The 245,942-nt window shown below is 37.9% G+C and overlaps 40 protein-coding genes, 14 non-coding genes and 5 pseudogenes across 81 annotated transcripts; 32 read left to right on the top strand and 27 right to left on the bottom strand.

Moving 5' to 3' along the window:
- Positions 1-5,448: 5,448 nt before the first annotated feature.
- On the top strand, positions 5,449-10,343 carry cyd-1 (G1/S-specific cyclin-D; the record flags this gene model as incomplete). Its single annotated transcript, NM_001383975.3, has 5 exons — positions 5,449-5,562; positions 5,857-6,186; positions 6,299-6,560; positions 9,217-9,353; positions 9,406-10,343. The coding sequence occupies 5 exons, from the start codon at positions 5,449-5,451 to the stop codon at positions 9,778-9,780; spliced, it is 1,218 nt and encodes a 405-aa protein (NP_001369816.1). The 3' UTR covers positions 9,781-10,343.
- Positions 6,692-6,875, bottom strand: Y38F1A.12. The gene has a single exon (NR_051813.1). It is a non-coding gene; the product is annotated as an Unclassified non-coding RNA Y38F1A.12 (non-coding RNA).
- Positions 10,344-11,587: 1,244 nt separating the features above from the next.
- Positions 11,588-13,570, bottom strand: hphd-1 (Hydroxyacid-oxoacid transhydrogenase, mitochondrial). The gene is made up of 8 exons (NM_064363.8): positions 13,474-13,570; positions 13,307-13,422; positions 13,164-13,231; positions 13,032-13,114; positions 12,386-12,977; positions 12,023-12,334; positions 11,855-11,972; positions 11,588-11,805 (listed from the first exon to the last, which is right to left on the bottom strand). The coding sequence occupies exons 2-8, from the start codon at positions 13,416-13,418 to the stop codon at positions 11,693-11,695; spliced, it is 1,398 nt and encodes a 465-aa protein (NP_496764.1). The 5' UTR covers positions 13,419-13,422; positions 13,474-13,570; the 3' UTR covers positions 11,588-11,692.
- Positions 13,571-14,146: 576 nt separating this feature from the next.
- Y38F1A.7 (uncharacterized protein) lies at positions 14,147-15,030 on the bottom strand (the record flags this gene model as incomplete). Its single annotated transcript, NM_064364.2, has 3 exons — positions 14,147-14,530; positions 14,793-14,878; positions 14,928-15,030. 3 exons carry the CDS (start codon positions 15,028-15,030, stop codon positions 14,270-14,272), a joined length of 450 nt encoding a protein of 149 aa, NP_496765.1. The 3' UTR covers positions 14,147-14,269.
- A 181-nt stretch (positions 15,031-15,211) lies between these two features.
- Y38F1A.8 (Serpentine Receptor, class T) lies at positions 15,212-18,079 on the bottom strand. The gene is made up of 7 exons (NM_064365.10): positions 17,903-18,079; positions 16,908-17,040; positions 16,575-16,680; positions 16,387-16,525; positions 16,234-16,340; positions 16,046-16,154; positions 15,212-15,516 (listed from the first exon to the last, which is right to left on the bottom strand). The coding sequence occupies exons 1-7, from the start codon at positions 18,027-18,029 to the stop codon at positions 15,326-15,328; spliced, it is 912 nt and encodes a 303-aa protein (NP_496766.1). The 5' UTR covers positions 18,030-18,079; the 3' UTR covers positions 15,212-15,325.
- Positions 18,080-23,838: 5,759 nt separating this feature from the next.
- On the bottom strand, positions 23,839-25,390 carry oig-2 (Ig-like domain-containing protein). The gene is made up of 3 exons (NM_064366.3): positions 25,280-25,390; positions 25,145-25,235; positions 23,839-24,010 (listed from the first exon to the last, which is right to left on the bottom strand). The coding sequence occupies exons 1-3, from the start codon at positions 25,387-25,389 to the stop codon at positions 23,885-23,887; spliced, it is 327 nt and encodes a 108-aa protein (NP_496767.1). The 5' UTR covers position 25,390; the 3' UTR covers positions 23,839-23,884.
- A 612-nt stretch (positions 25,391-26,002) lies between these two features.
- F18A11.5 (BTB domain-containing protein) lies at positions 26,003-29,754 on the bottom strand. Of its 2 annotated transcripts, none has more exons than NM_001267432.5 (6): positions 29,686-29,754; positions 29,529-29,639; positions 28,448-28,612; positions 28,237-28,394; positions 27,992-28,130; positions 26,003-26,520 (listed from the first exon to the last, which is right to left on the bottom strand). In NM_001267432.5, the coding sequence occupies exons 1-6, from the start codon at positions 29,704-29,706 to the stop codon at positions 26,491-26,493; spliced, it is 624 nt and encodes a 207-aa protein (NP_001254361.1). In that variant the 5' UTR covers positions 29,707-29,754; the 3' UTR covers positions 26,003-26,490. The 2 variants fall into 2 exon arrangements, with proteins under 2 accessions (NP_001254361.1, NP_001254362.1); NM_001267433.5 differs by lacking the exon at positions 26,003-26,520 and adding an exon at positions 27,722-27,880 and having other exon boundaries at positions 29,686-29,751.
- A 1,788-nt stretch (positions 29,755-31,542) lies between these two features.
- On the bottom strand, positions 31,543-43,070 carry max-2 (the record flags this gene model as incomplete). Of its 6 annotated transcripts, none has more annotated exons than NM_001129183.4 (12): positions 31,552-32,689; positions 33,330-33,442; positions 34,495-34,645; positions 34,695-34,808; positions 35,674-36,206; positions 36,974-37,117; positions 40,878-41,083; positions 41,134-41,295; positions 42,265-42,458; positions 42,677-42,754; positions 42,804-42,928; positions 42,981-43,070. In NM_001129183.4, the coding sequence occupies 12 exons, from the start codon at positions 43,002-43,004 to the stop codon at positions 32,593-32,595; spliced, it is 1,941 nt and encodes a 646-aa protein (NP_001122655.1). The 6 variants fall into 6 exon arrangements, with proteins under 6 accessions (NP_001076636.1, NP_001122655.1, NP_001300485.1 ...); NM_001313556.2 differs by having other exon boundaries at positions 31,553-32,689; positions 42,265-42,467; positions 42,981-43,064; NM_001083166.5 differs by lacking the exon at positions 36,974-37,117 and having other exon boundaries at positions 31,554-32,689; positions 42,981-43,064.
- Y38F1A.13 lies at positions 37,999-38,300 on the top strand. Its single transcript, NR_051814.1, has one exon. It is a non-coding gene; the product is annotated as an Unclassified non-coding RNA Y38F1A.13 (non-coding RNA).
- Positions 43,071-45,825: 2,755 nt separating the features above from the next.
- F18A11.9 lies at positions 45,826-45,945 on the top strand. The gene has a single exon (NR_051815.1). It is a non-coding gene; the product is annotated as an Unclassified non-coding RNA F18A11.9 (non-coding RNA).
- Positions 45,946-46,665: 720 nt separating this feature from the next.
- Positions 46,666-46,787, top strand: F18A11.11. Its single transcript, NR_051816.1, has one exon. It is a non-coding gene; the product is annotated as an Unclassified non-coding RNA F18A11.11 (non-coding RNA).
- Positions 46,788-46,862: 75 nt separating this feature from the next.
- F18A11.10 lies at positions 46,863-46,980 on the top strand. Its single transcript, NR_051817.1, has one exon. It is a non-coding gene; the product is annotated as an Unclassified non-coding RNA F18A11.10 (non-coding RNA).
- Positions 46,981-47,041: 61 nt separating this feature from the next.
- F18A11.8 lies at positions 47,042-47,175 on the top strand. Its single transcript, NR_051818.1, has one exon. It is a non-coding gene; the product is annotated as an Unclassified non-coding RNA F18A11.8 (non-coding RNA).
- A 1,123-nt stretch (positions 47,176-48,298) lies between these two features.
- F18A11.12 lies at positions 48,299-48,438 on the bottom strand. Its single transcript, NR_051819.1, has one exon. It is a non-coding gene; the product is annotated as an Unclassified non-coding RNA F18A11.12 (non-coding RNA).
- A 1,565-nt stretch (positions 48,439-50,003) lies between these two features.
- F18A11.2 (CRAL-TRIO domain-containing protein) lies at positions 50,004-53,831 on the top strand. The gene is made up of 5 exons (NM_064370.6): positions 50,004-50,223; positions 51,325-51,522; positions 51,939-52,538; positions 52,600-52,694; positions 53,520-53,831. Exons 1-5 carry the CDS (start codon positions 50,080-50,082, stop codon positions 53,647-53,649), a joined length of 1,167 nt encoding a protein of 388 aa, NP_496771.1. The 5' UTR covers positions 50,004-50,079; the 3' UTR covers positions 53,650-53,831.
- On the bottom strand, positions 53,574-54,067 carry F18A11.3 (UPF0729 protein F18A11.3). Its single transcript, NM_064371.6, has 3 exons — positions 53,988-54,067; positions 53,825-53,934; positions 53,574-53,769 (listed from the first exon to the last, which is right to left on the bottom strand). The coding sequence occupies exons 1-3, from the start codon at positions 54,062-54,064 to the stop codon at positions 53,702-53,704; spliced, it is 255 nt and encodes an 84-aa protein (NP_496772.2). The 5' UTR covers positions 54,065-54,067; the 3' UTR covers positions 53,574-53,701.
- Positions 54,068-56,477: 2,410 nt separating this feature from the next.
- F18A11.7 lies at positions 56,478-57,020 on the top strand (annotated as a pseudogene). Its single transcript has 3 exons — positions 56,478-56,536; positions 56,611-56,738; positions 56,849-57,020. Coding segments are annotated over exons 1-3 (359 nt in total).
- puf-6 (Pumilio domain-containing protein 6) lies at positions 57,018-60,671 on the bottom strand. The gene is made up of 4 exons (NM_064372.8): positions 60,532-60,671; positions 60,003-60,461; positions 58,679-59,331; positions 57,018-57,646 (listed from the first exon to the last, which is right to left on the bottom strand). The coding sequence occupies exons 1-4, from the start codon at positions 60,634-60,636 to the stop codon at positions 57,406-57,408; spliced, it is 1,458 nt and encodes a 485-aa protein (NP_496773.1). The 5' UTR covers positions 60,637-60,671; the 3' UTR covers positions 57,018-57,405.
- A 505-nt stretch (positions 60,672-61,176) lies between these two features.
- Positions 61,177-63,201, top strand: F18A11.6 (annotated as a pseudogene). The gene is made up of 6 exons: positions 61,177-61,241; positions 61,296-61,430; positions 61,484-62,113; positions 62,359-62,526; positions 62,780-62,875; positions 63,018-63,201. Coding segments are annotated over exons 1-6 (1,278 nt in total).
- Positions 63,202-63,327: 126 nt separating this feature from the next.
- Positions 63,328-64,516, bottom strand: F42G4.7 (Noncompact myelin-associated protein). The gene is made up of 4 exons (NM_001026990.2): positions 64,435-64,516; positions 64,260-64,390; positions 64,041-64,144; positions 63,328-63,867 (listed from the first exon to the last, which is right to left on the bottom strand). The coding sequence occupies exons 1-4, from the start codon at positions 64,478-64,480 to the stop codon at positions 63,774-63,776; spliced, it is 375 nt and encodes a 124-aa protein (NP_001022161.1). The 5' UTR covers positions 64,481-64,516; the 3' UTR covers positions 63,328-63,773.
- A 618-nt stretch (positions 64,517-65,134) lies between these two features.
- Positions 65,135-68,033, top strand: F42G4.2 (uncharacterized protein). Its single transcript, NM_001383976.1, has 8 exons — positions 65,135-65,283; positions 65,574-65,784; positions 65,986-66,081; positions 66,125-66,319; positions 66,638-66,948; positions 66,999-67,111; positions 67,618-67,817; positions 67,883-68,033. The coding sequence occupies exons 1-8, from the start codon at positions 65,213-65,215 to the stop codon at positions 67,982-67,984; spliced, it is 1,299 nt and encodes a 432-aa protein (NP_001370001.1). The 5' UTR covers positions 65,135-65,212; the 3' UTR covers positions 67,985-68,033.
- Positions 68,034-74,193: 6,160 nt separating this feature from the next.
- azyx-1 (Alternative N-terminal open reading frame of ZYX-1) lies at positions 74,194-76,855 on the top strand (the record flags this gene model as incomplete). The annotated part of the gene is made up of 4 exons (NM_001420605.1): positions 74,194-74,234; positions 74,321-74,422; positions 76,423-76,707; positions 76,783-76,855. The coding sequence occupies 4 exons, from the start codon at positions 74,194-74,196 to the stop codon at positions 76,853-76,855; spliced, it is 501 nt and encodes a 166-aa protein (NP_001407546.1).
- On the top strand, positions 74,378-88,739 carry zyx-1 (Zyxin; the record flags this gene model as incomplete). 5 transcript variants are annotated; one of them, NM_001267435.4, is made up of 10 exons in its annotated part: positions 74,378-74,422; positions 76,423-76,707; positions 76,783-76,866; positions 76,913-77,253; positions 77,852-78,128; positions 82,112-82,304; positions 85,966-86,135; positions 86,240-86,418; positions 87,050-87,197; positions 88,518-88,739. In NM_001267435.4, 10 exons carry the CDS (start codon positions 74,378-74,380, stop codon positions 88,737-88,739), a joined length of 1,944 nt encoding a protein of 647 aa, NP_001254364.1. The 5 variants fall into 5 exon arrangements, with proteins under 5 accessions (NP_001254364.1, NP_496776.1, NP_001254365.1 ...); NM_064375.10 differs by lacking the exon at positions 88,518-88,739 and adding an exon at positions 87,786-88,202; NM_001267436.3 differs by lacking the exons at positions 74,378-74,422; positions 76,423-76,707; positions 76,783-76,866; positions 76,913-77,253; positions 88,518-88,739 and adding an exon at positions 87,786-87,875 and having other exon boundaries at positions 77,895-78,128.
- Positions 76,025-76,045, top strand: 21ur-12112. Its single transcript, NR_051820.1, has one exon.
- On the bottom strand, positions 77,283-77,731 carry F42G4.10. The gene has a single exon (NR_051821.1). It is a non-coding gene; the product is annotated as an Unclassified non-coding RNA F42G4.10 (non-coding RNA).
- Positions 82,607-82,746, bottom strand: F42G4.9. The gene has a single exon (NR_051822.1). It is a non-coding gene; the product is annotated as an Unclassified non-coding RNA F42G4.9 (non-coding RNA).
- A 1,966-nt stretch (positions 88,740-90,705) lies between the features above and the next one.
- F42G4.5 (NR LBD domain-containing protein) lies at positions 90,706-93,454 on the top strand (the record flags this gene model as incomplete). 3 transcript variants are annotated; one of them, NM_001129139.2, is made up of 5 exons in its annotated part: positions 90,706-90,820; positions 90,995-91,139; positions 91,916-92,285; positions 92,407-92,538; positions 93,203-93,454. In NM_001129139.2, the coding sequence occupies 5 exons, from the start codon at positions 90,769-90,771 to the stop codon at positions 93,329-93,331; spliced, it is 828 nt and encodes a 275-aa protein (NP_001122611.1). The 3 variants fall into 3 exon arrangements, with proteins under 3 accessions (NP_001122611.1, NP_496778.2, NP_001254367.1); NM_064377.3 differs by lacking the exon at positions 90,706-90,820 and having other exon boundaries at positions 90,895-91,139; NM_001267438.3 differs by lacking the exons at positions 90,706-90,820; positions 90,995-91,139 and having other exon boundaries at positions 91,971-92,285; positions 93,203-93,331.
- Positions 93,455-96,603: 3,149 nt separating this feature from the next.
- On the top strand, positions 96,604-97,982 carry F42G4.6 (YDG domain-containing protein). Its single transcript, NM_001383977.2, has 4 exons — positions 96,604-96,698; positions 96,752-96,880; positions 96,938-97,224; positions 97,556-97,982. The coding sequence occupies exons 1-4, from the start codon at positions 96,642-96,644 to the stop codon at positions 97,920-97,922; spliced, it is 840 nt and encodes a 279-aa protein (NP_001370002.1). The 5' UTR covers positions 96,604-96,641; the 3' UTR covers positions 97,923-97,982.
- A 150-nt stretch (positions 97,983-98,132) lies between these two features.
- Positions 98,133-98,453, top strand: Y81G3A.2 (uncharacterized protein; the record flags this gene model as incomplete). Its single annotated transcript, NM_001377888.1, has 2 exons — positions 98,133-98,273; positions 98,334-98,453. The coding sequence occupies 2 exons, from the start codon at positions 98,133-98,135 to the stop codon at positions 98,451-98,453; spliced, it is 261 nt and encodes an 86-aa protein (NP_001364669.1).
- Positions 98,454-98,993: 540 nt separating this feature from the next.
- Y81G3A.6 (uncharacterized protein) lies at positions 98,994-99,729 on the bottom strand. Its single transcript, NM_001267440.3, has 3 exons — positions 99,443-99,729; positions 99,252-99,385; positions 98,994-99,206 (listed from the first exon to the last, which is right to left on the bottom strand). The coding sequence occupies exons 1-3, from the start codon at positions 99,522-99,524 to the stop codon at positions 99,021-99,023; spliced, it is 402 nt and encodes a 133-aa protein (NP_001254369.1). The 5' UTR covers positions 99,525-99,729; the 3' UTR covers positions 98,994-99,020.
- Y81G3A.1 (DUF3444 domain-containing protein) lies at positions 99,449-101,152 on the bottom strand. Its single transcript, NM_064379.3, has 4 exons — positions 100,846-101,152; positions 100,664-100,792; positions 100,320-100,606; positions 99,449-99,988 (listed from the first exon to the last, which is right to left on the bottom strand). The coding sequence occupies exons 1-4, from the start codon at positions 100,900-100,902 to the stop codon at positions 99,730-99,732; spliced, it is 732 nt and encodes a 243-aa protein (NP_496780.1). The 5' UTR covers positions 100,903-101,152; the 3' UTR covers positions 99,449-99,729.
- A 237-nt stretch (positions 101,153-101,389) lies between these two features.
- Positions 101,390-108,727, top strand: gcn-2 (Eukaryotic translation initiation factor 2-alpha kinase gcn-2; the record flags this gene model as incomplete). Of its 2 annotated transcripts, none has more annotated exons than NM_001381637.2 (11): positions 101,390-101,523; positions 101,572-101,928; positions 102,002-102,163; positions 102,271-102,870; positions 102,930-103,071; positions 103,123-105,257; positions 105,309-105,483; positions 105,534-106,222; positions 107,111-107,373; positions 107,424-107,697; positions 108,123-108,727. In NM_001381637.2, 11 exons carry the CDS (start codon positions 101,395-101,397, stop codon positions 108,285-108,287), a joined length of 5,091 nt encoding a protein of 1,696 aa, NP_001366669.1. In that variant the 3' UTR covers positions 108,288-108,727. The 2 variants fall into 2 exon arrangements, with proteins under 2 accessions (NP_001366669.1, NP_001367229.1); NM_001381636.1 differs by having other exon boundaries at positions 101,395-101,523; positions 107,415-107,697.
- Y81G3A.4 (DUF19 domain-containing protein) lies at positions 108,649-111,472 on the top strand. 2 transcript variants are annotated; one of them, NM_001267443.3, is made up of 5 exons: positions 108,649-109,029; positions 109,861-110,031; positions 110,813-110,899; positions 110,947-111,147; positions 111,199-111,472. In NM_001267443.3, the coding sequence occupies exons 1-5, from the start codon at positions 108,892-108,894 to the stop codon at positions 111,394-111,396; spliced, it is 795 nt and encodes a 264-aa protein (NP_001254372.1). In that variant the 5' UTR covers positions 108,649-108,891; the 3' UTR covers positions 111,397-111,472. The 2 variants fall into 2 exon arrangements, with proteins under 2 accessions (NP_001254372.1, NP_001254373.1); NM_001267444.4 differs by lacking the exon at positions 109,861-110,031 and having other exon boundaries at positions 108,837-109,029.
- Positions 111,473-113,234: 1,762 nt separating this feature from the next.
- Positions 113,235-115,501, bottom strand: col-86 (the record flags this gene model as incomplete). 2 transcript variants are annotated; one of them, NM_001267445.3, is made up of 3 exons in its annotated part: positions 113,235-113,343; positions 113,401-114,116; positions 115,355-115,501. In NM_001267445.3, 3 exons carry the CDS (start codon positions 115,499-115,501, stop codon positions 113,235-113,237), a joined length of 972 nt encoding a protein of 323 aa, NP_001254374.1. The 2 variants fall into 2 exon arrangements, with proteins under 2 accessions (NP_001254374.1, NP_001254375.1); NM_001267446.1 differs by lacking the exon at positions 115,355-115,501 and having other exon boundaries at positions 113,401-113,828.
- rict-1 lies at positions 115,465-134,036 on the bottom strand (the record flags this gene model as incomplete). 3 transcript variants are annotated; one of them, NM_001267447.2, is made up of 16 exons in its annotated part: positions 115,465-115,874; positions 116,962-117,064; positions 117,136-117,460; positions 118,693-119,128; positions 119,936-120,138; positions 120,972-122,022; positions 127,413-127,549; positions 128,448-128,636; positions 128,696-129,203; positions 130,176-130,593; positions 131,097-131,383; positions 131,937-132,221; positions 132,283-132,372; positions 133,347-133,613; positions 133,672-133,876; positions 133,934-134,036. In NM_001267447.2, the coding sequence occupies 16 exons, from the start codon at positions 134,025-134,027 to the stop codon at positions 115,736-115,738; spliced, it is 4,737 nt and encodes a 1,578-aa protein (NP_001254376.1). The 3 variants fall into 3 exon arrangements, with proteins under 3 accessions (NP_001254376.1, NP_001254377.1, NP_001254378.1); NM_001267448.2 differs by having other exon boundaries at positions 115,476-115,874; positions 131,097-131,389; positions 133,934-134,032; NM_001267449.3 differs by lacking the exons at positions 128,448-128,636; positions 128,696-129,203; positions 130,176-130,593; ... (4 more) ...; positions 133,672-133,876; positions 133,934-134,036 and having other exon boundaries at positions 115,736-115,874; positions 127,413-127,462.
- On the top strand, positions 125,245-127,395 carry dbd-8 (DB domain-containing protein). 2 transcript variants are annotated; one of them, NM_001026956.6, is made up of 5 exons: positions 125,245-125,431; positions 125,482-125,604; positions 125,649-126,731; positions 126,779-126,913; positions 126,965-127,395. In NM_001026956.6, the coding sequence occupies exons 1-5, from the start codon at positions 125,249-125,251 to the stop codon at positions 127,217-127,219; spliced, it is 1,779 nt and encodes a 592-aa protein (NP_001022127.1). In that variant the 5' UTR covers positions 125,245-125,248; the 3' UTR covers positions 127,220-127,395. The 2 variants fall into 2 exon arrangements, with proteins under 2 accessions (NP_001022127.1, NP_001022128.1); NM_001026957.7 differs by having other exon boundaries at positions 125,655-126,731.
- Positions 134,037-134,708: 672 nt separating the features above from the next.
- gfm-1 (Elongation factor G, mitochondrial) lies at positions 134,709-139,242 on the top strand. Its single transcript, NM_064386.7, has 6 exons — positions 134,709-134,766; positions 134,822-134,915; positions 134,974-135,692; positions 136,803-137,255; positions 138,100-138,377; positions 138,436-139,242. Exons 1-6 carry the CDS (start codon positions 134,719-134,721, stop codon positions 139,094-139,096), a joined length of 2,253 nt encoding a protein of 750 aa, NP_496787.1. The 5' UTR covers positions 134,709-134,718; the 3' UTR covers positions 139,097-139,242.
- Positions 139,243-140,245: 1,003 nt separating this feature from the next.
- Positions 140,246-142,415, top strand: bath-45 (BTB and MATH domain-containing protein 45). The gene is made up of 8 exons (NM_064387.3): positions 140,246-140,376; positions 140,428-140,806; positions 140,855-141,002; positions 141,053-141,204; positions 141,255-141,422; positions 141,476-141,614; positions 141,657-141,808; positions 141,860-142,415. Exons 1-8 carry the CDS (start codon positions 140,264-140,266, stop codon positions 142,013-142,015), a joined length of 1,407 nt encoding a protein of 468 aa, NP_496788.1. The 5' UTR covers positions 140,246-140,263; the 3' UTR covers positions 142,016-142,415.
- Positions 142,416-143,249: 834 nt separating this feature from the next.
- On the top strand, positions 143,250-143,378 carry F29C12.7 (annotated as a pseudogene). Its single transcript has one exon. A coding segment is annotated over exon 1 (129 nt).
- A 3,749-nt stretch (positions 143,379-147,127) lies between these two features.
- F29C12.6 (uncharacterized protein) lies at positions 147,128-147,415 on the top strand (the record flags this gene model as incomplete). The annotated part of the gene is made up of 1 exon (NM_064388.3): positions 147,128-147,415. One exon carries the CDS (start codon positions 147,128-147,130, stop codon positions 147,413-147,415), a length of 288 nt encoding a protein of 95 aa, NP_496789.1.
- An 819-nt stretch (positions 147,416-148,234) lies between these two features.
- Positions 148,235-151,438, top strand: F32A11.5 (annotated as a pseudogene). Its single transcript has 8 exons — positions 148,235-148,322; positions 148,378-148,615; positions 148,669-149,396; positions 149,754-149,990; positions 150,039-150,336; positions 150,614-150,850; positions 150,899-151,081; positions 151,355-151,438. Coding segments are annotated over exons 1-8 (2,093 nt in total).
- Positions 151,439-152,259: 821 nt separating this feature from the next.
- On the bottom strand, positions 152,260-154,620 carry F32A11.4 (annotated as a pseudogene). The gene is made up of 5 exons: positions 154,527-154,620; positions 154,143-154,479; positions 153,365-154,088; positions 152,881-153,117; positions 152,260-152,832 (listed from the first exon to the last, which is right to left on the bottom strand). Coding segments are annotated over exons 1-5 (1,965 nt in total).
- A 1,949-nt stretch (positions 154,621-156,569) lies between these two features.
- On the bottom strand, positions 156,570-162,451 carry mltn-1 (MLt-TeN (mlt-10) related). The gene is made up of 7 exons (NM_001026961.4): positions 162,142-162,451; positions 161,194-161,345; positions 160,837-161,005; positions 159,749-160,104; positions 159,540-159,664; positions 158,293-158,883; positions 156,570-157,199 (listed from the first exon to the last, which is right to left on the bottom strand). Exons 1-7 carry the CDS (start codon positions 162,381-162,383, stop codon positions 156,705-156,707), a joined length of 2,130 nt encoding a protein of 709 aa, NP_001022132.2. The 5' UTR covers positions 162,384-162,451; the 3' UTR covers positions 156,570-156,704.
- On the top strand, positions 162,361-162,536 carry F32A11.9. Its single transcript, NR_051823.1, has one exon. It is a non-coding gene; the product is annotated as an Unclassified non-coding RNA F32A11.9 (non-coding RNA).
- Positions 162,537-168,684: 6,148 nt separating this feature from the next.
- Positions 168,685-170,625, bottom strand: spe-18 (Prion-like-(Q/N-rich)-domain-bearing protein). The gene is made up of 4 exons (NM_064391.5): positions 170,482-170,625; positions 169,269-169,870; positions 168,983-169,213; positions 168,685-168,938 (listed from the first exon to the last, which is right to left on the bottom strand). The coding sequence occupies exons 1-4, from the start codon at positions 170,540-170,542 to the stop codon at positions 168,771-168,773; spliced, it is 1,062 nt and encodes a 353-aa protein (NP_496792.1). The 5' UTR covers positions 170,543-170,625; the 3' UTR covers positions 168,685-168,770.
- Positions 170,626-170,689: 64 nt separating this feature from the next.
- On the bottom strand, positions 170,690-174,273 carry hpr-17 (uncharacterized protein). Its single transcript, NM_064392.7, has 7 exons — positions 174,171-174,273; positions 174,038-174,119; positions 173,637-173,986; positions 172,589-173,014; positions 171,286-171,472; positions 171,116-171,239; positions 170,690-171,059 (listed from the first exon to the last, which is right to left on the bottom strand). The coding sequence occupies exons 1-7, from the start codon at positions 174,258-174,260 to the stop codon at positions 170,774-170,776; spliced, it is 1,545 nt and encodes a 514-aa protein (NP_496793.1). The 5' UTR covers positions 174,261-174,273; the 3' UTR covers positions 170,690-170,773.
- A 287-nt stretch (positions 174,274-174,560) lies between these two features.
- Positions 174,561-177,653, top strand: F32A11.1 (Mitochondrial import inner membrane translocase subunit Tim21). Its single transcript, NM_064393.8, has 6 exons — positions 174,561-174,690; positions 174,750-174,809; positions 174,871-175,146; positions 175,757-175,957; positions 176,005-176,121; positions 177,142-177,653. Exons 1-6 carry the CDS (start codon positions 174,565-174,567, stop codon positions 177,319-177,321), a joined length of 960 nt encoding a protein of 319 aa, NP_496794.1. The 5' UTR covers positions 174,561-174,564; the 3' UTR covers positions 177,322-177,653.
- Positions 177,641-182,959, bottom strand: moe-3 (CCCH-type zinc finger protein moe-3). Its single transcript, NM_064394.4, has 8 exons — positions 182,865-182,959; positions 181,226-181,447; positions 180,576-180,683; positions 180,107-180,250; positions 179,691-179,838; positions 179,219-179,408; positions 178,999-179,148; positions 177,641-178,020 (listed from the first exon to the last, which is right to left on the bottom strand). Exons 1-8 carry the CDS (start codon positions 182,879-182,881, stop codon positions 177,896-177,898), a joined length of 1,104 nt encoding a protein of 367 aa, NP_496795.1. The 5' UTR covers positions 182,882-182,959; the 3' UTR covers positions 177,641-177,895.
- Positions 182,960-185,072: 2,113 nt separating this feature from the next.
- Positions 185,073-185,210, bottom strand: F32A11.8. Its single transcript, NR_051824.1, has one exon. It is a non-coding gene; the product is annotated as an Unclassified non-coding RNA F32A11.8 (non-coding RNA).
- A 7,871-nt stretch (positions 185,211-193,081) lies between these two features.
- On the bottom strand, positions 193,082-198,791 carry W09H1.1. Of its 4 annotated transcripts, none has more exons than NM_001404264.1 (8): positions 198,707-198,791; positions 196,132-196,250; positions 195,739-195,863; positions 194,192-194,577; positions 193,954-194,062; positions 193,790-193,902; positions 193,388-193,528; positions 193,082-193,339 (listed from the first exon to the last, which is right to left on the bottom strand). In NM_001404264.1, exons 1-8 carry the CDS (start codon positions 198,754-198,756, stop codon positions 193,246-193,248), a joined length of 1,137 nt encoding a protein of 378 aa, NP_001391081.1. In that variant the 5' UTR covers positions 198,757-198,791; the 3' UTR covers positions 193,082-193,245. The 4 variants fall into 4 exon arrangements, with proteins under 4 accessions (NP_001391081.1, NP_001022402.1, NP_001391082.1 ...); NM_001027231.4 differs by having other exon boundaries at positions 193,083-193,339; positions 195,688-195,866; NM_001404265.1 differs by having other exon boundaries at positions 193,083-193,339; positions 195,739-195,866; positions 198,707-198,787.
- Positions 198,792-199,831: 1,040 nt separating this feature from the next.
- On the bottom strand, positions 199,832-199,941 carry mir-4933. The gene has a single exon (NR_051825.2). It is a non-coding gene; the product is annotated as a pre-microRNA mir-4933 (primary transcript).
- Positions 199,942-200,753: 812 nt separating this feature from the next.
- W09H1.4 (DUF1902 domain-containing protein) lies at positions 200,754-203,140 on the top strand. Its single transcript, NM_064398.4, has 6 exons — positions 200,754-200,790; positions 200,832-201,083; positions 201,699-201,787; positions 202,294-202,366; positions 202,414-202,590; positions 202,922-203,140. Exons 4-6 carry the CDS (start codon positions 202,322-202,324, stop codon positions 202,955-202,957), a joined length of 258 nt encoding a protein of 85 aa, NP_496799.2. The 5' UTR covers positions 200,754-200,790; positions 200,832-201,083; positions 201,699-201,787; positions 202,294-202,321; the 3' UTR covers positions 202,958-203,140.
- his-73 (Histone H2A/H2B/H3 domain-containing protein) lies at positions 200,931-201,071 on the top strand (the record flags this gene model as incomplete). The annotated part of the gene is made up of 1 exon (NM_001381638.1): positions 200,931-201,071. The coding sequence occupies one exon, from the start codon at positions 200,931-200,933 to the stop codon at positions 201,069-201,071; it is 141 nt and encodes a 46-aa protein (NP_001366902.1).
- W09H1.3 (Transthyretin-like family protein) lies at positions 201,655-202,229 on the top strand (the record flags this gene model as incomplete). Its single annotated transcript, NM_064397.4, has 2 exons — positions 201,655-201,908; positions 202,161-202,229. Exons 1-2 carry the CDS (start codon positions 201,660-201,662, stop codon positions 202,227-202,229), a joined length of 318 nt encoding a protein of 105 aa, NP_496798.1. The 5' UTR covers positions 201,655-201,659.
- Positions 203,141-203,212: 72 nt separating the features above from the next.
- On the bottom strand, positions 203,213-204,540 carry mecr-1 (Enoyl-[acyl-carrier-protein] reductase, mitochondrial). The gene is made up of 4 exons (NM_064399.5): positions 204,410-204,540; positions 204,251-204,359; positions 203,975-204,195; positions 203,213-203,918 (listed from the first exon to the last, which is right to left on the bottom strand). Exons 1-4 carry the CDS (start codon positions 204,497-204,499, stop codon positions 203,304-203,306), a joined length of 1,035 nt encoding a protein of 344 aa, NP_496800.1. The 5' UTR covers positions 204,500-204,540; the 3' UTR covers positions 203,213-203,303.
- A 6,381-nt stretch (positions 204,541-210,921) lies between these two features.
- W09H1.7 lies at positions 210,922-211,066 on the bottom strand. Its single transcript, NR_051826.1, has one exon. It is a non-coding gene; the product is annotated as an Unclassified non-coding RNA W09H1.7 (non-coding RNA).
- A 1,708-nt stretch (positions 211,067-212,774) lies between these two features.
- lec-1 lies at positions 212,775-216,939 on the top strand. Of its 2 annotated transcripts, none has more exons than NM_001393217.1 (3): positions 212,775-212,831; positions 215,260-215,835; positions 216,468-216,939. In NM_001393217.1, exons 1-3 carry the CDS (start codon positions 212,805-212,807, stop codon positions 216,702-216,704), a joined length of 840 nt encoding a protein of 279 aa, NP_001379224.1. In that variant the 5' UTR covers positions 212,775-212,804; the 3' UTR covers positions 216,705-216,939. The 2 variants fall into 2 exon arrangements, with proteins under 2 accessions (NP_001379224.1, NP_001022405.1); NM_001027234.4 differs by lacking the exon at positions 212,775-212,831 and adding an exon at positions 214,172-214,379.
- A 451-nt stretch (positions 216,940-217,390) lies between these two features.
- btf-1 (BTAF (TBP-associated factor) homolog) lies at positions 217,391-232,932 on the top strand. Its single transcript, NM_064401.8, has 15 exons — positions 217,391-217,525; positions 217,899-218,003; positions 218,057-218,251; positions 219,069-219,334; positions 220,444-220,660; positions 221,766-222,373; positions 222,943-223,236; positions 224,253-224,705; positions 225,267-225,666; positions 225,716-225,793; positions 226,871-227,751; positions 230,084-230,218; positions 230,272-231,022; positions 232,174-232,514; positions 232,563-232,932. Exons 1-15 carry the CDS (start codon positions 217,397-217,399, stop codon positions 232,657-232,659), a joined length of 4,950 nt encoding a protein of 1,649 aa, NP_496802.2. The 5' UTR covers positions 217,391-217,396; the 3' UTR covers positions 232,660-232,932.
- Positions 232,933-233,317: 385 nt separating this feature from the next.
- Positions 233,318-233,990, top strand: caap-1 (Cactin_mid domain-containing protein). The gene is made up of 2 exons (NM_064402.4): positions 233,318-233,462; positions 233,518-233,990. The coding sequence occupies exons 1-2, from the start codon at positions 233,322-233,324 to the stop codon at positions 233,926-233,928; spliced, it is 552 nt and encodes a 183-aa protein (NP_496803.1). The 5' UTR covers positions 233,318-233,321; the 3' UTR covers positions 233,929-233,990.
- The last annotated feature ends 11,952 nt before the right edge of the window (positions 233,991-245,942 follow it).

Raw genomic sequence — 245,942 nt, forward strand, 5'->3', positions numbered from 1 at the left:
TGACGTCAGAACGTTCTTAACCATGCAAAATCAGTTAAGAACTCTGCGTCTCTTCTCCCGCATTTTTTGTAGATCTACGTGTGGTTTAGTTGGTACCAGGATTTCCACAAGGGCCCGAGTTACGCCTCGGAGGGTGGAATTTCTAGTTGCTCCAACACGCTCCATCTCCAAATGCTTCCGTTCACCCCCACCCCCCCCCCCCCCACTATTTCCCTTATCACTAGTGATCCTTATCAATTTCCATTCAATCATAATTTCAAAGCCTCGATTATCATCATCAACCACCTCGTGGTCTCCTCGTATTCTCTTTGAACTCGGCGGTCGACCCCAGTGACGTGTTTTTTCAGTACCCCAGTCGGTACCGGCACAAGGTTGACACGAGAAAGTTTGCCCTTTTTGGAACAAAAAACTTCTCTGGCTTTTTTTCACTTTTTCTCACCTATTCTGACATCACTCATATAAAAGTTGAAAAAAACGACGAAGAACAGAGGAGAAGACGGCAAACATTACCGGTGATAACGTTCCCTTTTGTGCACTTTTTTAGCCGACTGACTGGTATGTATGAACTGGCTAAAAGTGCAGGCCTGATCTCATCGAGCTGTGGAATGGGATTTGAATTTGCCTGGCACGAACCAATTGAGCAGCTTATTGAGATGACATTGAGATGACAGGAGCACCATTTCCGATAAAGACCATAGTCCTGAATAGCTAAATAATTAAATATTTTGGAAATTAGATCAATTTTCAGGTAAATAGTTGATACCGTAACTTTAAGAATTCGATTTCAAAAACTTTGAATATTTTTCAAATTTCAAAGTTTCCGGACTATATTGAAAACTAATTGGGCAAAAATTCAGAAAGGTTAGAAACTTGAACATTTTAGAAGTATGAAAGCTGGGGTTCAGCGCAGGCACAAACATGCCTACCCGCCTGACTGCGGTCTAACCTATATTGGAGGATGCCTAGGCCTATTTTACCATTGATAATTTTTTTCAAAGGCCTACGGGCCTTGTAAGCCTTGTAGACACGTAGGTTTTTTTGAATTGAAAATTGAAAAACAATACACAACAAATTGAAAACTAGATCTTGAAATTTAAAGAAATACTGGTGAAAAGATCTCCTGGCTTTATTTTTAAAAAACAACGAATTAGGCAACATTTCTGAAAATTTGGAAACTTGAACACCTTAGAAAAATCAAACGCCTACCTGCAGGTCTAACTCATATTGGAGGAGACCTAGGCCTGGTTTACAATTGCAATTTTCGTAAGCCTACAGGCCACCTTCTAGGCAGGTAGGCTATTTTGAACTAACAAATGGAAATCTGTTAGTTGAAAGTTAATAGGGATTAAATTTTTGGAATACATTCTTCTTGAAATAAAATTATATAAGAGATTCTAGATTTCAATACAAACTCCAAAAGTAAACGCTTTCTGAAGTTTTTTTTTTTTAATTTCAGGCATCAGGCATCATTTCAGGCAAAATTGTGGCAAAATTTTTGATTTTAGCTGAAAATGAGCCCGCCATCACTTTTTTTGAGAAATTAACAAAACGTCTCATAACAAAATTCGGCAGTTTTGGCTCATTTTGGGTCTAAAAAGCAAAGTTTTAGATTTCGGTACTCCACCGCAAGGCGAGTGGCGCGACAACAAGATCCCCTCAAACAATTTCAAAAAAAAAAGTTTCAAAAAGTCTAGAGCATCATTATTTAAACCTGAATTTAATTCTACCTGGCACGACAAATCATCATCTCCGAGGGGCGCCGAAAACCGAACGACCTTCCATCATCATCACCTCCGTTCATCATTTCAGTCATACGCGTAGGTAAATGTGATTTTGTTTCTTCCAATTCAATCACGGAGGTCGAACAACACAAGAGGCCACACGCGATCCCCAGATTCGGGTGACAAATGTTGCGTAATTTACATGGAAAAAGTGCATGAGAGGGGGGGTCCGACCTCCCAATGCGCGAACGATTCTTTGTCTCTGAATTTTTTTCGGTTTTTTTTCTAAAAGGCATCGCTTCTTTTTTATCTAATTATTTGCCGTGTCGAAACACAATCACCACACAAAAAGGAAAAGCCATCTGTCAGCAGTTGGGGCACGATTCCCGCATAGTAGGAACGATGCGCACAGGCAGATAATATTAATGAGAGGAGGAGACGTTTGAATTCCCCTACAGAAGAATGACAGTTGGTTTGGCACATTGTTGAGTCCAAAAGTGGGTGCCATAATGAGCTCAAGAAGCCGAATAATGGAGAGACAGATGTTTTCGGAGAGATTTTAAAGGAGATCAAACAGTACTTTCCGGTCCAAAAATTGACTGGTAACAGTTGGCTTAAGAGCTTTTTGACCTGGCCGCAAATTTTATAGTTTTTAGTTTGGAAGTTTTGAAGTTTTGAAATTCAATAGAATTTGAAATTCGACTTTCTTACAGTTTGATTGAAAAAAAATGCGGGAATTTTATGTCCAAAAAATGTGACGATGCAAAATCTGTTGAGAATGCGTCTCAACTCTCTCATTTTTTTTCTAGATCTACGTAGATCAAACCGAAATGGGACACTCTGACACTAAATCCTTTGTTCTTTCAAGTTGAAAAAGTTTGATCTACTCAAAAATGAAGGACTCCGGTAGATCAAAAAGTGGTGGAAAAATTTTAGTGGAAATCGATATTTAATGTGTCTATTTTACTATTACATATTTTTCTAGCTATCTTTTCAATTTTTTGGTTTGCAACGGTTTGTTATGCGAGTTCAAATTTTTCCAAAAATTTTATTTTAGGCAGAAAAACAGTTTCTTGCCTTGCACTTGTACCTACGTCTTCTTTGATATGCCTGCCTTGTGCCTACGCCTTCTTTATGCCTATACTTGTTTTGGGTCGAAACTTACGTCTACCTTGCCTGTATATCTGGCAAAAATATGGGCCTACCTATCCATAAAACATTGATTTTTGCTAGAAGAATCCCATGCAAACCAAAATTATTTTGATATTCAAACTTCCCCGTTCACCTTTTTCATAATTACCGCAACCCAAATATCAGATAATAACTCTTAAATAATTATCCTATCACGCAATGCTCATAATTTCAACATGCCCCCAACTACGCAATAGTACACACACATATTGTAATATGGATATTGTTGCATACATATCTAGATATATATGTATATACTCAATTCACCTACGTCATCTTGAGCACCTGTTGCTCGACCTGCTGTCGGCTCGTGGGTGGCCTGTAGATCCGCCAAATCGTTTCTACCACCCTCCCGTTGTTTTCTATTTGTCCTACTGGAATTGACCTCTTCTTACGCAATGTGAGTTCTCCCGCTCTACGTCATCAGAGCACGCCAATTGCCCCATTCAACAACTACACACACCTATCTCAATCAGATCTTTCACACTCTCTTGTTCAAATATACGACTGGAAAGGTCACACTTTTCACTTGTCCATCATCAGATTAGTGTCGCATTAGAGGGGGAGATGGTGCGCGAAAACTGATAGCTGAGCCCTGCTATGATAGTCCCTTATTTGCCTGTGGGAATGTTAGGGGAGTCAAATGAAATATAAGAAGATGTTTGGAAGAAGAAGAAGAAGGTCAGCCAGATATGGGCAGCTGGCCGAACACCTGGTAGTACGTGTGGGATGGCGCATCCCAATCTCTTTTACTACCATAATTTTCTCAACTTTCACTTTTTCTACTTTTCTAAGATTACTTGAGTGTTAACCTTCCATATCCACCTCTCCCCGTTCCCTGCTCCGTCTGATTTGTTGCTTGTCCGGTACAATTTATGAGTTTGGGAACCCACCACTGTGTTCAATGGGTGGCTCCCAAAACAATAGGCCAAATGTCGTGTGTGTGGTTTAGTGTTTGGATGAACTTTTTAAAGGTGGTGGGGGAGAAATAAAGATACAAAAAAATATATATATATGCTGCCATGGGAGACAAATTTTTGAATTTGAAGGGTAGCGTAGATGTTTAGAAAATGTCAAAAATTTCAGTCCAAGACGAACTTCAAAATTATAGTAGGTCAAAAAATCACTTTTTGACTGTAAAAAAAATTACAAAAGACATTTTAGCCTTGACAATAAATAACATAATTTCTTATTATTTTTCCAGTAAAAGAGCCCCCGTAAGAAAAAATCCTATATATTAACATTAATAGGCGCTTTCAGGTGTAGCGTAGATGTTTAGAAAAGGCCCGAATTTCACATAGATTTTTGGACACTTTAAAGGAGATTTGGCCCTTAATATAGTTTTGGTAGTCTAAAACTACCTAATATATGATAAAACAGTCTGGATTTATTTTAAGATTTTTCAAAATTTTCAGTCTAAATTTTGGCAAAAAAAAACCAAATATATATGGACTTTTTCAGTAATTTCGAGCATTTCTACAAGTTTTCATCCCTATAATATATGAATACAAAAAATTAAAGCCTGTCAAAAAACTGTGAAAACCCACTTTTTAACTGTAAAAAAATTATAAAGGGTATTTTAACACTGACGATAACTAACGTCATTTCTAAATACTTTTCTAGTAAAAGAGCATCATAAGAAAAAATCCAAAATGCTCAAAGTATTTTAGGTGATTTTAGAGCATATCACAAAACTTGAAGTTTCTGCTGTATACTTGGAAAGGCTAGAAGATGCGTAATTTTCTCTGTTTTTCAAAATTTGATTTTTGTTGATTTTTGGAAAGTTAGAAGCCTATTTAGATAACTATCAAAATTTTATTGATTTTTAAATTTCAATTAGTTTTAACACTTTTTTTTTAAACATATTACCCAAAAATGTTAATCATTCTGAACGTTTTTATTTTTTTTTGCCTTATTGACACCCTTTACCTGTCTAGACAGGAAAAGCTGCTAGTACCCTCCGTGTCTCCCGTTAACCTTGGAACTTTGCCAAACCGGAAGAGTGTAGTGATTTTGACACCTTTCTTTGTCAAGGACGTAATTATCGATCCGCAGTTTGTTTTTTTTTCGTGGTCCATAACTGTGCACCAATCAATATTTTAACACCTTATGACCCCCGCCAACCTCTTCCCAATATTGCAATTTGCCGACTGCTGACCCAGTATCCCGCTGTCTTTGGGTCATCTGCCAGCTCGTCGTCGTTCAGTCAGCAACATCAGCGCAGAAGTATTTTTCTTCATTCTCAAAAATCCCAAAACCCCCCGTCTTCATCATCATCACCTTCATTCCTTCATGTGCCTGGGGGAGACGGCTGGCCCTGGGGGGAGGTGGGGGAGAGGGTGCGCAAAAACTGGGCGGAGTCCCTGGCAGTCACCCGCCTCCGGTCACTCGACTGTCATTGCGAGTCAAGGTGCCGTACCTTGACTTACTTTTTTTTCTTGCTTTCTCTCTCCACTTGACAATTTTCTCAAATTCACTAACTTTTTGAGATTTAATAATAAGCATTAATAATAAATTCCTGAAGTTCCATTTCCAGATGGACTTTGAGTCGTCGTCGGCTGGTCCGAGCACATCTTACGCAGAGGAGCCATGCACATTATCGATGCTTCCTCAAGTTTCAGCAGTTTTGTCGGAAACATCTATTACCGAGGTAACATTTTTTTTTCTGGTGTTTAAGTTGTGTGTGTGTCGCAGTAGGAGACTTGTCCTTCTCTATTTTTTTTTGGTAGATTTTTTTCGGCAAAATTTTGACACCTTTTTCGTCGCCCACTCTTTTTCTCTCCCTCACGCTTAATTTCTAATTTTCCTCCAAGTGAAAAAAGATAAGAATCTTCTTTTCGAAAATCTCGACCACTTCATCTATTCAACATGTATGTACATAATTATTGATTTTCAATTTTAAATTTTAAAGTACAATTTTAAAATACAATTTTCAATTTTCCAGTCAAATGTGAGCTGTCAATTACACCCATCTCGATCGGCTGCTCTGAACGATAATGTCCGAACACTGATTTATAACCGTACGGATCCTCATATTCAACTCGACATGCGAGCCTTCTATAACTGTATGGAGTACGAGGAGGCGCTACAGCCCAACTATCACTACTTCACCGGCGTTCAGGAGAACATCACGCCGTTTCATCGAGAGCAGGCGATCGATTGGATTTACGACGTGGCAAAGGAGGAGAATTGTGATGGCGACGTCTTCTTGTTGGCTGTTTCGCTGATCGATAGGTTTATGTCGGTGCAGAATATTTTGAAGCATGATATTCAGGTGAGTATATTGAGTATGTTTGGAATTTCACCTCTAGTGTTAGAAGTACATAAACTAATCCTCCTGCCTCTCCTCCCATCATATCAACATTTATGAAATCAGACCCGTTCAGATGATCGCCGGAGTCGCGCTGTTTATCGCCAGTAAACTGAAGGCCCCACATCCGATGACCGCGTCGAAGATCGCCTACTACTCGGATAACAGTTGCCCCATCGATATGATTCTTCAGTGGGAGCTGCTCATTGTGACGACACTTCAATGGGAGACCGAGTCGCCGACGGCGTTCTCCTTCTTCGACTTTCTCGCCTCAAGAATCCCACAGATTCACAACATGAGGGGCGACTTTCAGACAGTTGTGCAGAAGTGCCAAAAAAGTGAGTTTTCATTTCTTTCATTCCACCTAGTCCAGTAGTTTTTTTTTTGTTCCTTTCACTCCCCCCCCCCCCCCCTGGTGCCCTGGCGCGTGTCATTTTTCAATCGGAAGGGTGTTCTTTCTCCCGTCTAATCTCTATAAAATCGAAGTCGTTTTTTGGATGATGTTGTGTGTGTGTGCGTCGCGTGTCCCCCATTCTTTTGTACTTATTGCCGGCGGTGGGCCACCCATACAGGGTTCCCGGGGCGAAAAAAGGAAACAGAGACAAGTTTTTTTGATGGGTGGTCGTAGGACTGTGCGGTAGGGTCGGGCGAGCGACACCGTTGCATTTACATAATGTGGTGGAAGGGACAAGAAAAATGAGATTTACTAGGATATTTTTGGCCGGGATGAGGGGAGAAAAATAGCTTCTAGAAAAGAAGGAAGAAGCCTGTTTTTTTTGCACTTTCCATATTGATTCATCATTACCAGCCTAATTTAGCCTAATCCACCTCCACCTAAGCCAAATCAAACAAACAAGTTTCTTCTTTCCAGCACAGCAGGTGGGCTAGTGGGCCAGTCTTTGTCTAATGAGCTTAAGTCCTATCTCCCCAAGGGAAAGTGTCCTACCTATCGAAAAAAGTTCATCTTAGACCGAATTGAATTGAGGAAAATTTCGGAATTAGCCTATGCAAACAGTCCAAAAGTTGTTAGTTGTTAGTTTTTGCGTACGGCTCATTGGTCATTTGACACGCGCTGACCTAGGTTTTAGCGCCTTTGTTAAGGCTTCCCACCCCCCAACTACAGATATAAGATACCAAAAAGTAAGTGAGTCAGTACCAGGTACACAAAATTTTGTGCGTCCTCTTTGTTCTCAAGCCGTCCTCCTCTGTGGTGACACACTGAGACGCTAAAAAATGACTGTGTGTGTGCGCGTGTGTGTGTGTGGGGTAGTACAATTTTGCAATTACTCTTAAGAACATCTGGGTGAATATCTGAATTAGAAGAATATGGCTGTAAATAGTGACATGACAGCCCAGGTGGCCCGGGTTCAATTATAGATAGCTATCTCCCGGGCGGCATGGCTTGGGGGGTGAAATTAGTGGGCTCTTAGGGAAACCGTTTAACTGTTGCGGATCACTTGACACCCGAAACAATTAGAAGGCGACTCCCCTTAAACACATGTCGCTTTAATCCCGGCGGTTGAAGTGACTTCAAAGAATAGGCTCTACAGTAGGCAATACCTTTTTCAAAATGCCCTTGTACCTATTGCCCAATGTTTATTTGAACAAAACTTCCGATCGGCATCGCCTTTGGCAACTTGATAGCGTGATGGAATGCTCTGATCGATCATCTCGCAGTGTTTGCCCCCCCCCCCCCCCCCCCCATATCCTTCTGCCTTAATGGATGTTCAGTTATCCAAACGGATTAGGAAAGTTGTGTCCACCTGGCGCGTGCCTACCCGTTGATTTATACATTTGGAAGATTTGGGCTAGATTATGAAAGAATACCGTGTGTGTGTGTTTGTAGGTATGTATGTATGGGGGTGAAAAGGAGTGAAATCTGCGCTTCTTGATTTACGATGACGAGCCCCCGTGATGTTGTGCCTGTTGTTGCGCGGCCCTCACACACAAAGAAAAGTTATGTCGCAATCTGCTCTTCCAAGACACCACCGATGACAAGGGATGTATATCATCTACATTAATGTTATGACAGTATGGGAAGGGTCATCTCTCTGGGGCAACTGATGACATTTGAATTTGAAATTTGAATGGAGATCATCGTATAATAATGAATGTTTCATCAGCCAAGGCCTAATTGATTGACAGTGCCCCCGTAGTGGAATTTGAAAAGGAGCAGCTGAAGAAGGAGTCATCAATCGTTGGACATCCGTTTGACCGATATATAAATTCATTCGCGGTCGATTACTTTTTTATTGGGATTACGGAAGCGTGTGCCATCCTCATTGAGGAGGATGAGATGCTTCCCAGATTTTCAAATATCTTTACATCATCACCATCATCATCATCGTCTACCAGCTGTCATTTCGGGCGGTCTATTCAATTATGCAACATGACCGCGCGATCCTACACATACTGTCAACAGGTGCTCGAGGCTTAAAAGGAGCATAGCCTAATTGCGCATGTTTGAATGGGCTTCTGGTGATTTTTTTGACGCAAGGCATTGTGAAGAACGTGTGATGTCACAAGCGGTTTGGAGAGTCGGTTTTGAAAAAGGAGTGTGAAATTACATGAAAATAGCACGACGACCTTCCTCTACAGTAGGCAAAGTTTATGTTAGCACAAGATAAGCGTTTTACCTCTCTCTCTCTCTCGGCAGCCAGCCCGTTTCAATTTCAAAATTTTTGGCGCGTCAGACCCCTGGAAGATATGTATGAAGGTGTGAAAACGCGCACTTTGAGGCAGAGAGAGTTCCACTGATGTTTCAGACGCCCAGACACTTAGAGACTTGTTCGTAGATAATCATCTATGTCCTCCACAGCCACCCTCTTCGATTTTTCTTAATGATTGAAATCGAAACCTTGAGGCGCGAGCGAGCGAATGATTGGCAGAGGGAACAGTGATGAATGGGCCAAGGGGGGAGAAAAGATTGAACTTAAATTTTGGAATTTTGGAATTTTAATGATAAAATCAATAATATGAATATTGGTTTTTCAGTGCACAAACTTGCCACCTTATTCCCATCCATGCAATGTGCAATTGGCCTCTACTACGTATCGAATCTCCCAACACAGAATAAGGAGCTGGCAGTAAAGATCAAGGATCTCTTGGCAAACATGTTCCAGTTGGAAGTGGTTAGTGAAAAAAAAATCAGCACTTATAATTTCTTATCTAAACCTTTTCCAGAACCTTCTCGACTCGTACATCCCGATGGTGCAGCGTTGCATGAGCACAACGCCAATCTACACATCAGAAGATGCTGAGAAGACGGAACCGACACCATCCGCGCCGGCCTCCACTCAAGAGCCAGAGGCCTTCCAAGAGCTCAAGGAGCTCAAGGAAGAACCCCTCCCAACTCCACCACCAGAGGAACCTGCCTTCCAGAAGCTTGTGCTCCTCGAGCCGATCCCCCTCTCCGAGCAAACTCCATCAACTCCCCTCAACGACTCGGGCTTCTCGTCTGATGTCTCCAGCCCCGCATCCTCAGAGAAGAAGCGTCGTCGGAGCACAGACTGGTTTGAGGAGGACTCGACGCCGCCGAAGATCTTCAAGACTTTATGAACATTTGTTACCCATTATTTTATGCATTGTTTAGCTTCTATGTCGATTCGAAACCAAATCCCAAAAAATCTCAAAACACATCCAGTCTTCCATTTTCTATGTAGCTTTTGCATTATTTCCTAAACTTTAATTTTTAAACCGGTGTTCCCAACAAATCTTCCAGTTTATTATTCTTATTATTCTGAAAAAAATAATATATATATATATTAAAACATTTATTCTAAGTTATTTCCACCTCCCTCCCCCTCTCCGAGAGTTCGGATGTGCTCGAACCTTTTGTTGGATTTTCCTATGAAATTCCAACTGCTTCCTGGTTCTTGTCACATCCACGACTTCGTTTGTGATTAGTCAAATCCTGCCCAAGCCTCCTCCCAAAAATTAATCATTTCTATACTAGAATTCCCACTTGCTTCTTTCATCTTTTTTCCAGATCCCTCTTGCTCAATTCGCTTCCTACACCCAATTCTGATGACCATTGAAATTACTTGTATTGTACAAAAATTCTCGCTGTTTCGATGATTACTTTTTTCTATTTGTGAAATAATAAAGATTCCCCACAACCACCAAACATATATTTCACTATTTACCCGGAATCACCATATGACGTTGTTTGACCCTTCGAGGTTGTGACGTCACACAGACCCCCACTTCTAGAGTTGCGTCAAACTGCAAGCTCGTGAAGCGAGCACTTATTCAAATCTTGACCATAAGCGCAACATACATTATTAGCATCTGTTGATGACGTTGAGCTTGCGCTAGTAGAAGATCAGAGATATGTGAAGCAGGTGGACGGGCCCCTTTTTTTATAAAACAGTGCAAAAAAATTTGTTTCTTGTGACGAAATTGAATTTTTTCCAGCAAATCGGCAATTTCTGTAATAATAGACAAAAAGCAAAGTTATCTAAAATCTCCAAATTGTGCTTGAAAATCGGAAAACCGCTTAGTTTTCATCTGGAACTTGTCTAGAACTGGAGAAACACGTGGCGTCAGTGTGTCCCATGTCGGTTTGATCTACGTAATTGCGGGAATTTAGACGTAGACTTCTGAACTGGATTTGCATGGCTAAGAGCGTGATGACGTCACATTTTTCTGGGTTAAAAATTCCCGCATTTTTGTAGATCAAAACGTGATGGGACAGCCTGGAGAAAGTTTTTCTTACAAGCCAGAACACCTACAATTAAAAATTGCCAATCTGTTATAGATTTTCAAATTTTTCAAAAGTTGTAAAAAATTTATTGGAAAAAAACCTTCTTATCAATTTTTCAAATATTTTAAAAGCCATAAAAATATTTTTTTAAATTTTTAGCAAAGTCTCAAAATCTAAGTTTTGTTTTCAAAAATATAGAAATTTTAAAATTATTTGTTAAGTTTAATGTTAGAAAAGTTCGTGATGACATTAATGATAATGAGATATGAAAATTGACCATTTTGCCAACGAATTCCTAAAAAAATTCAACCTTAAAATATGCCAAATTTCCAAAAGAACCCAGTGTATCGCCGTACCTGGTCTCCAAAATCCTGCTATTCTCGACAATTCTCTCAAAACATACATAGATCCTTGATAACAGCCAAGGCCAAAAAGCTTTCAGCAACAAAATTCAAATATGCCGGCACGCCGCGCTTCAAAGGACATTCCTACGATTGTTTGCGTGTCGCGTAGTAATGTTTCTTCGTTCTTCCCCGCCTCTAGTCATCCCTAATTAGTACAGTAAGCCGGCAATATTTAAACGGTTCCTTGAAGAAAAACGGGGGGGGGGGGTGAAGGATTCTAATTATTCTGGTGACACCTGGCGCCATTGTTTTGTTTCTGTTTCTGTTTCTTTATTTATTCTAAATACATTTACATTGAACATAAGAAACAATAACGTATATGGTACAACCAATAATAAAATAAGTACAATAAGAAAAATGACTAATAAACCGTAAGGGACTTCTCGTACAGAGTGCTGATAATTTCACGATCCGCAGACTTTGGAGAGATTGCAATATTTGGGACGGAGTGGCTGGCTGCTTCAGTAAGCATTTCTGAAAATAGTATAATATAAGGCAGTTCAACTAGAGAGAGGTGTTCTACCAATATCAGAAAATTCGAATCCCATTCCTTTCAGTCCATTTGGAACTCCAAAGTCTCGCATATAACCTCTCAGCCGATCACAAAGAGTTCGGGAAATGTACTCATTGCTGGCATTGTTCTGGAAATATCTAGTTAGTTCAGAACCATCTTGGTGGCCAATTTACATACCGGAATATCTGCACCAAGAGTCTGTGCAGAAATCAAATGTCTATCTGGGCACGCGGCAGTTGTAAACTCGAAATCAGCCACTGCGGTTGTCATTACAGAGAGTCCATGTGGAATCAAGTTCTTCTCCTTTGGATAATCATCAGCCACACAGCTTTTCGCCTGGGAGCTGATTGGGTAGGAGAGTCCGTGGCAAAGATGAACCCCAGCGTTTCCGAATCCAATCCCAGCAAATGAACTAGCCTTGAGCATTTCTGTACGAGCTTCTTCGTCGGTTGGATCGAAGATAGAACGGCGGAAGTATTTTCCAATGATCTGAAATTATATAAATTCATTTAGAGCTTCATGGTTGAAATTCCAACTCACTCTCAAAGCCTCTTTACTCCAGACATCACTGATCGGGTTGGAACCTTGATAAAGTGGACGAACTCCTGGATTCTCAGGGCGTGGAGATCTTTGATCGAATGGCAAAGCTGTGAAGCTTTCCAACGCGTGACAGAGAACATCGAAACCAGAATAGATTGCCACGTTTCGAGGCATACTCATCACATTCAACGGATCCACAACTGCCAAGTACGGCTTGATGCAACGAAGTCTGATTCCAGTCTTGCACTTGTGCTCTGGAAGATCCATGATTGCAGCCGCGGTAGTCTCGGATCCAGTTCCAGCAGTTGTTGGCACAGCGATCAATGGGAGCATTGGGTTCTTTGGTTGCATGGATTTTCCGAATGGTGGTCCAACAAAGTCGAGGAAGTCCGCTTCTGGATTAGAAGCATATAGAGCTGCAGCCTTCGTCGTGTCGATCACAGATCCTCCACCAACAGCGATGAAACTATCGAATTGCTTCGATTTGGCAAATGCGATTGCTTTCTGCATACTGTTGACGGTTGGCTCAATGAGCACATCATCAAACACCTCATACTCGATATTCACCATTTTTAAGGCTTGCTCGGCGTTTCTAAAATTTGTCTGTTGAATAATTTTAGAGCTTTAAAGCTTTCCTATAACTCACTTAAAAGCGATCGTATTCTGCACATTCTTATCAGTGATAAGCAACGTTTTCTTTGCTCCGAGATTACGGACGTCGTATCCAATCTGATAAAGTTCACAGTTGAGTTAGTGATGTGTGATATTGCTAGCAAACCTCCAACGTGACTCCTTTTCCGAAACGAAGAGTTGAGCACACCATCTCGAACGCGTAATCTGTTGACTCTGAAAATATTGGTTTTTTAGAAAGTTTTCAGGCAGGCACGCCTACCTGCGTGCCTGCTCGGGTAAAAAACTAACTGTTATTTCCATGAAGCTTTGCAAGTTTGAATGGATTTGTAGCTGGGGCATGGTGAGGACAGCATGAGCCGCCCATCTTGCTCAGTATTCCACGTGCCAGACTTGCACTCATTTTGCTGAAAAAAAGAAAAGTATAAAACAATTGCCACGTGCCAACAAAAACTCACAAATAAAATGTCGTAAACGCAATGAAATCGAGAAATAAATTGATTCGTAAGGTTTTTATTTAAAGAATTTAATTTTTAAATTCAATAAATAAATCGCGCCAACAATAATTATTATCACGTTTATGTACAAACACGTGGAGAAATAGAGAAGAAAACAAGTGGAATGGAGGAGAGAGGAGAGACGCAGACGGGCAAACAGCAGTGATCAGTTTTCGAACATTAATGTGAGGGGAAGATGGTTTGATCTGAATAGACTCGTGGGCACAAAAGTTGAAATTTTGGCTTGCAAGCTAATTTCAGCTTTTGAAATCTTGTTTTTTTTTTCAGAAACCAGCAAGATGTCGGCTGCTAGAGGCGCTCCAAAAATTAAGATTTACAGGTTTCTAAATTAGTATTTGAACCCGGAAAGTGTCGGCTGCAAGACTATTCTTTCAGTTGTCTTGGACGGGCCGACGTCTCACGGGTTGCTGAAGCTATGAACCACATGAGCTCAGTTGCTGGTAGAAGCTTGTAGTTGTAATCTTGTACGAGATTCGAACTCGGAGATTAGTAAGAGTTGGAAAATGACAAATTTTAGATCATGAAGAAAAACAGAAAATCGCTAAATTTGTCAAAACGTCTCTGAAATTGGCAGTCTCCCCCGCCCTAGATTTTTCAGGATTCCAACTTTTCTCATGGTTATGGCTGTTTTCAGCCTCCAAAGTCATTTATTACACATCCATAGTTTACAACAGAAAAACACTAGAATAAACAAAAAATAAAATAAAAACTAGACATCGAGTTCACTTCTGAGCTTTCACGGATTCGCATTGTAGAAGACATTCTTGTTCGGCTGCTCCGCTTTTCCAGGTGGCGCCATTGCAATGTAGTGAACCATCGGAGCAAGTTGCTCCGGCTCCATCAAAATCTCAACTGGTTTTGGAGCAGAATCACCTGCCTTTTTCGGATCCTTTGGCAGAGCAAATGCAGATGAACCATTGGGGTTTTTGTCGAATTTCTCCCGCAGCTCGTTGAGGGCATACTCGGTTTTTGCCTTGTAGTGGAATCGAATGAAGAGCTGGAAAAGAGAGAATTAGATAGATTTTTGGTAAAATTTTTTTGTGTGCATGAGAAACGCTAGCCTATGTGCCTACAGTACGTGCCTGCAATTGTTTAAAAAAGGAACAAGAACTTTTGGATATGAAAAACGTAGAAAAACGATAAATTGTAGTTCAAAATATCTCAAAAACAAAAATTCCTGCTCAGGCGTCGAAGGCGTAGGCAAGTAGGCAGGCATTTTCATATTCCACAACACAATAATCTTGTAGCCAGAAACTCACATGAACAGCTAGAAAAATGACAATCATGACCAGGATAATAGCCATAAAAACGTCAACTGTCTCCTGAACTTGACCAGTCACAACACCTACAATTTTCAGAACTGTTAGAGTATGAGATATTGTGGACAAGCTCACTCAATCCATCACTGTACGGGCCATTTTGAGGATCTGAAAATCCAAGGTTTAAGATGTTGAAGTCCAGGAGTTTTGGCTCCAAGTCGAGCAGTAGTGGCTCCATAATTTGTAACTTTTTTCAAAACTCACAATAGCTATTTCTGACGAAAGTGAGGTTAGACATCCTCCTCGAATTGTGAAAACTTTGGAAATACATTTTATTTCCATTTATTTGGATATATCCACGTCAGATTATTTTTGTTGTTCCAACTCATTCTCTTCTCAAAATATAAAATATTTTTTAATACAAATTACACGTTTTTATTCACTGATTGTAAAATTGTAAACTATATGTACAAACACTGGATTGGGGAACCCGTTGAAATCGAGGTTTAAAATCTACAGAAAAAATAAAAAGTTTAGACGAAATCCTTCCGAGGTAATGCTGGAGCCATTTTCGTCACTGACTTGTCAAGCTCGTTGAGATTGCGCTGCACACTTTTGATTCCGATTGTGATGCGAGTTTTGGGGAATTCAAAGTAGGCGATTGAATAGAACAAGGAATTACAGCCAACTTCAATTAGTTCAGCAAGCGAGAAGAGGTTGTAGGCTGAAATTTTTATGGTTTGAAATTTGGAATTTTTCAGGGAGGCTTAAAAGCTTGAAAGCTTGGAAGGTTCTACATATAGCTTAGAGTTTTATAATTTTACAAGATTTTACTCTAAGGTAGGCACGTGTCCGTGCCTGCCTACCATTTTTTTTCTGATCAAAACTTTTATTATTAGAGGCCAGGGAGACATGGATTAGAAATTGGTTTCAAACGCAGAGTAAGTTGTAATACATAATTTTACAGAGTTTTTCAAAATCTTTTCATATAGGCATACACAAATGTTGCCTGCCTACTTTCCATGCGGCCTATGCCTGTCTAGTGCCCACACTGCTAAAGTATGAGTGAATAAATCAATTAGGATAATATCTAGAACTTTTCAAAGCTTAGAAGCAATTAAAAATCACTAAGTAGGCATGTAGGTAGGCAGGCTTGTGCTAGATACCTGCGCCTGAAAACGTGCCTGCCTTTCATGAAAGTTCAAAATTTGATTTTCAAATCACTTAGACCAAACAATACCAAAAAACCTTACCATATGGGGAGCAATGTGCTGTAAAATATGGGTACGTTATAGGCGTTGATATGGCACAGAAGTACCCAACCAGGAAGATGACGCATTTTATTCGCCATGTGGTTTCCATCTGAAAATGTTGGATTGAAGTTTAACTGGAGACTTAAATTGGAAAAAAATAGAAAATTTGCTCAAAAAAGGTTTCTTACCGTATCATGAACATCCCTGCAACCTCCAAAATGATGCAAAATGATATTGAACAACATGTTGAAGTTGAAGCAAATGATCCAAATTGCAAAGCCAAGAGCGTGAAGGACTAAGATTTTAATTCAATATATAAGTTGTTACCGTAAAGAACTTACTAAATCCCCCATTAATATCCACCACCGATACCAAAACCAATCCTAACGGCTCAGCCCAAAGTGTTAGCATATAGACGTAGTTGACTCTGGCGTACCATACAGATTTTGGAGCGGAAATGAGGAATAAGCGGCGGTAGAGCTGAAATTACAAAGATTTCAAATATCTAGAAGCGTTTAAAGGTACATACCATCAAGAAAAATAACCTGGGCGGTACATGGATAAACATTATCATCATCCAAATGTATTTCTGGGGCTGCCATATTCCGATGGAGTAGGACACAGGAGGTAGCGTTCTGAAATTTTGATTTTTTGGGTTTTTACGGAGAACTAAAGGTTTTAGATTTGCTGTTGGTACAGATACTGTAGAGGTTCTCATATTTTGACAACAAAATATAAAAAATTAATGTATCAAAGATGAAGGTTTTATTTTTCAAATAACAAACTTTCTTTATCATATCAATATCAACTTACTAGTCAACATCACAGAAATGACAAGATTTCAAAGTAACAAAAAACTCACATATTCATGTTCGGACACTCTTTGCATTCGGTGAAATTCGACACTTTTTCGAATTGAAACAGGTAGGTGTAGGCGACCACAAAGTAGCATCCAGCTCCGGGGAGAAGAGCTCCAAGGCAGACGACCCAGCGGACTGAAAATGTAAATTTGGATATACATAGGTCGGAACTGGGACTATGTTTAGGCTTATGGGTTATGTCCGGGATTTGGCTCATGCTTAAAATTATTTCTGGATTCATTTTTAGACTTAGGCTTACGTTTAGGCTTACGTTTAGGCCTAGGCTTAGGCTTAGGCTTAGGCTGGAACTTCAGGGCACTGCTTCAGTTTAACTTGAGATTATGATAAATTTTGGCTTTAGTATCGGTGACGGTTTCACTATAGCATTAGGCTTAGAAATAGGCTCCGACTTACTCATTTTCGAGCTCATGAAAATAACGAGCCTGATACTTTGGTATCGGCCTAAGCTTTGTCCCTGGCGTTTTATAGAAATTAGCGAAAATGTATTTAAAGCTAAAGCTGGACCTAAACCAGTTGTGCACAGAAAAAATTTGCTTTATTGGAAAATAATTTTTATCTGACTTGGAACAACCTTGGATAAGGTGTTCAAAAATAGTCCGAATGTTGAAAATTGCCGGTGAAAATTTCCGTAAATTTTTCGAAAATTTTCACATGCAATATTCAACATTCAAACTATTTTTGAATGTTTCTCAGTTGTTTCTACTAAAATCCAGTTATTCAAAAATACAGTTATTCAAATTCAAATAAAGGGAATATGTTTCTATATTGTATCGTTAAATGTTTTGAAAAATATTGGAGTAACATGCCCAATCGTTTCACTTTGTAGAAGTGCCGGTCAGAAATTGCCGCGCACCCCTGACCTAAACTAGTCACATTCCGGCACACCCAAAGTACGAATTAGTTACACTTGCTCTTTCCAGACATTTGACAAGTTCATCACAAAGCTAGCTTAAGATGAAACTGAAAAAAAACTCACTTCTGAGCATTTTCTCCACAGTATCCTCGATCGGCGACTTCATCGGCTCCTTTTTAAGCTTCGCCTTTTCAGCCATCGACGCAATCGTCATCGACGTCGTCATTTGTGGTGCTACGGCAGCAGTCATCAGTCTCTCTCTGACCGCTCGGAAGGCACCGATTCGTGTCTGGCCACTACCTTTAAATACTTGTAATTTATGATCGTGTCAGGTCTTGTTTCAACTCATTTTTCTCCACCCCCTTTGTGGTCAAAGAAGAGGGGTCAATGTAAATAAGGAATAAGAAACAAAAAAAAAACATATAATAGAAAGAAGCAGAAAATGGAAAACAAGAATAAAGAATAAAGGAGGAAAACAGTTAGTGAATTGAATTGAATAGAAATCAAATTCAAACAATGAAGTCAAAAACTAGATCCTTGGCATGAAGTTGAAAAAAAAATGAAGAAGACGCTGAAACTTATATATGTAGGTGTATAACATAATCAACTTTCTAAGAAATTTTTTAAAGGGTTTTTCTAATAAATTCAATGCTAAATTCAATTTGCAAAAATATGTTCAACTTTTGGAATAGAAACTGATAGGTCTAGTGCAAATGGGACAACCGAGGGATTACATTTAGTTTTGAGTGTGAATCAATTTCTACTTTAAAAGTTCATGTTCAAGTTGAAAAACCATTCGATCAAAATATTGTATGAAAAATTAATTAATTCTTGGAAAAGAGACACTAATTGAAATTGAAATTCCATAATAGGTGAGAGGGTAGTTGGAAAACAAAATTTCCATCCACGCCATTTGTGCAATGTTTCAGAAAGTTGAAATTTGAAAAAAATCAAATAAAATATTTAAAATTTACAAATAATAATTTTATGGAAAACCGATATAAAAGTAGGTTGCGATTTGGTGAATAGACTACAAGAACTACATAACTTTCAATATTCGTATGTAGTCTACTTTTTTACAGTGACTTAAAGGTGGAGTAGCGCCAGTGGGGATTTTGTCTTTTTATGATCCAAAACAGGGGCGTGCGGCAAATCTCTTTTTCCAATATTTGCCGAGCTCGGAAAATTCAACAAATTCGTCAAACTTGCCGTGCTTAACAAACTCTAAAATATTTGAGATTTTTTGATGTTTTTTGGAGCACCAAAACTACTGAATTTTGAACAAAAATCGGGTTTCTGAATAAGTTCCGTGTAGTTTGTCTGCTTAAGCATCAAAGTAACTCAATTTTGTGCCATTTTACTAAATTTCTGGGGACAAAATCAATAGTTTTGGTCAAAATTGTATTGACAAAACTTAGATGTGTGCAACAAATTTCAAAATTTGCCGAGCTGGGCAAACGGCAAATTCGGCAAATTTGCCGCACACCCCTGATCCAAAACGACCAAATACCATAATAAAACACTCCAAAAAATTTTAGATTTTTCATAATTTTCGGTCAAAGTTTTGACAAATTGCCAAAAAAGTTGAAAAATGTGAGCTTTTGAGAAAATCCAACAATGTTTCAATACAAATAATTAAAACAAAATTACAGTATGAAAAGTGTAGAAAAATAATTTTTTTTGTTCGACTTCCAAAATTATGAGTGGCAAAACTTTGACAGTGAATAAAAAAATTTCGAAAATTTTTTGAAAAGTTTTATTATGATAATTGGTCATTTTGGGGCCATAAGAGTAGTTTTTAACAATTTCCCCGCTGGCGCTACTCCACCTTTAACTTCCGCGAAAGCTTTATATTTAAGATAATTTCCGGAGAACTAAACTTTCAAAAAGTTATACCATGAATTTTTTTTCAATATATCAGGAACCCATAGAAATAGCCAATTTATAATATTATATACAAAAGCTACAAAACAATCATGCTGGCATGCCATAATCACCCCACGATACTGATCTCCAAATCCTAATCAAAAACCGACAAACTCGGAGAGTGTAAAAGAAACGGGTTTCAAAAGTGGCAACGAATCGAACGAAGAGGTAGAAGAAGGATGGGAGGGAAACAGAGAATCATTACAGCCCGATATGACATCTCTACTTTTGTTCGTCGCAGTCACCAACTACCTTGAAATTTTGCCTCAAGAATCTGGTTTCGGAGGTCACGACCACGAGAAGCTAACTAGACTCGTCGCGCCTCCCTTTTTACTGTTTTCATCGGGAGAAGACATCTATTTTTCAGTTCTCTATTTCTTGATGTCTATTGAATCATTATCAGTTGTCGATGATGTGATTGCTTCCGTAGATCACACGCACTTTCTCGCATTACGTCTGGAGGTGTTGGAAGTGTAAGATCAAAGGACCTTGCAAAAACGTACTTTTTAAGTGTGATGGATTGGTTCTCTGCAGGAAATCATGAGGTTTTAATTTTTACGGGGCTTAGTCTTAGACTTAGGCTTAAGCTTAAGTTTAGGCTTAAATTTAGCTTGTGATTGGGCTTTTTATTGTGCATATGAAGTATTGGTCGTGTCGAGACCGTATTTTTGCATTAAAAAACTAAATTTTCGCATTTGATAATTTTTTGTCAAATGCGTTTTTCAGGATTGTAGGCAAAAAGGCAGAGGCGCTTAGGTGCGCGAAAAAATGATTTAATTCCACTAATAACATTTTTATCTTTCGAAAACCATAGCTAACTCTAATTTTAAGACGAAACAAAAAACTTCGAAAAAAGTAGGTCATACCTTGGATGACGTTAGAAACAAAACACATGAAAAGACGATCGTTTCATGTGACGACTATAGCCAAACGTTTATGATCTTGGAAATTGGCCGAAGACTGTTAACAAAATGGTTTTGACGTCAAGATTTCTTGTGTCTGGTTGTTCAGGTTTTCCAAAAAAATGTCACAAATTTGAACAAGAAAATCAGGTGGTCATAGATAATGAGAAACTTGGGATGAATCGGAATTGGTTTAATGTAGAGATTTGAGAGGTAAAGGTCAATCAATTGGAAGATATTTTACGGGAAGATTGGGAAATAAGGAATTTTGGCCAAGTTTTGTTGAACTGCCAAATTTTTGATAAATGTAATTGTAATTTTTATAAAATTTTAGAAAATTGCGGCAAGTTTAAAGGTCACGTAGCGACAGTGGGAATTTTGTTCAAATACACTTATAATGATCCAAAACGACCGATTATCATAATTAAACACTCCAAAAATTGTGTACATTCTTCAAAATTTCCAGTCAAAGTTTTGGCACGTTGCTAAAATTTTGGAAAATATGAGCTTTTGAGGAAATCCAAAACAATGTCGCATGTTCCGACCTCTACAGTGTTTTAATACGAATAATTAAAACAAAATTACAGTATAAAAAATGTTTAAAAAAAAAATTTTTTTTTGGTCGACTTCCAAATTTATGTGTGGCAAAAACTGTGTAATTGTCTTTTTTGAGACTAAATAATTCAAAAATTTGTTGAAAAGTTTTATTATGATTTTCGGTCATTTTGGCATTTGCTGTCAAACACTTGTCTCGTTAGCGAGAGGGTCCTTCAAATAATATTTTTCACGGCAAAAGGCAGTAGGCAGGCACGTAGGCATAAATGTGTGCCTTTTTATGATATTGTAAAAGATAATATGAAACAAAAAAATCCGGTACAGCGCAGAAGGGCAACGCCTCGACCAGATGGTTTTCAAAAAATGTAGTGGGTGTGCCTAGTGCAAAAGCAACAAAATAGAAGTGGAGTGCACAAAGTTGTCTTATCAATAATGACAAAAATGGTGTTGGGGGAATTTTACAATGTTTGCCAGGAATTGATAACAAAAACGGAGTTGAAATCAGTAGATCAATTTTAATGAACTACCCTAGAACATTTGAAACAGCTGGGAGGCACTCAAAAATTGATGGAATATAAAGTGGAGGTTTCCAAGTTGAAAAAAACTAAATCCTAAAACCAACCAACTTGAAACAGCTGCAAAATGGTTCAACTGTTTCCCCCCTTACCCTCACACACTCCACTCCTCCCTCCACCAGAGAATATGGCGTGGCAGACAAGATTTCGCGCGAAACGGTCATAAATCAAATAGGGAAATTGAGATATGGAAAAGACGGAAGCGGTGAGACGCAGACACTGTGAGAATAAAGGATATGGTTTCGGTTATACGGTTTTGATTGGAATCTTCTGCACACAGAGATGTCCGTGCTTTACTTCAACTTTTTTTTGGTTCCTTAACTGCCGCCACCATTGTTGATAGTAGTAGTAGTAGTCATCTGATTTTATGAGTGGTAGTAAAAATAGTGAGGAGTGTGATGGATACAGTGAAATTTGGAGTACGGTTTTTTTTTATTGAAATACCTTTTGATAATACTGTGATGGAATTTTGTAGGAGCGCTGAGACTGACAAAGTTGATAATATCAAACTTGGTAAACAATTTTTTGTGCAGTCTTCAATGTTTATTGACTTTTGTGTTATATTCATTTAAAAAAAATCAATTTTTATGTTTTTAATACGCGTTCTGTCTGTAGGCATTTTCAACACAAGTTACGCCTGCCTTGTAGGCCTTGAGGTAGGTTTTTCGCCTATATGGGAAAGCTAGATTCAACTGATAGTTATGATTTAGGTCTAATTTTATATTTCTTAATGTAGCTATTCATTTGATCCAATTGTTTGATACCGCTTGTCTAGTGATAAAATGTAAAATTTTTCTTATAAAAATTGAAATTTCGTTTTCCAGTTTTCGCCTAATCTATGTAAACCTAGAGGTTAATCAAAAATAATTATTGTTTCCACAACATTTACACTTCAATTATGGTTGAATTGTGTGTAGATTACAGTGGTTCAAATTTGCAAAATACTCTAAATTACTAAAAAAAAAAGCCTACATTTTTTTTGGGTAACTTACCAAAATTTTAACTGAAAATTTTGAAAAATCTAATTATTAGAAATGTCTTAAAAACTATAATGATTCAAGACGATCTGATATCATATGAAAACACTAAGTTTTTAGATTTTTCATGCTTTCCGGTCAAAGTTTTGGCAAATTGCCAAAATTTTGAAAAATATGTGCTTTTAAGGAAATCCAGAATAATGTCGCATTTTCCGACCCCTACAATATTTTAATAAAAATAATTAAAACAAAACTACAGTGTAAAAAATGTAGAGAACATTTTTTTTGGTCGACTTCTAAAATTATGAGTGGCAAAAACTGATTAATTTTTGACATTAAATTTTAAAAATTCAATAAATGTTCAAAAAATATCCAACCGTTTTTTATGATATTCGGTCATTTTGACACCAGAAAAGTAGTTTTCTACATTTTCCCCCTAATGACAAAGTTTTGGCAAATTGTCAAATTTTCAACTACATAGAATTGAGCTTAATATGAAATTTGTAGCAATGCCGCAAGTTCAAAACTTTCAAATAATAATATGCAATGAATTAATAGAAAAGTTGGCCATTGTTCAGACTTTAGGCGACAAAATTAGCGCCACTTTTTGCCGCAAAATTAAAATTTTCAATTTTTTTTTTTTTTGAAAAATTGTACTTTTATATTTGGCACACTTCATAAAAGTCTTCAAACATTCCCATCTTTGATTCTGAATGTTTACCAAAGGAAATTGACATCAAAGTTTGCTCGTACGGTTTTCATACTATTCTGTACCTACAGTTTAAACTATCAGCCTGTAGTTCAGATGTCCAAACCAAAAGTCTAAACTTTTAAACTAGAATTCTTATCAACTTGAACTCTCGAACAGATCTGACTCCAACATGTCGCCAACAAAATTTTCTCAATCAACATTTTTACTATTCTGCACATGTGATCATTTTTATTTCCTTCCAAAAACCGATCTCCCTGATCGGGTATACTTCGTTTTTTGTTCAATCTGTTTTTCTGAACTCTACACTCAAAATTCCTAGTATTTTTGACATCTTTTCTCTCTATTTCTGACCTTCTTATCACATGATAACCACGTTGTTTCTTCTACGAGTGATATTAAGATACAGTATAGCGACGGAAAAGTTTATTGGAAGAAATATTAAAGAAATCTAGCAGAATTTAGTCAAGAGTCTTGAAAACCTCTTTTCCAGTGCATTTGTAGATGTACTGCTGCTCAACGGAGTGTGAGCCATGGGTGTTTGTAGCAGTCACTTTGTAAACTCCTTGGTCCTCTTGGGTAGGGTTCTGGAAACATTTTCTTTGTTATTAACTTATCTAGAATGCTCATTTCTGGAAATTCATATGAAAATATAGAGAAGTATTTGTACTTTTAGAAGATAGCGTTATTTTAGTGAAGATTATGAAAAAGTGATCAAAATTGGCATTTGATTTAAAATGTGCCAAGTGAGTATGCCGATGGGTGTTACGGCATTGAGGCAATTTTTTAGCAACTTTTTGAAATTTTTAATATAAAGTAATTTTATTTTCAAAAAGTATGAATATTCCCATTGCCTAATTTTCATCATCAAGCTTCATTTTTGAGCTGAATTTCAAAAAAATTGTATGTGAATTATGCTGATGATCGATGGTGAATCTACCCAGTTATGGTGCATCTGACAAGTTATGGTACATTTGACCAGTTACGGTGAATCTAACCAGTTATGGTGCATTTAACTAGTTATGGTACATTTGACCAGTTACGGTGCATCTAACTTGATATGGTGCATCGACGGTGAATCTAGCCAGTTATGGTGCATATTTATTTTTGTTGGAAAATTTTAAAAAATCAAAAATAGTGCATGAAAGTTGACGTTTGCCAAAAAAGTGCCGTTAAAAGTGTTTAGACAAACGACAACTTTCAGACACTATTTGAACTTTTTTTTCAAACTTTTCAAAAAAATTTGTATTTTTTCCAGATAGAACAAACCTTTCTCTACGTTTCTATGTTAATTTTGCATGAAAAAAGTTGGATTATCATTTTGAAATAAACATTATTGTGGGTTTGCCGAAAAAATACCGCACAGCCCTTAAATATATGTTCGATTCCGATAAATGAAAAAAAAAACTTTCCGAAATTGTATAGCCTATTTTCAATTTTTGTTCCTGCCGGAGACCATCCCAAACTTTCCAGGAACGGTTTTTAAAAGAATGGCCGACATTTTCTAGGTCAATAAATTGTTTCTGAAGTTTTTTACTTTAAAATAAATGTGAAACAAAATCTCGAGGCAAGTGTTTCGAAGGTCAATATTACACCATGTTCTTACAATTTAAGTTTCCCTCTAAAAACCAGATCAAGTGTTCTATCCGTTCCTTTCTTCTTATTCTCTTCTTAATCTAGAATCCCGATCAGTTTATCAGTATTACAAAAATCTTACTTACCTTGATATGCAGTGTAACTGTGAACTTGCCAACCATCTTCTTGATCTTTGACACGTAACGATCACCAGTCAGCTCTTTGTCTTTCAAAAACCTACAGTAGTTAAGGTTAGGGGTTCATAAACCAAAATCTTTTACCATTTAACTGTTGGTTGTGGATTCGCATTACAGATGCATTCGAACAGAACTGATCCGTCTGGAGCAATGATAAGCGATGGAGCTTTCTCGAAAAACGGAGCCAAAACCATTCTGAAACTAACCTTTTAGAACTAATAAGATGGCTGAACATATGTAATGAAAACGCTCGAAGAGCTTCTCACTGATCAATTCCGTCAGTAACAGGTGACGGAAGCTGAGAGATTTGAGGGGCAGAGATGGAGAGATGAGTAGGCGGAGGGAGATGAAAGAGCACTTTTTTCTGAAGCCAACATGTTTAATAATATTGAGAAAAATGTTGAGGGCATTGATTGATTTGTTGGTTCAAAGCAAGTCAATGAATTCGATACACGCGATGAACAGCAATTGAAATGGCATAGAATTAAAGTTTTGGTTAATAATTCACTTGATTCTATGAATTTTTTTAATTATTGTATTTTTCTGATTATTAACATATCAATTTCTTATTCTTATAGAGTATTTTATATTTTCAGTCATTGATAGGACTCCATACTTTCTGGACGCGAAAATTTCCAATTTTTTTTCCCAAAACTACCTTCTATGAAAAGTTATTTATTCATTGGAAATCTCGAATAAAATTATCATTTCAAACATTGAAAAATGTTTCAGCATTGAACGCAACAGTTTATTTTCTGTTTTTTTCTACTATAAAACTTTTGTAAAATCACTAAAAAACGAAGATGGATCCCACTTTAATATATTTATGAACTGAGTACTAAAAGAAAACAAAAATAATTGTATCCAAGTTTATTTGAATTTGTGAATGGTGATTTTGGTGCTTCTCTCCGGAGCTCTGCCTACACAGTGCGGCATCGGATACACTTCATCTAACCTCTCTACCGGTGTATTTTCGGCTCGCAAAAACAGTTCAGAACTAGTAATATTAATAAGAATTGGCATTCGAAGATACTTGGCGGCCCATATCGCATCTTTCAGTTCCTCTCGATCCAATGATTTAACATAGTCAACTTCCCACGTAGAAGTGCTCGGAACTTCGACTCGATGACGGATGCACCAGGTGACAACCATCTTCATGGTAATTCCTTTGACGTTCGGAACTGGTATCACATAGTTGGAAGCTTTTCCCTGTTGGACTTGGCTTGCCATCTGGGAGAGGATCTCCGATTGATTCGGTGGACATTTCGAAATAGTGATCGTCGAAAGTTTTGAGTCTATAGAGCTCTTTTGATGACATGATGTACCTGGAAATTTGAATTGTGAAACAGGAGGGGTTTATTAGGCTCCGCCCATATAATGGTTGTGGTGAGAAGTTTGGAGGAAGGTACGGAAAAAGATATCACAAAGACAAGGGGCAAAACATTTTTTTGAACTACTCTGGGCATTCTAATTTGCTAGAAAGAAATGCAACTCTGGGGAAAATATAATAAAAAACACATTTTTCTAGGTTTCAAAAAACATTTTTTTAAACTTTCAGTGAAACAAAATCGTTTCAAAATCGACTATACATATGCTTGTAACCCGGGGGGAGCAATACATAAATTTCGAAAAAAGTGAAAACTTCAATCAGAATCGAGCTGTCTGATGGAATGTAAATTATGGGTGTTTCAAAAAGAGCACGGAGACGTGGTCGTTGTGGAAACCTAATGCTACATGTAATTATAAAAGACACAAGAGGACTTGAGCCCGCTGAGTTGAAAAGAATATAGACGTTAACTTGAAGTGAATGAGATCAGAAGATACCTGTCGCTTTGCTGGAAATTTTTGCAAAATTGTACGGAATCAGAGAATTGTTTTTTTTTAATATTTGTCACCGCATTTATACCTTCCAGTTTTGAGATTTTTCGTGGGAATTTTTGCAGAAAATCGCAAAAAAGTTTCATGGAAAAATCTTTCAAAAAACCAACAATTCAGAACCTCAAATAATCAAAATATTCTGAAAATTCTGAAAGCCGAAAATCGCCAAAAATTATTTCAGTATCTAAAAACAACTAACAATTCAAAACCTCTGATATTCATTATATTCTGAAAATTCAAAAAACTACAGTTTCAGAAGTATTTAAATTTTCTAGAAATTTGAAAATTCCGAAAAAAACAACATTCAAGAAATAGTTCTGAAATTCTAAAAATTTTGGATTAAAAATTTTGAAATTTCCAGAAACATAAACTTTCAGTTCTTTTTTTTTTGAAATTTCAGAAATTAATTTTTTTACAAATTGAATGTAATATTTTTGCAACTTTTATATTTTTCAGAATTTTTTGAACATCAAAGTTTCAGAAGCAACACGGAACCTGGTTTCGACACGAACAATGTTTCAAATGCTCGAGAATAAGCTCAAGCTTGAGTTTGAGCCTGAACCTAAGCCTAAGCCTAAGCCTTAGCTCAAGCCTGACCCTAACCTATGTCTTAGCCCAAGCCTAAACTTCAATGCAAAATTAGAAATATATAAATAATTTATTTATTTTTTGGAATCATTATATTTTCGAGTATCTTCTTCTTGATCACTGATGCAGCATTCCTGGAACCTTACTGAGCGCAGACTTTGGCAAATGAATCTGTTGACCATTGTCCCAGGCAACAATGCAGCAGTTTTCGCCCATCAACTGCAATTCAACAATCTCATTCTCTATTCAGCTCCTGGCCACCACCGCCAATAAAATATTTATTACTTGCCATATCCCCCCAATCTATGTAAAACGTCATAATCCTCGTACCTGGGTGACTTCTCCCGTCATATTATACATGTGATGTCGCATCGGTTCCCACGCAGTGTAGTTGATGTCGAAAAGGTAGGAGCATTTTGGATCTTGGAATTCTTCACATGCTATGCAACGGGCAAGGGTGTGGTTGTTTCTGGAAAATCAGAGACTTAATGCTTTACGGAAGTTTGGAAGTGTCTTGAAATTTTGATTTGCAGATCTATTTATCTTGAAGAAGACCTACCTACCTGCCTACCTACCTATCATAAATAAACGGAAGTGACAGCGAATCATCAACCATATAACGGACAAACGGGCGCCAATAGATTTCAATCGCGTCACGCTTCCACTGAACAACATCCGCCACGTCGACATTCATCGGCATACACATTTCGGCGAGGAACGGCATGTTGTAGAACTGAATGTTTCCATTTTTTGAAAAAAAGTTTGGGTTTCGCCACGACGACTTACATGAGCTTCTCTCTTCAGCTCATCGCAGGCTTCTGTGTCCGATGGCGCCACAAAATGATCCCCGTCACGGAGATAATTGAGAACTTTCCCAAAGTGTTTAGGATCTCGATCGATGAAAATCTCGTCCCCAGTCTTCCAACGATCACTGACCATCACCGCAAGCACCTAGAATAATGATGTGTCGATTTACGGAGCTTGTGTACTCCTCGAGGAAAAGTTTATTTTATTTTAGCTTATAAATTCATTCAAATCGAATATTATTTGTAGCAGGGCGGCAATTATTTTTGGCAATTTTACAAACTGGTCTATTGCACCATGTTGCTCCAACATTTTCCACCAAAAATTATGGTTAGCGGCAATTGCCGTTCGGGAATTTTTTTGTCGACAAATTCGGCAAATCAGTAAATTGAAGGTTTGCCGATTTGCCGGAGATTTTTAATTCCGGCAACTTGCCGGTTTTCCAGGAATTTCAATTCCACCAACCGGCAATTTTCAATTACGGCAATTCCACGGTTTACCGATTTGCCGGAAATATTCAATTCCGGCAGTTTCACAGTTTAACGACTTGCCGGAAATTTTCATTTTCGGCAAACTGCCGATTTGCCGATTTGCCGGAAGAATTTTTTTGAAAAATTTGAGAAAGTGCTCAAGAGTAAATTGGAAATTCCAATTCCTCCTCTTTCGACAAACGGCCACTTTCAGGCCTTTTTTTGAGAACTTGCCAAATTTTTTTCGTCCAACTGAATACCTTTTCAGATAGACCAACTAATTTTCTATATTTTACCACTACTTTTTCAATGAAAATTTTGGAACAACATGGTGCAATCGACCGTTTTGCAGAATTGCGGAAATCGCAACTTCTCGTTTTTAGTATGTTTCAGTAGTATAATAATCAGCCAAAGTGAGCCAAAATCTATAAAAATCACACTTCTCCTCGGGGAGTACACGAGCTGCGTAAATCGACACATGGCCGTGGTAGAGTTGTTTCTCGGCCATTGTTTTATTTTTAAAGATATTATTTTAAAATTTTGTGTGTTTAAATAAGCATGGTGCATCGAAGTTTCCAAAAACTAGTGCTTACCGTATCCGAAACCCTGGTCAACGTGGCGACCGTAGTCTCGAACTTTTTGCCGCCAACATTCAGCAGAACTCGTTCGCTGAGATTACTACCGCCTTCCTGCGAGAATGTCATCTAAAAATCTTTTTTTTTCAGATATTCTTTTACTATAAAAACTCACCGAATTTTGAGATTTCTCCATTGCAAATTGTTAAGTTAAGCAGAGAGCGAGAGATTATATTCCTGGCTAGATGAAAAAAATATTTATAAATCTTTGGATTTTTGGGATTTCTGCCGCGCGCGAAAACATAAAAAGTCTTCTTTTCACAATGCAAATATACATCGGATTAATTGTGAGACATTTGGGGGCTGGGGCGAAATAGTGTGTCAGGTGCGGAGACGGATACACGTAAAATGAGGGGGAAAAAGGTATTCAATTTGAAGTGGATTAGAGGGACGGCTGGAGATGAGGAGGAGGACGATTTTCAATACGTTGTCAGTTTAGACGGGCTCTCGCGGAGCCGTCAGACGTGGGAAATAGGCGGGAAATTGAAGCGGTTTCCGATGAATTTTTGATTTTCAGGGGTATTACCCAGCTGGTTTCCCGACTCACGCTGGAATCACGTGGTGTCAAAATGTCCCATGTCGGTTTGATCTCCGAGAATTGCGGGAATTTTTGCGTGATTAAGATTGTGATGACGTCACATTTTTCTGGAGAAAAAATCCCCGCATTTTTTGTTGATCTAACTACCATGGGACAGCCTGACACCCCGTGTGGAATGTGCGATGTGGCCGAGTTTTTACAGTTTCTAGGCCAGATAACAAATTAAGGGAATTTTAATCATATTTTCCCTTTTAATTAAAAAGAATGAAATTTTTGGTCTCGCCACGACAACTTTGTGTGAAATTCAAATGAACGTGCGCCTTTAATGAGTATTGTAGTTTCAAAATATAGTTGCTGCGGAATCGTTTATTCATTTTTCTTGTTTTTTTCACGACTTGTTCATTCGATGTGCTTTAAATTTTTTTTAATGAATAATTAAATGTTTTTCACAAAAAAACTTTTAAAAATCCGCAACAACACAAATTTGAAGCTACAGTACTCTTTAAATGCGCACACCATTTTGCAAGGCGCAAAAAAGTAATAAAAAAGTAGTTTTTAAACAGAATTCAAATAAAATTCAAGGAATCGCAATTTTCAACAGAAAAATTCAAAATTCCCGCCCACGCAACCGGGCTCAATTGAGAAAGTCACATTTTGCTCCAAAAAACAAGAAAAAAAAAGTTTCATGAGCACCTGAATTGTCCAGAAGCTCAGTGAACCGTAGAGATCCGCAATAAGCTCATTAGCAATAGAGCATAAGCTTTTGCTCCAGAACGAGGAGCTCAATTAGGAGCGGGGAAAAAAGTTGCAGGAGTAGTGGGAAAAATGTGACAAAAATTTGCTCTTTCTCTCTCTCATTTCAGGGCTCAATTTCTATTTGTACATTTCATTCGGCGAAAGTGACTCAATTTCGGAGGTGGGAGCGTGTGAAATGAATCGACGAGTATTATGGATTATTTATGAAAAACCGCTGAATTTCTTCTTAAAGGCGCACGAAATTATTCAGATGGGTCTCGGCGCGTAAAATTTTTTTTTGAGCTTTTGCGTCCTTGAATTTTCAGTTAAATACTTCGTTTTTAGCGGATTTTTTATAAAAAAATGCAAAAACTGAAAAAAAAAACTACCATAAACTTTAATTGCGCGTCGAGACCCATCTGAAAAATCCCATGCGCCTTTAAATAGGCAAGTCGAAATCTTGTGGGATTGCAATAAATATATATATACGATATTTAAAAAAAGGAAGGTTGTCGTCTCGTGAAAAGCAAGAAGGGGGGTCTCCTCCTCTCTCTGGTGGCAGAATAAAATCGAAATGTTGAAAATGGAGAGAAGAGACGTAGACAGTGGCAGAGACGGGGACCAGGGGACGACTCCAAATCCTTTTGTTTTCTCTTCCTTTACATACCTGAAGAATTTCTGCAATAGTGAAACACAAAAAAAACAATTATTTAAATGGTTCAATTCTACAGTTTATAGATTTGGGGGCTTGTTGGAACGGGGCATATATTAACATTGCTCATGTTTCTGTATATTTTATGTGAAATGCAACAAGAATCTTCTAGCAAAAAAGTACGATGCTGGCAGGTAGTTGTTGGGGGATGGAGAGAAGGGGAGAAACAAAACAAAAATGACAATAGGTGATAAAAATAATAATAATGTTTTCGCCACAGTTTTCGCGCTTAATTCACAGGAAGGTTTTTTTTTGCATACAATAAAATAGTGTGAATGGGAGAGATTTTTAGAGAGAAAAAAACTACAAAAAAAACGAGGAGCAAGATATAAGGGCTTGTGTATGGTAAAACATATAAAACGCTGTGTTGCCGCCGCTGAACCAAAATATTTCTGGAAATTGGATGAAGATCTCAACTCCGACAGTGATACTTCCAAATTCCATTAATTAGTACATCCAATGGGGGAAAGAATATAAGTACGTGGCGAAATGTCAATAAAACTACCAAATATTGGCTGGAAATGATGATGATGGGAGAGGAGTGGTTGATTAAACGATGAAAATGGTATTCAATGAAAGGGGAATGGGGCGGCGAGAAAATTGTGATGGGTAGGCGGGGTCAAAATGTCTAACTTCGGTGTTTGATCTACAAAAAATGCGGGAGTTGAGGCGATTTTTCTGGAAAAATAATCCCGCATTTTTTGTAGATCAAAGCGAAATGGGGCATTCTGGGGGGATTAATATAAGAAAAGCGATTAATTTTTTTCTGAAACTGATAGAGCAAAAACACGTATGTCATCAACACGAGACGAAATGGGGGACAAAATTTTTTAATCAAAAAGAGAGACGAGAGAGCAACTCTTCGTCGGCTCTTTTTGATGGAGGAGCAGCACTTTTTTTATTTATAAAACTATCAAATAATTCACTGGGTAAGAGACGGGTGGGATGAGCGAGAGATGAAGAGACGCCGAACGATTTGTGTTTGTTGTGGCAAATATACATATATATCGATGGAATGAGGTCGAATTTTTGGCAATCTACTTTTCTCGGACGGCTCTGATGTATGGAATCAGGCTTGAGAGTGGCTTCGCCTTTTTCAGGAATGGATGTGCCAAGAGCTCCGTTGTATCGGCTCTGAAAATTGAGTTAATTAGAAAAAGTGTCTTGAAGGACTTTTTCAAAATTAGAAAGAAACATTTCGATGTTTTTTGTTTTAAGTTTTGGTTATTTTTCAGAGAAATTCGAAGATTTTTTTAAAAAAGATTTTTAAAAAATGAATATTGACTTTTTTCAACTTAAGATTTTTTTTTCAAGATTTTTCAGTGGAAAAACGGAAATTTAAAGTTTTTTAATTTATTTTTTAAAAAAACATAAACTTATCAAAAGTATATCGACGTTGATGGAAAAAAGAAGAAAATTTTTTAAAAAATCGAAACATATTGAAAATTATTTTTTGACTTCCGAATTAAGGATTTCGAAAATGGTTCATTTGTTTTTTTTTTTCATTTTTTAGGTTTCTTCGGTGGAAAAATCGGAATTTTCGTTTTTTTTTCTCTGAAAATAGAAAAATCGAGAAAAATTTATTCTCAAAAAACATAAATCTATCAAAAACCATTTTGGTTTTGACGAAAAAAATAATAATAAATTTTGTCAAATAATCGAGAAATGTTTAAATTTTTAAATTTTTTGGATATTAAAAAAAAGTCGAAAAACCGGCACCGTTGTTTTAGATGCTATATTTTTAAAATAAAATACGTAATTTTCACAAACAAACCTCTGATCCGGATCAACAACAAGACACTTGTCAAGGAAATTGTTGAACTCTGAAGACAGTCTGTCGCGTTGCTTGATCTCTGGCTTCCCGTTTTGAGCAATCAAGTAGATAGCCTGAAAAAGTAAATTTTTATTTGATTTTTATAATTTTTAAAGTAGGACTAACGGTTCGGAGGATTTTGAACGTATATGCCCCAAAATGAGCTCAAATGAACAAATTTCGTAATGAAACAGCTCAAAAATTTTTCAAAAATATTTGTTGGCGGTTCAAAATTTCGAAAAAATTCCACTGATTTTATGGGGTTATTCAAGTAATGTCGGAAAATTAAAAAGTGTATTTAAATACACATTTTGCCTTATTCAAGTAACATCAAAAACATGTATTTAAATACATTTGTGACGTAATATTCCGACATTTTCTTACACTCCTTCACACGGTAAAAAATGAGAGACGCAGAGACATGTGTCCCCGCAGGGTGGTAAGGCTCATTTGTTCTGTTGAAAGTGTGGTGGGTGGGCGGAGATTCCTGCGGGGACACATGTCTCTGCGTCTCTCATTTTTTACCGTGTGAAGGAGTGTAAGAAAATGTCGGAATATTACGTCACAAATGTATTTAAATACATGTTTTTGATGTTACTTGAATAAGGCAAAATGTGTATTTAAATACACTTTTTATTTTTCCGACATTACTTGAATAACCCCATTAGCTAAAATCTCGAATTTTCGCCACTTTTCCGTGTCACATCTGTCGAAAGTTGACTTTTTTGGAATTATCATCCTTTATTACATATTTTGGTAGTTTATCACATTTAATTTCGTTGATTGAGGTACATTTGAAGCCGATAGGTGTTTCGATGGTTTTTAGATACCTATCGGCTTTAAATGTACCTCAATCAACGAAATTAAATGAGATAAACTACCAAAATATGCAATAAAAAAAAGATAATTCCAAAAAAGTCAACTTCGGGTGTGACACGGAAAAATGCCAAAAATCGAGATTTCAGCTAAAATCAGTGTAGTTTTTTCGAAATTTTGAGCCGCCATAAAACATTTTTGAAATTTTTTTTGTGAAGTTTCATTACGAAATTCGTTCATTTGAGCTCATTTTAAATTGCCTATGTGTTCAAAATCGTTCGAGTCCTCCTTTAATAAAAATAATCCCCACCTTCAAAGGTGTTTCTCTCAAATATGGTGGCTCTCCATCAATCATCTCTAGAGCCATAATTCCCAGCGACCAAATGTCAACCTTATAGTTGTACTGCTTCTTGTTCAATATCTCCGGCGACATCCAATATGGAGTTCCGACGACAGTATCTCTACAACTATTGTATTTTATAAAAGTATATTTAATTGCAATATGTATACCTTTTCGATCCCGGCTGAATCTGAGCACAGAATCCCATATCGGTGAGCTTAACCTCTCCGTTCATGCCGAGCAGCACGTTGTCACTCTTGATATCTCGGTGCACTATGGAGTGTCTGGAATGAAATGATTTTTGGTATTTTGACGAAAAATTGATTTTTTTCGGCTTTTAGAACCAAAAAACCAACAAAAAAAATTTCCACTTTTTCATGGTTTTTTTCGGTTAATTTTTGATTTTTCCCAAATTTTTCATAGGAAAATTTATTTGACTCTTTTTTTTTAATCGGAAAAAGTTATAATTTTGAAGAAAATTTGATTTTTTTTACTTTTAGAACCAACAAATCAAAAAAAAAACCTTTAAAAAAATAGATTCAAGCATTAAATTGTTTTTCGGTTAATTTATCATAGGAAAATTTATTTGACACTTTTTTTCGAAAAAAAAAATCGTAAAAAGTTATAATTTTGTTAACCTGTCGCAAACCGAAAGGCTAATTTCAATTTTTCACTGTTTTCCTAAGATTACACTTCAACTTTCAACTATATTGCAATTATAATCAAAATACTTCAAAACTTTACTCATTTTTTAAGCAAAATTGATTTTTTTTGGCTTTTAGAATTTGTTTTCACTTTTTCCTGGTTTTTTTTTAAATAGATTCAAGCATTAAATTATTTTTCGGTTTTCCGCAAATTTTTCATAGGAAAATTTATTCGACACTTTTTGTCGAAAAAAAAGCAACCGAAAAGCTAATTTCAATTTTTTCAATTTTTTTTTCCTATAAAATAACACAGGAAATTGCATATTTTTTGAAGTTTTTTCATGATTCAGCCTTGATGGTCATTAGTGGAGATCTAAATCCAATATTCGACCACCCACGTCATTGCTAATTCCGCTAGACTTGGGAGAATAATTGGATAATCGAATTATCTGCACTTTTCGTGACAATTTTCACAGTTTCCAAGGAAACCACAAAACACACAAACCTATGAAGGAAGTGAAGCGCTTTAAGACATTCTTGCAAAACTGCTGCAATTTGTCCTTCGTCCAACTCAGTCTTCACAACGACATCTGTCAAGTTTCCACCTTCCAGATAATCCATCACTACCCAAAGATCATCAGCATCAACCAGATACGATTCAATGTAGTTGACGAGGTTCGGGTGTCGATACTGCTTCATAACCTTAATCTCGGTGAGCAACATCTCCTTCTTCGGCTGAGTCTTGAAAGCCATTCTCTTCACAGCCACCACATCAGTGCTGCCGGCCACATTAGCAACGAATACAGTTCCGGATGCTCCAACACCGATTTGCTTCTTCATCTCGTACTTTCCAAGTGGATTACTTGGATTAACAATCTCGCGGAGTTGATTGAGCACTTCGGAATCAGAAAGCTTTTCACGATGAGATGCTCGAACACGAACAGGTGGCTCTTCTGGTGGAGGTGGTTCGACGGTCGTTTTGTTTGTGGTGGTGTTCCCATTCTTGTCTCCAACTGATTTGTCATTCGAATTTTCCTTCTGCAAATAAATAAATATTCCCTATTCAAGCGTACCGAAAAATCTGCATTTTTCAGCATTTTTCGACATTCTTATAGAGTTTTCGACATTTTTCGTCGTTTTTCTGAACTTTTCGATATTCTTCCGCTTTTTTCGACATTTTTTGTCATTCTTCTGCATTTTTCGACAATATTACAAATTCTTCGTCATTTTCTGCATTTTTTTGAATTTTTCTGGATTTTTGACACGCAGAGAGATGTGTCTCCACAGGATGTCGAAAAATGTCGAAAAATTAAATAAAAATGCAGAAAAGTGACAAAAAATGCTGAAAAATCAGAAAAATGTCGAAAATGCATGTGCATGATATGAACATTCAAATTATTTCAAAATTTCGTGCAAAAATCTGCATTCCTCGGATAGATTGATAGAATAGGATAGAGGAAAGGCGTTTTTTTTTTCGGTAAACGCACCAAACTGACTTATTTCAAAATGAAAACACAATTTCTCATCCAAAAATCTGAAAATTACATTTATTTCTGTTGAAAAGGCTCAAATTGTGCCCGAAATTTGCCTTTAAAAAGTTTTCAGCAAAACGACAACTTTCGGGCACTATTTTAGGCTTTTCAACAAAAATAAATGTAATTTTCAGATCGAAAAAACCTATTTTTTCACATTTCTATATGAATTTTGGATGGAAAAGTTGGATAATCATGTTAAAATGAACCAGTTTCGTGCGTTTTTCGTCAAAAAAAAATCGCCGCACACAGCCGTTGATGATGCCAACTTACATTCGACAATTGCACATCACCATCTGACGATGTTGTGGAGACAACACTGCCGTTGGAGAGCGAGTTACCAACGGATCGAGCAGACGAATACTGTTGTGGAGACGAGCATCCCGAGGATACTGTCGACGATGCGATTTTCAGATGCTGAAGACAGAGACAATCATGCGATTTTTGTGAAATGAGAAATTTTAAAATTATTTTATCGCATGCTCATATTACGGGGACTAAGTGGAAACGCGCTCCACTGACAATTGAAAATTCTCCGCCCCCTGGGTCATGGGTCTCGTTGGGTAAATTCAAACTTTTTCAAACAATTTTCTCCGCTTTTAAAGTATTTTTCGTAATAAAAAACAATGTTCTGTTGGTTTTGATGATTTTCAAATCAAAACGATATGTTTTTATAAATTTCGGTATAAAGATAATTTGAAAATGTTTTCCGATGTTTATAATGATGACCTAATTTGATAATATAAAATATTTTTTTAAAACATCGTTTCGTTGTAAAATCATCAAAAACGACGGACATTTTTTTTTAGAGAAGAATGTTTGAAATTGGCTATTTTTGCCTACAAAAAACTAACGAGACCCATGGTTCGGGGGCGGAGCGTTTTCCAAAGCTTCGCAACAGAAGCATTTTAATTTAATTTTATCCAACCAGCAGTTCATTTCCAATGTGATTGAAATATGCTCCCCATGGTGACAACACGTTAAGTGTCGGCTGCTGGTGTTTCGGTTTGGTGGTGTCATTCCACCAGTCGTACATCATCGGACTATTTTGAAACATTTCTTCAAAATTTGTGGCGATCGTCTCCAGTTAGGAGGGAATACGGGGACAGATGTATCCAGAATGAGTGGGCGGTTTGAGGGGGGTATAGCTACTGTAATTTGACTCAATGAAGTTATTTACGGAAGAGTAGAGATTCACTATTTCAAAAAAAAAAAAGATAGAAAATAGAAACATACTTCGATATACGCGAAAAGAGAGCAGAAATGAAGCCAAAGGGTGTGGTTATTACGGAAACCGTGAGAGAGAGAGAGAGAGAGAGAGAGAGAGAGAGAGAGAGAGAGAGAGAGAGAGAGAGAGAGAGAGAGAGAGAGAGAGAGAGAGAGAGAGAAGGGCGCCATCTAAGAAAAGGACAGAGAAAGTGTAGAGAAGGACGAACTTGATATAACACTACATGAAACAGATGATCTGTAGTGAGAAGCGATCAAGGGAGGGCGGCAAACGATTTTTTCCGGCAAATCGGCGAACCGGCAATTTGCCGGAATCGAAAATTTTCGGCAAATCGGTAAACCGTCAAATTGCCGGAATTAAAAATTTCCGGCAAATCGCCAGATTACCAGAATAGAAAATTTCTGGCAAATCGGCAAATCACCGGAATTTAAAATTACCGGAAAACCGGCGAACCGTCAAATTGCCGGAATCGAAAATTTTCGGCAAATCGGTAAATCGGCAAATTGCCGTAGTTGAAAATTTTCGGCAAATCGGCAAGTTGCCGTAATTGAAAATTTCTGGCAAGTCGGTAAATTGCCGGAATTGAAAATTTACGGCAAATCGGCGAACCGGCAATTTGCCGGAATGATATGTGAGGCACGCGAGAAAGAGATGGAAAGGATAAAAGTTTTTGGATGATTATGCTTCCTGCCGCTGACCTTTCCTATTATTTTACGACGGGTCTTCGCTTTTTTATGATCCAAGAAAACTGTGTGGTCTCGCATGTCTATTAGAACTGTGAATGGGAAAGAGAAAATTAAGAGGAAAACTCAGAAAAAAAGAAGCAAAAACAACTACCGTCATTTATTTATTCTTCGGCTTTTCGACATGCCAAAGGTATCGGAAGCCGCCGACAAAATACAGTTAAAGTCATGACGGCCTCTAAGACAACCAATTAGCCGATTACAAGTGCTTCTATAATTACACATAGTGAGAGACTGAGAGAGAAGGCCGGATATACATAGATATATCTGAGAATCGTAAGCATCATCCGTTTGGAACGAGGGAACGAATTTGAAGTTTGGGCAGGTAGAATAAGAAGCGTGTAAGGTAAATGGTAGGTCAAAAGTCTACACCAAATGAGGCGTCAAACTTATGCAAACCAAATACTTCTGGTCAGTCAACTGTAAGCATTGGAAGGTCGCCGTGTGTCGAAGAAAGCAGAAAATGAAGGTTATGAAAGTCAAAATTTCTATTAAAAAAGGTTGTTGCGGGTTGTAACGGGGTCCGGACTATTCCGTAAATGGGAAACGCCGGCGAAATGCAAAGAAGAAATCATGAGCCACTTTCAGGTTGGCTGCGGAGAGAACTAGATGGAACATGTGAAAGTGCGAACACAAATACAATGGGTGCAGCCTGGCAAGGCAAGTGTTCAAGAAACTCTCTGGATTAGGCTTCTCTTTTTGCTGCTTCCTCAGAGACCTCTGACCGGTATTGCAATGTTGCCTTGGCGCGCGCCCGCCAGGGGGTCGGCCGTCGAATGGCAATCATATCACTTAAAGGAGGAGGAAGGGGCAGGCCTCCCCGCTCAATATGCGGACGAAGAGGGAAAGCGATGGAATGTATTCACTTTTCAAACAAAACGAAGAAGACGCCGACTATGAAGCTTCTTCTCCTTTCTTCTGTGATGATGATGTGTCTTTTACTTCTGCATAAAACACTGCGCTATACACACACACACATACACATAGCACATGTAAATTGGAATAGACGTAGACATACGCTATCAATTGACTTGTTTCTTTTATTTGAGTGATGGCCAAAGCTTCTCTGATCTGACGTGCCCCATTCATCTAAATCGCACCATAATTCATCGCAGACTGACTGGTATTAGCAAACGACACCATTCGTCCGTTGCGCCAAACACTCTCTTTGAAGGTAAATGGCATCGGGATGGAAATGATGTGAGGGATCAGAATTAGAATTTTTAGGTGAAGCCGTCAATTCAAGATTGACATTGGGTAATGGAAATTGAGAGAACATGTGGAAGGTCAAATTTGAAATGATGGAGAAATCGGGTGAAGATATCTGGCGCTCCAGGTGACAGAAATCGACAGCAGGATGAGGAGATTGATATATTTCGAATTGGCCTTGAGATTTCGAAAACTTGCCCTACTAATTCACGACTAATTTCTCTATGAGAAAGCGGTAAATGACGGAATGAAAGTCAGTGATCGTGTGTTAACAGTGAAATAGATATTGACTTTGATCAGGTCTACCAGAATTGCAAAGAGTTTGAACAATGTGCACCGAGCTTGGAAGTGAGAAGATCAAATCTACAAATTTGACGAACAACATAAATCAAAACACAAATCAGTGAACACTCACGAAAAGAGATAACTGAAGTCTGCAAAAAAGAGAAAAAAGAAGAAGCTTATTTGCATCGCCTCCTGCTGCGCTGAAGGCATTTTTAAACCAGTCACTCTGCCTCGAAATCGTCTCGTCATCGTCGTCAACCTCATCAACCTCGAATACTCTTATATGACTGATAAAAAACAGAAAAATTACCGCCACTGATTAATTGGCTTGTCGTCGCTCTCTCACGCACCTTTCGCAAGTCGTCGCCGCTCTAAAAATCTCGTTTCGACTGTAAACCGATATCTTCGTCGTTTTTTCAATGACATGATTTCTTCTCAATTCGCGTACTATTAACTCGTTGAAAACGAAAACTATTTGGTGGATTTTGATGGTGTTACACACACACACACATAACAACACATAGTTGCAGCCTGAAAACGATACACAAAGAGGGAAGAAGATCCTCTTTGAATTGCCACTTCTGAGGACATATCACTATCACCTCATCAACAGTGAAAATGAACTGCTTTTGTGTTGTTTGTTTGGGCGCCGCCGCGAAGTTTAGAAGCAAGAAGACAAAACATGCAGCAAAGTTTGGAAATTAAATCATACCGATGGTTTCGGTGGCACCGGGGGTCCTTTCGATCCAGGAACTGGTGGTGGTGCTCCATTCGAAGTCGTCGGATTCGTCGTCGTCGTCGCCACTGCCGATGCGGTTTTGCTTCGTTGCGGAAGAACTGGCGGTTGAGGCGGGAACGGAGATCGTGGATGCAGTTTTGGAGTCTCTCCGGTGAATGTTTTCAGTTGTGGAGCACTTTCTGAAAAAAAAATCGAATTATTGCAAAGATTTATGTGTATGTTCACTTACCACTATATGGAACTGGAGCTGGAGACGGAACGTTATTCCTTTCCGATAATGAGAGAGATGTGTCGGTAGACGACGCCGTGGAAAGATGATTATTTCCATTTGTCAGTGGACGAGCAGAAGAAGATGAAGCTGACACTGATGTAGATGGGGAAGTTGCGGAACCTGCAAAGATACGCGGATTTTAGGGATGGAAAATGCAAAAGATTTCAAAAAAAAAAGAAGTTTCTTGCAGATTTACAAAATTTCCGGCAAATCGGTAAACCGTCAAATTGCCGGAATTGTAAATTTTCAATTCCGGCAATTTGACGTTTTACCGATTTGCCAGAAATTTTGAATTACTGCGCTTTGCCGGTTTGCCGGAAATTTACAATTCCGGCAATTTGACGGTTTACCAATTTGCCGGAAATTTTGTAAATCTGCAATAAAAATTTGTGCTCGGTCCTTAACATATAACTGATTTCGCATGGTGTCAGAGTGTCCCATGTCGGTTTGATCTACGTAGATCTACAAAAAATGCGGGAGTTGAGACGCAAAGTTCACAGGAACGTGCTGACGTCACATTTGTTGGGCGAGAAAATTCCCGCATTTATTGTAGATCAAACCGTAATGGGACAGCCTGACACCACGATCATTCTTGCCATATTTTAGGTGTTTTAACTATTGGTTTGAACCAAAATCAGAAAAAACAAGGGCCTTTAGCTGCCAAAATAGGAAAATAATCCTATTTTTACAGCTGCATCACAGAAAAGTTTGCAAAATTGTAGATTTGGGCAAAAATGAGATTTTCATGAGATAAAACAGAGATTTGATGGCAGTTTATAACAATTTCTTACAAAATTGGCTCATTATATTCAAAATGTTCAATTTTCACAACTATTCTATGTCTCAGTCGCCGGAAATTGACATTTATCTGATTTTTGTCATTTTTTTTTTTTTTTTTAATTTTTTAACGATTGGTTTGAACCAAAATCACCGAAAAAAAAGTGATTTAAGCTGCCAAAATTCGCAAAATAAGAAAAAAAAATACCGTTAATTTCGTGCAACTGCAATACAAAAAAAGTTTGCGAAATTGTTTTTGTCAATTTAGAAGTCACAATTTGAGAATTTTCTCTATTTTCCACTAAATCTCACCATTACTACACTGCAAATTCCTCAAATGTTCCGTGACTTGTCCGGTCAACTGAACGTCCACATCATCGTCATCGCTATTCGTGAAAACACTATTCGTCGTCATGAATTTCGTCTTCTCGTTCTCCTTCATTGATTGTGCGTAGAACTTCAACGCAGTCACCACCGCGTTCGGATCCTTCTTCTGATCGGCAAGACTGAAATAGCTTTGAGAATTTGTTAATGGGAACCGAGAACCGGGGGACACGGGGCGTCTTATTTCGGCTTGATCTACGTAGATCTACAAAAAATGCGGGAGAAGGGACGCAGAGTTCTCAACTGACGTCACATTTTCCAGGGCAAAAAATTCCCGCATTTTTTGTAGATCAAACCGTCATGGGACAGCCTGACGCCACGTGGGGATGGGATGCTTTACCTAATGTCTCGGAGAAGAATATCCATCCATGGTTGCGGCAGTCCGCTGAACTTCTGGCCGTCGTATCCAACGTGGACTCTGCAAATATTTGGGGTTTGTTGGAGAATATTAGAAAAAAAAACCGTACCGATGCACTGTGTTATATGGCTGACTAATATCCATTGCGGACGAGGATGGCTTCATCTCATCGTCTCGATCCTTGTCTTTATCGCTGGGAGAGAAGATTCGCCCGATGAAATTCCGTATTCGCACCTGCAAAATGAACACATATTCACAAAAATCGTTTTTTTTTCTAGAATCTCACCTTGGAACTTTTTGAAGTTGACATGGTTAATGATTAGAATGCGTCGTAAGCGACACGGTTGTCAGACCCGATGTTAAGGTAAATCTGAAATTTAATAAAAAAAGTTGAAATTATTATTAAGGATATGAGGTAATTATTTTCGGTAGTGCCAAAATATAGAAAAATAGAAAATACATTTAATTTCAATTCAAAAAATTTTTAAAAAATAAATAAAAGTAAGTTTTCAGCATTTTCGAACTAAAAGAAATGTTATTTTCAAATAAATCAATTAATTTAACACCAAATTTTAATGGAAAAAAATTGGGCCAACATTAAATTCCTGAGTGGAACTTAAAATTACTAATAGTTGAGGGTGGGCAAAGATTAAAAAAAAAGAGAAAAGAAAAAAATATGGACATAAAGATGACGGGTCATACGGGTAGAGCGGGAAAATGATAGCGAGGGATCACAAAGTGCGAAGACACACAGACACACAAAAGACGACGGTGAGTCATATAGTCTTCCTGCCGGGTTGAGAGAGAGCTCCCGCACAACACAAACATCTTGATTGAATCATAGTTATACAAGAATAAGTGACAGTGGGGAGTATATGGGGGTTCCCGTTAGAAACCTGCCCTTTTCTGGGAAGCAAGCGCGGTTTTTTTTTTGTTGGAAAAGGTGGGCAGTTCAACGGGGAAATAGATTTTTCTTTCAATTGTCAATAAAATCAAAACACTTGCAAAAAATCAGTGGGTGTATTTCCTTTGATGTCCGAAAATCGCAAAAAAATCGCGCCTGGCCTCGACACGAAAAGTGTTACGAAAAATGCAGAAAGGTGTGCGCCTTTAAAGAGTACTGTAGTTTCAAGTTTTTGTTGCTATGGGATTTAAATCGGTTTTTCATAGCTTTTTCGATGAAATTATATTTATTCTTTCAAAAAACTTGAATAAAACAATAAAAATACAGGTAGTTTAGTAAATCTTGAGAATAACTATTCAAATCCCGCTGTAACAAAAAAGATTTTGCTGAACAGTTCATTCCACTAGACAAAAAGCAGTAAATTTTGCAACTATATCATCTTTGATAACTTTTTCTCGCGGCGTGCCGGGCCGGCATGAACCCTATTTCAAACAAAGTAAATGCCAACTGATTGCCGACGATGAATCTCTCAAATATTTGCACTCGAGGCGACGATTTCTTTATTTCGCTACAGTTTTTTCATAATCATTCATCTTGAAGAGATTTTCTATCTCAAAATAATATCTGACCAAAACTCAAGAGTTTAGCGTTAGAAGTATATAAAAGTTATTATTAGAAAAACTGCGAGAAAAAAAGTTAAAACCTAACTTTTGCACACAAAGCCGGAAAAAAATGGAGCATGAGAGCAAATAAGGGAGCGCGAGTAGGTAAAAAGCACTGAATCTACCACGAAGTCCCAACTGACATTTAATATTGAGTGGTAGGCACGAAAGGCAAAATCTACTGCTTTGCATTTATTATGATTCGCCGTTTTGTGTGTGTCGCTTCTTTCATTCATTTTTGTTTCTGTTTTTTGTGCTATTCAACACAAAAAAGGAGAAATTGAGAAAGAGGAAGTTTTTTTTTCCGGTAGATAGGAAAATCGGCAAATTTCAGGATTTGAAATTTCCGGCAAACCGATAAATTGCCGGAATCGAAACTTCCGGCAAATAGGCAAATTTCCGGCGAATCGGTAATTGCTGGAATATAAATTTTGGGCAAATCTGCAAATTGCTGGAATTGAAATTTCCGGCACATCGGTAAATTTCAGGATTTGAAATTTCCAACAAATAGGCAAATAGTCGGAATTGAAACTTTCGACAAATAGGCAAATTTCAGGATTTGAAATTTCAGGCAAATCGGTAATTTGCCGGAATCGAAACATTCGACAAATAGGCAAGTTTCCGGCAAATCGGAAAATTTCAGGATTTGAAATTTCCGGCAAATCGGTAAATTTCCGACAAATCGGTAAATTGCTGGAATTGAAAATTTCCGGCAAATCGGTAAATTGCCGGATTTGAAGTTTCCGGCAAATGGATAAATTGCCGGAATTAAATTTTCGGAAAATCGAAATTGGAAATTTCCGGCAAATCGGCAAATTGCCGGAATTAAAAATTTCCGGCAAATCAGTAAACCGTCAAATTGTTGTAATTAAACATTTCCGGCAAATCGGTAAATTGCCGGAATTGAAAATTTCCGGCAAACTGGTAAATTGCCGGAGTTGAAAATTTCCGGCAAATTGGTAAATTGCTGGAATCGAACATTTCCGGCAAATCGGCAAATTGCCGGAATTAAAAATTTCCGGCAAATCGGTAAATTGCCGGATTTGAAATTTCCGGCAAATGGATAAATTGCCGGAATTAAATTTTCGGAAAATCGAAATTGAAAATTTCCGGCAAATCGGCAAATTGCCGGAATTAAAAATTTCCGGCAAATCAGTAAACCGTCAAATTGTTGTAATTAAACATTTCCGGCAAATCGGTAAATTGCCGGAATTGAAAATTTCCGGCAAACTGGTAAATTGCCGGAGTTGAAAATTTCCGGCAAATTGGTAAATTGCTGGAATCGAACATTTCCGGCAAATCGGCAAATTGCCGGAATTAAAAATTTCCGGCAAATCGGTAAAACGTCAAATTGCCAGAATTTTAGATTTTCGGCAAATCGGCAAATTGCCAGAATTGAAAATTTCCGAAAAATCGATCATGTGCCGGAATTGATAATTTCTGGCAAACCGGCAAATTTCCGGCAAATCGCCGCATTTGTCGGCAAAAAATTTGCCGAACGGCAATTGCCGCGCACCCCTTGGAATAAATGTAAAGTCGATGACTTTCTGAAGAAGGGGACTGCCGGACGGACCAAGGACAAAGACGAGAAGAGAGCGGAATGAGGCCATATTTCAAGAGGGTTAGTGGGGAGCCCATTGAGCAGTCAGCCTATGCCGTTCCAATTTTATACATTTATACGTATATCACTCATTCTGGGAATTGGAAAATCCTAGACAGACGAATTCTTGACATTAGATTCGAACAATGATAATGTAATATTGAATAGGAAGAAATTTTGAGGAAAATACTCTAGAAAAGAATGACTTCTTGGCGAGACAAAAACAAACGGAATAAAAACAACCTTTTTGACTGAAAAATTGTCGGGCTCACAGACGGAAATTCACTTCCGCCCCATTGAAATTCACTTCCGCCCCATCCTGAGCTTGAAAGGTGACGTTAGTTTTTACAAAAGAAAGAAGAAGAAAAAACAGAGGAAAACCTCCAAGCAAACGAAAATAAAAGAGAATAACTTTGTCTACTGCTAACCCTAACTTGATGAGAAGCACGCAAAAACTTGTTTGCGAGCCATCCTCGAGTAGCATTGGGCCTTCGTAAAAACCATAAAACCCCGTCGCCTAATTTCTCTTGCGGCGCCCCCAACGGAAATTAGGCTTGATTTCGTACGAGCTCACAGTTTGATGATGATGGTGTGAACTGAACAAAACCGGTAGGAACTGATGGAAGATGAGAGAGAAACAAAACACTTGTCTCGGAGTGCGAGACGAATAAGAGACGGCGCCCCCCACACACACATACCGGGAAACGATAAGCAACTCACACTGTTGTGTATGAGAGTATCGATTGAAGACAGTTGAGACATGGAGAAGACGTCAAGCAAAAATTGACCGCAAGAAGGCGTAGTAATGAGTCAGTGGAAGATGGGAATAAGAAGAGAAGGACACGACGAAGTTCTTGCGAAATCAATCTTCGTGGCGGTTCGCACCTCGAGCCTCGTCGGGTGTCTCCTTTTTTATAAATGGCAGGACAGGGTCTAGATCGGGAAAAGGAGATAAATAACATGGTGAATCAGGAACAAAAACACTTAATCTTGCGAACAAATGGTGCGAAGGGGCCACTAAAGCTGGCTGGTAGGAGGGAATGACAATCATTTTCGAAGAGAGCCGAAATTAAGGGACAAAGTGGGGGCGCTCGTTGAGGGGATGAGGAGACAAATGGGCCATCTCGAGGCAAATTAAAATCGATAGAAAATAGTTTTTCTGCATTATAAAAACTGGGTTTTTGGAAAAATGAACGGTTTTACACTATCAGAGAGATAAGAAAAACACTTTATCAGCTAGTTTATGCGGGAATGTGTCGTACGGCGAGTGGAATGCAAGTGAACGCTCGAGCCACACCCAGTGTCCAGTGAACTAGAAATATTTCGAAATCGGATATACTTTAGTATTAGCTACTATTATTTAGTTTACGAAATAGAAAAGGTTCTAAAAAACGAAAACGACATGAAATAATCACTCAAGTACTAGAGACGAGACTTTGCAGAATGTGCTTTGACGAGAAGAAAGATCAGTGGTGGAAGATTTAAAGAGGGTAATTGGGAAGAGAGCGATGGCCGTGAAGAGAGCGTAGAGAGAGAGCGCTCGCCCGGGTCTTTCCCCCCGTCCCAAGCCTTTCTTCGATGACCAATGCAATTGAAATGTGCTTGGAGTGACGAGGTCCGAAATAGTGCGCTAGAAATGGAGCCGACAGAGAACGGACACTACGAACGTCAACGCGACTCCAAGAGGAAGGACGGACGGCACCCGATGTCCTGCCAAAATTCTATGATAATTCCGGCGGATGGTATGCCAAATGTCACACTAATTGCAATGGAGGGGATTATATTTCATTCCGGCGACAAATAGATGAGCACGGGAAGCGAGTAGAGCATGTTAAATACTGAATTATCCATGAAAAGTCAAAAGCTAGCTGAAGATAAGTTTGAAAAAGAGAAAAAGGGAGTGAACGAAGTACAAAACAGAGGCGAAGCACGATTTTCAGAAGAAAAAGAGTACTTGAGATGAAGAAATCGATAATTTTTAATTTTTTACACCAATTTAGCGAAAAAAAATCATTGAAAACCATCAAAATAAAGTTAAAAAACAACCAAAAAAACTTTAGCGGGGAATTATTTTTCAAATAAGCGTATCGCGGTGTTTGCACAAAAAACACCTCAACTGACGACAAATTGCACACTCGACAAGCATTTTGGCTCGAAATTCAAAAAAAAAAAAACCACAGTTTCATCTGGAAAAAGTTACATTACGAAAGCACAATAAAAACTGTTCGGAATATGCACGCAACACGCAAAGCGACGAGGAAAAGAGTACTCAAACGAGATGGAAAAGAGATGAGGGAACACGAGACACAGACGGTTCGAGACAAGGAGGGAGGCAAAAAGCGACGGCGGATGGGCGCAAATATCGTAACCGGCCTCTTTGGGATGGACACGGTGTATGTATACTTGTCTGCGTCTTTTGGCCGACAATTGGTTGCAACAAGAACATCCTCAAATCGTTTCTCTCTCTATCTTTTTCTCTCAATTTCACACCAGTTTCAACGCTTTTAATAGTTTATATATGTGGTGGTGATCGGGCGAAAAGAATTGAGAAGAAAATGAAGGCATCTGTGAGATATGTCGACCAAATGTTGGAGCAATAAAATTTAGACGAATGTGATCTTTTGCAATAATGGCGAATTTCCCTTTTTCAACAAAATCCCGACAAAAAATTTCACGAAGCAAGGGAATCTAATGGAGCAGCCCAATTTTTTTAAACTTTAAGACAAAGTTCGAAAAAAAATCGGAAGGTTTTGTACATCTTTAGTTCACTTACGGGAACAGAACATAATGTACACGTGTATTCAGCTCGACCAACGCCTCGAAAATTTTCAAAAAAGGCGGGAAAAAATATTTGAATTCCCCAAGAGGAATTTCACCGCAGCGCGTGCAAAAATGTCTGCATTTGCGCGTGACGGTGTTTGCACAAATTACACCGAATGGTCGAGCTGAAAACACGTGATGTACAAAAAGTTGTATGACAAACCCAGGTTTTCTTTGTATACCTAAATCTTGATTTTTTAGCAACTTTATTTCCAACATTGAATGAACACGTATGTGAATTTCCAGATCCCTAGCTATCAATTTGGCTGAGATCGTGGCGAGACCCATTCGGAAGGTTGGCAGCGCCTTTGAACTCGCGTGGTGTCAGGTTGTCCCATAGCGGTTTGATCTACCAAAAATGCGGGAATTTCTTCCTTACAAGGAAAGTAAGTTAATCTAGTCCCGGACTTCGAATCGAGACGTATGTCATTTGAAAGCTTATGGTTAGCCTAGATCACCACAAAAATTTTAGCGGCGGAACTCAACTCTGAACCCCTGAAAGCGCCATCTGAAAATTTTTCTCTGCGCCCTCCTTGTTTTCAATACTATTTCGTATTTATTCATTTTACATATACAAAACATAAACAATAAAAATAAAAAAAATAAATAAATAATTTACATAAACAATAAAAATCAGGGATTGATGGCCGAATGGTAAATGCTTGGTAAAACGGAATAAAGGTCTCGATTCAAAATCCGGGACTAGATTGACTTCCTTTCCTTGTTAGAAAAATGTGACGTCAGTACACTCTCACTAGTAGTATAAAACTGGCTTACCTGGGACAGCCCAAACCACCCACACCAGAATAACACGTAGGACAAGCACTTTTTTGAAACAAATTCATCACTTTCATATAAATAAACACCTAAATTAACAAAATATTTTTTCCCACCCAAAATGGCTGGGACACATTTCCTCACCGGCTAAAATGGTGGATAATATAGTGATTTATGTTATATTGCGAAATTATGTGATACATGCGAAATCAGTTGAGAAACCAGCGTCCAAATTCCCGCAATTTCCGTAGGTCAAACCGAAATGGGACACTCCGACACCACGCGTAAACTGACAAGTTGAAATTTCGCGGAATTACGATACACGAGGGCGTATTTGTCTGAACTTATGAGAATAAAGTACCAAATAATCACTTTATAAACAAAATTCCGACAAAAATACGCTTTTATACTGAAATATCAAAGTTTCGCGAAAAAAATTCCCATATGCAAATTAGCTCTAACGAAGCTACAAAGCCACATCCCGGTAAACAGAGGTGCCTACTTCTCTATCGAATTCCTACATCTAATTTTCGGCGATATATACAGACGCGCAGATCGAAATCTATAGAAGGCATCGGTGTATGTTGAAGAATTCAGTTTGCACTTGAACATCCCTTGACAAATGTCGCCAAATCCTGTAGAAAAAGCGGCTATTCTACGTATCATTGACTCAATTGACGCTCGTGACGACGACTATTGTGCTCATGAATTCAACGTGTACAGATGGCTGGTCGCCTACGGAAATGAGGAGGAGGAGGCAGCCAAGGTTGGTTTGCACATGTTACGAGCAGAAGTTTTGCTTTTTTCAGGAATTATAGCTTGAAAATCAATATTTGAAAACTATCGCTCGATATGTATCTAATATGTAGCTCCGAATAGTTCGAGCTTCAATTTTCTTAGCATTTTTACCTAGTGAGCATTAAATATTATGCCGTTTGGTCTCGCAGCGAAATGTGCGCAAAAAAAGTCAGTGGGTACAATAATCTTAAAGATGCACATCCAATTACAGTGCGTTTTTTCCACTTCTATGACTTTAAAGGGAGGCGCTTTTATGCGGAATGGTCTTGACGCGCATTAAGTCATCATTTCAGCAGTTTCTGTGTAACATTCGCGCAGATCACGAGTAGATCACAATGAATTTGTAGATCACAATGAAAAAGCAACATAAATACGAAATAATAAATAAATATTTTGTGATCTACTCGTGATCTACGCGAATTTTACACAGAAACTGCTGAAATGATGACACCAAGACCATTCCGCATAAAAGCGCCTCTCTTTAAAGTCATAGAAGTGGAAAAAAAAACGCACTGTATTGGACCATTTCGGTACTTGTGTATTACATGCCCTCATTTTATTAGTAATTTTTTAAGTTATGCGAAATAAAAACGTGAACCACACTTTTGTATTTTTAGGCTTAGAAAATAGCAATTTCTAAGCCTAAAAAGGGAAAATGTATATCACGTTTAATTTAAATGGAGAAATTAATGAACATTAAATTTGATTTAAAAATGAGGGCATGTAATACACAAGTACCACCATTTCTAAACAACATCACATGGTGTCAGAATGTCCCAGAACGGTTTGATCTACAAAAAATGCGGGAATTTAGACGCAGACCTCTCAACTGATTTTGCATGGTTAAGAACGTGCTGACGCCACATTTTTTTGGGAAAAAAAATTTCCGCATTTTTGGTAGATCAAACCGCTATGGGGCAACCTGACGCCATGTGCAACATAACTTTAATTGAAAGCGGGTTTGTCTCAAAATAATAAAGTTTCAAATATGGATTCTGATTTTAGAATGCTAATAACTAAACTTTGGTTTAAAAAATATTTAATTTTAAAAGAAAAAAAATATTTTCAGGCTCTGAAACGTCATCTAAATATTCGCAAAACCATCGACCTAAACTCCTATTCCAGTAAAACTGAACTGGAAGAAGATGAGCTGAACAAATACGTCCCAATTGATGTAATTGGGCAGAACCATCAAGATGATAATAAGGTGTTAATGTTTGAAAGAACTGGAAAAATCGATATAAGTGGTCTAGTGGACAACGTTTTGGTGAGTCTTGCTTTAAAGCTGTTATATTATTACGCGAACACGAAATTCTGAGAATGCGTATTGTGCACATATTTGACGCGCAAAATATCTCGTAGCGAAAACTACAGTAATTCTTTAGAAGAAATACTGTAGCGCTTATGTCGATTTACGGAAATCATATATTAATCGATGCAAGTAAAAAAAAACACAAAAATAATTTTGAAAAAACGAAAAACCTACGGAAAATTCAGAATCGCTGTAACTTTTCGAAAGAAATTCATCTCGTAAATCGAGCCCCCGTAAATCGACACAAGCGCTACAGTAGTCATTTAAAGGATTACTGTAGTTTTCGCTACGAGATATTTTGCGCGTCAAATATCTTGTTCAATACGAATTCTCAGAATATTGTGTTCCCTTAATACTTTTAATCCCTATAGATGCACAAATTCATGCAAATCAAGCTGAAGATGATGGAGGGTGTCCATCAAAAAGTGGTGGCCGCCGAAAGAAAGACGGGACGTCAAAGTGGTGGTCTTTTTATTATGGACTTGGATGGAATTTCGTTCAGCCCGAAGCTTATTTCAGTGTTGACAGGGCCCTATCGTATCATGTGGGGAACACTATTCGACCATTACCCACAGCTTCTTCAAAAAATTATAATCGTCAATGCTCCGTCATTTGTGAATGTGCTCCATCAAGCCTGCTCTCCATTTCTACCAGAAGACTATAAGGAGAAAATTGTGATTACATCTGAGCCAGCGATCGGTGCGATTCAAAAGCACGCTGATAAATGTTTCCTTCCTTCTGATCTAGGAGGAGATCTTGAAAAAACCACTTCCCTCCCGATGGCACCCTTTCCCAAAATGAATAAAAAATATGAGAAGGAAAAAGAAAAAGTGAGCCTATTGGCGATTAGTGTTCCAGCTGGGAAGTATACAGTTCAAAAGTTTTCATGGAAAAAGGGAGATGAGGTCGAGTTCTTTTTGCACAATGAGAGCTCTTTCCATTATTTTATGTTCCATTCGGAGGAAGATACGGTAAGCAAAAAAACACTTCAATACACCATATTTTACGCTCAAATTTGAAAAAAAAATTCAGAAAGACATGGACCTTTGGCGGGAAATGACCGTTGGATGCGAACGCCCCGCGTTGTCTCAAATTGATTCTTGGAAGTATACAGTGCCAATTGACGGGTGAGTATGAATTCTTGTGCTCTTAAGAAGAGCCATGTTGTGTCAGAGTGTCTCATTTTGGTTTGATCTACGTAGATCTACAAAAAACGCGGGAGTTGAGACGCAGAGTTCTCAACTGATCTTGCATGATTAAGAACGTGCTGCCATCACATTTTTTTGGGCAAAAAATTCCCGCATTTTTTGTAGATCAAACCGTAATGGGTTAGCCTGACACTACGTGATGTGCTCTATGTTGTTTTAATTGAAGTCTAGTTACATATTACCCAGGCGCAAAAAAATACGGTACACCCGGTCTCGTCGCGACAAATTTTTGTTAGATGAAAAGAGTGTGCGCCTGTAAAGAGTACAGTAAATTCAAACTCTATGGAGTTATAATCGATTTTTCAAAGTTTTTCTTCCAATTTTTTTTAAATTTCAGTTCTTTTTAATCAAAATACTATGTCAAATCTACAGAAATTCCGCTGCAACAAAAGTTAGAAATTACAGTAATCCATTATTGGATTTTCAAATTGAAACACGGATTTCTGGCTTCCCTCATAAATTGAAATGGAAGAGTTTGCCGAACTAGGCCATTTTGGCTCGGCCATATCTGGGGTAGATTTATGGTGCGTTGCGTATCGCGTCGCGGATCGGTTATAAAACTAAATGTATTTGTCCGCGTGGAGTACACGACTTTCCCACGCGTTGTCCGGCGAGCAATTGTCAATAGAGCACGAAAAGTTAAATTTAGGAAAGCTAGAACCCCGTGAAAATAAAGCTTCGCAGTTTTAGCGAAAAGTTTTGCATCTAAAAATAATTTTCACCTAAAAATGCTCCATTTTCCAGCTTCTACTTCATTCGCTACGGCAACCACAATTCCTGGTATTTCTCTACAACAGTCAATGTGAATCACTTTATTTCCAACGAAAATGGCGAGAGAATCGAGTTGGTTCCAATAGAGACATTTAATATTTAAGTAGAAATCAGGAATCACAGACTTTCGAGAAAAAATAATTTAATTGAATTTTTTATTGATCCTTCTTCGTTTCCACAGTTTCCACAGTGGCTTCAGTTGTGTTTGCGCAGCATGGTGCGTCTGAATTTTTTTTTTTTTTAATTTTATTTATAAGTTTTTAAATTCAAATAAATACCTTTTTTCTCTTCTTCAACCTCTTTCTTATTCTCAGGTTCCGGGATTTTCACGGGGCACGTCGGATAGAGAATCGGGTCCAGGAAGTTCACCCATCGCTGTGGCAGTACTCTGAAGAACAAAAAATAATTTATTTCCCGAATTTTAGCATTTTTAAAGCTTACCTGTACACATATGGCATTATAAATTTCATATAAATCGCCATCATTATTGGCAGAAAAATACATGGCAAACAGACCATTTTTGAAAGCCGAAAAAACGGGGAAAAAAGTCGATGCGACTTGGCAATAAGAGTAGTGCGGTGGGGCGCACTTGCACAAAAATTCGTGGTTTGGAGAGGGTGCGAGATGAAACGTGTTCGATTAAAAAAAAGAATTTGCGTGGAAAAAAACAAAAAATCGATTTTTGTTCCACACTTAAAATTGAATTTCCAAATATTTTCGATTCCAATTGTTTCAACGGGATGTCTTCTATACCAGACGAGGCAATAGCCAAATTGGCTGAAAGAGCTAAAGTAAGAGAAGTTGGGCAAGGAGTTCTGGAAGCTGCAAAGCAAGAAATGAACAACGTCTTCAAATCTTTGTGCACGGAAATGCAGAAGCATAAGAAAAATGGAACAATAACTGCAGAAGACGTTGCTTATTGAGCCTGCGAGGATTGACGTTGTATGGATGTGACGAATGATTTATGGAACTTTTCATGAAATATTTCAGGAAAAATGAATAAATATTAACGCTATTCAAAGAGATTGAGCTAGAATCGCGAACGCGGGTCCTGCCACGAGCACAACTTTCCAGCTACCGTACCCGCGAACTTTTGTTAAATGCTAAAAGGTCGACGAATTCGGCAAATTTTTAATTCCGACAATTTGCCGATTTGCCAATTTGCCGGAAATTTTCAGTTTCGGCAATTTGCCGGTTTGTCGGAAATTTGAATTTCTGATATTCTGAATTTTAAAAAATTATCTTCCGTACAAGCTCTCATACTTTATTTGGTATTTTCTGAAAAATATGATTATTCTGAACAGTTTTATAAAAGAAAAAAGAAGCACTTTATATGATTTTCTTATACTTTTGAATTTTTGCAAAAACCAGCTTTTGATGCATTTTCTGAATTTTTGAAAATAATCTTCCGTACAAGCTCGTTTGTCGTTTTTACCGGAAACTTCAATTCCGGCAATTTCCCGATTTGCCGGAAATTTCAATTCCGGTAACTCGTCGATTTTTCGGAAATTTCAATTCCGGCTTTTCGTCGATTTGCCGGACATTTCAATTCCGGCAATTCGTCGATTTGCCGGAAATTTCAATTCCGGCAGTTTCCCGATTTGCCGGAAATTTTAATTCCTGCATTGTGCGCCTTTAAAGAGTACTGTAGTGCCAAACTTTCGTTGCCGCGGATTAAAATTTTTTTTTACAGCATAATTTTGGCATAAACAAAATAATTACAGAATTTTTTGCCGATTTCAAAAGTTTTTGCTAATTTTTGTTTTAAAAAATACGAAAAATGCTCAAAACGGGAAGAGGATTTCGTTTCAATTGACGTTGGAGCGCGATTGCATTTCGATTTCAAAAAAAACTCGCTACTTGCATCGCTAAATATTGCTCAGGCGCAAAATTTGGCGAAATACGGTTTCCGGTCTCGACACAACACATTTATATAAATATTTAGATTAAATGCGAAAATGAGTGTCCCTTTAAAGAGTACTGTAGCTCCAAACATTTGGCGCGGCGAAATAAACAACTGGAATATAACAATAAAAATAATCTATTTTCTAAAAATTTTGAATTTAACAAAAATGTTGCCGTTTCGAGATCGGAAACAGGGCTGAGCAGTCGCCCAAAAAAATCGGCGATCGGCGATCACCAATTTCCGAAAAATTTCGGCGATCGGCGTTCGTCTATATTTTTATATTGAAAAAAACCAATTTTAACGAGTTATTTATAAAAACAATAACAAATGAATAAAATCAACATGTTTGGTAAGGAAATGCGACGAAAAAATTAACATTTACTCAAAAAAAAAATTAAAAACAACAAAACAATCGTAAAAAAAAACATGAGATTTTAAAAATCGAGATGAATTTATTGAAAAATTCCATCGGCGATCGGCGATCGGCGATCGCCGATCGCCGATTGCCGCTCACCCCTGATCGGAAACACCGTATTTTTGGAGAAAAAATTGCAAAATTTCGGAAAAATTTCATTGACCCTAAAAATAAATAAATAACGTGAACTGTAATGGATTACAAAAACACAAAAACAGACAAAAACTCGTGGAAAAAATAAAAAGAAGAGATTCAATCATTTCACAATTTGCTGTCATTGTTTCGAAATTCTAAATCTGTATCATAATGGTAGTTTCGTTAAACTTGCCCGTTCGACAGACTGAGGATAAACGAAGACGTCGAGACTAGGCCACCAATTTTCTCTTCGGAGTTTCAATAATATATGATTCATGATTTACTTTTTTAAGAGTTTTTTTTTTCAAAAATGCTAAACTTTTGACACTAAAATGTTTCTGAATTTTTGAAAACTTTGAAAATTAAATGTTTAAAAATAATTTTTTTGAAAATCTCTCAATTTTTTTTCTTCGAAAAGCTCAAAAAAACGATAAATTTCCGCATTTTGCCCAGAATTTAACATGTTTCGTCGATAAATCCGTATAAAGGAATCGATTTCGACGACAGTCACTTTTTCCCACAATCTTGGTATCGGTAAACGCGCTCTATAGATAAAGTCTCAATGGAGCGCATTTGCATTGTGAAATTTGATATATTTGTCGTTTCAGGAGATGCGAGTTCTCGTCTCATCTTGTCAAATACCAAATTTTTCAATTAGACGGTGCAAATTTCACAAATCAACTTCTTCGACTGCTGTCCGAGCGGGGAGTTGATGAGAATGGAATTAACTTTATTAGTGAGTCTTAATCAAGTTTGGGTCTCACCGCGAAAACCGTAATTGATTGGGGACAATGGGACCCAAGAGAGCCCAATGGAGCGGAATTGCAACTCCTATGAATTTTCCAGACGGAAGTCTCCATCACCGGACCCCACACAGCACAATGGATTCCGTGGAACGGGCGGCCGTCGAGGAAACTGTTTTGAGCAGTCCGTATTTGTTGCGAAAAATAATTCAAATGTATTATTTTGACTTTTTGCTATTCGGGTATAAGCTTCCTGATATTCCAGTTGAAAATTAGGAAAGTTCTTTATATGTATTTAATTGTTGTTAAATAGTAAAAATCGATAAATTGCTTGAATTTTGATAAATTACGGCCACGTCAATTTTTAGATAATTAACGGGCAAAAAAAGATTCTGGTGGCGACCTACAACTCACAAACAAAGATGACAACAGGGAAAATGTACACGTGGCAATATTGTGAAGCTATATGTATATATAATGAATAATGATATGTAAATTTGCATAATACAGGAGCAGTAGGTGATTGCTGGGGCGAGTAGAAATGTGGGTTATTATCTATCGATTACCATTACACATGAATTACGCTGGATTACGGTTAGAATTTTGTGAAAAAAAAGAAGTAAAACGCTGGGGCTATAAATCTATAATTGTCGAAGATGCTCAACGAGCCAGGAACGAGGGGAACATTGCGTCAAACTGGGCGGTCAATTCCATTAATGATGGTGCAGCTTGTGCATTGATTGCTGCAGCAGTAGGGACTCCATGCCTCATCACCGAATCGATAATCTTCTTTCCAGATGAGAAACGCTCGAGACGGGAGGCGTGTTGGAGCACACGCTGCTTCATTTTCTCGTACCATCCAGAGTAGAGAAGCAGAATAGCTGGTGGAAGTTGACGTTCTCTGGAAAAAACAAGATTTTCCTTAACACTTGGATTTACAGAATTAGTGAATATTCAAATCAGGGTGGGCGGCAATTTTTTTTCCGGCAAATTCAGCAAATTGCCGATTTGCCGGAAGTTTTTAAAAGGATTTTTAAAAGACGGAAACACTTAAAACTGTGCCTTTTTGAAATTTTCTCCCGATTTCTTTAGATATTTTCATAGATTTTACTGACTTTTCAAAATAAATGTAGGAACATTTATAGGATGCGTACAATTTTGCCGATTAAAATTGAGACTGTGAAATTTTCAGAAAAAATGTGCCGAATCACAATTTGCCGAAAATTTTAGTTCCGACAATTTGCCGTTTGCCGGAAAAAACCGTTTTCCAAGCCACGTGGATCATTTTTTGAAGAAAAAAATTGGGCAAATTTACAGAAACTTTAGTACCATGTGGATTTTTTAAGAACTATTGCCAAAATACGTGGAATGTTCAGAAATTTTTTGCCTTTGTGAAATTTTGGATCTTTCTGGATTTTCGGAAAAAAATTCAAATTTTTCTATGAAGACGAATTTCTGATTTTTTAAAAAATTTTTCACCGAACTCAAATAATACTCAGACGCGAAATTTCACGTTTTTCCGATCAAAATACGGTACCCGGGGTCTCGAATCGACATGCAGTATTTTTCTCGCTTTGTCATAGTTTCTCGATAAAAATGGATTTTTTTGAATTCAAAATCCTTAAGTTTCTACCCAGGGGAGAAAAAGTAGACTATAAAAATTTGAAGTTAAAGTACTCTTTAAAGGCGCACTTTTTTCGAATTTAACCAAAAATTGACGTGTCGAGACCTGGTACCGTATTGTGGTGCGAAAATCATTTAAAAAATTGCGTCGATTTTTGGTTTTTTGTTATTTCAAAAAATGTTCAATTTTTCAAAAAATTAGCTTTTAGATAAAAATAAAAGGTTTTTCCTTCTTTTTTTCCGGCTAAATAATTTTAAAAATCCGTTTTCCGGAATTTTACCACGTTTCATCACAAAAAAAAAAACTAACTCTTTGCCAATTAAAGCGGCGGTGCAAATCGAAATCATTTGCTGGACGACATAGTTGCCATACTGATGGAACAGAAGAATATCCAACGCATCACGATTCAACTCGACATCCTTCACATATCCACTGAAAATCTCCTCCATCATCTCGTGAAGCAACGCGGGCGGTGCAAACAAGAACGCTCCCTCGATGACGTGCGACGCGTACTTGTCCTGTGACATTGAGAGCAAGTTACGGAGCAGGCATTTATCGATGATAGTGTCTCTGTACATTTCCATGATGCCCGACGATTTGATGACGTATTGGATGACGTAGTTGGCGAACTCGTTGGAAGACAGCCGGTAGCAGTTGCGGACGATACACGTCATCAGAGAATGCAACAATTGAATACGGAATTTGAAACACGGGAGCTTGGGATTCTCGGCGAGTCTATCGATGACCTGTTGCACGAGACGACATCCATACTTGTCCTGGCACACGGCCATCAGTGAATCTCCTGACGAGAGGAAATGCACGAAAAAGGTCCACATGTCAACTGGAAGTTGCTTGACGACACGTTGAATCACGTGGATCGAGATTTGATCAGTGCACATTGCCGCCAGGTCGAATGTGCTGAGCTCTTGGATGAGCTGGAAGACGTTGGAATGGTCGAATTTCTGAAATTAACAAATTATTGATTTATTACACCTGGCAAGGCCTAAAAAGACCAAAAATAGCCCTAAAAATTTCGAAGAAATGGATTAATTTTAGCTAAAACGTAATTTTTTGCCAACTTTTCTGTGTCGCGATTTTTTTAAACCAAAATCGAAAAATTTCGTTTTTCGATATTTTGAACAAATTTCAATTTTTACGGGAAAATTTCTTAAAATTTAATTATTTTCCTCTAAGAGCCATTTTTTATGTTTTTTTCATCGACAAAAAATTTTCGTTAATGTGTGCACCTTTAAGTAGTACTGTAACTTTAAACTTTCATTGCTGCGGATTTTTTTAAAAATTGATTTTCAATGTTTTTCTACAGTTGTCGTCCAATTTCATGCAATTTGGAAAAAAACAGAAGGAAAAAGTGAAACGTCGATTTAAAAAAAATTCCGGAGCAATGAAAGTTCGGAGTTACAGTACTCTTTGAAGGCGCACACCTTTTTTGTTTTAACAAAAATTTGTCGTGATGAGACTGGGGACCGTTTTTCGGCGGAAAAATCGCAAAATTTCGGCTAATATCGAAGAAAAATCAATTTCCGACCGCTGCGACACTTTAGCAAAAAATTGTGATTTTAGCCAAAATTCAGTTATTTTTCGGAATTCCCGTGGCGAGACGTATTTCTCCCACCTGCAGAGCCAACTGCACAACTCGACATGCGAATTTATCCTTGCACATGACCAAAAGCCCTCCGTCGATCATTTGACGAAGCAATTCCCGCTGCTCGGCCGGTGTTGCGAGCTCGACGAGCTTCTGAACGATGAAATTGCCATTTCGACTGTGGCAGAGCCCCACGAAGAGTGTCGTGGATTCAGTGAGCTTCTCGAAGACGGCTTTACGAATCTGATCTTCGGAATCCAGTGGATAGTTGGCCTCCAAGAACTTTACGCCCGATGGATCGATTGCGAAATCGATGAGCAGCCCGTTGAGCAGCACCTCTTCGAGCGAAATGAAAATCGGAGCAGCTGGTGGTGGGGTCTCATCGTCGGAAGATCCCGATCCACTGTTGAAGATGTAGTTGTCCAAGTCGGAGGAGGTGGTGTTGCTTCCGTGGCGGTAGGGAAGAAGCTTGACCGGCGGCTTTGGATTCTGGAAATTCGAATTTTAAATTTTTATTATATTTTTTATTTAAATTAGAAGTTTTTATGCAATATTCTACCTTGTTCTTGTGAGTTTTGTTCGACAAAAGCGAGAAATCCGGGTCGAAATCGAACGACGCGCCGAGCATGTTGTACGAGTCCGTGCTTCTACGATTCGGGGTCATTTAGACGGAAATGAATGAATACAGGTTAGTAGACGCTGAAAAATTTTGGGAATTAGGATTTTCAACGGAAAAAAGAGTGAAAATGAGAGGAAAACATGTAAATTTCAACGAAAATCGCTAAATTACCGCGCATCAAAATTCAAAATTGAATTTTTCGCGGTGGCCCGGGTTACGGTGATTTTTAAAGGTGCATGGTTGTTTTGAGTAAGGTTTTGACGCGAAATTTAAAATTATTGAACACTTTTATTTTATTTTTACATTTTTGAAGAAAAAAATTATTATAATTCGATTTTTTAGGAGAAATTAAACATTTTCACAAAAATTGCAAAAAATCGCTCGCCAAAATTCGAAAATGAAGAGTTTGGCGGTGCTCATGGATTACGGTGGATTTAAAGGCACATGGCTGTTTTGTATTAGGTTTCACCACGAAACTTGGAGTTTTTGATAGTTTGCTTCCCATTTTGGGATTTTTTTTTTAATTTTCGCTCGATTTTCACACATTTTCACTCATTTGCACTCAATTTTTTTGCAGAAAAATGTCAATGGACATTGTTATGAAGTCAGATGAGCAGCCGTTCATCTCTGCGCCTGTATGCTTTAAGTAAGCTCCAATTTTTGTTATTCTGGCCTAAAATTATTTTTTTTTGATTTCCAGAACGTTCGCATTTTTCGCCAAAGCATCCGCAGAGGAATGCAAACTTCTAGCTTCGGGCTCCAACGCTTGAGAAAGTTTCCAGCAGGCCACGGGGCTCTCGGAGAAGATCACGGAAGACATTTACCGCCAAATTGAGTAGGTTTTTCGATTTTTTTACCCTTAAAAACTACTATTTTTCTATTTTCCAGCGTCTCCCACATTTCGTCGATGGTCTTCAACAGAGAAATGGACGGTGGCATCGAGAGAAATCGGCTCGGCTCGCAAGCGATTCTGCTCGACGAGAACTCCAGGCGCCGCAATCCACAGTTCAAATCGATCGCGCTCCGCTCTCTCCGCTACGATCACATCGATCATAGAGCGTTGGCAAGGAAATCGCCTCATCTGATGCCTCCGACTTATATCAAAGAGGAAATTATGGATGATGAGATCGACGAGGTGAAGGAAGAAGTGGTTTCCGTTGGAGAAGCCGCCTTGCCCACGCCAAAAGTCGAACTGAACATGGACCATCCGGAAAAGGACCTGATCATCAGCATTTCCGTGTATCTCGGCTACACCCGTACCCTTCAATACCACGAGATTCGCCTCGGACGTTTGATGAAGGTCACGGATCGGCTCGAGCTCACCGGAGATCACACGCTTCGCGATCTGAAAAACGCGTTCTCGTGCCCCATCGATTTCTCGTTTTCCGACGATTTTAGCGAGAAAAAGCCGTCGTTCAAGGATATGGCGAAAAATAAGTGGCCGTCGTCGATGTTCTTCATTCATGACACGTTTTATATCGACTCGAACACTGGCAACCAGTTTGTGGATCCGTCGATGTGAGCAAGGGTGCCGGCTAAAAGTTTTTCAGTGTTTTTGAGCGAAAAGGAACAAATTTTTTCTGAAAATTATTGATTTTTCGTTAGTCTTCAGAAAAAATGATTTTTTACGCCGCAAAATCGGGAAAAAACAAAAGAAAACTGAAAATTAAGACATTTTCGTTGATAAAAACGAATTTTTTGGTTTTTTTTTCAGAAATATATTATTTTTTGCTCTATTTCAACAAAAAACCCCAAATTTTCAGCACAATCCGAACTTGGGCCAAAAAGTTCGACTACATCGGTCCGATGCACGTGAAACAGATGTCGGAGACGAGGATCGGGGATCTCATTTGTCGGCTCGGTCAGCCATATGTCTACATTCATCAAGGCGTCTGCGAGCACCTCATCGTCTTCAATGACTTGTGCCTGAGGTACGGAAATTCTGGAAAAATCGAAAATTTTGATTTAAAAAAAACTCAAATATTTATGTGTTCTTTTTTTTACTAAAAAATTTTTTTCAAATTGTTTATGAAAAAAACACTAAAAAATAAGTTTTTATCAATTATTTAAACAAAATTTATATTTTTCGATTATCAAAATTGTTTTTTTTTTCAAATAAAATACCCCGAAAAAAATATTTTTTAAATTTTTTTTTCTATGTTTTGTGAATAATTTTTTTTGCAGAGATGAATCCCACACAAACGTCGAATTTCCACGCCGCCTCGTCGAACGGAATTTCAGAAGAATTGCATGTGACACGTGCAAGGAGGCGTCGGCGCAGTGAGTAGTAGCATTTAGAAATTCGGAATTTTTTTTGAAACCCCCGAAAAATATAGTTTTTATCGGAGTTCGAATTTTCGAAAAAAAAATCCAAAGAGAATCGATTAACGCAAAAATCATCAATTAAATCCAATTTTTTCAGCTGGATGATCGTCGACCACGACAATCTGCTTCCCAACTCGCCAGGCTATCTGTGCTCTTCGTGCTACAAGGAGTTCTGTTTCGACGTGAACGGCAACAAAGTGTGCCAGTTTAAGGCCGTACCGTATTGCGATCGAAAGGACATTGGCGACGGACGCCAGTTCTTCACCGAGCTCGATCTTTAGAGTGCGAGATTTAAAAGTCTGTATCATTTTTTGTTGTTTTTTTTTTAAATATTTTTCGATTTGATTGTTTAATTACCGATTTTTGGCCTGTAACTGTATTTGTTGAAATTTCTTTTTTTGTTAAATAAAATTTTTGTTTGCAAAAAAATTTATCCAATAAATAAACGGAATATATCGATGATATGGCAAGTAGGGGGAAACGGACGGGAAAATGATTATTTACAGAAGGGCGCGCACCAGAGGTTTCTCGGGGGAGCCCCGAGGCGGGTGGCGGAGCTAGGCTCAAAATTTGTCGGAAAAATGGGTGAAATGAGAGAAGAGGTAACCTAGAAAATGAGATGAGAAATTCGGAAGAATTTTGAACAATTTGAAAAATCGATAATGTTGAATTTTAAAATTAAATTTTATTGATTTTTTGAAAATCGATTATATTGTTGATTATTGATTAAAAAATCACTAGAATCAATAAATCTGATTTGGAAAAATCAAAAAAATCGATTTTTTATAATCATAAAAATCAATTTTTAAAATCCAAAAAAATCGATATTTAAGAAATTGGAAAAAAAAATCGATAAATCAATACATAGGTGAGCTCGTCTTGTCGATTTGTGTTTTTGTGATTGGTCCCGGCTGCTTTTGAGATGGTCTGGGCGTTGTTCCGTATGACATTCTGGAAATTTTTTTGTGAGGCCATGACACGCCCACAAAATGGACGGTGGCAGAAATTTAATAATTTTAAATAATTTTCTGGATAAAAAAATTGATTTTTCCACTTTTTCGAGTGAATCGAAAATTAAAAAAAAACATTCAAAATTGTTCAGGGTCTCGCCACGAAAAACTCACAAATGCACGTTATGCGGAGTGTCGTCGGATTCCGGTGTGTTGCTACGGATCGTGTCGTCCATGCTCAGCTTCATCGTCGATTGACGTCGCCGTTTTGTGGTGATCTGAGCGAGATTTATTGATTTTTAAAGGCGCATGGCCTAGAAAACACAACACTTCGGCCACGGACTTTGGCGGCCGAGTTTTCTAGGCCATGCTGCGGCATTTAAAGGCACATACCATGATAATAAAGATCGCCAATCCGAAAATGATGACCAATGCGAAAGTGATGATTACAATCATCAGCGATGATAAGGAATATGATGAAGTTTGCGTGGAAATAGAATCGATGTACGCTTGTGACGTCATTCCTGAAAATTATTGATTTTTTTGGAAAAAATCAATAATTACTTACCGTCAACAGTAACACTCAACGAATCAATCTTGTAATCCGAAATCATAGAGTTATTGCGTGAAAATGCGGCTTCCAACCTAAAATGTTAAAAAATCAATTATCGATTTTTTGAAAGTTTTTCGAAAAATTGATAAAATTGACTATTGATTAATTATAGAAACAGCCCATAGAAACAGAAAAAAATCGATATAACTGAATATCGATTTTTTTAAAATAATTCAAAAAATATCAAAAGTTTTTGCTAATTTTTGTTTTAAAAAATACGAAAAATGCTCAAAACGGGAAGAGGGTTTCGTTTCAATTGACGTTGGAGCGCGATTGCATTTCGATTTCAAAAAAACTCGCTGCTTGCATCGCTAAATATTACTCAGGCGCAAAATTTGGCGAAATACGGTTTCCGGTCTCGACACGACACATTTATATAAATATTTAGATTAAATGCGAAAATGAGTGTCCCTTTAAAGAGTACTGTAGCTTCAAACATTTGGCGCGGCGAAATAAACAACTGGAATATAACAATAAAAATAATCTATTTTCTAAAAATTTTGAATTTAACAAAAATATTGCCGTTTCGAGTTCGGAAACACCGTATTTTTGGAGAAAAAATTGCAAAATTTCGGAAAAATTTCATTGACCCTAAAAATAAATAAATAACGTGAACTGTAATGGATTACAAAAACACAAAAACAGACAAAAACTCGTGGAAAAAATAAAAAGAAGAGATTCAATCATTTCACAATTTGCTGTCATTGTTTCGAAATTCTGAATCTGTATCATAATGGTAGTTTCGTTAAACTTGCCTGTTCGACAGACTGAGGATAAACGAAGACGTCGAGACGGAAAATCACAGTGAGTGGAACTTTTTTATTCGGAATTTCAATACGGGGTTCTGGCCTTCCTCATTGAATTATTCGCGCTCCATGGACAATCGTTCGCCGGACAACGCGTGGACAAATACATTTAGTTTTACAACTAAAACCAATCCGCGACGCGATACGCAACGCGCCGTAAATCTACCCCAGATATGGCCGAGACAAAATGGCCTAGTTCGGCCTAAACTCTTCCATTTCAATTTATGAGGGAAGCCAGAAATCCGTGTTTCAATTTGAAAATCCAATAATTGAAAAATTAATAATCAGAGCTCGCAGAGGTGGTCCAAAACCAAAGGCAAAGCCGACGCTCGTCAGTGTTCCATCAAAATCGCCGACAAAAGTGCCTCCGACACCTCCAGTACTTGCTCCACCATCAGTACTGTCGATTCCATCTTTGCTACAAGCAGCTCACGTCAAAGATGCTACGGCAATGTCACCGAATTTGCCATATAGAGAAGGAAAGGCGACTCGTAGAAAGGTAGAGGACAAAGCTCTTCATCGTGTTTAAAAACCTCGATCATGTGTCGATTTATGTGTGCTCCTCTAGGAGAAATTTCGGGGAATTTTCCAGTTTTAAGCAATTGCGTAGACGTCTAGAGCAGGGCTGTGCGGAAACTGGCAATTGCCGAAGTTGTCGAATGCTGAAAAATATTCAAAACAAAAAACCCACAATTTTCAGGAGAGAGTGGTAGAAAAGGAGAAGGAACAGCCAAAAACCGCGACAATTCGTAAGAAGAAACAGTCGGCAACTCAGACTGTATCCATTGAACATAGGGTTCGTTTAGAAGACCTTTACAAATTTAACATTTCATTTTTAGACATCAAGCGAAAACGATGCACCGAAAAATTCGAAAACTTCATCTGAATCACATAAAAATGATTCTGATGGATCGAAGGAACCATCCGACAATGCCGACGATAAGAACAAACCAAAGTTCAATTCGGATTTGGCGAAGAACTTCTTCAAGCACATGATCGAGTCAAAAAAAGCACGGAAACGAACTGAGGATGCTGTGAGTGACATGTTCCTTGAAAGCCGTGCGCCGGCGGTATCACATTTTGGTTTGCGCCGCCGCCGGCGCCGGCGTCGGCGCAGAGCAGATTGATAATCGCCGCCGGTGTCTTTTAGTTATTTTAGTTTTTAAGTTCTGAGACTGAAAAAAGTAAGAACAGTTTGGTGTGACAGATTGGTGCGACGCCGGCAGATTTCAAGCCAAAACCAATACACACCCCCACAGTAGTTCGAAGAAAATCATGCGTGACGTCATACTTCAGGATGGGTCCTGCAACGGAAAATACTTATGGTAGCATATATTTTTTTCAAATTTCAGCGCGTCGACACAATGCCAGAATCAAGTCAGCTCAACAAGTCGGCCAGAGCTCTTCGAAACAGTAGCCATAAGAAGCCTGAACCAGCACCGGATTTTGAAATTTTCAAGCCTAACGGAGAGCCGGTATGGGTTGTCGATGAACTTGCGCCGGGTGAATGTGTGAACAACGAGGACGGAGTTGTGGTTAAAAATCCAGAATTAGCTAAAGCTATGGCAGCAGATAATCTGGTACTGGAGGAAATTGATCTTATAGATATGGTGGAGAAATACTTGAAGTGTACCATGCCTAGAGGCACATTAATTCCAGAAAAGTATTTTTTTAAATATTTTCATGAAAATCGCAAATATGTTTCTTTTTCAGTTACAATTTCGACGCACTTGCTCCAATCGATATTTTGGAATCAAATTCTGAATATGTCAGCCCAGAGACTGTTACTTACAATACTTTCAAGAACTTGGTGGACTTGAGCGAAGGTGAGCGAAGGCGAGCCACGATGGCACAGAAACTAGATGATTGCAAACGTGCTCTACCGAACAAACCCTAATTTGACCGGTTAGGAAAGTTTCAATCAAACAATTTCTCGATAGAAAAAATAGAGAATTTTCTTGCTGTCATTTTTCATATGCATCGCAAAATCAAATTTGGGGTTAGTTTTCGAGATAGAAGCCAATATAGGTTTTCAGACTGAGTATCATGAACCAAGCCATCTAGTTTCTGTGCTACCGTGGAGCGAATAGCAAAGCATCCAACTGCGCTCCATCGTTAATTTTAGGGCTCCCATGAGGTCGCCGCAAGTGCCGCCGGCATCACGGCGTCACTCACGCCGCATGTATATATAGTGCGGCGCGGAACCCCGAGCACGTCGGCCGCTTCCAAATAACTGCCTTTCACACTTCATTGCACACAAAGAACGGCGCGCGGCGTCGGCGGGAGGCGGGAGACCAGCTGGGAGCCCCACTTTAGATATTTGATATTTCAGGTGCCATAAAACGTTTCTCAATGAAGAGGGATGGAATGGATGATAGATCAAAACTCAGTCAAGATAAGGCGATTGAAACGACGGCTACTTCCACAATGACTGTCCTTCCAAATCTGAAAGCATCAGAAACGTCTCAATTGAAAACGTGCGAGTTTGGAGTCACTTTCAATCTGAAGCATGTTATTTGTCTGAGTTATGATGTGAGTTTTTGGGCAGATTTGGGCGTCTAATCGAAATTTCAAACCAATGAAATGCGAATTTTCAGCGTAAGCATCCAATCGCATCAATCAGGAAGTTCCGCAAGAAAATGGACAACACCACCACCACCAGCTCGACTGAAAAGACTACAAACTCGAAAGATTACTGATTTTTATTCGTCTCGCTTTTACAAAATGAATCTGTCTCATACTGAGAAATTGCTTTATTTTCCAAAAAGGCACAGTTTTAAGTGTTTTAGTCTTATAAAATGTCGCTCTAAAAACTTCCGGCATATTGATATCCAACAAACAGTAAATTGGCAATTTGCAGATAATGAAAATTTCCGGCAAACCGCCAATTTGCCGATTTGCCGGAATTGCCAAATTTGGCATATTGTGGTTTAGCACATTTATTTTCTTAATTTCAGAACTTCAATTTTAATTGGCAAAATTGTACGCACCCGATGAAATGAAAATTTCCGACAAATTGGCAAACCGGCAAACTGCCGGAATTGATAGTTTCCGGCAAACCGGCAAGTTGTCGATTTGCCGAATTTGTAATTTGCAAACTTTTTGCAATTTTGCACATAATTTTTTTCATCGTATAAATTTTCCTACATCTATTTGGCTAGCAAATTTTATGAAAAATTGATGTTCAGCAAACGGCAAATCGGCAATTTGCAGATAATGAAACTTTCCGGCAAAGCAGCAAACCGGCAAGTTACCGATTTGCCGATTTTGCCGACAAAAAATCTGTCAAACGGCAATTGCCGCCCACCCCTGTTTTGGATATCGGAAATTGAAAATTTGGAGAAAAAGGGAAGACCCATGAAAAATCAATAAAAAAATTAAATTATTTCCGCAGAGACAAAAATTCGAAATTACAGTACTCTTTAAAGGCGCATGCATTTTTTGCATTTATCTATAATTTGTCGTTTTATGATCGGACACAATATTTTTGGCTCAAAAGTAAAGTACATAAAATAAAACGAAAACTGCAAAAAAGTGAAATTGTACAATACTTGCAGCAATGGTAGTTGACAATTTTCGTTCGTGGCAGGACCCAAAGAGACTGAAATTTGGGGCAAAAATTAGACTTTTGTGGCCTAGATGTTGTTTTCAAAAATTTTTTCATCCTGAACCTTAGCAATGTTTTCAAAAATTAAAATTTGAATTCCCGCCAAAATGATTTCAAAAAATTAGAAGTTTGTTTTTTCTAATTATAGGTGGCCGTAAAAATACAAAACTCGGCGGCCATTGATAAAGTAAGGCCACCACACCCCGAAAATTCCAATTTCAAAAAAAGGCAAACAAAACATTTTCCCACATTACCTACTCACCCATTATGCAAATAGAATTTTCCCACTTGTAATACCATATTCATTGTTAAAAGATCACTTGCCAATGAGTTCTAATTGTTTGCTCCGAGCTGTCCATCTTCTGTCCATCTTCACCCCTCCCAATCATCACACACCGATGTCACAAAGTATTACACACACACATATACCTCCCGCGCAGAGTTCCCCGGACCCCCTTAACCTTTCCACATTGAACTCTATTGATCCGATATCCCACAACTCGTTGTGTCATGTTTTTCGGTTTTTCCACACTTTCGTCCCCAACCCCACCCGTTCACTCATCCACCCACATTTTCTATTTTTCTTCGAATGTCTGCTGCTTTTTTCCCGGCGGGATGCCTTCCGAACCCCCCTGCGTCTCGCTTTCTTATCAAACTTTTTGTCTTCAATTTTTTTTGCGCGAACATGAGTCATTTTTAGAAAAAAAACCCAACATGGTGCATTTTCTCGATTTTTTAAAAAGAAATTTTGCAATTTTTTCAACAGCCAAACAAAAAAATCTATTTGTAAGTTTTAGCACAACTTTTCTTATCTGTTGAATTTCCCAAACACATCCTCCCACCAGATGAGTCATGCCCATCAAATTTCGATACTTTCATGGTCTTGCTGATTGAATTCACTTGACCTACCTGTTTAGGGGTCAGTTTTTTAAATTTTTTTCTAAATTTTACTTTCCTTAAAACTGGTGTTGTATAAACATTTTTATTATTTTTCTCTAGATAGGCAGGAGCCGAGTGCGTAGGTTTAGGACGTACCTACCAGGGGTGTCCGGCGAATTTCAATATTTGCCGAGCTTTTCAAAAAGACACCATTTTTTAAGTGTTTCCGTCTTATAAAAAATCCCTCTAAACATTTCCGGTAAATCTGATAACCGGCAAACCGGCAAATTGCCGGAATGAAAAATTTCCGGCAATTTGCCGATTTGCCGAATTTGTCGACAAATCAATTTCCCGAACGGCAATTTTGCCGCCCACTCCTGGTTCAGATGTTAAATGATTTTTGGATGTTTTTTCCTCACCGTAGGTAGACAACACCTGCAGATATTTTGTGCCTGTAGGCAGCCCTCTAGGCATGCAGGTTGGCAGTTTGTGCCTGCCTAGAAGGCTTCATGGCAATCTGGGAAATCCTCCTTTATATTTCGAGCAAAAACCGTTGTTCTAGGTAAATGCCTCGTAGGAAAAGGCAGGCACGTAGGCAGGCAGGCATTAGACGTACACTTACTTTTGATATTCTTGCAGAGTTATGCTCACTGAGCAATTATCACAATAAAATTGCGGTTTAATTTTCACCAAATTGTAATTTTACATGGCTATCAGAAAACCCTTCCCCTTTCATCTTTCGAACAAAAAAACCGATGTTTGATTGATCGTCAAATCAATTCACCCATATATAGGTAAACCGGCTAATTAACATGAAAACTTTTGTGTACATTGACACTCTCTCTCTCCCCTCCCCACATCTATAATACGAGTTTGTATGTATATATTATAAAGAATGTAGTGTAAAAATGTTGAAACGAACGCTCTCTCCCCTGTCTCATATGGACAGCCATCAGAATTTCGTATCAGTGTTTCGTGCGCGCACACACTTAATATCTATAGATCATCTTTCCAAAATTGCATATCACTATCACTGACCATTTTTCCTTTCATTTTCCCCCGAAGCCCCGACCTGAATTCACTTTCCACCAAGCAAAAGTCTCGCACCTAATTTTCCAATTATCCCTTTTCTTTTCCCGCCCCGCCAATACCAAAAACTTTCACTTTTTTCCACATCTCTATTGAATTGAATACAGTAATAATGTGGTTCAGTGTCCAAAACCGAGATGTTCAATATAGATAAGCCAGTTTTCCGCTTCTTTTTCCGTGTCACACACAATTTACAAAAACAATTCGGTTTTTTTTGGGTTAATCCCCGGTCACCAACCCCCAACCGGGAGGTTGTAGTAAGTAATGTACCCGTTATTTTGGGTAACTATTTTGTTATATCGTATGTCGTAGAATAATTTTTCAAAAAGGTTTTCACATTTTTTAAGAACATTTTTTGATCTACATACAGTCAAAGCCTGTAAATTTTCAACTGTCCAAAAATGGCAATGACTCAGTTTTTGCCACTCATAATTTTGGAAGTCGACCAAAAAAGAATGCTTTTCCTACATTTTTCATACTGTAATTTTGTTTTAATTATTTATATTAAAACATTGTAGAGGTGGAACGTGCGACATTGCTTTGGATTTCCTCAAAAGCTCATTTTTTCAAAATTTTGGCAATTTGCAAAAACTATATGAAAAATCTGAAATTTTTTTGGAGCGTTTTATTATGATATTCGGTTGTTTTGGATCATTATAAATGTATTCAGATAAAATACCCACTGGCGCTACTCCAAAAACTAAAAATTAAAAAAAAAAACCTGCCTAATAAAAAAAATACAGTTGCAATATTCAATCTTTATTAAATTTCGCTAATCTTAATTTTAATGTTTCTTTGGATTTTTTTGTCAAAAAAATATTGTTTCAAATTATATATTTCAATTATTCGGTTTGTGGAACTTTATTCATGCAACAACGCTCCAAATTTCTCAAAAAACTCAGCATTTTCAATTCTTTCAAGATTTTTAATTTAGTTCCGAAATTGACGAAATTTTGTTTCAACTTTTCAAATAATCTGGCAACGTTTTAGATTAGATTTTTTTATTTTTTTGAAAAATTTTCCCGCCTAAAACAATACCGAAAAATTTCGAAAAAAAAAACCACATTTTTCAAAATTGAAAATTGTAAATTAAAAAAAAAATACAAGATAAAATATCAATAATTGTACGATTTAAATTCTTAAATTTATTGTAAATTTTTAAATTTCAGAAAATAAAATTATTCAGCTTTTGCCACTCCTAATTTTGGAAATTTCCGTGTTTTGGAAAAATTGTTTTTTTTCTACGAAATCTTTTTATTGAATTTTGTTTTATTTACTCATATTCAAAATTTTTAGAAATTCAAACATGAAAAATTTCTCCAAATTTCTCAAAAAAAATTCCTACAATTTTTTGACAATTAGCTTTTTTTCCAAACCTTCACCATAACTATGACAGAATTCTTAAGGTTTATTTTTAAAAATTGATTTCTAGTTTTATTTTTAAATTTTTTATAAATATTTTTTCTTTCCATCCTAATTACATTTTTTTTTCTTACCTTTACAGCCATCTACCCCATATTTTCCAAATTTCCAAAACAAAAACACCATAAGCCACCTAAGAATCTAATCCCCTGCGAACTCCTGACAAAGTTCAAAGTTCTATGTGATTCACCTATTACCCTGTTTGCTTGCATAGAATTCCGGTTATTCTAGGCAGAAAGAGGAAGAGTTTCAGGCAGTTAAAATAAGTCGAAAAATACATAGACTCCTCTTTTCAATGTTTGTACACCAACTGTTTTTTGTTTCAATTTTTGTTTCTCACGAATTCCAGCCAAAAGTTTTTTTTCTTAAAATATTTTTTTTCTGTAGAAAAAAAAAAATATTAGGGAATGATCATGATTGCGCCCACGAAACCGCCCATAAAATTCCTGTGAAAAGAGAAGAAGAGAGGGTTGGGCACAACTATACCATCCATAAAACCACAGACTTTTTTTCGCGTCGGTTTTTTTCTTCTTTCCGCTCTTCCAATGTTTTATCGTTGTTTGCATGGCGTTCTGTGCTTCAAAGATGACAGTTTTTTTTGGGGTTGGAAGACTTTTTTGAATACAAAAATTCTTTGAAGTTAAAAACTTCAAAGTTCTCAAAATTTTAATTTTTTAGAATGGTCTAGAATCACATAAATCGAAGTTAATATTGGCTTTAAAATGGGAAAGATCGGCCACAAAACAATTAATTATAAAAAGGATGAAAAGGGGTCTTTTCATTAACTGTAAAAGGCTATTTTAAGATCATCTCTAGCAATAAAGAAAATATATGTTGATGGCCCAGTTTTCCCGTTTTTTTCTAGGCCAAGCCACAAATGACGGACAGTTTTGGGTTAGAAAGATTAAACTTCAATTTTCGTATAAAAAAAGTGCTCCAGAATAAAATTAGGCAAATTTCGGATTTGAAAAAAAAAATTCAAACCGAATGTGATGTCCTAGAACCCGACAAGGCCCACTTGAAAATATGACGTCACAAAAATATTCGTGGCCGAAAAAATAAGAAAACTCGGCTACGCTACAAACATTTTTTTTCTCGAATTGTATGTAGACGACACCTTATAGATTCAATCTGGAAAACTTTTTGAAAAATTTAATTGATGGCCGAGTTATCTGTTTTCTAGGCCACATCACAAATTTGTGCTTGATCTAAATCTGTGCTTTCAAATAGCAATTTAAAAAAAAAATCTGAAATATAAAACGATTAGGTTGAGCCGAAAGTCATGGCCTAGAACCCGAGAAAAATATACGTGGCCGCGAAAATGAGAAAACTCGGCCGCTAACACACATAGGGTAATTTCCTCGAACTCTAAATGATCTATTTAAGATCAAATTGCTAAAATATAAATAATGAGTTTTAGATTTTCTAGGCCACGCTGTGAACTCTAGGTTTTTGTATAATCTCCAACCATAACTTAAATATTGCCGGTCCCTCTCCCCTATAAATTATCAGCCACCAATTTCCTGTCTGCCACGTGGATTTCACACGAAATTTTTGATATCATCTTCCAATAGCAGATGTTGTTGCTTATCTCTTTTCCTCTTTGTTCATCGCTTATCCCTCGTTTTCGCTTTCCTTTTTTTGTAATCTCCCCCCCCCCCCTCCCATATCCTCTCTATTTTTCCTGCCATCAGTCGAATTTTGTGAGCCAAAGTGTAAAATGGGCTCCTGCCGGGATGAAGCGAGAGAGTCGTAAGGATGTGAAGAGACGCCGACGCGGTTCGCCCGGGGTTCCTGTGGCATGCAGCTCCTCGGGGTCCGTCGGAGCCCCCAAGACTCTAAACATACTAAACACCACACCGAGGCGCGCTCTCCAGACATTCTCTATCCATCCAGGTCGCACATCCTAATATGAGTTACCTCTCACCACTTCCTCATTATCCTAGTCAAAGGTATCGTTTTTTTTTCATTTCTTCATGTTTTTGTTGTGTTAAATTGTTTGCTCTGTGTCCTGACCTCCAACATATGTGTCTTTCAGCTTGGGTCGTGCTCGCTCCTTCAGCACTATTCCAGACTCGGCATCCGCTACTGATCTATGGGACCCCCGCCTCCGCCTCCACCACCCCCTCTACTCCCATCCGTAAGTTGAACTGAAATTGCAAAAGAAAATTGGAAAATGTTCTGAAATTTTTTTAGGCCAAAAGTTTGAAAAAAAATCAATGGCGTGGGAGAGAGGTTTAAAAATTATGTATGTTATCCATTACGGTAGCTCGATAAAACCCCCAAAAGCTCAGGGATTGTCAGAATTTCTTATTTCGATTTGATCTTCAAAAAGTGCGGGAGTTGAGACGCAGACATCTCATCTGATTTCGCAGATCTTGCTGACGTCACAATTTTTCTGAAAAAATTCCCGAATTTTTTGTAGATCACAATTTTTCCGAACAAAAAATTCCCGCATTTTTTGTAGATCACAATTTTTCCGAACAAAAAATCCCGCATTTTTTGTAGATCACAATTTTTCCGAACAAAAAATTCCCGCATTTTTTGTAGATCACAATTTTTCCGAACAAAAAATTCCCGCATTTTTGTAGATCAAACTGTAATGAGACATCCTGACATCACGTGGAAATAGACATTTCAAAATTTAAAATCTTGGCTTTTTGGAGGCAGATGGGTTTAATTATCGTTAATTTATTTCTGAACTGCCGGCTCTTAGAGTCGTTCTGAATTCTATTTCACTTCCCACGCTCTAGACAATACCCTTTCTATTAATTCAAAGCACATTTTGCATATGAAGGTAAACGATTTGCATACGGTAATTTATGTGCTCCTTCTAGCACCCCTGGGCATTTAATTATTCTCATTAATCACTTGAAAAACCATAAATTATTGCTAACCATAATCGTAGTGGCAAATTTTTTTTATCCAGCGGAAATGAGGGTTTTTTCGAAAAATAAAGAAAAAAATGACAGAATACATCCCCAATATACCATACATAACAGTAAAAAAAATTATAAAATTTTTGTAAATTTTTTATGATTTTTTTAAAATTTTGCAAAAATAATAAAAAGGGCCGAATGAAATTTAAATTCCCGCGCAACTGAGTGACGTCATTTTCGACATACCGTATATCTTCTATTAATATGGCCTCCCTATTAGACTTGCACTCCCTATTAGTATTGCCCCTCGGAGACCTTCCGAAAATTAGTATTGCACTCCCTATTAGTCTTGCACTCTCTAATAGTCTTGCGTTAACTTTTTTGTATTGCAAACCCGTCTCGCTAATTTCAGGATTTCAACAACATTTTTGCCTATTTTGCAACAGTTTTCACATCATTTCTACGAGATTGAAGTTTTTGAAATTATATGAAAATCAAATTTTCAGAATTTTTACATATGATTCGAGCTTTTTCAGGAAAAAACTAGTAAGCTCAAAGTCAGAAAATGTTCTGAAAATTAGTATTGCACTCCCTAATAGTCTTGCACTCCCTATTAGTATTGCAAGCGGGAAGACCATCGAAAAATAGTATTGCAGCTATATTAATAGAAGAAATACGGTATTTGTGTTTTCCCGCTATATTAGTCTCCATTTTGGCCAATTTCAAAGTTTAATCCAATTTCAGAGTTTTGGCAATTTTCTTTGCAATTATATAGTTTTCTTTACGGAAAAATTTCTGAAAAATTGGAAAATTAAATATGTTTCAAATTATAAAATAAAGAAAAAAAATAAAGAAAAACCCAATTAGTTTGGGCGTGAATGAAAAATTAAAATTTTTTTTAAATTTTAAACAGTTATAATCGGTATATTAGGACAGTATTCTGTCATTTAAAGCAAAAAATCTACCGACCTTTAATTAAAAAAATTGTTTTCCTCAAATTTGGCAGATTTGGTTAGTTTGAAAAATTTTACAACTTTGAGAGCCTATAACTCAGTTGTCGTTTGCTCTACTCAAAAATTGTCAACTGTCAAAATGTTTTTTAGTTCTTTTTCTACATTTTTTAGTTTGACAATTATTGGTATCTTGAAAAAGAACCAAGATATAGCGTTTCAAAGTAATGTAGTCGGGTGAAACTAAAATATGAAATGTGATATGATCTTATATAACTATTTACTTCCAAAAGTAAGAAATTAACTTCTAGGGAGAGATACTACCATCTCGCAAATGGAAGACAGAGGATGCACCACGACGTAACAACCATCCCGCACCTGCGCCGCCCAAGCCGTCCCGTCCCACAGTGGACGCTTCGGCACTACAGCACGCCGCAGCACGTCTGCGTAAGACCGGCTACAACGAACCGGTTCGAGGTGACGTCGAGAATCTATCCGATGGACGATTGGACCGACCGCATCAACAATTGCCTGACGGAGATCGGACGTATCGCGCGAACCTCCAACAATTGGCTCAGCCGAAAACCAGAGCAGAGGTGAGAGGGTTTTTAGAGAGGTTGCAGCCGACAACTCCCGGGCTGATGCGTCATTAAAATTCTGATAATTTTCAGATTCCTTCTCCGCCCACTTATTCCAACCAACCTCGTCCGCTCGGCGACTTTCATCGAGACCCCAATGCGTTAAGCCAATTCCAGGTACTACATTCCATCGGTCCTCATAAAAAAATCAAAAACTTTCCAGCAATCCCGAGAGGCTCTTCTATCAAGTACTTCCCCAACTTCAAACTATAGCCCAATCAATAAATTCTCATCATCCACTCTAACTCAATACGCAAACAAGTCCCCGTCGCCTCCATCATTTGGTAATAGTAATAGTGAGGCAACTTATGTGTCTCCATATTCTTCTAAACACTCATATCCTACAAACTTCCGAAGCTATCACAAGGACGACGATTATTTTAATAACACGGCAACTACGGCAACCACCACAACATCAAGCAATAGCTTAAACGAGAACAATAATTCGAATAAATATGGCAATAAGGAGACGGTTCTTCAGTGGTCGGAGCCCTACGATCCAAGGTAATTATTTTTTAGTTGTTGGAAAATTAACACTTTATGGTTAGCGCCCGACATTTTATGTATAGCGGCCGACACCTCATAGGTACCAGCCGACACCTCACAGGTATTTGGCCAAGAGGCTGACATTTAACGGGTATCTTTTGACAACTTGTGAGATGCGCTCGACACCTTACAGTTAGCGGCCGACACCTCGTGAGTTGCGGCTAGCATTGCATGTACAGCGACCGAATGGTTCTTAGGCCAATATCTGTGTGTTGGCCGACTGGGTTTTAGTCTACCTCGATTGAGTAATAGCCGACACTTCACTGGCATTGTTTGAAGCCTTATGAGAAGCAGCCGACATCTTGCGGGTAGCGGCTGATATTTTATAGATACAGACTGAATTCCATAGGATGTGCCAGAACCTAATAGGTAACACTACCTAATGGGTAGCAGCCGACAACTCACGGGATTTTTCAGCCAAATATCTTATTACACACTTTAACAGTGGCGACCGATGCCTTATTGACAGCAGCCGGCCCCTCACGGGATTTCAGCCACTGCTTTATATTTAGCGGCTGACAGGGGTGGAAGCCATCCTAATTCTTCGAATTTTCAGTAAAATCCGCCGCTCACAGTCCCCAATCCGCAACGCTCGAGAAATGATCCACGAGTACTCGACAACGAACTACGTCACAGAAGTCCAGCAACCACCTCCACCACCACCAGATCTTTATCAACGAATGACTCAAGCAAGAACTTTCCTCCAGAATTCCCTGGCAAAGCAGCTACGCGACGAGGGGCTCACCGAGTCACAAAAAGCCGCGAACCGTAATCAGACAGGTGCTCTGAGCGCGTCTTCTTCGATTCCCTTCGATGCGTCGCAAATTGTCAAGGTTAGTTGTCATCGTCGTAGTTTTGTGTTCTCATTGTTAGTTCCAAAAGAAGAAGCATCTAGAGTGGATAGACTCTTCAATCAAATCGAGATAAGTCCATGTCCATTCAATTCAGAAGGGGGGAAAGAAGTGGAGAGGATGGGGAGACAAAAACGGGAGGCCTTGATTGATGAGAGCGTTTATTTGTGTGCTCTGCTTCTAGTGAAAGAGATTTGTTTAGTTTAAGCGAATGATCAATGATTACTGAAAATTTAAGAACCTTTGAAACCTTAAAAAATGGATTTGAAGAATTCGATTATCTTTCAACTGTTGAAAACCCAAAATAGATTTCCACGGGCGGCCAGATAAAAAATACCAACTGGAAAAATGTTGAAACCCCTAAAGCCAGAAAAAGCGTCTAAAAATTATCGAAAATGGATCTCGCAAGACAGATTTGAAAATTGAAAATTTGAATTTTCAGCTGTGAATCCGAGTTATAAGCTTTCAATTTTGCCGCAGGTTTTTGGTTTCTGTGAGGTCACTGCTTTTTTGAATCCAAGGGAACTTGATTTACGAGCATATCCTATTGGTTCCACCGTTTTGCCGGATTGGGTGGAGCTTTTTGGGCTTTTTTTTTAGTTTTCAGGGAAAATACATATTCTGTTTTGATTTTGAGTCACTATAAAACTTTCAATAATAATTTCTTTAAAACTCAACATTATGAACTGGTAGCTAAAGTTGCCTGCTGTCTTGAAAACATCAAAATTAGAAACAAGGTGCATCGAGGAGCCTCAAAAACGGCGATTTTTGCCTTTCATTTTTAACTTTTTTTATTAGACAAGAAGCTGTTCGCCTACAAGGCCATCACATAGGCACGTAGACATGTAGCTACGTAGGTACGTAGGCACATAGGCACGTAGGCACGTAGGCACGTAGGCACGTAGGCACGTAGGCACGTAGGCACATAGGCACGTAGGCACGTAGGCACGTAGGCACGTAGGCACGTAGGCACGTAGGCACGTAATTCCAATTTCAAATTTGATTACCTTTCCCTGAGCCTCTCCCCCAAATCCCTGAAACTCTTTTCACTATCAACCTAAGAAACCTTTACGCAACGATGGGTGCCCCCAATCTTTTCTCGATTTTCTGGTTGAATACCTCCCTTCCGTCCGCTTCTTTTCCCTTCTTCTTTCCAATTTTTTTCCAATTTCAATTGACAATGTCCGGCGGCCTCTCGTGCTCCAATTTCATCGCCACTTCTCCTTGTCGAGAAAAAAAATTGAAATGCATACACACACACATTCTTTCAACACGTTTTCCGGAGCCAATATACTTTTTTTTTCACGTACTTCTACTTTTTTTCTTAAGCTTCTGTGCTCTCCTGGCGACAACCGGGGGGAGAATCGATTGTTGTCTCCGCCCGAGCATTCTCCTTAACTTTTGCTCTTTTCCCTGTTGTTCTCCGCCCGCCAGAAGCCAGGCGACTCCTTGTTATTTCTGACATACATGCTCACACCATAATTATGCAAAGATGCGTCTTTTGGTGTGCTCCGCGGCTCCGCGAGCTTGAATGTTTCACGACTTGCTTTCTTTTTTCCAATGTGTTTTTTTTCGCAACAAACAAAATGTGGCTGTGCCTTTGAAGGAGGGAAAAGTTGAAACAAAATTGGAAAAAAACGCGGATGAGGAGAAGCAGGAAATTTGAGAATGTATTAGTTGCGGAGAGCAGATAGGAGTAGAAGGACACATGTTTTTTTTTGTGGTCAATTTGAATTTAAATTCAATTTTCGTGTAAATTGATTTTGTTCTTAAATACATTTAATTAAGTCTTGTGCTCCAAGAGCACCTGTTTTCAGGCATTTTTGTGTTTTTTTTTGTAAAAAAAAAACGACTTTTTACAATGAAATTTTCGATTAAAAAATGCTGTGTTTGGAAATTAAATTCTTGAATTTACAATTACCTATAGGCTTAGAAACTCACGGAATTCTGGCTTCCCTCATAAATTGAAATGGAAGAGTTTTCCGAACTAGGTCATTTTGGTTCGGCCATATCTGGGGTAGATTTACGGCGCGTCGCGGCTCGATTTTAGTTGTAAAAATAAATGCATTTGTCCGTGTGGAGTACACGATTTTCCCACGCGTTGTCCGGCAGGCGATTATCAATGGAGCGCGAAAAATGCAATGAGGAAAGCTAGAACCCCGTGCGGAACTTTTAAGGTAAAGTCGGGCGTTTTGTGGCCTAGAAAAAGAGAAAATTCGGCCACGGTCGAAAAAAATTTGTTTTTTTTTTGAAAAATCGGCTTCAAGTTGCGACCAACTTTCAGACAACTCAAAAATAAAATTTAAGTGGCTCTGACGGCGGCCTAGAAAAACCTAAAACTCGGCCATTGTGCTTTTTTAAGATTTTTTATAAGTTTTTTATGGAAACATGCAAAAATTTATATAAATTAACGTCTAACAAATTTGAAATCGGTTTTTTTATTAAAAAATGCTCTGTCTTACAAGTCGACGTAAATGAAACTTACGCCTGGTATGTAGATTTAAAAAAATTTCAGACTACCTATACAAAAGAAACACCTAAGCATTTTTCATTCAGGCAAGCAGGCAGGCGGGCAGGCATGAGTTAGACTTTTCAATTTCTGAGAGAAAAAACCGACCATATATTTTTCTGAACATAAACACAAACCATCTCAAAACAATTAATCATTTTAATGATTCAGAATTCCCCCTTTTCCGCCCAAAAAAAGGAACCCCATTTTTCTTATTTTTCATCGTTCCTTCCCGGCCGCCCGTTTCCATCATCTCCAACTTTTATGTTTTTGTTTCTTTCCCCGCCGCGCTTCGTTCCCCGCAGAAGGCCACAGAGCTCGATTTCATTTTTTTTTCGGTCCACAAACATCAAAACATATGCATTGGAGGGGGAGAAGGGGGGGGGGGAGGACTGCAAAGGGATAGGAATTTCTGTTCATCAATATTTTTTTTCAAATTAAAAAAAATGGAGGAAAGAAAAAAATTAATCATGTAACAATTGCTGGGTATAATTTGGTGGCTCCATGCTCCCCGGAGCCAACACGTCAAGTCGGCCTTTTCCTGCTCCAAAAGTCCTTTTTTCTTCATTCTTCCTTCTCGTTTTTTCCTCTTCCTCCTTCTATTTTTGGCATGGTGGAAACGAAACGAAACTAGATGAAAAATTGGTAGTGCTCAGTGAGCACCAGCAACCAACGTCAAAAGTTTTGGTGAATTTAGGTTGAATTTTTTTTACGAAACTTGCGAGAGAGAGAGAGATGGCTCCGCAAGATTAGGAAGAAGCTCGGGTTGGAGCTTTTTTCGGGAAAAAAGAGCAAAATTATAGAAAAAAAAAGTTCTAACAACTTCAGCAAGTTTTGATAGTAGTTGCCATGTCTTTGGTAGGCAGGTAAATTTTCAGGCGTGCCTATTTCCTGAATTTTGATATGACCCCCGCTGCTTGGTGCTTGTAGATTTCCGCGCTTCAGCTAACTGTTGGAAGTTCCATCAACTAGGCAAGCATACACCTGTAGGTCGCCTTTAAGGCAGGTAGGCAGGCTTTCTACGTAGGTATATTTGCACCCAAAACCTTCTAAGACTTTTTCCGTTACTTAGTAAACCGTTGGAAGTTCCACCTACTTTGGTCGTAGGCAAGCACGAAAATCTAAGGCACCTATAGGCCGCCTTAAAGGCAGGTAGGTAGGCAGGCTTTCTACGAACACATGTTTGAATCTGTATTGTCCAAAATAGGTAAAAGTTGCAGAAAAAAACATAGTTCCGGCTAACATCTCCTGCAAGATTCAGAAAATTTTTTTGGAAAAAAAACCAAATTTTACTGGGGTACTGTAGCCTTCATAACTTAGCTCAACTCACGGCTTGATCTTCATAGAGCTACCTATTTGGAGCATTTGGAGCATTTTCAGATTTATTTTTTTTGTCCTAAAGTTCTCTGCTTACAATTTTTTTTTTCTCAAAATTCCTTAAAACACATATTTCCAGAACTCTTACAACGGCGATGAGGTGGATCATCTGGTGCATCAGATGAGAACAAAGCTGAATCAGCCAGCAGACACCTCACCAAGCATCGTACAGTACCCCCGACGCCAGGCACCGGACTCGTCGCGAGCAAATTACTCGGCAACTACTTCCACGTCTTTCTCCTCCTCCACAACACGCAAAATCATGAATATCAGTGGGTTTTTCTTCTTTTTCTTTTCTTTTTCTTTTCTTTTTCTTGTCTTTCTTTATTTCTCCCCCCGATGGGCTTCTCAACTTCCTGTCGGCTCGTTACATATTCATTGTGTTCTGACTTGTTTAAAGCTTTTTCGAGTGCACATGCGGCGCAGGGATCATAGTTTATGAAGAAGGGGGGCACGACTCCCGGGGATGCACTGCATATATACTTTGAAAACAAAAAAAACAAAACAAAAAAAAAGAAAATCTCCCCTTCCTTCCATCTTCCTATCACGAAAAACGTTTTGTTTTGATTTTTCACGTTTTCCTCCTCTCCTCTCCACTCCGCAATGACGTAGGCTGCCCGGGGTCCCGCGAGAGATGGAAAAGAAGAAGAAGAAGTGAAAACTATGACACGTGTGTGATTCGAACAAGCAAGTAATGAAAAATGACACTCCGTCAGACCAAAATATTTTTTTTTTCGAAACCAGTTGAACTACTTGTAAATCACAAATAAAAGTTGAAATCTAGAAATTCAGAAATCAAAAAATCACGAGCCCGCCCGCGTTCATGTTCATCAGCGGGATACTTGGGCTCCCTGGAGACCCGGCTTACACTTTTTGCCATCCTTTTTTCTGACGATGTGCGAATTATGGCGTTCTGAAGCAAGGCGATGTCATAGAGTTTGGGAGAAAAAGGACAAGTGAGGGCTTGGAGGGTTCGCAGGCACGTAGGCACATAGGTACCTAGGCACGTAGGCACATGGGTACCTAGGCACCTAGGCACCTAGGCCTATAATTTCAATTTCAAACTCCCCCAAATCCCTGAAACTCTTTTCACTATCAACCTAAGAAACCTTTACGCAACTGTAATTGTTAAATTAGAAAGGTTGGGATTTTTGTTTTTTTTTTTCGGAAAATATTGTTAGTTGACAGCTTTTTAATTTAAAACAAGTTTGAGTTTTGCAATTTTTGGAAATTAAAAAAAAAAATTTCAAAAAAATCTCACAGCTTTTTGGCTTTTTCACAAGGCTTTGTAACTCTAGAAACAAGCTACTTTCTGGAAAGCTTGTAGGATCCTATTGTAGTTTGGAAGTTTAATATTATAGGTTGACCTTTTTGGATTTTTACAAACTTGGCAAAACTTGATAATTTTCTAAACCTTTCAATAGAGCTTCCAAAAAGCGCCTATTTTAGGCAAATATTGTTTTTAGACGTGCATGCCTGCATTCTGCCTACTATCAATCTCGTGGTGTCACAGTGTCTCATTTCGGCTTGATCTACGTAGATCTACAAAAAATGGGCGGAGAAGAGACGTAGACTTCTCAACTGATTTCGCATGGTTAAGAACGTGCTGACGTCACATTTTTTGGGCAAAAAATTCCCGCATTTTTTGTAGATCAAACCGTAATGGGTTAGCCTGACACCATGTGCCAATATTATTTGCTTCGAAAAACGAGGCTTTTTTTGATGTAGTTAATTCAGCGCATTTTGGAACACTTTCTGCAAACTGAAACTATGTAGTTTCCGGTTCCTAGGAAGGTAGACCTAATTGTAGGCGTGCCAGCCTACTGCCTACTTTCTGAATAAGTTCTAGAACTCTGATGTTTGCAGGACCGGTTGCAAAGATTTCGAGGCAGGCATAGGTCGCCTTTTTGTTATTTGCTCAGCTTCTCCTAGCTCTGCCACAGTGTGGTCAAATAATTTATGGTTACCGAACTTTGCACATCCCCTTCAATTTCTTTCCAAAACAATAACAATTTGTGGTAGGCGTTCACGTCCATTGATATCTTTTTTTTCATCTCTTTCAAATTGCCATCCCTCTTCTCTCTCGCATGTCTACTCAAACTTCCCAACAACCTATGGCAAGACAAATAGTGCTGAACCGAAAATAAATGACACCCAAGAGCGCGCACACCGAAGTGATCAGAGCAACCGAGAGCAACTGTTGGAAGGGAGACTACGGTTGCCCCGTGCTCTCTTGCTCCGGCGGGCTCCGCCGCCGCGCCCTCCTACTCGTTTTTGCCCCACTCGTTTCTCCCCAGCTGCTGCTCCTGTGCTCCAGCAGCACATCGTCCATCCATCCTCTATCAGCAGCTTCTTCTTCTACTTCTTCTACTTCTGCTTCTTCTTGGTTTTCTCTACTTTTTCGGTGGGCGGTCCGGTCCCCCCTCCAGTTTCCCAACTATCTGCCATTTTTGGGAGGAGAGAAACCACGCCTTCTTATTCTTCACGATTTTTCCCTTTTTCCCTTTCGTCTAAAGTTTCTTTTACTACATATTCTCTGTTTTTTTTCTGGGTTCTGAACTTGTTTTGAACTATGGCGGATCAAGAAGGTTCGTTTTTTTTTCGAAGCTGAAAATTTGTGTTTAGAGAATTTAAATTATCCCCCAGAACTTTTTCTAAAATGCTATGTGCCCACCGTTGTAATGCAACATGTGTCCCCCTAGGCAAATCATCAACCTAGGAAGAATCCTGCCTACCTACCAGGCCTCCAACCGTGCCTACCAAGATCACTCCTAATAAAAAGTGTCCCTAATAGTGTGTACCATGTGTCCCCCTAGGTAGATCATCAACATGGGAAAAATCCTGCCTACCTACGTACCTGCCTGCCTGCCTACAAGGCCACCAACGCTTGCTTTGTTTCTCCTGCTAAAATGAGCATTCTGTTTGCCTTTGAATCAAACCTTTTCAACTCTACAAGGTGCTTCTACAAACTAGCTTAGCAAGGTAGGTTCCTAGGTAGGCACCTAGGCAGGTACCTAGGCAGGCGCCTAGGTCTCCAACTGTGCCTACCAAAATCACTCCAAGTAAAAAGTGCAATAACATGTGTCGAGAAACATGCCCTACAATATTTACAAGACTAATCCAAAGTTTACTCTTTGAATTTCTTCGCTTTTTTCTAACATTTTCTCGTACGCCTCCCATATGACACAACCCACCCTCCGCTCTCAATAATAAACAATTTGCTTGGGGGGCAATAGTGAAACATTATGCGTCACTTTTTTTTTTGCTTCTTGGAAGATTGAAACAAAAAGAAGAAGCAACCGAAAAAGTAACAACACAAAAGGGGTACGGTAGCAGGATGGTTTTTGGTTTTAAAATGATATATTTTGGCGGGGAGCGGAGAGATCAAAAGTTTGTTAACATTTTGTTAGTTGGCACCTTTTTGATATGCCAAATAGCGGCCAAGATATATCAATTTGAAATAATCTTGACATAGGCCACTTCAAACAGCGATATCTCGGCGAGCTTTGGAGATATTGAAAAATTGTCAACTGACAAAATATTGCAAATTAAATTATCTATATTTTGCCAGTTGACAACTTTTTAAAAGAATCAATTCCTGCAGAGATATGAGCATTTGCATCAACGCTGTAGAAGTTTTTGACATTTACCAACTGCAACAAAAATACACCCAATTTCTATGTGTTGTTATTTTATTTCTTTAATTAAAAAAAAAAAAACAGCAATCCAATTTATAGCCAATTCTAGATCATAAAGCGTCTCCAGTGCCTGGTTTATTTTGTCTAGAGAGGCACAACCAGAAAAACAATCAACAAAGCTACAAAAAACCACCCCTCTTCTTTCCAAGCGTCTAATTTAAAATAAAAAGGGGACAAGAAAAAAAAGAAAATAGTTTTTTGTGGAATAAAAATAATTGTAAATCCAAATTTCCAGATATCTGCGTTGGTTGTGGCAAAGAGATCACCGGAGACCAGCCAGGATGCAATGCAATGAATCAGATCTTCCACGTGGATTGCTTCAAATGTGGTCAGTGCTCGAAGACACTTGCCGGCGCCTCCTTCTACAATATCGATGATAAGCCGACATGTGAAGGCTGCTATCAGGTACGTGAACTTTGAGTACTTGGGCTCTGCGAGCCCAGTGCCCTCTGGCTCGAGGAGCAAGATAAGTTGGTCCCTGGAGACGATTAGTTCGTTTTTTTTTCCAGAACTCACTGGAGAAGTGTACCGCGTGCAACCGAGCGATCAGTGACAAACTTTTGAGAGCCTGTGGAGGGGTCTACCATGTGAACTGCTTCGTGTGCTTCTCCTGCAAAAAGTCTCTCGATGGAATTCCTTTTACTCTTGACAAGGACAACAATGTGCACTGTGTCCCATGCTTCCATGAGTGAGTTTTGAGCGACCTACGCCTGCCTCGAGCCTACCTGCAAGCCTAATGCAAAATAAATCGAAAAATTGATAATTTATTTTTTTTGTCGGTGTCGGTCTAGAAGCTTGTAAATCTTCATTTTAATGCGGTAGGCCGATTCGCAGGCAAACTTGGGGTAGGCACTTGCGCCTGACCATAAAATTATCTAGGATGCTGAAAATTAAATTTTGGCGTCGGACATCTCCCGGGTCGTTCAAATTGAGCAGCCCGTGGGAGGTTAAAATTTCAAAAAATTAGTTGGTACCTTTGCAGTTTTGTCGAATTTCTGGTGAACTTTAGAATTTTTTTTTGAAACTTTAAATTTCATTTGAACTTTTGGTTAATCTTAGAAAATTTTTCGTTGAATTAAAGTAGAATCTTAATTTATTACAATTTGTTTGAAAATTTGTCAACTTTAGGTCTTTCTTGAAAGTTAAGCAGTTAACAGTTTTGGTGCCAAACTTTGCAAAAAATCAAGAAGTTTCACATATTTGTATCTCGTTTTTCCATTAGTTTCACGGAACTCAAAAATTTAAAAATGTTGGCTTCTGACTGACTATGTACATTCCATATTCCCCTTTACAAGTCCTATAATCTCAAAATTTTCCAGCAAATTCGCGCCACGATGTGCACTCTGCAGTAAGCCCATAGTTCCACAAGACGGAGAAAAGGAGTCGGTTCGTGTCGTAGCCATGGATAAATCATTTCACGTTGACTGCTACAAATGCGAAGACTGTGGAATGCAATTGTCATCAAAGGTATGGATAGGTTTATATGAAGAGGAGGGAAACTGGTTAGGGGTAATAATTGCATAAAGTAATTGAATAATCGGTTTTTGCTGAAATTGAAGATGGTTATTATAAAGAGAGGGAAAATAGTTATAATAGAAACTGACAATTCTACTTTGGACTTTGGACGAAAAACATAGCAGATTTTAGCGTGCCAGTGAGGTGTCGGCTGCTTTTTTAATCACGGTTATCGCCGACTCACAAGCCTGCCGTAAGGTGTCGGCTGCAAAGTCTGTTTGGACGTTTAATTCACTGCAAATGGACAACAAGTGGCAGCCGACATCTCTCGGGCTTTACGAATTAAGTCGGCCTGTGAGACGTCGGCAGCAACACATTTTACTGAAAATCGGGCATCTCGCTGGCCCTTAGACAGAAAAAGGACCCGCAAGGTGTCGACTGCTTAGTTTGTTTTAAAATTGAATTAAATACAGCGGAATAAAATATAACTTGAAAGGGTGGCATCCGACATCTCCCGGGCCGTTCAAATTGAGCAGCCCGTGTGGTGTCGGCTGCTATAATTTGAACCAAAGCAAAACAAATATCCCACAAAATTTCCAGCTGGAAGGCCAAGGATGCTACCCAATCGATAACCACCTGCTCTGCAAGACCTGTAATGGAAACCGGCTCCGCGTGGTCAGCTCCACGTAAGCGAGCCATCAGTCAACAATTTCCATTCCCCCCATCCGTTTTTCTTCAACTGCCATCCGTCTTTTCCTGTATTTTTTTTCATTTTTTCACCCCAAAATTTTCCGTCTTTTCTACGCCGTCGGTGCCCCCATTCCATCAACGCTTCTTCGTCCTCTAATAGTGTTCCCAAAGTACGTAGACCGTCTCCTTTTGTAAATTCTTCCCCGAAAAAACAAAACCAATTTTTAACTTGCTTGTTCCTTTTTACCGTGGATTGATTGATTTATATTAAATTTCTATTTCATTTTTTCCCCCAGTTTTTTATCGAATAAATAAGAGCCTCTCATTTCTAGTTTTTAATTTTTTTTCTACAAAAAATTATGCGACTTTTATTACAATTTTTATCGATCAGTTTTGTTACAGTACTGGCATGGGTGAGTGTTTTTTTTTTCTTGGCGTAGGATTAGGCTCAGGCTTAGGCTTAGGCTTAGGCTTAGGTTTAGGTTTGGGCTTAGGCTTAGGCTTAGTCTTACGCCGAAACTGCAGACTTTAAAAAATAGGAAAAAAATTTTAAAAAATAAAAAAATAGAAAAATACTTGAAAAATATTGAAAAAGATTTTAAAAATACATACTGTTCAAAAAACAAAAAAAATATATTCCAGAAAGAATGCGAATTCACAAAATGCAAATGGTTTTTCGAGTACGGATGCCAACCTCCCGATGACCTGGACATCAACGGTGGCCACCTCGAACTGTGCAGTGGAGCACTCTTTATCCGTCATCTCTGCTGCAAGTTCCACAAGAATCAACGGTATCTTGGACGCCACGTGGAGCATAATCCGAAGCAATTCGAGTTCATCCCAAGTCTTGCACGACTTCAGTGAAAAATAAAGAAATTCGATTGAATTCAATTCAATTTTAGGATATCGCGTCACCATGAAAAATTGAGGGAATTGAATTCTGGGATATCTTTTTTTGTTTACAGAAAAGTTGGGAAAAGTCACATTGCGTCTTGAAGTAGAATTTCGTTGAAAAATATTTAAGGACTAGGCTCAGGTTTATACCGATACAGCATACGTTTAAAAAAAAGTTTGAAGCTACCTGCCACATTTTTGGTAAAGAATTTTCCAATATAAGGCATTTGGTTTTCTACTTTTGGTCACACGTGCTTTCCCAATTACAGATGTGAAAATTCCAGCGAGAAAACCGAACTCTGCTGCTGTAAATACAACAAATAAAAGTGGTTTTTGATTTTCTGACTGCCCAATAATACACTTGTGTAAACATGTAACTAGCAGCTTCAAGCACACACAAATTTTTAGTCGAATGACTCAAAAACAGCACACATATTTGCTTTTCACAGTTTTAGTTCCGTTCAGAAACATGTGTGGCATGTAGAACTTTTAATTGTATGTACATGGAGCTGGAAAAGTGACTTTTCCTGGTTTCATGATGCTATGAGAGCAAAGTATTTGTAGTTATCTGGGTGCTAGATTCAGAAATAGAAATTGGAGAATTTTATGTATAAATTTGACGATTTTGTTTTAAAAGCGTTTGGCTTTTTTTAAAACATTTATTTTTGATTTTGGAATTAAGAATGTGACCACAAAACACGAGCGGCTTGGTTTTAAGACTTCAATGGTAGGCAGGCACGGTTTTATGCCTATCTGCCTGCCTATGGCCTAAGCTGGATTGCACGTGGTGTCGATTGTAGGATATTTGATCAGTGTAGATCTACGCATGTTTCAACAAAAAAGTACTTTGGGCAGTTCGACATGCGCAGGTTGTATTGTAGGCAGGTAGGAACGACAGGGTGATCTATTATATATACACATATATATATATATATATATATATATATATATATCATATTAACCTAATCATTTCTGGTTTTCAAACAATTTTTTAGGAACTGAGAAGGTGTTGCCGGAGTCAGACATGGAGGAAGACAAGCTAGGCCGTGCCTACCTACCAGAGTTGTGCGGCAATTTTGCCGAATTTGCCGTTTGCCGAGCTCGCCACAAATTGGATTTCAAAAATTTGACGTTTTTTTTTTCAAAAATCAAACTTGTGCTCAGAATTCACTAGTTTTGGAGCTTCTAGAAATATCAAAAATTTTCACAATTTTCGTAGTTTGCTGCAAATCAGAACGGCAAATTTGCCGAATTCGCCGTTCTCGGAAAATATTGGAAAAGTGATTTGCCGAATTTGCCGGGCTCGCCAAGTTTTTGAGATTTTTTTGGAGATCAAATTTTGGAGTTCTAGGTTACTTGTTAAGGTTTAAAAAAAAACGTTGTTTCATGCCTGCCTGCCTGCCTACTTGCCTGCCTGTCTGCATACCTGCCATAGCTACCTGTGATGTTTTTTCTTCAATTAGCCTATTTTTATATTAAATAATTATATAATACTACCCTCTCCAACCTGCCAACCTATCCATATTACTAATTGATAACTCTTCAACTGTACAGTTTTTCTGCACTTTATTACGAGTTTGAAGTCTCCAAAGTATGATCAAGTTGCTACCCCTTGTTTCTCTTCTGCAAAACTTTTCACACACTCTTTTTCCTTCTTTTCCAACCATACCTTTTTTCAGAAAAAGCGATAAAAGTTGATGAGAATGTGTAGTGGAGACGCCGAGAAATCAGCCCTTCAGCCACGGGGTTATCGGCGACGGTTCAAATGTGAAGAAAAGGGGTTGGAAGCAATCACACAATCAACTATATGATAAAGCACAAAATATTTAAAGCAGGGTGGAGAGGTACTCTAGATAACGGAAATATTTCAGTCAATCTTTTCATAAACTCGTTTCGTTTTAGGAATCAGAACTAAGAATTTTGAAATTATATATTTAAGTTTCAGATATTCAAATTCCTGATTCCGAGGAAATCCCCCAATTCGAGACCCTATACATCCATGATTTTTGGCAAGAAAAGTTCGATAGGAAACGTATTCTACGACGTACAGTGTGAGTAGTTTTCTCACAGAGAGCACGTGCTCATGTCTAAATTTCGAAATGACATCATCACCACCACTGAAAAAATGTCTCCTCCTCTTCCCCACTGTTTAAGCCGATTGCTGAAATTGAATCGGTTTCCCATTCCCAGTCATTCTTTCTTTATGAGTTTTCTTACCGTTCCAGGTGTGGAGCAAGAGAAGAAAAAGAGCAACTCGATCCTTCGCCAGCTCTCTCAACTTTCGAGGCGGTCCATAGAAAGCCTATCGTCAACACTTTCGTCGCCACGTACACCGAGCCCAAGAGCCACTTTTTCGGATTATCCGAATCCGTGAGTTTTTAGTTTTTAAAACTTTTAATTTGGTATCTTGGTGTAGGAAAGCCTTCAAATTGTTAGCTAAAACATAAAAAATTTGGTTTTAAAATTAAAAAAAAAACATGTTGGTTATTACTAAATTCCACTAGATTTTTGGAAAACCTACTCTGTTTGGAAACTGAAATTTTTCCAGTTTTCGTCTGGAAAAATCAATATCGTAACAACTAGTCGATAACTTGTTTGGGACAAATCGTTCCAAATTTAGAAAAGTTATAGGCATGTGGCAGGCATCGATTTATGCCGCGCTTGCCTACGTACCTACCTACCTGTAATTTTCCAACTTTTTGTTCTGTTGAAATACGTTCTTAAGAAAGAACGAAATTTTTAAGCATTAACAATTAGAAAGGAGCAAGTTTTATTGAAAAATTCGAAAAAAAAAATCCTTACGTTTTCCTAACTTAGACAAGTTATAGGCAGCCTCCTAGGTGGTAGCCAGGTATTTTTTTATTACTCCTGCCTACGTATCTACCTACCTCTACTTTTCCAATTTTTTTTCTGTTGAAATACGTTCTAAAGTTGCGAAACTTTAGAAATGAAAAAGTTTTCTTGAAAAATTCGAAAAAAAAACTGAATTACGTGTACCTAACACACATTCCATTACAAAACACTGTCATAAAAGTTTATAGTTTTTTAGCACAGAAACTATGAATTGCACGGTCAGCTGAAATTTCAGCACACACAATTTTTGCAGCTTCACCCAACAATGTTTGAACAACCTTGTATTTTTTCAGATGTGAACTCATCCTACTCTCTGCTCTCCAGGCTCACATAATATCGGGAGACGACATGCGAAATTGCTCCACTGAAATTCAGGCCCTGACGCTTTGTGAAAAGCAGAAGCTTATCAACTTTTTCAAACCAGAAGGCGACGCTTCTGGAATTATTGAGAACAACGCTTTCAAGGCCTTCAACTGCTCGAATCTCTCATCAGACCTTCTCAAGGAAGACGGCTCCGAGCTCTTGGAGCAACTTTGGCTGAAGCTTAACAGTCTCGTCATCCCATCCCTGCAATCAATGTGCTTTCCACTCATCGAAATCGACACGTCATTTGATGTTCAGACCCTCATATTGACTGCCTTCCGCGACAGAGTTCTCGCAAAGGTAATAAAAATAATTCTTAAGTGCTCTTGGTCAGTGCCTTTTTGTTTATCAGAGGGTATTGATGTCAGGAAACCAAAAACTGAAAGTTTTTGTGTGTGTAGATTGAAAGTGTCGATTTCAGCTTCTGCAAGATGCTGATCGAGAATTCCCGCAATTAAAATCAATTTTGCTGACGATATTGGTGGAGACGGAGGACATACCGACTTCATTGAGAACTAAAATTGACATTTGCCTTGGGAAAAGCCCTTCAACGGTGAGCAAAACAAAGTTTCTAGAATTGAAAATTTCAAAAAATATTGGTGTGGTACCGAAAATTGAGACTGCTTTTTTTTGACCCAAAATGGTCAAAAACTACCGAATTTCGTAATGAGACGCTTTGAAAATTTCTCAAAAAAAAAGCTATGGCAGTTCAAAGTTCTGGGAAAAATAGGAAAAATACCATTTTCAGCTGAAATCGAAATTTTTTTTGTTGTAAAAATTCAGATTTTATGTTAGCTAAAACTAGGCCTGTTTCGCAGAACTTTGAACCACCATAACTTTTTTTTGAGAAATTTTCGAAACGTTTTATTACGAAATTTGGTAGTTTTGGGTCATTTTGGGCCTAAAAAAGCAAAATTTCATATTTCGGTACTCCAGCTTTAACCGTTGATGAAATTTGAATTACCGTAGTTGCTCTGTTGAACGAAACTACTTTATTTTAAAAGGCTATATCTTGGTTTATTTGAAAGCTACCAACACATTTTTTACTACAAAAAATAGAAAAAGATAGAACAAATATTTTACTAGTTAACAATTTTTGTGTAGGACAAACCAGAATTAAGATATAAGCTGTTAAAGTTATGACATTAAAATTCGAATTTCTACCCAATTTTTTTTGAAACTCGCCATTTTCCAACAAAGAATGTTCAAATTTTCAGTCCAAACCCCGCTACCAAAAGAAGATCCGTTCGAAGACCGATTCCTGCTTGTCAAGTAAACGAAAATCCGTATCCTGGATGGACGATATGCAGGACAACTCCCGCAAATCTTCAACATTCTGTGCATAGTTATAGATAGCTTTACTTTTTTTTAAAACTGCATAATTTGTATAATTGGGTCATTTTTCTAGGTTGGTCATTTTTCTAAATGTGTGTATAAATATGAGAAAATAAATATGTATGTTTCAAAATTTCCACGACTTGTTCCACGATTTTTTCACATGAAATGTTGTGTTTAATTAGTGATAAGAAAGTTCGGAGTAATCAATTTCCAAATTTTCCAGGACAAATATTGTTTTATTTCGTTTAGAATTGAATTCAAAATTCTAGCAGAGTTTTATGTAGACACAAAACTATTGTGCAGTTTATTCATATTATTATTATTATTATTATTGACAATTGAATTAAAGCAGGCAGGTACACGGAAGTACATAGGCGGAGACGCCGGGAATTATCGAGTTATAAATCATGATATTTGTTCGGAAAAAAAGGTTACGAAATTATTGATGATGTACATTGGAAATTGGAAAGTTTAGTGGTTTGTGTGCGTGAATATTACATCAGCGGGGTGGTTTTTGCACAGGAGAAACAAAAATCAGAAAAGTGTTCAGATTGTAGTCTGTATTAATTGCGATTAGTGTTTATGAGTCGTGAGGTGAAAATATTTATTTGAGGAAAGAATCAGGAAAAACAGAAAAAATGCTTTTTGTACTGTCAAAAATGAGTGTGCCTAGAGGAATAGAGCGCCGACCAATTACCGATGAGCTATGGGCGTGGCCAAGGTAGCTGGTTGGACGATGTCATTTGCGCCCCGCGAATTTGAAATTGAATTAGGTAAAATTCAATATTTTGTTTATTTTTTAATAAAAACATGTTTCCAACAGGCTTTTGAAGCATTTTCAAGAAATTCACTCAAAAATTAAGATTTTGTCGCCTATTCAAGTTCAACATGGTGCATAGATCAGGTAGAACTTTCAATAGCAGTGGGCCTAGAAAAAGCCTAATGCCAACAATAGGCCTATAATTCTCCTACCGTATCTCTATAGTAATCCTGGCAAAACTAAAGCCTCGACCAATTAGCGATGAGCGATGGGTTTGGCCAACGTCGCTGATTGGTCGACACTTTTTTTCACGAATTTGAAATTAAAGCAACTCATGACCACGATTGATGTCGGCTGCTCATTTATCATTCAACATCTATTCTCTGAGAAAAAATATGCAAAAAAACTTTGTTCGATGCACCATGTTGGCTTCAGCTTTGGCAGCTCATAACTCAGTTATCTTTGGGTTTATCAAAAAAGTTTCAACTAACAAAACATTTATCACTTATTTTTCTGTAGCTTTGCAATTTAAACTATGTAGATATTTTTAAAAATAACCGAGATATGAGCTCACAAAATAATTTGAAAATTTTGTTCGATGCGCCATGTTGGTCTCAACTTTGACAGCTCATATCTTGGCTGTATTTAGTTTTATTGAAAAATTGTTAACTGATGAATTATTTATTACATATTTATTTATAATTTTGTAGTTGACAAAAAATTGCTACCATCAAAACAAACTGTGATATGAGGTACCAAGGTAAGACACACGTTTTGCTTGATTTTTTCGATATGAATACAGTTATTTCTGACTTTAAACTTTGGAGACAAAAATAGATATATTTATGATTTTTCTTATCTTTATTGTTTCTTTTTTCCGAATTTTTCTCCAGAAATACTTCTTTTTCCAATTTCCGGTGGTTTTTTTCGCAGTGAAACCTCGCTATCTTTATTGTTATTATATGTCTTCTATCTACAATAAATTTCTATTTTTAGACATATTCCACAATTGTTTTGTTTCCCTCGAAACATCATGTGCTTCTTCTGGCTCTTCTGCTCTCCTCGCATCAACATCAAAAACCTTTGTCACGTGCGTGCTTTGTTCACCCTTGTATTCGTACTTTCAGACATGGTTTCTCCCGAGAAACGGCACTCAATCAAAATTGGAGTCGTACTGATAAGAGAAAGTGGCAACAGTTTATGTTTGTGTGACACAAGTGGTCCACGGAACCCTTTTTTTACCCTTTTTTTCTAGTTGATGGCCGAGTTTTCTCTAGTCGATGGCCGAGTTTTCTTTAGTTGATGGCCGAGTATTTGGTGGCCGTTTTTCTAGTCGATGACCGACTTTTTAGCGACCGAGGCTTTCTAGTTGGTGGTGGAGGTTTTCTAGTTAATGACCGAGTTTTTCTAGTTGATCACAGACTTTTTGGTGACCGAGTTTTTCTAGTTTATGGCCGAGTCTTTCTAGTTAATGGCCGAGTTTTTCTAGTCGGTGGCCAAGTTTTCTCTAGTTCATGGCTGGGTATTTCTTGTTGATGGCTGACTTTTCGGTGGCAGAGTTTTTCTAGTCGATCACCGACTTTTTAGGGACCGAGCCTTTCTAGTTGATGGCCGAGTTTTTAGTTGATGGCCGAGTTTTTATAGTTAATGGCCGAGGCTTTCCTAGTTGATGACCGACTTTTTGGTGGCCGAGTTTTCTCTAGTTAATGGCCAACTTATTCTAGTTGTTGATCAAAATTTTTGCGCTCCATTGCAAACAGGTTTTTTTTTTAAATTAAGATAGAGCTCCATCAGGCGTACCTGCCTACCTATCTGCCTGCCTACTTGCCTGCCTACTTATCTGTCTCCTTGCCTTTCCATCTGTTTACTTACCTGCCAGCTGCCTGCCTGCCCGCCTGCCTCCCAAACCATAGAGACCAACATTCTCACGCTTCGAAAAAAAAAACGTTTAAGCCGTTTAAGCCGAGTTACTTGGTGCTCAAACTTATCAGTTTTTCCTTCTTTTGAAATTTTTGAAAGTTTCAAACTTCGCGCTTCTCGCAACCCATCTCGTTTACTCTCATAAACTACACAAAACAGTCAAAACAACAATTGATTGCTTGATAAAATTGTGCATTTTCAGTACGCAACAGGTTCATTTTGCGGTCGTAAACCATCTCCGGATTCGTAAAACGAGAATTTAATTTACTTTTGCCTACTGATAAGGAAGTGGCGCGAGATGGAGAAAAGACCAAAAGAGTTTTTTTTATCAATAAAAGTCAAAAGTGAAAGGAGCTGGAAAAGTCGAGGGGTCACATGATGGAAAAGGCGAAGATCAAATGAATATGGATTTTAGGGAGAAATTCCGAGGAAGTTGAATGGCAGAAAAAGAACATTTGAGAAATTAAACAATAAAATATACAAAATTAATTTTCGTTACGTGACCGAAAGTTCACCTTTACAACCACAAAAAACTCGGCAAAACAGAGAAAAAAGCAACAACGTAGATTTCGTAAATTTTCAATCATTGTTTGATATTTCTGTGAAGAGAGGTTCCAACTAATCAAGAGGTACGAATAATGAACGATGAAACCCCAAGATGTCCGTACAACAGCCTCTACAAGCCGCTGAACTTGGTAAGTTCTTGGCAACTCGGTAGCTTCTGAAGCTTCAACAGCCTGTATTTCAGATTAAATCAAAGCCGGATGGATGTTTCAAGCACAACGGTCAGTGTACCTACGGTAAAAATCTAGTGGAAAGTGTGGACGATGGGAACTCCAGAACTCCGTATAACAGCATCTACGAGCCGCTGAGCCTGGTAAGTTCTGGGAGCTCAAGTTTAAAACTTATGGAGCTTCAACATTCTCTTTTTCAGAACAAACCAAAGCCAGATGGTCGGAGCTCCAACGGCAAAAAACCAGTGGACAACGAGTACGTGAATCTTCCTGTATTGAGCGAAGAGCAAAAACTGGCTGATAAGCTTGCGGCCAAGCTGAGAAAGTTGGAGGTGAAGGAGCCGAAGAGCAAGAAAAGAGGAAGTAAGGAGCGAAAGAAGAAGAAGTCGGAGCCCGTAGAGAGCACATATGAGAGCTTGGCCACTATTGAAGGATCCACGAACTACTCTGGTCCAGTTACCACTGAATCTTTGGAGAGCAATGTGAAGTGAGTTTAAAGGAGCATGGCTTACTGAAATGTTTTACTACTGTAACTTGGAGTCCCGGCACGAACAAAACTTTCTGATTACAGTACCTGAGCGAGTTTCGCAGTTAAAAACATCAAGAACTTCTAAATGAAAAAGAGAAAACCTGCCGTACTCGCGGGTACTGTAGTTTTACATGTTCCGGAGCCTGGGCCTAAAATTTTACGCAGCTAGGTAATATCATCGTAATTTTGAATTTTACTAAAATTTACTGACACGAATTTCATAGGGTACTTGCAGTTTGAAAAGCAGAATTTTCTTTTAAAAATTTCCATTTTCAATTTCTATTTTCAGATTCCACCATGCTTCCCAGACGGCCTACATCGGTGTGTACAGCTCTGCGGACGCTGAAGCTCAAGTCAAGAATCGTGGAGAGTTTGCGCTGTACCACCTATTCGAGGTGGGAAACGGCATTGACCATCTCACGGCGACTCTTCCATTGATGCTCGTCTACTACACCACCACCAAGAAGCATCGTCACTATCCGGTTCGAGAGTCTGGAGGCAAAGGAATGGTTCAGTATTCGGTGGATTGTGGATACCCAATCGTTCGCAAACACTACTCGCTCAATCAACTCGTTCAATACTACAAATCGTTCGGATCGATTCAGATGAAACAAGAGGACACTTGCTCTGAAGAGTTCTCCTGGTGGTTGGAATAGATCTTATTTTGAGTTGAATAAAAGGTTTTTTATGTGGAATTAATTGAATGAAGGGTTTCTCATGTGGTTATTTGCAACGTATTTTTTTGAAAATAATCAATATTTTATTTCTAAATTGCTATTTTGATCATGAATCAAGCAAACGCCGATTTTATATCAGGTATCCAATTTTTAAGTTTCTTTTTTATTTAAGTCAAGGATACTTTGGGAATGTTCACCCTTTACTCGACTCTTGCCATTTTTGAAATCTCGACAATGATATTCGGCTTATCATTGTACAGCTTTTTGAAGAACAGAAGACTTCGACAGTTTAAGCTTTCGGAGCTACAGGTAAACGGGATTTTGATCGATGTAGGTTTTACCTAGTCTTGGCGCCAAAATCACTGAAATCAAAAATCAAAAAACTTTCAGGTACATAAATACTACAAGGACAGAGACGTGAAGCCAAAGCTCAACCGAAAAGTTCTAGAAGTCATGGATCCTGGTAGATCCATCTTAAAATCAGTTAAAAACCGAAAAAACCAAGAATAAGACGAATAAGACCAGTGGCAAAAAGGGCAAAAACAAAGGACAATTGAATAAGCCTGCGCTGAGAGAAATACTTTGAGACTATAAGGATCAAATTAACTTTTTAAAAAGCCAAAAATTTTATTCAGAATTGTAATAATTAATTGTTGTTCCAGTTTCAGTTTCAGTTTTTAAAAAATACTTCCGGTTAAGCTAGCATACTTTCTTTGGTATTTTCTAGTATATTTGATCATGCTAAACAGTTTTATGCAAGAAAAAAGAAGCACTCCATATGATTTTGCAGTACTTTTGAATTTTTGAAAAATTCAGCTTTCGGTTAAATTCCCAATTTTTTTAAAAATACTTCCGGTTAAGCTAGCATACTTTCTTTGGTATTTTCTAGTATATTTGATCATGCTGAACAGTTTATATTTTTTTCGAGCCGCGACGCGACAAGCAACGCGCCGTAAATCTACCCCAGAAATGGCCGAGCCAAAATGGCCTAGTTCGGCAAATTCTTCCATTTCAATTTATGAGGGAAGCCAGAAGGAGAAGGATCAAATGAATTTTTTAAAAAGTCAAAAATTTTATTCAAGAATTGTAATAACTGAATGTTTCTGTTCCTGTTCCGGTTGCAGTTCCAGATTCTGTTCCAGTACAAGCAGTGCTCTCCATTGCACCAGTCGTCTCGGTTCTGGCTCCAGTTTCAGGATTCGTGTAGACGCTTCTTGTATGCGAGGAGCCTTCTTCGCCAACAACAATATAATACTCGAATAACTGAAATTTGTTATATACACGCTAGTCTAAGTTCCAAAAGCTTACACTTGGTCTGCTCAAAATCAACTTTGGCGGAGTTGTCTGATAGAAATTGATGGCAGTTGTGATGAGCACGATGACGGTGAAAAATAGGAATAGGGAGCATTGAATCGCATTGAAATATGCTATGAAAGGGTATGCTGTAAAAATATTGATTTGAATGTTGCAAATCTGGAAATATTATGAAATGAAATTACCTTCGAAAATCGAAATATTCCTTGTGGCGCTTATAGCTTTTACAACAAAAATTGTTAACAAATATATCGATTTGAAATCCATCGTAACGCGATAAAATTGAAAAGGAGAGGAAAAACGAACAGCCGGAATAATTTTGGAAAAGGTCACGGAAATGAAAAATATTGATTATTTTCAAAAAAATACGTTGCAAATAACCACATGAGAAACCCTTCATTCAATTAATTCCACATAAAAAACCTTTTATTCAACTCAAAATAAGATCTATTCCAACCACCAGGAGAACTCTTCAGAGCAAGTGTCCTCTTGTTTCATCTGAATCGATCCGAACGATTTGTAGTATTGAACGAGTTGATTGAGCGAGTAGTGTTTGCGAACGATTGGGTATCCACAATCCACCGAATGGAAGAGTCGCCGTGAGATGGTCAATGCCGTTTCCCACCTCGAATAGGTGGTACAGCGCAAACTCTCCACGATTCTTGACTTGAGCTTCAGCGTCCGCAGAGCTGTACACACCGATGTAGGCCGTCTGGGAAGCATGGTGGAATCTGAAAATAGAAATTGAAAATGGAAATTTTTAAAAGAAAATTCTGCTTTTCAAACTGCAAGTACCCTATGAAATTCGTGTCAGTAAATTTTAGTAAAATTCAAAATTACGATGATATTACCTAGCTGCGTAAAATTTTAGGCCCAGGCTCCGGAACATGTAAAACTACAGTACCCGCGAGTACGGCAGGTTTTCTCTTTTTCATTTAGAAGTTCTTGATGTTTTTAACTGCGAAACTCGCTCAGGTACTGTAATCAGAAAGTTTTGTTCGTGCCGGGACTCCAAGTTACAGTAGTAAAACATTTCAGTAAGCCATGCTCCTTTAAACTCACTTCACATTGCTCTCCAAAGATTCAGTGGTAACTGGACCAGAGTAGTTCGTGGATCCTTCAATAGTGGCCAAGCTCTCATATGTGCTCTCTACGGGCTCCGACTTCTTCTTCTTTCGCTCCTTACTTCCTCTTTTCTTGCTCTTCGGCTCCTTCACCTCCAACTTTCTCAGCTTGGCCGCAAGCTTATCAGCCAGTTTTTGCTCTTCGCTCAATACAGGAAGATTCACGTACTCGTTGTCCACTGGTTTTTTGCCGTTGGAGCTCCGACCATCTGGCTTTGGTTTGTTCTGAAAAAGAGAATGTTGAAGCTCCATAAGTTTTAAACTTGAGCTCCCAGAACTTACCAGGCTCAGCGGCTCGTAGATGCTGTTATACGGAGTTCTGGAGTTCCCATCGTCCACACTTTCCACTAGATTTTTACCGTAGGTACACTGACCGTTGTGCTTGAAACATCCATCCGGCTTTGATTTAATCTGAAATACAGGCTGTTGAAGCTTCAGAAGCTACCGAGTTGCCAAGAACTTACCAAGTTCAGCGGCTTGTAGAGGCTGTTGTACGGACATCTTGGGGTTTCATCGTTCATTATTCGTACCTCTTGATTAGTTGGAACCTCTCTTCACAGAAATATCAAACAATGATTGAAAATTTACGAAATCTACGTTGTTGCTTTTTTCTCTGTTTTGCCGAGTTTGTAAAATAAACTTTTGGTCACGTAACAAAGATTGCATTATTTTTGTGTTTTTGTGTGTTTTTTTTTTAAATTTTGTTTCTTTTTTCGTGTAAAAATGTATGATTTTTCCCGTAAAAAACTAAATTTGAAACAAGCGCCAAAAAGTGGCGGTGTACGCAAGCGCCAGAGCCTACGACACTTTGCGGACACACTAATTTTACTTTTATTTTCTGTCGCATTTATCGCCAATTACAATCGTTGTGAAGCTTTCATTTGGTTTAATAGTGTCGTCGTGACTAAAATCGATACCTTATCTTCCATTTTTCTTATTCCCAGGGCCCCATTTTCAGTGTTCAAAGTTTTAAAATAATAAATTTATATTTAAATTGTCTTTTTTTCCAGGTGATGACCAAGGAGAATCAAATAGTACTTGACGAACGGGTAAAGGAGAACCAGCATCTGCAGGAGGAAGAAAAACTAGCGTTAGACGCCGTTTATTTGAATCAGATTACTTACATCAAAGCTCATTGGCATGTGAGTGAGAAAGCACATGGAAATCAATGATTTTTTGGTTTTTCTCAGGTCTGGGTGCCCACAAACTGTCACATCCTGTTAAAAGCCCTCGATTCGTGCTTTTTGAATGGAGACCCACTTGGAAAAAGTAAATTGAGCGTTATTCTCCATGTAAAGTGCTCCGAAGACTATCCACAAAGGAAGCCAGCCGTGGATCTTCTCGATCCTCAAGGACTTTCGAAGGAAGATGTTCAAAATTTGCTAACTATCCTTCGACAAATGGCAGACACGTGGGAAGGATGTGTTGTGATCGCCGAACTGGCGCACAGGGTCAGAGAATTTCTAACGGACCATACTCCCCGCCCCGCTGGAAGTTTCCATGATGATATGTTGGCAAACAAGGTCAGGACAGAGGCCGAAAAACAAGTACGAAATGCAAATTTATTCGGAAATTTTGTTTGCAGTGTTCTTTATGAATTTATTTATTAAAATTTTGCAGAGAAAACGACTCGACACGGAGCAAAAAGAGCTGGAGTTGTTGGAGGAGGAGATGCGACAGAGAAACGCGATTGAAATGGAGAAAACGTTGAATGGCACACGACAGGAGAATGAAACGCGAATAATTGGAGGACGGCGAATCGTTGTACTCTCCAATATGCCTGTAAATCGACAAAAACCCTGCAATTCGTGCAATGAGTGGATGGGATTTTGGGAGGTCAATCTTGCGCGACTCTTGCGTAAAGCGTAAACTAATGGTTTTATTTACAGAACACCCAACTTCTCATTTCCGAATGGACGTTCCGATTCTCCAGCAATCGAAATCCGGCTGAAGGGAAGCGAAAAGATTTCGCACCGTTCCTACAGAAGCTGGACGCAGTGTACAATGAGATTCAGAAGCTTTGCGAAATTAAAGGCCTTGATCAGAATCTGGTGGAATATGCATTTGTGCATTTGCAGAAGATCAGTGTTTCACCGGATCAGATTCTGATTCAACTGAACGTGGCTCAGAAGATATTCTCATCCGAGGAAAATATGCAGGACACCTATGAGCTGATTGTTCAGAAATCGAATCTTCTCCGATTACTCGCAGCACAAGCCATCTGCGGTCTCCGATATCTTCACGAAGCTTCCATGACACACAAGCATCTGACATTAGGAAGTGTGTGGACCCGAAACAGTACAGGCGACTGTGTTTTTAGATTCTCGGATTTCGGCTCAATGGGACCCTTGCTGGATTTAGTTAAGATGTTCGGAGATATTTGCTCGGGAAAGTATGTTGCACGCGACGAGGATAAAGAGAAGGAGTATGATCGACGACGGAAAGATCTTTTCCAACTAGGAACACTCCTAGACGGTTTGATACTCGCTGTAAGTTTTCAAAGTTTTGAATTTTTGAACAAAATTTCTAATAAATTAATCAGTTTCAGACTCGTGGATCTACCTACTCTCGAGTTCCAACTCCAGTCGAAGGTAATCAGAACACTGGTACGAACCTCCTCGGCAACTTTATCGCAAAATGCCAGGAAGCGAAAAATATTGATCAACTCGTTGAAGATCCATTTTTAAAAGGTATTTTTGTAACTTTCATGACAGAACATTAGAAACACTTTTTTTTTTCAGAAGAATGCCAATCTGAAAGCGAAAACATCTTCACTCCATTCGGTGGAGCAATGAGCCCTGATGGAAGAATGCTCGCTGATAACGTGATTATTCGAGTTCTTGGGAGAGGCGGTTTCGGTGATGTCGTTCTTGTTCGAAATAAGATGGACAGTACGGATTATGCAATTAAACGGATCCCTTTGAACGCGAAAAGTGATAAATTGAATCGAAAAATCGCAAAAGAGGCGAAATTCTTCGCAAAATTGAATCATCCGAATATGGTTCGATACTACTATGCTTGGGCTGAAGACTTGATTCCGATCGTTGAAGAAACGTCTGATGATGATTCCTCGCTTGGAGCTGTTCCTATTCCGGGAAAAGAGAAAATTGGCAAGAAGGGAAAACTGAAGACAGGAAAGTCGCTAGAAGATAAAGAGAACAAAGCTAATCTTGGTGGCGGCGATTCGTTGATGCCTATGAATTTGAGAGGACTCGTCAAAGATCACAGCATTGGAGTTGATGCGAAAGAATGGTCGACACCATTTGGAAAACCGGAGGGACCTAAATGTGCTTCACGAATGAGACAGAGCAAGAGAAGCACACCCAGTGGAGGACTGAAGCATCTATCCGAGTGCTCATCTGATGACGAGGATGATGATGATAGTAGTGAGATTGATTGGGATGCTGAAAGTGAAGAGGTGGAGGATGAAGAATCAGACGATTCGGATGAAGAGGATGAGGATGATGGTGAACGACTTGTTCAGCTGAACACCGAGACTTCTACTGGAGCTGATAGTGTATTTGAGAGATCCACTGCTGATGAAGATGTTGTGTTCACCGCTGAATCGGAAGATTTGAATGCAAAAAGGCGGGAGTCGATTGAGCTAATGGAAATAAACACGACGACGACGAGCAAGAGCAAGTTAGCGATTGATGTTGTTCCAGTGAGAAAGCCGCGAATCTTGTGCATCCAGATGGAGTACTGTGACCGTGCCACTCTTCGTCAGTATATTGATGAAAATCACTGCTTCAACGCGCCCACGGAAGTTTGGAGAATCTTTTCGGAAGTTTTGTGTGGTCTCAAATACATGCATGACATGGCAATGATTCATCGGGATATCAAGCCATTGAACATCTTCTTAACGTCACAAAATGGTGTGAAGATCGGAGATTTCGGTCTGGCAACGCTGGAAGCAATGAGCTCAAAGGGAAAAATCGTCGGTGGTGCCGCCGAGAAAAGCACTAGTATTGAAGCGATGCTTTCTCCGAATGGAGTGAAGAGTAAAGGATCAGATGTTCATCAAACAAGAGATATTGGAACTCAACTCTACATGGCTCCAGAGCTCTTTGTCGATGAGCTGGTTCACAAGGCACCGTATACTTCAAAGATTGATATCTACAGTGCAGGAGTTGTTCTATTTGAGATGTTCTATCGTCCCTTGCCACCAAGTATGGATCGAGTTTCGACGCTCAACAATCTCCGAGACGATATCAAGATTCCCAGTGATTTTGGTGCTGGACTTGCTGCTCCGATGGCTGGGCTCGCGAGAAGAACTGTGGAGAAGATGCTTCAACGGAATCCGGATGAAAGACCAACAGCTGACGATCTTCTGAACGATGAGGATCTTCCGATGCATACAAAGGAAGATGCGACGTTCCGGAATCTTTGTGAGAAAGTTATCAAAAAGCGAGATGGTCGAATGAATGCGTGGCTACTCGATAAACAATTCAAAGAGGAAGTTCCGACGTCTCTGAACTATTGTTACGATGTGGATATTTGTCTTGAGCGGGCCAAGTACAACAATCGGGAGGTGCTCGTCGAGACTCTTCGTGCCGAATTTTGCAAGATTCTCAAAATCCACTCTTTCGAAAAATTGCATACTCATACGTTGATGCCGGTGTCGACAGCGCTAGCCGCTGCATCGGTGCGCACGAAGCCCGTCGAGGTACTGGATAGAAGTGGAGTTCCGGTGGCACTTCCGATGGATTTGCGGCAGAATTTCGTTCGATTCTGTGTGAGAAATAGTGTGCAGCGAATGAAACGATTCAATTTCGGACGAGTCTACTCACAAACATCGGCGAACGGGCATCCACATGAGAGATGGGAGTGTTGTGTTGATTGTATTGGACCGCAGTGTTCTTCGCCTTCTCTTGAGGTTTATTAAATTTCTTCAAAAACAAATTTTTTATAATGAATTCAAATTCAGGCTGAGCTGCTGCTCGTTGCATGTGAAATGATGATTGGCTCACTGCCCGGAATGAAGTTTACTCTGAAAATCGGGCACGCACAGCTCATCGAGGCTCAAATTCGCCACCTGAAACTATCGGATGATGTTCGTGCTGAGCTCCTTGATGCTCTTCACCTCATCTCTGTATCTGATCGTGAGTTCTGATTATGTAACCGATTTCTAAAATTATTTCAATTTTTGCAGGACCACATTCTCACAAGGAAAAGATGGATATGCTGACGCCGAAGATCGGAGCCAAGGCCGCGAACATAATCACGAAACTTTTGATTCCGGTGGAGGATAATTTCGGCGCGTTCAAGGAGAAAGTAGCATGTTTCCGCAAGAAACTAAAAGTCGACGCAGCTCGTGTGCTCGTTGACAAAGCAATCCGGGATTTGGAAGAGATTGTCGGAACCTTCAAGTTTTGTCGAACTGAAGCAATTGAGCAGATTAGCATTGTGTACGACTCGCAGACCTGTTACCGTCCTCGAACATTTGGAGACGGACTCCTTTTCCAGATTCAAGTGGAAAAACCGAGCACGATTGCGAACAACAAGAGGGGTCGGCGCCAAAATGTTTTGGCTGGTGGTCGATACGATTCGGCACTTCTTCGAGAACGACATCCACGAGATTTTGTATACGAAATTCCTCTGTGCATTTCGGGATTTGGTGTTGCGATGGATGTGGTCTCACAGATACGAGACTCGATCAACAAATCTGCGAATATCCCGAAAACGCCTCAAAATCATTGCAAAGTACTAATTTGTTCGATGGTGCAGCCTGACGGTAGCAATTTGATCACTCAGAAGTTTGAGCTTGCAAAAAAGTTGTGGAGCATGGGAATTGAAGCCGATGTGTTCCATATTCCAGTGGACGATCTTGAATCGCTAACGGTACAGATTCAAAATCGATTTTTTTTCCGGCAAATAGGCAAATTTCCGGAATTGAAATTTCCGGCAAATCGGCAAAATACCGAAAATCAAAATTTCCCCCAAATCGGCAAATTGCCGGAAATCAAAATTTCCAGCAAGTTACCGTTTTGCCGAATTTGCCGGAAAAACGGCAATTGCCGAAAATGTTCGGCAAACATTTTAGAATTTCCATTTTAAATGTTTTCGTCATATAAAAAATCCCTGTATAAATTTCCGGCAAATCGGCAAATTACCAGAATTGAAAATTTCCCGCAAATCGGCTATCTGCCGAAAATCAAAAATTCCGGCAAATCGGCACTTTGCCGGAAATGAAAATTTCCAGCAAGTTGCCAAAAATCAAAAATTCCGGCAAATCGGCAATGTGACGAAAATCCAAATTTTCGGCACATCGACTAGGTGCCGGAAATGAAACTTTCCAGAAAATTTCCGAAAATCAAAATTTCCGGCAAATCGGCAAAGCGGCATTAAAATTTCAATTTTAAATGCTTCCGTCTTATAAAAAATTCCTCTAAAAATTTCCGGCAAATTGATGTCCGGCAAATCGACAATTTGCTGAAAATCAAAATTTCCGGCAAATCTGCAACTTGTCGGATTTGAAAATTTCCGGCATATCAGCAAACCGGCAAATTGCCGAATTCGCCGAAAATTTTCGGCAAAAATTTCAGAATTTCAATTTAAAATGTTTCCGTCTTATAAAAAGTCCTCCTAAACATGTGTCGGCAAACAGCAAATCGGCAATTTGCCGAAAATCAAAATTTCCGGCAAACCGGCAACTTGCTGATTTGCCGAATTTGTTGAAAATCGACACCCAGCCTGATTCATTCAGAAAATTCAAATCAAAATTTTCAGGAACATCGCAACCGAGCTTCAATAACACACATTCTTGCCGTCTATAACACACTTAACGAGGTCATTTGCAAAACGGAAACATCTTCGGAAACGATGGACGTGGACTCGGCGATTTCAAGTGTGTGGCGAGGAGTCCAAGCTCTTGATGGTCAAAGTATTCATATGACTCCATGTGGTGGTGGACCGATCTCTTCAATAAGCACTCCTGGAGAAGCTCATCATCATGATGATCATCACCCGGGAACTCCTGTTATTGCGTCCAAGTTTGTGATTCTTGCTGTTTAACCCTCACACAAGTTGTCAGATGTTTCAGAAGTTCGGTATCAACAACAGTGGCGACGACGAGCATCCGACCGATCAGTGCGACGGTGGCGAATCTCAATGTGATCCTTGTCACGTCGGCCGACAGATTCCACAAAGTTATGAAGGAGAAGAAACGAGTGGAGAGTCAAGTCAGGAACCATCTCACAGAATTTGTGGCTCACTTCACGAGCAAGACCAGGATCGAGGTGTTGGTGTGTGATATTCCGGCTGATGTGATCAAGAAGATCGTTAGCGAGCTCACGAAGACTAGTTCAGAAGCTGAGGTAAGAAATTAGATTTTTAAAATATATTAAAGTTGAAGAAAAACTAATAATGCAGAAATGCTAAAAAATTTTTAATTAAAAATTAATGTTAAAATATTTTTTTAACTTGATTAATCTGAAATTCAAATTGTTTTAGCTGAAACATTTGAGAAAGTACTCAAAAACTGTCCTATTTTTGTTTGAGATCTTTCTCAAATTTTTAACTGGAATTAACTTTATTTTCAGGTAATTCAACTAAATTTTAGTGAATAATTTTGGAACAACATGGTGCAATAGACGATTCTGTGTCGAGACTAATTTTAATTCTAATTTTACAAACTATTTATATATTCAAAATTTAATCAACTTTTATTTACTCAAAATTACTAGTTTTCCAGAAATTTTCATATTTTATTTAGTCATTGTTTGAAATTTCCAATTTCCAGATCGACAAGCTATTCGATCAGCTGATCCAGAAACATGGAAAAGTCGACCTGTCACCGCTCCGAAGACAATTTCACATCACTCTCAATGGCATTTCGACGGGCTCTGCGCAAGTGGCCATTCTCTTTTACCGGCAATCGGACAATTTCTACCGTTATCTCGTCTAGCATTTCTAGCATTTCTAGGACTTTTCCATTTTTAACTTTTTTTTTATTGTTTTGTTCTCTATTTGTTGCCCCATTATCTCCCTTTTACTGTATTATGATGTGAATATTCATTTTTCTTTTTCTTTTTTTGTTGCTTCTTTTTTCCTATTTCCGTTTAGTGCCTTTTTATATACAATCATCTCAATTTTATTTAATCATTTCATTTTTTTTCGCCTAGTTGTAAATATATCGCAGAACTCTTTCACTCGTCATAATTGTCCCCTCTGCTTTGAATTAAAATCATTTCTTCCTCTTTTTTTTTCTTTTTTTTTTCTCTGCCTTCTTTCCTCATTCCGCCATATCTCTTTATGTGTTCCATCTCTCATGTGCCTATTCGGGATATATTCGTAGTATTTATATCAAAGTGTGTTTGGTCGGAATCGATGAATCATTTCATTTTATTCTGACGATAATGTCTCAAGTCTTGTATGGAAAAAGGAAAAGCTGATGAAATGATAAGAATGACGAAGAAGAAGAAGAAGGAGAACATAATCGTCCAGTTCGTCTGGTCGTGTGTCACCTCTTTTCCACCCACCCCTCCACATTTTGGCGATTTTCCAAAGATATGGTGTACTTTTCATCGATTTTTGCATTATTATTATTTTCATTTATTTTCACAGTTGGATTGTGTTATCAAACAAGATTCAAACGGGATTTCATGTTGATAACAGATGGTAATATGACAGATGCCAAGTGCTTCGAAGTAGGTGCAAATAGTTATTATATTGACGCAAAAATTTGGGTCTCGACACGACGAATTTTTTTGTTAAATGCGAGACGGTGTGCGCCAGTTTTGTTGATTTAAAAAAAAATCATGAAAAATACCAATTTTTCTATTACGGGGAACACGAAATTTTTAGAATGCGTATTGCGCAACATAGTTGACGCACAAAATATCTCGTAGCGAAAGCTACAGTAATTCTTTAAATGACTACTGTAGCTCTTGTGTCGATTTACGGAAATCATCTATTGATCGGTGAAATATTTTTTAAAAAGCACACACACACACACACACAAAAATAATTTTGAAAAAAAACGAAAAACCTACAGAAAATTCAGAATCCAGCCCGTAAATCGACACAATCGCGCTACAGTAGTCATTTAAAGAATTACTGTAGTTTTCGCTACGAAATATTTTGCACGTGTAATGTGTGGTGCAATACGCATTCTCAGAATTTTTTGTTCCTGTAATAGAAAAACTAAAATAAAACACAAAAATCGAAAATACAGTACTCTTTAAAGGCGCACAACCTTTTGCATTGGCCGAAAGTTTGTCGTGTCGAGACCCGGTACCGTATTTTTTTTGGTGTCAGGCGATGGGACCGCCGCGGTCTCGACACGACAATTTTTTGTTATTGATTTTCCATAGTTTTTTTTTTCAATCGAGATAAAAAGGTAAAATCGATTTTAAAAAAATTCCGCAATGTTTGAAACTACAGTACTATTCAAAGGCGCACACCCCGGTACCGTATTTTTAGCACCAAAACCACAAAATTCCACGTCTCTATAATACTGAAACGTTTCAAGTTTCCAGGGGTGCCAACAAGAGTACCGTACGAAATTCGAGTACACCCTCAACCAGTCGCTCTCAGAATTCTACGATTTTCCATTTCATCCGGTGGTGCTCGAGAGCTCGTCGTTTCAGTTGTATTGTAAGCTTTCGGAGCAAAAAACGAAATGTTTCGCGGAAAAGTGCAATGATTATGTTAGTTGTATATAATAATAATAATAATAATAATTTATTACGCTCGCTGGGAGACGTGAGGGAATACAGAATACAAAGTTATCATTGTTCGCTTGAACTAGAATTGGTGCAGTCGGGCAATTGTTTCCATTCCATTAGAATGTTGTCCTTGTCCTTGCGTAGACTCCCCCATAGTGGACGAGCGATTCCCGAGTGAAAATAATCACGGAATGATAAGGTCTCGCCACGAAAACGAATAACATAGTTCCGATTTTTCCAGTTTTATAAATAATAAATATAAAGCTATAAGCCCAATTTCAAAGTATTAAAATTCATCTTTCTAGAATAATATAACGAACATTTTGAGGTTTCTTGCACAAAATTAAGGGACTGGTTCTCGCCACAAACGAAAAAAAAATCAAGAAATCCAAGCGGAATGACGGAATACTCAAATAAAATTTTTTGAATTTCGATGAGGGTTACTGTACTATTTGAAGGCGCACACTATTTTTTGCAGCTTTCATTTGAAGATAATTTGTTCGTAGCATGACCTATTTGGTGTTGAACAAAATCATGTATCGTAAACTTACAAAATTTTGAGACTTGACATGCCTGGTTAAAGGAATAATTTTTTTCCGAGCGGTTCTCGCCACGATCTCATTCGCTATAGGGGTTTACTTGATATATTCTCATTTGATTTAAAATTCTAAAATACACAGAGAAAACCAAGATTACAAACAAACGAGACTATAATCAACATTTAATAATTTTCCAACAAAATGGTTCAATTTTGCGCTTTCAGGCCGCCGAAAACTCATTTTCCCCGTCGAATTTTGTGTGCATTTTCAAGAAGAGTCTATTCGAAAAAGCCCTGAAATGTTTGGCAAAAGTAAGTTTTGAATAACCTCCTACAAAAAATTATTTATTATTTTTCAGACGGAGCCCATCACATTCTTAAAATGTGATCATGAATGCCACGAGGAAATCGTTCGCACTGACCATCTCAAACAATCAACTCCAAACAATCAGAATCAGATTTTTGTCTCAACAGAGTTGGCAACATATGAGACTGAATTGGATAAGCTATGCAGGTTTCAGACTTGTTACATGAATTGTATGGTTCCGGTGGTGAAAGAGGTACTTATTTGCGCGTAAGATATGGTGCATAGAATCCTTGTTTTTTTGCAGATGTGTGACGATGAAGAATCAAAATCAGCAATCGAAATCGTCGAGGCGTACGTCCAATGGCACGCCGATGATATTTCCGACTGGCATTCGATCACAGGGAATGATGATACACTACCAAAAGCCTGTCATTCTCTGGTCAAAACACATACCAGAACAGATGACCCGATATTGCAAATTATAGGAAATGCCGCATTGTAAATTGAAGAATTTCGACAGGAAATGCAAAAGATCTAGACTTGGATAGCTTTAAATGAAGATTTTTTTTGTTGAAATATGTGTACCATTTATGAATTTGAAAAAATTGGAAACCTTCATGGAATATCGGAGCTATCGTAACCGCGAGTCTTATTCAAAATAATTTTCATAGAGGCAGAATATGATCTATTTTAGAGGGGGTTTTTATCTATATTCAATTTCTAATGAGCATACGTACTGAAAATCGAAAAATGAAAATTTCGCCGTAGAGGTTCATAACAAGTCTTATTCGATAGAAAATTTTATTTCATGTAGCCCCGTGAATTATTAGACTAGTACCATTTTTCCTCTAATAGTATTGCACCCCATTGTTCAACTTTGACTCAGTTGGCGTTTGTTTTATTGAAAAATGGTCAATTGACAAAACAATAAAACTTCACAACAATTTGATTAATTTTTATGCAGAAAACTGACATTTTGAGTAAAAGTTAAAGAATTGTTCAAATGTCTGGCGTTTTGAGTTCATCTTATTCTGATTCGCAAATTCCAGTTTCTAGGAAAAAAGTTTTGCACATGTATTTGGAATTTTCTTCTATTTCAGTCTGATTTTCATCTAAAATGCTGAACTTTTAGGTAATCACTGCTGAAAACTTAAAAAAAAACAACTTAAACAATTTAAAATAATTGTTACCCTATATTTACAGAGAATAACCTTCCATGTCGACACACTTTTTTCATTGTGAAACTATCATTTTGTAAAAAAGTTGTATACAAGGAATACTAGTGCACTTTCCAGAACAGGCTGCTCACAGTCAGATTCCCCTAGGAAACCTATGAAAGGTTCAGCGGTAATTTGAAAAAATTTGAAGCTTGAAAGCTTGGGAGAATCATGCTCGGGAGCAGGTTCACCGGGACCACCAGAAGGTGTAGGTCTCCAATTCCAAATGGAGCACCCGGAGACGAAGGCATACCAGGAGTTCCTGGAGAAAACATCGTTAGTCCGCCTTGACCATCTGGAAAGACATAGACATTAAAAATCCGCAAACCCCATAAATTTGCAGCAATTTCAATATCCATCTGCCGCTAAAATTCTAGTAATTCTAGTAACTTATGGCCTGAAAAAAAATGCACAACATTTTCGAAATAATCTTTATTCTATGACATCACCGGAAAAAAATTGAGTTCAAATTTGTGAGAAGATACCATTGTCTAATAATGAACTCCAACAAAAAGTGGATGCTGCTCGAAGAATGTGCAAAACCAATCGAATTCAATGCTGATCATCCGTTTATGTTCCTCCTGGCATTCGAGCAGCATCCACTTTTTGTTGGAGTTCATTATTAGACAATGGTATCTTCTCACAAATTTGAACTCAATTTTTTTCCGGTGATGTCATAGAATAAAGATTATTTCGAAAATGTTGTGCATTTTTTTTCAGGCCATAAGTTACTAGAATTACTAGAATTTTAGCGGCAGATGGATATTGAAATTGCTGCAAATTTATGGGGTTTGCGGATTTTTAATGCCTATGTCTTTCCAGATGGTCAAGGCGGACTAACGATGTTTTCTCCAGGAACTCCTGGTATGCCTTCGTCTCCGGGTGCTCCATTTGGAACTGGAGACCTACACCTTCTGGTGGTCCCGGTGAACCTGCTCCCGAGCATGATTCTCCCAAGCTTTCAGGCTTCAAATTTTTTCAAATTACCGCTGAACCTTTCATAGGTTTCCTAGGGGAATCTGACTGTGAGCAGCCTGTTCTGGAAAGTGCACTAGTATTCCTTGTATAAAACTTTTTTACAAAATGATAATTTCACAGTGAAAAAATAGAATTAAAAGATCCTTCATACAACTGAAAATTTTTTCTGCAACTTTCGCATAAACTTTTTCATCTTTCGCATCTTATCCTTATTTCTCTTCGGTTTTGAAACTGGAATTGGTTCGTCATGGTATCTGAAATTTTTTTAGATTTTCAAATCAGAAAACTCCCTTTTATCCCAGAACTCTTACCTGTTCATACCCAAATTATGTGTACGTTGTGGACAATGACAGTATTGCCCATCGATTCCAGGAATACCATCAGATCCTGTTGGTCCAGATTGGCCAAGACCTCCCATAGATCCTGGTTTCCCAGGTTGTCCCATTTGACCAGGAGGGCCTGGAGGTCCATTACTATTTCCCAAATCATTTCCAGGTGGTCCAGGAAGTCCGACAGATCCCATTGATCCTGCCGGTCCAGGCGGGCAAATGACGTTTGCTCCAGGAACTCCAGGTATGCCTTCGTCTCCAGGTGCTCCGGGAGTTCCATTCGGACCTGGGGGACCTACACCTCCTGGTGGTCCCGGTGAACCTGCTCCCAAGCTTGATTCTCCCAAGCTGCCAGGATTTCCAGTAGCACCAGGAACTCCTGGAGGTCCATCTGGTCCAGGAGATCCCATTGGTCCCGCGGGGCAAGTGATACACCCACTTGAAGAGTGTGATTCAGAAATTCCTGCAGTTCCAGGCTGTCCTGGATTTCCAGGAACCCCTGAATCCCCAGGGTGACCTTCAGATCCAGGTGGTCCAGGTGGTCCTGGAGGACATCCAGTTGATTGCTGAGCACATTGACATGTTCCAGCTTCTACTCGGGCACCTCCAAAAACTGGTGCAGTTTGATATTGGCGCTTAACGCGGAGCCCACTGGTTTTTCCGCGGAGCATCACATTCCACGAGTCGGAGGAGTAATACTGAAATTATGGCAATTAATGGAAGAACGGCAGTGTGTCGATTTACGCAGCATGTGAACTCCCCGAGGAGAAGTGGGAATTTTTTGGCGCAGAGGGTTTTAAAGTTTTCGGCTAAAAGAAAGGGTTTGTAACATTTAAATGGCCAAATTATTTTTATTTGAATTGTTCTAACTTAGGTAACAAACGATATGATTACGGTATAAAATGGCAAGTTCTCGTTTCCAGTAAAGAAACCAAATGTTTTTGCCGACGAAATCGGCAAATGGGCAAATTGCCGGTTTGCCGTATATTTTGAATTTTGGCAAATTGCCGATTCATAGGATGCGTACAATTTTGTCGATTGAAATCAAAACTCTGAAATTTTCAAAAAAAAAAAATTTCAATTCCGGCAATTTACCGATTTGCCGGAAATTTTCAATTCCGGCAGTTTGCCGATTTGCCAGAATGGAAATATTCGGAAAATCGGCAAATTGCCGTAAATTTTCAATTCCGGCAAACTGCCGAAAGTTTCAATTCCGGCAACTTGCCGATTTGTCGAAAGTTTCAATTCCGGCAATTCGCTGATTTGCCGGAAATTTTCAATTCCGGCAGTTTGCCGATTTGCCAGAATGGAAATATTCGGAAAATCGGCAAATTGCCGTAAATTTTCAATTCCGGCAAACTGCCGAAAGTTTCAATTCCGGCAACTTGCCGATTTGTCAGAAATGCTCAATTCCGCCAATTTGCAGATTTACCGGAAATTTGCCAGAAATTTCAATTCCGGCAAATTGTCAATTTGTCGAAAGTTTCAATTCCGGCAATTCGCTGATTTGCCGGAAATTTTCAATTCCGGCAATTCGCTGATTTGCCGGAAATTTTCAATTCCGGCAATTCGCTGATTTGCCGGAAATTTTCAATTCCGGCAGTTTGCCGATTTGCCAGAATTGAAATATTCGGAAAATCGGCAAATTCCCGTAAATTTTCAATTCCGGCAAACTGCCGAAAGTTTCAATTCCGGCAACTTGCCGATTTGTCAGAAATGTTCAATTCCGCCAATTTGCAGATTTACCGGAAATTTGCCAGAAATTTCAATTCCGGCAAATTGTCAATTTGTCGAAAGTTTCAATTCCGGCAATTTGCCGACTTGCCAGAAATTTTCAATTCCGGCAATATGCCAAGTTGCCCCATAAAAACTGTGAAAACGTTTTCCTCGGGGAGTACAAAACCACCGTAAATCGACACTAAAACTCTAGAATCACCTGAAACTCATTCAAATTGTCTAGAATTTCACTCTGAAATTCTGAAATATCCGAGAGAATGTAAGCACAGCCAAATATGGCAGTAATGACGGAGATAGAAGAAGCAAAAATGATGGAATTTAGTAAATATTTGACTTTATTATCCATAATAACTGGCTGGAATGTAAATATAAAACAAGAGTTTGGGTTACTACATACACGAAAATATTCAAAAGGCTGACTTAGTTTTTATAGCACAATTTAGATGATGAGAGAGAAAAATACTTAAATACCTACTTCCACTCAAGTGGCCGTACTTTCTTTTTCTCTTACAATTAATTGGTGTCATGGAACAACAGGGGGGATAAATACACACGAAAATACTTATAAATGGAATGGTAATTATAATTGAAGAGCGTCGTAAAAGATTTGCTGCAGGAATGCTCTCGAGTGTGGTTTGAATCGATATTCGTCTAGCAGCTCGAGAACATCAGCATACATGCATGGCCATTCGAATAGCCATGGGTGGTGTTGGCGGAGTCTGAAAATGCAGAATGTTTGAAGAAGGACTGACGGTTCCAAAATGTGCTAGCATGCTCAAATAAACGAATTTTGTAATGAAACTGCTCAAAAAATTTTTAAAAAATAAAATAAAAATTTTTATTCATGATTTGGCAAATAGAGCTTATACACTTGATACTAATCACTGATAAAAAAAATCATAAATTTATGTTTTTACAGTACTGAAATTCCGTCATAATTGCTCTCGTAAATCGACACGATAGTCACAAAACTGGAAAATTTGAATTTCGATTATCATATACATAATTGTTTCTTTGAATGTGATAAAAGTTTTAAATCAAAATCGAAATCATCAAAATTCAAAATTTCCAATAATTGACTTTTTTGGAATTATCATCCTTTATTGCATATTTTGGTAGTTTATCTCATTTAATTTCGTTTTTAAAGTACATTCAAAGCCGATAGGTAACCAAAAGGCTTTAAATGTACATTAATCAACGAAATTCTATGAGATGAACTACTAAAATATGCAATAAACAAAGATAATTCCAAAAAAGTCAACTTCGGACCGATGTGACACAGAAAAGTGGGCAAAATTCGAGATTTTAGCTAGAATCAGTGCACATTTTGGATCATTTTAAGGGATTTTTGAACAATTTCAAAGATTTCAAAGCATTTTCTACCATTTTGGATTTTTTTCGGGTTCGTGAAGGAAGTTTTAAGCAATTTTAGAGCTTTTTAGGAATTTTTTGAAAAAAAATTGAGCACACCTGAAGCTTATTAGGGAATTTTGAGCATTTTTGGGAAATTTTTGAGCTTTTCATAGATTTTGAGAGACTGTTAAAGCAATTTTTAAGCTTTTTAGGGGATTTTTGAAGATTTTCTTAATTTTTAAAAGCATTTTTGAGAACTTTTAAAGCAATTTCCGAACAATAGAAAAATGGCAAAAATTCGAGATTTTAGCTAGAAAAAGCGTATTTTTTCGAATTTTTGAAATTTTAAACCGTCACAAAAAAAATTTTGAACAATTTTTGAGCAGTTTCCTTACGAAACTGGTGCACATTTTGGGTCAATACGTTCAAAATCGTCCAGTTCCTAAAACTTACCCAATCAATCTCTTCGCAGGATATTCCTTGATCTCTAGCATATCCACGTGCCCGAGAACCTCTTTTCGGAGCATCGGAGCATCTGGGTGAGGGTATATTCTGACTGAAATATTTATCATTTTTCACTGAAATTTCTGTCATTCTGCACAATATTGTGTATATATATATATATACCTGAATCCTCATTACTACTACAATGAAAGCATCGATACGCAGAGTGTGGCTGAATATGAATCCCACTCCTAGCGTGTCCGGTTCGGGCTCCACGATCCTCGACGCCTGCCGAGTCGTCGTTCTCGTGGAATGAAAAGATCGGATCCGATTTCGGTTTGGCTGGAAAAATGTTTCCGCACATAATTTCGATTTCCGTCGGTAATGCGACTGTCTGAATTGGGACCACATTGATAGTCTTCTTCACTGTGTTATCCTCTTTTTTGAGCTCATTGTAGAGCCATGGATCGCGAAGGACTTGACGACGGTAGTCAGCGAAATGACGTTCCTGGAAAAGATTTAAAAAAATTTGAATTAAATTTAGAAGGATTTGGCCCTTCAAACCGGATTTTTGAAAATGATCAGAAACAGGGGCGGGTGGGAAACGAGTTTTTCCGGCAAATCGGCAATTTGCCGGAACTGAAAATTTCCGGGAAATGGGAAAAATGGCGGAATTGAACATTTCCGTGAAATAGCCGGGTTTGAAATTTCCGGCAAATCGGCAAATTGCCGGAATTGAAAATTTCCGGCAAACTGGCAAATTGCCGGATTTAGAAATTTCCGGCAAATCAGAAAATTTGCCGGAATTGAAAATTTCTGGCAAAGCGACAAATTGCAGGAATTGAAAATTTCCGGCAAATCGGCAATTTGCCGAAAATCAAAATAACCGGCAAATTAGCAAATTGCCGGAGTTGAAAATTTCCGGCAAACTGACAAATTGCCGGAATTAAAAACTTCCGGCAAACGGCAAATTGGCAATTTGCCGGAACTGAAAATTTCCGGCAAAGCGACAAATTGCAGGAATTGAAAATTTCCGGCAAATCGGCAATTTGCCGAAAATCAAAATAACCGGCAAATTAGCAAATTGCCGGAATTGAAAATTTCCGGCAAACTGACAAATTGCCGGAATTGAAAATTTCTAGAGAACCGGCAATTTGCCGAAAATCAAAATAACCGGCAAATCGGAAATTTGCCGGAATTGAAATTTCAGGGAAATCGGCAAGTTGCCGGAATTGAAAAATTCCGGCAAATCGTCGGAATCGAAAATTTCCGGAAAATGGGCAAATTGCCAGAATTTTTCGGCAAATTGTGGTTTTGCACATTGTTTTTCGAAAATTTCAGAATTTGTCAAAAACTAAAATTTCCGGCAAATCGGTAATTTGCCAAACTTGTCGACAAAAAAAAATTTGCCGAACCCACCCCAAATTCAGAGAAAACAAAAAAAAATTGGCTAAAACTTGAAAAATCGGGTTGGATTTTTCATTGTTTCGCGATTTGTTTTTCTTTTGTAGTTTGTCTGAATTTCAGACTATTTTGACACATGGTGCAAGAGTGTCCCATTTCGGCTTGATCTACGCGTAGATCTACAAAAAAATGCGGGAGAAGAGACGCAGAGTGCTCTCAACTGATTTCGTATGGTTAAGAACGTGCTGACGTCACTTTTTTTTAAATCAAAAAATTCCCGCACTTTTTGTAGATCAAACCGTAATTGGACAGCCTGGCACCACCCACGTGTCTAACCTCTTCTCTTGTCATAAAAACATATCGAACAGGATCTCCAACATGACGTGTAATTTGAAGACAAGCTCGCACTCGGAACGCCGTCAAATGGTACTTTTCACGTAGTCGACACGAGAAATGAAGTTCCATAATCCCATCAGCCAGCACGCCCTCGGCTTCCAGCTGCTCCGTCGTTATTTTCAGACCATCCCGTATACACCGGGCCACCGTTGATGATCTCGTCTTTGGCGCCTCTTCCTCGTCGAACAGCGAGTTCGTTGTGTTGGCTCGCCGGCGATCAGTGCTTATTCGAGACGTGGCCGCCGATTTGCAGACATTCTCTTCCATGTTGAGATGGTTCGGTGGGGATATGGTGACAGCCGTCGTGTCGTCTTGAATATGATACCCTGAACTTGAATTGGTGACAGTCCGCTTGTGATAAGGAATGCTCGAGCTGCTGGAAATAAAATCAGAATCATTTAAAGTGGAGTTTAAAAATTAAAAATAGAAAAAAAAAACTCTATTTGAATGTACTCCAAAAGATTTTTTCCGGCAAATTGCCGATTTGCATAATTTGCCGGAAAAATGGCCATTTGTCGAAAATGTTCGCCAAATTGTGGTTTTGCGCTTTTTTTTGTTGGAAATTTGAATTTCACAAAATTGGTAATTTGCAGACTTTAAAATTTCCGGCAAATCGGCAAATTGCCGGAATTGAAAACTCACAAATTGATATCCGGCAAACGGCAAATTGGCAATTTGCCGGAACTGAAAATTTCCAGCAAATGGGCAAATTTGTCCGAATTTAAAATTTCCGGCAAATCGCTAATTGTCGAAATAGAACTTACCGGCCAATTGGCAATTTGCCGAAAAGTGAAATTTCCGGCAAATCAGCAAATTGCCTGAATTGAAATTTCCGGAAAATCGGAAAATTGTCGGAATTTAAAATTTCCGGCAAATCGGCAAACCGGCAAAAACCGGCTGTTCGCCGATTTGCCGAATTCGTTGGCGAAAAAATTTGCCGGCCACCTCTTCCACAAACTCCGCCCACTCCACCTGATTGGTTCAAAAATGGGCGGAGCCAATCGCTGATTGGTCGCAGTTCACATTTTGGAGGGAATTCAAACAGAAAGTGGCCAAAATTTAAAAATCTTGTTTTTTTTTTAAAGTTGAACATTTCGCGATTTTTTCGTTTTTTTGTGTGATATTTCCAAATTTCAGACAATTTTTGAATGTTATTTTTTTGCTCCGCCTTCAAGAAACCTACTCAGAAGTTCCACTCGTCTTATACAAATACTTTTCACTATTCCATAATCGTTGATTGAAGAACGAATCGATTCGAGATTCTCGTTTTGCGATCACTTCGTGAATGTCTCCAGTGGATTGACTTCTCGATCGTCCTTTACTATGGCCTCGTCGAACTAGAGCACTTTCAGATTTTGCACGACTTTGCTTGACATTGTTTTGACTCTGAAAATTAATATTTAGGTTTTTTGTATGTTTCCATATTTTTTAATGGGTTATTTATGTGATGTAGAAAAATGCAAAAAAGTAAAAAATAGTCGAAAAAAAATTCAAAAAATGCCGAAAATTACAAAAAAATTCGAAATTTTTTGGCATTTTTCCAATTTTTTTGTATTTTTCGAAATTTTTAGCATTTTTTGAAATTTTTGTATTTTTTGAAAAATAAAAAAAAAAGTCAGAAATGCAAAAAATTTCGAACAATGCAAAAAATGCATAAAATGCATGCGTTTTTAAATATTTTTTACACACATGAAAAGGGTATAAATAGAAAAATAAATTTTCGAATTTTTCGAAATTTTTTGCATTTCTCGAAAAATTTTGCATTTTTCGACACATGCAGAAAAATGTCGAAAAATGCAAAGAATGACGAAAAATGCAAAAAAAATTTCCGAAAATGCAGAAAAATGTCGAAAAATTCATGCGTATTTTTCGAAATTTTTTGAGTTTTTCCAATATTTTTTGCATTTTTTTGAAATTTTTTTTTGCATTTTCCGACATTTTTTTTTGCATTTTCCGACATTGTTTGCATTTTTCAAAAAAAAATTTTTTTTAAATTCATTTTCCCCCTATTCGTGTAAAAAATGTAAAAAAAATCCCGCATGCATTTTTTTGCATTTTTCGAAATTTTTCTACATGTGTCAAAAATGTTTAAAAAAAATGTCACAAAATGCAAAAACTTTCGAAAAATGCATGCGTTTTTTTTTAAAACAATTTTCTACACAAATGAATAGTGGGAAAATGTATAAAAATACATTTTCATACATTTTGCCCTAACTCACATCAACCATCGAAGAATTCCGATGACTCTGAATAGTAATCTTCCTTGCCGGTCTCCACGACGAGCATGTACTTCCAGGTGTTGCACCACCCGGTGTTCCAGGCTCATCATCAGCCACCACCTTCGATTTAGCAAGATCCATCGCATATCGGAACCTATTGGATTCCCATCCGAAAGATCCCAAACGTTTTGCACCTTCGATGCACTGCGAAAATGTGCAAAGAGCCCAGAACGCGATTCCTCGAACTGTCAAAACCGGGTGCTCCTCAGCAATCTTTATCACAACTGGCACAGCATCAGCGGGAAGGATCTCAAATCCACCATCTGTGCTTCCGATACTTGATACTGCCAGCAGGCTCGCCTTGATTTCCTCGAAACATTTCCCGGTTTTGCAAATCGACAGCAGATCTTCAGCGACGTTCTCGTCAATCAAAATGTGTCTGCCCGTCTCGTGGCTCCCCAGAGCTGCAAACAAATGCAATGGCGCCTGAACTCCCAGAGAAGTATCAGGAATATCCGAGCTTGATCTTGAGAAGCTTCCATCAATACTTCGCTTCACATGGAACATCATTTCCTTCATCTCCTCGTCAATGATATTCAGATACTTTTTATTAAAATCACTCATCCAGAATCGAACAACATCCCGAACCTCATCCTCATCCGACGCACACTCCGATTCCATCGCGAACACATGAGCTCTGAGCAAGTCCCCAGCTTCTCCGAAAAGCGACCAATCGATTTTCCTCAAATTCCGAGACGGATGTTCCGGAAGCCAACGGTTCAAAATTCGAATCGTGTGACGAACAACCTTCGAGGATTCATCTGCAAGCTGTCTCAACATGTACTGAATTCCCCAATCCGAGAACGTCGGAAGATCGAATGACGCCAGTACAGCCAAATATCGAGTCGTCCATTTCCGTGAAGCTTCGGATGTAGAAGTGAGGGCTTTTCCAATGATAACTCGAACCATACCCTCATTGGTATAGTCTAGCGAAGAAATTATGACTTTCGTGTATTCGAGTTGTGATGTTGAACTCAATATGTCGACGTACCTGGAAAATTTGTTAATTTATTTTGATAAAAACTGTTATTTTAAAGCTACGTTCTTCAAGCTTCATCTATTCGAATTCATAATTTATATTACGGGAACACTAAATTCGGAGAATGCGTATTGCAATACATATTTGACGTAGTAATTCTTTAAATGTCTACTGTAGCGCGATTATGTCGATTTACGGGCTAGATTTTCGAAATGAATTTCTTTTAAAAAATCGAGCCCCCGTAAATCGACACAAGCGCGCTACAGTAGTCATTTAAAGAATTACTGTAGTTTTCGCTACGAGACATTTTGCTCGTCAAATATGTTGTGCAATACGCATTCTCAGAAGTTCGTGTTCTCGTAATTGTCCACAAAAATTTACAAAACGTTATCGAAAATTACTGTAGCGATTAACTAGTGCAATCTACAGTAACCTTTGCACGTATGACGTGAGCACTATATTCTAAGAATGCGTATTGCACAAAATATTTGACGCGCAAAATATTTCGAAGTGAGAACTACAGTATCTCTTTAAATGACAACAGTAGTGCGATTGTGTCTATTTACGAAATCTCGATTTTGGAAATGAATTCCTCTTAAAAATTGAGTTCGACACAAGCAACTACAGTAGTCATTTAAAAAATTACTGTAGTTCATTTTTCGAAATTATTTGCATTTTCGGACATTTTTTTTTTTGCATTTTTCGAAATTTTTCGCATTTTTCCTTTTTTTTGCATTTTTCGACATTTTTGCATTTTTCCATTTTTTTGCATTTTTCGACATTTTTTTTTGCATTTTTCGAAATGTTTTGCATTTTTCGAAAATTACAGTATCTCTTTAAATGGCTACTGTAAATGACTATTGTGTCGATTTACGGGGACTCGAATTTCGAAGCTAATTTCTGTTCGAATACTGACAGCGGTATTCAATTTTCTAATTTTTTTATATAACATTTCCATTTAATATTTTATCGATTAAAAATCGAGATCCCGTAAATCGACACAAGCGCTACAGTAGTCCTTTAAAGAATAGTTTTCGCTACGAGACATTTTGCTCGTCAAATATGTTGCGCAATACGCATTCTCAGAATTTTGTGTTCCCATAATAAGCTCAAGCTGAACATTATCTACAGTTACCTAAACAACAACTACACCCTTTTTGGCAACTTCACCCCCCCCCCCCCCAGTTTTTGCAGAAGGAATTTTAAAAAATTCAATTAATTCTACAAATTCCACATTTCTCCAGAAACGTAGTAGAAACGTTATGCAAATATACATCCTTTTTCTTCACTGCTTCTCACCACAGGGATCCTCGGTTTCCGATCGAATAAACAGACGACACAGAGTGCTATGTGCATTGAGACGCGTGACAAGGCGGTGAATGACCCATTTAGCTTTCAGTTCGTTCACTGGTTTGTGAAACTGTTCATTTAATTCTTTCTTCCGAATCGCCTTACCCGTGGCCAATCAAAGCAGCGTGTCGAAATCTCGAAATCCAATCTTATAATAATTGGCCTTATCGTTTTTAGTTTCGCCTTCTTATACGCTAATAATTTCTCCAAGGCAGGTTTTTGTGTGTTGCCTTCACGCTTTCCCCGCCGACTATCCCGATTCACGGAGAGATCTCTAATTTCTGGAATTATGCAACAATAACATATGCGATGAATTGGCGGCAACGACGACGACGACGACGAAAAAAGAAGAAGCAGAAACGAAAAGGCAAAGAAGGAGGCGTGTTTCAATCCAAAAAGACACACACACACACACGGCTAAATGACATATAACATTGCGCAAAAAGCCGAGTCATACCATAGTTTTCTTCCCGATCCCCTCTTGCCATTTATTGCAGGAACATCTAGTTACCTACATTTTTCCTTCATTTTTTAGTAGAAATTACAAAGTTAGCATCTTTAGATATCTATAATTTCTCAATTTCTTTCTCATCTCATCTTACCAGGAAAGATTGTTAGAAACACTAGAGAATGTCTGGATTTGGAGCTTCTATCATGTCTAACGATACATTCGAAGTACCGAAAATCAGAATTTTCCTGAAATGTTTTGAAATGAAAAATCTCAATTTTGGCAGGCCTCAACAAAACTATTTCGAAAAACCAACAAGCTACAGTAACCCTGACAGCTAAGACCTCCAATTTAACTTCACCAAGATTCACCTTCTTAATAAATCCTCTAGATTCCAAGATATTCCGTGTTTGTGTATACACATCTTCAAGTATATCGTTATATTCCATACATACCACACAAAAATGATCAATCAGGGAGGCATCAGAATCAATCTGGATGACTCGGAACGAGTTTCTGGCTATTCTCTCTCTCGCTCGGTCATCTCCTATTCTCCTTTTTTTGGCGATTGATTCTATTTTGTCTTCGATTCCCTTGATTCCCTTCGGCGGGGGCTTCTCGTAGTCCTCAACAGGTTATCAATGCCATTCGAATATATCCTATTACAATCTCTTTTCCCCCCTTTCCGGATTCGGTAATTTTTTGAACTTCCGTTTGACGTGCAGAATGTGATAAGAAAATATACATATGTAATTTTGTAGATACTAGAACAGTATTGTAATTTCTAGTTGTGCTGTTACTACTAAATAGCACTTCCATGTAGAATGTTCTTTCTTATTCAAAAGTAACTGACTAATTCCCAAATAAATCCTTCCTGCCGTTCTCCAATATGTCGCAATACTAGCCTTCGATCATCCGTCTAAATCTCCTCTCGGATAATTAAAAAGTGTTTCGTCACCGTTTCGCCTTGTAGCTGTCCGTAGCTGGTGGTCAGTCGGGCGCGCACCTCAAGAAGAGAAGAAGCAAGAAAAAGAAGGGAGAGAGAGAGAGAATAAGCTTGCCCATAAGAAGCCGGTTATTCGACGCGATCGGCGTCATCGCGAACGAGGCGAGGCATCTCTATGTATGTGAGGAGGGGAGAGGCTAGTCGCCGACCTCAAGATGGTGAAGCAAACATAGACGACCGCTTCATCTTTATCCAATCCACAATGTTCGCTGTTTGTTCAACATTCCGCAGCCGCTTCTTCTCCGGACCCGCGCGCTCCGTTCCCAAAGCCATTTATCCGGGAATCGAGTAGATGTGTCGGGAGAGACACCGCAATGTAGATTTCCTCCGTTTCAATCGCCTTCAAATAACTTTCACCTCCTTCTGAATTCTTTTCACTTTATTTTCCCTTCGACCCTTTTGACCGAATCAACTTTTTGAAACGTTTCAGACCGATGGCAATGTCGGTTTCGACGATACGTGCCATTTGTATTTTGCTGCTTCTATCAACGTATACATTGGCAGATCTTCCGTCATGTGCTCGTGCCAAATGTGTTCATTGTGCAGTTGACTTCATCGATAGAATGTGTCCAACAGCTTGTGCTGGATGCAAGACACAGCAGCACCAATCTATTCAGGTAGGGATTTTGGGTTACATTTTGCTTGAATTCGAATTCTGACATTTCAGGAAGTAAATGTACAGAGACCACCTCAGCCACCACCAGCGTTCAATAATCAGCCACAGTTCGCACAATCAGTGAATACTCGCCAGATCTCAAACGAGGGAGGGCCACAGGTTCAGAGACCACAGGTGGGATTTTGAATTGAAAAAAAAATTTATTAAAAAGTATTTAGGTTCAGCACCAGCAACAATTCCAGCAACAGGTTCAGGCTCAACATCAACAACAACAGCCACAATTCAACATCCCACTGCAGCCACATGCTCAGCCAGTTCAATTCGCTGCTCCAAACTATCAAGGAAACCAGATCCCGTACCCACAAGCACAGGCTCCAGCTCAAATTCAAACCGCCACTCTTGCTCCACTAGTCGAGGCACCAAAGGTCGCATCTTTCGATCCAAACTTGAGCCGTCAACCAGCCGATTTGGCACAGCCACTTCCAGAATACCAAACCGGGCAAGTACAGTACCCACAACAAGCCGCTCAAATTCCATTCGGCCAACAGCCACAGCAAGGATATGGGCAACAAGTTGATAATATTTTCAACCAACCGAATCCATTCCAACTCCCGACTCCACAACAAGGACAAGGACTATTCGGAGCTCCAGGAGCCGCTGGAGCCGCTGGAGCACAATCACAATCGCAGGCTGCAGCTTTCAATCCATTCCAACAATTCTTGCAGCCAAATGCAGCACTCGATCCATTCAACCTTTTCAACTTGAACGCTAATCCATTGACTGTTAACCAGCAAGGCATCAGCACTCTTCAGACCCAGCAGCAGCAATACGGACAGGTACAGCATCAGGGAAATTACAACAGTCAAAATTATAACCAACAACAACCGCAGCAACCACAAATCCCGCAACTTCCACAACAACAGCAGCAGTACAATCAGCAATACAATCAGCAGTTCAACCCACCATATCAGCAGTTCCAACAACCACAACAGCAGCAGTACAACCAACAGCAGCAGCAGCAGACACCACAACAAAACCAATACAATCAACAGCAACAATACGGACAGCAGCCACAGCAGCCCCAACAACCACACCAACAGCAGTACCAGAATCAGAACAACTATCTGCCACAGCCGCAGCAACCACAACTCCCAGTTGCTCCACAACAACAGGTACAGCAGCAACGTCCACAGCAGCCACTACCACAGCCAGCCGCTGCAGCTTCAGTTGACTCTAGACCAGTCAACTTTGAGAAGTATATCGATGCAGGAAAGGGAACTCCACTTGCTCCACCACCACAGGTAAAATATTTCCGCAATTGTGATCAGCTTAATATTTGTTCATTCAGGCCCAATGTCCACGCCAACCAGGATGGCAGCCATGCATCACTAAGGACACCGCCAATGATCGATTCCGCAACTGCTGTTCTCGTCTCGGAGAGGGATGTGCTCCACTTTGTAACTACGATGCTACCCTTGCTACTGTATGTCTCTATAATGATTTTTTTGCTATCTAGAACTGTTTTCCATTTCAGATGCAACTCGCTGTTCTCACTGGACGCTGTCCATTGGCTAAGGTCGGAGACGTGATGATCTGCGCTTCGGGCTACCAAGACGCATCCCAGTGTTGCGAGGCTTACGGAGTCTTCGAGCCAGGATACGAGCACTGCCGTCCATACTGTAACCCATCGGCCGGTCTTCCAGAAGGCGGACTTCTTACCGAGAAGTACAAGTGTCTCGTCAAACTGTCACACATTCAACAATGCTTCTTCGTCTCGCAGAAGCCATAAGGTGTCAACGGGTGATCCATATGTATTGCAATTTAAACCACATCAATAATAATAATTTTTCTCTCTTCTCACTCATTCCCTCATCTACAACTTTCCTGAATTCGTGCAATAGATTTCAAAAATTCAATTCTAAAATGTGGCACAGTGTGCCATCACAATAAATGATTTTAAATATTAAGAGAAAGAAGCTTACATGTGCAAAACTCCAGCATTCGTCAAAATCGATAATCCTTTACTCGTCATTGTGAACGTTCCGATTATGGCGAAATGAAGCATCGAGTTGGTGTAGGAAAGGTTGCGAGCAGCAAAGTAGGCATTCGGATTGGATCTCTGAAATATATTACACATTTTATAAATATATTTTAATAAATGTCTTCTATATTTTTGCAATCCTACGGCACGATGTCGATGGACAATTTTTAAAATTGGATATGTTTCAAGTAAAAATCGATGAATTAATTGTTGCAAAACAACAAATTAATAAAAAATAACATAAAAAATAAGAAATATTTTGTTACGTTTGAATGTTAGATACAAAAATAATCCGCAAAAATAGTCTCAAACCAGCGATTTCAGCTTTAAAAAACTGTAAAATCCCGCTTGTCCGTGTGTAGTACAAAACGCTTTGTAAATCGACATGTAAAAATCCTGATTTTGTACTACACGTGGAAAGCCGAAAACTTATTTTCTTCTCGCATGATTCTACATGATTCTGGCAGAAATTCATGTTTTTAGTTCTTTTTTGCTGATTCATTTTGCATTTCAATTTTAAAATGACCGATTTTGAGCTTATTCATGATGTTTCAGGTAAAATTCGATGTATTCATCGTTTCTCTCGTTTCCTGTAGAATTCAACTACATACGAATCACGTGGAGTCAGACGGTCCCTTTTTGCTTTGATCTACGAAAAATGCGGGAGGTGAGACGTAGACATCTCAACTGATTTCGCATGGTTAACAGTGTGCTTACGTCATAAATTTTCTGGGAAAAAATTCCCGCATTTTTTGTAGATCAAACCACAATGAGACTTTCTGACACCCCGTGACGAATACGTATATTTTTACTGGAAACGTTGAAAATAAGAAATATATTGGTTATTTTGAATGTTAAATACAAAAAGAGTTTGCAAAAATGATCAAAAACTGTGAAATATTCTGCCTTAGAAAACATAAAAAAATAAAAAATATAATCATTTGTTGGTTCATACTTTTCAGATAATCAACTGTACCTTTTCCAAAAGAGCTTTAAAGCTTTCAACATATTTCAGAAAGATTGGCTGATAGGCATCACTGATATGGGCTTCTTTCTGGAACACTCGGAGCAGAAGCTTGATTAGGCTTTTCGTCACAATCACTTGTTGCCGATCTATGCATCTTTTGTGCTTCTCCTGTTCGGATGGTGAGATGTATTGGAACATCTGTAACAAAACAATGTACTTTTTTTTTTCTTTTTTCTTCAAATTTCTGAAACTATTACATTTGAAATATGAACTTGAATAGTGTTCGATGTGAATTCTTTGAGAAGCTTCTCGTAGCCATCCTTCTCGATATTCTCAACATAATACTCCACATAGTTCCAGTCAAATGCTCCGGTTGAATCGACGAAAAACTTCTTCGCATTCTCCTCCTCATCGTCAAGCGTGTCTCTGATGTTCGGAGCTGCGTAATCATAATCGTCAGCATCATCCATCAACATCAACGCATTCTTATCGTATCTTCCACGGAGCACAGTCTCGCTGAACTCACCTGGAGACTCTTCTTCGTAGACATCAGGCGAGGTGTTTCTCTTAAAAAATGAGCCCCCCGATCGAAATGAAGAATCACTTTTTGATTTTTTCATTGTAGATGCTAGTGGTATGGGTTCGGACATATGCGGTGAGAAGAGCATTAGATCCGATTCTTTGAGAACGGTGGATGAGGTGGACGCGGATCGGATCCACGATTGATTTAATTTGTCGAAGCGATTTAGGACAAGCTCGGCGTTCCTGAAAAAAAAAATTGGTTTTATTTTTAAAGGTGGTGTTGTTTTATCGCTTTATTATGGGACTATTCACCTAATCTAGGAAAATGCAAAAAGTATTTTTTTTAATTTTTGCCCCTATTCAAAAATGTGAAAAAAAAACGCATGCATTTTTCGAATTTTTTTTGTATTTTTCGCCATTTTTTGCATTTTTCGAAATTTTTTGACATTTTTAGAAAAAATGCCAAAAAAATGTCGAAAAATGCATGCGTTTTTTAAACATTTTTCTACACAAATGAATAGAGGGAAAATGTATAAAAATACATTTTTGCATTTTTCGTCATCTATTGAATAACCCCATTAGACTCAAAATTATCTGAAAACACCGAGTTTCATATTGAAACTTCTCAAAAAAAAAAAGTTATGACGGCTCAAAAAATGACCAAAAATTAGTTAAAATTTGGAATTTGAGCGACTGGAAACTAACTTTTTTTTTGAAATCACCGTCTAATTTTTGGTATAAAAGTTAATTATCTTGGGTTTTCAACTCGATTTAGGTATTTTTTTCGTCCACGGACTTTAATCTACATAAATCGAGTTGAAAACCAAAGATAATCAACTTATATACCCAAAATTAGACGGTGATTTCAAAAAAAAAGTTAGTTTCCAGCCGCTCAAATTCCAAAATTTTAATTAATATTGGGTCATTTTTGAGCCGGTCGCTATAACATTTTTTAAAGAAAATTTTCATTAAGAAATTCGATATTTTCAGACAATTTCGAGTCTAATGAGGTTATTCATGTGATGATGAAACATGCAAAAATGTATTTTTATACATTTTCCCCTTATTCATGTGTGTAGAAAAATGTTTCAAAAACGCATGCATTTTTCTACATTTTTTTTTGAGACGTTTTCAAGAAATTTCATCATGAAATTGGGTGTTTTCAGACAATTTTAAGTCTAATAAAGCACAAAAAAGTGTATTTTAAATACTAACGTAGCATGTAGGAAAGTGTATTGCTCTGTAGTATTAATATCAAAAGTTCCATTTATAGCCGCCACCGCATGACTTTGGCTCAGCGATTCACAGGCCGATTGCACCAGAGTTGGCATCGAAAGAACCGGAGCTCGATACCCCATAGGTACATGAGATGGAGCTTGTCTCAACATATCAGCCATCAAAAGTGTTGCCTTGAGTCCACTTGATGAGTCGGGCATCGCAAGGATCAGCCTGGCCAGCGAGAGTGGAAGCTGAGCATTGATCAAAACGAATTGGGAAAGAACTCGGAACGCTGCAAGAAGATCGATTGTTGGCTTCCGTCGTTCCGTATCATTTTTCAAGCGAGCATCATTTTGAGCAATTACAAAGTCGTTTTTCAGGTTGCTCTTGAATTTGTCCGGTAGGTGCATTGTTTCTGAAAATAATTTCATTTCCGTTTTTCAAGAAGCCTATGAATACTTGAATACATTTTTTTTTTCGCCAAAATCACGAAAAATTGATTTTTTTGTTTTTAAACGCTTTTTTTGAACAATTTAACGATTTTGAGCATATTTACAAGATAGTTGAGTGTCATTTTTCAAAAAAAAATTGTTTAAAAAATTTTAAAACGGTGTTTTTAGATAACGACAGGTTATTTAGCAGAAAATATACTTTCTGAATTTTCTGAAAAATTTTTTTTAAAGTTTTCTGCATTTTCTGAATTAAAAAATAAAAAATTTCTGAAATTTTTGAATTTAAAAATTTAATGATTTTTTTCTAGCTTTTTTTTGAATACTTTTCAGTAATTTCTGAAAAATTTTTTGAAAACTTTTCTGAATAAAAAAAAATTTCTGAACTTTTTCCAAAACGTTTTCTGCATTTTCTGAAAAAAATTTCGAAAATTCTTCAGGTCATTTCGAGTTTATCCTCCTTACTCACTATAAAATGAGAGAGCTTCTTCCCAAGACTCAAATGTCTTATTGGCATATGGAACATCCACAAATTCACAGCAAAGATCCACAATCGTATCACGAATCCTCACAAGATTATCATTGGCCACCGTACCTAGGCCTAGGTAGTCTAGGAGCCGGAACGGTGAAGATGGACGAATATTTGAGTTGGGGCCAACTGCAGCACATGCGAAGAGCCCCGGCCATGATCGAATGATTCGGAGGAAGGAACACTTGAAATTCTCCAAAAAGTCGTTCATGTGGAAGGCTTCGTTTCTTAAACTTTGAAACTGGTTAGAAAACTATTACGGGGTTAGTCGTGTGATGTAGAAAAATGTCAAAAAAAATTTCGAAAAATGTCGAAAAATGCAAAAACTAACTTTTTAAAAATGTATAAAAAATTTCTAAATTTTCAATGATTTTTTTTTCAAAAAATAAAAAGGGCCGCGAGAAAAATTCAAAAAATTTAAATTTTTAATTTTTTTAAAGATTTTTTTGAATTTTTCTGAAATTTTTAGATTTTTTGCACAAAAATGTCAAAAATGACGTCAGTTTTTTGCGCGGCGGGAATTCAAATTTAATTCGGTCTTTTAATTTTTTGAAAAAATCATTTTAAAAATTTAGAATATTTTTTTAACCATTTTTTTAAATTTATTCTGAAATTTTTAGATTTTTTCGAATTTATTCTGAGATTTTTAGATTTTTCCGCATTTTTTGCATTTTTTGACATTTTTCGAAATTTTTCGACATTTATTTTGAATTTTTTGCATTTTTTCGCATTTTTCTACATCACATGATTAACCCCATATATAGGAATGCTAGAGCTTACGCATTATCATTCGTAAGCATACTTCCTCTTTTCTGGAACAATCCGAATTCCACCAGAGGTGCGAAGATCTGCTCCATCACCAAATCCAAATGCGCTTTGATCCGAATCGTCGGAGAATCAAGCCACGAGATCAGAACATGTGATGCAAGGAGCACAATTCGTCGGCTCATACAAGAAACTCCAGTTAATGCTTTTACAAGCCAATCTGTTCCGGCCATTTCTAGGACTAATAGCGGTTCGGTTAAGCTGAACTCCAGGAAAAGGCCGACGCACGGGAGGGTTAATCTAAAAATTGGAAAATTTATTAATTTTTTTCAACGGGAAATCGAATCCAATCCAGGCTTACTTGTCTTTTCCCGTAGTCTGTTGACCTTCAAATGCTGACAATGCGATGGAGATGATGGGTTGCATGATGGACTTGGGGAATGCATATTTTCTGAAAAAAAAAGAATGCGTATTGCACAGAATATTTGACGCGCAAAATATCTCGTAGCGAAAAACTACAGTAATTCTTGAAATGACTACTGTAGCGTCTGTGTCGATTTACGGGCGATTTTCTCCCGTAAATCGACACAAGCGTTACAGTAGTCATTTCAAGAATTACTGTAGTTTTCGCTAAGAGATATTTTGCGCGTCAAAAGATTTAGGTACATTTCGATGTGCCAACCGAAAAAGAAAACCGATTATTTTTAAATATTCAGTGCAAAATTGAAAAAAAAAATTTTTAACTTTAGATTTTCCCAAAATCTACAGCTTTTTCTAGAATTTTTCAGATTTTTACAGAAAATTTTGTATCATTTTTTTTCAGATTTTCAAGTTTTTTTTTGGAATTTTTCTGGAATTTTTCAAGTTTTTCAAGCTTTTTTAAAATTCATTTTGAAATTTTCAGAGTTTTTTGAATTTATTCTGAAATTTTTCAGGTTTTTCAAGAGTTTTTTAAAAAGATTATTTTGAATTTATTCCGAAATTTTTAGATTTTTTTTGAATTTATTCTAAAATTTTTAGAGTTTATTTTTAACACTTATTCTGAAATTTTTAGAGTTGTTTAAATTTATACTGAAATTTTTAAATTTTTTTAACATTTATTCTAAAATTTTTAAACTTTTAAAAAATTACTTCTGGAGATTTTCAGATTTTTTAAAGTTTTCCACCGAAAATTCTGAGTTTTTACAAAAAAAAATCACAAACACCATTATAAAATCAGATTTTAACGTACAAATGTTCTGCAACTTTTCAGATTTATTCTGCAACGACCAGATTTGATAAAAAATTTATTTAAAATATCTCTTTGGTGATTTCAAAAAATTTAGTTTCCCGCCGCTTGTCAAGCCGGCTAAATTCCAAATTTTACCAAATTTTGTGAATTTTCGATCATTTTTTTCCAGAAAATTGAAGTTAAATTTAGCATACTTTCCGTTTTTCTGCGCCGCCGAGGAGTCTATCAGCTTCTTGAGATTGGATTTCTCGTAGATTTTAAGCATCCAAATAATTAACTTGAAAGCTTCCAATCGTTCCGTTTGATTTTCCATTTGTAAATCAATTGCGCGAACGATAAAAATATCCACGTGAGTTGTAAGGATTACAACTAGATTCCGCTCGTTTATCGTACATTTTCGAACCATATGGAAGCACATTGCACGGATACACGGGTGATCGTCGGGTAGGAATTTTAACACTCTGAAAAATGGGGAATTTTTATTATATGTTAAATCTCAGATTAGTTTTCACAACTTACAACTGACAAATATCCTCAAAAAACTCGTTATCCGTCAGCGATTCCACTGTGGTTTCCAAAATCGTCCTGGAAATTCCATTCAAAAATTCACATTTCTCTTCGTAAGTTGCTTTTGTGTACGAATCGGCGCCTCGGATCAGTTTCTGCACATCTTCACGGGCTCGGAATCTTTCTCGTCGTTTTTCACTGGTTTCGCTTACTTTTTCTGGAAAATTTTAATATTAAAATGCTCATCATAATTCAAGCTGAAAAAAAAACTAACTAGCTCGAGTTTTGACTCTGATGCTCTCCCGGATTTCCTGTATCCTCTGTGTATTGTTTTCGCCTCTGTGATACACTTTTCGACGAGTGTCCATCGCCTGAAAATTGAAATTTTTCATGAAAATAGCGGGGGAAACGAGACAGGACACGGGGAAAAAGTACTGCAATTGATAAGAATAGTGGAATTAGAGAGAGCAGAAAAGTGGTTAAATATGCTCTTTCGCTCGGCCACCGGGTTACTGTAGCTAGCTGCGTAGGAAATAATAGAAATAATATATTTCCGTCGAAAAGAGTATTTAAAAGATTATTTCTTTCAGTTAAAACCCGTTATTTCAACATTATTTAATGATGCAATACCACATTGCTGGTTACAAAGCGTTTTTCAAATTTCCAATAAACAAAAACATGAAATTCTTGGAAAACTCTGCATTTCTCAAGCAACTCGAAATAAATCAATATTAAAACTTGATGATTCTGTTCTTTTCTTTACTAAAAATTGAAAAAACGAACGGAAAACAACGAGAGAGTTCTTTAAAAAATATATAAGAAATATCTGAAAGTCGAGTGAGAAAAACATGTTTTTTTGGAAGAGCGACTGCCCCGAAATGCTAGGCCACGCGTCGCGTACTCCTCTCGGATAACGATTTTATGGCATCATTTTTTGTTAATTAATAAAATTAAACGTTTTAAATGCACTTTTCCAATATTATTTTTATTTTAAAAATTTAAAAATTATTTAAGTGAAAATCTTTGAAAATTTAACATCTAAACTTCAGGTAATACACAATGAGTCCTCTCGGGAGGTTCTCTGCAGTGGCGCAAAGCCGTCGGCAGGTAATTTATTTATTTTTAAATTATTTTAATAGTTTTTTTTAAATGAATTTTTCAGCTAAACAACGTCCTCCGACGATTCGCATCCAACGAAGCGCCGTCGTCCGTCGTCGTACCAGGAGTCCGGCCAATTGAACGAATCAGAAATATTGGTTTGGCGTTTAATCCTAATTTTTGATCAAAATCTTGATTTAAAACACAAATTTCCAGGTATTTCTGCTCATATTGATTCGGGAAAGACGACTGTCACAGAAAGAATCTTGTATTATGCCGGAAGAATCGACTCGATGCACGAAGTTCGCGGAAAAGACGACGTCGGAGCCACAATGGATTTTATGGATCTCGAACGACAGCGGGGGATCACTATTCAGTCGGCGGCTACCTATGTGGATTGGCACGGAACTAATATTAATATTATTGATACACCAGGCCACGTGGATTTCACAGTTGAAGTCGAGCGGGCTCTTCGTGTTCTCGATGGAGCCGTACTTGTTCTGTGCGGAGTTGGAGGTGTCCAGTCGCAAACGTTCACTGTTAATCGTCAACTGGCTCGCTACAATGTTCCGTTCATCTGTTTCGTGAATAAAATGGATCGGAATGGAGCGACTCCTCTGAAAGCTCTAGATGGCCTCCGGAATAAATTGAACCATAACGCGGCGCTCATTCATTTACCAATTGGGAAAGACTCAAATTTCAATGGAATCGTCGATTTGGTAGAAGGACACGCGTTGTATTATGAGGGTGAAGGTGGACTTATTGTGAGAAAGGACGAGATTCCAAAGGATTTGAGGGTGGAAGCAGAAGATAGACGTCAGGAGCTCATTGAGCATATTGCCAATGTTGATGAGACTCTTGGAGAAATGTTCTTGAACGATCAGACGCCAAATGTTCAACAGATTCATGAAGCTATTAGAAGAACTGTTGTCAAGGTTGAATAATTATTAAAGCGCGCTTGCTATCAGATTATTCAGATTTACTCGTGGTGCTAATATGTCCCATTACGGTTTGATCTACAAAAAATGCGGGAATAAAAATGCACAAAACCAAAGAAAAAACATTTTTTATCCACTAAAAATTTCAAAAATCACCAGCTTTTTTCTAGAATTTTTCAAATTTTCTCTGGAAATTTTCTATCGTTTTTTTTTAATTTTCAGAATTGTTAAGATTTTTTTTGTATTTATTCTGATATTGTTAGATTTTTTTTTTTGAAAAAAATCTAAAAATTTCAGAATAAATTCTGAAAAATATAAAAAAATTCAAAAAAATCTTTTAAAAAATTCAGAAAAGTTCAAAAAAATCTAAAAATTCCATTTTTTTTTCCTGGAATTTTTCAGATTTTTAAAAATTTATTCTGAAATTTTTAGATTTTTTAAAAATTTTCTCTGGAAATTTTCTATCGTTTTTTTTTAATTTTCAGAATTGTTAAGATTTTTTTTGAATTTATTCTGAAATTGTTAGATTATTTTTTGACAAAAAATCTAAAAATTTCAGAATAAATTCAGAAAAAATATTAAAAAAATTCAGAAAAATTAAAAAAAATCTTTTAAAAAATTCAGAAAAATTCTAAAAAAAATCTAAAAATTCCATTTTTTTCCCTGGAATTTTTCAGATTTTTTTCGAATTTTTTCTGTAATATGGTTTGACTTTGAAGAAATCAACGAGATTTTTCTTATTTTCTAAATATTTTTCTATTAAAAATCGGTTTTTAACAATTTTTGACCCTAATGTTAAGTCAAAAATGTATTAAAACCGATTTTTTATAGCGAAATATTTAGAAAATAGGAAAAATCCCGTTGATTTCTTCCAGTGGACGAAAACGCTTAATTTTAGTCATTTTAAATTCGATTTTCACTGTTTAACAATAGGTTTTGTTCGCAAAATGCAGAAACAAAAAACAATTTTGAAGCTAAAAATTTGATAATTCTGCCATTTTCAGTGGAAAGACAAAACTCCGCGGATGCAGAATAGCGAAGCGTAGCAAGAGCGTGCATAACAATAAACTTGAACAAAAAATTAATAAAATCAATATTTTGTTCCAGCGTGCATTCGTCCCAGTCCTCTCCGGATCCGCTTTAAAGAACAAAGGAGTTCAAACAATGATCAATTCCGTCGTCAAATACCTTCCAGATCCATCTGAAGTCGTTAACAGAGCCACTGTAAAAACGGAAACCACCGGAGATGAAAAAGGAATCATTCTCTCGCCAAAACGAAACAATGATAAGCCATTCGTCGGGCTTGCCTTCAAGCTGGAAGCAGGAAAGTACGGCCAACTCACCTATTTCCGAGTCTACCAGGGACAATTAAGCAAAGGAGACACTGTTTATGCATCGAGAGACGGTAGAAAAGTACGTGTGCAGAGATTGGTTCGGATGCATGCTGCTGATATGGAAGAGATCACTACTGCTTATGCTGGAGATATTTGTGCGACTTTTGGACTTGACTGCCATTCTGGAGAGACTTTTTCGACGGATCAGAATCTTGCTCCGCATTGTGTAGGTTTTGATGCTTCACTGCAACTTTTTTCGAACGAGGGACGAGGCAAAAAGGTTTCTTGGCCATGGCCGAGTCCCCGACAAATTTCAGCGGCCATTTATCTTGCTTTGTTTTCTGCGTGTTTTATTTCGTTTTTCACCGATTTTTTCCGTTTTTTCTTATCAAAACTAATAAATAAATATTTTTTGCAGATGCTAAAACAATTTCCAAGTGAAAAAATTGTGAATTCAGTCGGCAAGTAGCGGTAAAAGTGGTCAATGTAATATGATGGATTACGGGAATAAAAAACCCAAACTTTTTCCCAAACGTGATACATATGCTGTTTAGATGCTAAAAGTACCTGATTTTCATAACGAGACCGCTGAAAAAGTTTTGAGATTTTCAAAATTCAACTTTTTTTGTGAAAAAGTCGAGATTTTGGCACAAAATGTTGAATTTTGAAAATCTCAAAACTTTTTTAGCTGTCTCGTTATGAAAATCAGGTAGCTTCAGCATTTAAGCAGCATATGTATCATGTTTCAGAAAAAGTTTGGGTTTTGTATAGCCGTAATCCATCATATTACATTGCCCACTTTCACTGCTACTTGCCGACTGAATTCACAATTTTTTCACTTGGAAATTGTTTTAGCATCTGCAAAAAATATTTATTTATTAGTTTTGATATGAAAAAACGGAAAAAATCGGTGAAAAACGAAAGAAAACACGCAGAAAACAAAGCAAAATAAATGGCCGCTGAAATTTGTCGGGGACTCGGCCATGGCCTAGAAACCTTTTTGCCTCGTCCCTCGTTCGAAAAAAGTTGCAGTGCATGCTTTTTGCCTTAATAATATTAAAAATTTCCAGGAATCAATGCACATCCCGGAGCCAGTTATCTCGATGGCCATCAAACCAGTAAACCGAAAAGATGCCGACAATTTTATTAAGGCGCTGACGCGATTCACAAAGGAAGATCCAACATTCCGACGAGAATATAATCAAGAAGCGAAGGAAACGATTGTTTCTGGAATGGGAGAGCTTCATTTGGAAATTTATGCTCAGCGTATGAAGAGTGAATATAATTGTCCTGTGGAGCTGGGAAAACCTACAGTTGCATACAGAGAGTGCTTGGGTAGCCCTTATAAGTGAGTGAAAAAAAACATTTAAAAAAAATATATATATAAATGAAATTTCAAATTGCAGATTCCACTTCCGTCACAAAAAACAAACCGGAGGACAGGGACAATTCGGAGAAATCGAAGGAGTCATTGATCCACTACCATCTGATCGCAATACTGTCGTTGAATTCTCCGACGAGACATTCGGAAACAATATCCCGAAGAATCTGTTCCCGGCTCTCAAGAAGGGTCTCGACGCGATTGTCGCCGAGGGTCCACTTATCAAGTCTAGAATCGCTGGAATTCATGTTCGGATCCAAGATGGTTCAACTCATGCTGTAGACTCCACGGAAATCGCTATGATCAATACAATGCAAAACATGATGCGTGAATCATTCGAAAAAGCGAATTGGCTGCTCCTCGAGCCAATTATGAAAGTAGAAGCTACAGTTCCAACGGAATTCCAGGGAAATGTAGTGACATCACTCACCCAGAGAAATGCACTGATCACCACCACCGATTCGACGGAAGGATACGCGACTGTGATCTGTGAAGCTCCACTGTCGGACATGTTCGGATACACTTCAGAGCTACGATCGTTAACGGAAGGAAAAGGAGAATTCAGTATGGAATATTCAAGATATGCACCTACAACACTGGAAGCTCAAGATCGAGTACAAGCAGAGTGGAGGCAGTTGCATGGAATTGCTGATCCGAATGAGAAGGGAAAGAAGAAGAAGAAGTAGATCTGTTAATTTAGGGTTTTTTCATGTTCTGTAGATTAGTTTTTTTTTACTCTTGTTTTGTTGTTTTCATTCATTTGTTAAGATTTTTAGATCATTCATTAAATTTTTGCGAGCTTTTGTATTTTAATATGAAAAATTCAAAATTCAGAAACACTACAAACAATTGTGATGGATCAGACCTATTGGGCCGTTCCGCAGATCGACAAATTGCCAATTTGCCGGATTTAAAGATTCTTTATTTGAACTATTTGAAATTATTATTAATTAATCGATTTGAAGTTTGAAGTGGTAGGATTATTTCATCGTCAGATATCCTTCGTACCAGCAGTACTGGGCCAAGATCCGAAATTGATCACCTGAAAGTTATTCATATAAGTTTCTATTAACTAGACGTCTAAAAATGAGAATTATCGCCAGAAATGGGTCTCGCCACGAAACGAGTGACTGTAACTCGTTTCGATTTATGGGTCGCTATTGAATCATTTTTTCGAAAAAGCAATTTTCCATTTAATTTATAAGAAAACTGATGGAATAGCGGCGCAAAAATCGACACCAGTAATTTCTACAGTAACCCGTTGTCCGCGTGGCGAGACCCAAAATCCTCAAATTTATTTTTTTTTTTTACGTATTAGCTTCAAAATTGTTTTTTTTTCTGCATTTTGCGAACAAAACCTTTTGTTAAACCTACGCCTAAACATGAACCTGAGAAGAAGGCTAAGCCGAGGCCTAAGCCAAATAATATCTGTTTCAATAAAAGTGTATTATTATCAAAGAGAATTCCAATAAAAATTAATTGAAATCGGAAAATAATTCCTCAAAAACTACAGTAGACGAACTACGGTAGACGACGAAGTACGTAATGCACACAATGCATTCTAAATGACGAGCAAACTGTTTTGATGCAATTTCGTTTATTTTTTCTCACTTTTCAGTGAAATTTCAAGCGTTTTTATCAGAAAAATGTTGGTAAATTCAAGAAAAGTGTTTTTTGAAACTTTTAACAAGCTGATAATTTTACTATGTAGTTCAATTTTGAGACAATTTTTCTGATTTTCACTCGCTTCGTTGATTTCAGAGCTGCATTGAATGAAATTCTCTGAATTTTGTCAAATTGTTGCTTATTTTCTTCTCAACTTCAAATGTTTTAAATTTCAGAAAATTCTTTTCATGGCCGCTGCTCACAAGGTATTCGAGCTTTCGCACGTTTTCAAGGACGTTTCAAAAATAGGAGATGACGAGTCTGTGTGCAGTCCAAATGAAGATTATTTTGGTGTTCCCTGGTCAGTTAAATATGAGTAATATGCGATAAACCCTCAATTTATAAATTTCAGGAAAATCGTTCTTCGTCACAAAGATGAAAAAATGGGTGTCTTCCTCAGTTGTGAAAAACCGTCAAACAATGATGCTCATTGCATTGTGAATGTAGTCTACTCTGTGAAACTCATGTCTTCTTCAGGCGTATGCTATATAAAATCTGATTCAAAGCTATTCGGAGAAATAACAGAACATGGATGGGTGAATTTCGTGAATTGGAACACGATGGTTGATGCTTTCCTGATCGATGACAGTATTATTATTGAAGTGTTGGTAAAAACCATATTTATGTCGGGATTACCGAAGAAATCTCCGAAAAACTTTGATGAATCGAATAAAGAGTTTTCTGATGGGATTGTTGTGGTGAAACACCAGAATTTCCATATTCTGAAAAAGGTAGGTGATTCTTCTCGTTTTTCTGATAAGTTTTTCTTTTTTTTTCAGTTTCTGGCCTTTCATTGTGAATACCTCGAAAAACTTTTCTTTGGAGATTTCAAAGAAGCCGGAAAAGCAGAAGTCACACTTAAAGCCATCAGTTCCACCGATTTTCACTATCTTCTTGCAGTTCTTTATGAAGACTATGCTATTGACGGTGAAAAATTCGAAACACTTTTAAAAATTAATCCGAATTTAAAATTTCAGACGACAACGTCGGAGGTATTCTCCGTTTGGCTAGCTATCTTCAAGTTCCTATTGTGATCCGAAAATGTGAACAATTTTTAATTGAAGGATCAGGCAAACCAATGGAGATACGGCTCGACATTGCCGAGAAGGAATGTCTGCAAAACTTGAAGGTAAACAACTGTCGCAGTCCGTACAAACTCAAAAAATCTTTTTTTTTCAGAAGCACTGTCTCTCAAAAGTTGGCACTGCCGATCAGATCGAAGCAGCGAGGGCGATTCTTCCATCAGATATTCCGAAGAGAGCGCTAAAAAAGTTCGATGAGTCGAACAAGGAATTTTCCGATGTTATTTTTGTCGTTGAACACAATAAATTCTATGTCTTAAAGCAGGTGTGTTTTTCTTTCCTATTGTAATTTCATATTGTAATTTCATATTTTTCCAGATCCTCGCATCTCACTCTTCACACTTCAAGAAAATCTTCGTGGAAAATGTGGACAAACGAGAATTCACACTTGCGGACATCGACTCGAACGATTTTCAGAATCTTGTGGAGGTCATGTATGGAGTATCCTTTATCGATGGTAAAAAACGCATAAAATTTAATTTCTAACGTTAAATTTCAGATCTCACAGTCGAAGGAGTTCTTCATTTGGCGCATATGTACGATAGGCCTTTTCCAATGCAAAAATGCGTGGAATTTCTGATCGATTTGTCAGAAAAATCACCGAAGGAGAAGCTTAAAATCGCTAAAGCTTATCAATTGAAGAATTTGGAAGTAGGAATTTCTCCAAAAATTATTGAAAACATGAATTTAATTTGTTTTCAGAAGGCAGCTCTGGCGAGAATCAACTTGCCCGAGTCAATTCGGGCCGCATTGTCTTGTGATATGGCTCAAATGGAAGTGGAAGTTTTGAAGGCTCTGATGCAGAAAGCACTATTCCACTTGTCGGACACAAAAGTTCACACTGAGACGTTCTTCTAAAATTTTTTCATTTTTCTATTTTGTTTTTTTGTGCCACTGATTTGAATTAAATTGTTCTGTTTTATCCTTGGTTTTATGCTTAAAACGATAAGCACTGATGATTTCCACCCAAAACTAAAATATCTGGGCAAACACTCATTGAATACCTTCTCATTGACTACCTTTGCTCATTGACTACCTTTTGCTCATTGACTACCTTTGCTCATTGACTACCCTTCGGCTCATGGACTGCCTTTGCTCATTGACTACTAGTTACTTTTTGATGTCTAAGAAGGTCGTGCACTTTCTCATTTCCTGAAATTCCGGAAAAAATGGAGATGAGATCTGATGTATAAATGCTCATTGACTACCTTCAAATGCTCTTTGACTACCTCTATCTAATAAAATTTTCCAAAATTTATTTTTTTGAGAACTTTTCAAAATTTGATCAGATATTATAGAAAAGTGCAATTTTTTTCGTTTTTCTAGTTTGGATGTTCTGCACACTATTGCAGACGAAAACCTGAGGTATAGTAGAACCCCTAAGCTCAAAAAACGCACTCACTTCGGATGCTGATATCTCCGTGGAAAAAAAATTTATGGCAAAGTGATTAACTACAAAGTTATATATCTTAATCTAAAGTACAACTTTGTAGTTGATTGTTTTTTATCAAAAAATTTGTTGGTCGAGATAAAGTTGTGTAAAGTTTGGCACCTTCATGCTTGTATTTTCTTCTTTTTCTGTTCATATCTCAACCAACAAATTTTACTTTGTCTTAAAAAATTTTCCCACGGAGATATCAACATCCGAAGTGAGTGCGTATTTTGAATTTTGAGGTTCTACTATACCTCAGGTTTCTGTCTGAAATCGTGTTCAGAACATCTAAACTAGATCAACTACAAACTTTGCATTTTTCTATAACATCTGATCAAATTTTTAAAAGTTTTCAAAAAAAAAATTAGAAAATTTTTGTAAGGGGTACCCTTTGGATTTTTTTTTCATAAATCGAAAAAAATATTGAAACCTAAAAAACCAAATGTTTTTGACACTATTGCCAACAACATTTCAGTCGGACACATTTTATTGCAAAATCTCATTGCCAACTATCCTTTGAAAACCTTTGAAATATGCTTATATATGAATATGCTTATGCTGACGTGCGCTTATGCTGACAAGAGCTCTCACGAGAATTTCGTGATCCAAAAAACACATTGAAAGCTTATATCAGGACACTTGACGACGTAAAAGAAAAAAAAATTCAGTATGGAATATTCAAGATATGCACCTACAACACTGGAAGCTCAAGATCGAGTACAAGCAGAGTGGAGGCAGTTGCATGGAACTGCTGATCCGAATGAGAAGGGAAAGAAGAAGAAGAAGTAGATCTGTTAATTTAGGGTTTTTTCATGTTCTGTAGATTAGTTTTTTTATTCTTGTTTTGTTGTTTTCATTCATTTGTTTGATCCATTAAATTTTTTTCCATCTTTAAAATACCAAAAATTCAACATTCAGAAACACGAAAAACTATTTGATTTACTAGATTCTTTATTTCGAAATGCTGAATATTTGGATTATTTCATTCTGAAGACATTCCCTCCATGGCCAGGTATTCGAAAAATACCGGCAAATCTCAGCAATTGCCGGTTTTTCAAAATTCCCGGCAATCAGTGATTTTTGGCAATTGCCGGTTTTCAAGATTCCCCGCAATTGGCAATTTCGGCAATTGCCGTTTTTCTAAAATTCCGGCAATTCCGGCATATCCGGCAATTGCCGTTTTTCAAAAATACCGACAATTGCCGATTTTCCAAAATTCCGGCAATTGCCGGTTTTTTCAAAAATTCCGGCAATTTCGGAAATTGCCGGTTATCAAAAATTGCGGCTATTGCCGGTTTTCGAAATTTCCGGTCATCGGCAATTCCGGGAATTGCCGGTTTTCAAAACTCCCGGCAATCGGAAATATTGTCAATTGCCGATTTTCATAAATTCTGGCAATTCTGGCAATTCCGGCAATACCCAGTTTTCAAAACTTCCGGCAATTCCGGCAATTGCCGGTTTTCAAAAATTCCGGCAATCAGTGATTTTTGGCAATTGCCAGTTTTCAAAAATTCCGGCGATTGCGGCATGTGCCGGTTTTCAAAATTCCGGCAATTCCGGAAATTGCCGGTTTTCACAATTCCCGGCAATTGCCGGTTTAAAAACTACCGGTTATCGTCAGTTCCTGCAATTGCCGGTTTTCAAAAACTCTGGCAATCTGCAATTCCGGAAATTGCCGGTTTTCAAAAATTCCCCGCAATTGGCAATTCCGGCAATTTCGGAAATTGCCGATTATCAAAAATTTCGGCTATTGCCGGTTTTCGAAATTTCCGGTCATCGGCAATTCCGGCAATTGCCGGTTTTCAAAACTCCCGGCAATCAGCGATTTTTGGAAATTGCCGGTTCTCAAAAATTCCGGCAATCGGAAATTCCGACAATTGCAGGTTTTTAAAAATTCCGGAAATCGGCAGTTCCGGCAATTGACCGTTTTATAATTCAATTTCATAAATACTTTGTAAATAGTGTTGAAATTAAACCGCGTGATTCTATCAGAGATCTCGGAATCATTGTCGATACCAAATGATCATTTGTAAATCATATTAACCAGACTTCTAATAGTGCCCTCCTTAAGTGTCGCCAACTCCTTCGCTCATTCCGCTCCACAAGTCCCGAATTCTATTTTAAACTGTTCAATGTTTACATCCGCCCCGTACTCGAATATGGCTGCGAGCTCTTCCCGCCCAACTCCACTGAACTTGCCAAAAAACTAGAATCTCCCCTCCGGTTTTTCTCAAAGTGTGTCTTTCAAAGGTGCAATTTATCTTACTCGTCATACAGCAGCAGGCTTTCACAATTTAATTTATTGTCTACTCACCACAGAGGTTCTTCAAATCCTCCGAACCTTCCATAAAATTATTTCAAGCGAGTATCACTTCCCGTCCTTATCATCGTTCGTTCGAGCTTCACGCACCCCTATCTGTGGGCACCCCTATCACCCCTATCTACTTGTTATCTGTGGTGTCTAAATGTTTTTTACATGTTAACTTGTCGTTGTGGAATCGAATAACAAAACGTTTCCTTAAATTGTTAACTCCAAATGCATTTGCGTCGCGCCTAGGCTCTATTCCATTCGACACCCTCTTCCCCCCAACTTGACCTCCCGGGCTATAGCTGGTCCAACTGGTCACTTTACTTATTTGTTCACACATCATTTTATTTTACTTTATTTTCTATCTTCCGGTGTAGCTCTTTCTTGTGACAAATAAACAATATTATTATTATTCAAAGCTTAAGATATACAACATCAACATCTGTCATTTTGTGTTTCTTCCAAAAAATTTCACTATTTTTTTTTGAAAACTTTCACCCCCGCTGGTTCTCTCTCTCTCGCTCGAAAATAATGTGCTTGTTTTTACCATTCTCCCTCGCGCAGCTACAGGGTTGACAGGAAAAACATGACACATGTAGCAGGTGTCGAAAGAAAGGGGAAAAATGGGTGGACAGAGTCTCATTACAATTTTATTTTTCACACGTTTACAGAGAGACTCGTTTTGGAGGTTTAGATTTAAAGTGCAATTTTTTTAGAACGGGCGAAGCAGCTTGGGGTGCACTTTTATTTCAAGAGTCTCGCATTTTCTGACTTTCAAATACCTATTTTTACTAGAAATTTGTTACTAGAAGCGGGAGCTTCTTCAAAATTTAATTCTAATATCAGGGGGTTCTGGCTTTCCTCATTGAATTTTTCGCGCTCCATTGACAATCGCCCGCCGGACAACGCGTGGGAAAGTCGTGTACTCCACACGAACAAATATATTTAGTTTTACAACTAAAATCGAGCCGCGACGCGCCGTAAATCTACCCCAGATATGGCCGAGCCAAAATGGCCTAGTTCGGCCTGAACTCTTCTATTTCAATTTATGAGGGAAGCCAGAAATCCGTGATGGTATTTATACTTTATTTCCAGAACTTGTTAAAGATTAAGGATATAAGATAAAGTTAAAAATTCTAAAAATAAGATTTTTGAGCATTAATCTTTTATTGGAATTCATAAAGCATGTGATTATCATCAGACTGCTCAATTACGAAAGATGTGTCACAGGTTCAAAATTTGTTTTTCTCCATAACTACATATGTATCACTTTTTCAAGTGTTTGCCCATTATTATTGTTTTTTGACATACTTACTGGGCACCGTAAGAAACTACACTTTAACTTTTCAGGAAAAAATTTTGCAAAAAATAGTAATGTCTAGACCAGGGGTCGCTAAATTGCCGGTTTGCCGACTTGCCAGAAATTTTGATTTTCAACAAATTGCCGATTTGCCGGTTTTCCTGAAATTTTAACTTCCGGCAAATTGCTGATTTGCCGATTTGTTGGAAATTTTCAATTCCGGCAAATTGCTGATTTGCCGATTTGTTGGAAATTTTCAATTCCGGCAAATTGCTGATTTGCCAATTTGCCGAAAGTTTTTAGATGGTTTTTTTATAAGACGAAAACACTTAAAACTGTGCCTTTTTGTAATGTTTTCCCGTGTTTTTTTTATTGATATTTTCATAGAAATTGCTTACTTTTCAAAATTGATGTAGGAAAATTCATATGATGCGTACAATTTTGCCGATTAAAATTGAAATTCTGAGATTTCCAAAAAAATATGTGCAAAACCACAATTTGACGAAAATTTTCGGCAATTTGCCGGTTTGCGGATCTGCCTGAATTTTTCAATTCCGGCAATATGCTGATTTGCCGGAAAAATATCGTTTTCCGCCCACCCCTGCGGCAAATCGGCAAAACGGCAAAACGGCGAATTGCCGGTATTAAAAATATCCTGTGAATTCGGCAAATCGGCATTTTGACGGTTTGCCAGTTTTCTAGACAAACAAAACAATCTATGATGTCTTGAAAAGCATTATTCAGTTTTGTCATACATTTTACATTGTAATAAAACAAGATTTTTGAAACTCTTCCTTTTTCGAATTTAAACTATTTCACCAAACTAGAAGCTCATCTCTATAATACTTTCGAGTTGAAAAACGTTTTGCATGTTTCTCACATTTCCTAAATTAATTTCTTTTAGTTCATTTTCATTTTCGTTATTCCAGAATGACCACCAACTCATCCGTTGACACCCGACACAATGAGCTCAAACTGGAAGTTGAAAAGCTCCATTCCCTAGAGCAAAAATGCCTCCAAGGACTTGCAAACCATGAGATGAACTTCCAGCAGAACGTCACCAATAAGCCAGAGAGCTATGAGCAGCAATTTGCCAAGACAACAAGAGATGCAATGGTCAGTACGTACTCCTTCTTGTACTTGAACAATCTGAAGGAAGAGAAGACCATCGAGCTTCAGGGAATCGAGAAGAGGATGCAGGATCTAAAGAAATCTTAAAAACTAAATAACTGTTTTTCAAATAATCGTTGGTAAAATGCCATGTCTTTCGGAATTTTTGTTTGTCTTTCTTTTTTTTTGTTGCTTTCAGTTAATAAATGTACATACCGGAAAATATAAAAGTTGTCAAAAACCAATCGTTTTTTAGCTGGTAAACTCTTTGGAGATGTGAAGCATACAAGCATGTCTGTCACTATGCCTGTCTACCTACCTACCTACCTGTCTTCGTACCTTCCTGATACGCACTTCCCAGTCTCATGCCTACTTGCCAAATACCAAGCAAGCTGAGTTCAACTCTCCCGCACGGTCAAACCTTTTAACAAATTTTTTAACGAATTTTTTTCCCAAAAATAAGGGAAAGTAAAAAAAGAAGAAGACCTTTTGTTCAACTGACTTTACGAAAAATGAATTGGATACAAAAACCCCGATTATCGAAAAAATACAATCGCACATTTTTCTTATAATCAATTTTTGATCTACCTTGTTGACTAGGCTCCTCACCGTCCTTCGATGAGACAGCCACAACAAAAATAACAACGGCAACAAGGTAGATCAAAAATAAAATATGAGAAAAATGTGCGATTGTATTTTTTTTTCGATAATATAACGCGGCTAAAATTGAATTTCTTGGTCCAAAAATGTACCCCATTTGTTGTAGATCAAACAATAATAGGAGATTATTGTTTGATCTACAACAAATTTTTTTGTCTTTTTCACTCATTTTTCGCCGTTTTTTTTTCTCTCTTTTTTCATCCTCAAGTTTATTGTACTCTACCGGCTGCTTTAAAGTTAAATTTCGTGTTTTTCAGAGCTCAAAAGATGAGTGGATCAACTTGTGAGTCTGGAAGCGGCGCCCAGGCGACGAAGGCACCAGCGAAGGCATCATCGAATCCGAAGAATGATGATGGTTGGTTAATTTTTTGAGTTTCTGTTTTCTCGAATCTAATTTTGCTTTTTTTCAGCCAACGAGGACCGCAACGTGCTCACGACGATCGACAGAGCTGGCGGATCGGAAACGATTCCTGTGGAGGATGCCTACCAGAAGAAATCCCACCTGGAGCACATCCTCCTGCGTCCCGACAGCTACATCGGCTCAATCGAGCACAATGAGAAGAAGCCGATGTGGGTCTACAACATGAAGGACAGCAAGCTGGAACAGAGAGATCCTAAGATGAACACAATCAAGATCACCATCAATACGTGAGTTTAGACCGTAACATAAATGAATTTAATTTAATTTTGCTTTCTTTCAGGGAGAAAAATGAGATCTCTGTCTACAACAACGGCAAAGGAATCCCAGTCACCCAGCACAAAGTGGAGAAAGTCTACGTGCCAGAGCTGATTTTTGGAGCTCTTCTAACATCTTACAACTACAATGACGACGAGAAGAAGCTGACAGGAGGAAGAAACGGATATGGAGCAAAGCTTTGCAACCTTTTCTCCACAAAGGTCACTCTGGAGACGTCTTCAGTGGATTACAAAAGTGCATTCAAGCAAACGTGGATCAACAACATGACGCGTGATGAGGAGCCGACGATTGTTCCGAGCACCGACGAAGACTTCACGAAGATCACATTCTCGCCGGATCTGGCAAAGTTCAAGACGAAGGAGCTGGACGATGACATCTGCCATTTGATGGCTCGGCGTGCATATGATGTTGCTGGATCCTGTAAAGGAGTTGCCGTGTCCCTCAATGGCAAACGAATCCCAATCAAATGATTCAAGGACTACGTCCAAATGTACACTACGCAGTTCAACAAAGAAGGAGGACCTCGCAAGATCGCATATGAGCAAGTCGGAGGTCGTTGGCAGGTCGCCTTGGCTCTTTCGGAAAAAGGCTTTCAACAAGTGTCATTCGTCAACAGTGTTGCTACCACAAAAGGAGGCCGCCACGTGGACTATGTCGCGGATCAGATGGCTTCACTGCTCATGGCCTCAATCGAGAAGAAGCTTGGGGTCGGTGGAAATCAGGCGATCGCAGGTAAATTTCTTTCGGCTATTTCATCAAAAGTTGATAACACAAAACAGCTACATGAGCTTCTTGGTGTCTCGAAAATAAGAATATTCTGTAAATTTTGAAGTTTTTCTTCGAGATTTCCTCAATACTTTTTTAGTATCGGGCACCAAGATGGAGAAGGTTTTTATTTAGTTTCAAAAAACGCAACATTTTCGGTTTTGTGCTTTTTTTTTGGCAAAATTGCACAAAATATTCACTATTTTATAGTCATTTTTAGCGAATAAAATACGAATTTGATGCGAAGTTAATAATTTGGAAGCTATTTCAAATTTAAATAAAATAAAATTTATAATCCAACTAAATCAATTAATTACTTTTCAGATAAGAGATCACATGTGGGTCTTCGTGAATTGCTTGATCGAGAACCCAACTTTCGACTCGCAGGCGAAAGAGGAAATGACACTGGAAGAGGAGTTTTTCGGATCGAGCCCCGAGCTCTCCGAAAACTTCGTCAGGACGGCAGTCAGGCTCGGCATTGTCAGTGACATTGCCGAAGCACTGGAATGGCAGATTCAGCGAGAGCTTCGCGATGAGAACGTGGCGGAATCCACCCTCATGGTAATTTATTTAAACTAAATTTTAAATTCTAATTTACATTTATTTCAGGACATTCCAAAGCTTGAAGATGCCAACGAAGCTGGAACCAAAACTTCCCAACAGTGCACATTGATTCTGACGAAAGGAAAATGGAGGGCCTCACAAGATCGCATATGAGCAAGTCGGAGATCGTTGGCAAGTCGCCTTGGCTCTTTCGGAAAAAGGCTTTCAACAAGTCTCATTTGTCAACAGTTTGGCTACCACAAATGGAGGACGCCACGTGGACTACGTCGCGGATCAGCTGACAATGGCATTGATCGGCCCCATCAGGAAGAAGCTTGGGTCAATGCACATACTTCGATCCCAGGTATATTTCTTTCGGCCTTTTCTTCAAAAGTTGATAACACAAAAAAGCTATATGAGCTTCTTGGTGCCTCGATAATAAGAAAATTCTATGAATTTCGAAGATTTCTTTAGAGATTTTCTTAGTACTTTTATAGTATCAGGCACCAAGATGGAGAGGTTTTTGTTTAGTTTCAAAAAACGCAACGCAACATTTTCGTTTTTATTTTGTTATTTTTTTGGCAAAATTGCACAAAATATTTACCTCTCTATTCCGACTAAATTAATTAGTTATTTTTCAGGTCGAGGAGCACGTATGCATTTTTCTCAATTGCAAAATTGAAAACCCTGCATTCGAATCTCAGGCGAAGGAGAGAATGACCTTGGATCCGGAGCAATTCGGATCGACATTCCAGCTCAGCGAGAAATTCCTCCGTAATGCAACAAGACTTGGAATTGTTGCTGACATTGCGTCCAAAGTGGAGTGTGCTCTTCAAAAAGAGCTTCGAAGTGAGCCATCAATGAGATGCACTCTGAAGGTAATTTATCTAAACTAAAGATGAAATTCTAATTTACATTTATTTCAGGGCATTCCAAAGCTGGAGGACGCAAACGACGCTGGAACCAGCAACTCGCAGCAATGCACGCTGATCTTGACGGAGGGGGATTCTGCGAAGGCTCTAGTTCTTTCCGGACTCTCCGTCGTCGGACGTATCAAGTTCGGAGTCTTTCCGTAACGAAGTCCGATAACAAGTTCAGAGCCTTCCCTTGTAAGCGTCTGCAATTCACTCAAAAGCACTGAAATTCGAGATTTTCTTGGTCTGACCTAAATTTCAACAAATGTTTTCATAATTAATTGCCACTCTGTACACTTGGTCATTACGGTCTACTTTTTGTAAATTTAAGAGAAACCATTTTTGACTCTACTCTATGTACTTTGTTAGGTGGTGTCATGCATTTCATAATAAGTTGTGACGTCACAAAAATTAAAAAGCACAAAATTTGCATCGTCACAATGAAGTATAAGAAATTTAATTTTTCAGATACCGCAAGACCCCGTGAACTCAGGCTCGGACTCCGATCAGCCGAAGAGGAAGAGGGGACGTGACGACTCGGGCTCGGATTAATTTTCATTTTTCCCAACATCCCTTTTTTAATTTTACTTCATTTTCCCACCATTTTTCATTTTCCCCACCATTGTCTCCAACCCAATGTGAATGTGCCTCCTATCTTTAAGCCTGTTTTTATTTTCAAATTTTAATACAAACCTTTTATTTTTTTAATTTTGATTAATTTTTTAACTTTGATTAATTTTTTCCTCGTTTCTCTTGCAATTGAGACGAAGAACTTCCTGGTTAGATTGGGAACTGGGCCAGCTGAAATCTAACTGTGAACAATCTAACTGTGTTTCGAATTCCAATTTCCACAGGTATATACAGGCGTAAAAAGAGCAAAAATAAAAATTATGGAATTCCTGAAATGTTTTGATAGATTTGGATTCTAGATTTTTTAAAAATATTATAGGTAAGTTTGTGGGACATGAAAGTAAATTTAAGCCGCGCTAGAGAGGTTTTTGTTTCGAATTCCAATTTCCACAGGTATATACAGGCGTAAAAAGAGCAAAAATAAAAATTATGGAATTCCTGAAATGTTTTGATAGATTGGGATTCTAGATTTTTTAAAAAATATTATTTTCGTTGTGGAGACTCGAGAAGAAGACCAATTCGCGATTGACGAAATCTTTGAAGGTGACGAATCGAGTGTCCTTGTTGTAGAGATATTCTTCAGCAAGTCCCTGCTCCTTTCTGTCTTTCTTCTCCCGCATCCACTTCAAAAGCCAGTCTTTTCTCTCTTCAATTTTCTGCTTTGAGAAAGCCATGTCGATAGCGTTATCATCATCAGCTCTGTTGTACTTGAAGCGGATACGATGACGAACCATGTCCAGGAACTACTCCTTAGCTTCCTTGGCAGTCGATGTACCTAATCCCTTGTAGTACTTGATCTTATACGACTTCCAGTTGTCCGTGTTCGTTCTCCACTCAGAGTATTCTGGGAGCGAGTAGAAGGAGACTTCTTCTTTTCCTTTGGTGGCTTTGACAATTGGAGTGATGAACTCCTCGACGAAGTTCCGTTGAATCAGTGATGGCCAGAAATGATGTAGAAAACTGATAATGAGACCTTTGATGTGAGAGCCATCCTGATCCTGATCAGCCATGATCATCAGCTTCCCGTATCGAAGTGTCCTGAACTCATCATCAAACTCGTACTTTAAATCTCTCTGAAGTCCGAGGATCTTGATCATCGCGTTGACTTCAGCATTCTCGGCGATCTGCTTCACACTTGCGTCGCGGACATTCAGCAACTTTCCTCGGAGCGGGAAGACTCCGAACTTGTCCCGTCCAACAACGGAAAGTCCCGAAATAGCAAGCGTTTTGGCCGAGTCTCCTTCCGTCACAATCAATGTGCACCGTTCGGAAGTTTTGGTTCCAGCTTCTTTGGCATCTTCAAGCTTTGGAATGCACTGAAATAAATGTAAATTAGAATTGAATTTTTAGTTGAGATAAATTACCTTTATTGGCGAGCTTTCCGAGGCTTTCTGGACGAGATTTTCTCGGATATCTACACCAATTTCACGGGAAATTTGGCGGATCAGGCCAATTTGTAAAGCCGTTTTGCAGAATTTCTTGCTCAGAGCGCATGTGGATCCGAATCGATCGTGCCGTAGCGTCATCATTTCCTTCGTTTGCGAGTCGAACGTTGGCCACTCGATGAGACAGTTCACGAAAACCCACAAATGGTTTTCAATCTGAAAAATTTAATTTAGTCGGATTATTACTGTTATTTCATTTAAATTCGCAAAATCGATTCAAAATTTTAACTTCTTTGAAACTAAATAAAAACATTCTCCATCTTAGTGCCCGATACTATAGAAGTTTTGCGGAAATCTCTAGAAAATTTCAAAATTTGCACAATTTTCTCATTATAAAGACACCAAGGAGCTCATATAGCTATTTTGTTTTAAATAAAAGGTCGAAAGAAAGAAAGAAATTTACCATGAATGGATCGACGTCCTTTGAAAGCTCCTGCTTGATCGAGCCCTTGAGTCTCGCAATCATCTGGTCGACAACATGGTCCACATGTCTTCCTCCTTTTGTGGTGGAAACGTTGTTAGCAAACGAAATTTGCTGGAAGCCAACGTCCGAAAGGGCCAAAGCCACCTGCCAGCGATTTCCAATTTGCTCGTAGACCGTCTTCAGAGGCTCTCCTTCAAATGTGATTTGTGAAGTATACATTTTCACGTAGTCCTCGAATCCCTTGACTGAAATCATCTCTCCATTGAGGATGACGTCTACACCTTTACAGGTTGCCGCCACGTCGTAGGCACGCCGAGCCATCAAATGGCAGATATCGTCGTCAAGTTCCTTCATCTTGAACTTTGCCAGATCCGGCGAGAATGTGATCTTCGTGAAGTCTTCGTCGGTGCTCGGAACAATCGTCGGCTCCTCATCACGCGTCATGTTGTTGATCCACGTTTGCTTGAATGCACTTTTGTAGACCCGAGATGACGTCTCACAAGTGAATTTTGTGGAGAAAATGTTGCAGAGTTTAGCTCCATATCCGTTTCGTCCTCCTATCATTGCCTTCTGATTGCCGACGAAGTTTGATGACGTGAGAAGACTTCCGAAAATAAGCTCAGGAACGAAGACTTTCTCCACTTTGTGCTGAGTGACAGGAATTCCTTTTCCGTTGTTGTATACAGAGATCTCGTTTTTCGCCCTGAAAGAAGGTAAAATCAATTTAAATTCATTTTGTGCTACGCTCTAAACTTACTTGTTGATGGTAACTCTTATCGTGTTCATCTTCCGATCTCTCTGTTTGTTGTCAGCCGCATTTACAAGGATTTCGTCATAAATCTTGAATAGTCCCGGCACGTATGAGATGTCACGCTGCTCCAGCTTGCTGTCCTCCATGTTGTAGACCCACATCGGCTTCTTCTCGGTGTGCTCGATTGAGCCGATGTAGCTGTCCGGACGCAGGAGGATGTGCTCGAGTTGGGACTTCTTTTGGTAGATATCCACGATCGCCATTTGTTTCGAGCCACCACCTTTTTTGTCGATCGACGTGAACACATTGCGGTCCTCTTCAGTCATAACCATCGACTCGTTGGCTGAAAAGAAGCAAATTAGAATCAAGAAACTCTACAAATTAACCAACCATCATCTTTCTTGTTCTTCGGTGACGCCTTCTCCTTCTTTGGTGCGGTCTTCTTCGGATGGCTTGATTCTCCGACACTGTCTGAGTCGCTCATTTTTTTGCGATCTGAAAAACACGAAATTTAAATTTAAAGCAGCCGGTAGAGTACAATAAACTTGAGGATGAGAAAAGAGAGAAAAAAAACGGCGAAAAATGAGTGAAAAAGACAAAAAAATTTGTTCTCTCTCAACACACTTGGAGTCGGTCTCTCTCCTATTATGATTTAGTCAAAAACAAATGCGGGAATTTATGCAGTTTGGCACTTTGCCAAGAAACAAAAAGAACATTACAACATCTAGAGACCTCTAGAGAAAAAATTAATAAAGAAAAAAAGGGAAGATGGAGGACTTTGCTAAATTGTCAAAGTTTTAAGTGAAGTGCCAATTGTTGGCAAATTGCCAAATTTATAGTGAAATGGCAATTTTTGGCAACTTGCCGAATTTTTAGTGAAATAGCAATTTTTGGCAACTTGCCGAATTTCTAGTAAATTTCCATTTTTAGTGAATAGCCAGTATTTCGTAAATTGGCAAATTTTTAGTGAAATGGCAATTTTTGGCAACTTGCCGATTTTTTAGTGAAATGGCAATTTTTGGCAAATTGCCAACTTTTCAGTGAAATGACAATCTTTGGCAAATTGCCAACTTTTCAGTGAAATGACAATCTTTGGCAAATTGCCATTTTTTAGTGAATTGCCAGTTTTTCGTAAATTGGCAAATTTTTAGTGAAATGGCAATCTTTGGCAAATTGCCAAATTTTTAGTGAAATGGCAATTTTTGGCAAATTGTCAGATTTTTAGTGAATTGCCAGTTTTTAGTGAAATGCCAGTTTTTAGTGAAATGCCAGTTTTTCAGAAATTGGCAATTTTTTGTGAAGTGCCAATTGTTGGCAAATTGCCAAATTTCTAGTGAATTTCCATTTTTAGTGAATAGCCAGTATTTCGTAAATTGGCAAATTTTTAGTGAAATGGCAATTTTTGGCAAATTGCCAATTTTTTAGTGAAGTGCCAATTGTTGCAAATTGCCAAATTTCTAGTGAATTTCCATTTTTCAGTGAACCAATTTTTTTTAATTGGCAATAGTTAAATAAATTGCCGATTTTTCGTAAATTGTCAAATTTTTAGTGAAGTGCTAATTGTTGGCAAATTGCCAAATTTATAGTGAAATGGCAATTTTTGGCAACTTGCCTATTTTTTAGTGAAATGGCAATTTTTGGCAAGTTGCCAAATTTTTAGTGAATTGCCAATATTTTGTAGATGGGCACTTTTTCAGTGAGAGACAGGGATGAGCGGCAATTGCCGTTCGGCAAATCGGCAAATTGCCGGTTTGCCGATTTGCCGAAAAATTTTATTTTTGGAAAATTGCCGATTTGCCGTTTGCCGGAAATGTTTAGAGAGATTTTTTTATCAGACGCGGAAACAATTAAAACTGCGGAAAAAATTCTGAATTTTTTTCCGTTTTTTCTAAATATTTTCATGGAATTTGCATACTTTTCAAAATAAATGTAGGCACATTCATAGGATGTGAAATTCTGAAATTTCCAAAAAAAAAGTGCAAACCCACAATTTGCCGGAAACTTTCGGCAAATTGCAGTTTTTCCGGCAAATTTGGCGAATCGGCAGTTTTGTCGGTTGGAAAAGCAGAACTATTCGGCAACTTTACCGTACTCTTAGTAATATGGCAATATTTTTTGGAGCTCAAAAAGTGTAAAAAATTATGCAAAAAAAACTAAGTTCACTGGTTTTCGCTCGATTTTTGCCTAATGCTGCAAGATAAATCTGTGCGGCAAATTTCAAAATTTGCCGAGGTCTGCAAATGGCAAATTTGGCTAACTTGCCGAACACTCCTTGCTTGAGAGGAGCACTTAATGTATCTTGATGTAATTTGTTAATTTGTTAGACGCTCAGAAAACTAATCTTTATCCACTCTCATACCAGTTTTCGAACAGCTTAAAAAATATTTTCTTTAGACTATCTTGTCTGGATTTGTTTTAGTGTAAGTCAAAATAAAAATTATTATATTTTTATTATTATTAAAAATAATCAATTATTAAATTGTACATGTAATAGTTGTAGATTGAGAAGTTAGATATATGACCCATAAATTCACAAGTGAAGTATATATATATATATATATATATATGTTATGAAAGCCAACTTGGAGAGGCAAACACGGTGACCATAGCTCCATCGGATCCCCACGCGGGGCTCAGAGCATATGGAGAAAGCACGACAGCAGTCACATACTGAGGAGAGAGGATTGTCGGGGACAAGACGAATGGGGACAGAACTAGGGGACTCAACGCCAGTGGGTTCAGAATAATTGGTCCGAGACAGAACGGAGTCAAGATCAGTGGAGTCAGTACTTGTGGGGAGAGAATGAATGGGGCGAAGATGAGCGGGGAAAGTACGAATGGATTCATGGATCCTGGGCACAGGATGAATGGGTTAAAGGCTAGAGGTGATAGAATGATCGGAACCAGCAGGAACGGATTCACAGCTACTGGTGATAGAAGACGCGGGGAAAGAATGACAGGTACCAATAGCCATGGGGAAAGGATCATTACTCCGTAGACAGCTGGAGAGAGGATCAGTGATGACAGCATGACAGGAGACAGGATTGCCGGTTGGGAGACAGCCTGCAATATGGGAGATTTTTTGTTGGAAAATTTTGAATAAATTTTCCAGATTTTCAAGTAAGAGCGTTCGATTTTTGAGAAAATTGAGACAGAGCCACTGATAATGGCAATATTACACTATTCAAAATTTTTCTATGAATAACAGTAATTTTGGTGCTCCAAAAAATATTTAAAAATCAAAATTTTCCGAGTTTGCGAAGAACGGCAAATTTGCCGAATTTGCCGAGTTTGCCGAGCTCTGCAAATTTTCAGATAGCCCTGATCGGCACATTACGAAACTAAGATAGTCTTCGAGCAATTTTTCAAAACTTTCACTGAAAAGTAAAATTCTTTTCAGAATATACAAACATGTTTCTATATATTAAACAAAATTCGTTCCATCTGAAAATAACATTTATATTTGTTGAAAAATCTCTTAAAAAGCCTCAAGTTGTGCCAGAAAGTTGCCGTTTGCTGAAAAAAATGCCGTTAAAAGTATTTCGGCAAACGATAACTTCCAGGGACTATTTGAAAATTTTTTCAAACTTTTCAACAAACATAAATATTATTTTCAGATAGAACAAACATTTTTCTACACTTCTATACCTATTTTAGATTTAAAAAATTGGATTATCATATTGAAAATATTGAAGCCGTTTTGTATGTTTGCTGCACAGTCAGCAATTGTCGACCGGCACAGCAATTGTCGACCGGCAATTCTACAAAATGAGACGGTTGGCCAGGCTCCCCATAAATTTTTCATTGAAATTTAATGATAGAATATAAAAAATATTTGCTTCATTTAAAAATTACTGTTAGTTTAGTAGAAAGATCTTCAAAAATAGTCTGAATGTTGAAAATTTCCGGTGAAAATTGCCGAAAAATTGACGGCAATTTTCCACATTCAGACTATTTTTGAACACTTTCTCGCTATTTAAAAGTCTAGTGAAAATTATTTTCAAGTAAAGCAAATATTTTTTATATTGTATCTTTAATGAAAAAAAAATAAAAAATTTAATGAAAAATATTGTTGGAACATGCCCAACCGTCTAATTTTGTAGAACTGCCGGTCTGCAATTGTCATGCACCCCTGCGCACAGGCCAGTTAACTCACCACTGGATCCAAAATGAAGTTACTAAATGTGATCGGTGATAAAATAATATCATTTCTCTTTGCCTCAAATTTGACTTTCTCATGTGCCAAGTCCTTGATTGTTCCCATAATAGCTCTATCGATTTGTGGTCTGCTCATTGATTTTGCCAATTTCAAGAACTTCTCATTTTCCCCCACTGATCCCTTCCCGTAGATCAAATCCATCTGATCATGTCTCATAATAGTATAGCCTGTTCTGTTCATCTCCTTGAGCTGCTCATCGGTATAAGTTTTATCCAAAGACTCGAACATTTCGATTTTCCTCGCCTCATGCGGATATTTTTCTGTTACATTTTCTTTTGTGAAGTACAACGGTTGACCTTCAGGCCCTCTTCCCATCGCATCGTCTTTGAGTCTTCGATACTCTCCGATTTTTCTTTCAACCCGTTCCATCGCTTCATTGACACCAGTTGCTTCCACAATAAAATCCAAGAAATCCTGAGAGTCTTTGTTATCGGTGAGAGATCCTAGGATGTTTCCGAGTGATGCTTTCTTTTCTACTCCAGAGCCATCCTCGTGTAGAGCAAATAGTGAAGGAGAGAGGAGATCAATCTGTAAATTTCGAACATTGTGTCCGGCAAATATGCCGAATTTGCCAAACTGACCGAGCTCGGCAAATTTCGTGATTTGCCGCCCCTGGAATCGGCAACTTCGGAAATTTCCGGTTTTGGAAACTCTCGGCAATTGTCGGTTTTAGAAATTTTCGGCAATCCGCAATTTTGGAAATTGTCGGTTTTGGAAATTTCCCGGCAATCGGCAATTTCGGAAATTGCCGGTTTTGAAAATTTCCGGCAATCGGCAATTTCAGAAACTGCCGGTTTTGGGCATTTTTTTCGAGATTTGCTGGTTTTGGAAATTTTTGTTTTCTATCGAGATTTGCTTGTTTTCGAAATTTCCTGCAATCGGCAATTTTGGAAATTGCCGGTTTTGGAATTTTTCGGCAATCGACAATTTCGGCAATAGCCGGTTTTGAAAATTTTTGGCAATTGCCCGTTGCCGAAATTGTTATGGTTCGGCAAACTTGAAAATTGCCGGTTTTGGAATTTTTCGGCAAGCGGCAATTTTGGCCACTACCGGTCGCCAAAATTGATTTGGCCGACCGAAACTTTTGAAATTCGGCTAGTCCGAAAATTGCCGGGTGCCGAAATCGTTAGGGTTCGGCAACTTCGGCAAATTTGCCAAATTTGCCGCACACGCCTGTCCCTTACCTCATTATTCTTTGCAGCTTCTTCTTGTGGAATCACACTCATAAGACGTGGACTGATAATTCTGACAATTTTCCGATCGAAATCTGTTGTATTGTGACCCGACATTTCCAATCCCATCTTGGCGGCTGTTTTTTATTTATTATAATTAGAAGGTTTCGTTTTGTAAAAATATATCTTTTGGCCAAATTAAAAATTTTCACATTACTAACCATCTCTCATCATTTTCATCGGAATCATCATCAACTTTTCCTGTTCCGTCATTTTATTCTTCCTATTCCTCAACACCTCCTTAATCTGATCATTGTCTATAAATTGCTCCAAATCGTTGAACTCCTTTAAACTATCATCCTTCGCAATCTTCTTATTCTGCTTCATCTTTTCAGCTGCATCTGCATAAATCGACATTCTCTTTTGCATAAAATCCTCCATTTTCTTTTGCTCTTTGATTTCTTCGGCTTTCTTGGTGATTCGTTCGATAGTATCTTGCCACTTTGACACCTTGTCCGTCTTTTTGAGAAGTTTCACAGCGCTAGAGAGATGTCTCGTTACCAGGCCGAATGGTGTCCTAGAACAGATTACGGTTTATACATATTTTATGGCAGCAAACAAATTGTTTAAATCGGCAAATCGGCAAATTGTCGGAATTGAAAACTTCCGGCAAATTGGCAAATTAAAAAATTGCCGGAATTGAAAACTTCCGAAAAACCGGCAAACCGGCAAATTGTCGATTCGCCGAGTTTGTCGGACAATGGCAATTGCCGAAAACTGTCGACAAATAGTGGATTGTGGTTTTGTACTTTTTTGGAAATTTCAGAATTTCAAATTTTGTCGACAAAATGGTACGCATTCGATGAATGTTCCTACATCTGTTTTGAAAAAAATAAGCAAATTCTATAAAAATATCTAAAGAAAACGGGAAAAATTTCAAAAAGGCACAATTTTAAGTGTTTCCGTCTTATAAAAATTATCTTTAAAAACGTCTGGCAATTTGGCAAACCGGCAAACCGGCGATTCGGCAAATCGATAAATTGCCGGAATTGAGAATTTCTGACAAATCAGCAAATAGCCGAAAATCAAAATTTCCGACAAATCGGCAATTTGCCGAAAATCAAAATTTCCGGAAAATCAGCAACCCGGAAATTTGCCGAAAATTAAAATTTCCTGCAAATTGGCAAATCGGTAATTTGCCGAAAATGAAAGTTTCCGGAAAATCGATAATTCGCCGAAAACCGGCAATCCGATTTGCCAATTTTTTTTGTCAATAAACAATTTTTGCCGCCAACACTCAACCACTTACATTTCTTTTTCGGCTTTTAAAGTATAGCTATCTCTGGTGTGCACTCTAATTTCTCGTTTTGCCCGAAACTTGAATGACCCAATCCATTCTTTATCTTCCCGAATCTCTTTTTCAGTTATTGGAGTCATTGTAGTGTTGGTAACCATCTTATCGATTCGGCGACGCATCTCTGGAATATGTTCAGTACAGTGGGGATCAGGGCTGAACGGCTAGCTGATTTTTTTTTTTGGCTGTCAGCTCGTACAGCAAGCCGACTAATTGGGCAAAATTTGGGCAAAATTGGGAAAATTTCTTCAGAAATTCTCAAGTCAACTAGAAATGTTTACCTTTTAAACTACGTAAAATTAAAATGCTCACTTCTGCTGAAGAGCTTTCTCCTATGAACCAATCGATTTCTATGTGCGTCGTCTTCTAGCTTGAGCAAGCAACTTGCGTGCTCCGAAAGAGTTTCAGCCTCGGATGAGCATTTCTCATGGCTCTTTTTTTGGTAGTCTTCAACAAGGGCTAGTCTGAAATATTAATATATTTAACAAATTTAACAAATTGCTCGTGGCATTAAATGCGTATTTTCTTAAATGTTAAGTAACGAAATTTGAGAAATTGCCATTTTTAGATCTAACATGGTCCAAAACTACCAAATTTTGTAATGAGACGTTCTGAAAATTTATTTTTTAAAAAGTTATGGCCGCTCAAAGTTTAGGCAAAAATGGTCAATTTCTAGCTAAAATCTCAAATTTCGGCAACTTTTCAGAGTGCGCGGCAATTGCCAGCCGGCAATTCTACAAAATGAGATGGTTGGACATGTTCCCACAATATTTTTCATTAAATTTTCATGATATAATATAGACAAATATTTACTTTATTTGAAGATAACTTTTATTTGACTTGGAACAACCGAGAAAGTGTTCAAAAATTGTCCGAATATTGAAAATTACCGGTGAAAATTGCCGCCACTTTTTCGGCAATTTTAACCGGCAATTGTCAACATTCAGACTATTTTTGGAGATTTTTCTACTAAAATAACAGTTATTTTCAAATAAAGCAAATATTTTTCTATATTGTATCATTAAATTTTAATGAAAAATTTATGGGGAACATGCCCAACTGTCTCATTTTGTAGAATTGCCGGTCGAAAATTGCCGCGAAAAGTTGCCAAAATTTGAGATTTTAGCTAAAAAAAAAGATCATTTTTTCCAAAACTTTGAGCGGCCATAACTTTTTTTTGAAAAATTTTCAGAACGTCTCATCACAAAATTCGGTAGCTTTAGACCATTTTAGGTCTAAAATAACAAAGTCTGATCTCACCTTCTTGTAGCAATCGCTGCGACAACTCCGGAAAATCCTTGAACCGCCCAATGCTCCAAGAGCTCTTCTCCAGACTCTGTCGACATGGGAACATTGAAAACTTTGTCTTTATAATGTGGAGATTTCAAGATTTCTTTTTGCGTCAACCCATATTTTGTCACATCTACTTCCGATTTAACTTTTAAGCAGGTGCATGGATACGGTAGAAGTGTTAGAAATAAAATAATAGGGAATAGGATCATAATGTGGTAAACCAGAGACCAGAGAAAAGGGATTCCCTGTGATTTTATGGATTTCTGGATGTAAAGAGGGCGGAGTTTTCGGATTCATCCCGAAAGTTTTTCCAAAACGTGGTTATCACTTGCTGGGCGGTGCCTTCCCGTGACGAGGAGAGAAGATGTTCTCAAAGGATGGGAGATGATCCCGTTGAACCAAGATCTATAGCATAACAGGTGGCCACATTTTGATCCTGATTTTCACGATTTTGATGATAAAGATTGAAGTGTGTATGTGTGTGTTCATATCACGTGGAATGCGCATTGTTTCAATGATGCTAGTTTGAAGGGGGGGGGGGCGGTCAAAAAGGATTCAAGTTTTGGTTTTTATCTTTGAAAATGCGAAAAACTATTTGTTCCCTGTATGTGTGTTTGACAACTTCTCAGGTTCTTCGGATTTGGAAGGATTAGAAGTTTTATACGGTAATTCAGTTTTCTCGAGTGATATCCAATAGGATCCCTATATTTGATTACGATTTATGCACACAGTGTACCGGTAAACTAGGCTGGGCGGCAAACTACAAACGATTTTTTCCGGCAAATCGGCAAATCGGCAAATTGCAGAAATTTAGCATTTTGACAAATCGGCAACTTGCCGGAATTTAAATTTTGGGCAAACCTGCAAATCGGCAAATTGCCGGAATTAAAAATTTTTTGGCAAATCGTCGGAATTGAAACTTCCGGCAAATCGGCAAACCGGTAAATCGTTGGAATTGAAATTTTTGTTGGCAATCCGGTAATTTGCCGATTTGCCGAATTTGCCGGAAAAACGGAGATTTTCGAAAATTTTCGCCGAATTGTGGTTTTTCAATTTTTTTAAGCTTTAGAATTTCAATTTTAATCGGCAAAAATGTACGCATTCTATGAATGTTCCAGCATCTTTTTCGAAAATAAGCAAATTCTATGAAAATATTTAGAAAAAACGGGAAAAAATTTCAAAAAGGCACAGTTTCAAGTGTTTCTGTCTTCTAAAAACTCCCTCTAAAAATTTCCGGCAAATTGATGTTTGGCAAACGGCAAACCGGCAAATCGGTAAATTTCCGGCAATTCGGAAAATCGGCAAACTGCCGAAAATGAAAATTTCCGGAAAATCGACAAACCGGAAACTTGCCGAAAATTAAAATTTCCGGCAAATTGGCAAATCGGTAATTTGCCGAAAATGAAAGTTTCCGGCAAATCGATAATTAGCCGAAAATGAACGTTTCCGGCAAATCAGCAAGTTGCAGAAAATCAAAATTTCCGGCAAATCGGCAAATTGCAGGAATTGAGAATATCCGATAAATCGGCAAATCGACAAATTGCCAAAAATAAAAGTTTCCGGCAAATCGGCAATTTGCCAATTTGCCGAATTTGTCGACAAAAAATTTGCCGAACGGCAATTGAACAATCAATGACTTACATTTCTTTTTCGGCTTTTAAAGTATAGCTGTCTCTTGTGTGCACTTTAATTTCTCATGAATGTTCCTACATCTATTTTGAAAAGTAAGCAAATTCTATGAAAATATCTACAGAAAACGGAAAAAAAAATTCAAAATGCACAGTCTTAAGTGTTTCCGTCCTTTAAAAAATCCGCCTAAAACCTTCCGCCAAATTTTGAGCCGGCAACGGCAAATCGGCAAATCGCCGAAAATGAAAACTTCCGGCAAATCGGCAAACCGAAAATTTGCCGATTTGCCGAATTTGCCGGAAAATAAATTTGCCGAAAATTTAACAAATATATTTTTTACAAAAGAAAAAAGTTTGATTTCTTATCTTCGGAATTTAACATTTTTCAATATTTTTTTCATCTTAAAAAATTGTGAAATCTTCAATTGTCTTTGATTTTTGTAGCTCATTTCGTAGTAAAAAAATCGTGTTTATTTTTAAAATCAAATTTTAAATTAGTACGGCTTTATTATATTTAAAAAAAAATGCGAGAATAAAACGATTGATTTGAACTTATTTTCGACTCCCAAAAATTTTGTGTACTGTTAATTTATCAAAATTTCTCATTTCAGAGAATAAATTTCTATTTACCATTTTTGAAACAATGTTCTTTAAAATTATAAAAATTTATTGTAAATTCTAGAAAATTTCAGATTTTTTAGAAAGTTCTAGAATTTAGAAAATTTGAGTTTCCCACCATGCCTTTTTCTCCGACTGGAATAAATAAATAGGGCAGACTTTCGGAAAAGATGGAGTATGTTTTATACGGTAATTCAGTTTTTTCGAATCCCGGCCAATTAGACAAGTTTCCTGGGTCGATCTAATTTAGATAAATTTTCCAAGATGCTTCACTTATCTCTACATTTTTTTAATAAATATTATACTGATATTTTCAAAATCATCCGAGATACAACACAGGGGTGGGAAAACGATTTTTCCGGCAAATTGGCAAATTGCCCGTATCGAAATTTTCGGCAAATCAGCAATCTGCCGGAATTGAAAATTTCCGACAAATCGTGAAACCGGCAAAATGCCGAAAATTTTCAATAAATCCTCTAAACATTTCCGGTAAATCTGATATCTGGCAAACGACAATTCGGCAATTATGAAAATTTCCGGCAACGTGACAGAATTGTAAATTTTCGCAAAATCGACCAATTGCCGGAATTGAAACTTTCGCCAAATTGACAAACCGGCAAGTTGCTGAAAATTTCAAAAAAAAAAGTCCTCTAAATATTTCCGCCAAATATGATATCCGGCAAACGACAATTCCGCAATTATGAAAGTTTCCGGCAACGTAACAGAATTGAAAATTTTCGCCAAATCGACAAATTGCCGGAAATGAAATTTTCGGCAAAAATTGTCGGTTTTTTTTGGACCTAAAAATCTGAGATTTCTGTATTATTAACATATAAGTAAAATTCGAAAATTTTCGGTGTATTGATCCCATATTTCTTGTAGTTAGAGGTACTTATTACGGCTACATTCCAGTTTTTTTAGATGCTCAAAAACGTCCTACCCTACTTTGAAACATTCTCCAATTATCCACAAATTCCGTGATTTGTAGTCATTGTACCTACCGTATGACCTACTAATCTTGCAACTTTATCCTATCCCGCCGCCCATCACCAATAGCCGTATCCATACCGTATCTTTTCGAACTTGTTTGTTGACCGGAACTATGTATATGAAATATTCAGAAATCGAAACTGAAAACAAACATCAATGTGAACTAGAAGGACTAAAAAGTAGATGGAAATCCGGTTGAGCAAAGAACAGTTTTCCGAAATGTGATAGTTCTCTATGCAGATATAAATGTATCATGATTGCAAAGAGAGAAGGGAATAAGGTCGGTGTACGTGTGTTGATAAATGCTTATCACTTTCCCTCTCTCGTTTGCCTATCAAAATGTTTCCATTCGGATTAAGAGGTGGATATGTTTTGATTTCTCATCAAATCAAACAGTTAATCTGAGATGCCGACCAGCTTTAAGTTCAAAACTTTTTGACGGATCCATTTGAAATGTGGATGGTTTGGAAAATATGGTAATTGTGATTAGGAATCGGGAATAATTTTTGATAGCGTGAAAAAAATCGGCGAATTCCTGGAATTGAAATTTTTGGCAAATCCACAAATCGGCAAATTGCCGGAATTTATGTTTTTGGCAAATCGGCCAATTACCGGAATTAAAAAATTCTGGGAAATTGGCAAATTACCGAAATTGAAAATTTTGGAAAATCGACAAGCGGGCAAATTGCCGATTTGCCGAATTTGCCGGAAAAAACGGCAATTGCGGAAAAAAACGGCAAATTTTCGGCAAATTGTGGTTTTGCAATTTTTTTCTTGAAAATTTCAGAACTTCAATTTCAAGCGGCAAAATTGCACGCATCCTATGAATGTTCCTACATCTATTATGAAAAGTATGCAAATTATATGAAAATATCGAGAAAAAACGAGAAAATGTTTTTGAAAATGCACAGTTTTAAGTGTTTCCGTCTTATAAAAAGTCCCTCTGAACATTTCCGGCGTTCGATAATTTGCCAAATTTGTCGACTTTGCCGAATTTTTGCCGATTTGCCGAATATTCCATACAATAAAAATTTTCTGATTAACATAAGACTGGTCCTTTGCTTAACAGGAAAACCTCTCATCTTTTATAAAATTGTCAAAATAATGAGTCACAACTTTGACCTCTAATATCTATATATATAACCTAATGTTGGCATAAACTTTTGACAGTAGGTACGCGTGTAGGCACGAGACAGGCATTGAAGGCCGTTAGGTATTTTGTGTCAACGTATGTGAGCCTACCGTACTCTTACAATAGTCCGTTAGAATTTATACAGTAACCTAAAATATTTTTAGAAATTCCGAAAACCTATATCCTATAGGATACCTATATCAGGGGAGCTCGGTAACTACTTTTCAAAAATAAAAAAATTAGGGAACTCCTGGCATCTTTATAAGAACCTACAAAACAAAAAAAAAAGGAAACACTGGAAACTGTGTCCTTTGAAATGTTTTTCCCGTTTTCTTTAGATATTTTTATAGAATTTGCTTATTTTTTTCAAAATAGATGTAGTTCATAGGATGCGTACAATTTTGCCAATTAAAGTTGAAGTTCTAAAATTTCCAAAAAAGTGCTTATGCAAACCACAATTTGCCAAGAATTATTGGTTTTTTCCCGACAAATCGGCAATTTGCCAGTTTGCTGATTTGCCGGAAATTTTCAATTCCGGCAATTTGCCGATTTGCCTGAAGTTTTCAATTTAGCCAATTTGCCGATTTGCCGGAAGTTTTCAATTCCGGCAATTTGGCGATTTGCCGGAAATTTTCAATTCCGGCAATTTGCCAACTTGCCGAAAGTTTTCAATTCCGGCACACAGCTTAAAACACAAAAAATCAAGAGTCTCAAAAAATCATTCGGCAAACCGAAAAAATGCGGACTTTTTCCAGAACAAGTGAAACTTAACCTGTTTCATTTTTTGCACGTACCTGTCCTTATCATCACATGTTCCTTTTCTCTCTTTTCACATATATTCTTTATCAGATATCTCTCTTGTTCTGTCCAAATTGAAACAAAACAACTACTTGCCGAGACTGATGATAATCGAGAAGGACAAGCTAGCCTATGTGTACCTACAGAGAACAACTTATCGATCTTTTGAATTTTGAGAGTTCTCAATTGAATGTTTGGAAATTTTTCTGGTTCCTGTGTAGCTATAACTATATATACATAGTTATAGCTACACACTATATTTAAAGAGTAGTTTGTGTAGTCTTGATTGAAACATTTACGCTTCACCGAACTGCGATCACTCTGCAGGAATCTGTCAGATTCGATAATTTAGGTCATAGTGGCATCATTTTCAAAAACCAGAGTTTTTCAGGAAAGGGGCTGAACAGGAACACAATTTGAAACGTTGGAAAAACATGTTGAAAATGGAATTGAAATACGTGATTTGCCGGGATTGATAATTTCCGGCAAATCGGTAAATTGCCGGAATTGAAAATTTCCGGCAAATTGGCAAATTTTCGGGTATAATAGTATCTGGCGAATTGGTAAATCGGCAATTGGCAAAATTGAAAATTCCCGGAAAATCGGCAACCCAGCAAATTGTCAGAAATTGAACAATTTCGGCAAGTCGGCAAACCGGCAACTTGCGGAAAATGAAAATTTCCGGCAAATCGGCAAAACGGCAAAATGGCAGTAATTGATCACTTCCGGAAAATCGGCAATTTGCCAAAAATTAAAATTTCCGGCGAATTGGCAAGTTGCCGGAATTGAAAGTATCTGGCAAATTGGCAAATTGCAGGAGTTGAATTTTTCGGAAAATTGGCAAGTTACCGGAATTGAAATTTTTGACAGATTGGCAACTTGTCAGAATTGAAAATTACCGTCAAATCGGCAAACCGGCAATTTGTCGAAAATGAAAATTTCCGGTAAATCGGCAAACCGGCAATGTGACGATTTGCCGAATTTGTAGAAAAAAAAATTACCAATGGGCGCCCATCAGATCTAGATAACAATAATCAAGTTCAAAATTAACATTTTACATGGATAGTTATAGAACCTTTACACAGGTTTACTGTTTTGGCACTAGGTTTGTACATAGGCTTGAGGCAGTTATAGGTTGCTTTGAAGGCAGGTAGGCATTTCTGGAAATGGTTCTCCTATTGTACCCAATCAGTGAAAATTCTCATATTTCAAAACAACATTTTGAGAAAAAAGCATAAAGGGAAAGAAGAATGATAACAAATTCGTAAAAATTATCGAACTTAATCTGACAAGAAGGCGTCCCTGCCTACCGCCTATCTTCATAGGTGTGCAAATAAGACTTTTAAAAAATCCCTTCATTTCTAAAACCGTTACAATAATATCGTTAAACACATCAAGTATAGGATTCAATGCCCGACAAGCTCCAGTTTCTAATAATGTTCGATGCACGAGGCCAAGTCATTGAGCACCGGCAGCTGATACTCCGACTCCATCGACATCTGGTTGACCGGCATGAAGGCTCCGTAGCTGTTCTGAGCAACTGGGGTGATGCGCTCGACAACAATTGGAGCAGTGGCTTGAACTGGAGTTTGAGCATTCTGGAACAATATCTCTTTGCAAGTTATAAGCTCAAGTGATATACCTTAATAAGCCCTCTGAATCTTGAAGTAACAGCTGGCGAGGCTGGAACTTGAGTGATGTCCTCACCACCGTGCTCTTCTTGCTCCTCCTGGCGATAGTTGATCACTGGAGCCGCGGTTTGTGCTGCATTGACGAGAGTGTACTCGTTCTTCTGGGCGTAAGATGCTGGCACGGATCTTTGATTGTCGTAGATGAACTTGCAATCGTTCGACATTCCAATGTACTCGGATGGCTGGAAAAGAAAAACTTTAAAATAGGAACATCTTGAGATTTATATCTGAACTTACCCCACTGACTCCCTTCGAGTAGTAGTTGTTGAAAACCGGAGCTTCATAGTTGACCGGAGGAGCCGAGTAGGTCGGTATCGGAGTGGTGACTGGAGCGGCCACGTGGATCTCCGGAACTTCCTCCTCTTGCTCCACATCCTTTTTACGAGCGAAGCAGTACCCAGACTCTTCATCGTCATACATCTTGTGAAGCATCTTCGGAGCAACTTTTGGCTTTTGCTGAACTTGTTGAACTGGCTCGACGACTGGAACATCTGGTGCCGGCTGCTGCTGCTGCTGGATCTGAAGAGCCTGCAGCTGAGCCATCAACTGTTGCTCTGTGAAGTCCGGAGCTGGAGACGCAGGTGCCTGCTGGGTCGTGGTGTACTTAACACGGTAGGACAACGGAATATCCGATGGTCCACCATAGTAGTCCGAGTGCACAATCGGCTGTTCCGGAGCAACTGGAGCCGCTGCTTGACGAACCGGTGATGATGGGGCAGACGCAGACAAGGAGAGCACCGAACGGTAGAGACGGATGGCATCCTGGATTTGGGATGGAGTCAGAGGATCCTCGGCGATTGGGGTGGTAGCGGGGAAGGCAGCCGTGGCAGGAGAGGAAGCTGGAATATGATGGATTTGTTGAAAAATCAATAGGGCTTGGAAAAGGACCGAGATTTAGCGGCGCGCTGTGTGCCGGCGGTTTGCGCCGCCGCCGACGTCGGTGTAATAGCGGATTGAAAAGCGCCGCCGGCGGCGCATGCAGTCAGATTAAGTGTTGAAACAATGCCTGAGACGTGATATTTTAGTTTTTAAATTCAGAAGGGAGCAGAACAGAGCTTCAATGCATTGCACCGGCGCCGGCGGCGGCGCATGGCGGCTTGTTCCCCCGCCGGCAGAAGCTTATACAATTTGCGCCGGCTCATAGCGGCTTGCGCCGGCAGATTTCAAGCACCGAAAACCATATAGATCAATAAATCAATTATTGTTGAGCAATTTTAGTTTTAAAATTCTGAAACTGTGTGGTAGTAACAGTTTTTGATGTAATTTAAACATCTTTCAGTCTTTCGTGCTCGAAAATATCAAAATTCAAATTTCGGAATCGATTTCGCAATTCGTAAACTGTCAGTTATATTCTAGACACATGGGAGCCAGAGCCGGCGGCGACGCATGGCGGCTTGCGCCGGCGGGCCTTTCAAGCCCTAAAAACCGTAAAAATCAATAAATCAATTACCTTGCTCCGCTGGCTTCTCGACTTTCTTCTGATCGGCGTAGAAACTCTGTGCATACGACATTGTTCGATTGGGCGACGGCGGACTTGAGGAGACGAAAATCAAACAAAATTTGATTTTTTGCAGATTTGATTCCGAGGACTGATTTATTGGAGAGTTCAGAGTGGAGGACAGAAGCCTGGGTTAGTGTGGTGTCACGCGTTTAAAAATATTAAAATCAGATTTATTGATATGACCGGAGAAACACGTAAAATTTAAAGAAATTATTTAAATAGTCAGTAATTTAAATTTAAATCAAAATTCTTCAAAAGAATCGTCACTGGACTCCTCGATTGTGAACTTTTCCTCTTCCTCTTCCAAATCCACCACTTCGATAATCTTTCCGGAAGGCTTCGGTGCCTTATGAAGGGGAAGACGGTGTTTTTTACGTCCTTTGTAGTCTAGGGCATACTGTTTCTCTAAATGCTCCTCGATTTTATCATTTCCCCATTGCCAGTTGATATCCATGGGTCTCGAGAGGAAATACTCGATTCTCTGCGGATCGATAATATCCTTGATGATTGTTATATACGGACATGTTCTGGAAATTTAATTTTTTGAATAAAAAATAATATTTTCCTGGGGGAAAAAGCTCACAGAGCAGCATAATCCTTGGCACCAATCATCGGAAGTCTTTGCAATTCCAATTTCGTTCGAGCCGTGTGTTTTTCCAGTGAGCTTCTTAACGGACGTCCGACTGCGAATAATGTTCCCGGGCGAGCTGGAAAATACGAAGAATTTTAGAATTTCAGGGCGAAATTCCCTACGTTCTTTGTAGTTATTCCACATCACCGAACGTGTAGCCATCTGTGCCACGTAATCTTCTGGCAGAGATTTTCGGGTCGTCCAGTCTCCGGTTAAAAAGTCACACATCGAAAAAGTCTCCGCGACGTAGCGATATTTGGATATATTCGAGCAGAAGATGGGCTCATTTTGAAATAGAAAGTCGAGAAGCTGAAATAAATTAAATTGATTTTTTGGAAAGAACGGTTTTGAATCTATAAACTCAAAATGTACAACGAATTTCGTAAATAACAAAACTGCTCTAAAAATAATATAAAAATCTTCAAAAATCCCCTAAAAAGCTCCAAAATTGCTTTAAAAGTCTTCCAAAATCTTTGAGAAATGCTTCAAATTTTCTTAAAAAATCCCTAAAAAGCTCTAAAATAGCTTAAAACTTCCTTCCCAAACCCGAAAAAAATCCAAAATGTTAGAAAATACTTTAAAATCTTTGAAATTGTTCAAAAATCCCTTAAAATGATCCAAAAATGTGCACTGATTTTTATCTAAAATCTCGAAATTTCCCCACTTTTCTGTGTCATATCTGTCCGAAATTGACTTTTTTTAAAAAGAATTATCATCCTTAATTGCATATTTTAGTTTTTTTTTTTTAATTTAATTTTGTTGATTAAGGTACATTTAAAGCTGATCGAAATAGGCTACCTATCGGCTTTAAATGTACCTTAACCGGCGAAATTAAATTAGATAAACTACTAAAATATGCAATAAAGGATGCCAAAAAAATCAACTTCGGACAGTTGCGACACAGAAAAGTGGACGAAATTCGAGATTTTAGCTAAAATCAGTGCACATTTTTGGATCATTTTAATGGATTTTTGAACAATTTCAAAGATTTTAAAGTATTTTCTAACATTTTGGATTTTTTTCGGGTTTGGGAAGGAAGTTTTAAGCAATTTTAGAGCTTTTTAGGGATTTTTTGAGAAGCATTTTTAGAGCATTTTTCAAAGATTTTGGAAGACTTTTAAAGCAATTTTGGAGCTTTTTAGGGGATTTTTGAGGATTTTTTTTTAATTTTTAGACCATTTTTGGGAAATTTTTTTTAGCTTTTCAGATTTTGGGAGTTTTAAAGCAATCAACAAAATATGCAATAAAGGATGATAATTCCGAAAAAGTCAATTTTCGAACGGGCTGCGACACAGAAAGTGGGCAAAATTCGAGAATTTAGCTAAAATACGTACAATTTTTCGAAATTTTAAAGATTTTTTGAGCAGTTTTGTTGCGAAATTCGTCCTTCTCCTCCATATATTAATTTTGTTTCAATTTATAAACCTTCTCAGAAGTCATACTCGACATTGTAATAATATCAGTCGGGTCATGCTCCAGCTCTGTTCTCACTAGCGGCTCCGGAATCGGTGCAGACTTCCGCCTTCGCTTCGAGAAACGACTCGGCTTCGGAACATTCGGATTGACACGTTTCGCGTATAAAATTCGCCCAATCATATGAAAAGCTTCTTCTCGATTCGCTTTCGATGCACATATCACACTATTTCCACTTCTTCTATCAGCATTCGGTCCAATCGAATTCATCTGTAACATATTCATAGCGATTCTCAAATCGCCTCCAGCTTCCTCTCCGATCACATTCAGCTTTGCATCGGATAGTGGGGAGCTCAGGCAGTTTGAAGCGCGGACGAGTGCTTTTTTCATGAAGGAGTCAGCAACTGGGTTGAATGTTACTGTATCTATTCCATTCATCTGAAAGAAAAAAAAAGGATTTTTTGCTTTAAATTGCTTTAAAACACGCCTATGGTGTCACAATGACCGAATATCATGATTAAAAAAAATTAAAAAATTGTTCTAGATTTTATATGATTTTTTGAAAATTGGAAAAATCTCAGTTTTCCCCTCATTCCTATTTGAATTTCCGCCAATTGGATTTGTTCGGTGGAGCGCGCTTGCATTATCTTAATTTCCTGATTTTCTTCATTTTACATATTTTTTATCGGAAAATGAAAGAAATAAACAAGAAAAATGCAAAATTTTTGTTAAAAAGTATTTGAAAATGCATAAAACTGTGAATTAGCATATATTTTATAGTTTTACGCATTTTCAATTACTTTTTAATAAACATTTTGCATTTATCCTGTTTATTTCTTTCAATTTCCAGTAAAAAAACATATAAAATGAATAAAATCAGTCAAATAATGAGAATAAATAAAATTAATTAATTAAAATAATGCAAGTGCGCTCCATCGAACGAGTTCAATTGGCGGCAATTCAAATAGGAATTAGGGGAAAACTGAGATTTTTCTAATTTTCCACAAATGGGCATGTTTTAAATCAAATTAATTTAATTTAATTTTCCTCAACTACTAACAATGTTAAAGTCCTTGGTAAACAATCGATCAGGGTTCAAATTCCAGCATGCAATACTATTCGTGAGGCAGAATATCACGGGATGCCAAATATGTTGCAGAACTTCTGACAAATCTTCTCGAAACTTCTCAGCATCACTATAAGCTTGATCAGGCAGCTCTGTGACGAGAAGAAGCCGCTTTTTCAAGCCACCACCCCGCAAGCTTCCATGTCTCCGCAACAAAAACCTCCGCAGCTGGGTGAAATCCGGCTTTTCACACTCGAAATCTTCATTGTGAAGATATTCTGGCGAATATTCGATGATTTCGATATTCTGCTCTGTGCACATCACTTCGACAGTCGTCGATTTGCCTGAAAATATTAAAAAAATTTTTTAAAAAATTTGTTTTAATTAATAATAACCCGAGCCAGCTGGTCCTGTGAGGTACATCACTCCTAGCTGCTTGTTTGACTCAGAAAATACATTTTTGAGCCAATGATCGACCTGAAAATACAATTGTTGCGACTTTTAAAGCTTAATTGAGACTAATCTCACCTCTGCAATCTTTTTATTGTGGATTTGGAGCTCATCTCGTCGCCGTGGAGCAAGCTCAATTGTGAGCAAATCGTGTTCAGCGGCTTTCATTGGAGAATTTCAACTGGAAAATCAATTTTTTTACAGAAATTAATGTGGAAAAGCCTTTTAAAAGGAGAGAAGAAACTAAATTCAAGTTTCCCGCAAGGACGAGAAACGCGCAAAGAAAGTTTGCTGGCGCAAATCTGTACGCTGACGCACTATCGGTGACCTGCACCGGACGGCTGTTTTTTTTTTGTTTTTTGAACTGTTTTTCTGGAGGCAAACATTGTTTTTTTTTGTTTTTTGATGCCTAAACTTTAAAAAATAGCCTTCTAGAATATTTTTTAATTAATTCTTAATCTTTTTCAGATAAATGGCGGACGCAGAAGCTGCTGCCACACACCCGGACCATGGGCAAGCTATTCCAACCGCCAAATCCATCCCAGACGGCGGAAAAGTTGTCGATCCGATCGACAGATACACGGCTCTAGCCGTACGGGTAAGAATTGGGAATTTAAAACATCAAAAAACATCACCAATTTTTAATTGCTTGTTTAGGGCGCAATCGTCGGTGTCGGTCTCGCCGGAGTCATCATCTATTTGAGAAACTCGAGATTGGTAAGAATTTCTCGCAAAAAAATATTTCTACTGAAAAATCATCGTCATCATAATGTTGCAGTTCCACAAATTCCAACATGTTAATCAAATTCCCAAGGATTTCATTCGAAAGGAGCTGGAATTAAAGGGACGAGTACGTGAGGTACTTCCAAGTGGAGAACTTCGTGTCGAACATGAGCCAATTATGAAGATTCCGTTCCTTCCAAAGCGAAAGAATGTCGATACGGGCCTTCTGAATCTGCGGCTGGCCGGTGTAGAGCTCTCTCAATCTGGACAGCAATTTTTGGCGAAGGATTTGAGGCTTACCAATAAACCCGTCACTTTTACCGTTATTAAGGTATGTAAAACATGCATATGGGGTCACAATGGCCGAATATCATGATAAAAAAATTCAGAAAAAATTTCTAGATTTTATATAATTTTTTTTTGAAAATTGAAAAAAAAATCCCAGTTTTCCCCTAATTCCTATTTGAATTACCGCTTGGAGCGCGCTTGCATTATTTTCACTAAATTATTTTATTTATTCTCATTATTCCTCTGATTTTCTTCATTTTCGGGGGGTTTTAATCGGAAAATGAAAGAAATAAACAAGAAAATTCACTGAAATTGCCTAAAACTGTGAAATTATGCGTTCCAACGACGACGAGCCTGAAATCAGTGTGTATTTTACAGTTTTAAGCAATTTCAGTGCTTTTTCTAGTTTATTTCGTTCATTTTCCGATAAAAAAACCCCAAAAACTGAAGAAAATCAGTGAAATAATGAGAATAAATTAAAAAAATAATGCAAGTTTCAAATAGGAATTTTTCAATTTTCAAAATCAAAAAATCATATAAAATCTAGAGAAAATTTTTTAAAATTTTTTTATAATGATATTCGGTCTTTGTGACCCCATAGGCGTGTCTTAAAGCAAATTCCCCACATTTTTTACCTAAAATCTTTAATTTAGGACGTAGAAGGAGCTCCGGACGCTGTAGACGCCGATGTTACCGTCAAAAGAACAGCATTTGGCCGTACTAATCTCAATCTGGAAGTTGTCCGCCGAGGCTATGCCCGTGTCCCAGCTCCGGATCAAGTTAAGCATTTGAAGTCGCTGCAGACGATTCCGGCTTACTCCAGGCTTATTAGTAGGCTTCTTATGAGTGAAAAGGTGCGGAATAATCGGATTGGAAAAAAATTATATAAATTAATTTGCAGGTTGCCGATCGTAGAGGAGTCGGAGTATGGGAGCGTGATACATGGGTGGAATCCGTGCAGTCGTACCCATCGCAAGTGACAGGAATTATTCGTTCAGCCGCTATTACCAAGGCTGTGGTATGTTTTTTATTGGAAAATTTACAAAAATAGTAATTTTTTTAATTGGAAAATTTCCAAAAAAAAATCCGCCGAATTTCTTTTCCAAAACTTTTTTTTTCGTTCAAAGTTTATGTTTAAGATAATTCCAATTAATTAATTCTCCTGTTTTAATCACATTGTTGTTTTCTTCAAAAGAAAAACTGAAAAATTACTTTTAAAAAATGAAAAAATGAGCTTGAAAAATCGTTCTCGTGTGCTGTATTCTTAGTTTTGACGAATTCTAAAAAAATATATTATCACCCAGACTTAAAATTTAATTCAAAATTTTAATTTTTGAGTCAGACACACTGTACCCGGTTTCGTAACGACAAATTCTTTTCAAATGCGAAAAGGCGAGCGCCTTTAAAGGTTACTGTAGTTTGAAACTCTTATTAGTCAAGCTTGAAATATAGTTTTTCTATTAAAAAAAATTATATATTTATTTAAAAGCTCAAATATAACAATAAAAACACAATAGATTTTGACAAAAATGATAAAAATCAAAAATCGAAGTTTTCCTCACGATTTGTTAAGATTTATTGTGTTCTTACCGTTATATTTGAGCTTTTAAATAAAAAAAATGAATATATTTTTTTAACAAAAAAAACTATAAAAAATCAACAAAAACTCAAAAATTGTTTTTTTTTTCAAAATTCTTGTTGATGCGGTTTTTTCATTGTTTTTCAAAAATTATTTTTAATTAAAAAACTCAAATATAACAAGAAAAAACATTAGGAGTTGACAAATCGTGGAAAAAACTATAAAAAGTCGATAAAAATTCTGCAACATTGAAATATTGAAACTACAGTACACTTTGAAGCGGCACACCTTTCCTCCGCGCTTCAAGAAAATATTTCGTGTCGAGACCGGATACCGTAATATTTTGCGCAGAAATAGCAGAATTTATAGCCCTAAATAATACTATTTCTTCAAAACCTTAAATTCGCACAAATTTCTGGATAAATTTTTGAATTCAAAAACAAAACAGTTTTTATTCAGGTTCTGCTCTACAACGTGACAAAAGACGTGATTCTCTACGGAGTGAAGTTGACTCAACAGACCTATTACGTAGTCTTGGCGATTGCTGCTCACATGCAAAATGGCTATCGACGATTCGCGTCAGGAGTGGACCGGCTCACGGACAAGTACAACAAGGTCCGCCAACGGATCGGAAAGTGAGCAGCTGTGCGGAGCATCTCGATCGAAAATACTCACTTATTCCTTCAAATTTTTTTTTTGCAAAAAGTCCCCGTTCAATTGTACATTTGCCTGTTTCAGAATTGTTCACACGACTTTCTAGATGCCTTTTCTTTTTGATTTTCGTAGTCAGTATGCATCAATTTCGTTTTTCCCGTCTCTTTTTTGCTCCATATTCCGGTTTTATTCCGTTTCTCCCTCCCAAAAAAAAAGAAAAGAACCAACCTCATCCAAAATTTTTAGAGAAAGAAGCTTAGGATTTTGCGCTTTTTGCAACGTGTATTATCCCTTGTGTGAAATAAAATTAAAACTTTATTTAGGGGGAGCAATAAAAATAATTAATATTAGGAGATAAAAAATTTTCAAAAAAAGAAGCGAAAAAAATATTAGTGAGATGTGTATCAGGTGGTCCCATTTTTATTATAAATTTAAAAATCTTTAAAAAAAAGGATTTAGGACCACTTGCTACTCAAATATTATTAGTAACTAATCGTTGAACAATACTCACAGACAAGGAAGACAAACAAATTTCAAATTAAAAAAAAACTGAAAAATGTCACCACAATTCAAGATGTTTAGCCATATCCTCTGCAAGATGGTCGAATCCTGGAATTGATGACATATTATCATCGTCTTGTTGGAAATTGGAAGGCACTGGAGGAAAGGCTGCTCTCCGTTTTGCTGAAAATTCGGAATTTTTTAATTTTAAATTGAAATTTGTGTTTTTTCCACGAAAAAAAAAACCATTATTGATCTTTCAAATTTGCGAGTGAAATATGACGCTTTGTGTCGGTGTTTGCACAGTATTCGGATTCTGTGGTTCACTGCACCTAGTACCTCGTATTTGACGCGCAAGTTTGAGAAATTCAAGCTCACAAGTTTTTTCAAGAAAAATTACAAATTTCACACAAAAATGGGGGAATAATTTATTACGGGAACACAGAATTCGGAGAATGCGTATTGCACAACATATTTGACGCGCAAAATATCTCGCAGCGAAAACTACAGTAATCCTTTAAATGACTACTGTAGCGCTCGATTTTCGAAATGAATTTCTTTTCAAAAATCTAGAGCCCTGCACAGCCTCCTGGAAATGACCCAACAAGGGGGCTTGCGCGTTTCTCGTGAGCGTGGGAAAATTTTACCGTTGAAAAGTGATTTCCTTCAGTTTTCACGGGTTTAAAATCGATTTCAAACTTTTTAATTACGTATCAATTGTAAAGCTAATTAAGGGCAAGGTGGAAAAAAAAAGATTTTTGATTTTGGTTCAAAAATAAAAGCGCTGATATAAAAAGAAAAAACCGCTAAAAATTGAGTTTTTCTCATATTTCGTATATTTTTCATCATTTTTCTAGTGGAATTTGATGTTCATTTGAAAAGTAATCTTCCACCAAAGCTTATGTTATGAAAAATATGAAGAAAAACAGTAAATTGAACGTTTTCGGAAATTTCTCAATTTTGCACGCGATGCACGAGAAGTGCGCCAACAAACCAAAATTTCCACTGGAGGAGACTGTGCCCTGTAAATCGACACAAGCGCTGCAGTAGTCATTTAGAGAATTACTGTAGTTTTCGCTACGAGATACTTTGCGCGTCAAATATGTTGCGCAATACGCATTCTCAGAATTTTGTGTTCCCGTAATATCCCATAAATCTAACCTGTCACAAAATGTGGTTGAATTCCCGTGGAGCCGTTGGGAAATGGCGTCTCAAATGGGCTCATCAAATTATTATTATTGATTGAAGACATTTCGGGTGGCAAGAAAAAGGACGAAGATTCCAACGGCCAGCTAGGGTGAGGACGCGTGGCTGAAAAAAAAATTTCAAGGAATTTATTGAAACTTGTTTTTTTTCTAAAAAATTATTTTAAAAAACTCACTTTCACAATTCATCTGAGCCATTGGAGAACGCATATGACTGGAGTCAGAACTCGATTTCATCGGTGAAGATTGCATTTCTAGACCGCCCATCGGTGGCGGCTGTTGATTATACGAGTTTCTCGTATTTCCTGTCATAATCTGTGATTCCACGTGATCCCGTAAATCTGCGAGTGCGTGGCGCTGCGAGACCTGAAAATTGGAGTTTTTGAATAATTACAGGAATTTGCGATTTTTGCGGCATAGGTACGGTACTTGGTCTCGACGCGAAATATTTTTGTTGGTGAAGCAAATATACAATAAGGTGTGCGCCTTTAAAGAATAGTGTAGTTTCAAAATCTAGTAAAAATTGTCGTGTCGAGACCGGGTACCGCAATTTTGGGCAAAAAATCCAAAATTTCTAGTCTAGATAATACATTTTAGTTTCAAAAGATAGCCGACTTGAATTTTCTAGGCCACCTCTCCATCACTAACCTCATAAAGCTTATCAGCTCTGATATATGCATTTGGCTGATTATCGGGATGAATAAAAAGACACCGTTTGCCATAGGGGCATAGTCCAGTGGTAGTGTACTTGTCACAAAGTTTCGTCTTGTACTTGTTGTTTTGTCGTGATTCCAGTCTGAAAATATTCAGGGTTTTTGCGCGTCAAATTTCAGGCAAAGCGGCAAATTGCAGGAGTTGAAATTTCCGGCAAATCGGTAAACTGCCGGAATTGAAATTTCCGGCAAATCGGCAAATTGCCGGAATAGAAATTCCGGCAAATCGATAAAATTCCGGAATTGAATTTTTCCGAAAATCGGCAAATTGCCGGAATTGAAATTTCCGGCAAATCGGCAAATTGTCCACCCCTGCGCCAAAAGTTATGCGCAAAAATTTTGAAAACTCACTTCGCCGGGCGCAGCTCTTCCTCTCCATGTGCAAATCGGCAATTTTCAGCAAAAGTGCATGTTTTCGACTCGAGCCATGCCTGACAAATGACCGTCTTGTAAGATTCGGGCTTTTGCATCCGCCGTTCGCCGCGAGGGGGGCGTCTGGAAAATGTAATTATTAGGAGAAACTCTAAAAATGGTTTTTTTTTGTGGAAATTTTCCACTACTTTGACACCTTACATCTTAGTTATTTTAAGCGCTATGAAAGCATTTTCAACTACAAAAATATTTATCACATTATCAGCTACATTAGTGCAGTTAAAAACTTTTTGATATCACAAAAAATAGTTTAGATACATGCGTTGAAACTTGGTACGTTATCTTTGAATTTTTTCAATGGTTTTTGATTTGGTTTTTTCACATTTTTTCCAAATCAAAAAGATTTTGAATTTCTTTTGGTTTAACAATTTGAATAATTAAAACTCACTGTGGAAACCCGTGATGTGGTGATATCGAATTCGCTACAAATGGCTGATCGACTGGATTTGAGGAGTATCTGAGTGCTCGCATCTGGTTCGTCTGGATTTGCTTGTTTCTGAAAAACAGTGTTTGGTGTTTAGGTTTCAAACATAGCTTCTTGCCCAAATTTGGCACAAAAAAGTTAACTTGGGCAACAGTTGGGCAAGACATTTAGGCCCAAAGTTTAACCGAAATTTGGCCCAATTCTGCTTTCGGCAATTTCGGCAACTGCCAAATTTGCCGATTGCAGAAAACTCCCGAAACCGGCAATCGTCAGAATTGCCGGTTTTCGGAAATCAGAACTGCCGGACCTTAAACATGCACTTTAATGAACTTTTTTTTTTTCAAGCTCAAAGTAATGTAATTTTTGAACCGGCTATTGTCAAAATTGCCAATTGCCGAAAATATCCAAAACCTGCAGTTTCCGATTGCCGAGAATTTCTAAAACTGGCAAATGCAGAAATTGCCAATATTGCCGATAATTTCTAAAACCGGCAATTGCACAGAATTGCCAAATGCCGAAAATTTCCAAAACCGGCAATTGCCGAAATTCCAAGTTAATTTTTTCGGGCAAAACTTGCGCAAGAAACTGGAGCCAAGCAACAAAATAAAACTAACTCTGCAATTTCCTTTCTCAATTGCTCATTCACCGCAATCAGGTTAGCAGTTTCAAAAAGCAACGAGTTCAACTGAGTAGTAGGACTCGGTGGCCCACTCTGCGATGATGATCCTTGACTATGACTAGGTGATGAAGCATGAACTCCCGATGAGAATACACCACTGTCAGCTGAACCAGTTGACATGGACGATGGTGGACGCTTGTCAGACTTTTCGAGATCTCTGGAAAATAAATAAGTTGTGGGTATGAAATAATCCAAAAAAGTTGGGATGGGGAGGGGAGGAAGTATCATTATTGCCAGTTTTTGGCGTTGTCACTGTTCTGTCCACTATATCTCGGCTGATAAAACCGTTCGAGTGATAACGAACAGGATATTTATTTATCTCTTCTGTTCACAAATAGTGCACTTAATCTCACTAGTTAGACTTATCAAGCTTTTTCAAAATTACAGCTTTAGCTGTAAAAAATGTGACACGTAAAATATAGTGCATCAATAATTTCAATTAAACCTTTTAACAAATTGCACAAAAACTGATTTAATATCAATTATGAAAATTTTATTTAAAATTTTGCTTTGACTTTTAAAATTAAAAATTTCTAAAAATTGCACATTTTCAAATTGCTCCAGCTTACACTTTTGAAGGGAATTTTTTGTGGTAATAAAATTATTAATTAGATATACATATTCTTGACAAGAATATATAGCCATGTCACAATGGAACACCAACTGAATAAGTTATGAACTTTTTTAAAACTTTTTTTTAATAAATGGAGGTTTCAACTAAACTTTTAAGGAAGCTTTAATATATATTTTAAAGTGTTTTCAGCAAGGATAATATTCAGAACAAATATTTTTGAAAGCTTTACGCGTTTGGAATTAAACAAAAAAAAACAAAGTCAAATTTTCTGTGTAGGCACAAAATCATACACTTTTTAATCAAGTTTTTAAGCATTTTTTTAGAACTTCAGATTTTCTGTCCCTATGCACTATGCATATAGGCATGTAGGCACAAAAAACCTACGTGCCTACTTCCCTACCTATTAACTAGACAAATTCTTCATCTATTTCTTATGTTTTCATATTTCTTTAATAATTAGTCGATATATATGTACAGAGGCGGCCAATTGCCGTTCGGCAATTTTTTTGTCGGCACATTTTTTTTGACGGAGATTTTCAATTCCGGTAATTTGCCGGTTTGTCGCTTGCCGGATATCAGATTTGCCGAAAATGTTTAAAGGGATTTTTTTATAAGACGAAAACACTTAAAACCTTGATTTTTTGATGCGTGCAATTTTGTCTATTAAAATTGAAATTCCGAAATTTCCAACAAAAAAACCGTGCAAAACCACAATTTGCCGGAAATTTTCGACAATTGCCGATTTGCCGGAATTTTTCATTTCCGGCAGAAATGTTTATTATTTCCGCGATTTTCTTTAGATATTTTCATAGAATTTGCTTACTTTTTAAAATAGTCGTAGTATTTTGCCGATTAAAATTTAAATTCTAAAATTTCCAAAAAGCTTTCAAAGCCGTTTTTCCGGCAAATTCGGCAAATTCAGCAATTCGCCGGTTTGCCGATTTGCCGGAAATTTGTATTTTAGCCTCGAAAATTCTAAAAGTATCGTCAAAAATCTCACCCTTTCACCTTGCTCATCGTGCGCCTTCCCTGACTTGATTAAATATGTAAAAAATCTGAAAAACGGGATGAATGTGTCGCGGTCAGCCAATACCCCTGAAAACTGTGAAATTCGTGAAAAACACGGCGGGCACAAAAATTTCAGGGTCAGTTGCGGATAAACGAGAATGAGAGAACAGTGAAAATGAGAGAAGATTAAACATAACTATGACACACAAAATATTTGATATTTGAAGAGGTTATGTACTTAGAGGGGAAGTTGAAATGAACTGAAATTTGAAAGTAAAAAACACGGTCTGAAAATAAGGCGAGAGATCGAGAGACGCAGAGAAGCGAAGAACCGGTCTCGAGAAATGACAATTCATGTGATGGTGATAAGAACAAAAAAGAATTGTGAGCAGTCTATTACACAAGATACGAGGGGTTCGACATGGACTTAACAGCTGATTTTTATTCATGTGTCCGCTAGTTCGGAGGGGGCATGTGATTGCGATCAGTTGATTGGAGATCATTGGATCAGGGGGTATATCAGTTAAAAGTAATAGAACAGGGAGAAACATGATTTTAAAATCCAGTATTTTCAAAATTCTGCGATGCTCCCTACAAAAACCCCAGTTGAAAGAACTTTAAGATGTTTAGGAGCCCTATAAAATATAAAATTACCCAGTTGCGGAGTTTTCTGCTTTTTGACACAAAAATAAATGCGATAGAATCAGGGCTGGGCGGCAATTGCGGTTCGGCAAATTGATTTGTCGACAAATTCGACAAATCGGCAAATTGCCGGTTTGCCGATTTACCGGAAATTTTCATTTTCGGCAAATTGCCGATTTGCCGTTTGCCGGATATCAGATTTGCCGGAAATGTCTAGAGGGATTATTTACAGGACGTAAACACTTAAAACTGTGCCATTTTGAATTTTTCCCGTTTTTTCTAGTTATTTTAACAGAATTTGCTTACTTATTGAAATAAATGTAGGAATATTCATAGGATGTGCTTAATTCGGCTGTCTGAAATTGAAGTTCTGAAATTTCCAAAAAAAAAAGGGCAAAAAATTTTTGGCAAATTCTGCAAATCGTCAATTTGCCGGTTTGCCGGAAATTTCCAATTTCGGCAATTTGCCGGTTTGCCGATTTGCCGGATCGTTTGCTGCCCACCCCTGGTACGGATTACGAAACAACTTGAAATTTGCAGTTACCGCACCTACAAGTGATTCGAAATTGTCTTGCCTGTTTTTGACACTATTTAAAACTCAGAAGCTTCAATTTTTTGGAAAATTTTGCAAACACATAAAATATCGAATAATTGTTCAAAATACATATCAGAATACTTGCGGGTACTGTGGCTGTGGTCGTGTAAAATATGCATTGTCTCTACAAAAATTTTTTGATGTTTTTGTGTCCAAAAATTCTAAAAAATGAGCTAGCGTGGCATTTTCTCCCAATATTTGTCATTAAAATTGAAAAAAAAATACATATAACTATATTTGCTTTGTCAGACATTAACTTGTATTTTAAATATTTAAAACAACTGAATCCAGATTGAAAACATGCACCAAAATTGTCGGTAAGTTGAAAATTGTCGGAATAAAATTCGACGAACATTTTTGAGAATTTTCAGTTTCTCCAAATCAAGTGAAAACTATATTTTTGCCTACCTCAAACCTACGCCTTATAAGACACAAGTTTTGAAGGTTTTGATCCAAACTAAAAACTATGGATCAGCTGTTCCTGAGCTCAAATTTGAAGCTAGAGCCTAAAAAGACACAATTGATTTGCAATGTAGGAACGCTTGGCACAAATTTAAATATTAGATGAAGCTCAGAAAAATGTGATTCTAAATTGTTAAGGGAAAATGAAGAAGCCAAACTGGAAGATTAGGCAATCGAAGGGGAAATGATTGAGAGAAAACTTGGAAGGGCGGGTAAGAACGGGCAGTTTGGAACTGCTTTTCTATTCCGATTGCGTAACAAATGGAACAGAAAAAGACAGAGAAAGAAAGAGAGAGAGGTAACATGTTTGCTGAGTGACCGAAAACGAAAGGATTCAGAGATGAAGACGCTAGCGAAAGGTGTGAGTGTAACATGCGTTTCCATTTCTTTCAGAAATCCACTGTAATGAGTGAAAAGATGGTGATGCGCAAAAGTGAGTATTAGAGGGGCAAGCGAAAAGATATACACACACACACGCATTATAAAAAGTGAAAAATTAAAGCAAAAAGGGCAAAAAAGGAGGCCCGTGTGGAACCGGACTAAATGAAAAGGTTTTGCCGAAAGAAGAAGAAGCAATGCCAGACTATTGCATCAATGCGATTAGGATCAATTGGCAATACAACAAACACGAAACGGCATCGACTTGCCCCTCTCTGGATCAAGATGGAGAAGATGCGAATGAAAAAAAAGAGAAGTGATGGCATGAATATGTAACGCTTTTTTTAAATTGGTTCAAAAAATTGTCCGTTTTTGGAACTTGGAAGGGAGTGCTGGCATGGCAGATTTTCAGCTTTCGATTTATTTTTTTTTTAATTTCTCAGTCGGCATGATTTCTAGTGAGTTCCAGAAAATTCGGGTAGCAACAAAAAAATTTATTTAAAAGTTTTTTGACCAAGTATAACATTTTTTATCAAATTTTGTTGTTTTTTTCCGCCAATATACATATGATGCATTCAACGGGTGTGCGGCAAATTGGGAAAATTTGCCAAACTCAGCAAACGGCAAATTTTGCAAATTTGGCGAAATTGCTATTCGTCATACTCGGTAAATCGCAATATTTTTTTTGAGCTCAAAAAGTGCCAAAGTTCGGAAAAACTAAGCAAACGATTTTTTCGGGCATATTGCCGATGTGACATTTCCGGCAGATAAGCAAATTGCCGGAATTCAAAATTTCTGGCAAATCGGCAAACAGGCGAATTGCTGGATTTAACGATTTCTGGCAAATCGGCAAACCGGCGAGTTGCGAAAAATGATCGGCAAATTGTAGTTTTGCACTTTTTTAATTCAAAATTTCAATTGGCAAAATTGTACGCATCCTATGGATGTTCGTACATCTATTTTGAAAAATAAACAAAATCCATGAAAATATTTAAAGAAAACGGGAAAAAATTTTCAAAAAAGCACAGTTTTAAGTGTTTCCGTCTCATAGAAAAATCCCTCTAAACATTTCCGGAAAATCTGATATCTGGCAAAAGGCAAACCGGCAACTTGCCGGAATTGAAAATCTCCGTCAAAATCGGCAAACCGGCAAGTTTCCGCATTTGTCGACAAAAAAATTAGCCCAACCTTTTCATTCAGACTAACTCAAATTGTTTGATAACGTTCCTCCGCTTGAACCAACGAGAAAAAGCGGAATTTATCAGACGAAAAAGAAACATTTTCAGAAAACTAGTAGAAAAATTGAAAAGTTCCCCAGCTCAGTTCCAACATTTTGGAATCTTTTTCATTTCGCAATAAAAAATTTGGAAAGACAGATCAAATTTAATAACAAAAAAATTGTTTCAAAACTTTTAAACCTGGAAAAAAAACCTTAAAAGTCAAACATACTTTACATATCAATGGAAAAGCCAAAAAAAAACGAATCTTTTGTCAGTTCGCAATTTTTTGATATAACCGACGATAAGAAATTTAAAAAACTTGGCTAAGAAAATATAATTAAAGCAAAATTTATAAAAAAAACTCGAATTAAAGACACAACTATTACCTATTGTAGGCAGAAAATTAAACTCTAATAAACGCAAGAAAATGACCAATGAGCCTGACCAACAATATTTGGGTAAATATATGATTTACAGATTTCCAGATCATAAACGCTGAAATTTTCAGTCAATACAAGTAAATATTCTTCAAAAAAAAACAATAAAAATTGACCTGAAGATTTGTTGATTGTCACCATAAAGGGAGGCTATGGGAAATATTCTGTATCTGGATCAATACTAGAAAAAACGGGGTCGATATTAAAAATTTATAGTGCAGGCGGCAGATGGTGGGCTAAAATTTTTTAAATGTAGTTTTGGTTTGTTTTAATTTTTACGGTCTTTTTTTTAATGAGAAATGCATTTTTATGTTGAACCAAGTTTTTTTCGTACTATTTCGTACTATTTTTGAACCCTTTTTTGAATAAAAAATGCTACAATTTTTTCCGGCAAATCGGCAAATTGGCTAATTGCTGCAATTGAAATTTCCAGCAAACCGGCAAATTGCCAGTTTGCCGAATTTGCCGGAAAAGCTGCAATTACCGGAAATATTTGGAAAATTGTGGTTTTGCCCTTTTTTTTTTTGGAAATTTCAGAATTTCAATTTTAATAGACAAATGGCAAAATTGTACGCATCCTATTAATTTTCCTACATCTATTTTGAAAAATGAAAATCTCCGTCAAATCGGCAAACCGGCAAATTGCCGATTTGCTGAATTTACCAAAAAAACGACACGTGCCGAAAAATTTTGGCCAAATTGTTCGCATCCTATGAATCATCCTACATCTATTTTGAAAAGTAAGAAAATTCAATGAAAATATGTAAAGAAAACGTTAAATTTTTTTAAAGTACAGTTTTAAGTGTATCCGTCTTACAAAAATCCCTGTAAACATTTCCGGCAAACCTTATATCCGGCAAACCGGCTAAGTGCCGGAATTGAAAATTTCCGGCCAATCGGCTTGGCTTGACGATTTTAAGAACCCTAGCTTAATTTTCTGATTAACGGAGAATTTATGTGCCAAAAATGAATGTTTCATAGATTGTGTGCATCTAGAAGAATGAGCAAAATGAGCTCAAAGCTACATCTTAAAGACTGATTCTTAGAGCTTTATTTCGAAAATTGTTTACAAAATACTAAACACAAGTTAAAATTAGATACTTTACGCGGGTGTGCGGCAAATTTCAAAATTTGTCGAGCTCGGCAAACGGCGAATTCGGCAAATTCGGCAACCGGTAGATATTGATACGTGATCTTGTTATAGAGACTACATGCTACAGAGCGTTACTTTTTTCAAAAATAGTGAAAAAAAAACTTAAAAACTCAACTGCAACTTGAGTTTTCAAAATGGGAAGACAAGGAATACATGTAAAATCTAATGACAACGGACGCCGATTACTGTAAAAGATTCTAGAATGAGAAATTGGATCTCGGTTTGCCAATTAGCAAAGTACTAGTATTATTCCACCACCTTCCCGGCCGCCATCCACCTCCTCCTCCCCAACAACACCTCATCCATCGCTCCGCCGCCTCTAAACCAGTCCTCTTCTGTTCGGCATCAGCTAGCCAACGCCACCGCCGCCGCCAGCAACAGAAGGATCCTCTCGAAACGTATGCACGTAATAGCCTAGTGTCTCTGTTCTCTCTTTTCATTCATTCGATGAAGCTGACACACACACTCACAAAAAACGGGAGAAGAAGCTGTTGAGGTAGGTGAAGGAGTCGGGGGGGGGGGGGCTACGCAATCGGTGCGCTATCTAGCGAAAGAAGCGGTAGTTTTGAGGGAGAATTGGATGAAAAAAGAAAACGATGAGGAGGAAGAAGAATCAAGAAACTTGCAATTGATCACTGTAAGCAGGTGAGAAGATTTGGAAGGAAAAACGTTGTGGGATGATGGCAGATGTGAACAGTAATTAATTAGTTCAAGACATTTTAAATGTTGATTTATATAAGTTAGTTTTCGACAGAAATTCCATTCGGCAAATTTGCAAACTGCCGGTTTGCCGGTTTGCCGATTTGCCTTCTCCCATTGCCCGTTTTTCGCCTGTAATCCCCGAACGCGAATAGGCTCCTCCTTGGCGCCTTTACTATAGATGAAATACTGGTTTCAGAAGAGAAAGAATTTCACTACATCTAGGCTTCGTATCAGGTGTGGGCGGCAAACGATGTTTTCCGGCAAATCGGCAAATTGCCAGAATTAAAAACTTCTGGCAAATTTGCAGATCGCCGAAATGCCGATTTGCCGAATTTGCCGGAAAAACGGCAATAGCCGAAAATTTGCACATTTTTTAAAACAAATTGTAAATTCTTTGAAAATATCTAAAGAAAACGGGAAAAAAATTTCAAAAAGGTACAGTTCTAAGTGTTTTTGTCTTATAAAAAACCTCTAAACATTTCCGGCGAATCGGCAATTTTCGGCAGAAGCCTTGGAAGTTTAACTTTAAAATGAATACAAAATCATTTCGTCAAGTTTTTTAATTGAACTCAAAAAGTCACCGAAAATGTGCATGAACAGAAAAAAGTCTCCAATTCGAAAATGCCGTTTTACCGGTTTTTCTTCCCACTGAACTTTAGCGGAAGGGCGCACTTTCTCTATGCCAATTTTTTCGCTATTGTATTTACAATGTGGAGAGATTTTTTTAATTGTAGAATTGAAAACTTGAATTAAATTGATCTAATTGTGAGTTATCTAACAATTTTGCAAAAAAAAAATTTGAAAAGTCGAGTACTAGAAGTCTCAAGGTATTTTCTCTATTAATAATGCACCACACTACTTTACTTTGAAAAACTATATCTCGGTTAATTTTGAACATAGCAATACATAATTAATCACCAGAGGAGGCAAAAGTTCGGCAATTTTTTTTCTTTTGACAAATTTGGCCAATTACCGGTTTGCCGATTTGCCGGAAATCTCCACAATTTCCACTCAGGTTTTTTTTTCGGTAAAGTTTAGAGAAATTTTTTTAAAGGCGGAAACACTTAAAACTGTGCCTTTTTGAAACAATTTTTCCCCGTTTTTTCTAGATATCTTCATAGAATTTGCTTATTTTTCATAATAAATGCAGGATCATTAAAATTTCCAAAAAAAAATGTGCAAAGCCACAATTCCGGCAAATTCGGCAATTGCCATGTTTCCTGCAGGTTCGGCAAATTGGCAATTTGTCGGTTTGCCGATTTGCCGGAAACTTAAATTCCGGCAATTTTCTGATTTGCCGGAAAAAAATCGCTAGCCGCCCACCCTTGCGGTGCACTACTACATAACAGAGAAAATACGGTCTTTGAAATTCAGTTGGAAGATAAATATAAAATTTCAGTTCCATTTAAATTTTGAAAACAAAAGTTCAAAAACTTTCAATTTTCTAGCAGCACTACAATTTTCATAGAAATCCCGTTTTCCCCAATAGTAACTTTCCCCTAGAATGTTCAAACATCTTGTCCGTTGAGGCGATTAGAATAAAATGCAACAAAAAACTTCAGAAAATCATTGTTGTCCTAGCTAACTGTCATTGTCATTGCATACAACATCATCATCTTAACACGTTCACACCGTTCGTTCACCTTCCCTTCCGTTGTCATTCTCCCAGCGACTTCCCGGTGGGTTTTGGCGGCCAGTTAGCCGCCCGCCATTTGAATTAGCATTAGTTTTGTGTTTTCTTCTTCTTCTTCTACCGTCTGATTCTCTAGGACATTTGAAGTATACATCGAGACCTCCTGGAGGAAGAAAGTCATTTCATAATTGACCGTTCCAATGGTAGTTAGTTGCAATGTCTGGTGTCGCCAGACGGATAATTGAATAAACTATGAAGCATAGCGAATTGAAATGACTGACGGGAGTGAAAGGTGTTCTAGGAAGCATTAAAGCACAGTACGATTATGGTATGATGCCTGTGTTTTGTGTCTTCTAACACATATTGGTTGAGAGCCACAAAAATGCTCAGACACAAAGCTAAATTTTGAAAGTTTGTATCTCGAACAATTTAACTACTGGCAAATAGATTGTTATTTATTTCTCTATAGTTTTGCACATAGTTCAACACTTTTTGACAAATTTAACATTAAAAAGATAAGTGCTCCCAAATTGAGCTACGGGATAGTTGGAGCAAAATCAAGGAAGACTAATGTCTTGAGGACATGGTGCATCGATGTATATAGTGTGTGCACAAATGCAAGCTTAAAATAATTTTTGAAACTTAGATCTTACTTTAGATCTCGTGCAGGCAAAATGTTATAATCTTGACTTGACCGTAGGATTCTCGGCATTTGGCTCTAGCTTCTTACCCAAGTTTGGCCAAAAAGATATTAATTTGGATCAGAAGTTGTTGGCTAAGCTTGGGCGAAAGATGGGTAAGACTTTGGCAAAACTTGGTTTCAGGCGACATCAAAGTTTAACCCAAGTTTCACCCAACTCTTACCGAATTTTGGCCAAACTTTTCTTATTTCGTTTCAAACTTGGGCCGAAGTTTGGCAAGAGTTGAAACTTGGGTTAAACTCTGATGTAGCCTGAGCTAGAGCCAAATGACGAGTGTACTTTCGAATCAAAACAAATTTGAATTGTGATGATTTAATTCGGAAACGGCGTTGTTACATTATGTGTACTTGTGTCGGAATTGAAAAAAAGTAATTTTTCCACGTAGGCACATAAATTTACGCCTGCCTGCCTTCCTTCAAATAACCTGCGCAAGTCTGCTTCTTACATATGTTTATTACCGTTAAAGTACACACATCTTTTTACTCATTTCTCATAGTCAATTAAAGTTAAAAATTCTGCGTGGAACTAGTCGGGATGCCAATGCAGTTGGCTACTGTAGTTTGCGTTTCCCATTAAAAATAAATTTACATAATCTGGTTTCCCAGAAATTTTTAAACCAAACAAAAAAGTTGAAGAACCTTGAAGATGTTTCTAGCGTGTCTAGAATTGGGATATGAAGATGGAATAAAAGTTACTGTAAATATCGGTTTTCTTTTGTTTTATCAAAAAAGCTGTGGGTACTGTAGATAATTTTTTCACAATGCTTTGGTAGTTAAGAGAGTACATTTATCTATAGATATAGTTCACCAAAAACCAATTAAAAACTCAAAAAATCACAAATTGAAGCTGTGAAAATCAAAGAATAATTGACTGACGTGGAAAGCTAGTTAGCCCGCAAGATCGCAATATCGAAACAAAATCAAGCTGATAAGGATGGAAGATGCGAGAAAAAGAGAAGAAGAAGCATCTCGGGAAAAATGATACAAAAAGTGGCTAGGCGATCGGTTGCTGCTTCTTCTTCTTCTTCTTCTCCCCCATCCCTCCTCACGGCCGCCGCCTGCTGCAACTTCTCGGACTGCGCGGAACCGGTCTGCCCGCCTTCAAGACACGATGGCAATTGAATCCTGGATAGAGAGACATAGGCTAAGCTGATTTTTATTTCCCCCTTTTTCACTTCAACACACAACCGTTTGCCGTCGCGACACAATCACCGGAATTGATATATTCATGAGGATATTGTTCCGGAGAAGTTGAGGAAATGGGAGAATGAAGAACTGGATTCGGATGGAAAATTGTTTGAAAATTTGAATTTTCTCAAGTGTAAAGGGAAACCTCTAATTATACATCATGGAAGACTAGTTGCGGCAAAATTTGCCAAATTTGCCGTTTGCCGAACTCGGCAAATTTCAAAATTTTGAACTTGCCGAATTTGCCAAGCTCGGAAAAAATCGGCAAGTGCCGTTGTTCGGGCAAATTCTGCAAATTGGCAATTTCTCGCTTTGCCAATTTGCCGGAAATTTTGATTTTTGGCAAATTGCCAATTTGCCGATTTGCCGGAAATTTTTATTTTCGGCAGATTGCCGTTTGACGAACTGCAAATTTCACAAATTTGGACTTGCCGAATTTGCCGAACTCGGAGAAAGTCGGCAAGCGCCGTTGTTCAGGCAAATCCTGCAAATTGGCAATTTCTCGGTCTGCCAATTTGCCGGAAATTTTGACTTTTGGCAAATTCGCCGATTTGCCGTTTGCCCAACATCAATTTGCCGGAAGTTTTTAGAGGGATTTTTTACAATACGGAAACACTTAAAATTGTGCCGAAATTTTTCGTCACGTTTTTCTGGAAAATTAAGCAAATCGGCAATTTGCCGGTATGCCGATTTGCCGGAAGTTTTCAATTCCGATAAGTTGCCAAATTTACTGATTTTCCGGAAGTTTTCAATTCAGGCAATTTGCCGGTTTGCCGATTTGCCAAAAGTTTTCAATTTCGGCATCGTGTTTCTTCCATTTTTAATTGAAAAAATTCCACAGCGGATTAGTCAAAAATCGAACAAAAACCAGTTTTTCCGTTAATTTTGGCACTTTTTGCAAATTTGTCTAATTTGCCTATTTTGCCGAAATCGACAATTTTCAAAATTTGCCGCGCACCCCTGATATGGAGGAAGTTGCCAGATACTAGCTAATCCAACTCGCCCGGAAAACGTCAATCTCCTATCAAACGTGAGAAAACAGAGTTACATACATTATCTTATTTTCCCATGCCACAACTTATAATTATCAACTAGGAAAACAAAATCAAAAATTTATTTTTTAAGCAAAAATAGAATAGAAGTAGTTGAGTTGAAAATATCAGACGACGACGAACCGAATTGATTCCAAGAAAAAAATGAAATTTTACGATAACGACCAAAAAAACGAGTGCATAATCAGTGAATTTGGTGATAAGAAGAAGATTAAGTCCATGCTGATCTTTTGACATGGAACAGTGGAAGAGTATGAGTTGGGTCATACGCATTGGAGAGGTCAATTCCCAGATGTTGCTGATATCTGAAACGGAATTCACTCTATTTGTAGAGGATGTTTGTTTTTTTTTACCTCATCAATTTTCTTTGCATAAAGTCCGAAATGTTCACCGGTGGTCGCATCGTACCCATAGCTGTGCGAACTTTTGCCACAGCTGCCTGACGTGGAATCTGCTCCTTGCTCATGAGATATGCCGAGGCGAATGCTGGGGCGCTGAAATTTTTGCAAGTTGCCAAAGTTTAGCAGAAAGTTGGCAAACTTTGGCAGAAAGTTGCCAGTTGCCAAAGTTTGCCAGGAATTTTTCAAATTTTGGTAGAAAATTTCCAAAGTTTAGTAGGAAGTTGTTCAAGTTTGACAGAAAGTTTTTAAATTTTGATAGGAAGTTGCCAAAATTTGGCAGAAAGTTGCCGAACTGTGCCAGGAATTTCCAAAGTTTGGCAGAAAGTTTCCTAAGTTTTACAAAAAATTACAAACCGATTTCTGCCCCTTGTACTGCAAACTAGCACATTTCGCTTTGCACGACGAGCACGTTGCACCAAATCGAGAAATCCGTCGAACATATCATTCAACTTTGTGTCTTCAGTAAGCTGAAACCATTTAGAACATTATAAAACAACCTTATTATTCAAATTCTGTACCATCATGCATCTCTGCTCAGTTTCCGGCAAGCTATATGAGAGGTAGTAGCGGAAGTGACTGCTCGAACGGTTGCAAAAGCATGGACATTCGAAGCCACGGTTTTGGCGTCTGGAACTAGAAACTGGAATAAGCGTGCCTGCCTGCCTAGAATATTTTTTTGCAAGCTTATGTTTTTCTGACAAATACACAGAGCTCACAATTTTCAAAAACAAACTTCGATAATTACGGCTTACTCACCTAGCCTCCTGCACGTGATCCGCTGTCTCATCAGCAATTTCACAAATAAACTCAATATTTAGTCTGCACATTAGGGAATTATTGTTGACTGCATCAATCGCTGACGCGAACACAACATCGTCAATTTGCCAGACTACTTCATCAATGTAAAGGGATCGGAATGGATTGGTAACCGACGCTTTGACAGGTGTCGTTGGAACCTTCGCCGTCTTGACTCTCTCGAACACATCTTCGGATCCTTCCGAGAACGGTGGGGATTTTGGAGAGAGTCCAGTGCCTGGATAGTCATTGTCAGAGTCGAAAATCTCCACATTTGAAAGAGAAACCGGAGTTCGTGGGGTCTCTGTTACATCACATTCGTCCGATAGAATCGAGAATGTGTCTTGCTGAAAATAGAGAAAATCATGATAATTTTTAATTTATGAAGGGTTAAGTTTGGTGCAATACGACAGGAGGTTAACCAAATTAGTGCGAAATCAGTTTGTTAATTCTGGGTTTTTTGGGACCTAGACGGCCTAGAACCTACCTAGAAGTACCTATAGGTGCCTAGAAAGCTTAGTAAAGTTGTCTACCGTAAACTTATCAGTTGGAGCAGTTTTTTTCTAAAAACCGTTTACCCTTAAGCTTTGATCTCGCTAGTAGAGTATCAGTAGAGTATTTTTGCAGTGATGCACCGATGCGCCTACCTACTGCCTAGTTTCAAAATGATCAGAATCAGGTAGGTAACTTATACGTCAGGGGTGGGCGACAAACAATTTTTCCGGCAAATCGGCAAATTGCCGGAATTGAAAATTTCCGGCAAATTGTGGTTTTACATTAATTTTTTTTGAAATTTCAGAATTTCAAATGACAAAATTGAACGCACCCTATGACTGTTCCGACATCTATTTTGAAAAGTAAGCAAACTTTATGAACATATGTAGAAAAAACGGAAAAAATTCAAAAAGACACAGCTTTAAGTGTTTCCGTCTTATAAAAAATCCCTATAAGCATTTCCGGCAAATTGATATCCGGAAAACGGCAAACCGGCAAATTGCCGGAATTGAAAATTTCCGACAAATCTGCAAACCGGCAAATTGCCGGAATTGAAAATTTCCGGCAAATCGGCAAACCGGTTGGGCAAAAGTTGGGCAACACAGACCCTCCTAGACTCAACTTTCTACATATGTATGTATATATATATATACCCTCCAACTATTAACCTTTAGTATTTTTCAGCTGTCTTGCAATTTCACACGAATTCTACATTAATAGATTCTGCTAAATGTGTGGTTTGTGTCTAGTTCTTTGATCTTGCTGATTATATAGCATAATCCCATGAAGAAGGGGGATTTGATCTTAAATTTCGGATCAAAACTATGATTTTTCCAGAAAAATTTCCCAGAAAAATTTCCCAGAAAAAGTGTTAAAAATAGCCACAATAGTACGCGGAAATGGAAAAGAAAAAAAATCGAAAGTTGTGTTAGGAAAAGAGCATGCAAAAAAGGAGTGCTCACAACGGAATGGCAGAATCCCGGCCAACGACTGGCCGACTTTGATTGGCGCACCTTGGCGGGTGCCACTTTGATCAGTCTTCCAGAACTGACGACGGTCTCCGTTGACACTGTCGATGCGATTGAGATGACCGACGAGGATCGGGATGCTGTCAGTGATGGAGTTGGTGTCGGGGAGTCTGCTAATTTGGGAAAAAAAAATTATATAACAGTCTGAGAGGCTTATATTTTGAATTTTGGTCAATTTCGAACGCTCCAATGAACCGTGAGAATTTGTAGAAAGTTTACAAGAACTTATGAAAGAAAAAACCTAAAGTTTTTTTGTTAAAGTGTATTTAGGATTTTTCTAATATAAAAGTACTCTGGGGCAGTTTTCAAGCTCATTTTTTCCGGATGTCTTCAGGTAAAATGAAATTTTTATTTCAAAACCAATCACGCATTACTCACCAACAGTATCCGCATTCTTGCATAGAATTCGATTGAAAGTGTTGTTTTTGTTAATCAGCGAATGAATCTGCTTACTATCAAGCCCTGGTGTACTTCCGGCTCTTGCACGAACAGTCAACCTGAAAAGGAGCAAAAGTTAAATAAACGGTCAAGACGATTTTCCCGGCAAATCGACAAATTGCCGGAATTGAAATTTCCGGAAAATCGGCAAATCGGCAAGGAGGAAAATTGCCGGAATTCCAAATTTCCTGCAAATCCACAAACCGGAAAATTGGTGATTGCCGATTTTGCCGAAAAACAGCAATTGTAGAACATTTTGGTTTTACACATTTTTTTTTTGGAAATTTCAGAATTTTAATTTTGATTTGCAAAATTGTCCTATAAATGTTTCTACATCTATTTTTAAAAATAAACAAATTCTATGAAAATATCTAAAGAAAACGGGAAAAAAACTTTAAAAAAGCACAGTTTTAAGTGTTTCCGTCTTATGAAAAAATCCCTCTAAACATTTCCGGCAAATCGGCAAACCGGCAATTTTCCGAAACTGAAAACTTCCGGCAAATCGGCAAACCGGCAAATAGCCGGAATTGAAAGTTTCTGGCAAATCGACAAATCGGCATCTTGCCGAAAATGAAAAACTAAGGCAAAACGGCAAATTACTGGATTTAAAAATTTCCGGCAAAACGGCAAATTGCCTGAATTGAAAATTGCCGGTAAAACGGCAAATTGTCTGAATTGAAAATTTCCGGCAAATCGGCAAATTGCCGGAATTGAAAATTTCCGGCAAACCGGCAATCCGGCAAATCGGCAAATTGCCGGAATTGAAAATTTCCATTCTCAGTTCTTTGTGCCGTTTTTCCAGAGACCAGACTCCCCATTTTTATGGATTGGAACTTAATAATTGTTTACATTGATTTCTGAAAATCGCCAAGTTTTCTTGAAAACAAACCCCCTAGTTGATGTATTAAATCGGGAAAACATGTTTTGTAAGTTTGGCCAAAAAAGAAGAAAGTTGCCGAGATATTTTGAAACATAACGGCATTTGAGATAATATACTTACACACTAGGTTACATACTTTTCTGCAGAAAAATTTGTACTGAGTTATATTTTCAAAAAAAAAAAACGAGTTAGGTGTATAATACGTAGTAGGTAGGTAGGCATCGTAGTGAGATATAATTTAATTGCCAAATTTACTTTATAAGTACTTTTTATGCTCTAATATTAAGACCAATAGAAATGTGTGGCTTTTTGTTGTGCGCTATATTTTGCACTCCAATATTCATCTGCCTTGGTTTGAGTTTTTTGGACTTTTATAAGTACTTTGATGTCTAAAAATATAAGTTTTGCACCAAAGCTAGCCCCGCCCATTTATTGGCTCTTTTTATTTTTCTGTATTGCCTGGTGAAAACTAGAAAAGAATTTTTTGTTAATTTCTGAAAATGAAAAACCAAAAAGTAAGCTAAAAACAAAAAGTTATTTTTGGGTTCATTAGAAGCGTTCTCTACTGGGAATAATATAGCTTTCTGGTCACCAAAATGTGACTAATATTGGCTATTTTTGGGAATTAATTAGGGGAATGACAATGTGATAATTATTCACAAAGTGCAAGCTGAAATTGAGAGAGAAAGGTGGTTTTGGGTTCCGCAAAACGTTGAGTTGAGGTGGCCGAGTTTTTTTTTCTGTTTTTTCTCGGCCATTTGGAAAATGCCGCCAAAATGTATTTTTGGCTCTAAGAATTTTTGCACATTTAGGCCACCATAAAAGAACAGCTCAAATTTCTTAGGGTTACGGTGCCTGAAAAATGTCTCTCGTGCCAAGACCCACCGCCTCAATTTGGCATGAGAAATCGAACTTTCTCGCGGCAAAATTTTTTTTTCAATCTCAAAAAATCTCACAATTAAAATTCTTGACTGGATTTCACACGAATTTGAAGCAGAAAATTTTTTTTTTCAACTTCAAAAATGAAAGGAAAAAATTCCCGTTTTTTTCGGATTGAAAATATGATTTCCATAAACTTTTAGTTAGCGAGAAGTTGGAACCGGCAAACCGGCTAATTGCCGAATTTGAAAATTTCCGGCAAATCGGCAAACCGGTGACTTGCCGATTTGCCGAATTTGCCGGAAAAAAACGACAATTGCCGGAAATCTTAGGGATTTTCTCAGAATTTCGAATTCAATCGGCAAAAATGTACGCATCCTATGAATGTTCCAACATCTTTTTCGAAAATAAGCAACTTCTATGAAAATATCTAAAGAAAATTTCCGGCAAATCGGCAAATTACCGGAATCGAAAATTTCCGGCAAATCGGGAAACCGGCAAGTTGCCAACTTGTGGCACAATATTATAGAAAAATAATATTAAAATACTTGGCAGTTGTTCAGTAAAATTATAGACAATTAGGTTGTGAGCAGCTAAAATCGGGCAGTAAGGTGAAAACGTTACCACTTTTTTTTTTGAAATATTGAGTTTTGTACAAGATCACAGTTTTGTAAAAGAGACACAGTTTTGTAAAAGAGACACAGAATACAATTTAATTTAAGAAATAAGATTTTCGAAATCCCACTGCCAACTTACGGTTTCGCATTCGGAGATTGATATGTGGCCGACTTGGAGCTTCCTTTCATATTTTGTACAATCAGCTTTATTATAGGTTCTGAAAAATAAACTTCTATATAGAAGAAGATGATGATGAAGCCAAACGGAATCAGTGAAAAACGGAAAACAGAGACAAAAAGTAGAAGAAACGGAGTAGCAGTTGCACTCGGCTCCACCCAAAATTTTCGAGAGCCTTCCCTTTCGGAATCTGAAAGCCGTGTCGCTAGTGGCAACGGTGGGGAAATAGAGCTCCACAACTTTTTTCTCTCCTCCACTATAACACCACAAAACTCTTTGTGTTGATTATATATGTGAGGTGATTGTGGGTGGAGAAGAAGAGGAGAGTGTGAATTCACAGAGTGAGGCACAAGGAGTATGCCGTCAAGTGAGAGGGGGAATGAGTTTGAGTTTTTAGCTGGAAATATGCTGGTTTTAGGTAATCTGGGGAACTGAGGAGTCGTCTTAAAATGTAGATTATCCAATAAATATCCCAACCATGAAAATTCTCAAAAAGTGCTTCACAAGAAATATACTTGCTATGGAGTATGGCTGTGGCATCAACGTTTTTGGTGAACTTGTACGGCAGATGTACAAGAAAATGGTTAACAAAGTGAATTGGCAAGTTACCTAACGAATTCTGCCTTTTTCTGAAATTTTCCAATTTATCAGAAAGGGTTAAAGGTGTTTTACAGGGCTCGTGGTGGTCCAAGGTACCCGTGGCCCAATCAACAAAAGTTTCTTATTGACCAACTTTGGAATCGTGGATCTCAAATAATACTTATACTTAGATACTTAGATACTTAGACGATCCGTTCTTCAGGAATTCGTGGTATTCCTGCGGATCACAGCAAGCCATTCTTTTCGGTCCTTGGCTATAATGGACCACTCAGGCAAACGAAACCTAATCTGGCCAGAACTAGAGACCTGGCCAGATCGGTAGGCAATCTGGCCAGAACAACCCAATCTGGCTAGATCTGGCCAGAATTGGTGGCAGCGACCCAACCTGGCTAGATCTGGCCAGAATTGGTGGCAGCGACCCAACCTGGCTAGATCTGGCCAGAATTGGTGGCAGCGACCCAACCTGGCTAGATCTGGCCAGAATTGGTGGCAGCGTCCCAACCTGGCTAGATCTGGCCAGAATTGGTGGCAGCGACCCAACCTGGCTAGATCTGGCCAGAATAGGTCACTGCCACCGATTCTGGCAAGCTCACGAGGCAATCTGGCCAGATCGTGTGAACGCAAATGCGCTCCAATGTTAATCGAGATTATTCGAAAAATATCTTTTGTGTGCTGCGCGCGTTTCTTGTACATATGTCTGTTTTCCGTCATTTTTTCCGTCATTTTTTCCAACATAAATCGATTAATCATTGAAATAAAGAAAGGGGTAATTATTACAAGGCATTTTAGAAATCTTATGCGCATCTCTTCAAGATTTCACAAACATCTCCCTAAATTTCACGAACATCACGAAATATTCACATTTATCTTTCACGTCTTTCAAGATTTCTAATAGATCTCTTCAGATCTAAGGATTTCGAATGGTTTTTCCCAGATTTTTCCCGGCTCCGAAGATTTTGAACTTTTGTCAAGATTTCTAATATGCCTTGTAATAATCAATTTCGCTCTCAAGATCACGTCATATTTCACTGAGCATATAAAAACCTGATTGAAAATTTCACGTTTGATTATGTTCTTATTTACCGTGATCGTTATCGTTGAAATAAAGTTAGAGATGTAAAAAGCGACGTGTTTTACAACGTGTCGCTCCTCTTTTTCCGAAAAACTATTCATTTCAATAAATTTTTAAAAAGGTGGAACGCCACGTTGCAAAGTACGTAGACTTTTTTTGTTGCTCTCACTGTATTTCAATGATACGGCACATTTTACTATAATTCGTACATTCTTCATTTCTATTCACGAACTGAATATTAATTTTAGAAATTAGCAGATGGTTCCGCACCAGCGCACAACAGTTCGTTCAATTATGAACCAACTGGAAAAACAACTTCAGGCTGGCAGCAGAAGAAACGCGGCACCAGAAGAAACGAATCCCAGCTGTACAGGTGAAAACAGTGAATTTTCAACAACAAAAAACAGTTTACAGACTTTGAATCTTCTCATCCGCAGAGCACCATTCCAGCGCCTTGTTCGTGAGATTGCTCAGGATTTCAAGACCGATCTTCGATTCCAATCTTCCGCTGTTATGGCTCTTCAGGAGGCTGCCGAGGCTTACCTTGTCGGACTCCTCGAGGACACCAACTTGTGTGCCATCCACGCTAAGCGAGTCACCATCATGCCAAAGGATATCCAATTGGCCAGACGTATCCGAGGAGAGCGCGCTTAAATACCTTTTTTGGTAGTTGAGCAAGCTTAATCTCAAAACTTTACCGAACCCAACAACCCTCTTTAGGGCCACAAATGCATAAATCCAGTCCTTGTGTAAAATAAAAATTGTTTTCTTTGTTTTTTGTATCATTTTGAAGGCCCGGAGAACCGAACCATCAAATTTTGGCATATATTTATTATATTTTGAAAGCGTTGCCACCCATCTGGCTCGCCGCATACCCAATCTGACCAGACGCCCTCCCAATCTGGCCAAATACACACCTAATCTAGCGAGACGCACACCCAATCTAGCCAGACGCACCCCTAATCTAGCCAGACGCACACCTAATCTAGCCAGCCGCACACCTAATCTAGCCAGACGCACACCTAATCTAGCCAGACGCACACCTAATCTAGCCAGACGCACACCAAATCTAGCCAGACGCACACCCAATCTAGCCAAAACCTACTAATCTGGCCAGAAATAAACCCAATATAGCTAGCGAAAACCCCGATCTTGCCTGGTTGATCCAGAACGGGTTGTTCGTGGTGCCAGATTGGGTTTTTTCCTGGCTAGACTCGGTTTCGTTTGCCTGAGCAGGGGGTGATGACTTCTCCGTCTGCGTCACGAGAGCTGGAATTAAAGGGACGAGTACGAGAGGTGCTTCCCAGTGGTGAACTCCGCTTGGAACATGAGCCAATTATGAAGATTCCGTTCCTTCCAAAGCGAAAGAATGTCGATACGGGCCTTCTGAATCTGCGGCTGGCCGGTGTAGAGCTCTCTCAATCTGGACAGCAATTTTTGGCGAAGGATTTGAGGCACACCAATAAGCCCGTCACTTTTACCGTTATTAAGGTATTTTTAATTTATAAAACGATAATTTTTGAACTAAAATCCTCATAATTTTCAACAGGTCGCTTTCAAAATTTTTATGTTTGATCTACCATTTACAACGCTCCAAATTTTTTGTTTTTTTTTTTAATTTTTTTGCGGCGCGACCTTTTCGATTTGCGGGAAATTATAATATTCTGCACATCCTAATAAAATCAGTATTCATTTCTCAATTTTTTTATTCGCGAAGACAATGTTAATGTGTTTTTTTTTCAGAATGACTGCCATCGAAAAATTTCACCACTTCCGGTGATCGATCTGCTTTCCGCTCGCCCACCAATCTAGCTATTGTCCGTCAAATCAGCTGCGGCTCGATCCCCGGCCCGGATTGTGATCTATCCGCAATTGGAGATCCGTCTCGAAAAATTCACCGCAAAATGACATGGTGGATTGCGACCGGGATCCCCGGATGGTTCAAGGATGTGAGTATAAAATTCTGTAAGGATATTCTAGTTTATTTTTTTTACAGGAGATCATGCCACGTGCGATGGAACTGGCAAAAGTCAAATCGTATACTGCTCACTACGATAATCACGGAGTCTTCCTCGATACCTTCTCGATGACAACAGATCTTATCGAGGACGAGAAAAAGATCAAGGATCGCATCATCGACTCTATCAGAGCTCAGGTGCCATCTTATATGCCTGTAAGACTTGTTTTTTTTACAAAATGTTTCAGAAAAATAGAGTGAAGCTTAGGGCTGTCATGGGGGACGAAGGGGGACGTCCCCCTCGATTTTTGAGCTTTTTCCGGCGTCCCTTTTGTAGAAAGCTGAAGCACCACTATCAAATCGAAGCAACATTCATCAGATTAATCCAATTTCATGTTGGGGCTCCAGTTTACTACAAAAGGGACGGCGGAAAAAGCTCTCAAAATTGAGGAGGACGTTCCCCTTCGTCCCCTTTAACAACCCTAGTGAAACTTGAAAAGAATTTGAGTCCTCATTTTTCATTTCAAAATGTTCGATATTTTTTCAGATGATCAAATTGGTGGTCAGCAAAGCGTCTATCTAATTCTTGGAACCCCCCCGTGCTGCTGATAATGACTTTGACTTTTCTTTCAAATTACCTCTCCTACTATTCCCCTTTTTTCTGAAAGATTTTCACATCCCGAATTTAAATTAAATCCCTTACTTTCATCCATCAGTTCAGTTTATTGTCAGTTCACGTTCTTATTTCATAAATTTTGTAATTGAGTATAATCTGAAAAATGGCGCAATTGCATCTCGGCCATCACAATTTTCAGAAACACGCCATTGAGGACCTATTCGGGCAAAAAACTGTTTTTATTTGGAAAAAAAGCATGATCAATCTTCACATCACATTAAATTGTAGCAATGATACCCGATTACGGAGCGAGTTATTCCAAAACGAAGAATTGCTTCTTGTCGAATTTGCTCAGCGCAGTATCGAGAGCTTTTGCATGATCTTCCAATCGATTCTTCACAATCTCCTGCTTCTTGATCTCTCCACTCTTCATCCAACCGGCAAGCTCCTGGTACATCTCATGCCGCTTTTCCGGGGATTTCTGAATATCGTACCATCTTGACATCCAGAATCCGCGAAGCGAGATATCCTTGAAGATCAGTGGCCCGGTTGGACAATCGACAGGCTGCTTGCTCATTCCACCGTAGGTCACCATACATCCTCCGTGGTCCAGGAGACTCGCCAAAAACAGGGAGCTTCTGCCTCCAACGCAGTTTAATGCTAACTTGACTCCTGGGAATTTCTTCTTTCGACTATACAACTCTTCCTGTGTGATAACTTCGTCGGCGCCCAAATCTTTCAGCTCTTTCACCAATTCTTCCAGATTATCGCGACTTCTCACAACATTCACAGTTTTGATGCCAAGGATCCGGCAAATTTGAATAACGTGCTTCCCGACAGCCGAATTGGCTCCGTTTTGAGCCACTGTGTCTCCTTTTTTCAGGTCGATAAAGTCTTTAAGCATACGATAAGCTGTGGGAGGATTCACCTGTAAAAAAAACAAATTCTGATTATTCCACTGCTCCCTAGCTTTATAGATCATACCTGGAATGTTGCAGCATACTCCATGGAAAGAGTATTATCAATCGGAAAAAGATCATTTTCCTGGTGGAGCCCGAGCTCTCTCCATGTTCCTAGGCCAGATCTGTCGGGAATTACATGGTCTCCAACTTTAATCGAGCTCACATTGGATCCAACACTAATCACTTTCCCAAATCCTTCATTTCCACCAACCGCCGGTAAAGCTGGCTTCACAGGGTACACACCTGAAATATACTTCAAATAATTATTTTTTCAGATTTTGGAGCTATAAAAACCTACCTTGAATCTGATTCAAGTCTGCCGGGTTGATTGGAGCTGCTATCCATTGAACCAGGACCTGATCCGCAGACGGCTTGTCCGCAATTGTGACAGTTTTCAATTGTATTGCCTGAAATTAAATGCAAATAAAATTAAAAGCAAATTCGCGTTTTCTCTCACCTCGGGAGGGTTTCTATATCCTTCATAGACTAGTTGTCTTGTCGAGGCAGCTCTCTGGAGCGCAGATCGTAGACTGAGAACTTTTAACATCCGGAATTCGCACAGTTTACACAGATTTTCTTATTTTTTAATAGAAAATATAGAAATAAACGGTTGTAGATTTACGATAAACAACACGCGTAGGCGTTATTTTGGAGTATCGTTGTCTATTTTTTTCTGCGTCTCTTGTTTACCACACACTCTTTTTTTTTTTTCAAAACAACGATTTTCGCGATTTTTTCGCAATTTTTCCCAAATTTTTCCAATTTTCATCCGCTTTTCAAGTTTTTTTCAACTTCCTTGACTGAAAAAAAACTGTTTTTCATCGATTTTTTACTCATTTGTTAGGTTTTCGTCGTGTTTTTTTTCGATAATTGCCCGATTTTTGTCCCACGGCGCTTTTTCTAATCAATTTCCTCCCATTATTTTTGTGAAAGATGCCAAGTAAAAACCTAAAAAGACAAATCTTTCCTTTTGTCGATATTGTTAAACAGTTGCAAGGTTGAAACGAAAGCGAAGACGACCTTCACGGGACTTTTTTCATTTTCCCTGTTGAAAACGGATCATTTTCAGTCTTTCCCGAACAAAAATCGGCAAAATGTGATAATTTCGAGATGTTAAGGACAGAAAATTGCTCAAAATTACTTTAAAATCAGATTTCTCGCGATTTTTTCGCTCATTTTTTGCAGTTTTAGACTGGAAAAATCGTACATTTTACATAGTTTTGTGCTTTTTGCACATTTTCGGCAATTTTTTCCTATAGTTTCAATTTTGAGTCGATTTTCCGCTATTTTTCATGCGAAAATTTCACTTTTCTTGCCCGAAAAATTCAAATTTAGCGGGATTTTTCGAAATAAAATATCGAAAACCCACTAAATTTTTGCTTTAAAACATGCCGATTGGGTCACAATAACCGAATATCATGATAAAAAATTCAAAAAAAATTTTCTAGATTTTATATGATTTTTTGAAAATTGGAAAAATCTCAGTTTTTCCCCTAATTCCTATTTGAATTACCGCCAATTGGATTTGTTCGATGGAGCGCGCTTGCATTATTTTATTTATTGTTATTTTTCTTATTTTTCACTGATTCTCCATGTTTTCAGTGTATTTTTATTTGAAATTTGATGAAAAAGTCAAGATAAATGCAAATTTTTGATTAAAAAGCTAATTTACAAGCATAAATCTGTGAAATTGATTAATTCAGGTTCCAATCGTGCATTTCTTGGTTTTTAATCGAAAATTTGCATTTATTTTGACTTTTTCTTTGAAATTCAAGCAAAAATCTACTGAAAACATGGAAAATCGGTGGAAAATAAGACAAAATAAAATAGATAAATTTAAAAACGTGCAAGCGCGCTCCATCGAACAAATTTGGCAAAAACCGAGATTTTTCCAATTTTCAAAAAATCATATAAAATCTAGAAACATTTTTTGAATTTTTTAATCATAATATTCGGTCATTGTGACCCCATAGGCATGTTTTAAAGAAATTTCCCTGGGTCAGAATCAAGGGTGTCAATGTCCCGTAAAAATTACAAAAACGGGAAAACGGGAATTCCCGTTCCCGTGAAAATTTCAAAAACGGGACAACGGGAATTCCCGTTTTTTTGAAAACACTCAAAAAACGGGACAAACTGGGCGGTTTAAAAAAAAGAGTGCATAGTTGGCGTAAATTTTAGTGTATTCGAGGCAAATTATAAAAAAAACTGCATTATAAACATTTTTATCGATTTTTTCAATGTTAAACAGATATTTAAAAAGCCAAAAAATGAGGGAAAATGTCCCGTTCCCGTGAAAGTTTTAAAAACGGGACAAGGGGAATTCCCGTTCCCGTGAAAATTTTAAAAACGGGACAAGGGGAATTCCCGTTCCCGTGAAAACACCCCAAAAACGGGACAACGGGAAAAACGGGAAACGGGAATTGACACCCTTGGTCAGAATGCCTTATTTCGGTTTGATCTTCAAAAAAATGCGGGAGTTCAGACGCAAACACGATTTCGCATGGTTAAGAGTGTGCTGACGTCACAATTTTCTGGAAAAATGTTCCCGCCGCATTTTTTGTAGATCATGCTGTAATGAGACACCACGTGAACAGGGAGTGCCTCTTTTCAGTAACAAAGCTCTATCACTAGCCAACAAGCGAAAGATGGCCTCCGAGCCAGCAGTTGCACCCAATTTATTCCACATTTCAACGCGACTGCCACACAGCACAGCTAACTGACTATATTGCGAGCCACGCCGCCGCCGCCGCGCGAAAAAGTGTCATCCGATACATCTCTCTCATCCTTTCCGGCTAATCAATCATCAACACAGAGTTCTGACATAGATTTGAAACTGCGGCGGCGGGTGGCAAGGAATAGCGTAAACAAAGTGCCCCCTCCACGTTTCTACGACCTTCTCTCCATTTTCCCAATTTCTCTCATACTTCTCATTTCGCCATTGTATCTTCTCCACCTTCTTGCTGTTTGTGAGGGTTTTTTTGGTTACAGTGGCGCCCGTTTCTTCGCCGGTCAACCCCCAAAATTGTTTCACTTCGGTTTTTTTTCTCATTTGCCAACGCAATTGTATAGAAGTTTCCCACGAACCCTTTTGTATATAGGTGTTTAGTTATTTAATTCATTAAATTAGCAAGTCAAATGTATTTGTTCGACATTATCAGCTCTTAAAGGTGGTGGAGAGAGAATTTTTTTTATTGCTTTATTGGATTCAAAATTGTCTGAAAACACCGAATTTCATAATGAAACTTGTTGAAAACTTTTCAGAAAAAAGTTATGACGGCTCAAAAAATGGCTCGAAATCAGTTAAAATCGGAAATTTGACTTTTCAAGCGGCTGGAAACAATTTTTTTTGAAATCACCGTCAAATTTTGAGTATAGCAGTTGATTATCTTGCGTTTTAAACTTGATTAAGGTATTTAAAAGTCGATGGACGGCGAGATTTTTAATTTTTTTTGAACAAAAACTCGCCGTCCATCGAATTTTAAATACCTTAATCAAGTTTAAAACGCAAAGTAATCAATTTGAATACTCAAAATTTGACGGTGATTTCAAAAAAAAATTGTTTCCAGCCGCTGCGACATTGACAAGTCGGCCAAATTTCCGATTTTAACTGATTTTAACCCATTTTTTGAACCGTCATGACTTTTTTCTGAAAAGTTTTCAAGAAGTTTCATTATGAAATTCCGTAGTTTTGGACCATTTTGGGTCTAAAAAGGCAAAGTCTCAGATTTCGGTGCTCCACATTTAATATTCGAGTCTCTTCCAATAGAAATTCTAGTAAATAAGTGATGATTTCATTCTAAATAGACACTTTACGTCCTATATTTACACGTAAAGTTGTTATCAGTGCCATTTATCGTAGTCATACTTGGCATTTTCTCAGTCATTTCGTTGTCTTTTTTTCAGTTGTAGTTGAAAGAATTCCACGTGGTGTCAGGTGGTCCCATAGCTCCACTGTACACAAAAATGGCGGGAAAAATATGTTTGAATTTTCATGACGACACAGCGCAATTTGAATAATTGTTTTTCAATTTAAGCGTCGATTTTTCTGAAATTTTAAAAAAGTCATTCTTCAAATAACTGTTTTTATTAGTTTATAAAATTGATATTTCATATAATTTTCGACTGGCAAGTTGAGTGGAAAATTATTTGAAATATCAATTTTATAAACTAATACAAACATTTATTTGAAGAATGATTTTTTAAAATTTCAGAAAAATCGACGCTTAAATTGAAAAACAATTGTTCAAATTGCGCTGTGACGTCACAAAAATTCAAACATAGTTTTCCCGCCATTTGTGTGCAATAGAGCTATGGGACAACCTGACACAAGGTTTTTTTTTTCAAATTAGCAACTAACATTGAACTTTTTTTGCAATTCGAATCGTACAAAAATTGTTAAACAATGCCTCTCGTTGCTCGTGGGTTTCTATTTTCTATCAATATTTCTCGGGGGTACTAGTACTATAAGTCATCAGATTTGTCAGCAAATAAAATGCGGGGAAGGCGATGCCCCGCGAGATGCTGAAGGAAAAATAAGAAGAAGAGAAACAGTTCGGCACCCCGCCCACCCATTATTCGACGATAAAAGCGATGGAGAACACTTCAGAAAATACCCCCCAACGGCCTTTTCATCTCGTAACGCCACATTTTTGTACATTTTTTGCTTCAGTTCGGTCCATGGAACGATTTTTTCCGGCAAACCGGCAAATTGCCGGAATTGAAAATTTCCGGCAAATCGGCAAATTGCTGGAATTTAAAACTTCCGGCAAATTTCCGGAATTGAAAGCCAAAATTTATAATTTCTGGCATATCGGCAATTTACCAAATGAAAATTTCCGGACACTCGCAAATTGCCGGAATTGAAAATTTCCGACAAAATGCCGAATTCGCCGAAAACCAAAAATGAAAATTTCCGGCAAATCGGCAAATTGCCAGAATTGAAAATTTCCGGCAAATCTGCAATTTGCCGGAATTGAAAATTTCCGGCAAATCGGCACAAATTGCCGGAATTGAAAATTTCCGACAAAATGCCGAATTCGCCGAAAACCAAAAATGAAAATTTCCGGCAAATCGGCAAATTGCCAGAATTGAAAATTTCCGGACACTCGCAAATTGCCGGAATTGAAAATTTCCGACGAAATGCCGAATTCGCCGAAAACCAAAAATGAAAATTTCCGGCAAATCGGCAAATTGCCAGAATTGAAAATTTCCGGCAAATCTGCAATTTGCCGGAATTGAAAATTTCCGGCAAATCGGCAATTTGCCAGAATTGAAAATTTCCGGCAAACCGGCGAATTGCCATAATTGAAAATTTCCGGCAAATCGGCACAAATTGCCGGAATTGAAAATTTCCGACAAAATGCCGAATTCGCCGAAAACCAAAAATGAAAATTTCCGGCAAATCGGCAAATTGCCAGAATTGAAAATTTCCGGCAAATCTGCAATTTGCCGGAATTGAAAATTTCCGGCAAATCGGCAATTTGCCAGAATTGAAAATTTCCGGCAAACCGGCGAATTGCCATAATTGAAAATTTCCGGCAAATCGGCACAAATTGCCGGAATTGAAAATTTCCGACAAAATGCCGAATTCGCCGAAAACCAAAAATGAAAATTTCCGGCAAATCGGCAAATTGCCAGAATTGAAAATTTCCGGACACTCGCAAATTGCCGGAATTGAAAATTTCCGACGAAATGCCGAATTCGCCGAAAACCAAAAATGAAAATTTCCGGCAAATCGGCAAATTGCCAGAATTGAAAATTTCCGGCAAATCTGCAATTTGCCGGAATTGAAAATTTCCGGCAAATCGGCAATTTGCCAGAATTGAAAATTTCCGGCAAACCGGCGAATTGCCATAATTGAAAATTTCCGGCAAATCGGCACAAATTGCCGGAATTGAAAATTTCCGACAAAATGCCGAATTCGCCGAAAACCAAAAATGAAAATTTCCGGCAAATCGGCAAATTGCCAGAATTGAAAATTTCCGGCAAATCTGCAATTTGCCGGAATTGAAAATTTCCGGCAAATCGGCAATTTGCCAGAATTGAAAATTTCCGGCAAACCGGCGAATTGCCATAATTGAAAATTTCCGGCAAATCGGCACAAATTGCCGGAATTGAAAATTTCCGACAAAATGCCGAATTCGCCGAAAACCAAAAATGAAAATTTCCGGCAAATCGGCAAATTGCCAGAATTGAAAATTTCCGGCAAATCGGCAATTTGCCGGAATTGAAAATTTCCGGCAAATCGGCAATTTGCCGGAATTGAAAATTTCCGGCAAATCGGCAATTTGCCAGAATTGAAAATTTCCGGCAAACCGGCGAATTGCCATAATTGAAAATTTCCGACAAAATGCCGAATTCGCCGAAAACCAAAAATGAAAATTTCCGGCAAATCGGCAATTTGCCGGAATTGAAAATTTCCGGCAAATCGGCAATTTGCCGGAATTGAAAATTTCCGGCAAATCGGCAATTTGCCAGAATTGAAAAATTCCGGCAAACCGGCGAATTGCCATAATTGAAAATTTCCGGCAAATCGGTAAACCTGCAAATTGCCGTATTTGAAAATTTCCGGCAAACCGGCACAAATTGCCAGAATTGAAAATTTCCGGCAAATCGGCAAGTGCTGGATTTTAAATTTTTGAGAAATCGGCAAATTGCCGGAATTGAAAAATTCCGGCAAACCGGCGAATTGCCATAATTGAAAATTTCCGGCAAATCGGTAAACCGGCAAATTACCGTATTTGAAAATTTCCGGCAAACCGGCAAATTGCCGTATTTGAAAATTTCCGGCAAACCGGCAAAAATTGCCAGAATTGAAAATTTCCGGCAAACCGGCAGTTTTCCACCCCTGGTTTAGTCCCGATAGTTCCGTTCCACACATTCCGAATAAGGCAGAACGTAGTAGTACTCTTCAAACTTTTCGATGAAAAAGTATAATTGTGTGACATGAGGTGGAGGACGCGGGATTTCCCGCCACATTTCACTTGATACTCGTGCGCGCACACACACACACACGCTTATTCGCATCCATTTTTGATGTTTGAAACGTTTTCCAACTTTTGGTTTCACAATACACACGAGCGAGCGAAGCCAAATGAATCGAAATTTGGGTGTGTCGTGTGGCTGAGGCCAAGGCAACATTTCAAAGTATTCCCGATTTCAACCAGATGGATACCACATGTGTCGCGCTTTTTCGATAGTGTTTCTCTATTTATGAGACACTGTGACATAGCAAACATCTGCACTTGAGAAGGAAAAAATGAACACTTGGGCTCTCTCGAGAAACTAAACTCATTGGATTATTTTTCTCTTTCGATTAGGCGCTTCGTATTGAGTTTCAAACAAAAAAAAAGACGAAAGTTTCAAATTTGTTGCGTTTTTCGAGGTTTGTGTTCTTCACAAAAGCCACTTGAAAAACCAAAAAAAAAAGCCATTTTTGCCAAAAAAAAAGACAGAATTTTTTTTCAAAAAAAGTTTACATTTTGGAAAAATACCCCAAATGTTCTTATAATCTGAAATGCTGCCAACTTGTCCTTGGCGCAGAATTTTTCTTGCATATTCAATGCGACTTAATCATATGTGGGCGGCAATTTCCATTTTTTGTCGACAAATTCGGCAAATTGCCGGTTTGCCCGAAATTTTCAATTCCGGGAATTTGCCGATTTGCCGGAAATTGTCAATTCCCACAATTTGCCGATTTGGCGAAAATTGCCTATTTCGGCAATTTGCTGGTTTGCCGGAAATGTTCATTTTGGTAAATTGCCAATTTGCCGGAAATTTTCAATTTCGGCGATTTGCCGATTTGCCGGAATCGCCAATTCCGACAATTTGCCGGAATCGTCAATTCCGACAATTTGCCGGAAATTTTCATTTTTAGTTTTCCGGCGAATTCGGCGATTTACCTGAAATTTTCAGTTCCGGCAAATTGCCGATTTGCCGAAAATTGACAATTCCGACAAATTGCCGGTTTCCCGTTTTGCCGGAAATTTTCTTTTTTGGTTTTCCGGCAAATTTGGCGATTTGGCGGACATTTTCATTTTGGCAAATTGCCGATGTGCCGATTGGTCGGAGATTGTCAATTCCGGCAAATTCCCAATTTGCCAGAAATTTTCATTTTGGCAATTTGCCGATTTGCCGATTGGCCGGAAATTGTCATTCCGGCACTTTGCCGATTTGCCGGAAATTTTCATTTTTGGTATTCCGGCAAATTCTGCGATTTGCCGGCTGGCCGATTTGCCGGAACTTTCAAATTCCGACAATTTGCCGATTTGCCGGAAAAAACTCGTTTGTCGCCCACTCACAAATTTTTAAATTGAACTTTTTTAAATTCTAATTAACTTTAGAACCTTTAAGAAAAATTTTGAAATTCTTGCTCAAATATTGACATAAACCGCCTATATACAGTACCTCATAAAAGCCTAGAAAGAATATGTATTCAAATTCAATCATAAATGTGTCACCACCTCATCATAAACAAATCTCTTCTCCCCTCCCATATTTTCTCACAATTTTATCACCATGGTTTCTTCTTCTTCTTCTTCTTCAGAGAGAGAGAGAGCGTCATTTCTCACACACACACACAAAATTTTCCTGCATCTCTCACACACGTTCTGTGCTCTTTTGTCTCTTGTTTACACGTCTGTTGTCTCTCGGACTTTATTTACGAAATGCTGCGTCTCTCCTGCCCTTCTCTCTCTCTCTCTCTATTGCGCCCAGAGACCACACTTTTATTGCCATTGTCGTCGTCGTCGTCGGAAATTTTCTCGCTTTTTCATCTTCTTCTTCTAAATAATCATGTTTTTAAAATTCAATTTTAATTTCAGGAACCACCGAAAAGCCACCACCAGCAAAAAATGTCCGCCGAAGAGCCAAAGTCCTACGTGAGTTTCGTTTCTAACGGTGTTGTAACAACAACAAAAAAGAAAAGAATAGAAAAAAAACCGTATCAGTACGGGGGTGATGAAAGTGCGGCGGCGGCCCCAGTCAAGCGTAAGAAATAATGAAAAAGAAAGGACAGAAACTTTTGGAGAATTTGCCCGTTTCTGTAAGTGTCACCTCTATAGTTCACCACCGATGTTTGGACTACTACTACTACGTGTTGAATCAGAAGGAAGATCAGACGCCGCAAAAAATATATTTGTTGATAGTTGATTTCGAAATTGTAGTTCTTGACACTGATGATTGATCGTTAAGTGAACAATTTTAAAGAAACGATTTTTGCATAACGTCCAGTTTGCAGCAATTCTACAGAATCAGGTTGAAAAGCTTCGAATTTAGAAACGTCTTCAGCTAAAGTGAGACCAAAATGTTTCCATCAAAAGCTCAAAAGGCATTTTTAATCTCTTTTTTCCAGCTTGAAACAATTTCCAGTTGATCTTTAAGATGCTTACCACTCGAATTTCAAATTGCTTCTGCAGTCTTCTATGTTAAGCCGTGTCTCATCATGAATGTCCTTTCTCTTCGATGTCTTGTGCCTTCTTGAAAATCTTCCGACGAGTAGTAACCTCCTTTTTCTCGAATATAGAACAACAAATGGCAGTTTGGCAATTTGGCAATTTGGACAAAACACTAGTACACCATGAGAACCTGCCTAAGATCAATGCCACATTTTTTCTCGCCTTGGCCCTAGTTGTGCAACACCTTTTCAACGTTTGAAGCAGGGGTGGGCGGCAATTGCCGGTTTGCCGGAAATTTCAATTCCGGCAATTTTCCGATTTTCCGCAAATTTCAATTCCGGCAATTTTCCGATTTGCCGGAAATTTCAATTCCGGCAATTTGCCGATTTGCCGGAAAAAAATCGTTTGCCGCCCACCCCCTGGTTTTTGAAGTGCATTTCGAGCCTTTGAAGTTGAAGTTTGCACGTGACGCCCAGACTCGAAATGCGGTAAACAGTAATGCGAAGACGCAAATATTGAGCATGGATTTTGCTCCGAAAACTTTTGTTGTTTGAGTTTCAACAAATCATACAAAAAAAATTTCGAGCTGAAAACTGTACCAACACTCATTATCGATCTCTTCCTCTCCAGAAAGTTCCGTTCCTTTTTTCAATTTCACTGTTTTCTTCGCCTACAACGACACGATGAATCATGGCGAGAAGTCGTATGCGAGAGACTGTACGAGAAGTCGGAGACACAGACAGATGCACAAAAAGAAACATTTCAATGTCGCCTCGCGCACATGCTGTCACCCTCCCATAATTCCATGCTCTCTCTGACTCAATATTGGGCGGCGCTTGCGAATGTTATGACTGTTCAACTGTCTGGTTTCTCTCTCCTCTCACACTCTCAGCTTTTGTTGAAACTGTTTACCGGTCGTCAGTTCTTCGTTTGACTCGCGTCCTGAACGATCGCTTTCAGTTTTCCTCAGCTCAACTCTTTACACTAATGTCTTCCACTCCTCAATTCCTTCGCTGGTACGAGCAGAACAAGGTAAAGCATGCCTCTATACATGGGGGTGTCAGGCTGTCCCATGTTTGATCTACAAAAAAAAGCGGGAATTTTTTCTCCTGCAACTTTTCGGAGATCAAACTGACATGGGACATTCTGACACCAGCTCGAAAATGGAGAGCATTCCAAGTTTGTTGGTTGCCACTAAAGTGACACATTCCTCTCGTTATCTGCTCGCCCACACCTTCGGTTCCATTATCAACATTCGAGATTCCCGCCATATTTCTGGTGTGTTTGCTCGGCGGCACATCACAACAAAATTTTGTGCAAAATGGAGCAAAATGGAGCTAAAAAATAGAAAGCAACTAGACAATGTAGAAAAGGCATTTTTTGTCGTCGTCAGCTGTATGAAAGTCTGGGGAGCGCGAAGATTGGTGGATGCAGATTGGATAACAGCTCTTCCGCTTTTTCGGGTCTCGCTTCTTGCTCGCTTATTCTGTTCACCAGTGTGTGACACGCGAGGTCCCCCCCCCCCCCCAGCATATATTTCTACATGATTACCCTACTGAACATTTTAAAATGGCATATGGAAGAAGAAATGGTTCTAGAAAACTCTACTTATAAATCTATTACCGAAACACAAAATTCTGAGAATGCGTATCGCGCGACATATTTGACGCGCAAAATATCTCGTAGCGAAAACTACAGTAGTTCATTGTTCATTACATGACTACTGTAGCGCTTGTGTGTCGATTTACGGCATTTCACAAGCGCTACAGTAGGCATTTAAGGAGTTACTGTAGTTTTCGCTACGAGATATTTTGCGCGTCAAATATGTTGTGCAGTACGCATTATCAGAAAAATGTGTTCCCGTAATAATCCAATTAATTTTTTAAAAAATTAAAATTTTTAAATTTTTCAGCCAGTACCATACCGCTCAGTGCTCCAGGAGAAGTTCGAGCCCGGACAGACGCTCATCGTCAAGGGATCGACGATCGACGAGTCGCAACGCTTCACCATCAACCTTCACTCGAAGACCGCGGATTTCTCCGGAAACGATGTGCCACTCCACGTCTCTGTCCGCTTCGATGAGGGCAAAATTGTGCTCAACTCGTTCTCGAATGGAGAATGGGGAAAGGAAGAGCGCAAGTCGAACCCAATCAAGAAGGGAGACTCGTTCGACATTCGCATCCGTGCTCACGACGATCGCTTCCAGATCATCGTCGACCACAAGGAGTTCAAGGACTACGAGCACCGTCTGCCACTCTCCTCAATCTCTCACCTCTCGATTGACGGAGATCTCTACTTGAACCACGTTCACTGGGGAGGAAAGTACTACCCAGTACCATACGAGAGCGGACTCGCCAACGGACTTCCAGTCGGAAAGAGCCTCCTCGTCTTTGGAACCGTTGAGAAGAAGGCCAAGCGCTTCCACGTCAACCTTCTCCGCAAGAATGGAGACATCTCGTTCCACTTCAACCCACGTTTCGATGAGAAGGTAAGGGTTGATATATGCCACGAGGCACCACAGAAAGGAGAACCACGACAAAGGAGAACAGGAACCACGTCCATTTTTCCGTGCCGCGAGAGGCACCACATTTTCAGGATCTGGAACCGTACCAACTGCGGTTTTTGCAGTTTTCTCTCGATGAAAAACGAAACAACGATGCTCCGATGTTATGCGTGTTGTTTAGCGTTTTCCAAAAGTTTTTATTTCAAAAAAACATTATTCTGAACGCTAAACAACACGCGACGCGTCATATCGGAGTATCGTTGTTTCGTTTTTCAGCGAGAGAAAACTGCAAAAACCGCAGTTGGCACGGTGCCCCAGATCCTGAAAACGTGGTGCCTCAAAATTTGCGGAAAACTTGCGGCACGGAAAAATGGGTGTGGTTTCTGTGTTCTCCTTGTTCACCTGTTCTCCTTTCTGTGGTGCCTCACACACACATACACAAAAAGACCCGCATTTTGTTTGCTACATTTGGGCAAATATGGCGCTCTTCAACAAACAATTTTATGAGACACAAAAGTTTTGCATGTGTCTATTTCTATTGGTAAAATTGGTGAAAGGACAAAAAAAAATCGATTTCAATAGAAATTTGACCAAATTCTTTATTTCCTTTCTTCCAGCACGTCATCCGCAACTCTCTTGCCGCCAACGAATGGGGAAATGAGGAGCGCGAGGGAAAGAACCCATTCGAGAAGGGAGTCGGCTTCGACTTGGTCATCCAAAACGAGGAGTACGCGTTCCAGGTGTTCGTCAACGGAGAACGCTACATCTCGTTCGCTCACCGCGCCGATCCACACGACATTGCCGGGCTTCAGATCTCTGGAGACATTGAGCTGTCTGGAATTCAAATCCAATAAATTATGTATTGATATCCCCTGTTCCCCCTCTTTCTTCTGTTATCCAGCTCTCCCATTTCTCTCTCTCTCACTGATCAATCTTCCAAAAGTCTACTGCCCCTCTCCCCCCCCCCCCCCCCCAAAAAGAATCATTTCTCTATTATTTCGCACCGGCAACTGAACTGTAATCCCGCGTTTTTCTTTTTGTATCTTTTCTCACCCCCCACATTGTATTTTAATAAAATTGGATAGCAGATTTTCTCGTTGTCATTTCAGGTTTCATATTTTGAAAGCGGATCATCATGAAAAGTTCTGCGAAAAAAACGCGAAAAGTAAGCGAAAACTCGAAAAAACTATATTTGAAAGTACCGCCGTTTTTGTCCAGGAGAGCGCGTTTTCCTCGAGTCACTACAAATTGCACGGAAGTCGAATCGTGAAAACCGCGCGTGTTTCCCATCAGGTTTGCCTACAAAATTTAGTTTTCTTCTTATTGTTAAATCAATAATTATTATAATGTATAATGTGAAGCTCGAAATCTTGAATAATCCTGAATAATCCTGCTATAAACTCGGGTTTCTAAAGTTTTCCTCAGGATTTTTGTTCCCTGGAATGCGTGGTGTCTCCCATTTTTTTTTGGATTTTTGGATTTAAATGCATTTTTCGCTGTTTTTTCTCTCAAATAAGCCGGAAAAATTGAAAATTTTCAGTTTCCGATGAGCGCCGACACGTCGGCTCGTCTTCTTCAGCTTGACCCTCTACTCGAAGCGAAAAATCCGAATGTTCGAAATGAAGCGGCCGCTGCGTTCGGGAAATTGTCAATTTTAAGTGAAGACGTGAAAAATGTTGGTTAATTAATATATATTTTTTTTAAATCACAAGAAAAAGTAAAAAATCACGGGTGAAAAGCGAGTTTATATATTTTTTTCCCTCGAAATGCCGAATATTAATTATAAAATTCAGTATTTTTGGGTTATTTTGAGTATTTTGAAGGTGTACTAACGGTTTAGACTCAAAAACCGTTAGTCTTCGTTTAAAATACTCAAAATGCCCCAGAAATACTGAATTTTATAATTAATTTTCGATATTTCGAGTGAAAAAAACATATAAGCTCGCTTTTTTCCGGTGATTTTTCACTCATTTTCAGTGATTTTTTCACTTTTTTCAGGGGTTTATCTTTTTTAAATACTTTAAATATATAAATAATCTTAATTTCAGAGTCTCAAAAAACACGCGGCATCTCAACTCTGGGAGACACGAGTATCTGCTGGAAAAGCGTTGCAGGCGACACTTCAGAATGCTCCAGAATTCGAACGATTGAAGGTTTTTCTGAGCTTTTTGAGTTATGAAATTCTTTAAAAAAATCGATTTTTCAGAATGAAGAAGACTCATCGGTATCGGAAAATGTCAGAAGCATCGTTGTGATGAACGTTTTACGATCGTTCAAGCCACTGTTAAGTGATGATGAGTCGGCACTGAAAAAGTCGGAAAAAGATCGAGGAAATAATCAGAAACAGCGGGAAATTGTAGATCAACACCTTGAATACAATCGGGCCACCGGAATAAGCTCGGTATCGATTTTTCCGGCAGTTTTCTGGGGAAAAAACCAAAAAAAAACGAATCTGGCGCCCAGATTTGCTTAAAAGTCAATTTTTTTTTCAATTTTTCACAAAGTTTTTTGAGAAAATTTGGATTTTAGCTAAAATTTTAGTACGTTTTTCTTGCAAAAATTTGGGGTTTTCTGAGTTTTCGGTTTCTAACCCATGAAAATTCGAATTTGGAACCCAGAAAGTCATTTTTTTCAATTTTTTAGAAAAAATCGAAGAAAAATTGCCGAATTGCCGGAATTGAAAAATTCTGGCAAATCGGCGAAATGCCGAAACTGAAATTTTCCGGCAAATCGATAAACCGGTAACTTGCCGAAATTAAAATTGAAATTGCTTTGAAATTGAAAATATTAAAACTGGAAATTCCCGGCAAAACGGCAAACTACCGAAATTGAATACTGGCAAATCGGTCATTTGCCGGAAATTTCAAATTCCGGCAATATGCCGATTTGCCGGAAATTTCAAATTCCGGCAATATGCCGATTTGCCGGAAATTTCAAATTCCGGCAATATGCCGGATTTGAAAACTTTTGGCAAATCGACAAACCGGCAATTCGTGGAAAATCGAAAAATTTCCGGGAAATCGGCAATTTGCCCGAATTGAAATTAAAAATTGAAATTTCCGGCAAAACGGCAAATTGCCGGATTTGAAAACTTCTGGAAAATCGGCAAAAAAGGCGAAAATTGCGGATTTGCCGGTTTTGCCGAAACAATGTACAATTGCCGCTCACCCCTGAAAGAGATTATTAAGAAAACGTTGAACATTAAATTTTCATTTCAGACAAAATTCCTCAGCGACGACGAATTTTTGCATCAAGGAATCTCGGAACCAGATCAACCATCAACTAGTAAAGAATTGGATGAGGTGGTCACGAAAATTGAGATTTTTGATGAAGAAAATGGCAATTGTGATGATGGAATTGAAAGGCAAAAGAAGTTTTTGAAGGTTTTAAGGGAATTAGTGAATTTGGTAGCCGAGAAACAATGGTACGCAAGGCATGGCGGTGCGATTGCTATTTGTCAGATTGCTTCTACTTCTTATGACAGGTACTTGGCAGGATTTTTTGGGATTTGAAGAATTTTATTGAAAAAATCTAACTTTTATTTTAAAGGCAGAATTTAAACAAAAAAAATAAAATGATTTTTTCAATTTTGAAAAAAAACAACAATACGGGAACACAAAATTCTGAGAACGCGTATTGCACAACATATTTGACGCGCAAAATATCTTGTAGCGAAAACTACAGTAATCCGTTAAATTACTACTGTAGCGCTTGTGTCGATTTACGAGCTCGAGTTTGAAATGAATTTCTTTCGAAAAATTACAGCGATTCTGAATTTTTTGTAGGTTTTTCGTCTTTTTCAAAATTATTTTTGTGTTTAAAAAAAAAATATTTCATCGATTAATAAATCATTTTCGTAATTCGACACAAACGCTACAGTAGTCATTTAAAGAATTACTGTAGTTTTCGCTACGAGATATTTTGCGCGTCAAATATGTTGTGCAATACGCATTCTCCGAATATTGTGTTCCCGTAATAACTGCCTAATTAAATTTGATTTCCCGCGCAAATCAATAACCTTATTTCGACAATTTCGCGTTTTCTGACTAATTTTACCCGTTTTTCCTGATTTTTTCCTTATGTATTGGATTTTAAACACCGTCTGAAAATTTGTCAGACGCATTGAAGGTTTTTTTAAACATTTATTTACAATTTTTTTGCAGGAAAAAATATAGAAGTAAAAATAATTTTTAAAAAACTGAAGAATTTAGCCAGAAAACCCGTGGTGCGAGGTTGTCCAATTACTGTTTGATCTACAAAAATGCGGGAAATTTTTTTGCCCGAAAAAATGTGACAATCAGTTGAGAACTCTGCGTCTCTTCTCCCGCATTTTTTGTAGATCTACGTAGATCAAACCGAAATGAGACAATCTGACCATGTGAGAAAACACGAAAATGACGTCACTCACTTGCGCGGGAATTAAAATTTTTTAATTCGGCCGTTTCTTAGATTTTTGAAAAAGTTAAGAATCATTCAAAAAAATTAAATTATCTTTAAAATTTTTTTTATAGTTATTCCCTGGACTCTACTCCACGTTTGAAGAATTTTATTTTTAAAAAATTAAAAAATCTATCTTTTTTTTCCAAATTTCAGATTATCCTATGAGCTAATCGACACAATACTCTATCTACTGATCCATGTGCTCATTCTCGACAAGTTCAATGATTTCATCTCTGGCAGAAATGCGACGGCTCCGGTTAGAGAGCAATGTGCTCAAGCTCTCGTCCACATGCTTCGAAATACGGATGAAAAGCGACGGGAGGTGGTTCTAGAGATTGTCGTGCAGATGGTCAGGACGCCAGGAGAAAAAGTGAATTTTTAGTTGAAAAAATTGATTTAAAAAAATTTTTTTAGATAAAAAAAATGAGAATTTTGCTCTTTTTGCTCCAAAAGTGCTCCAAAAAAAAATTTTTAATGCGAAAATATATTTTGAAAAATCGACGAAAATTTCGCAAAGGTTGAAATTACAGTACTCTTTAAAGGCGCATACCCTTTCACATTAAAAAAAATTGTCGTGCCGAGACCGGGTACCGTATTTTTTGCGCAAAATTTCGCGTGTATGTAATATTAAAAGTGCTCAGAATGTTTACAGTAGCTTAAAAGTTTGATGAAAAGTCAAAAATCACCAGGAAAAATCGAAAGACTACCGGAAAATTGAAAAATCACCGGAATAAAAGAAAGAAAAATCACTGAAAAAAGTGAAAAATCACTGGAAAAAAAGAAGAAAAATTACAAGAAAAAGTGAAAAATCACCGAAAAAAAGGAGAAAATTGCCCAAAAAATTCAAAATCACCGGAAAATCAGCGGGGAAAATCTGAAAATCAGATGCGACACAGAAAAATGGTCAAAATTCGAGATTTTTGCTAAAATCACTCATTTTTAGCGAAAAAAGCGAAAAATCACCGGGGAAAAAGTGGAAAATCACCAAGAGAAGTAAAAAATCACCGAAAAAATTAAAAAATCACCAGAAAGAATCCAAAAATTTCAAGAAAAAAGTGAAAAATCACCGGAAAAAAGTGAAAAATTACTGGAAAAAAGTAACAAACAAATCAGCGGAGAAAAGTGAAAAAGCACAAGAAAAAAGGTGAAAAATCGGCCAAAAAATTCAAGAATAACTAGGAAAATCGTAAAAATCGCAAGAAAAAGTGAAAAATCACACAGAAAAATGCGAAAAATCACTGGAAAAAAGCGAAAAATCACCGGAAAAATGTGAAAAATCACCGGAAAAATGTGAAAAATCACCGGAGAAATGTGAAAAAGCACAAGAAAAAAGGTGAAAAATCGCAGAAAAAGCGGACGTTCACAAAAAACCGCGAAAATTCATCAAAAAAAATTTAAATTTAGCACTTTGGGCTGATTTCGAGTATTTTAAAGCTACGAATAACTTATTTTAAACCCTTTATAAATATTTTCAGAACTGGAACATCCGCCAATCTGGACTTCTAATTCTCAAATACTACTTTGCAATCGCCCGAAACGATGGCACCGAGCACCAAAAAACATTCAATCAATGCTTCAACCTAGTAATTCAATCACTTGACGATTCAGTTGATGACGTCACAGGATGCGCAGTAAAGACGCTTGCTTCAATACTATCAAATAAAGAAATCCCGCAAGAAGAGATGAGCCAACTTGTGGAGAAAGTAATGAGCCACGTTTGGAAGCTTCTGGATTTGGAAGCAGCAAAAGAGCAGCTGCGAGCCGGTCTCGATGCTCTTTGTATAGATCTACTGGAGATAGTGGAGCTCTGGTTGCGGTGGAATCAGCACGTGGGGATTAGTCGGGAGAGCTTGCTGACGATCTGTTCAACGATCGATGCAGCTTTTCCGGTTCGATGTGAGAAGATTGTTCAGCTACTGGAAGCGGATATTGAGAGACCGCAGAGTAATAAGCTGTCTGCTGAAGATGTTTTTATAATTATCAAACAGTTGTACAGGATTCTTTTATTTGCACCGCCCGCCGATTCGTTGCTCTTTTTAGAGAAAACATTTATCACGTTTAGCAAGATTTTTAAATGTTATAGGTGAGTTTTTGAATTTTTTTAAATCGAAAAACCTAAATTTTTAGATTTTTCGAATTTTTTTTTTAATTTGGAAAACTAAAATTTCCGATTTTTCAATTTAAAATTTAAAAAAAAACTAAAATTTTAAAATTTTTGAATAAAAAAAAATCGAAAAACGAAAATTTTCGATTTTTCAATTAAAATTTTTTTTTAAATTAAAATTTTCGAATTTTAAAAAATTGAAAAACCAAAGTATTCAAATTTCTAATAATCTAAAAACGAAAATTTCGATTTTTCATTTTGAAAAATCTAAAATTTTCAAATTTTTTAAAATTGCAAAACTAAAATTTTTGAATTTTTGAATTTTTAAAAATCGAAAAACGAAAAAAGTAGAATTTTTCAATTTCACGAAACTGAAAAATCAAAAAAAAAAATGTTCAGAAAATTTAAAATAAAATATGATTAAATTTTTTTAAATAATTTCTTTAAAAAATTACCGAAATTTTATGCTAAATTTTGAAAAATCGGAAAAAAAAACAATTTTAATCGAAAAGCCGACTAGAAAACACACAAATAATTTCCAATTTCAGACAAGATCTTCTAATCGAAAATGGCCTTGTGAGTCAGAAGATTGGAAACTGGTTAGGATGCTTACTGCTAGATCACCGAAATCCACAAATCGACGTTTTCGCGTGTGACGTCGACGGAATCTCGAGTAACCGAAGCTCGCCGACAGAGTTGATGTGCTCAGAAGAAATGCGATTTCTTGGAGAAAAAGAAAAGGATAAAGTGTATCTTACACGGAAAATTTTGTGCGCCAAATTTTTGGCTATCATTCTGGAAGCGCTGTATGAATCTGATGGAGAGATTCAGGGACAGAGAATGTTCGTTTTAAACAAAACATTCCGAAAACGACCAAGATAGGGGTCCGGAGCCTAATCATCGAAATATTGTGAAAACTATGCGATTTTTCTGAAAAAAAACCGTTAAAAAATTTGGAAAAAAATTCAAAATAAGAATTTTATGTGAAAAGGACGAAATTTAATTGAATAAATGAAAAAATTGAAAATTTCCTATCAAAAACGACCAAGATAGGGGTTCAAGTAAATTTTAATTCAAAGTAAAAAAAAAATTTTTTACAAAAAATAAAAAATGCGAGAAATATTAAAATTATGCGATTTTTCTGAGAAAAACTGTAAAAAATTTTGGAAAAAATTAAAATCAGAATTTTATGTGGAAAATAAGCAATTTGATCGAATAAATAGAAAAATGACAGAAATTTATTGAAAAAAATATATAATTTTTCCGAAAAAAAGAAACATCGAAAAATCAATAATAGGCTCCGCTGATTTTTTGGTTTAAAAATTTTTAAAACAAATTTTCAGATTTTTTTCCAAAAAAAAAAAAAAATTTTTACAAAAAATGGCGAGAAATTTTAAAAACTATGCGATTTTTTCTGAAAAAACTGTAAAAAATGGTGAAAAAATTTAAAATAACAATTTTATGTAAAAAAAAAGAAATTTAATTGAATAAATAGAAAAATGACCAAAAATTATGGAAAAAAGTAAAATCGAGAAACCGAAAAATCAATAATAGACTCCACCCACTTCTTGGTTTTTTTTTTTTATTTTGCCATTTTTACTAATATTAGTACAAATTTTCGGCTATTTTTTCCTAAAAAACGGAACTTTTCGTATAAATTTAAATTTTTCAATGTAAAAAAAAAATTTTTAACAAAAAACTACAAAATTGGAGTTTATGGAATTTTTTTTTTTAATTTTAAAAATCGAACAACGACATTTTTCGATTTTCCGAAAAATAATCGAAAAAATATGAGAAAAAACATAACAATTAAAAAAAAAAGTTCGTTTTCCGATTTTTCAAATATTAATTTTTTCAGAGATATTGCAGTTCAACTGCTCTTCATTCCATTCTTCCAATCAAAAAGTATAATGCACAATCTCGGAGTTTCAATAATCGTCAACGAGTGGGCAGCTCTTTATAGAAGTGGAATAACTGCTAAAACTCTCGAAAAACCTCCGCCACTCACAATTATTCAGCTGGCCGACGGAATTGTTCGAGGACCCGGAAAACAGTATGATGAGATGACGACGATAGTAATGGGTCTGACAAAAGATTGCAATGAATTCATCGAATATTGTGTTGTACGAGGATTCGATCGAACTAGCGCCGAAGCTCGTGGAGAATCACCGGAAGATGTCAGCAAGGCGGCCTATTCTATAGTCCGGCCCAATTTGAAGACTGAAAAACAACGAGAATCGATTGATTCGAGATATAATACGCTGTGTAGATCAATTGAGAATGCGAAGATGAATATCAAGTCGAATGGAATGTAAGGGGAAATTGCCGGATTTTTAATTTCCGGTAAAACGGCGGTTTGCCGATATTGAAATTTCGGGAAAAACGGCAAATTGCCGGAATTGAAATTTCCGGCAAACCACCAAATTGCCGGAATTGAAATTTCCGGCAAACCGCCAAATTGCCGGAATTGAAAATTCGGGGAAATTGCCGGATTTGAAATTTCGGGAAAATTTCCGGAATTGAAATTTCCGGAAAATCGGCAAACCGACAAATTGCCGGATTTTAAATTTTCGAAAAATCTGCAAATTTCAGAGTTTGCCGGAAAAACGGTAATTGCCAAAAATTTTCGGCAAATTGTGGTTTTGCACTTTTTTTTTGGAAATTTGAGAATTTCAATTTCAATCGGCAAAATTTTTTTTTTCGATTCTTGTTTTCTCAAAGAAAAAAAGAAAATTTGCCGAATTTTTAAAATCGTACGCGGATGCGTATCAATGTTTCCACCGGAATTAAAATTTCCGGCAAATCGGCAAAGTGCCGCCAGAATTGAAATTTCCTTATTGCCTTTTTCGCCGCCCACCCCAATAATTTTCAGCCGCATCAACGCCCTCCTCTCCTCCACCCTCTTCTATTTTGGAAATGCACCCGAAAAACTGACACCTCAAATCCGTCCGATCGTCGAAACAATGCAAACCGAAGAAAACGACGCGATGGCTTCAGAAGTGTTCCGTGGTGCCGTACCGCTTCTGGTCATGTTCAGCTGGTCTCGAAATCCTCGTCCCTATGTGAAAGTGTTTGCGAAGGCTTTTGAATCGTTTTCGGGTTGCCCGATTCGAATGCCAAAACTCGGAGCTTCAAGCCCTGGAGCCCTGGAGCCCTGGACAACGACGATCATAAGTATGCGTCGAATATGGGGAAAGGAGACGGATGATGGATTCGAGGAGAGCAGTGGAATGATATCTGCCGAGAGTCGGAATGCGGAGCTCTTTTTGAATGTATTCGGAATTTTTAGTTATTTTTTTTTAATAAAATTGCCATTTCCAGATCCTCTGCCAATTCAATGCTAGCCAACTCGCCGAGTTCTACTGCCACTTTGATTTGAGCGAAGATGTGGATCTGAATGTATGCTATGAAAGATCGGAAGATCGGAATTCAAGTGGAATCCGATCTTCAGATCTTCGGAAACTTCAGAGTCCGTCGGTGGTAGATCATAATCTATCGGATTCTGAACATTCAGCTATGGAAGATCGGGATATCGGATGCCAGCCATGGAAGATCAGAAGCTGGTGGTTATGATCCTCATTGGTGACATCCGATTTTCAGATCTTCTGAGAGTTCAGAATCCACCGGTGGTAGATCATAATCTATCGGATTCTGAACATTCAGCTATGGAAGGTCGGAAGATCGGATTCCACCAATGAGGTTCATGGCTACCAGATTCTGATCTTCCATAGGTAACATCCGATCTTCAGATCTTCCATAGCTGAATGTTCAGAATCCGATAGATTATGATCTACCACCGGTGGATTCTGAAATCTCGGCTACGGAAGATATGAAGATCGGTTTCCACCTATGGAAGATCAGAAGCTGGTGGTTATGATCCTGATAGGTGGAATCCGATCTTCTACAGCTGAAAGATCGAAATTCACCCACTCATGGTTGATTATGACCCACTTATGAAAGATCACAAGTTCAATAGAGTTTGAGAATGCCAGATTTTTCGATAGAATCTGATCTTCCATAGGTGGATTCTGAACTTTCAGCTATGGAAGATCAGGTCCCACCTATGGAGTCCGCAACGGATCTTCCATGGATAGATTATGATCTACCACTGGCGGATTCTGAACTTTCAGCTGTGGAAGATCTGAAGATCGGATTCCACCTGTGGAATATCATATTCCTTCTACGGAGTCCAAGACCACCAGGTAGACTTCATAGGTGGAGCCTGATCTTCTATAGGTGGATTTTGATCTACCACTGCCTGATCCTGAAGTCTCAGCTATGGAAGATCATATTTCTCCTACGGAGTCGGACTTCATAGGTGGAGTCTGATTTTCCACAGTTGGATTATGATCTACCACTGGCGGATCCTGAAATCTCAGCAATGGAAGATCAGTATCCTCTTCCATTGTTGGCTTCCGATCTTCCGATCTTCTGTAGCTGAAATCTCCGAATCCATCAGCTGTGGAATACTTTCAGACCTTCCTGACTCGTCTCGAACTCCACAACAGTCTCTGGAATCGAGTTGGATCCCGTCTCTCCGATCAATCAGCCGATAAAATATTTTCCCTGGTTCCAAGTGAAGATCCAGCGATTCGATATGCCTTTGCTAAAGCTATCGAGACTTTTTTCAAGTCATCCTGTGGAGATACCCTTTCAAAGTGCTACAATCGACTCGTCGTTCTATCGAAAGATCTTGATAATGTCAACTCTAGGCTGTCGGCAGTCGAAGTTTTTCTCCGTCTCTGCATGATGGATACTCGTTATTTGAATGGTTGGGCGACTCTACTGGCTCCTGTGATCTTTCCACTGCTCGCTGATCAATGTGAGACTGTCAGAGATGCTGCTGGAGAAGCATTCCGTCGTCTGATCCCTGTCATCACTCTGGAAAATCCGGACTTTTCCATCGAAGGAATGAGCCAAGAGCTTTTGGCGAAGAAATCAGAGTACTCGAATTTCATTAATGTTCTCGGCTCGCCGAGCAGCTTGCCACGTGTGATCCGAGCAGATATTCGTGGAGGATTCGATACTTCTATGCTCAGAGAATACCAGTTGGAAGGAATCACATGGATCCGATTCTTACGAACTTATGGATTGCACGGAATTCTCGCCGATGACATGGGTCTCGGAAAGACTCTTCAAACGATGTGCTCCATTGCTCTGTCGGTTGATAGGGATGAGATGAGCGAGTTCCACCGATGTTCGCTAATCGTGTGCCCACGGACTCTGGTAGATCATTGGTGTCTCGAGTGGAATCGATTCTTTCCGCAACGAGTTCCGGCTTCGAAAAATTTGACGAGATGTCATGGAGCCGAGATTTGTGTTATTGCGTATGATGAGCTCAAAACTGCGTATATGATGTGAGGGATTCGGTTTTTTTATTGGAAAAACGGAAAAAATGAGTAAAAATTAATTAAAAATTTTATTTTGTAGTTTTGAATCATTTTCATTGAAATTTTCGAAAAACTTTAATTAATTTTGAACAAATGAAACTAAAATTTCAATTTGAAATTGTTTTAACGCAAAAGCTAGGTTTTTTTTTAATTTCAGTATTTTTTAAAAGTTGAAACAAGTAGGACTATTTTAATTTTTAAATTTTTTTGAAAAATTTCGAAAAATTTTAACATTTTTGAAAATTAATTAACTTTTTTAAAAGTTATTTTGAAAATTCAATGTTTTTTTTCAGAGTAAATCTGTATAATTAACGAAAAATCGAAACTGAAGTTTAATCAATTATTTGTTTCTTTAATTCTCCCTCCCCATTCGTGTCGGGAGAAAAAGTTTTCCCTCAATCCTCATCGAAACAACCGGAAACAAGTTACTGGAAAACTCCTTCTCATCAAAATCAAATTACTAAAACGAATATTTTGTTAAAAATTGTACAGATTTATTGGTTTTTGAGTGTTGATATAGGTGGAATAAATGTGATATGATATGGTGAAGCTTAAGCTTAAGAAGCTTAAAAAGTGAGACCAACATGATTATGCTGAGAACAAGGAGAGAAACATATTAGGGAAAATTACTAACGAAGGGTTATGACAAAAATGGGGATTTTGAGTATCGGGTACCGTATAATGTGGGGGAGGAGCCATTCGAATTCGAAATAAGAGCAATAATTAATAAGATGGTGTGGTGGTTAGTGAACAAAAAACAAAAAACAACTGGTAACAACGAACATATTAGGCATAAAGGCATATTAGCTAATTGGAGCACGAAAAACGGACAATTATGAGCTACGCTCTGTTCCCGTTGGGGTGTAGACCTTGTGCCTCCGGCGAGTCCTTCAGATAACGTGCCAGTCCTGAGCTTGACCTCCAGCGTCCCTTGGCTTGGATTTCTTCGAAGGACAAGCCTTCTTCCATCAGTGTATTTGCTGCTCCTCGTCTCAACGAATGGTGTGAGGCATCAGAAATGCCGGCTCTCAGGAACGTCTTTTTCGTGTTTGATGATATTGCGGAGTCTGATAGTCCGAACCATCTGGCTTTCCAGCGACTGAAGAGTAGGTCGAGGTCCGAACCGTCTCCGTATTCTAAAAACGTCGTCCTTCCCAATCCCATTTGGTCATTCTTGGCAAAACGAATACGAATTTCAAGACGGTTTCCTGTTCTCACTACGTCCGACCACTTCAGTTCCGCTGCCTCCGAGCGTCTCAACAATGCTTCAAATGATAGTACCGTCATCAGCGCATCTCTCTCGGATGCTGGATCGTCCGACGAAATCGTTGCAATGATCTTCTGGATTTGCCCTCTTCTAATTTCGGTCGGTGGACGTCTCACGGTGCACTCTTGCCGTTTCTTCGATTTTATCAAATCCGTGGCTAGCCTGTTTGCGAGTGGAGAGGGGCTCGTTCGTCCATTGAAAAGCTGCAACGTCCCTCGCGAGAGCACCACTTCCTGCCGACGAAGCTCTGTATGCTAAGTACATTAGCGTTCCACGTTCATCTCGGGGAAGATGCACATTGTTTGCCCACATCAGTCTTCTTCTATTAGCTTCCAGATAGGCTTTCACTGTAGAATTAGCTTTGGCTTTCACTGGAGCTTCTTTTAGTGTGTCGAGCAGTCGTTGGAGATCCCTCGATTGAGCTAGCGATTCCAGTTGTTCGAAGAATTGCTTCATGGCACCGTCTGTAAAAATTAAGCACTCTTACTCCGATTTTCTTTGTTTCCGCCTTTTCCCACAGGGTGGGAGGGTGGGACCTAACACTCGTAGAATGATTTGCCGCGCGGCTCAAAACCCTCCTTGGGTGTTGTTCGCGTCGAGACCCTTCGCCGCTTAAAATCTGTGCGCCTTTAAGATTGTTTCGTTGCTCGCGCCGTAATTTGCGTTTCTCTTATCGTCTTGGGGAAAACAAATCATTTTGTAGAATTAAAATTTAATTTTTTTAAATAATTCAAAAAAAAAAAACTTTAAAACTAAAATTTTAAAAAAATTCAAAAATTTTTAAAAATTGAAACTGATGTTTTTCTTTGAAAAATTTTATTTAAATGAAATTTTATTCAAAAAAAAATTTCCAATAATTTTGAAAAATTAAAATTAAATTTTGATATTTTCGAAAAACTCAAAAAAAAAACTTTAAAACTTAAACTTTCGAAAAAAAATTCTGAAAAACTGACACTGTATTTTAAATTTTTAAATTTTTCTTCAGAAATTTCGAGAAACATCATAATATTTATTACTCCGATTTTATTCCAGGGATCGTGTCTGGAACTACATCGTACTTGACGAAGGCCACGTGATGCGAAATTCGAAGCTACGAGCCTGGAAGTTTGCGAGTCAGCTTGTCGGCAAAAGTCGCCTAATCTTGTCTGGAACTCCTGTTCAAAATTCGTAAGTTTTATCATTTTCTCGACTCGAAAAAAGATTTTAAAAATTTTTTTCAGACCCGCCGATCTTTGGTCACTGTTCGCATGGCTAATGCCAGGATATCTCGGTTCAGAAAAACAATTTCGAAGTCAATTTCTCAAAAAGATCATGAAATGCAGATTGCCAAAGGCGAATGAAGCCGACTTGAAAGCCGGCTCAGCAGCTATATCACAGCTTCACAAGCTGGTCCTACCATTTGTGATGCGTCGCTTGAAGACGGAAGTGCTCAAAGAGCTCCCGGAAAAGAATGTACAAGACTATGAATGTGAGCTCACTGAAGATCAAAAGGAGATTTATCGATTTGTGGTGGATAGGTGTACATCTTCGCAGGAAGATGTTGGTCTGTCAAGCCTTGTCACACTGATCACACTTCGGAAGCTGACGGATCACACGAAGCTTGTTCATGACACGCTGGCGAAGATCGGAGCACCTCAGTACATTCTATCGAAGGCGTTGGCTGCGAAGTCTGGAAAAATGGAAGCCTTGAAGCAACTTCTCATTGAATGTGAAATTTGCAAGAATCCAGATGAAGAGGTTGAGCAGCCGGAAGATCTTGGAGGATTGGTGGCTTCAGGTCATCGAGCTCTGATTTTCTGCCAATGGAAGACTTCGGCAAAGCTGGTCTCTGATGCTTTGAAAAGTGGAGAATTCGGAAGTGTTGTGTCGCATCTGGTCCTTGATGGAAGTGTTCCGGCAGGGGATCGCATGAAAATGGTCAACCGCTTCAATGAGGATAAGACGATTGATGTGTTGATTCTGACGACACATGTAAGAAAGATTTACGAAATAAAATATTATCGGAGAAAAAATTGACAAAAAACAACGCGGTTTCACGGACGGAAAATCTCAATTTTGGAGTCACGTTTTTTCAAAAATTTTTTTTGAAAAATTGAAAAAAACTAGTTACATTTTAGTTATTAAAATTTCAACTTTTAAAATGAAATTTTTCACATAAAATTCAATTCAAAACGGATTTTGCTGAAAATTTTCCAAAGAAAAATTACGAAAAAAGTGATATTTTCAAAAAAAAATCGTTCAGTGTTTCATCAACAAAATATCAACTTTAAAAAATTGAAAAAAAAACTTTAAAACTTGAAAATTTCAAGTTTTTCAAATTTTCTAGATTATAAAAAATGTATTTAATAAAATATCAAATTTTAAAAAATTTAAAAAAAATAGAAAATTCGTTTTTTTCTCAAAAATTTGTTTTTCCAAAAAAAAAAATCTCAAAGCAATTTTTTCTGGAAAAAATTATTTTTTAGATACACAATACTAAAATCAGTTTTTAAACAATTAAAATTTCAAGTTTTTCAAGTTTTCAAAAAAAAGCTTCAAAAAATTTATTTAATAAAATATCAACTTTTAAAAAGTAAAAAAAAAGGAATTTCGCTAAAAATTTGTCAAAAAAAGGTGAAATTTCAAGATAAAATAATTTTTTAAAAATCTCCGAGTCATTTTTTTGCTGGAAAAATGACTTTTAGATTTTTTAAAATTATTTTGTTAGAAAATTTTGCAAATACGAAAAATATTTAGAAAAAACAATCTTTCAAGTTTTTCGAATTTTCTACAATTTTTTTAACAAAAAAAAATACAATTCAAAAAAAGATTCAAAATTCTCCAAAATTCTCGCAGGTTTTCAGAAATTAAATAAACTTAAAAGTTTTTCTTTGCCCAAATTTTTTGTTAAAACGAACAAATGTTTTTTTTTTGTAAATTTCTGACAAATTAAAAAAAAGTGCAAAAATTTCAGTGAAACCCAATTTTTTTTCTTTTCCAATAAAAAATAATAAAATTTAGTCATTAAAAAGACAGATTTTTTGAAATTGAATTTCGTTTTTTTTTCTCGCAAAAAATTAAATTTAAAAACCGAAATATAAAAATTCAAAAAGTTCAGTAAGACCCCGAAAATTTTTGTTCAGGTCGGTGGAGTTGGTCTGAACCTAACCGGAGCGGATACCGTAATCTTCCTGGACCACGACTGGAACCCGATGAAGGATCTTCAAGCCATCGATCGTGCTCATCGTCTCGGCCAAACTCGAAATGTCAACGTATATCGGCTCATCACACAGGGAACAGTCGAGGAGAAGGTGATGAGCCTGGCAAAGTTCAAGCTGAATACGGCCCAGGCTTTGATCGGTGCCGATAATACATCAATGATGACAATGGAGACGGGAGAATTGATGAATATGTTCACGTTGGATGGAGATGAAGCCAAGAAGAAGCCTGGCGGTGGTGAGCCGGCAGCGAAGAAGAGTAAAAAGTTGGTTTTTACCATATATGACTTTTCTTTAAAATACCATAATTTCAGATCCACCGGAGCTCCCGAAGAAGTCGATTTGGCAAGTATGTGGGACGAGAGTCAATATGACGATTTCCAAGTGGACAGCTTCCTCCGAAACACCTAAAAAACATTCATAATCTGTATCATTTTTCTAAATTTCCACACGAGTATCATGTTCGTTTCTGCATATTCTACTCATTTTTGTTTTAGAATTTTCTTGAAATTTCTTTTATCAAATATCATAATTATTATTAGGTATTACCGATTTTTCCACCGTTTTTTCGTTTTTTTATGGGTTCAATTTTTCTCATCTTTCCCTTGTTCCTCTAGTTTTTGAAATCTGCAACATTTTTTTCAGATGCTCTCTCTAGTTGTGAAATAAAATATTAATTGATTAGAAAATGTATTGAGAAGAATTGAATTGGATTCCGTTTTTATTTTCGGTTAATTTTTTAATATCGCCATCATTTTTGTGCAAAAACTATGGTGAACGGTCTCGACGCGACAAATTTTTCTTCAGCTTAAAAATATATGCGCCTTTAACGAGTACTGTCGATTTTTCATAGTTTTTAAAAACAAAAACGTATTTTTAATTAAAATTTTTTGAAAATCGTGAGAAAATCTTTGAAAAATTGAATTAATTCCGCAGCAGCGAAGTTTGAAGTTACAGTACTCTTTAAAGGCGCACACCTTTTTCGTATTTATTTAAACATTATCGCGTCGAGACCGGGTACCGTACTTTTGGCAGACAAAACTATAATTTTCCAAACTATAATTTACAGAAAAATGCCGAACACTGCCGACCAAGTGGATCCACTTCTCGCCTCACTCTCGCATTTCGTAGATCACACGGATTTGCTCGCCGAGCACACGATGAATGCTGTCGAGTGGGAAGCTGTCGAGGTGCTGATGCCACGAATTCTACGGGTACTTTGAGACTTTAGCTGGAAAATTGAATTTTTAAAAAATCAATAATTTTCAGGGAAAATCGAAGGAAGACGTAAAGCAGCTGCTGTTAGCAGAGATTGACGGAATGTCTAAAAAGAGGTTGGATGCAGTGTTGGCTGGAGAGACACTGGAAGAATCGTCGAGCTCTGAGGATGAGGAGGAGCAAGTGATTGGCTCCGCTGGAGAATCGGAAAAATCTGAAAGCCCAGAGATCCCTGAGCCTGAAGCCAAAATGGAGGAGCAGGCTGTAGAAGCTGCAGAAGCTTCTGAAGCTTCAGATGATGGAAGAGAGGACGGTGAAATTAGAGATGATCAGGGAAACACGACGTCAACACCGCCTGATCCAGGATCCCCAAAGTCACCAGAAAAGGGAGAAGCCGAGCAACTGGACACTGATGAGGAGATTGATCGGCTGCTGGAAGAGGATCTTGAAGATTTTCTCTAAATTTTTTTTCTGTATTATCCTGTAACATTTACATCTCTTCTGACGAATACACAATTTCTTATATCTCTCTCTCATCGCCATCATCTATAATTCAATTAGGAGCAGCATATTCATGATGGGACCCGTGGCGCCATTTTTTGGAGCATTTTTCACTAAAGTCTAGGCAATCTCCCTCAAAATGAGTTCGAAACCAAAATTTCAAACTTTTAGTTTTTTTTTTTTAATTTCAAAATATGCATTCATCTATGAATAACAGGAAATGAATGTTCCTGGTATCCAAAGTCACGGGGTTTTTTGTTGCAATTTCTGTTTGAAAACCAGGTTAGTCACGGCGGAAAGTTCAAGTCTAGACTTTGAACTATTTTTGATTGGAACATTTTTGTTTCGAGTTTATTCGGGTTCATGGGGATTAATGAATCGTGTTTGGTAATATGCCAAAAAGTTTTGGCAGATTGCAAAAAAAAATTGGTAATAAGCCACAAAAGTTTTGGCACGGTAGCTGCTCTTGCCAGGACTCAAATTTACATTGGATTTTACGCAGAAAATGTTTTTTCGATGCTTATTTTCAGAAGTTCCTGTTTCCAAATAAATGTGTTTTCGACCCAATTTTCTTTATTTTTATCCGTTATCAATCATAATCAAAAATATGGAACCCAAAATATAGATAAAACGTCGACAGCCTTCTGGAAAACTGAGAAAAAAGTAGTTGTCCCTTCCCATCCATTTAACAATCAATTATTCAAGCGCACGAGAGGTGTGAATAATTAGTTACGTATAGAAGAACTATATAGGGTGACTCAACAAGGTCTCGCATGGAAAACAAATTAAATAGATTGCTCGAGGTGTGTATTGTTTTGCTTAGTTTTCCAGAACCACCATAAACTTAGATACTGTCTTCTTTTTTCGAAATTCTGAGTCACAGCCATGTGTCGATTTACGCAGCTCGTGTACTTTATAAGGAAAAATGTGAAACCTTTTTTTAGATGAAAAATAATAGACTCAGAGAGACCAAGTGATTCTTTATCGGAAACAAATTCCTGTCATAATCCAATACAAAAAGGTATTCCTTATGTATTATTAGATTCTATTGTTCGCCACAAAATGACTAATACCGAATATTCTTATTCCTAATAAGAGAGAGCATGGGCTCTTCTTTATGTTATTCACCCATTTTTATCAAATCTTTCTTCTCGATTTCCCATGGTGATTATATTGACGTTTTGTTTTGACATATATCCTCCTTTTTAGTTTTTTTTCCACTTTTTCCAGCATTATCTGTAAATCCAATCAATTCTCGAAATCTTGAAAAATAGGAAAGCTATGTTTGTTATCTTTTTTGACGATTGACTCTATTAAATTCTTGAAGTTTAAACTCCTAACACTTTGGTAGGAATACTGTCTGGGTACTGCCGGAATCACATTACTACCGTACCACTATAGTAATCACATGATAGTTGTTAGGTGTGACGTGATTGCCCACAAGCTACACATACTACAAACTACACAAATATAACATTTCAAACTATAGTAAATTTGGAAAAAAACACACTCAATTGTCCTTTGAAAATTTTTAAGTTGCAGTTTTGGTCTCCTCGGTCTCCTGGAATTTTTTTCAAAATTTTATTTAAAGTAATAGTGTCGTTTGAAATCAACAAAACCTTGTTGAAGCCAGTGAAACTACGATTTTGTGGAATTTGTTCAAATTTCCAGCCAGATCTTTCACTCCGATAACAAGAACCCCAATGACGTGGCTTATCTCTAAAACAAATCCCTGTTGCACAATAAAAAACTAAAAAACAACTGATTTATCTAAATTGTACAAATCTTTGAATGACTAAAATTTTATTTAGCGCCGTTCTTTGTTGTCTATTCGCCCTCCTTCAGTCTCCCATTTTTCCCTGTTTAGCTCTATTTTACGATTCGGCGACAAACTTTTTTTCAGAAAAATAAAAAAAGGGAAGTGGTTCAAAAAGATCTCTGAATATTCATATAGTCTCGTGAATATGTCAAGTTATGCAGAATTAGATGGAATACGTAGGATTTTGCATATTATTTTCTGACATTTTTGGCTTAAAACGGAGTCAAACATCAAAGAGGAGTTGTTTTAATGATGTGATGTCTCGAAAATAATTTTTCGTGGGGTGGCTTTTTAGAAATTATGCCTACTTATTTCTGAAATAGGAGGTAGGCACGTGAGCAGGCAGGCATTGGGTAGGCACTAGGTAGGTGCACAGGCATAAAGATGAGCATACTCGTCGCAAAATTTGCCGGGGACGAAAAAGAGGTGCCGTGTAGGTACGTAGGCACCAGTTAAACGCCAGGTAGGTACATAGGCAAGCGAGCATTAGGTAGTAGGCCTGTGGGAAAAATATATATTACCGCTGCCGTAACCCGGAATCCCCTATCGTATCTGTAGTTGAAGTTTCGATCTCCAGAAGTTGCGTTAAACTTACGATACTCAAAAATGTTAAGCGCCTGGCCATCTGCCTTCAAGACGACCTACGCCTACTTCATGCCTACATGCGTCTCAATTGCCAATGTACATTTTGAAAATAGGCAAAAGGAAGGCACGCCTTATGAAGTACTTACCAGGTGGTACTACCTAGGAATCTTTGACCAGAATTTTGCCAAAATGCCAAAACCCCTGCAAAACGTGATATTTTCCAAAAGTTTTGTGTACAAGAACTATTCGATGCCCTTGCTTGTCCGAATTTTCGATTATTTTCTGAAAAAAAAGTCCCATGTACCTGAAAAAGTAATGTGGCTCACAGTAGTCAGCAGACACAAACAATATGTCATGACGATATTTGGTTTGTGATCATATTAGGATATGTTCCATTCTTAGAATAATTGCTTTGTTCTTCCATTTTCTAATCCCCAATCAAAATAAATATTATTTTTCATCCCCTCCCTCAGAATTCTGAATTCAGGAATTTGCTGTTAAAATTCCAATTAGTTGTTGGTTGTTTTCCCTGCTATCCAACAAGTGTTCATCCCGAAAACTAAATCCCAAAAACAAGTAACTTCATATTGATAGATCTCGGCTACTATTTTACGAGTCTGTTTGTGTCAACCAATGTTTTATACACTTATTTTCTTGTATGACGAACGAGGAGGAACCGAATGTGTGTGCTGAAAGCTTGGCTGGAAATAGATGGACAACTCACCAATGTTAATTAATTCTATGATGAACTAAAGTGTTGGGATTAGGTGGGAGTACCTGAGGTATCACAAATGACGTTTGGTTCGAAAATTAGAAAAGAGCTAAACATTTTTTGCTGTCTCTGGTTTCTAATGTTTCAATCCGAACACAAAGTTCCAATTAGAATTTGCTCTTGAAATGGGACTCATCGGTAAATTTGTCAAAAAAGTCAAACGTTCTAGAGTTAGATTCAGCTAACAATATTAAAATTCTAATTTCTTTGGGAGACCCAAGCTTAAGTCGGCGCAAAAAAAAAACTGTCTGCATGTCTCCAAGGCAGGCGAATCTCTGATAAAAGGCAAGCAATGCCTACATTGTGTCGAACAAGTGGCTCACGTGGTGTCAGGTTGTCCCATAACGGTTTGATCTACAAAAAATGCGCCAATTTTTTTGTTCAAAAAATGTGAGGTTAGCACTTTCTTAACCGTACACGAACAGTTGAAATTTCTCCGTCTTGTTTCCCGCATTTTTTGTAGATCACACGATGATGGGACACTCTGACACCACGTGCTTACGGTAAAGTAGGCGTAGGCCGCCTGCCTCGGTTGCCTAGAAGAAGTTACTGTCAGTTTTCATAGAAAAAGTTGTGTGAGATGTGAAAATTTTGTGCTCAATTTTCAGTGAGTAGATCAGTAAAAATGAATCACGGAATTGGAATTTCGAATAGCACTATTCATTGGTTTTTTTCAAATCTTTTTATTGTGTAATTCTAAAGTCCAATCTCTCAAGCTCAAGTATTTTTTTAAAGCCAGAAGTTTGCGGCAAAATTGCCAAATTTGCCGTTTGCCGAAAAGTTTTCCATACACATCAAAAATTTGACAATTTCAATTTTGACTAAAACTATGGATCTCGTCCCCAAACATTTAGTAAAATGGCAAAAAATTGAGTTATGTTGAAGTTTAAGCAGACATACCACACGGAACTTATTCAGAAACCACATGTGTGCTAAGAATTCAGTAGTTCTGGTGCTCCACAATCACCAAAAAAATATCACATTTTTTAGGAGTTTGTTAAGCACGGCAAACATTGGAAAAAGAGATTTGCCGAATTTCCCAAACTCGGCAAATTTGCAGACTTTGTTGCACTCCCCTGCTTCAGGCTGTAATGTTAAACTAGTCTTCTCGGGACCGGAATACCTAGACAATTCAGAAAGTTCTAAATAACTTTGTGCTATTTTTTTAAAGAATTGTCCTAGTTTTCTGGGAAATCTTTTAAAGATCTTTGTTCTCTACGTACCTAAATATTCAAAACATATATTTTTCAATTCAAAATCTGATGAACTGACGTCATGGCTTCTATGTGGGGGTGTCAAAAGGGTAAACAATTTATGCACAATAAATTGCTCATTCTGAACTTTCAACTGCTTTCTCTATTCATTTTCGAAGTTTATTTTAGTTTTAGAGGGGGGGGGGGGGTGGGCTACGAATTTCCCTCTTTTCAGTTTATTTGTGGAAGCTTGTGCTCCAAATGCTACAATGCGTCTCGAGGAAGTGAAATGTCAGATTTGAGTTATTTCAGGTAAAAAGGACACTGGATTTTTTTTTTTCGGCAAATCGGCAAGTCGGTAATTTGCCGGAATTGTAATTTCCGGCAAACTGTCAAATTGCCGATCACGCCTGAATCTTTAATTTTAGATCTTATAAGCTTTTTGATTTGATAACCAGTAATTGCCTGAAACCTCGCAAGCTTCCTGGGCCACCTTAAGCCCAAAAACCCTGCAAATTGCAATACCTCCCAGTTAGTTCCACAAACCATTTCCGTGGTTTATGTCCTTGTCCTTGCCGTATCCAAATGTTTCCAATTCCATCCGCTTTTTTTGGTTTTCTTTTTTTCAAACATTCTTTTGTGAATGCACGCTTCTAACATTTATGCGTTTTTCCTTTTGTGTAAAAAACTAGCTGTAAAATGCACCAGCTCTTTTTCTCACACTCTTTCACGAAAAAAAACGACGAGGAAGAAGAAAAAAGACAAAGAAATGAGAACAAGCTGTAAAACGTTGTTAATTGTGCCACGGATGACCGAGAGTGGAGACGAATGTGTGCTGCGGAACAGGAAATCCTGGGGTGAAAAATCTCAGCGGCGGCAGTTCAAGAAATAAGAAAATTCCAAGTTCCGTCTTCTCTCTTTTTTGAAATTTTTAAAACTTCAAGCACTTCACCCTTGTACAAAAAAATTTCCGGCAAACTGGCAGATTGCCGGAATTGAAAATTTCCGGCAAAACGGCAAGTCGGCAAATTGCGGGAATTCAAAACTTCCGGCAAACCGGCAATGCACATTTTTTTTTAATTTTCAGAATTTCAATTTCAATCGGCAAAATTGTACGCATCCTATGAATGTGCTTCCAATCTTATAAAAATCCCCCTAAACATTTCCGGCAAATCGGCTAACCGGCAATTTGTCCGATTGCCGAATTTGCAAATTGCCGCCCAACCCTGATGTAAACGTTTATAGCAGTGTCTAAAAATGTCGAGAGAACATTTTATATAGAGATCAATTTGTTTTTTTGAATTTTTGTGTTCTGAACCTCAATTTTTCATTCAGAGCTGTCACTTTTTATTGAGTTGTTTCGCATTCACCGGGCTCCCTCACTGAACTCTCTGGACCACTCAGGTTTTGGCTTTGAACAACTACACTTTTCACTTTTCTAGGTAACCCTACTCGCCTTTCAACCCAAATTCATGTTGATTAAATGTTCCAAAAATGTAAATCAACAGGTGGGCACTGAAAGAAAGTTTCACTTGTTTTTCTTAAGTTCCGAAATTACCTCAATTTTGAGACAAGGTAGACTTTTTCTTATCCAGTATTGCTTGCCGGAAATTTTTTTGAAATTTTCAATTCTGGCAAATTACCGATTTGCTGATTTGGCGAAAATTTTCAATTTCGGCAAATTGCCGAATTGTCGGAAATGCTTTGAAAGATTTTTTTAAAGACGGAAACACTTAAAACTTAAAGCCCCTTTGAATTTTTTCCCGTTTTTTTAAAAAATATTTTCATAAAATTTGCTTACTTTTCAAAATAGATGTAGGAATATTCACAGGATGCGTTTAATTTGCCATTTAAAATTGAAATTCTGAAATGTCCAAAAAAAGTGCAAAACTACAATTTGCCGAAAATTTTTGGCAATTGCCGTTTTTCCGGCAAAGTCGGGAAATGGGCAATTTCCCGGTTTGCCGATTTGCCGGAATTTGTCATTTTCGTTAATTTGTCAATTTTGCCTAATATCAGATTTGCCGGAAATGTTTAGAGGGATTTTTTATAATATGAAAACACTTAAAACAAATGTGGGAAATCTCCAATGTTTGTTGGAAATTTTCAATTCCGGCAATTTGCCGATTTGCCCATTTGCCGAAAAAAAAAATCGTTTGCTACCCACCCCTGGTATATGTTTCACCCTAAAAGTAAATGTGAGGCAAATTTCGGATTCAAGACTGTTTTCAAAGGCTTAAACTTCCACTTGCTCTAATATAATAAAATGATTCCAGCCGAAGCCGTACAATGCGGAAAAACATTTGGTAGAAAACCAGAACGTCAACAAATGTTTCCCTAATAATACGGTAATCAAATTCTATTTATTAGTTTTCATTATTATTATTATTATTATTCAGGCAATAACATTCCTAACTCCTATTCTTGTCATTGTCAGAAATTCCTGAACCCCTGAACTCCAGGAACCCCCATATTTTTACATGTGTATTGCTCTTTTTCGTGTCATATCAACTTTCGTCATCATGGGGACATCCCCCACTTTTTGCACACTTTCAGAATCAAAGAAACAAAGAAACTATAAGGTTTTTTCTTTTTTTTGTGGCTTCACATAAAAATGGTTGATCCATGCATTTTCAAGCACTATTTTTCTCCTTTTCTTTTCCATTTTCTCATTCGACAAACTCATCAGGTTTTTGCCGCGGTCCAGTGACTCAATAGACTAACTAGTCAGAATTTATCATGTCATTCTTATGTGATGAAACATTTTCTTTCAACTTTTTCTGTTCTCTGAATTTTCAACTTTCATTTTTATATAAGATACCCAAGTAGTAGTTCGTCTTTAATTGCATTTTACTAGAGATATCAACTCTGTCAGTTTAAAGGTGAAGTAGTGCCAGTGGGGAAAGTGCAGAACTACTGGAATGGTGCCAAAATGACCGAATATCATAATAAAACGTTTCAAAAACTTTTTGATTTTTTAAAAAATTTTTATTTACTGTCAAAAAGTGGCAATTATTCAGTTTTGCCACTCATAATTTTGGAAGGAACAAAAAAAACTGTGTTTTTCCTACATTTTTTAATACTTTATTTTGGTTTTATTTACTTGTATGAAATGTTGTAGGGGTCGAAACATGCGGCATTGCTTTGGGTTTCCCAAAAACTCTTTTTTTTTATTTTGGCAACATGCCAAAACTTTGACCGGTAATTATGAACAATCTAAAATTTTCTCGAATGTTTTATTATGATTTTTGGTAATTTTGGATCATTATAAGTGTATTTATACAAAATTCCCACTGGCGCTACTTCACCTTTAGTTCCTGCTTTCCATTTTATAAACACAATTCCCCTCTACCACAGCTCTGTTACCTTACTGACAAACTTCGCTATATTTCCAGTGCACTCTGGCATCTTTTTTAAGTAGCGCACTTTATCATCTTTCTAGCCAACTCAGTCAACATTTTAGAAACTTTATAAGGTACCTTGTAGCTTTAACGTCACCATTCTATGCAACTTCGCAACGTTTTTTAGCTCACTTCGCGGCCTTTCCAGCGGACTTTGCTAACTTTCTCACAAACTTTGGCATGTTTTCAAAACGTTGAAGATCATTTATAACGCACTTTGCAGTGTTTACACCGCCACCAACCTAAATGAAATTTCCAGATATATTTATAGCAAAATTTGCCGCCCTCCTAGAACATACCATTTCAAAAAAGTTTGGAAAATTGTCCAATAATTTAGCTAAAATGTTTAGAACAATAAAATCCTTCCTCGCTCCCCATTTCTTGATTGAATAAAAAACTGCTAAAACTAGACCCAATTCACCCTCTGACCTTTAAAGTTGTTGAGTTGAAGGGCCAAAAAATGGGATTCAGAATGAGCAATTGGAAGGTCCCCTGTTGTTTTTTGATCCACCACCTAGACGAAAATGCCATAGAAAGGTCAACATGATTTTGGACCTCGCTAGATTTGTGTGAGTAAATTAATTTATCTGGGAAAAATCAATGAAATTGAAATATTTTACAAAAGAACTACACTAATACTCTGACTAATAGGTAAGCAAGACAATTTGTAATGAATTATTCAAGCTTTGAATAATTGTCTTTTAAAGTATGTCGACTGCGCGGGAAGCACGTGAAGCTGATTAAAAAAAGTGCAATTCAGTTTTTCCTGAAAAATTATCAAAGTCCCGGTTTTGGAAATTTGAACTGTTTTGTGACCTTCGAGAAAAAAAATCAATTTCGGAACAACTACCTTAACCCATCCCATTTCATTTCGAAATCCAATCGTTCATTGACCAGGATTTCTCTTCTATTTTTCACTCCTACACATCCGGTGGTAACCGACTACGTAACCTCAATTTTGACCACCCGACTCCCCCCCCCCCCCCAAATTCTATTTCCATCCGATCTGTGCTCATTTCGAAAAGGAGAGAGATAGAAGGCAATAAATTTGTGTTTGTACAACATTTCAAAGTTTTAATCGACTCTTTAGTACTAGGTCCGTCTCTTTTTTTTGCAGAATACGAAAGTATCCGATTAATATGTTGAAGGTCAGTGCTTTGTAAATATGAGCAGAATATGAAGGAAATATCACGGCGGCATTTTTCGCTTCACTGGAGTTCATAGAATTGTTCCAAAAGTTCCGAAAGTTTGCGATTCTATTCTGGGAAGAAATTGCAAAAAAAAAACAATTATTGCATTTTTCTTTCGGCAAGACAAATTTGGCAAAACGGCAAACTGCCTATTTGCCGGTTTGCCAGCAATTTTCAATTTCGGCAATTTGCCGATTTCTGGAAATGTTTAATACCGGCATTTTACATTTTCTCCTATATGCTGACAATGTTCCATTCCGGCATTGTGCCGATTTGTCGATTTGTCGAAAGTTTTCAATTCTGGCATTTTGCCGAATTACCGATTTGCCGGAAATGTTTAATTCTAGCAATTTACCGGTTTTCCTAAATGCCGGCAATGTTTAATTTCGGCATTGTGCCGATCTGTCGATTTTCCGGAAATTTTCAATTCCGGCAATTTTCCGATTTGCCGATTTGCCGGATATGCTGAGGATACTACTTCTTTTTTGAAAATGAGAGAAAATATGCTCAATTCCGGCAATTTGCCGATTTGCCGGAAATTTTAAATTTCGGCAATTTTCCGATTTGCCGATTTGCCGGAATAAAACTTTTCTACCCATCCCTGCTTCTGACCCAATATTTTCAAACCTAAGCCTTCGGTTCTTTGATATGACCACTTCAGAATGTTCAAACTATTTTGAGGAACTCCCAACACAAAAAAGTATAGAACAAAAAGTCTTTTGTTCTATTTGTATCTGACGCGTGAGCCGAAAAAATTCACCTGTTTAAATGGTTCCACCCTATCAAAATTTCAAGTATACGTACTACGTATTACGTAGGTAGGTTTGAAATAAAAACGTCATTGAAATTTCAAAAAAAAAATTTCAAAAAAAAAACGTTCATCAAGGATCTATAAGTGGAGTTCGAGCAAGATTTTCTTCCAAAAAACAACATTAATAATGCTTGAAAGAAAATCGAGTCAGACTAGAAAAAGAAGGCAAATGTGTTATTTTTGGTAAAGGTTTTCTTGTTTTTTCTCTCTATTGCAAGTTCGATTCCTCGAAGATTACATACCAGACGGCATTCTTGAAACTATGAAAAATCTGGAAATTTTCTGATTATTCGAGTATTCTGACTGAATATGTGTTCTGTGAACTGCATTTTCTGTGAAAAAAAAACTTGATATAAATCTCGGATTTATGCGAAAAAAAAACTGTGCATTTTCACAAGGTTGACCTCCAGAAATTGCGGGAAATTTATTTTCATATTCGTTCCAGAAAAAATATGTTTAAATCTTTTTTGAAACCGTTAAACATTTGATAAAACATTTCCAACATTTTTATGAAGTTTTCCATTACAAAATTCAGCTTCTCCTTTTGATAAACGTCAGGGGTAAACGGCAAACGATTTTTTCCGGCAAATCGGTAAATTTCCGAAAATTTTCGGAAAATTGTGGTTTTGCAATTTTTTTGGAAATTTCAGGATGTAAATATCAATCGGCAAAATTGTACGCATCCTATGAATGTTTCTACATCTATTTTGAAAAGTTGGAAAATTCTATGAAAATATCTAAAGAAAACTGGAAAAAAAAATTCAAAAATTCAAAATTCAAATTTTAAGTGTTTCCGTCTTATAAAAAATCACTCCAAACATTTTCGGCAAATCTGTTATCCGACAAATCGGCAAATTGGCAATTTACGGATTTGCCGAATTTGTCGACAAAACAACTTTCCTGGTCCCCGTAAACCTTGCCGACAATTTCCAATTTGCCGATTTGGCAGAAATTTTCATTTTCGGTTATTTGCCGGTTTGCCGATTTGCCGGAAATATTCATTCTCGGCAAATTGCCGATTTGCCGTTTGCCGGATGTCAACTTGCCGGAAATGTTTAGAGCGATTTTTTATAAGACGGAGACATTTAAAACTGTGCCTTTTTGAAATTTTTTCCCGTTTTCTTTATATATTTTTATAGAATTTGCATACTTTTCCAAATAGATGTAGGAACATTCACAGGATGCGTAAAATTTTGCCGATTAAAATTGATATTCCGAAATTTCCAAAAAAAAAATGCGCAAAACCACAAACTCGGCAAATCGGTAATTTGCCAACTTGCCGGAAATTTTCAATTCCGGCAATTCGCCAATTTTCCGAAAAGTTTTGGCAATTTGTTTTCGGCAATCTTCGGCAAATCGGTAGGTTGCCAGTTTGCCAAATTGTCGGGAATTTGCCAATTTGCCGAAAAAATCGTGTGCCCCTGGTTTGAATCATCACAGTCTAAGAGACCACTTTGTTCCATCAAGAAACAAAAACCTTTCCCCTGAAAAAACCGAAAAAAGTTTCACCTGCTCGTCCCTAACATTTTCCATCTCCCAAAACCCTGATCTTTATCACTCAAATTCAGCTATTATACCCCTTACAAGTATCAGATTATCCGCTTGCAACCGAAGAATCTTTTTCCAGAAATAGCATCTAATCTAATGTCAAATGGCTCTAAATCTCGAGTACATTGAAGCTAATCCGCCAATTCTTTTTTTTTCTTTGCAACTGATACCCTTTCATCTATTGTCCAGAACTCACAACTGACCTGAATCTAATTTTAGATGACGTCGTTTCAAAAACAAAAACCAAAAACTTTTTTCGGGTCACCCTCACTTGTCAACCACAGACACCTCCTCTCCACCCCCTCAGAAAGTTGGAAAAAAGTGAGAAAAGTGTTTAGCATATAGCAGTGCCCCCTCTCTATTTTCCATTTTCAGTAGCTACTAGTAGAAATAAGTGCGGAAACGGAAGTAATGAATTAATGGGGGTCCGTGTGTAGTTGACACCTCTCTTTGGAAGTCGGTGGCAGGAAGTGGAAAGATGAAGGTTTGAAAACTTTGATTGCAAATTAGTAGTAGAAAGATGTGCTACGTGTATCTTCAAGAAAGTAGAGGCATTGAACTTTTTATTTTTTTTTCAAACAAAAAAAATACTGATGATGCGTTTTGGAATGGCAAGCAAATTTTGTTGTGGCTTCAGCAATTACGATGCATGCCTA

The sequence above is a fragment of the Caenorhabditis elegans genome, chromosome II, assembly GCF_000002985.6.
Source record: "Caenorhabditis elegans chromosome II".
Taxonomy (NCBI): domain Eukaryota; kingdom Metazoa; phylum Nematoda; class Chromadorea; order Rhabditida; family Rhabditidae; genus Caenorhabditis; species Caenorhabditis elegans.

What these genes read in the sequence shown, in the direction of transcription:
- hphd-1 (NM_064363.8), bottom strand. Translation starts at nt 13,418, where the DNA reads ATGAGTGCAAGTCTGGCACGTGGAATACTGAGCAAGATGGGCGGCTCA. An exon ending in GAAAAGGAGTCACGTTGGAG is followed by an intron (nt 13,115 to 13,163) that starts GTTTGCTAGCAA and finishes GAACTTTATCAG; the next exon opens with ATTGGATACGACGTCCGTAA. An exon ending in CTCTTGGTGCAGATATTCCG is followed by an intron (nt 11,973 to 12,022) that starts GTATGTAAATTG and finishes AGATATTTCCAG; the next exon opens with AACAATGCCAGCAATGAGTA.
- Y38F1A.8 (NM_064365.10), bottom strand. Translation starts at nt 18,029, where the DNA reads ATGACTGCTGCCGTAGCACCACAAATGACGACGTCGATGACGATTGCG. An exon ending in CCAGGTTATTTTTCTTGATG is followed by an intron (nt 16,526 to 16,574) that starts GTATGTACCTTT and finishes TTGTAATTTCAG; the next exon opens with CTCTACCGCCGCTTATTCCT. An exon ending in GGATATTAATGGGGGATTTA is followed by an intron (nt 16,341 to 16,386) that starts GTAAGTTCTTTA and finishes TTAAAATCTTAG; the next exon opens with TCCTTCACGCTCTTGGCTTT.
- oig-2 (NM_064366.3), bottom strand. Translation starts at nt 25,389, where the DNA reads ATGGTTTTGGCTCCGTTTTTCGAGAAAGCTCCATCGCTTATCATTGCT. An exon ending in CCACAACCAACAGTTAAATG is followed by an intron (nt 25,236 to 25,279) that starts GTAAAAGATTTT and finishes TAACTACTGTAG; the next exon opens with GTTTTTGAAAGACAAAGAGC. An exon ending in CAGTTACACTGCATATCAAG is followed by an intron (nt 24,011 to 25,144) that starts GTAAGTAAGATT and finishes AAATGTTTCCAG; the next exon opens with AACCCTACCCAAGAGGACCA.
- F18A11.5 (NM_001267433.5), bottom strand. Translation starts at nt 29,706, where the DNA reads ATGGAGAAATCTCAAAATTCG. An exon ending in TGGAGAAATCTCAAAATTCG is followed by an intron (nt 29,640 to 29,685) that starts GTGAGTTTTTAT and finishes AAAGATTTTTAG; the next exon opens with ATGACATTCTCGCAGGAAGG. An exon ending in AGCTGAAGAGAGAAGCTCAT is followed by an intron (nt 28,395 to 28,447) that starts GTAAGTCGTCGT and finishes GGAAACATTCAG; the next exon opens with TTCTACAACATGCCGTTCCT.
- F18A11.2 (NM_064370.6), top strand. Translation starts at nt 50,080, where the DNA reads ATGTCGCCAAATCCTGTAGAAAAAGCGGCTATTCTACGTATCATTGAC. An exon ending in AGGAGGAGGAGGCAGCCAAG is followed by an intron (nt 50,224 to 51,324) that starts GTTGGTTTGCAC and finishes AAATATTTTCAG; the next exon opens with GCTCTGAAACGTCATCTAAA. An exon ending in GTCTAGTGGACAACGTTTTG is followed by an intron (nt 51,523 to 51,938) that starts GTGAGTCTTGCT and finishes TAATCCCTATAG; the next exon opens with ATGCACAAATTCATGCAAAT.
- F18A11.3 (NM_064371.6), bottom strand. Translation starts at nt 54,064, where the DNA reads ATGGTCTGTTTGCCATGTATTTTTCTGCCAATAATGATGGCGATTTAT. An exon ending in ATAATGCCATATGTGTACAG is followed by an intron (nt 53,935 to 53,987) that starts GTAAGCTTTAAA and finishes TTTGTTCTTCAG; the next exon opens with AGTACTGCCACAGCGATGGG. An exon ending in GGTTGAAGAAGAGAAAAAAG is followed by an intron (nt 53,770 to 53,824) that starts GTATTTATTTGA and finishes AAAAAAATTCAG; the next exon opens with ACGCACCATGCTGCGCAAAC.
- puf-6 (NM_064372.8), bottom strand. Translation starts at nt 60,636, where the DNA reads ATGACCCCGAATCGTAGAAGCACGGACTCGTACAACATGCTCGGCGCG. An exon ending in TTGTGCAGTTGGCTCTGCAG is followed by an intron (nt 59,332 to 60,002) that starts GTGGGAGAAATA and finishes TGTTAATTTCAG; the next exon opens with AAATTCGACCATTCCAACGT. An exon ending in GCCGCTTTAATTGGCAAAGA is followed by an intron (nt 57,647 to 58,678) that starts GTTAGTTTTTTT and finishes TGTTTTTTCCAG; the next exon opens with AGAACGTCAACTTCCACCAG.
- F42G4.7 (NM_001026990.2), bottom strand. Translation starts at nt 64,480, where the DNA reads ATGATTTCGGATTACAAGATTGATTCGTTGAGTGTTACTGTTGACG. An exon ending in GTTGAGTGTTACTGTTGACG is followed by an intron (nt 64,391 to 64,434) that starts GTAAGTAATTAT and finishes AATAATTTTCAG; the next exon opens with GAATGACGTCACAAGCGTAC. An exon ending in ACTCCGCATAACGTGCATTT is followed by an intron (nt 63,868 to 64,040) that starts GTGAGTTTTTCG and finishes AAAAATTTCCAG; the next exon opens with AATGTCATACGGAACAACGC.
- F42G4.2 (NM_001383976.1), top strand. Translation starts at nt 65,213, where the DNA reads ATGGTAGTTTCGTTAAACTTGCCTGTTCGACAGACTGAGGATAAACGA. An exon ending in CGTCGAGACGGAAAATCACA is followed by an intron (nt 65,284 to 65,573) that starts GTGAGTGGAACT and finishes ATTAATAATCAG; the next exon opens with AGCTCGCAGAGGTGGTCCAA. An exon ending in CTGTATCCATTGAACATAGG is followed by an intron (nt 66,082 to 66,124) that starts GTTCGTTTAGAA and finishes TTTCATTTTTAG; the next exon opens with ACATCAAGCGAAAACGATGC.
- F42G4.6 (NM_001383977.2), top strand. Translation starts at nt 96,642, where the DNA reads ATGAACGATGAAACCCCAAGATGTCCGTACAACAGCCTCTACAAGCCG. An exon ending in TCTACGAGCCGCTGAGCCTG is followed by an intron (nt 96,881 to 96,937) that starts GTAAGTTCTGGG and finishes TCTCTTTTTCAG; the next exon opens with AACAAACCAAAGCCAGATGG. An exon ending in TCTTTGGAGAGCAATGTGAA is followed by an intron (nt 97,225 to 97,555) that starts GTGAGTTTAAAG and finishes TTCTATTTTCAG; the next exon opens with ATTCCACCATGCTTCCCAGA.
- Y81G3A.6 (NM_001267440.3), bottom strand. Translation starts at nt 99,524, where the DNA reads ATGGATTTCAAATCGATATATTTGTTAACAATTTTTGTTGTAAAAGCT. An exon ending in GAATATTTCGATTTTCGAAG is followed by an intron (nt 99,386 to 99,442) that starts GTAATTTCATTT and finishes ATATTTTTACAG; the next exon opens with CATACCCTTTCATAGCATAT. An exon ending in TGATTTTGAGCAGACCAAGT is followed by an intron (nt 99,207 to 99,251) that starts GTAAGCTTTTGG and finishes AACAAATTTCAG; the next exon opens with TTATTCGAGTATTATATTGT.
- Y81G3A.1 (NM_064379.3), bottom strand. Translation starts at nt 100,902, where the DNA reads ATGAACGATGAAACCCCAAGATGTCCGTACAACAGCCTCTACAAGCCG. An exon ending in TCTACAAGCCGCTGAACTTG is followed by an intron (nt 100,793 to 100,845) that starts GTAAGTTCTTGG and finishes CCTGTATTTCAG; the next exon opens with ATTAAATCAAAGCCGGATGG. An exon ending in TCTACGAGCCGCTGAGCCTG is followed by an intron (nt 100,607 to 100,663) that starts GTAAGTTCTGGG and finishes TCTCTTTTTCAG; the next exon opens with AACAAACCAAAGCCAGATGG.
- Y81G3A.4 (NM_001267443.3), top strand. Translation starts at nt 108,892, where the DNA reads ATGGTGTACTTTTCATCGATTTTTGCATTATTATTATTTTCATTTATT. An exon ending in CAGATGCCAAGTGCTTCGAA is followed by an intron (nt 109,030 to 109,860) that starts GTAGGTGCAAAT and finishes TCAAGTTTCCAG; the next exon opens with GGGTGCCAACAAGAGTACCG. An exon ending in CCCTGAAATGTTTGGCAAAA is followed by an intron (nt 110,900 to 110,946) that starts GTAAGTTTTGAA and finishes ATTATTTTTCAG; the next exon opens with ACGGAGCCCATCACATTCTT.
- dbd-8 (NM_001026956.6), top strand. Translation starts at nt 125,249, where the DNA reads ATGGCAATGTCGGTTTCGACGATACGTGCCATTTGTATTTTGCTGCTT. An exon ending in AGCAGCACCAATCTATTCAG is followed by an intron (nt 125,432 to 125,481) that starts GTAGGGATTTTG and finishes CTGACATTTCAG; the next exon opens with GAAGTAAATGTACAGAGACC. An exon ending in ACGATGCTACCCTTGCTACT is followed by an intron (nt 126,914 to 126,964) that starts GTATGTCTCTAT and finishes TTTCCATTTCAG; the next exon opens with ATGCAACTCGCTGTTCTCAC.
- gfm-1 (NM_064386.7), top strand. Translation starts at nt 134,719, where the DNA reads ATGAGTCCTCTCGGGAGGTTCTCTGCAGTGGCGCAAAGCCGTCGGCAG. An exon ending in TTAGAAGAACTGTTGTCAAG is followed by an intron (nt 135,693 to 136,802) that starts GTTGAATAATTA and finishes ATTTTGTTCCAG; the next exon opens with CGTGCATTCGTCCCAGTCCT. An exon ending in AGAATCTTGCTCCGCATTGT is followed by an intron (nt 137,256 to 138,099) that starts GTAGGTTTTGAT and finishes AAAAATTTCCAG; the next exon opens with GAATCAATGCACATCCCGGA.
- bath-45 (NM_064387.3), top strand. Translation starts at nt 140,264, where the DNA reads ATGGCCGCTGCTCACAAGGTATTCGAGCTTTCGCACGTTTTCAAGGAC. An exon ending in AATGTCTGCAAAACTTGAAG is followed by an intron (nt 141,205 to 141,254) that starts GTAAACAACTGT and finishes TTTTTTTTTCAG; the next exon opens with AAGCACTGTCTCTCAAAAGT. An exon ending in TGGAGTATCCTTTATCGATG is followed by an intron (nt 141,615 to 141,656) that starts GTAAAAAACGCA and finishes GTTAAATTTCAG; the next exon opens with ATCTCACAGTCGAAGGAGTT.
- mltn-1 (NM_001026961.4), bottom strand. Translation starts at nt 162,383, where the DNA reads ATGATCCTATTCCCTATTATTTTATTTCTAACACTTCTACCGTATCCA. An exon ending in TTAAAAGCCGAAAAAGAAAT is followed by an intron (nt 160,105 to 160,836) that starts GTAAGTGGTTGA and finishes AATCTGTTCTAG; the next exon opens with GACACCATTCGGCCTGGTAA. An exon ending in AAGCTGCAAAGAATAATGAG is followed by an intron (nt 158,884 to 159,539) that starts GTAAGGGACAGG and finishes CGAAATTTACAG; the next exon opens with ATTGATCTCCTCTCTCCTTC.
- spe-18 (NM_064391.5), bottom strand. Translation starts at nt 170,542, where the DNA reads ATGTCGTATGCACAGAGTTTCTACGCCGATCAGAAGAAAGTCGAGAAG. An exon ending in CGAGAAGCCAGCGGAGCAAG is followed by an intron (nt 169,871 to 170,481) that starts GTAATTGATTTA and finishes ATCATATTCCAG; the next exon opens with CTTCCTCTCCTGCCACGGCT. An exon ending in ACTCGAAGGGAGTCAGTGGG is followed by an intron (nt 169,214 to 169,268) that starts GTAAGTTCAGAT and finishes TTTCTTTTCCAG; the next exon opens with CCATCCGAGTACATTGGAAT.
- hpr-17 (NM_064392.7), bottom strand. Translation starts at nt 174,260, where the DNA reads ATGAAAGCCGCTGAACACGATTTGCTCACAATTGAGCTTGCTCCACGG. An exon ending in TTACCAAGGACTTTAACATT is followed by an intron (nt 173,015 to 173,636) that starts GTTAGTAGTTGA and finishes TTTTTCTTTCAG; the next exon opens with ATGAATGGAATAGATACAGT. An exon ending in GCCAAGGATTATGCTGCTCT is followed by an intron (nt 171,060 to 171,115) that starts GTGAGCTTTTTC and finishes TTAAATTTCCAG; the next exon opens with AACATGTCCGTATATAACAA.
- F32A11.1 (NM_064393.8), top strand. Translation starts at nt 174,565, where the DNA reads ATGGCGGACGCAGAAGCTGCTGCCACACACCCGGACCATGGGCAAGCT. An exon ending in ACACGGCTCTAGCCGTACGG is followed by an intron (nt 174,691 to 174,749) that starts GTAAGAATTGGG and finishes TTGCTTGTTTAG; the next exon opens with GGCGCAATCGTCGGTGTCGG. An exon ending in CCGCTATTACCAAGGCTGTG is followed by an intron (nt 176,122 to 177,141) that starts GTATGTTTTTTA and finishes GTTTTTATTCAG; the next exon opens with GTTCTGCTCTACAACGTGAC.
- moe-3 (NM_064394.4), bottom strand. An exon ending in CCACATCACGGGTTTCCACA is followed by an intron (nt 180,251 to 180,575) that starts GTGAGTTTTAAT and finishes TACATTTTCCAG; the next exon opens with ACGCCCCCCTCGCGGCGAAC. An exon ending in GAGCTGATAAGCTTTATGAG is followed by an intron (nt 179,409 to 179,690) that starts GTTAGTGATGGA and finishes TCCAATTTTCAG; the next exon opens with GTCTCGCAGCGCCACGCACT.
- W09H1.1 (NM_001027231.4), bottom strand. Translation starts at nt 198,756, where the DNA reads ATGAAAGGAAGCTCCAAGTCGGCCACATATCAATCTCCGAATGCGAAA. An exon ending in GATCACGTGCAGGAGGCTAG is followed by an intron (nt 194,063 to 194,191) that starts GTGAGTAAGCCG and finishes TTCTAGTTCCAG; the next exon opens with ACGCCAAAACCGTGGCTTCG. An exon ending in CTGAGCAGAGATGCATGATG is followed by an intron (nt 193,903 to 193,953) that starts GTACAGAATTTG and finishes AAATGGTTTCAG; the next exon opens with CTTACTGAAGACACAAAGTT.
- W09H1.4 (NM_064398.4), top strand. Translation starts at nt 202,322, where the DNA reads ATGACATGGTGGATTGCGACCGGGATCCCCGGATGGTTCAAGGAT. An exon ending in TCCCCGGATGGTTCAAGGAT is followed by an intron (nt 202,367 to 202,413) that starts GTGAGTATAAAA and finishes TTTTTTTTACAG; the next exon opens with GAGATCATGCCACGTGCGAT. An exon ending in AGGTGCCATCTTATATGCCT is followed by an intron (nt 202,591 to 202,921) that starts GTAAGACTTGTT and finishes ATATTTTTTCAG; the next exon opens with ATGATCAAATTGGTGGTCAG.
- mecr-1 (NM_064399.5), bottom strand. Translation starts at nt 204,499, where the DNA reads ATGTTAAAAGTTCTCAGTCTACGATCTGCGCTCCAGAGAGCTGCCTCG. An exon ending in GATATAGAAACCCTCCCGAG is followed by an intron (nt 204,360 to 204,409) that starts GTGAGAGAAAAC and finishes ATTTAATTTCAG; the next exon opens with GCAATACAATTGAAAACTGT. An exon ending in AGTATGCTGCAACATTCCAG is followed by an intron (nt 203,919 to 203,974) that starts GTATGATCTATA and finishes TTTTTTTTACAG; the next exon opens with GTGAATCCTCCCACAGCTTA.
- lec-1 (NM_001027234.4), top strand. Translation starts at nt 214,335, where the DNA reads ATGTCTTCCACTCCTCAATTCCTTCGCTGGTACGAGCAGAACAAG. An exon ending in GCTGGTACGAGCAGAACAAG is followed by an intron (nt 214,380 to 215,259) that starts GTAAAGCATGCC and finishes TAAATTTTTCAG; the next exon opens with CCAGTACCATACCGCTCAGT. An exon ending in ACCCACGTTTCGATGAGAAG is followed by an intron (nt 215,836 to 216,467) that starts GTAAGGGTTGAT and finishes CCTTTCTTCCAG; the next exon opens with CACGTCATCCGCAACTCTCT.
- btf-1 (NM_064401.8), top strand. Translation starts at nt 217,397, where the DNA reads ATGAGCGCCGACACGTCGGCTCGTCTTCTTCAGCTTGACCCTCTACTC. An exon ending in CAGAATTCGAACGATTGAAG is followed by an intron (nt 218,004 to 218,056) that starts GTTTTTCTGAGC and finishes TCGATTTTTCAG; the next exon opens with AATGAAGAAGACTCATCGGT. An exon ending in GCTTCTACTTCTTATGACAG is followed by an intron (nt 219,335 to 220,443) that starts GTACTTGGCAGG and finishes TCCAAATTTCAG; the next exon opens with ATTATCCTATGAGCTAATCG.
- caap-1 (NM_064402.4), top strand. Translation starts at nt 233,322, where the DNA reads ATGCCGAACACTGCCGACCAAGTGGATCCACTTCTCGCCTCACTCTCG. An exon ending in TGATGCCACGAATTCTACGG is followed by an intron (nt 233,463 to 233,517) that starts GTACTTTGAGAC and finishes AATAATTTTCAG; the next exon opens with GGAAAATCGAAGGAAGACGT.